This window comes from Mchenga conophoros, linkage group LG18, assembly GCF_057382185.1.
Source record: "Mchenga conophoros isolate Kocher_MC1m ecotype Shallow Benthic linkage group LG18, M_conophoros_male_GT1.1, whole genome shotgun sequence".
Classification (NCBI taxonomy): domain Eukaryota; kingdom Metazoa; phylum Chordata; class Actinopteri; order Cichliformes; family Cichlidae; genus Mchenga; species Mchenga conophoros.
The window spans coordinates 505,395-737,378 of record NC_140543.1 but is presented as its reverse complement, the minus strand read 5'-3'; the positions used below and the strand labels follow the sequence as shown (position 1 = coordinate 737,378).

At 47.6% G+C, this 231,984-nt stretch overlaps 20 protein-coding genes, 1 long non-coding RNA gene and 1 pseudogene across 52 annotated transcripts in view; 13 read left to right on the top strand and 9 right to left on the bottom strand.

The window, feature by feature from the left end:
- Positions 1-4,261: 4,261 nt before the first annotated feature.
- LOC146552769 (dynein beta chain, ciliary-like) lies at positions 4,262-7,399 on the top strand (annotated as a pseudogene).
- Positions 7,400-9,948: 2,549 nt separating this feature from the next.
- On the bottom strand, positions 9,949-12,533 carry tmub1 (transmembrane and ubiquitin-like domain containing 1). 3 transcript variants are annotated; one of them, XM_085254401.1, is made up of 3 exons: positions 12,343-12,455; positions 10,995-11,481; positions 9,949-10,880 (listed from the first exon to the last, which is right to left on the bottom strand). In XM_085254401.1, the coding sequence occupies exons 2-3, from the start codon at positions 11,450-11,452 to the stop codon at positions 10,529-10,531; spliced, it is 810 nt and encodes a 269-aa protein (XP_085110527.1). In that variant the 5' UTR covers positions 11,453-11,481; positions 12,343-12,455; the 3' UTR covers positions 9,949-10,528. The 3 variants fall into 3 exon arrangements, with proteins under 3 accessions (XP_085110527.1, XP_085110528.1, XP_085110525.1); XM_085254402.1 differs by lacking the exon at positions 12,343-12,455 and adding an exon at positions 12,172-12,312; XM_085254399.1 differs by having other exon boundaries at positions 9,950-10,880; positions 12,391-12,533.
- Positions 12,534-16,023: 3,490 nt separating this feature from the next.
- Positions 16,024-28,856, top strand: ubtfl (upstream binding transcription factor, like). Of its 2 annotated transcripts, none has more exons than XM_085254214.1 (20): positions 16,024-16,136; positions 19,162-19,256; positions 19,599-19,774; positions 19,870-19,953; positions 20,030-20,185; positions 20,274-20,338; positions 20,418-20,538; positions 21,614-21,724; positions 21,923-22,050; positions 24,250-24,391; positions 24,459-24,500; positions 24,873-24,986; positions 25,122-25,286; positions 25,363-25,473; positions 27,294-27,373; positions 27,477-27,666; positions 27,767-27,814; positions 27,880-28,017; positions 28,109-28,210; positions 28,429-28,856. In XM_085254214.1, the coding sequence occupies exons 1-20, from the start codon at positions 16,039-16,041 to the stop codon at positions 28,501-28,503; spliced, it is 2,241 nt and encodes a 746-aa protein (XP_085110340.1). In that variant the 5' UTR covers positions 16,024-16,038; the 3' UTR covers positions 28,504-28,856. The 2 variants fall into 2 exon arrangements, with proteins under 2 accessions (XP_085110340.1, XP_085110339.1); XM_085254213.1 differs by lacking the exon at positions 16,024-16,136 and adding an exon at positions 16,742-17,289.
- A 67-nt stretch (positions 28,857-28,923) lies between these two features.
- Positions 28,924-37,542, bottom strand: fastk (Fas-activated serine/threonine kinase). Of its 3 annotated transcripts, none has more exons than XM_085254182.1 (11): positions 37,264-37,542; positions 35,017-35,818; positions 34,630-34,936; positions 34,338-34,525; positions 34,071-34,219; positions 33,779-33,995; positions 32,837-32,996; positions 32,561-32,652; positions 31,390-32,077; positions 31,199-31,313; positions 28,924-29,605 (listed from the first exon to the last, which is right to left on the bottom strand). In XM_085254182.1, the coding sequence occupies exons 2-11, from the start codon at positions 35,774-35,776 to the stop codon at positions 29,519-29,521; spliced, it is 2,763 nt and encodes a 920-aa protein (XP_085110308.1). In that variant the 5' UTR covers positions 35,777-35,818; positions 37,264-37,542; the 3' UTR covers positions 28,924-29,518. The 3 variants fall into 3 exon arrangements, with proteins under 3 accessions (XP_085110308.1, XP_085110307.1, XP_085110309.1); XM_085254181.1 differs by having other exon boundaries at positions 37,376-37,541; XM_085254183.1 differs by having other exon boundaries at positions 37,176-37,280.
- Positions 37,543-38,324: 782 nt separating this feature from the next.
- Positions 38,325-46,619, top strand: afg3l2 (AFG3-like AAA ATPase 2). 2 transcript variants are annotated; one of them, XM_085254196.1, is made up of 17 exons: positions 38,325-38,535; positions 39,655-39,751; positions 39,944-40,012; positions 41,797-41,930; positions 42,006-42,158; positions 42,479-42,553; positions 42,636-42,757; positions 42,831-43,104; positions 43,242-43,379; positions 43,497-43,650; positions 43,721-43,828; positions 43,915-44,040; positions 44,127-44,237; positions 44,316-44,431; positions 44,527-44,727; positions 45,719-45,913; positions 46,059-46,619. In XM_085254196.1, the coding sequence occupies exons 1-17, from the start codon at positions 38,452-38,454 to the stop codon at positions 46,299-46,301; spliced, it is 2,400 nt and encodes a 799-aa protein (XP_085110322.1). In that variant the 5' UTR covers positions 38,325-38,451; the 3' UTR covers positions 46,302-46,619. The 2 variants fall into 2 exon arrangements, with proteins under 2 accessions (XP_085110322.1, XP_085110320.1); XM_085254194.1 differs by having other exon boundaries at positions 42,633-42,757.
- Positions 46,620-49,807: 3,188 nt separating this feature from the next.
- puf60a (poly-U binding splicing factor a) lies at positions 49,808-55,718 on the top strand. 2 transcript variants are annotated; one of them, XM_085254277.1, is made up of 11 exons: positions 49,808-49,970; positions 51,032-51,127; positions 51,206-51,292; positions 52,198-52,248; positions 52,333-52,494; positions 52,579-52,671; positions 52,751-52,964; positions 53,304-53,494; positions 53,681-53,795; positions 53,983-54,221; positions 54,298-55,718. In XM_085254277.1, the coding sequence occupies exons 1-11, from the start codon at positions 49,950-49,952 to the stop codon at positions 54,595-54,597; spliced, it is 1,569 nt and encodes a 522-aa protein (XP_085110403.1). In that variant the 5' UTR covers positions 49,808-49,949; the 3' UTR covers positions 54,598-55,718. The 2 variants fall into 2 exon arrangements, with proteins under 2 accessions (XP_085110403.1, XP_085110404.1); XM_085254278.1 differs by lacking the exon at positions 49,808-49,970 and adding an exon at positions 50,006-50,561.
- A 12-nt stretch (positions 55,719-55,730) lies between these two features.
- klhl18 (kelch-like family member 18) lies at positions 55,731-78,883 on the top strand. 5 transcript variants are annotated; one of them, XM_085254238.1, is made up of 12 exons: positions 55,731-55,866; positions 55,960-56,207; positions 57,682-57,865; positions 58,929-59,059; positions 71,848-71,988; positions 72,074-72,272; positions 72,755-72,915; positions 73,002-73,138; positions 73,208-73,430; positions 76,781-76,885; positions 77,236-77,347; positions 77,447-78,883. In XM_085254238.1, the coding sequence occupies exons 2-12, from the start codon at positions 56,089-56,091 to the stop codon at positions 77,831-77,833; spliced, it is 1,899 nt and encodes a 632-aa protein (XP_085110364.1). In that variant the 5' UTR covers positions 55,731-55,866; positions 55,960-56,088; the 3' UTR covers positions 77,834-78,883. The 5 variants fall into 5 exon arrangements, with proteins under 5 accessions (XP_085110364.1, XP_085110361.1, XP_085110360.1 ...); XM_085254235.1 differs by lacking the exon at positions 57,682-57,865; XM_085254234.1 differs by lacking the exons at positions 55,960-56,207; positions 57,682-57,865 and having other exon boundaries at positions 55,738-55,866.
- Positions 78,884-79,460: 577 nt separating this feature from the next.
- bfsp2 (beaded filament structural protein 2, phakinin) lies at positions 79,461-84,184 on the bottom strand. Its single transcript, XM_085254312.1, has 7 exons — positions 83,618-84,184; positions 83,089-83,171; positions 82,556-82,712; positions 81,048-81,209; positions 80,838-80,966; positions 80,512-80,744; positions 79,461-79,764 (listed from the first exon to the last, which is right to left on the bottom strand). Exons 1-7 carry the CDS (start codon positions 84,059-84,061, stop codon positions 79,674-79,676), a joined length of 1,299 nt encoding a protein of 432 aa, XP_085110438.1. The 5' UTR covers positions 84,062-84,184; the 3' UTR covers positions 79,461-79,673.
- A 3,305-nt stretch (positions 84,185-87,489) lies between these two features.
- Positions 87,490-90,981, bottom strand: ccr9a (chemokine (C-C motif) receptor 9a). 2 transcript variants are annotated; one of them, XM_085254345.1, is made up of 4 exons: positions 90,727-90,981; positions 90,484-90,537; positions 89,249-89,314; positions 87,490-89,149 (listed from the first exon to the last, which is right to left on the bottom strand). In XM_085254345.1, the coding sequence occupies exons 3-4, from the start codon at positions 89,312-89,314 to the stop codon at positions 88,052-88,054; spliced, it is 1,164 nt and encodes a 387-aa protein (XP_085110471.1). In that variant the 5' UTR covers positions 90,484-90,537; positions 90,727-90,981; the 3' UTR covers positions 87,490-88,051. The 2 variants fall into 2 exon arrangements, with proteins under 2 accessions (XP_085110471.1, XP_085110470.1); XM_085254344.1 differs by having other exon boundaries at positions 90,484-90,981.
- Positions 90,982-91,718: 737 nt separating this feature from the next.
- On the top strand, positions 91,719-98,978 carry LOC146552760 (uncharacterized). Of its 9 annotated transcripts, none has more exons than XM_085254268.1 (8): positions 91,719-91,921; positions 93,983-94,423; positions 94,638-95,175; positions 95,245-95,305; positions 96,199-96,342; positions 96,416-96,552; positions 97,620-97,743; positions 98,016-98,978. In XM_085254268.1, exons 2-8 carry the CDS (start codon positions 94,031-94,033, stop codon positions 98,191-98,193), a joined length of 1,575 nt encoding a protein of 524 aa, XP_085110394.1. In that variant the 5' UTR covers positions 91,719-91,921; positions 93,983-94,030; the 3' UTR covers positions 98,194-98,978. The 9 variants fall into 9 exon arrangements, with proteins under 9 accessions (XP_085110394.1, XP_085110395.1, XP_085110393.1 ...); XM_085254269.1 differs by having other exon boundaries at positions 91,784-91,921; positions 93,980-94,423; XM_085254267.1 differs by lacking the exon at positions 91,719-91,921 and adding an exon at positions 92,709-93,579 and having other exon boundaries at positions 93,980-94,423.
- Positions 98,979-101,750: 2,772 nt separating this feature from the next.
- On the top strand, positions 101,751-104,863 carry opn4.1 (opsin 4.1). Its single transcript, XM_085254299.1, has one exon. The coding sequence runs from the start codon at positions 101,860-101,862 to the stop codon at positions 103,261-103,263; it is 1,404 nt and encodes a 467-aa protein (XP_085110425.1). The 5' UTR covers positions 101,751-101,859; the 3' UTR covers positions 103,264-104,863.
- Positions 104,864-105,329: 466 nt separating this feature from the next.
- On the top strand, positions 105,330-112,416 carry LOC146552758 (protein disulfide-isomerase tmx3a-like). The gene is made up of 16 exons (XM_085254320.1): positions 105,330-105,451; positions 105,966-106,014; positions 106,100-106,142; positions 106,882-107,005; positions 107,108-107,153; positions 107,361-107,441; positions 107,540-107,639; positions 107,729-107,806; positions 109,352-109,418; positions 110,670-110,768; positions 111,012-111,069; positions 111,436-111,489; positions 111,593-111,649; positions 111,722-111,851; positions 111,927-111,995; positions 112,068-112,416. The coding sequence occupies exons 1-16, from the start codon at positions 105,418-105,420 to the stop codon at positions 112,245-112,247; spliced, it is 1,269 nt and encodes a 422-aa protein (XP_085110446.1). The 5' UTR covers positions 105,330-105,417; the 3' UTR covers positions 112,248-112,416.
- A 1,817-nt stretch (positions 112,417-114,233) lies between these two features.
- On the top strand, positions 114,234-115,332 carry LOC146552757 (uncharacterized). Its single transcript, XR_014889484.1, has 2 exons — positions 114,234-114,568; positions 114,654-115,332. It is a non-coding gene; the product is annotated as an uncharacterized LOC146552757 (long non-coding RNA).
- Positions 115,333-120,030: 4,698 nt separating this feature from the next.
- cdyl (chromodomain protein, Y-like) lies at positions 120,031-129,017 on the top strand. Of its 2 annotated transcripts, none has more exons than XM_085254227.1 (7): positions 120,031-120,252; positions 120,629-121,340; positions 121,665-121,918; positions 121,990-122,162; positions 126,813-127,023; positions 127,107-127,250; positions 127,672-129,017. In XM_085254227.1, the coding sequence occupies exons 1-7, from the start codon at positions 120,229-120,231 to the stop codon at positions 127,828-127,830; spliced, it is 1,677 nt and encodes a 558-aa protein (XP_085110353.1). In that variant the 5' UTR covers positions 120,031-120,228; the 3' UTR covers positions 127,831-129,017. The 2 variants fall into 2 exon arrangements, with proteins under 2 accessions (XP_085110353.1, XP_085110354.1); XM_085254228.1 differs by lacking the exon at positions 120,031-120,252 and adding an exon at positions 120,286-120,501.
- A 3,721-nt stretch (positions 129,018-132,738) lies between these two features.
- rpp40 (ribonuclease P/MRP 40 subunit) lies at positions 132,739-141,420 on the bottom strand. The gene is made up of 8 exons (XM_085254368.1): positions 141,271-141,420; positions 137,891-138,035; positions 137,449-137,517; positions 135,180-135,275; positions 133,640-133,762; positions 133,398-133,563; positions 133,182-133,316; positions 132,739-133,104 (listed from the first exon to the last, which is right to left on the bottom strand). The coding sequence occupies exons 1-8, from the start codon at positions 141,388-141,390 to the stop codon at positions 132,906-132,908; spliced, it is 1,053 nt and encodes a 350-aa protein (XP_085110494.1). The 5' UTR covers positions 141,391-141,420; the 3' UTR covers positions 132,739-132,905.
- A 12,936-nt stretch (positions 141,421-154,356) lies between these two features.
- On the top strand, positions 154,357-169,847 carry riok1 (RIO kinase 1 (yeast)). Its single transcript, XM_085254249.1, has 17 exons — positions 154,357-154,579; positions 155,157-155,322; positions 162,921-163,026; positions 163,364-163,433; positions 163,518-163,560; positions 163,731-163,823; positions 163,900-164,012; positions 165,705-165,785; positions 165,995-166,081; positions 167,295-167,432; positions 167,505-167,608; positions 167,707-167,813; positions 167,902-167,967; positions 168,045-168,161; positions 168,239-168,292; positions 168,482-168,592; positions 169,601-169,847. The coding sequence occupies exons 1-17, from the start codon at positions 154,527-154,529 to the stop codon at positions 169,709-169,711; spliced, it is 1,620 nt and encodes a 539-aa protein (XP_085110375.1). The 5' UTR covers positions 154,357-154,526; the 3' UTR covers positions 169,712-169,847.
- Positions 169,848-183,288: 13,441 nt separating this feature from the next.
- On the top strand, positions 183,289-185,869 carry LOC146552753 (inositol monophosphatase 1-like). Of its 2 annotated transcripts, none has more exons than XM_085254389.1 (9): positions 183,289-183,296; positions 183,417-183,513; positions 183,801-183,934; positions 184,141-184,245; positions 184,475-184,520; positions 184,591-184,699; positions 184,781-184,889; positions 185,392-185,543; positions 185,620-185,869. In XM_085254389.1, exons 2-9 carry the CDS (start codon positions 183,454-183,456, stop codon positions 185,766-185,768), a joined length of 864 nt encoding a protein of 287 aa, XP_085110515.1. In that variant the 5' UTR covers positions 183,289-183,296; positions 183,417-183,453; the 3' UTR covers positions 185,769-185,869. The 2 variants fall into 2 exon arrangements, with proteins under 2 accessions (XP_085110515.1, XP_085110516.1); XM_085254390.1 differs by having other exon boundaries at positions 183,290-183,326.
- A 6,751-nt stretch (positions 185,870-192,620) lies between these two features.
- LOC146552752 (inositol monophosphatase 1-like) lies at positions 192,621-199,320 on the top strand. Of its 4 annotated transcripts, none has more exons than XM_085254392.1 (9): positions 192,621-192,727; positions 194,498-194,577; positions 195,012-195,145; positions 195,358-195,462; positions 196,948-196,993; positions 198,517-198,625; positions 198,721-198,829; positions 198,900-199,051; positions 199,121-199,320. In XM_085254392.1, exons 2-9 carry the CDS (start codon positions 194,515-194,517, stop codon positions 199,249-199,251), a joined length of 849 nt encoding a protein of 282 aa, XP_085110518.1. In that variant the 5' UTR covers positions 192,621-192,727; positions 194,498-194,514; the 3' UTR covers positions 199,252-199,320. The 4 variants fall into 4 exon arrangements, with proteins under 4 accessions (XP_085110518.1, XP_085110519.1, XP_085110520.1 ...); XM_085254393.1 differs by lacking the exon at positions 192,621-192,727 and adding an exon at positions 192,808-192,940; XM_085254394.1 differs by lacking the exon at positions 192,621-192,727 and adding an exon at positions 193,710-193,748.
- A 434-nt stretch (positions 199,321-199,754) lies between these two features.
- On the bottom strand, positions 199,755-208,645 carry LOC146552751 (E3 ubiquitin-protein ligase RNF31). Of its 3 annotated transcripts, none has more exons than XM_085254197.1 (17): positions 208,469-208,645; positions 207,776-207,866; positions 206,544-206,609; positions 206,289-206,455; positions 205,974-206,098; positions 205,679-205,896; positions 205,205-205,602; positions 204,941-205,123; positions 204,773-204,871; positions 203,686-203,775; positions 203,505-203,607; positions 201,301-201,419; positions 200,856-200,969; positions 200,708-200,774; positions 200,543-200,636; positions 200,297-200,465; positions 199,755-200,197 (listed from the first exon to the last, which is right to left on the bottom strand). In XM_085254197.1, the coding sequence occupies exons 1-17, from the start codon at positions 208,511-208,513 to the stop codon at positions 200,036-200,038; spliced, it is 2,310 nt and encodes a 769-aa protein (XP_085110323.1). In that variant the 5' UTR covers positions 208,514-208,645; the 3' UTR covers positions 199,755-200,035. The 3 variants fall into 3 exon arrangements, with proteins under 3 accessions (XP_085110323.1, XP_085110325.1, XP_085110324.1); XM_085254199.1 differs by having other exon boundaries at positions 199,755-200,164; XM_085254198.1 differs by having other exon boundaries at positions 205,205-205,596.
- A 62-nt stretch (positions 208,646-208,707) lies between these two features.
- lg18h7orf25 (linkage group 18 C7orf25 homolog) lies at positions 208,708-213,006 on the bottom strand. The gene is made up of 2 exons (XM_085254321.1): positions 212,774-213,006; positions 208,708-210,227 (listed from the first exon to the last, which is right to left on the bottom strand). Exon 2 carries the CDS (start codon positions 210,199-210,201, stop codon positions 208,942-208,944), a length of 1,260 nt encoding a protein of 419 aa, XP_085110447.1. The 5' UTR covers positions 210,202-210,227; positions 212,774-213,006; the 3' UTR covers positions 208,708-208,941.
- Positions 213,007-213,525: 519 nt separating this feature from the next.
- Positions 213,526-220,278, bottom strand: dnajc1 (DnaJ (Hsp40) homolog, subfamily C, member 1). Of its 2 annotated transcripts, none has more exons than XM_085254247.1 (12): positions 220,003-220,278; positions 219,091-219,192; positions 218,948-218,994; positions 218,703-218,868; positions 218,505-218,602; positions 218,334-218,427; positions 216,558-216,639; positions 216,297-216,463; positions 216,072-216,191; positions 215,617-215,665; positions 214,947-215,314; positions 213,526-214,101 (listed from the first exon to the last, which is right to left on the bottom strand). In XM_085254247.1, exons 1-12 carry the CDS (start codon positions 220,261-220,263, stop codon positions 214,033-214,035), a joined length of 1,623 nt encoding a protein of 540 aa, XP_085110373.1. In that variant the 5' UTR covers positions 220,264-220,278; the 3' UTR covers positions 213,526-214,032. The 2 variants fall into 2 exon arrangements, with proteins under 2 accessions (XP_085110373.1, XP_085110374.1); XM_085254248.1 differs by having other exon boundaries at positions 218,532-218,602.
- Positions 220,279-225,793: 5,515 nt separating this feature from the next.
- The window catches only part of LOC146552748 (cadherin-7-like), an 11,988-nt gene continuing 5,797 nt past the window's right edge, over positions 225,794-231,984 (bottom strand). For 2 of the 4 annotated variants that reach the window (XM_085254184.1, XM_085254185.1), the window contains exons 6-11: positions 231,186-231,373; positions 229,314-229,567; positions 228,909-229,236; positions 228,524-228,641; positions 227,575-227,829; positions 225,794-226,555 (exon numbers count right to left, since the gene is read on the bottom strand). In XM_085254184.1, coding sequence (XP_085110310.1) covers positions 226,083-226,555; positions 227,575-227,829; positions 228,524-228,641; positions 228,909-229,236; positions 229,314-229,567; positions 231,186-231,373 — 1,616 coding nt within the window. In that variant the 3' untranslated portion in view covers positions 225,794-226,082. The remainder of the gene's footprint in view (positions 226,556-227,574; positions 227,830-228,523; positions 228,642-228,908; positions 229,237-229,313; positions 229,568-231,185; positions 231,374-231,984) is intronic. The other 2 variants (XM_085254187.1, XM_085254188.1) reach the window with 2 other exon arrangements.

The window sequence follows — 231,984 nt, the reverse complement described above, 5'->3', positions numbered from 1 at the left end:
CAGTGTTTATATGGCGTGCACACATATTAACGAAGTCTACACCGCCACGTCCTTAAAATGCAGGGAGACGAAGGACGCGTTTGAGGGCCGCATTTCGAGCTTTGAATTGGGACAGCCTTCGTCGCGTCGCTGTGACGTAATCGGCCTTAAAATGCGGCCTTTAAGGCTGCAGACCCTGAATCGGGACACAGCCTCTGTTAGCAGCATAAACTCAGCCACTTACAACATTTCCAAACACCTTCCCACCATCCCAGCACCCACCGTGGGGAAAACACTGCATCAACTCCACCAACCTCACTGACAAGATCCAGATGAAACCATAGCGCTCTCTGATGTGGTCTCTCTCTTATAATAATAACAATTCAGATAAGAGGTAAACCAGGCGAGTGCTGTGACATTGATGCCAATAGATGCTGCTGCAAGGTCAAGGATGAGCATGGAGATGAGTCCAGAGTCAGCTGCAAGCAGAAGATCATTGGGGACTTTTACCTGAGCTGTTCCTGTGAGAAGAACGGGAGCCAGAGTGAAACTGTTCGTTAGTTATTTCCAGTGAGGTGTCCATGAACCTGTGCAGCCACCATCTTTTAAAGAATTTTGGCCATGAAGGCAGATTTGAAACTGGCCTGAAATGATTTAGATTGGAGGGTCTGAACCATTCTTTACCTGTACGGGAGTTATTGTTGAGTTTTAAGAGAAGATGGAACAGAACCAGAGATAAGAGACGAGTGTCCGATGTTAGCGATCAGCTCGCGTGATTAGGTAGAGGATCAACAGGGGGTCCACGACTCTCTTGGGGACCCTCCCACAGGGTTAAATCTGGGACTCTCTACCAGTCGCTCTTAGAACTGAAGAAGTTTCTCGGATGAAACGTCTTTAAGAAACTTAAAGAAGTCCAGACGCTTTTCTTTCTGAGCTCCTTAGACTACGACTAACATTCTTCTGTCGTTAAAATCCACAAAGACGCCGTCCACATCCACAAGACAACAGCGTGGACACTTTCCCCAAACTGAATGTCCACAGAAGCACGAGCGGCTCCACAGCAAGGCCTCATTAACCCTTCTCAGGTGAGACAGCATGGGCCACTGGTCGATCCAGCATGGAGGTCTGCTTACTGTCGCCTTCACCCAGAATGTACGATCAAAAGTTTAAGACCACCAAAAATCATATTTTGCATGTTTGGATCTTAACGAAGTTCCAAGTCGAGCTTCAACCTGCAACAAGAAGAAATGGGAGTGAGACAAAACACCTTTGAACCTTGTTTTTGGAACCTCGCAAAGATCCAACCATGCAAATATGGTTTTTGGTGATTTTTCAGGTGGTCGTGAACTTCTGATGGGGACTGTATTTGCAGACCCTTTGCAGTCTGTCCCAAGTCTGAATGAGCAAACATGCAGCCTGCTGTTGAAAGGGACTGTGCCGTGGGTACTGGCACGTCTCACCTGGACTCTCAGTGTCTCTGGTCCATGCAGCAAGCATCGCAGCACCACTGTTTCCTCCACCTCAGTCATTTTATCAGATGAGCTGCAGCAAAGACTGATTATTGAAGCTTGAGTTCGCACACCAAAGAACAGACTGGACAGAGATGCAGGAGCTCATGTTGCAACCTGTTTTTGCTCTTTCACCTCAGTATTTTTAATTTCTCCCTCACAATTGAAATCACACATTTACACCAGTGCTGACGGAGCCCTACCGCACACCGCGGAGGTGGAGCACACTGGGTCCACCAAAATAAAGCTGCACCTCCAGGTGTAGGTGCTCTCTCTCCCTCTCTGCAGGGCTGACTGGAGGACAAGAGACGGTTGCCATGGTGAAGTGGGAAGAGTGGTCTTCATATGGCCACAGGGGGCGGAGATGAGCCGAGACCCAGTTTGACCCAGTTAACCAATCACATTAAGATTGCTTACAGCCTGGGGGTGGCGCTCTTCGTCCCTGCTGAGCTGAGGAACAGACACTCCAACCTTTAACAGCTTAATAGGTTTAACAGAAGATCGTGTCTTCTCTCATGAAAGAACCAACAAACTGGTGCCGACAAAGACCATCGACTGGATAAAGAGAACCAAGGCGGCCCAAATGGAAAGGCAGGAACCATTTGGTGTTGTTAACGCTTCAGTTTGGTTAAAAATCCCGTCACGAGCGACCGATCGGCGGCTGTCAGAGAATTGTTAACAGTCGGAGTAATTAAAAAAGGAAATAGTTGTTTTGTGACGTCACCTTTGTGTTGGTGTGAAAGTCCAATCGAGGAATTGATTTTCCCATTCAGACAGACTGGGATTACCCACAATGCACCTCTGTGATATTCTGCATATTCATAGTTGAGCTGTTGGTATATATTCGCACTGTGTGGCTGTTATTGCTGCCGTGGAGCGACGGCGAGCACACAGGGCTGTAAATGTGACTTCTGTTTGAACACATTCGGCTCGTCGCACTTCAGTGAACTACCGCCAGCTCGTGGTAGGCCTGAGCTAAAGGACGATCTGGCTCCATCCGGTGGAAGAAAGTGATACTGCACCCCGGGAGACGCAGGTACTCATAATAGATAACAGAAGGAATAAATAAAAAACAAGAATATAATTTGGGTATAGGATAAAAAAAGAACATCAATTAATTGATTAACATAAAGACTGAAGTAATAATAAAGTATAAACAAAGTATTGATCCGCTCTCGCCCAGCAGGCTTCAAGCTCGTGTCCTCTACCAGAGGCCTGGGAGCCTGAGGGTCCTGCAGTATCTCAGCTGTTCCTAGGACTGCGCTCTTCTGGACAGAGATCTCCGATGTTGTTCCTGCGATCTGCTGGAGCCACTCACCTGGCTCAGGAGTCACCACACTGGGACCATTGCTACCTTCACCCTCCAGCTCTTCTCTGAGCACTTGGTTCTTCTGCAGCTTCTCATATTCCTTCTTCCTGATGTTGGTATCACTACAGCCGTCTTCCTCTGCTTCTCCACCACCACTACGTCCGGCTGGTTAGCCATCACCAGCTTGTCTGTCTGTATCTGGAAGTCCCACAGGATCTTAGCTAACTACCACCCGGGGGGCGTCTCCATCCCTGCACCTGTGGATCTTGAGCTCAGAGCTGCCATGATTACTGCCTCTGTCAGTGTTTCTCTTAAACAGCTCAGCTGTCTGATGGAGGTGCATGCTGTTACTGAAACAGTGAAGCCCTCTGTTTGTCACAGATCAAATTTCAATCAGATTATAATGCATTACCTTTACTGTTGTGATTTGGTAACATGACTGTTTATGTGCCGGAGGGTGGACAGCCTCACGCCAGCTCATTAGCGGCCGTGTCATTCAGCGTTCATGAACCACTTGCTTTTGAAAATGCGTGAAAATATGAAATGTGTAAGTCTGATAAAAATCTTTTTAAGCTCCGATGTTTCTGAAAAATGATGTCAAATGTTTTTTCATGATGTTGAAAGGCTGGAGTGGTATGTTAACGAGGTCATATTTTCCCTCGTGGTATTTGGTATTTATTTATTTATTGTCATTGTCAAGAACAATGAAATTGCGTTTGGGGCTTCCATACAACCCAAAAAAAAGAAGAAAATAATAAATACCCCTTAAAACCCAAGTGTACATATTTAACCCAGTGTGACTCCAATGCAATAAGACAATCCTTAGCAATAATGTTCGTAGAAATTCAGACAAAGACCTGAGAAACATGACAAAATACAACAATGCAACCCATTCAATATTATTGTACTGTGAGATATGATATCAGATATGATAGTTATCTATTTAAGAAAGAGGGGGGGGGGCAGGAGGGGGAAAGAGAATAAAGATATGATGCACCAATGCAGACCAGTTCATTGCCATTAAGAAGTTGGATATGGTTATTGGATGTTCTTCCTGGCTGATTTGATTGGTAATCGTTCATGTTTGTTTACTCAGACACATGGGATCAAACTCTGTTAATGAATTTATGCTTTACGATGTATGGAGCGGTCCTTGGTGGCAGAACTTCCACCACCACCATCATCATCATCACCCGGTTGCAAAACAGACAGACGCACACATGGAGGTCAAAGTAGACGGGCAGCTGGAGCCAATCAGGAGCTTCACGCTCATCAGCATCAGCCTGGACCTCGACACAGGTGACGGCCCGACAGCGATGTGTGACCAGTAAAATGGTAAATGGCCTGTATTTGTATAGCGCTTTACTTACTTTACAGTACTAGTCACACACAGGTGTGTGTGTGTGTGTGTGTGTGTGTGTGTGTGTGTGTGTGTGCACAGACGAACCTCTGCTGACAGGAAGTCATGGCTGCTATCAGGAAGCTGTCAGACTATAATCTCCATGACTGTGACAGCACGGTGGTGGAGTGGGCGGAGCTAGTGTCTGGATTCCTGCATCAGGATTGGTCTCTTTGGAAGCACCAACTATGGAACCTTCACGTCATCCAGCAGCAGCCCTGAAAAATGGCCACCATCTTGGATTTTCATGTGGCTAATCAGACAAAAGTAAAGCTTGTCAAAGGTTCACGCCGCTGCTCGTGTCACGTGTCGCACGATTCTGTTTGACGCGATCTCCTCCAAGATCGCGCTGTGCGAGTGCGCCCCCTATTGGTCATGTCCCAGACCTCCTCACATCAGCTCTGGTCGTTGGGTCCAGCACAGAGAAGGTCGTGGCACTGACATCCGCCTACAACAAACAGCCAATGAGATGAGTCCAAAACCTGCAAGTCATAATGTTAGCGCTGCCGTAATCACCTGAACTCATCATCACACCTGCTCATACCAATGCCCTGTGTCCTTCAAAGCAGTGCATGCTGGGATGCAGAGAGACATTGAGACTAAACACTTGTGACATGTGACATCACTTCCTGCTGATTAATGCCTGCCCTTTCTAACAGGAAGTGTTCTGCTCCAGTCTGCAGCTGTACGTGCTGAATGAGACAGTCCTGGGCGTGGTCAGAGGCAGGAAGTGGACCGATGTGGTTCAGGAGGCTTACCAGGACTTCCTGGGTCACATGACGCACCTGTCCAACCTCAGGTGCAACCCCACCGACCCCGAGGACCACCTGGGTTCGGCCTGCTATTGTGAGGTGCTTCCTGCATCGCTGTGACTCCTCCCCTTCAGAGCTTTCAGCTCCACCTGGATCAGTTCCAGCTGCAGGTGTCTGACCTGGACTGGTGGCTGGTGTCTGTGCTTAGCCAGGCCCCGGAGGACTGCGGGGAGCCGCTGTCCGCGGTAAAGGACTGCTCCAGTCTGATCCAGTTCAGTCCAGTCTGATCTGGTTCAGTCAAGGTCAAGGTCAAGGTCAGATTTATTTATATAGCACATTTCCAACAGCCGATGCTGCACAAAGTGCTTAACAATAACAATAAAATTAAAAACTACAGTGTAATACAATAATAACAATAAAATAGAAGAATTGAAACAATACTAACTAATTCAGATAAATCCAAAATGCTTGGGTCATAATGTGTTAAAAGCCAGAGCGTAAAAGTGTGTCTTTAGTAAAGATTTAAATTGCTCAAGAGTTTGAGCAGATCTAATATTAAAGGGGAGACTATTCCAAAGTCTGGGACCTGCCACAGAGAAGGATCTATCACCACGAGATTTGAGGTTAGTCCGTGGAATGGACAACAATAGTTGGTCAGATGATGCTGACTGCTGGTGACCTTTGGATGAACTCTGCATTTGTCCTGGCCGCTGGACTCGGCAGGTAACAGCTGTGTCCTGTTCAGGTGTGCTGACTCAGGAGAGTCCCGGCTGGTCCAGCAGAGGTCTGAGGAGCTCATGGACCTTCTGTAGGACTTCAGAGACACCGTGAGGTCAGAGTGGAGCTGTGAGCTGGATTCAGGTGCCAAATTCATCCTCGCTGAGCTCGAGCTCGGCTGCAGCCTCAAGGTGAGTCAGACACAGAGCACGCACACCTGTCTGCTGGCCTCTGACTGGCTGGTACTGAAGCTGGGGTCTGAGGTCAGGTGTACCGGGGGGACCTCTCACCTCACCTGTGTGTACATGTGCAGGCGGTGCTGAGGTAACTGAGATAAAAGAGCAGAGACAGACATGAAGCTCCGCCCGCTCAACTCACAGAGCTCCAAAGCTCTGAAGCTGCAGGTGTAGGGGGGAAGTTCAAGTGACATGTGACTTGGTCCAATTTCAGGTGGTGCTTGGCATTCTGCAGGCGGAGCTTCCTCTGATCCAGGACCAGCTGAACCGCCTGAACCCGACCCTGTCAGAGCTGGAGAGGAACACCTGGAGCATCACAGGTGACATATATCACATGATATCATAGGCACAAAAACATGGTGGAGCGGGTCCATTATTACACCTGTGTGTGTGTCCAGGTGTGCAGCTGCAGGTAGAGCTGGTGTTGGACCTCCACTCTAGTGTGATGGAGGCCAGAGACAACATGGAAGCCATCGCACACCTCACACAGGTAAGCTTCAACCCTCAGCCTAGACTCTGCCATCATTTCACCTGTACTCAGGTGTGTGTCTTTACAGGGGTGGGCGGAGCTTCACTTGCTGTAGCGCTCACGTGACTCACTGTTGGAGGGCAGAGCTTCAAAGGAGACCTGCAGACGCATCGAAGAGGAGGGACAAGAGCTGCTCAGGTTAACTCAGGTAACACAGCACCTGTAGGAGGTGCTTTAGGTCCAGCTTCTGAAGCACCTTTGTTACCTGTCCCCAGGTGAACAGGAGTCTGTACAGAGCAGACCAAGTGCTTGGACTATGTCAACGGCTGCGTGCAGGACGGGCTGTTCCAGCTGCTGCACTGAGCGCTGCGCTTCCTGTCTGACGGCACAAACCCACAGGTAGACTCACCTGGTGGCACTGGGGCTACATTGTTTGAAGTCAGTCTGCAGCTACAGGAAACAGGAAGTGTATTTGAAGGGTCAGGGGGCGGCGGCCTGTCACACCTCATGAGCACCATCATCAGCGATGTTTACGTCGCAGCAAGTCTGCCGCTCAGGATATCTGTGAGTTGCAATGGCAACTACCAGGTGACCTGATATCGCTCTTGCATGCACACCTGTTCTCTCACTCATCTCTCCCTTTCTGTCCGGCTCACCCGTACGTGCCTCTGCAGGTGTCTCTGCGGCAAAATCCAGAGTGTGTCTCTGTGCTGGAACAGGAGTTGATCGTGTGACACAGGTGAAAGAAGAGGCGGAGCTTCTGAGGGTGGGGCTCAACACATATTCTCAGCTATGGTGGAGCGACAGAAGGTTGGTGTTTCAGGAGTTCCTTACATACGGCTGACAGCTGTGACTCCGCCCACCCTGAAGGACTTCCAGAGAGAGGCAAAGGCTCACCTGTCCAGACCTGTTCATTGGCCAGCTGTACAGCCGTGCGTGTCTGTTTCAGGTCGAGGCACTGGACAGACTCAGCATACAGGTGAGTCACCTGGAGACTCTCTGCTGTCCTTCATCCGCTCACAGGAAGTGAACCCGATTCATTATGAAGCGCCACGTCACACTCGGCGTCCAGTGATGTCACTGACAAACACCTGTGGCAGGTGTGACTGAAGCAGAACACGCCCACTAACAGACTAGTCGGCCTGTCAAACCTTTCAAAGTAAAAGCCTGGTCTGTGTGTTTGGTGGCAGTCTGCAGCAGGCAGCTGAGCGAAGGTTCCTTGTCTTCCTCGCCCCTCCCCCACACAGAGACCGTCCTGCTACAGCCCAACATCTGGCTGCACAGCTGGAGGTGAGCTTGTTTGTATCCATCACGTAAACAATCTACAGAAAGTCATTCAGGAAAAGAAGAAAGAGCCTCCATCAGCTCGTATTGATCGGGTGACATCACTGTTATTGATATCTGATTAGTTATCCTGTAAACTGTAGAGGTCATGTGATCAGCTGTATCCATGGCGTGTTTGTGTGTTTCAGTGTTGATGCCCACACTTGGCCTTCCAGAACTCCACCTGCAGACCTCCTGCCTGCTTACCTGTGCAGGTGTTTGATGTCAAAATATCAAACAAATGATCAAAATAAAAGCCCCGTGTGTGCGGGTCGGTGACGAAGGTAAATGTTGAAGCTCGGGCTGAACAGGCGCTGGTCAGGTACGATCTCACCTGTGTGTGCAGTGCACAGGTGAGCGAGCGCAAGCATAGATTTGAACTCTGACCTCTGAAGCTGTGGCACCAGTGTCGGGGTCACAGCCGCAGCTGTTTCACAGATAGGAGAGTGTGATAAGGAGAAAGTTCAGGCCACTGAATAACTCGTTTGGACCAGAGTACCAGGATCATCATCTTTGATGTTTATTTTTGAGGTCCCGTTCAGGCTGTGGACGTCTGTGGCTTTCAAACCTCCATCTTTACCATCTTTGATCAAGCAGCCGTTTTTCATGCAATGAGGCTGAAGCGTTTGTCTGGAATGGCAGCATGTCAGGAAGATACATCTGGATAAACTTTCCATATTTGTTGGATAAATTCTGCCCACCATGGATCGATCTCTTTGAAGCCATGAGTTCAGTTTGTTCTCCACGTCAACGACTGATTTTGTTTTTGGTCCTTTGTGAGATTCCCAAATATCTCATTTTGGAGTTAACAGGAATGTTACAAACATCTGTTTCTGCTGCATCAGGTACAGCAAGGACTTCACATTCTCTAACGTTTAATGTTAAACCAGATGATATAATAGTAATGTTAATAGTACTAATGACAATAGTAGTAGTGCAGATGCCTGAGACAGCAATTTTTCAATAGTTAGTGGATCTTGGAGTTTATCTTTTAAAAATATTGCTGTGTCATCCGTTGACTTATCATAATATCTGTGGCTAAAACATTAAATGTTTTTATGTCATTGAACTTTTGAAGATGAATCGCCAACATCTTGGTGACCAATATGAATCCATATGGAGAGATTCCAACATTAGCTTTAAAGCTAGGGTTGGTACCATCGGGTACAACGACACAACTGCTAATAATGTGGTACAAACACAAATCACGTTTCTGAATTTAACTCCAAAAGTGTTCAAGGACTTTATCAAGGCTGAGTCGAAGGCTTTGTAACAATCCATCGTCTTTATCAGCTTCCTGTATCCAGCACTGCTCTGTCACTGTGAACCGATCCTCCTGTGAAGAGACCTGACTGCGTTTCTGAAACGAGACATGACAGAGCTATCTAAAGACGAGCAGTGAAGACATTCGGAGTTTCTTAGTCTCCTCGTTGGGCTTTGGAATTGAGGCGATAAGTCCGGGTCTCATTGTGGGCAGCAGCGTGGAAGTCTGAAACATTCTTACCGATACTCGATGTAAAAGGCCGTCGATGTGTTCCCAGAAACGTTTGTAGAAATCTCCTGTGAGGCCGTCCAGCCTGGGCTCTGTTAGAAGGACGTCCAATCGCTGCATCAGCTTCTGTGGTGGTTATTTGATCTTCACACGTGTCTCTGAAGTCTACTGTAGGAACACGAAGGAATCAGTCGAGAATCTCGAGCTGCGCAGGTGGCGTTGCTACACCACCAACCATCAGCTGTTTGAACCTGTGCACAGGACCACATTGTTCTCCTCCTCTTAACTCCAGACCCGAGATCTGTAACTCATCTAGTTTCATACTGTCTGTCATTGTGAGTGGGCTCGGGTTTATTACAACAATCGTTTATATTTTAGAAACGTGCGTCTTCACGTCTGTTATTTCTTCACTTACTGATCTCTGATTGAAGTTTTTGACAGTAAATTCAAACTGGAGCTGAATTTCTAATATTTGCTTGTAGGTTTGATAATGACCTGATAACCTGATGGTCAGTCTTCCTGCTCCTAACTTTGGGCCACACTGTGCACCTCTCCGTCTTCTTCGACATGTTGTATTTGAGGAGTTCGTGCCGCTGATGTGACGTCGGCGACTTTGACAGTTTTGAGGTTTCGCCGTCGTCTCCTCGTGACTTTGGTTCAAGTCGTCAGGATCTGGATTTACAGAGCCGTGACCTGTGAACATGTCAAAGCAGCAGCTCCGACCAATCACATTATAGAAAAGGTCTGAGGTCGTCACATGACTTCTTTCATTCTGAGCATTTTGTATCCAACTTTATTTTGTAACATTACACACTTCCTGCTACACAGAGGGTCAAAGGTCAAACATAAGAGCCCATATAATAATCTTCACCCTGGAAATGGACTCCATTATCAGCTGATCCTGGATGGTTAGAGACTGCTTAGCAACCACCTGTCGCTAAGGAAAAATCTGTATTCCCCAACGCTGACCGCCCAGCCAATCAGGTGATGCCAACCAGCCATGTGACTGCAGCAGCTCCACCCTCAGAATCACCTGTATAGGTGTGACACACACACTCAGACACCACGGGATAAATTAAAGGTTTAATAGATTTTCTCCAAAAGCTGAAACTTTCTCTCACACACACACACACACACACACACACACACACACACACACACACACACACACACACACACACAGGTGTGTCTGTGCCTCCCACAGAAATCAAAGAGGCACGCTGATGATGAAGATAAACGTGTGATCTAATGATAAGAGTCTCTGTCCTCACGACGTCTCCATGGCAACAGAAACAAACACTAACTGCAGGTAGCGTCTCATACCCCCCGCCGGCCCATGGGAGGCTAGCGACGGTAGACGCCAAAGGCCACCAGGCTGAGGAGGATGGTGACCCCGACCAGCGAGGCGGTGGCGGGGGCGGTGAAGAACTGGCGGTACTGGATCTGACAGTACCACAGCACGGACAGCATGAGCACGAGCAGTGGGACCATCAGGCTGCCCACGTTCAGCGCCACGCGCACCTGGTCTCCCGCCCGCTGGCCCCCCGCCGCCCCCCGCGCCGCGTGCTGCGAGATGTGGCAATGCAGCACGCAGTTATGAGCGAGGTTCAGCGAGGCGAGTGTCTGCGCGTCGTCTTGCAGCAGCTGGCCCTGATAGATGAGACGCACCTGATGCTCCTGCCCCGCAAAGTAGGTCCTGCAGGGTCAGAGGTCAGAGGTCAGCAAACGAGTCCAAAAGCACAGCCAGGAGGAGGAGCTTCAGGTTTACCGAAACTCCTCTACTATGCAGTATTACATGCAGTACTCGTACCTCTTGATGTACCCGACGGTGTCCTGCGGTTGGACCTGCGCCATCCTCTCCGTGTCGTTGAGGAACTTGAGTCTGACCACCATATTCCGCTGAGACGCTGCGCCCTCCCCGTCTCCTCCTCTGCGCCTCACCCCGTCCCCTCCCACCTGTCCATCCTCTAGTGTGGGGGGAGCCTCTGTCAGGAAGCTGTCGTTCACAGAGGAGGAAGGTGAGGACGAGGACATGGAGAACGTGGAGGTTGAGGATGGTGGGTAGGGGGATGAGGAGGCGGCGGTGGATGAAAAGGGCGTGTCCTGCTGGGCTTGCCCAGGCCTCTGTAAAGGGGAGGAGCCTGTGAACAGGTGTTCAGGGGGCTCGGATGTGCGGGTGGAGATCCAGGCGAGCAGCAGCACCGTTAGCAGCAGCAGAGCGGCGAACAGCAGCGTCACCTCATCACCGACACCTTCGATCAGCGCCATCGCCGCCAAGGTCAGCACAGCTCACACACCTGTAGGGAGAGGGCGGAGCTTAGCTTCAGGTATATACACACACTTCTTGTTTACCTGAGAACCCCTCACTTATCCTTTCACTCCAGCATGACTGAAGCTTTTTAAGAACTAGGGAAAGAAAGAAAAAAAAACCTTTAGGGGCAGGTGTCCCACAGCTCCAATGTCACACGACAGTATCGCAGTACTGTGTGGTGATACATACAATACTGTGAGAGTACTACGAGCAGGTGAGCTCCTCTCTCAGGTCGACAGAGTTACTTCCTAACTCAAAGCGAGCTGACGGCTCAGACACACGAGCGAAACCAACGTCTGAACATCTGCAGGACATCTGCAGGACACCTGCAGCTGATCACCTGTAACGTGATAAAATCCCAGCAAACGTCAAAGTTCCGCCTCTACATTACACCTGCGCCCAGTTTAGTCCAATCAGAGCAAGCATCCTGTCCCCCCACTACACATACCACAGGGTGACCTCTGGGACTTTATCTTGGGGAAACACACTCAGAGGAAAAGCTCCCCTGACGGTTCGCACGTCACTTCCTGCATGGCTGTCCAACCAGTGGAATGAAAAGCCATTACACAACGCTAACTTCCGGTTTCCTGTGTGCCGTCAGCAGGTATCGATCCATGATTGATCCGGTTGTTAATCAAGTGTATTTTTGACGCTCTCTGCTCAGGTATTTGCTCACCTATCTCCGCGGCCTTGTTACGGCACCAGTTGTTGGTTGCGTTTCACCGGAAGATCCGGGCATTTGAGCCACCCGGGCGCACCTGAATCAGCTCCGCTAAAGTCCGAGCTAACAGCTAACCGCTACGCTAAGATACGCGCTAACAACTCGCGCTCCCAGGGAGCCACTGACCCATAGTCTGAGTCTCCGCAGAGACGCGAGGAGTCGACGGTCACTCACGTTCAGTCCAGGAGCTTCATGTCCTCCCCGTTAGCCTGCAGGCTAACAGCCGCATCACTTCCTGCTGCCGCTTCTTCTTCTACTGCTGTGCTCCGCGGCGGACCCAGCGGATCCTTCTTCTTCTTTATATTGTTTATTGGCAGTTGGCAAATAGCAAAATGGTACATTACCGCCACCAACTGGTGTGGAGTGTGAACTGAATGTCAAAAATGAATCAAATCCTCCCAGACAAACGAGTCTGCCTTAAAAAACAAAATATGACCTGATAACTTCGCCAGTTCTTATATCAACCAAGTCCAGTTTCAATTTCATCTCACCGAGCATATTTCTGACAATGCACTAAAACATGTTCTATTGTTTCTTCTTCTCTGGTGCAGTCACGCTCCCCTGTGCAGTGTTTTCTCATTAAAAACAATGTGCTGTTCAAACCAGCATGCCCAAATCTAAGTCAGGATATAACCGTCTCCTCTCTCCTGTTTTCCTTTGGTTTTGTAAAACCATCACCCTCCAGTGGAGGCTGCGCATGCATATTTCTGTTGGTCGCGATTATCCTTATGACGTAACCAGAAGAAAGATAAGATAAGAGATAAGAGATAAGATAGAACTTTATTAATCCCTCGGGTGGGTTCCTCTGGGAAATTCGACTTCCAAAAAGCACAGCAACGACCGAAGTTACAGTTACAGAATTGTTATATATATATATATATATATATATATATATACACACACACACACACACACACACACACACACACACACACACACACACATATATAAATACAGAGACAAATATAAATAAAATATACAAAGGGGATAAATAGAATAAATAGGAATAAAAAATAAAAATACAAGTGAATTGCACATTTCAAGTATTGAGTCTATTGCACTGTTGACTTTTAACAAAGGTATTGTACAGTGAGGTGAAGAGGCACTACAGCTTAGTTGTTCCCCTCCTTTGTCCTCCTGTTTCCCCTCCCTCTCCCCTCCAGAGAGGAGTTAAACAGTTTGATGGCGTGTGGGACAAAGGAGTTTTTAAGTCTGTTAGTTCTTGTCTTTGGGAGAAGCAACCTGTCACTGAACAGACTCTTCTGATTGTTTATGGCCGTGTGCAGAGGATGCCCAGCATTGTTCATAATGTCCATCAGTTTCTTTAATGTCCTTTTCTCTGCCACTGTCACCAGAGTGTCCAGCTTCATGCCGACCACAGAGCTAGCCCTCCTGATCAGTTTCTCCAGCCTGGATGAGTCCCTCTTTGCTGTGCTGCTCCCCCAGCACACCACAGCATAGAAAAGTACTCCAGCAACCACCGACTGGTAAAACATCCTCAGGAGCTTCCTGCAGATGTTAAAAGACCTCAGCCTCCTGAGGAAGTACAGTCGGCTTTGGGCTTTTTTATACAGGTGCTCTGTGTTGCATGACCAGTCCAGTTTATTGTCCACCCACAGCCCGAGGTACTTGTACTTGTTGACCACCTCCACCTCCTCCCCCTCTATCTGAACCGGCAGTGGACCTTCTCTGGACCTCCCGAAGTCCACAACCAGTTCCTTAGTCTTTGAGGTGTTGAGTTGCAGGTGGTTTGTGTGACTCCATGCGACAAAGTTCCTCACCAGACTTCTGTACTCCTCTTCCTGATCATCCCAGATACACCCCATGATGGCCGTGTCATCTGCAAACTTCTGAATGTGGCATAATTCAGAGTTGTAGCAGAAGTCAGAGGTGTACAGGGTGAAGAGAAGAGGGGACAGCACAGTTCCCTGTGGTGCTCCTGTGCTGCTGACCACTGTGTCAGACGTGATGTCCTTCAGCCTGACGTACTGTGGTCTGTCGGTGAGGTAGTCGGAGATCCAAGCCACCAGGCAGGGGTCCACCTCCATCCTGTTCAGTTTTTCCTGAAGCATACAGGGCCGGATGGTATTAAAGGCACTGGAAAAGTCAAGAAACAGGATCCTGACCGTGCCTTTTCCCCCATCCAGGTGTGAGTGGGCTCTGTGCAGGAGGTACAGGATGGCATCCTCCACTCCGACACCCACCTTGTATGCAAACTGTAGTGGGTCCTGGGCATGTTGTACCTGTGGTCGGAGGAGGTTGAGGAAGAGCCGCTCTAGAGTCTTCATAAGATGTGACGTCAGTGCCACCGGTCGGAAGTCATTCAGCTCATTGGGCCGGTTCTTTTTAGGGACCGGGACGATGCAGGATGTCTTCCATAGGGCGGGCACTCTCCCCAGTCGCAGACTGAGGTTGAAGACTCGTTGTAGCGGCTCCCCAAGTTCAGCAGCACACGCCTTTAGCATCCTAGGACACACCTTGTCTGGGCCTGCTGCCTTTCTGGGGCGAAGCTTCCTCAGTTGCCTCCTGACCTGATCCACTGTGACACTGGGAGATGTTTGGGAGGAGGGGAGGGGGGGAGATGTCTTGCTGCTGAGAGAGGGATTGGAGGAGGGGGGTGTCATGGTGTCAGGAAGGGGGGGAAGCGAGGGAGGCAGGAGAGTGGGGAGAGGACTCTGTAGTGAAGGTGAGGGTGAGGGTGGGGGGGTTGTGGGCTGGTCAAACCTGTTGAAGAAGTTGTTGAGTTCGTTTGCCTTCTCCACAGTCCCCCCCACTGTGCTTTTCTTGGTGTTGTGGCCTGTGATGGTTTTCACACCATTCCAGACCTCCCTCATATTGTTCCTCTCCAACTTCTGCTCCACCTTCCTCCTGTAGGTGTCCTTTGCTTCCCTCAGGCAGCATTTCACCTCCCGCTGTGCTGCTTTCATCTCCTCCTTCACTTTGCTCCTGAAAGCCTTCTTCTTCATGTTGAGGACAGCTTTGACTTCCTGTGTTACCCACGGTTTGTTATTAGGATAACACCGTACCGTCTTAGCAGGGGCGACTGTGTCCACACAAAAGTTGAGGTAGTCTGTAAGACAGTGTGTCGCCCCCTCTATGTCCTCACCATGTGGGCTCAGGAGCACATCCCAGTCTGTGGTGTCATAGCAGTCTCTCAGAGCATCCTCCTTTTCTGGGGTCCATCTCCGGATGGAGCGCGTTGTGACAGGCTGCCTTTGGACGAGGGGTGTGTATTGTGGAGACGAGGGGTGTGTATTGTGGAAAGAAACAAGCAGTGTAACAGTTTCAAACGGTACAGAACAAAAAGCAAAGAAGAAGAAACAAGTTCGAGATCAGATCCGAATAAAGTTTTTAATAAATGAAACAAAACAAAAAGTGACCAAAATAAGCTTCCGAACGACAGCTGACACACAGGAAGTCTGACTGGTGCTCAACTGAGCTCGCAGCCAGATTATCCAATCAGCATCACCTGCGTGACGCTGCTGTGTGACAGGCTCAGGTACTAAGAAGGAACCCTGACCATGACCTGCTGCCACATTTCAAAATAAGAGCATGATGCTGTTGGTGATTAAGCTTTAGGAGTGCCTGTGTGTCTGTGTGAGAGAGAAGACAAGCTGATTTAACAGCAAGAGGTTCACTTCACCCACAGAAACATGTTCAAACACACTAAATACAAACATATATTAAGATGCATGAATACAATACACTAATTTTATTTACAGTCACTTTATTAGGTGCATCTGTTCAACTCAGATATCTCACCAGCCAATCACAGGGTAGCAGGATTATGAAGGGTGATGAAGAGGAGCCGCTGAGGTTCAAATGAAGCATCAGAATGATGATTTAGGAGACCGGTGTTTCCGGGCCCCAGGGAGCAGACGAAGCAGCTGTGAGGAGGAGGTGTACCTAATAAAGTGGCTGTGAGTGTAAATTCTGCACAAAGTCCTGTGAAATATGTGAGTTTCAACTTTGTGGGTCCGCTCAATCAACCAGTTGATCGGTCAGTGAGCCGATCGATCAGTCTGCAGTGTTTCCTCTTGAGGATGTTGAGGCTCTGACAGCTGCAGACACCTGATCAGCTGATTGGTGGCTCATCCTGGGGTGTCCACGTGCACAGCCTGACCCTTCAAAGTTAGAGAGGCTGCTGCACGCGCTGTTAGTCAGGATGACGTCATTACCCCAACACTGTCGCTTTAACGTGCTGAACATCCGGGCCAGCAGTGGCGCTCAGGGGCCACTGGCTGTGTTTGTGAGGGCTCCACAGTCCACCAGAACCCGGACCCCAGCTCAGACCTCTGAGAGTCCCACAGGTGAGGCCCAGTGCACCTGTCCTCACCTCAGGTGGCAGGGTCCTCCGAGTTTACTCCAGAATTAAAGTCACAAGAACTCAAAATAAAGGCTGTTTTTATTCTAAATAAAAAAAAGTTTATTAGGACAAACAGCAGAACCACCTCACCCCACCTGCGGCAGGTGCGGATTCAGATGATGACGTCACTGATCACGGGGACTCGGCTGCTCTTAGCGGGCTCCTCTGCCGCCTCTCAACCCGCGATCAGCACCGCGCCGGGCTGTGGAGGGAGCCCCGAGCTGCTGGCAGCACCGACGGTTTCCTCTCGGAGCATCCGCTGTGCTCCGCGGGCCCCCGGCCGCATCTCTGCCGGGGCCAGCCGGCGGTCCCCGGGCCTCCCACCGGTTCAGCATCTGGACCCGGAGAGGGTGGCGGAGAGGGCTCGGACCACGCAGTCGCAGTTGGGTTTGAGTGAAAACGGCGTAAATGTAAAATAGCGTCCGTTAAAGAGTGCGTGTGCTGCGGCTCCGCGGGGCTGGCTGCCGCTGTGGCCGCTGTCTCTGGTTTCATCCTCCGCCTTTGTCCTCATGTTTTCCCCCGGAGTTCCTCCCCCTGCGGCGCTGGGCGGAGTTTCATACCGGACTAGACGCTCCTTTTGTCGGATTCGTTTCGACCTGACTCCCCGGGGTTTACGGCTGAAAAAAACACACTTCCACGGTTCCGAAAGCAGCCGAACCGGCACGGTGCCGTGCAGAATCACCCCGGCTTTCTGTCCGAACCAGCAGGTAAGCGCCAGGTTCCGATTTTAAACGCATTTCTGGGTTTTTCTGCTCGCTCGTCCCCGAGTCGCCACAACATTCATGGCGGCTTTGCAGCGGAGGCTTGTGGGGCAGCTGCAGCCCGTCCCGCCCGCACAAAGCTCCGGTTCTGCGGGTAAAGGGTTCGGCGGTTCGGGGGTTCTGGTGCTCCTGCACCGCGGGTAGACTCGAGCTCGACCTTTTTACGTGTCATCATTTTGTCGGATTAAAGCCGTTAAACGCTCCACGTGTGCCGTCCGGAGACTTTAGCTCGGGTCTTTTATCCGGTTTCATCCGGTTTGTTCCGGTTTGGTCTCCGCGTCGCTCAGACAGGTTTCACCGGGAAACCTTCGCGCTCGGTTCGGCGGTTCGTGGCAGCGGAAGCTACGTGCTGACTCCTGCCGGAGGATGGACGCCATTACCGGGCAGCTAGACGCTGGCGGTCCGGAGAGCTTACCGGGCCGAGCCTAGCTCCCCGGCCGTCCGGACCCAGAACCCGGGGACCGTCTGCAGAATGGCACCGGTGTGTGTGAGAGATCAGCTCCTGTCTGAGAATCGATCATCAGCAATGTCACCAAACACACACTGTTTCCGGTTACCTCTGTGGTTACACTGGTGTGGTGATGTTACGTGAGTTTAATGCTCAGCCAGGTGAGGACAGTTGAGGTGCACGTCAGTCTGAGGTCATTCAAACGATGCCTGTGGTGCACACAGGTGGGCACCCTCACAGTGAAGCTGCTGCAGGTGAAACATTCTGATTGGCTATTCTGTGCCCTGTAGCTGGTGCTGTGACTGTGAGTGGGTGTGCACTCCGATCACACCTGTGCAGGCAGCTGCAGACCCCTCAGTCATCATTTTTTGTCCAGTGGCGAAGGATCAGAATCCGCCATGGCGCCACAGATGTGTGAACTCCGAAGAGCAGCTGCATCTTTGGAAGAATCAGACTACAGGTGATGGTGCCCAGGTGTGGGGGCGTGGCTTCATACACAGACCTTAAAGTGTGCATTGACGTTTTTATCACTCAGGGTGGCGCTCTGGAGCCTTTCTGCATGCCACACCTGGAGGACTCTTAAACACAGTGTCCTCACTGCGTGTGCAGAATCTCGTTTCTGGGCACGCTCAGATTGATTTCTGTAAATGAAAAGAAGCCTTCAGGAAGTTCGCATACTGTTGGGCCGCCATGGTGTGAGCTGCAAGCTGATTGGGCAGTGAGAAGATGAAGGTGTGAAAGTGTGGTGGCGGCCAGCTGTCATCCTCTATAAATACACCTGGTACATTCTATACAGTAACAGGTGATGTCACTGACCTTCAACGTGTTAGCCTACAGCGGGGCAGCAGGGATCAGGTGACGTGTCAGGTGATCAGGCGACATATTCTGCTCAGTGACTCACGCTCCACTTACTTCTAGCCGTGTCACAGGCGAGTGACTCCCCCCCCAAAAGCCCGCCTCCTCTGAGCTACAGAGAGCCAAACGTGTGAAAACGCTGCGCAGGTCAGCAGGGGGCGCCGTAAAAACACGGTCACATTAAATCCAGCCCCCTTTGCTCCTGCAGCCTTTCTCACCTGACACTGATTTAAAACACCCGCATTGGTCCTTTAGTGATTTAGGATTTAGGACAGGGCGTCCTCTGTCACGGCGCCCGTTTCAGACGACGCCTCTTGCAGTCGGGCTGGTTTCGCTCGGCTAAAGGATGAGCTCGAGAGCGTCCCCTGTGGAGCCAGAACAGGGCATTGGATCAGGTGTTGTTGGCCTCGGCGCTGCCCCACACCGGCAGAAACAGGAAGTACACAAGCTGAGCCGTACTGATGGTCACGTGAGCACTTCCTGCCGCAGTAAACCTGTTTGATTTTGTGTTTCAGAGGGAGGGGCGGAGCCTCCTCCGTCGGTCACTGCAGGATGAACGGCAGCAGCAGCGTCTCCACGGCTCAGAGCGCCAGGGTCAAGACTGAACCAGGTAAGCCGACCTGCTGTTAGCGCTGTCAGGTGTTCAGGTACTCGCCTGTCAGTTCATGTAGGCCCGCGGGAACTCTGCTAAAGCAGCGTCCACACAGGAAGTTGATGACACTTGGAATGAGCGTGTAAGTGCTTCCAGTGAGCGTTCAGATGTGACGGGGGGCAGACTGTCGGTTTGCCTGAAGCTGCGTGTTTGCAGCGTTACACCCGTGTGCACCTTCGTCCTCACAGACGACCATTGTGGCGATTTTTGTGAAAACGTACGAACGTGTTTTTCTGTGACGTTCGGCCGTGGGGCACGCGCCCTCGCCGGCCCTGCCCTGACCGCTGTCTCCCTGCTCAGATGACTGGAGTAAGGAGGACTGTCTGACTCTGCTGGAGAGGATTCGCACCGTGTTGCCTGACGGAGACGCCATGAAGTACAAAACCACCGAGTCGCACTTTGATTGGGAGAAAGTTTGTTTTGGCGGCTTCACCGGCGAGATGTGTCGCCAGAAGTGGCAGAAAGTCTCGTCTGAGGTACGCTGGCCAAAGACCACGCCTCTGAGCCATCGCTGTGTTGATTTAAAGCTTTTCGGTTTTGACGGTTCAACTGACCTGAGTCTGTGTTTCAGGTCAGGAAGTACCGAACAATGACGGAGCTCATCGTGGACGCCATCGAGTTCGTGAAGAACCCGTATAAAGGCAAGAAACTGAAGGTGAGGCCTTCTGGAGCCAGAACCTGCTGGGACATGTGCTGGTTCACCTGTGACCTTTGACCTCTCTCGTGTGCAGACTCACCCAGATTTCCCAAAGAAGCCTCTGACGCCATACTTTCGCTTCTTTATGGAGAAACGAGCCAAATACGCCAAAATCCATCCAGAGATGAGCAACCTGGACCTCACCAAGATCCTGTCCAAGAAGTACAAGGAGCTGCCCGACAAGAAGAAGGTGCGCTCAGCAGCACAACCCGAGGTCGCAGTTGTGTCCGTGTTCGAGTCCCGAAAAACCAAACACATGTTTGTTTGTCCTTCCGCAGCAAAAGTACATCACAGAGTTCCAGCGTGAGAAAGAAGACTTCGAGAAGAACATGGCTCGATTCAAGTGAGTTCTACTTCCTGTTACATGTAGCGGTGTTGGTCACGGTGTTGGCGCACACATGGCTAATGTCAGCTGATCGCAGGGAGGAGCACCCCGAGCTGATCGAGGAGAGGAAGAAGTCGGACCTGCCGGAGAAACCCAAAACCCCCCAACAGCTGTGGTACAACCACGAGAAGAAGACCTACATGAAGCTGCACCCTGAGGTACGCGCTCAGCACACACATGCATGTCTTTGTGCCGCCGGTGCAGCCGCAGCAGCTCTGCACCGGTCCAATCGGAGGGCTCGACCGCTCCGCGCAAACCACCGCGCAGCAGGTAAAACAAGCAAACGTGTTCCTAAAGGAGATGTCGTTGGGCCGTATGTGAAACAGACCAAACGCACAGACTTTTAGATGGGCGGAGCGACAGAATTGTGCACGCGTTATGTTTGGAGGGAATATTCGACCTCCTTTAGTTCCAGTGTGAATATAGACACTGTTTGATCATCCTTGGGTCGAGTGTGCAAAGATAAACACCGAGTGGACAAAGCAGCCACTGAGACCAGCGTGGCCGTTTGAAATCACATGTTAGTCTTTTCTGAGCTCGGAGCAAACGAGTCGCCGCCGTTCAAACGGCGCTATGATTGTTTGCGTTGACTGCTTCTCTTAGCTTCACAGACCAGTGCACATAAACACATCGCTGTTGTAAAAACAACCGGTGAAAGGCTCCGCCCATCGGCGATGGTCGATATAGTCAACCTTAGGTAACACGTCCAACCCGCACGTCCATGAATGAAGTTTTGTGTGATGATGAGAAAAGGGCACATGAAGCCAGGCAGGTGCAGAGACGTGCGGCGTCCTGCCGCTCCGCGCGCATCGGCTGGTTCGGTCCCAACAGGAAGGTGAGTCATCACCATGGAAACGTCTCATGACGGCTGAAACCATCACGTGCTCCTCTCAAGGGTTCAGACAGACGAGTTCTCCGAGAGTCTTCTAGAGGTGGCCCAGCCAATCAGCTGAGCCGAATCCACCTGAAACTATGGAAAGAAGAAAAGGTCAGAGTTCATAGACGGGCCAGAATCACGCCTGCCGTGTAGGCAGCTCCTTTGTCCCCGCAGGAGGCGTCCTGCTCGTGATCATACAAAACTTCATTTCGGCTCCTCGGTGCTCTGATTTCACGTGTTGTCATGGCGTCTGCGGAGAGTTTCACGGCGGTAGCTCGTAGACCTGCTGCCGGTTCGAGGCCCGGAGCGTTGTCAGGACCCGTCTCTGCATCCTCACGACTGTGTTTCTGTTTCAGGTGAGTCAAAAGGAGCTGAAGGATGCTCTGAGGAGACAGTGGTCCCAGCTGTCCGACAAGAGGAGACTGAAGTGGATCAGCAAGGCGCTGGAGCTCCAAAAAGATTACGAGGTACCAGAGAGACGGGAAGCAGGCGCTTCGGCCTCAGCGTTTCACCTGAACCATCATCACGACACGAGTCCTGGAAGCGAGCCGACACCAGCTCCGGTGTTTGTAACAGCTTCTGGGACGTGTGGGCGATGTGATGATGATCTGGGCTGAAACCGAAAGTCTCACCGCCGGGTCTCACGACTGCACTTCCTGTTTTAGGACAGCATGAGGGTGTACCTGGAAGCTCATCCAGACGTGAACTCGGACGATCACGTGCGCTCCGTCCTCACCAAAGCCGAGAGACAGCTGAAAGACAAGTTCGACGGGCGGCCGACCAAACCTCCCCCGTGAGTCTGCGCTGACATGTTCACGCTAACCCTGCCGCAGCTACGGCCGAGAGGTCGCGTCCCTCAGAAGTTCACATGTCCAACTTTCTCATTTTTAAAGCTTTGACAAAAGACGACATTTATTATTTTATTCAGATGATTCAGGCTGAGATCAAAGGTTTCATTACTGTAAGATAAGATAAGACTTTATTGATCCCACGACGGGGAAATTTTTGCGTCACCTCAGCTCAGGTACAGATACATGAAGGAAATACAACAATACAAATAAGTACAATCAATGAAAAAAGTAAGATAATACACTACATACAATGGTAGCACACACAGTATGTGATTATGGATATAGTTGGAAATATGGAAGACATAAACTATATAGATTGACATAACTATTGTACCACTACTATTCCTGTTTATAGACATGTACACACACACACATACATACATATATACCTGCACATGTCCGTACACATGGAGGGTCCATTATGCATGAAGTGGTGACCGTGGATGTTCAGTGTCCAGTGACTCATGACATCGTGATTGAGGAGTTATAGAGTCTAACTGCTGTTGGGATGAATGATCTGTGAAAGCGCTCCTTCCTGCAGCTTCCTGTGTTTCAGTCTCTGACTAAAGGAGCTGCTCAGCCCACTCACAGACTCATGCAGTGGGTGATGTGGGTTGTTCATGATGGATGTCAGCTTTACTAACGTCCTCCCCTCACCAACCACCTCCACAGACTCCAGGGGGCATCCCAGCACGGAGCCAGACCTCCGCACCAGTTTGTCAATCCTGCTCCTGTCCCTGTCCGTGCATCCACTCCCCCAGCAGGCCACTGCATAGAAAAGGGCAGATGCTACCACAGTGTCATAGAATGTCCTTAACAGAGTCCTGCAGACTCCGAAGGACCTCGGTCTCCTCAGCAGGTGGAGTCGACTCTGGCCCTTCTTATACAGGACGTCTGTATTTGTAGTCCAGTCCAGTTTCTTGTTGAGGTGAACACCCAGGTACTTATAAGAGTCCACTATCTCAATGTCTTTCCCTCGGATGTTCACCGGTGTTGTAGGGGGGGACTTCCTCCTGAAGTCTATGATCATCTCCTTTGTCTTGCCGGCGTTGATTTGGAGTACGTTGGTCTCACACCAGCCAACAGAGTCACTGATGACCCGCCTGTATTCCTGATCATTCCCGTCTGATATGCATCCAATGATGGCTGTATCATCTGAGAACTTCTGTAGATGGCAATCGTCCGAAGTCTGAAATGTGAAGGCTGAACAGGAAAGGTGAACCGTGCCCCGTGGCGCCCCCGTGATTACCGCCTCGGACACACAGTCATGGAGCCTCACATACTGTGGTCTGTTGGTAAGGTAGTCGATGGTCCATGCAGGCAGCTGTTTGCCTACTCCGGCTCCCTCCAGCTTCCCTCTCAGTAGTAGAAGAAGAAAGCTCCTGTTTGCCGTTACAGTGAACAGCTGCAGCAAAGGAAGAGCGTTTGTTTGAATAAGTGAAATGTTCATCACAGCGTCCTCACAGGTGCGTCCTGTCCTCTCTCTTCTCTGATTGGTTCAGCTGTTATCTAGTCACAGTGCGCATCAGTCTCAGCTCACTTTCTGTGGCTCGCATCAAAAGCTGTGTAAACGCTACATGTTGGTCAGAGTGACGCCTTCTGTGTCTTATTATCTCACTCAGCACAATTTACAGTATAACCGATAAACCGGTTTTAGAAGTCAGGAGGTCAGGTGACATCAGGTAACGTCACCTGACCTCCTGACGGCAGAGCGTGAGTGTAACATGATGTCGGCCCGCTGCAGCTGTAACAGCTGCACCTCTGGAAGGATTTCCACAGGTTTAGGAGTGTTTGTGGGAATTTGTGACCGTTCTTCCAGAAGAGCATCGTGAGGTCAGATGTCCTGTGCTGGAGGTCAGGACTCCGTGCATGAAACATAAAAGTGTGTCCGTGTGCTGAAGCGTGAACAATTCCTTTGACTGGACCTAAGGGGTGGAGCCTGACTCCGTCATCCTGGCAACCACCAATCCCAGACTCGCTGTACTGCGTGTTGTACCTGTGTTTCGCAGTAACGGGTACTCGCTGTACTGCGTGTTGTACCTGTGTTTCGCAGTAACGGGTACTCGCTGTACTGCGTGTTGTACCTGTGTTTCGCAGTAATGGGTACTCGCTGTACTGCGTGTTGTACCTGTGTTTCGCAGTAATGGGTACTCGCTGTACTGCGCTGAGCTGATGGTGAACATGAAGGACGTGCCGAGCACGGAGCGCATGGTGCTGTGCAGCAAACAGTGGAAGATGATGACGCAGAAGGAGAAGGACATGTTCCAGAAACGCTGCGAGCAGGTGAGCGACGGCACCGCTCTGACCTCCGACCTCTGACCGCTCTCTAACCTCAACTTTGTCTCCACAGAAAAAGAAGCAGTATGACATCGACCTGCAGCGCTTCCTGGAGGTAAGACCTCAGAGCGCCTTGAAGAGCGAGAGGAAACGCCCACAGACAGGACAGCGATGGGCGGGGCTATATTTACACTTTCACCTTCATGGTTGGAATTAACGGGATGGGGCGGGGTCTAACTGTGACAGTGCAGGCTGATTGGCTAACTAGCTAGCTTTTAAAACTACTTGTTTCATACAACAGATGGTCCTCAATTCAATTCACTTTTATTTATACAGCAGTCGCCTCGAGGCGCTTTAATTTGTACAGTAGATCGTACAATAATAAGGCACGTTGTGATTGGCTGTCATGTTTGATCCTGTCCACTGAGGCTCCAGAGCTGCTGCTTAAACTACAGGAAACAGGAAGTAACCTCTGCTTCTTTCTCAGAGTCTTCCAGAGGAGGAACGTGACAGAGTCATGACTGAGGAGAAAATGGGTGGGGCCAAATTGGGTGCAGGCGTGGCCTCAAGCCCCCACAGAGCCAAGTCTCCATCAGTCAAGGTGCGCCTGGCTCTTCTTTTACTGCCTGTTTATTGGGCGCTCAGTCTGAACGGTGATGTAACCAACCTGCCGAGCCGGCGCCATCTGCAACATCACCAGAAACTGTCTGAACACATTTTTGTGTTCTTTAAATAGGAGCGGTGTCGGGAGGCGGAGTCTGAGCCGTGGGTCCCTGCTGGACCGCCAAAAGAAAGACGGGACGGGAAAAAGACGGCAGCAGCAAAGCTTCCAGAGACACCAAAGACGGCGGCGGAGATGTGGCAGCATAGCGTGATTGGCGACTACCTGGCTAAATACAGAGTAAGGAGCGCGTGCAGTAAATGGCAGGTAAAAACTCTCCGTACCGTCACTGAGTGTCATGTGACACAACCCACAGAGTGACCGCAGGAAGGCCCAGGCAGCGATGGACATGGCGTGGAACTCGATGGAGAAGAAGGAGAAGATTCTGTGGATCAAGAAGGCGGCAGAAGACCAGAAACGTTACGAGGTTCGGCGCTGATATCCGCCGCCAAACGGGAAGTTTTTTCTCCCCCTTTCTTTAGAGGAAAATGTATCCGAAGAAGAAACAAAGTAACGCACTGCTAACGTACTGCGTTAGAGAGGGGGCCATTTTGGGTGGGAGCGCGGGGGGTTCATGCTACTTTAGCTGTTAGCTCACGGTGTCTTCAATTCAATTCAGTTTTATTTATACAGCACCAAATGACAACAACAGTCTCCTCAGGGCGCTTCGGATTGGGTTGGCCCTACAATCAAAACCCAACAATCAGATGTTTGGTGTAATTACCGTGGGTTCCTCGCCACGGTAATTACACCCTCCTCCTCTCGTTGCCACTGGGACTACTGTTCCTCCTCCTGTACCTTCTAGCTCCCTGTCACTGGTTTCCAGTTGCAGTCAGTGCAGCTGCTAGCATGTCAACAACAGCTGCTTTTACATTCACATGACTCCTGTTTGGTTATGGCTCCACCCTCTTTGCTCCCCTAGTTAGTGCCCTTCTTTGTGTCTAGCTCCTCCCCCTGCTGTGTTTTGTTGTACTGACTAGAGATGGCACGATACCACTTTTTTATGTCCGATACCGATATACTTAAATTTGGATATCGGCCGATACCGATATGAATCCGATATAGTGTTTTTTAATATCTTGCTGCATTTTGTATGAGTTCATACTCAAGTTAAAAACAAACAAACTAAACAACACTGAAGCTATTCTGTTACACTTGTATGCAAAAAATGCACTGCAGCCAAAACATTTCATAGTTCAGCAAAACTGATCAATCTAATAAACTTAAACCTGCAGCATCCTCCCTACTCTGGTGTTTTAAAGAGTAAGCAACTGCAGCAACAGTGCAAACTCCCAGAAAAAAATAAATAAAAAAAGGGAACCCCCACCCCACCCTCCACCTCATGATGCTTAATCGACGTAATCAACTTTAATTTGATGCAGTGTGAAAAAAAAATGCACAGAATTAAATTATTTTTCAAGAGTAATTAAATAGATTCAACATCTTTCTTCTACAGGGTTAGGGTTACAGCTGCAGACTGCACAGATGGAAAAAGTACTATAGCTTACTAGGGTATATTAGACTTAACAGTTACTATATACAGTAATGGACTTCTATACATTTTACTTCAGATTAAAACTTTGGTTGTAAGATTTGGATAATTATTTATTAAAAGCTCGACATTTTAAATGAGAATAAGAAAGAAAAGTATGTCTTTGTGCCCCCTTTTCCCTGTTCATGCCCTATCGGCCCCCCTGGCTAAACTTTGCTAGATCCGCCCCTGCACAGTTACGTCAGCTGTAGAAAAAGATCCTGGTGTAGAAAGTAATAATAAATAAATTCTAACAACAGCTGATCAAGCTTAAACGTGCTGCTGTTGCTCAGCCGCTGGTTTCCTCTTTCTGGCTCAAAGTGGGCCAAAAACAAACAAGAGGCAGTCGCTCCATATATCGGCTGTTAAACGTAACGCTGGAATGCTTTACAAACATTCAGAGATGAACTTACACACTTGCTTTACTTCTCTCTGGGATCACTTCCTCAGAGATGAAATGCTGGTTTGGTAGCGAGGCTACAAATACACACAGCCGCTCTATCATGTGATGCACACTGCTCTGACGTGCTACAGTTATGAGCCGAGTTACTCCGTGTCGCAAGTTTTGTGAGGTGCTTTTGTGATATTTAATGGGTCGATTACATTTTTTATTTCTCTCCGATATCCGATCCAGTAATTTACGTCAGTATCTAACCGATACCGATACGTAATATCGGATCGGTCCATCTCTAGTACTGACTGTGGGTGTCCTGCAGAGGGAGCTGTTGGAGATGAGGACTCCAGCGGGGGGTCAGCGGAAGCCCAAGTTTGACGGCGAGCCGAAGAAGCCTCCAGTGTGAGTCTGTGCCCCCGATTCAAAAACCTTTATTGAAACATTGGCGGTCAGCCGCGTTGTCACGGTCACCTCGCTCTGTTTCACTGCTGTCTCTGTCCAATAGGAGCGGCTACCAGATGTTCTCCCAGGAGCTGCTGACCAATGGCGAGCTGAACCACTTCAGCCTGAAGGAGCGGATGGTGGAGATCGGGAAACGCTGGCAGAAGCTGAGCCAGAGCCAGAAGGACAAGTACAAGAAGCTGGTAGAGGAGCAGCAGGTGGAGTACAAGGCAGAGCTGGAGGCCTGGGTCAAGGTGAGGCACGATGACTCCGCCTCCGCTGACAAATGAATGAAATATTAGTAAAAGGTTTGTCGACCCCTGCTGGTCGTTAACATGCCGTTTCCCTTCTCAGTCTCTGTCTCCTCAGGACCGCGCCGTCTACAAGGAGATCTCGTCTTCGGTGAGTCTCTCACGCCGCCTCACCTGTCCGTGCGTTACAGCGCTAACCTTTGTTTGTTTGTTTAGAAACGTCGCAGCACCGCCAAAGTTCGCAGCAGCCCCGCAGCTAAAGTCCGCGTGACTGCGAAGGGGAAGGCGGGAAGCTCAAGAGCTGCGACACCCGGAGTGGCGGTGAGCAAGAGGGCGATGGCGTACCGAGCCAAGGTAACGACAGCTACTTAGTCAGAAAGGCTGGGGGCCGGGCTAAATTTCATGTGCCGTTTGTGGTGGTGAACAGGGTCTGTCCATATCCCAGCAGGACATGTCTGACTCGGATGAGGAAGAGGAGAAGAGCGAGTCATCGGACTCTGACGAAGACGACGAGACGTCAGGAAGCACAGACAGCGATGACGATGAGGTCAGTCACGTGTTCATGGAGACACGAGTGAAAGCTGACTGACCACGGTGTTCATCACCAGTCCAGCAGAGACAATATCCTGTTTTATTTGAAAGTACATTTTTATATAAATATTGATAAATGACCTTGTGGGCGGGGCCCTTTTCATCCATCCGTCCCTTCATGTGTTGCAGGATATAGAACTTCCTGTTTTGTGACCACTTCCTGTTCTTTCTCAGAACGACGATGAGGAAGACGAGGACGATGAAGACCAGAGCTCCTCTGAGGAATCCAGTGACTCCGACACAGACTAGATCCACCCTTTCCTCCTCATTGGAGAGGACAGGCTGTGCAGGCCACACCTCCTCACAGACCAATCATCCTGGCAGACCAATGAGAGGATGTTATGCGGCACCGGCCCCTCCCGCCTTCCTCTGAAGAGGGCGGAGCCTTTTGTTACTCGTGTTTGTTTTTTATCGAGTGTGTGTTGGTTTTTAGCAGATGGGCGGAGCAAAGCTCAGGTGGGCTCTCAAGTGTCCTTTTCACAAAATGGTGAAGGCAGGGCAGGGGGCGGGGTTTGTACAGTTTGGCAGGTGGGGGCGCAATGAGCAGCAGTTCAGGGTTCAGCCGCCCACCTCAAATTATTAATAAATGCACTTTTTTCTCATCTCTGGTGTCGTTTTGTTATGTGACCACATGATGACCTTTGACCCCGTCAGTCAGTGAGGACACAGTTTGCGTTCATCTCAGCTTTAATAGATTTATAGAATATAAACAAACATCTGTCAATCACCTCACACACAAATAAATAATCTGACCTTTGACCCAAACACTAAGCACTGTCCTTCAGACCTTTGGCACACTACAGTTCCCATCATCCCCTGCTCTGTGACCCCCACCCCCCACTTATAAAACAGTCCCACACATGCATCACTGTTGCCATAGTTGCCACACCTTATAAAAGGGACTGCCCTCCCCATCCAGGAAAAAAAACGAGTGAGATCATCCGCAGGGCGACCAATGAGGTCTCAGAACAACAGTCCCATTGTCCTCAGTGCTGATAGTCACATGATCACAGATGCCCCCCCAGGTGAGACGCGCCTGTGTTAGAGACTGCCCAGAAAACAGCAGCATCCTGTCAGCTGATCAATAATCGATCTGATGGTGTTTGTATTGATTAACTGATCTGTTTATTGATAAGGAATCAGTTCTTAAACGCTATGAAAAATGAACAGTTTGGTTGGAACTCCTTCTTGTGCAGCTCCAACGGGACGTCACCAGGTAACCATGACCTCTGACATCAGACAGGACGCACGCTCTGTCAGGACGTCATAGCGTGACGTCCAGCAGCTTCTTGTGCAGGTACTGCTTCACCTCCTCGATGCCATTCAGCTTCTCCAGCTCGTGGTACGGCAGCTGAAGAGACAGGAAACAGCACGTCACATGACCGTGATGGGAGGAGCTTACGGAACAAGCATTAAACCCTATCACATTTACAAAAACAGACGTTTTATCTCAGGAAACCAGAAGTTTAAACCAACCAATCACAGCAGCTCAAACTATCTGGCCTGATGTTATTTGGCGGCAGTGGGCAGGGCCAAATGAAGTTTCTGAAGTTTAATGGCGTTAGCCAGCTAGATGAGCCCGCTTTGACTGAGGGATTGATGGCGTCCAAACGGTCAGCTGGTCTGTCTCTTTGGACACGAGTGAGCCGTGAGGTTTGCGTGGTTACTGAAGCTGGACCAGCTGCTACGTGCTGGTTAGCTGCAGAGCTATAGGTAACGCCCCCATCTAAACAAAACGACGACACAAAGGCCGAGCTGCAGCTTTATTTACATAAAGTCGTTCACAATGAATCCTTCAGTCATTTTTGTTTTAAACAGCTGTTTGTAACGTTTGTCACCGCGCTGCTTCACTCGTCTGCAGCACGTCTTCAAACGAGCAACAAGTTAAACAAACGTGAATTTGAAATCCAGAAACTTGTGAACAGAGATGGAAAATATATCATTTAGTTTAATACTGTTCAGTCTTATTGGCTGCGGCGGGGTGTGGTCAGCGGCGCGGCTGAGGCGGACACACCTGAGCAGCATCCCCACTCACGCTTCGCCGGCTTAAAACAGAATAAACTGGGTCCTGTGGTTGATGTGTTTAGGCTGTAGCTGAAACGCTGCAGCCGCGCGCAAATCGACAGCTGCAATAAAGAAGCGTACTGAAGACGTGGCAGGTCTGTCGTGCGTCGTTCACAGTGGTGCCCAAACGCACGACTGGGGCACAACAGACCCGCCCACATGTTTTCTTCTTTATTGCAGCAGTTGACTCACGCGGTTGTTTCAGTGTGAGCAGGTTCTTTATCAGGACTTTGGTTCGGGGAAGCCATGGGGGACTGTCATCAGGTAAAGTGGACAGAATCACAGCACACCGTGATACTGTGTGTGGTGACGTATCCACACTGAGTCACGGGCAAATGCAAACAGCCTGATGGCAGGCAGCCGCTCTGTGCACAGTCTCAGAGACTTATCGAACGTTTGCAGATCATTTCTGATTATAAACCATTGCAGCGCAAACTTGTCCGCGTTATTTCCCACAGAGCAGGAAGCCAACTAAAACAAGACACAGCTTCATTAGTCCCACACGTGAGAAACCTTTTGGTCAAGAGCAGCAAAAACTGGACTCCATATAATCAGACCCACGGCAGACCGATATCCGACTGACAGGCTAATCTCAGACAGACTGACAGCAGACCGGCGGCGGGCTTCAGTGACGGCGTTGGTATGTTTGATCGATCATTCTGGAGCCAAACACTGCTGTGACAGAACTTCGTGTGTCCGGATAAAACAGGCACTGATACTTCAGCTCTGATCTCCTTCAGTCAGCAGTTGAAAGGTGCTAAATGTGGCTAATCAACAGTCAGTGGACAATAGCATTAACGTCGTCAGGTGTTGGAGCCTATATCTTTTCTCTCTGTAATTGTTTCTTTAACATCACTGCTTGATGGCAAAACCGACTCACCTGCAGGATGACATATCCCAGCAACCTCAGGTGGCGGTCTCTCATGGCACGGGAGCCCACCAGGACCTCAGAGTTGTGGCAGTAGTGCCACTTATCATTGACGGACATGATGACCCTGCAGAGAGCACAGCAGGGTGGCGTTAGTGGCGGCAGGCGCTACTAATTCTGCACAGGCTCGGAGTTTGACTTACCTCCGGATCTGCCTCTGGTCTGCGGGGAGGCCGTCGGGGTCTGGCTGCTCAGGGGGGTGGAGCGGCGGTGGCGACAGGGGCGGTCTGTCAGCCCCCTCGGCGTACGTCACTCCTTTGTAGAATCCCCCAAGCTCGTGGTCCGGCCTCGGGGCTCCCGTGCCACCCTCGTCTTCCAGGATCTTCCCAATGGAAAACTGGAACAGAGAGTCCGGGGCACTGGCCCCCGCGGGCGGCTGGGTGGTGGGCGGAGCCAGGCCGTCCGAGGGCGGGCTGCTGAGGGTGGAGCTATCCTGACTCTCCAGCGAGTGCTCTTTGGCCAGGCTTGAGTAGTACTCCCCCGCCGGGACGTAGTACGGCCCGTAGTTCACCGTGCTGCCATTGGTCCCCGCCTGTGGGTGGCCCGGGTGGGGCGCGGTGCCCGGCGTGCCGCGGATGTGATGGGGCAGGAAGGCCCGCGGCTCCATTGCCCCGACCATCCCCTCACCAACCTGACACGAGTGCTCGGCGCCCTCCTCCATCGCCACGAACGGAGAGAACTTCTGGAAGTCAGAGGTAACTGCGGCAACCGCTGCATCAGCAGGCTTAGACGCCACAACAACACAGGACGGAGGAACGACAGTCAGAGAGAGGCCGGCTCCAGTGCGGATGGGAAGAACCCGCCCGGAAGTGTCCATCCACAACAGGAAGTCTGGAGAGAAGAGTAATCACATTACAGGTAGCAACACAACAGTAACATGCAGGGGCAGCTGACGGCTCCGCCCCTCTGTGACCCAGCTCCTAACACACACACACACACGCGTTTGACCTTTGAACTACGTACGCATGTGAAGGCTGCTTGTCCAAAATGTAACTTTCTGTTTAAGCAACAGGAAGTAGACCACAGCTGAAGGTCAGCGGCGTCTAATGAAACATTTTAACTTTTGCCAACAGCATCAGAAATACGGGAGGAGCATCTCAGTTACTTTGAAAGGAAGTAGCTCTGTAATTGGCTGATCAAGCAGAACACATGTGGGTGGAGCATGAGTGAAGCCAGGCCGAACCAAACCAACCAGCCAAACACTGCACGATGATCGCCATGTTTTTCAGCTGAGCCAGCCCCCCCCCATATGTTTTAAAATCGTTGGAGCTCCAAATATCCAGGTGAGAGGTTGTGTGCGCAGGTGTGTCCCACCTGTGTAGTATCCCGGGGGGAGGACCTCATCCTGTTTGTAGTTATGTTCTCCAACCAGCTGCCGCAGAGCCTCAGCCACCAGACCTTTATAACTGACAGAGAACAGACCAATCAGAGCTCAGCTGCTGTCTGGTATTCTGGTCGCTTTGGTGTTGAGCACACCTGTCGGTGCTTTCTAATCCTGATGAGTTTGAGCTGAACTGACCTCGGCCTGGTGAGGTGGACGCTAACAGACTCTGTTTACACCAACCAAGAGGGTCAGTGTGCAGGTGTTACCTGTACTTGCGGTTGACCTCGTCAGCCGTGAGGGCGTGGTCAAACATCAGAACCTTGTGTGCGTCCTGCAGTCGCGGCCCTGTGTAGTCGCGGTACTCCAGCTCGACAGCGGCGTCCAACAGAGACAAGTATCGCCTGACGATGAGAGCATAGGGGCTGTCTGCGGGGAAAGCAGCACACTGGTCACACTGGCTAACCTGGTACTGGTAATCAGTCAATGGCTAGAACAGGATCAATATTATGAGTCGCAAACCAGTCACAGTGGACGGTGTAACCAGTCGATAGGGAATCGACCAGTAGTCCAGGTCCTTGGACTCATTAGTCCTCCTGCCTATTGGTTCTTGCACTCTCACTACAATCAGCTGATTTTAGATAGATATAATTTTTTATTTCGAACATGCAAATATAATTGAAATAACAACAGAAAAAACAAAACTTAAAAATCATCAAGTTTTCATGTATACAGCATGCTAACGCTAAGCTAGTCGGACAGCATGCTAACGCTAAGCTAGTCGGACAGCATGCTAACTCAGAGTGACGTTAAAGCTGAGTGTATGCAGACTCCATCCCAGCAGCCAGAGCCTGAACTTCAGCAGTCAGGCTGCAGCCTTTACCTGTTCATGTTTCTACAGTAGAATCACCATGACAACCGTTTTAAAGCCTCTTTTTGTGCGGGTGTCCTCAGCAGGATAGAGTTTGTGTTGTTTGTGTAGCCTCAGGTTTACGTTGTTAAATAAGGATGATGATGGTGTGTTTCAGATCATTTTACAGAGAAACATCAAAGTAACGTAACGAGTAGGATAACGAACGCCGTTATCCTGGAACTAACTAAGTAACATGCTGCATTACTTTTAGGAAAAGTGTTATCTGAGTAATAACTTTTTAAATATTCCCATCCCGACCGGTCAGTTGGAAAGTTGGGTTCATGTTGGCCGTACTCACTGGTGACGTTGCTGATAAAGGCGGAGGAGAAGACCCGGTGGAGGACCAGGCCGGGGAAATGTCCGAGCTGGAACAGAGACATGAGGATGTTGACCGTGGCGAGCGGCGAGCTGAGCGCCTTCAGCTCCACCACCTCTTCCAGCCGGGAGAAGAACTGCTGCTCATTGGAAGGACGGTAGCTCATCCGGCTGAACGGGAACACGAGCTTCTGGATCACCTGAGGACACACACAAACACACCTGCAGTCCTGTGCGCCGCTCTCAAGGTCACGTGACCACCAGACCGGCCTCACCTTACTGTCCAGATATTCCGCCTTCTTCACCAGAAATTCGGCGATGGTGTCGAGCAGGCGGGTTTCTCTCAGCCGATGGCGGGCGATGTATTTGGCGATCAGCGCCATCGTGTAGGGCGTGATGCTGTCCACCTTCTTTGGTAACTCCTCTGTTGGAGAGAAACATGTTACTAGTTAAGGTGAGTCAGCAGAGGCGGAGTCACCTGAACAGCTGAGACAGCAATGGCCACGTGTTCGATGGCGAGGGATGAGGGTGAAGCGACCCACCTGCCAGGCTGCTGATGAACCTCTCCTGTCTGTTCTGGTAGAACAGGTGAGAGCTGAAGATCAGCTCCAGACTCTTGTTACTCGCCTCACGGGCGCACGCTGCCAGCATCTCGTCCAGCAGCGCCATCTCCTGGTCTCGAACGCCGCTCACACTCGCCAGCGTGTGTTTGACCAGACGCAGGATCTTCCTGAGGACAGACGCACACGTGCAGTTAACCGCTGCCACGGCGCCAACATCGCAAACCTCAGCACGGGTACCAGAAACAACAACCCAGGTAACGCGCGTTCTCACCTGTTGGCGACCAGCTGTTCAGGGTTAGGCGTGCCGTTGTTAGCGCCGGCGGCTTCCTGCGGTTGCATTGACCGCCATTTGAGCCTGTAGTAGGAGAGCAGCAGGAAGAGCGTCTGCGGGTGGCGCTCTCGCTCCAGGTTTTTCTCTAGGCCGGCCAGGCAGGCCTCCGTGAGCGGGTGCTGGCTGCCCGGGTGGAGCTTCATGCTGGAGCTGAACACCATCGACACGTCCTTCTGGTTGAACTGGTTCAGCCGGGCCTGAGACTCCACCTCCAGAACCTGCACCACCTCAGAGTCGCTGGGCAGACCTGTGAGGGGTCAGATAAAGGTGAGTGGCGTCGCTGCGGGTGATAGCGGGCGTGTGTCTGAGCGTCACGCAGCGACTCACCGAGCGCGGCGACGGCGTACAAGCAGTTCACGATGCTGAAGTTGTCGAACTTGGCGCAGTCGCTGACGATGGCGTTGCAGAGCGTCCGGAAGTCCTGATGCTCCAGGATCTGTCGGGCATCGCCCTCCACTCCGGAGGCCTCGCTGTCGGTCTCACTGCTGCTGGCGCGGACGGGGGGCGTGGCCTGCAGCAGCTGTCCGATCTTCTGCAGGGCGACGGGGTAGTGGTTGTGGGAGATCTTGGCGGGGTTCTGGGTGACCCAGCGCAGCACCTCGTCGGGCCGCCGTGAGCGCTCGATCAGCCGCTTCATGGTGAAGAACGTGTCGTAGCTCATCTTCTCGTGGATGAAGTTCCACGTCTTCTTCTTGCTATTGGCAGCGCCTCCTGCGGGCCCGCCACCCCCGTATGCGTGGAAGGCGCCGTGGTGCTGGAAATGGGGGGGCAGCGGGGGTGCAGCCAGGTGATGGGGCTGCGGGTGGTAGTGGAATTGTGCTCCTCGGTGGGCGTCGGGGCGACCCTGGTACAATGGGAAGGCAGGGGGAGGTGGGGCTGCATGGGGGTGAGGCACCTCGAGCACAGATAGTCCTGGCCTCCGCCCCTGTTTTACCCCGCCCCCTCCACCACCCCCTCCTCCTCCCCCCGCAGTGCCATACAGGCGGGCGGCATACATGGCGACAGACTGAGCAGCAGGGCGGGGGAGGCAGGGAGGGAGGTGGCGAGCTCGGCTCAGGAGGCGCCACCCAGTGGACAAACGCAGCATAGTCCAACAGCCAGACCGCCTGCAGACATCGGCGCAGCGCACCTGCAGAGACACACAGGTACAAATAAGCAGCAGGTCGCGCCTGATGGGCGGAGCAAATTCTGACAGATCCTAAAAATGCACATTCTGTCCTAACAAGGCCCCTCCCCGCATCAGGCAGGTCCAACCCTAAAGTTGCATCATAGGTGAAGCTGCATGAACAAAGAGAGTCTCTTCCTGTCTGACAACTGCTCTATGCCCCGCCCCACTGCACCATGTATACCCCTAATCCTGGTTACATCAACATCTGACAAGCACATCTCATCAGATGCGAGAAGCAGGATTTCAGGCTGAGCAAAGCGAGGCATTCACTGCCTGCCTGCAGAGAGTTCTGCAGTCAGATGGGGGCAGTGTTCGAAGTCTCAGCTACAGCCGCTCTGCTCATGCTGTTGTTAGTCCGTGAGTTCTAACACCCAAAGAGCTGAAGTGAACCCGAGTGTTAAAAACAATAACTTTTATTTTTGATCTCCCGCTCCACGCCATCGTTCCCTGCTCTCTTCCAGCTCACTTGTCATCCGAACGTTCAGCAGTCGTACATGCTATCCATTTCCAGCGTGTTAAAGCCAATAAACCACCCAGCTCTTGTCAGGAGACCCAGGGTTACCGGTGTGTGTGTGAGCATGACGGGGCACACCTGTCACGTGTGTGTGAACGTGCACAAACCGCCGGTTTGAAACCACATTTGGCGTCTTTCAGATCTAAGCTGAGGAAATGGTGAGCTTGTAGCTGCTGACTGTCACCACCAGGTGGCATCTTTTCACTCCCTCTCTCTCTCACACACACAGGACCACACAACCATTTAGTATATTGTGTATTTGTTGGCATGCAGACCTGATGTGAAAATCGTGTTACTGTCCTACAGTAACACTCACCTGTCCAGGTAACGTCTGAGTGAACACGCTAACTGATTACCACTAGGTGCTCTCATCACACCCACACCTGCAGAACAAACACCAAAAATGAACTGAGCATGAGAGACCCTGAACCTGCCCAGCAGGGGCACCTAGTGAACCCTCCCCCGATCACCTGACAGTCAATGAGCTGCTCGCAGACCACGCCCCCTAGCTGTCCTCCTGTCACCTGAAGTCAGGCCCACTTGCTAACATTAGCATTTAACATCCAGCATTGTCCTTTAACCCCAAATCTGCTAAAGTGCCCGTGGGGTCACAACAACGTCACTCGCTACGTCATAAAAATATGATGTCATGCTTTAAATAGCCTTCAGGGATGGAAAGTAGGCTCCTCGGGCTGTGCGCCAGCAGGCTGCCGGACAGCTGGCAAAGCTAGCCGGCTGACCCCGCTGAAAGCCGGAGCTAGCGGCGGATAGCATCAGTTCATCAAACCTGCAGCTGCTGCTTACCAATCCGGGGAGAGCAGGCTAGGTATAAACTAAGTTAAGCTAAGCTAAGCTACTGTGGCTTCCGTCTGCAGGGCTGTTAGCATGCTACCTTCTACTAGCCGCTGTTAGCCCGCCGGGAAGCGGGGGACTCGCCGGGTTGTACGCAGGTCACGGCGCGCGCTCCCCAACCGATGAGCGCGTGACAGAGCGGGAGAGTTTACCTCATGGCTCAGAAAGGCCGCAGCTACGCTCCTTAAGGTCCTGAGGCCACAGAGAGTGCGGGATCAGCGGGGAGACAGTCCGCGGTCAGCCGCTCCGATCCTCCTCACAGACGGGGACGCCATCCTGCTCTACCCGGCATGCACCTGGAGGAGAGGCCGACAGCGCCCCCAGGCGGCTGTAGCCGGGAGCGGCTCTGTGTGATTTTATTGTTTTTAAATATATTCATGTTGTAACCGCATCAGCTGAAGACGTTTATTGCATGTTAATAATCTATTTCTGTAGGGCGTAGTCCGTGTGCCCAGTAATAAGCGACCTTTAAAAGTGATCCCCCTTGTGTAGCCGGATCACTTAGAGGTCAGAGGTCAGCGCTCCTGCCTGGATTCATGTGTTTGAGTTTCAGTTCGGTGTCTTTTGATCTGCAGCCCTGAGCAGAGATGTGAGCATGAAGGGAGCAGCAGTTTATGATTAATGTTCAGTCACACTGGAAAGCTTGAAATAAAAGAGTTTCTGATTAGGAATCTGACACTAACTCATCAGCATGTTTAACAGGGTTTGACTCGTGTGTGAGTGTCTGGGTGTGTTCAGAATCAGAATACTTATTGATCCCTAGGGGAAATTATTTTTCGTTACAATGCTCCATTATAAACAAACATTAACAGAGACAGACAATACACTAACTACGAATAGCACAATATATAAAGGCATATATATATATACATAAAAGTTACGTATTAATAAATAGCTGAAAAAAAATGTTGTGTTACAGTTTGTTTAACTGGGAGCTGTTTCATGATCTTTTTGTTTGTTTTTAAGCCATAAAAATTTGCGCACGGAAAAATGCAGAAAATATTGAACCCTGCATAGTTGTTGTGGAGATCCTTCTCTATGCTTCTTCTAAAAGGTTGTTTGCGGCTCCTTAGCGGCCGCAGGGGGCGCCAGAGGGCGGAGTCAGCAACAAGGTAGTAGACGAAGAAGAGCTGCAGGTAAACATGTCGGCGCGTTGCTGTCACGGAGCAACTGGGGTGAACTTGAAACGCGTTTAGCTCGGCTCGCATCAGCGTGAGAGAGCCGGAGGATGGCTCACCGCTACCTGCGGCTGTCGGCGGGCTGCCGCGGCCTTTTCCGCCTGCTGCCGCCCTCCGGAGCTCCGGCCAGGCTGGTAGGTGCACGACGGGGCTAACATGCTAAGAGGCTAATCCCGCAGTCCGGAGCCCAGAGCCAGCGGGAGGCCGAACTCTGGGCTGAGGCTGCGCGAAGGCCGCGGGACCCGCAGGGGCAGCTGGCTGCAAGCTTACCATAAACAAACAGGAAGTGCACTGATACCAGCTACAGACAGGTGTACAATGTACACCTGCGTTAAAGTGGCGGTTCACTTCTTATCTCTTCATCTCCATGGTAACTGATGCTGGAGAAGTTAGAGGATATGACATCAGTAACCCCTGACCAATGGGGAATAGTCCTGGATCCCTCGGATCTTTGTAAGCGGACAGTAGTCGAGGCAGAACACCTGCACAGGTACAACCGCCTGAGACATAGACTGAGAAAACGCCTACGGCAACTCAGACTCACACAACTAACCAATCAGGTGACTGTGTGAATATTCGCATAACAATGTAAGCGGTGACTACGAACACTCTGAGCTGAGGAGTATCAGCTGCCTCCAAAGAGCTTTGGGCTCCATCACAGTCACCATGGTTACTACACCTGTAGTGTCTCAGGAGACCTGATTATGATGGCGTTCATTAGGTGTTGGCTTTAACTTCCTGTGTTGTGTACAGGCAGCCAATGGAGCTGCTTGGCATTCCGATTCGTCGCTACAGAAGCTGCTGTTTATGGAGTCATACCTGGGAACAGCAGCCTGAAGCAGGATGAGTGTTTTTGATGTGTTTCAAAGTAATGTTCTCTGAACAGTCATTAAAATCAGCTGACAGGAAGTCTTCTCTTCCTCCATGCAAAGCTCTGCGTAGTCAAAGATGCTGCTCGCTGTGAGGTCATCACTCAGCAAAGAAGCAGCGGGAAATGTTTGTCAGGTTAGCCAACAGAATGTATTAACATCCTGGAGTCCACCAAAGAAACAAAGGTGAACTCAGGTGTGTCAGTTTGAGGCTGTTTTACCTGAAACTGGTGAAACGTGACGCAGGTTAGACCGCCACGCCGCCACATACAGAAGAGAAGGGGTTGCAAACTTCCTGTTAAACTTCAGGCAGACTGATCGAACCATGATGTCAGCGCCTTCAGCACTATGTACTCTGATCTGCTGACCTGTCTGTTCACTCAGGTAACATCTTCAACCACAGCACAGGTGCAGAGTGGGCGGAGCCTGTTGAGTGACCTGCTGGGAGCCTACAGGAGGCTGAGCTCTAAACCTCCAAAAGGTACCGGCTAATCAAATTTAGACCCGCCCTCGTGTGGCCTTCCTGTTCTACGGGGGTGTTGTGATCACTGAGCTGTTTCTATAGCGCCCCCTGCTGAGTTTAATAGGAAGTGGAATGGCTCTGGTAGATCAGCTGTGATGCCCTCATCTGTGTGTGATGTCACTTCCTGTACAATCTGCTTTCTTTCTTCAGGTTTCGAGAAATATTTTCCAGACAGTCAGAAAACGCAGAAACACTCCGAAGCTGAAGCTGCAGCCAAAGGTAGAAACCTGAAATCTACTGACCTTTAATGCTCTCTACTGACCTCTACTGCTCTCTACTGACCTCTGACCTCTACTGCTCTCTACTGACCTCTGACCTCTACTGCTCTCTACTGACCTCTACTGCTCTCTACTGCTCTTTACTGACCTCTACTGCTCTCTACTGACCTCTGCTCTCTACTGAAATCTACTGACCTCTACTGCTCTCTACTGACCTCTGACCTCTACTGCTCTCTACTGACCTCTGACCTCTACTGCTCTCTACTGACCTCTACTGCTCTCTACTGCTCTTTACTGACCTCTACTGCTCTCTGCTCTCTACTGACCTCTGCTCTCTACTGACCCCTGACCTCTACTGAAATCTACTGACCTCTACTGCTCTCTACTGACCTCTGCTCTCTACTGACCCCTGACCTCTACTGAAATCTACTGACCTCTACTGCTCTCTACTGACCTCTGACCTCTACTGAAATCTACTGACCTCTACTGCTCTCTACTGACCTCTCCTGCTCGCTACTGACCTCTCCTGCTCTACTGACCTCTACTGCTCTTTACCTGACCTCTCCTGCTCTTTACTGACCCCTGACCTCTACTGAAATCTACTGACCTCTACTGCTCTCTACTGCTCTTTACTGACCTCTACTGCTCTCTACTGCTCTTTACTGACCTCTACTGCTCTCTACTGACCTCTACTGCTCTCTACTGACCCCTGACCTCTACTGAAATCTACTGACCTCTACGGCTCTCTACTGACCTCTGACCTCTACTGCTCTCTACTGCTCTCTACTGACCTCTACTGCTCTCTACTGACCTCTACTGCTCTTTACTGACCTCTCCTGCTCTTTACTGACCTCTGCTGCTCTCTACTGACCCCTGACCTCTACTGAAATCTACTGACCTCTCCTGCTCTCTACTGACCTCTACTGCTCTTTACCTGACCTCTCCTGCTCTTTACTGACCCCTGACCTCTACTGAAATCTACTGACCTCTACTGCTCTCTACTGCTCTTTACTGACCTCTACTGCTCTCTACTGCTCTCTACTGACCTCTACTGCTCTCTACTGACCCCTGACCTCTACTGAAATCTACTGACCTCTACGGCTCTCTACTGACCTCTGACCTCTACTGCTCTCTACTGCTCTCTACTGACCTCTACTGCTCTCTACTGACCTCTACTGCTCTTTACTGACCTCTCCTGCTCTTTACTGACCTCTGCTGCTCTCTACTGACCCCTGACCTCTACTGAAATCTACTGACCTCTACTGCTCTCTACTGACCTCTCCTGCTCTCTACTGACCTCTGCTGCTCTCTACTGACCCCTGACCTCTACTGAAATCTACTGACCTCTACTGCTCTCTACTGACCTCTGACCTCTACTGCTCTCTACTGACCTCTACTGCTCTCTACTGACCTCTGACCTCTACTGCTCTCTACTGACCTCTCCTGCTCTTTACTGACCTCTACTGAAATCTACTGACCTCTCCTGCTCTCTGCTGCTCTTTACTGACCTCTCCTGCTCTTTACTGACCTCTCCTGCTCTTTACTGACCTCTACTGAAATCTACTGACCTCTACTGCTCTCTGCTGACCTCGACTGACCTCTACTGCCCTTTACTGTAACCCTAACTATATGCTTTAGCAAAAAGGAAAGTTTGAATCTTAAAAGTAGAGATGGTGTCTGCCTGCTGAATGTCTCTCTGTTCTTGTTCACCCGACGCTCCGTCAGGTGGATGTTTTGATGTTTGTTGCTGTTTGAGTCCCAGATTTTTATTTTTATTTTTCTCAGAATCCAAACCCGCTAACTCACAGAGAGCATCGGGGAGGTCAACGGGAGGAGGGGGGGGAGCAGGTGGCAGCAGCGGCGGGGGAAAGCGAGGAGGTCGTAAGGATGAGTCACACTGGTACAGCCGTCTGCAGAAGGTCATTCTCTCCTCCTGTCACCTCTTACCTGTCCAGGTGTAAGTGAGCTCTGGTCTCAGCTGTTGTCTGTTTCAGGGGGAGGTGCCCTGGGACGATAGGGAATTCCGGATGTACTTCCTGAGCGGGGTGGCGTTCTGGACCACCGTCACTTACTACTTCTTCCTGAGGGACGGAGGACGCGAGGTCACCTGGAAAGACTTTGTCAACAACTACCTGTCCAAAGGCGTGGTGAGGACGGCCGCTGGGCCTCTTAGTTCACGATGATGTCGTCAGACGCTCTGAAAGTAAAGTGGTCGTGTCTCTGCGGCAGGTGAAATGCAGCCATTTTTTGAATAGTTGCACGTTCCCATGGAGTAATGGGGCAGGAACACCAGGGGGCGCTGGTGTGACTGTCCCGTAACTCCACTTCCTGAATGAACTCTGTCACGCAGACATGAAAAACCAATCAGGTCAAAGCTGGTTACAGTGGTTCCTCAAACCAAGTTTAAAACGTTTGGACCTGATGATGTACAAACAGGAAGCTGACCGCTGCTGTGCATCTTCGGCAGGTGGATCGGTTGGAGGTGGTGAACAAGCGCTACGTGAAGGTGGTTTTCTCTGCGGGGAAGACGCCGGCGGACGGGGTGAGTGTGTTTCTGTCTGCAGAGCAGCGTTCTAGGCGCCGCGCTCGGTTCTGAGCGGGTTCTCGTGTGTGTCTCGCAGCAGTACGTCTGGTTCAACATCGGCAGCGTGGACACGTTTGAGAGGAACCTGGAGACGGCGCAGTACGAGCTCGGCATCGAGGGCGAGAACAGGCTGCCCGTGGTCTACTCCACCGAGAGCGACGGGTACGAGCACGACCTCCGGCCTCAGCTCCACCTCAGGCCTACACCTCTAACCACGCCTGTCTCCCTCTTCCAGCACGTTCCTACTGAGCATGCTCCCCACCGTGCTCATCATTGGCTTCCTACTCTTCATGCTGCGGCGAGGACCGGCAGGGGCGGGACGTCCTGGCCGGGGGATGGGCGGGCTGTTCAGCGTCAGCGAGACAACGGCGAAGATTCTGAAAGACGAAATCGACGTGAAGTTCAAAGACGTGGCGGGCTGCGAGGAGGCCAAGCTGGAGATCATGGAGTTCGTGAACTTCCTGAAGAACCCCAAACAGTACCAGGACCTCGGCGCCAAGATCCCCAAGGTGAGAGTCGAAGGGGGCGGGGTTATGACACAGGTCAGATGGTCAGTGCCACCATTCAGCCAAAGATAAAACTGTGAGGTGTGGGCGGGGCCTGTAGGGTCACCACTGATGGCGTTTATGTTGATGTCTGTGAGCAGGGCGCCATCTTGACCGGTCCTCCTGGCACTGGAAAAACGCTTCTCGCCAAAGCAACGGCGGGCGAGGCAAACGTGCCCTTCATCACCGTCAACGGCTCCGAGTTCCTGGAGATGTTTGTGGGCGTCGGCCCCGCCAGGGTGAGTGTGTTTTACTAACTGTGGTTACCTCACTTCCTGTTTGCCAACGTGTTCAAAATCACGTGGCTCTGTTGGGGGAGGAGTCTGGCATTGGAGCTGATGTCATTTCCTTCCCAGGTGAGAGATCTCTTCGTCATGGCGAGGAAGAACGCCCCCTGCATCCTCTTCATTGACGAGATCGACGCTGTGGGGCGCAAAAGGGGGCGGGGCAACTTTGGCGGTCAGAGTGAGCAGGAGAACACGCTGAACCAGCTGCTGGTAGAGATGGACGGTGGGTGGAGCTAAACTCAGCTTTGTAATGATGAAGACATGGCGATAGCTCACTGCTTTCTGCGCCGCAGGCTTCAACACCGCCACCAACGTGGTCGTCCTGGCGGGAACCAACAGACCCGACATCCTGGACCCGGCGCTGATGAGACCCGGCCGCTTCGACAGGCAGATCTACATCGGTGAGTCAGAGCGCCAGGCGAGCCGTGTACATCTTCCATATGAGCTCGTGTGAGGTCACAGTCAGGTGATATCCTTCTCCTCTAAGGCCCTCCTGACATCAAAGGTCGGGCGTCCATCTTTAAAGTCCACCTGCGGCCTCTGAAGCTCGAGCCTGACATGGACAAAGACTCTCTGGCCAGGAAGATGGCCGCCCTCACACCTGGATTTTCAGGTAAGCGCTGCTGAATGTCGTTTCAGACTTTGTGCACCTGCTTGGTCCAAGACACACCTTTGTCCTCCCCGCTCTCCTCCAATCAGGTGCCGACATCGCCAACGTTTGTAACGAGGCGGCTCTGATTGCCGCTCGCCACCTTTCAGACGCTATCAGCCAGAAGCACTTCGAGCAGGCCATCGAGAGGGTCATCGGAGGTGAGTGTGAGAGTTCGAATGTTGGAGCGTGGCGTTGGCTGCAGGGTGATTTCATACAGCGTCTCTTCCCGTCTGAAGGCCTGGAGAAAAAGACTCAGGTCCTGCAGCCCGAGGAGAAGAAGACGGTGGCGTATCATGAGGCCGGGCACGCCGTAGCCGGATGGTTCCTGGAGCATGCCGATCCGCTGCTGAAGGTGACTCGATCGCCGCGGTGCTGTAGCTGCACAATTGAGTGAAATTTGAATGGGGGCTGGTGCAGACTCATCAGTTTGTGTTGTGACCTGCACAGGTGTCCATCATCCCCAGAGGGAAGGGTCTGGGCTACGCGCAGTACCTGCCCAAAGAGCAGTACCTGTACACGAAGGAGCAGCTGCTGGACCGCATGTGCATGACTCTGGGGGGCCGAGTCTCGGAGGAGATCTTCTTCGGCCGGATCACCACGGGCGCTCAGGACGACCTGCGAAAGGTGACGCAAAGCGCCTACGCCCAGGTGAGCCGTCAATACGGGTGTTTTCTCTTTGCACACCGCCGACGCCATCATCGGAGTGATTAGTACCGTTCTTCTTCATCAGCTGTTTATTTTGAGGGGCTTCTCTGTTTGGGGCTTTCATGTTAAAAGCACAGCAGCAGAGAGCTCTGATCCACGGCAGCTCTGATCCACGGCGCCTCCAGAAGTCTTAAAGCTCTGTGTAGTTTGGGCCGAGTGCATGAATCAGAATGAGCCTCTCAGGTTTAACTTTAGAAACACCTGAGAAAGAGTCGCCAGCATTTGGATCCACAGTTTAGCCGTAAGCCAGAGTCTTGAAGCTCAATCATCTGGATGTTTCATCATCATCAGGTGACTCCGTCAGTCTCAGCTGAATGCAGGTTTCAACCTTATAAACAGGACATCTGCACAACGCCTGACTGCAGCACCACTGATGGAACAATGGGCATTTACATGACGTGTGAGGGGGCCTAACCTGTCACCATGCTACAATGCTGTGATTGCAGCCATTCCCCGGCTCTCTGTGGACGCCACTCATGGACATTGATCAGTGGCTGTTGATGAGTGGTCGTGACAGTTTGCATATTAATGATCATAAACTGACCTGACAGCCCATTGGTCGTCAGGTGTCGGTCTTTGTGCAGATGTCCAATAAGACTGCAACCTGCAGTCAGCTGAGACTGAAGGAGTCACCCGATGAAGACGATACCTTCAAATGAACAGAATCAACCTATTTCCAGAAGCTTAACAGCCTCAGGCTGTGTGAGGCAGGTGTGATACCTGAGAGGTGTTGCAGGTGTTAGCCTTCACTGTAAGTCTCAGGATGACGTTCGAACGAGAACCTTTAAAGCCGAGTTCGGGGGGAGACGTGAACCTCGAAGCTTTGGCTCTTTGATGAGCTCCAGTCGTGTTTTTGTTAGTGCAGGTTTTGGAAATGAAGTTGTTCCTGTGGGGGTTCTGCTCGGTCTGACCTCCTCCTTGTGTTCTCCTGCAGATCGTTCAGTTTGGGATGAACCCGAAGGTGGGCCAGGTGTCCTTCGACCTGCCGCGCCAGGGCGAGATGGTTCTGGAGAAGCCGTACAGCGAGGCCACGGCCCGCCTCATCGATACCGAGGTCAGAACCCTGATCAGCGAAGCGTACCAGAGAACACAGCAACTCCTCAACGACAAGAAGGCCGAGGTGGAGAAGGTAGGCTCAGCTGTGTTCTACGTGCCTCAGAAAGCCACTGAGTCACGAGGCTCTGGGCGGTTCTGGTTCAGTTCTGCGGAGCAGGGTCCTGCGTGCTTCTGCCCGTGATCATTCTGTGCTCACCTGTCCTCTGTGGCGTTGGCAGGTGGCGCAGCGGCTACTGGAGAAGGAGGTTCTGGATAAGAACGACATGGTGGAGCTGCTCGGCAAACGGCCCTTCGCTGAGAAGTCGACTTATGAGGAGTTCGTGGAAGGAACCGGCGGCGAGGACGAAGACACGACGCTGCCCGAGGGTCTGAAGGACTGGAACCAGGAGAGGAGGCCGGAGCGGGAGGAGACCCCGGACGAGCAGGTGGCCCGGCAGATCTCCGGAGGAATGCCCTTCTAGAAGTTCCTCCGGGTTCTGTCCTCCTGCCGGAGAGCCTTCTGAGGCCTCCTGATGAACTTCAGCAGGGCCAGGGTGGAACCTGAAGACCTAAAGAACGTTTCCTGTGTAGAACATCGCGTATTTATTGATCCGAGACTATCGACGGCGTTCTGCTCCATCCATGAAATCACTCATCATCACCATGGTAACGTGCTGCTGGAGGCTGCTCAGAGATGAGATATTGATTAGTTGTTGCTAGCATGCTGTTTCATAATGGAATAAATGTGTAAATGTGTTTGACATGTTTAAATAAAGTCAGAGAAACTGATCGATCACCAATCACCGCTCCGTGTGATCAATAACACACACACTTCCTGTAAACACACACAGAGGAGGTAAACGAGACTGAACTGTGTGTGCACAGAGGAACCAGGTGAGGATGGGAGCAGTGTTCTCCCCCTGGTGGGACGTGCTGTAAGAATATGAGAGTACAGTCTTCATGTAGGCCTGGCTGGTAATCTGGTGGATTATGCAGCGCGATGTCTGGAAGCAGTGCTGCTGCGCACCGTTTCACTAACTGAGAGGAGGGTCCAAGCCCCTCTAAACGCGAGGCTTGGTATGTCCTGGACCTGAGAGCAACGCTACACACTTCAGGCTCAAAGTTACTCGCCGAGTGGAAAAGAGCCTTCATGGTCAAACGGCGAGTTGGTGATGCTGAGTATGAGGTGGTGCGGACAGGACGTCTTTAACAAAGTAACAATGTGATCAAAGCTTTGATGGTAGAGCTAAATGTTTCCAAAGAAACGTGACATTTAAAGGATGGCTGGTTTGTACGAAGCAGAGCGCATCCTGCCTTTTTATTACACAGTGTGTCCAACTTCTGTTTAGCAGTACTGGTTTTATTTAGCATAGCCCTATCCTTGTGCCCGAGGGTTTTTGGCTCAGACTCCAGTGTGGTGATATTTTCATTGCCTGTCTTCTTCTTAAAGGAAGCAAAGGAACTGATCCTCCCTCTCAAATACGCTTTCATAGCCAATGTAGTGTCCTCTCAACCTCTTGTCTCCTTAAAAATTAGATGTCATCCCTGATCATTTTAGTAATAACAGTAAGGACACATTCAAACGCCACCTACCACTTTTGAGAAATCCTGGTCTCAGTCTAGTATTTGGTTGAAGTCTGCGCCTACTATTGTTTGTGCACCGTGCGATTCCAAAAGAAGCTGTGATAAATGATGAAAAGCGTAGGCGTGTCTGAATTGGGAGCATAAATATTACATAAAATTACTGGTGTATCTAATAATTGTCCACGTACTAGTTTATATCTACCCTCCTTATCTACTTTTGCCTCAGTGAAGTTAAGACAAAGTTTTATGACTCAGAACCGACAGCCCTGCACTTTTGCCCGTTCCAGGGTTAGGGTGATGTTAAAACGGTCTTTTTCTTAATTACATTATTCAGTCCATTAACATTCCAGCTGGCTATTTTTAGATCCATCTATCCATGTGGCAATGTGGGAATTACACTTAGTGCACCAACTCACATGTACAAACCTTTGAGAGAGTGGTGTAGAGATAAACAAACCTACACAATCCTGTTGGACTTCTTTATGTGGAGAATTTAAATGGAGCCAAATTCATGGAGGGAAATTCTGCTTAAGCAACAAAGTTAGTGGAGCTTCATTTAAAGTACTTCATCATACGGACACTGGAGAGGTTTAAGCTTGAGAACTATTCTTGTTGTTTGTGTCACTTCCACACTGAAGCTGTTTGTCACCTGTTGTATCCATGTGTATAAATGCCAGACTCTTTCAGAATGATGTTTATTATTACAGACAGACCAATAAACCAAAAACTCGAACTTAAAGTCTGTTTTGAAGGGAAAGATTTAATTCACTACCTACTTCCTCCGACCTCTGCTGCTCTTGGGGAAAATTCCTATTCATACAAAATGATGGACAGACTGCAAAGCCTATATTAAACACTTCTGCAACAAACACAGTGCCACAGTTAAAGACCTTGAAAACACAAAGGAAATTAAAATACATTACATTTTGGACTTCTAATATTTTAATTTTATTATTTTTATTGTTGTGTTCTTGTATTCCGCCATCATCATCACCCGTCATCCATCTCTGGCACTCTTCTGTAGTTAGATGTTGGTCTTTCAGCTCCCTAAATTACACTTTCAAAATAAATTGGATTAAAAAACATCTCAAAAACCCAAACTCCATCTGGAACTTAATTTCTCATCCTATCTTTTCACATTTGGGTAGCTTGGACTTTATTCTTCTCTGTAACTACAATATTCAGAAAATCCCAATGAAACTCTCAAACGTTCATCAACAAGCTCTTTTGGCATAGTCCTTAATCTATAAACACAACTTTTCTCCACAAAGGTTTTATATTTGGAACAACTAACACTCTTTACAAGTCGCTGTTCTTTGAAAACTGGTTTAATAATGGTATTCTTCTGCTAAGTCAACTATTCAATAACGCAGGCTTATTATACAATTACTCAGAGTTCCTATCCGGATATAACATCCCAGTATCCCCAAGGGAGTTTTGTATTGGTTTTGATGCCATACCGTCTGCTCTGTCCATGTTGTTTAGAAATACCACTGCCTCCCCACTCCTGTTCTTGTCCCGCTCTGTCCTGAGAGACTCCTTTAGGTCAGATTTGTTTCTCCTCTTGTAAAGGTGTGAATGCCAAGATTAGGTCTCTTTTTCAAGAGCCACTTGTCTCTATTCCTCCTTCCATTTCTTTCTGGTCTAATTTTGTCAAGGACATTGACTGGGAAAAAAAGTTTGGTGTTTGCCACAAAAACTCCTCCTTACTAACAAAGGGAAGGAAATTTTATTTAAGCTAATTCATAGATTTTACCCTGTTAAATGCTTCCTTCAAAATATAAGAGGGATATAGATACTCTTTGCTCCTTCTGTAAGATCGCCCCAGAGACCTGCTCACATCTACTCTGGTCTCGTACCTCTACGCAGATTTTGTGGAAAGATATTGCTGTTTTCATCTCTAAGAACATCTTATCAAATTTTGTGCTTTTTTACCAAAATGTGTTATTTGGTTACACTGACTTTAGCAGGAAAGACTCGAATGCTTTTTACCTTATTAATCTGATTTTAATCCTCGCCAAATGCCATATCCATAAATGTAAGTTTTCAAGCAAGGAACCTCACTTTCTCACTTTTAGGAAAGAAATTGAACTCTATGTGAATACAATTTGCTCCTCTCACAACAAAAAAAAGCTTTAAAAACTGTAAATGTTTGTACTATATTTAATGTCCTTGTTTAATTATTCAGTGTCACTGTATCTCTCGCTTTTTTCCTTTTCTTTTTTTCTTTAATTTATTTTTTATTTCCTTTTCTTCTCTCTCCTTTTAATGTTGATATGTATCTTAGTTGTTTAATTTGACACGCCGTTCCATTGTAATATAATTTTGTCTCCTCCATAAAGTTCTGAGAAAAAACTGGTCCTGCTTCCGGCTTCAGCTCCTGAAGTTGTCGTTTGTTCAAACACTCTTCTGTCAGAGGAAGTGACGTCAGCCGGAGCCGCGGTGCGGACTGCGGGGACTCCGAGCGCAGAACCATCCGAACCGAAGCGAGCGGAGAGCGGGGAGAGCAGCGCGGGAGCGGCGGAGCGCAGCGCGGGAGCAGCTGTATGGCGGCGGCCGTTTCTGCGGTACGATCCGAAATGTGCCTGGATGGAAACACGAAGCTAAGCTAATGCTAACAGCAGGGACCCTCGGCGCGTGCTCCGTAACACAATCGGTTCGACACCACAGACTGACCGGAACCGACCGCAGAGGTCGATTAATCGATCAGCCGCTGATCGGTTCTCTGTGATCAACGGTGTGCGCGCGGCTCAGCTAGGCTAACTGTTAGCACGGAAGTTCTGGACGGTTCTGCTAGCTGCTGATGCTAAGCTAACAACCTAGGAGGGTTAAAGTGCCAACTTACCGTCCACGGTGGTAGTTTCGCTCACCTGTACTGAGAAGGTGGTTCACTTCTCACCTGAGTGTATCACTGTGGGAACTGATCATCACCTGTACGCAGGTGAAGTTCCACATTAGAAATGAACACATGAAGATACAGGTGTGTTATTCTAAAGATGCTGATGATCCTGGAGTAGCAGACCTGTTCGTACCTGCTCACCTGAGATCAGGTGAACTGAGTGTCCTAAAAAAATCAAAACCACAAACGAGGAAAATGCGGCACACGAACCAACACCGCGGTCCCCGAATTTGACAGAACGCCACAGACCGAGCAGCAGGTACACCGTTGCCTCGACGACCTCCTCCTCTGTTTCCACTGCTACTGTTTGATGTACACTACGCTGATCCAGGTCACCTGTTACAGCACTCTGAATAGAACATGATCATCAGTCAATCAGGTTGCTGGTGTGGTTGGAGCTGAGTGTGAGTCTCTGTGGCTGTTCAGCCTGACCTCACCTGCGCAGGTGAAGGTCTCACCTGTGTGGCTGCACTCGTACCGATGATGATAAAGTTTGTGTTCAGCATGAAGGAAACAATAAAAACCCACGCAGAAGAAGAGTCGTTAAGTGGAGGTTTGTTTAGCTCTGTGAGTGGAGGCGGGGCATCAGCTGTGTCTGAGGTGATGTCACAGACTGATGGGTATGGGTGAAGTTTAGGATGGGTGCAGCCTCTGACAGCGTGAAGAGAACAGCTGTGATTGATCGTCTGTGCGATTGATCGCTAATCAGTCAGTATTGATCTCTGACAGGGAGGGCCGGCTCTCATCATGGAGAATGGACAGAGCACCACCACCAAGCTGGGGCTGCCACCGCTCACCCCCAACCAGGCGGAGGCGCTGCAGAAGGTCTATAAACACACACACACACACACACACACACGTGCTGTTGTGACTGGCGAGCTGTGATTGGCTGTTTGTGTGCAGGCGAAGAAGTACGCAATGGAGCAGAGCATCAAGAGCGTCCTCGTCAAGCAGACTCTGGCTCAGCAGCAGCAGATCACCAACCTGCAGGTATCCTCACAAGTGTGCTCAGGGGGCGGGGCGTCAGAGGGAACAGCATAGGTAACAGCAGTCACACGGTGGGAGTCAGACCCGCTCACCCAGGTGAGCTGAAGCATTAATCGGGCAGCCACTGAGGAGAGTCTGATATTGATTATTAGTTTTGGATTCACCACATCATGGAGCCGTCATGGTGTCAGAAAATATTTTATTGATACAAAACTTTCACAGAAAGGCAAAAAAAGACTCACAAAGATCAAACACACGCGAGGAACGTGATGCAAATGAAACCTTGATTTAAACTTTATTTAACCTCCTGAGACCTGAACTCTTCCACGGCAGCATTTTTAATTTCTCTTTGATATTCGGGCTGATTGGGGCCCAAATTACCAGATTTTTTTTTTTAACCTTATTTTGGTTTTTAAGAAAAATCAGAGCCACATATGAGGATCTTCATTTAAAATGTCGATAGAACAGTAGCAGCATAACGTCCTCGTAGGTGGAAATCAGGCCCATGTAGAGCAAAGTTGAGTATTTTGGTCTAAATAACCCAAAATGTGACGTCACATGTGGACGCAGGTCCGAGGAGGTTAAACGTGTAATCTGACAGTTGTGTTGCACTGAGTCAGCAAACACGCGCTTTCTCTCCATTGGTTTCACGCGTCGCTCAAACGTCACGTCATCTGTGACGTTTAAGTCAGCGCGACAAGTCTGGTGACGTGGTTACAGAACGATGGGCTGCTGCGATGGGTCAAAACTGAGCCCCGCCCACGGCCGCCCCCGGTTCTCACCTCCCTTGGCCTCACCGCTCTGACGAACACTTCTGCTGACTCGTGTTTTTCATCTGCAGTGGGTGCAGACTTGGCTCCGCCCCTGTGCTTCGTCACACTGAACCTTTTCTCTCATGTGTGTCTCAGATGGCGTCTCTGACGATGGGTTTGGGCGACGCTCTGTCTCCTCTGCAATCGGTGAGTAACAGCGTGCAGCGCCTCCTTGCTGAGCGGCGAGCTGCTGGCTGATTCTTCTTCTCTGCTTTCTGTGTGTCTGTTCAGGTGGCGGCTCAGCGGCAGAGAGCGCTCGCCATCATGTGTCGCGTGTACGTTGGATCCATTTACTACGAACTCGGAGAGGACACCATCAGGCAGGCCTTCGCCCCCTTTGGACCAATCAAAAGCATCGACATGTCCTGGGACTCTGTGACCATGAAGCACAAGGTCACACATACACACACACTCATATAAAACACACACACCACACTCTGAGGTGGGCGGGTCTAACCGTTGCCATGGCACCTGCAGGGCTTCGCCTTCGTGGAATACGAGATGCCTGAAGCAGCGCAGCTTGCACTGGAGCAGATGAACTCAGTTGTCCTCGGAGGACGGAACATCAAGGTGAGTCCAGCTGATGATGAAGCCCCGCCTCCTCTGACTCTGAGCCGGGTTTTGAGTTTCCCTTCTCGCTGTCTCGCAGGTCGGGAGGCCCAGCAACATCGGCCAGGCTCAGCCAATCATCGACCAGCTGGCGGAGGAAGCGCGTGCCTTCAACAGGATCTACGTGGCGTCAGTGCACCCCGACCTCTCCGACGATGACATCAAGAGTGTGTTCGAGGCCTTTGGAAAGATCAAGTCGTGCATGCTGGCCCGCGAGCCGACCACGGGCCGGCACAAAGGCTACGGCTTCATCGGTGAGCGGCCGATCGGCTCCGCCGCGGCGTGAAAGCTTTAACAGGGAAGACGCAGAGGGGTGTGGACCCTCTCAGGTGCACCCAGGGTCAGTGACCCACCCCCTTGCGGTTCTCATGTTTGGATTCACCAATCTGTTTCCATAGCAACTCAGCCTGACGGGTCGACTTCATTTTAAGGGTTTGTTAGGCTCAGTTAGCCCTGTCAGCTGACGGGGAGCCCAGGTGTGACACCTGAACACCTGGGCTCCCTGTCAGCTGACAGACAGCTCTGTTCAGGGTGGGGCTCTGTGTGATGTAGGCGGGACTTCTGACGGCGGTCTGCTCATTTCCTGCGTGCAGAGTATGAGAAGGCTCAGTCGGCCCAGGACGCCGTCGCCTCCATGAACCTGTTCGACCTGGGTGGTCAGTACCTGCGCGTGGGCAAAGCCGTGACGCCACCCATGCCCCTTCTCACACCAACAACGTCTGGTGGACTGCCCACTGCCGCCGCCATGGCTGCTGCCGTCGCCACCGCAAAGATCACAGCTCAGGTAACTCAGGGAGCTCCGCCCCCCCAGAGACAAGGCACAGGAACATGCTCTAAGAAGTGTAGTAGATGCAGTGCGGTAGTTTTTCTGCCTGTATGTGCACAGAAGCAGTGGTATGTAGTGTTTCCTGTAGTACAGGATTGTAGTGTTTGAGACAGCTGTACTGATTATGTTCTGTGGTGCGTTCAGGAGGCGGTGGGAGCATCGGTGCTCGGAGCGCTGGCCGGACCGGCGCTCCTGTCCCAGCAGCTCGGAGGCCTCCCTCAGGCTGTCATGGCCCACCAGGCTCCAGGTGTCATCACAGGTAGGAACACCTGAGCCCTGTCAACACACACACACAGGCTCCACCCACATGACATCACATCTTGAGTTTGGGGCAGTCTTCTCCGCCCACACGTCTCACCTCTCTTTATTTTGAAGCCAGGCTCATCCAAAGATGCTAACCAATAAAAGGTGCTCCAACAGGTAACACTTCCTGCTTCCTGTTTCAGGTGTGACCCCAGTGAGACCTGGTGTGCCTCAGGTGGGCTTGGTGAACCCTGTGCTGGCCACGCCCCCAACACAGACGGTTTCCTTTGGTGCTGATCCAAAGAAGAAGGAGGAGGAGGAGCGTCAGCAGGAGGTGCAGCAGGACGGCGCCATGGAGCCGCTGAGCGACCAGGAGCACATGAGCATCAGCGGCAGCAGCGCCCGACACATGGTGATGAGGAAGCTGCTGCGCAAGCAGGAGGTACGCTTCAGTCCCGCCCACCCCTAATGGCGAATCGTTGGTTCTAGTGGTCGTGACCTGTCGTATCTCCTTTCAGTCCACCGTCATGGTTTTGAGGAACATGGTCGGGCCCGATGACATCGACGACGACCTGGAGGGCGAGGTCACCGAGGAGTGCGGGAAGTTCGGCCAGGTGAAGCGAGTCATTATCTATCAGGAGCGTCAGGGAGAGGAGGACGACGCCGAAGTCATCGTCAAGATCTTTGTGGAGTTCTCAGAAGCTGCCGAGATGAACAGAGCCATCCAGGCGCTGAACCACCGCTGGTTCGGCGGCAGGAAGGTGGTCGCTGAGGTTTACGACCAGGAACGCTTCGACAACGGGGACCTGTCGGCGTAGAGCACGCTCGTCGGGGAGCGTAGCATAGCGGGCTCTTTCTAACTTGTCTGTTTTTCATCGGTGTTTGTCTCCAGGGAAACGTCCCCGCGTCCTCTGCTCCAGTGTTTCTGTGCAGGGTCAAAGGACGAAGCAGCTGCTTCTCATGTTTCAGCTGCTCGCCGCCTCGCCGTTTCTTACAGCCACTGCTTTCCTAACACGATGTCCTTCGTTTCCATGGTAACAGAAACGGGACACAGAGGGCGTCAGTTAAAAATGTACCATGAGCTCCGTGCTAACGTTAAGAGCTCAACTGATTTACATGGTCTGATATCAGTTTGTCAGCAGTTTCATTGAGTGATGTCACGCTCGACTCCACCCACTGTAGATGGTGCCAGTGGAGCCGCCCTGCTGGACAAACTGTGTATTGACGAGTTTCATTTACTGAATTTTTTTTTTAAAAACGGATTTTGGATTGGCGCGATTAGAAACGTTGTCGATCGCGTTCTACTAACTGCCACGCCCCTTCTCCTTAGAACACTGGGCAGGGCCGCGGCACCGACACCCTGAGAGTGAGGCGTAAAGATTTGGTTTGAAACACACAAAAACAATCACCAGCAGGAAGGAAAAACTGGACCTGACGTCCAGGAACCAGGACCCACAGATCAGTAAGTTGAACAGTAACTTCCTGTCTGGGTTCTGACCCAGTTACACGGCCGCGGTGCCTTCAGGGACCTTCTGTACAATGGTGAGCCGGCCGGAGCTGAAACATGAAGCAACTGTGGACCAGATGTGACGTCACCTGTGTTCTTCCAGATGTTCAGCCTTTTGTTCACAGCCTCACAAGAGAAACACCTGGAGTCTAACAAACTGACTAAACCTGAACGCACCACAGCATCATCCACTCTCAGGCCGTCTCCCGCTTGTCCCGAGGAGTCACATGATCCCAGTCTCTGAGCAACTTTGAGCCTCAGAGGCGGTGCTGCGTTCAGGTGCTCTTCGGGGTTTGAAGGTCAAACACCGAAACTTGTGAATAAAACTCTTTTTTTTTTTTTTTCTGCTGTTTTGTTTGTGTGAAGCTGCTCTCTGATTGGTCGGCAGTTGAGTGCAAAAATCTGTTTGATAATAAAAGATAATAGAAAGCAGACGAGGTGTTTGAGTACAGGAAGTAATCAGCTGTCTGCTGAACATTCAGGAAAGACCTGAGCTCACCTTCATCACTCTGGAGGAAGAAGCATGGGCACGGACAAAGCCTGCATTCTGTCTGAAGGCCACCAGGGGGCAGTAGCTTTGGTAAGGCAGCTTTCTGACCTTTGACCTGTGTAAAAACATCCTGCTGAGGTTGTGGGCTCAGTTTTACGTAACACTGGCTGTATCCCAATTCAGGGTCTGCAGCCTTAAAGGCCGCATTTTAAGGCCGATTACGTCACAGCGACGCGACGAAGGCTGTCCCAATTCAAAGGCTGCTCGAAATGCAGCCCTGAAGTGCGTCCTTCATTTCCCTGAATTTTAAGGATGTGGCGGTGTAGACTTCGTGGCCCAACATATCCCAGAATGCATAGCGCGGCGGTGGGTGTGGATAATTTTGCCGAAAAAAAACGGCGGATGAGGGGCGGCCGAAAAGTAAACTTTAAGTAAGTACTGAATATTATGTCACTTATTTATGTGCAAATGTTTAATAACGAAGAACATTAAAACATTACTGTTGGCCACATGTCGACAAAGTTATGTGACATTAGTGACGTTTGTACTAACTTGGTTTTAAAGCCTTTACTTTAAAATATACGCCGTTCAATAGCTGAGCTTAATCTTACAGAGAATGATCAAAGCTTATGTAGAAACAAACAAATGAACAAAAGATTTTCTCCTTCATTTCTGTCAAACACAGCTGTATGACACGTTTCCAGCTGTTAGTATCATGGTTGCTAGGCAACCTGGGCAGCGCAACGGAGGCTAGACCGTCCCATCTCACAAGCCTTGCAGTTCCGGCCTTGGCGGTCTTTAAGTACGCGGCCCTTGAGGATCGTTGAGGCTGCGTACTTTAAGGCTGCAGACCCTGAATTGGGACACAGCCTGTATTTCAAAGTGGTGAAGCTGCATACTCATTGGGTAATGGCCAGGAACCCACTCACTCCAAACCCTCGACAGGTGGCAGTCACAGGGCGTTAGCCAGTGAGCATGTGGGTTCACAATCAGGCCCGCCCCTCCTCGCCACCTTCAAGTTTTTTCAGCCAAATTGGCGACCTTGGAAGCACCCATAATCGGGTGACATCACTGAGGCCAGACTGTATAAAAGACTGTAACATTACCTGCTGCCATGTTTGTTTCCTGTGGTGACCATATTTGGAGGACTGGGTGGAGTTGTCAGCCAGTTGTCTGCTAGCTAGCTTAGCATACACATACACCTTATCAGTAACATCCAATCAGAATCCTTAGATGGTCACAGCAGCAATCTTATTGGTCAGATAATCTCATTAAACACAGTTCAGAGGTCTAGCTCAGAGTTTCCAGTTAGCTGAGGTGAAGTCTAGCAGACACGTAGCAGCTATAGTGAGTTTTGTCACCATCCACCTGTCAGGCCATGCACCTATCAATGCAAAGAGGTGAGTTAAAAATGTGTCCTCCCTTCTGCTGAATCCAGTCATTGTGCAGTTGTTATGAAGGGGAAATTATCTACAAAGGCCAAAACATTTGAATTTTAACACAGGAGTCTATGAGGACTGACTCAGTGCTCCCTCTGCTGAATGCTGGAGGAACTGCAGGCTCAAGATCGGTTTGTTAGTTTACTCTCTGATGTGTTCAGGCTGTTTATCTCTCAGCCAATCAGCTTTCACTAAATAATTACGATGTTGTGCTCCCATTCACAGCTGCATGTCACCAATCATAAAGTCATTCATGACATCATCTCTGATGTCACTGTAGTCACGTGAGCTGAGCTGATGCTCCTCAGGGCCAACACCTGATACATTCATTAAATCCTGACAAAAACAAACATTAAGGCCAAATAAATGAGTAATCACTCATCAATAACCACAAATGAAAGGCTTTAGAAGCTTTTATTTTGAAGTCTCATCTCAGCGGAAGTGATCCCTCTTATTGTGAAAGCAGCTTTGACGCTGGGTACGGCGGCTCGCAGGGTCCAGTCCGCGCGCTCCCGCTGACGATGGGCGACGTCCTGTGCGAAGAGCTCGAGGATTTGGTCCACTTCTCAGTGCACGACCTGCCGGCACGAGGTTATGTCGTCATGGAGGAGATCCGACGTCAGGGGAAACTCTGTGACGTCACGCTCAAGGTGAGCGAGGCGGCGTGCGAGGCTGACATTAGCCTCCAAGCTAACAGAGTGAGCTAAGGCATGCTAACAAGCTAACGCGGATTATCAGATAGTGACGTCATGGGCTGAGCTATGAACTGCCTGGGAGCCCCAGGGGCAAGGCGGCGAAGCGGCTTCCGGTCAGAGCGGTCAGTTCTTAACACCAGGGCTGGAGGTCAGGTGTGTAATCCACCTGGAGGAAGGTAGAAGTTGTGTGACGTACGCAGTTGAGCTCAGGCAGCACAGAAGGGGCGGAGCCTTTTAGCAGCGTTGTGGCGTAAGCAGGTGAGCAGATACGTGATTTCTCTTTGTTCCAAACATGTCCGCCAGGTGAGGGAGGGGCGGGACCTTAACCCTAACCCCTACAGCAGGAAGAAGCTCTCAGTGGCTCCACCCCTCCCCATCAGGGCCTGGTTCTATGGTAGCAGGTAATGGAGCGGGGTGCTCATTGTCAGCATCACATGATCCAGGTGTGCTTCTGAGGTGTTCAGGTGCAACCGAGAAACGTTTTCACCTGCGCTGCGTCCTGTGCCTGCAGCTCAGCATTGATCCTCTTAACGGCTCAGTAGGCAAGGTGCTGAGTCTCCCAGGACAAATGGTGTCCTGCAAGTAAAGCAGCACGTTCTCACCTGTCCACTCTCAGGTGACCTGCAGAAGTTTAAAAGGAAGTCAGACTGATTCAATGATGCAGGCAGACTTGGCTGGTTGGATGAAGGAATCTGATTGGCTGCGCGTTACGCTGAAGCTAGTGGAAACATCATCGATGGCGTCAGCTGACAGAGTTATGCTGAACCCTGAAATCTACTTCCTGTTGAAACGCGTGTGTTTCAGAGGGTGAAGGAACGCAATCACCTTGTTGTTTTACCTGATAAGTGGGGGGTGGGGCTTGCTGTGAAGCCAAAGTCTTATTGGCTGACTAGCGAGGAGTGGTTCTGTGAGTGTTTAAGGGCACATCCCTCAGATGTAGCTGTTTTCAGTTTTCTATTATCGTCATAGCGACAGGTGAGTAACAGGTGAGTGTGTTAATCAGTGTGTCTGTCCTCAGGTCGGGGATCACAAGTTCAGCGCTCACCGGATCGTGTTGGCGGCCTCCATCCCGTACTTCCACGCCATGTTCACCAACGACATGGTGGAGTGTAAACAGGATGAGATCCTGATGCAGGGCATGGACCCCAGGTACGCTCACACCTGTACAGATGTCTGAGAGCAGAATTATAACTGTCAGACTGTAACTCAGTTTAAGAATATAATCCACCCACTGTTATCATCTTCAGTGCCCTGTACCAACACAGAGCAGCTACCTGAACGCTGCTCCAACAGAGGTCGATCATCTTGTTAATAATTTCACCTCCTCACTACGTACAACTCTGGATACTGTAGCTCCTGTGAAAACTAAGGCCTCTAATCAGAAGTACCTGACTCCGTGGTAGGGCTGGGCCATATCATACCGTTCACAGTAACACCGGTGTAATGTTGGGCAACGATAGGAAAATGAAACATGGCGATAGAATATGGGTAAAACGCGCATGCGCAGTGCCTTTGTTTTCATACGCACATGGAGGTGACGCAGAACGAGAAGAGCGAAAGCCGATCGTTGAATGAAACGATGAACCAGAACTGGTTTGTAAGGATGCTGCAGCTTCACTGGTGTGGAACTGGTTTGGCTTTCGTCCGTCAGATACACAACAAAGCACTATTTTTGGTAGCGCATGCTAGCGGGCCGCCGTTATTACCGTGTTGTTTGGAAAATACGGGGCACTTAAAATCAATCCTTTGATTTTTCTGAAAGTCGACAGAGCCCCTTATAATCCCGTGTGCCTTATGTATGAACTCTGGTTGTGTTTACTGACCTCGAAACGATTTTATGTGCATGGCGCTAAAAAAACCGGCAGATTTTTCAGTACGACTTTGCTAAGCTACGAAGCCGCACCGCTTGATGGATTGTTGGAGCATTACGGCTATCGTAGGCGGAGCCTCGCGGAGTGATACGTACTGTGCTTCAACATAATGTTACCGTGCTGTGTGTGTTTAACCTCTTTTTAAGTTTTGTGGATATTATACATGGTTATGCTGAGGATGTGTCGGCCAGTTTCCACTGGAAATGCCTTTTGGTTAAACTGTCAGCGAGGAGTTTGCACTGTTACATTTTATATAACTTTAATGCAGATAAAACAGCTGCTTGTTGAAGTGAAAATACATTGATGGGTTTTTGCACTAATAAAGTTGTGGAGTTGTAAAGCATTTTGTCTCGTGTCAATTATATCGTTATCACAAATTTTCAAATGTATATCGTGATAAATATTTTTGGTCATGTCGCCCTGCTCTACTCCGTGGTATAATTCTCAAACACGTAGAGGGGTGGGCGGTATAAATGGTATACGGTGGAAACGATATAAATTTGGCCAATGGTAGAGATTTTTACTATACCGCACTACCATGATAGCGCATGCTGATGGTGTCATCGAGCTGCGCCTGTTTTGGTCGAAAGCATTGCAGCGACTGCAAACAACATCATCTGTAAATTATGCCTGGCAACAGTAATGGCAAAGAGACGAAGCACTTTTGGAATATGGGGAAAGCCAAAAACTGCGCTTCCTCCACTTCCCTACCATTGATTCATTAATGCTGAATTCCCTAACAACTGCTTTATTCCCATGCAGCAGTATATGAATGACTAACCTCGTATTGTGGATGGATTATCTCAGTTGTTCTCCTGGCTGAAGTTTGGTCCGTTTACAGCATCCTGCTATGCGACTGCATTTGTCTCTAACCATCGGGAACCCTCACGTTAACTTTTATCGAGTAGAAAAAAGTTAGCGTTCATCCTCCAGCTTCACTGTTTATATTATGCTAACATAGCTGTGTCGCTAGCGATCACGTAGCACATCATTATATACCAGCTAGTCCAACTTCAGTAACCCTACAAACGTCACTGCTGTTTAGCTTTCTGTCTTCATTTATGTTGGAAGTGATAGCAGAGCTGTACGTTTGAATACTTCAGAAATCTCTCAGTCAGAACATGCTATATTAAATCAAATCACTTTTATTGTCACATCACATGTGCAGGTACATTGGTACAGCACATGTGAGTGAAATTCTTGTGTGCTTCACAAGCAGCAGAGTTGTGCAAAATAATAACGTAAACAAGCAAAATACAAGAATGGCTACATCTGAAACTAATAAATATATGTACAATATATAATAGTGTATGCATTTCTGGATGTGTATACTAAATATTTTTCTACATGTGTGTGTGTGTGTGTGTGTGTACACATATTTTACAAATTAAATAGAGTAAACAATGAATAGAATATATAAAATAAAATATACAGAGTTGAGACATGTGCAAAACAGTGGCGTTACTGTACAGTATGGAGTGCATAATGTTGAAGTTCCAGTAGTGAAGCTGAGGTGTCTATGACGTGTTCAGCAGTCTGATGGCCTGATGGAAGAAGCTGTCTCTCAGTCTGCTGGTACGGGACCGGATGCTGCAGAACCTCCTTCCTGATGGAAGCAGTCTGAACAGTTTATGGCTGGGGTGACTGGAGTCCTTGATGATCCTCCCCGCTTTCCTCAGGCAGCGCTTCCTGTAGATGTCTTGGAGGGAGGGAAGCTCACCTCCAATTATCCGTTCAGAGCACCGCACTACTCGCTGGAGAGCTTTGCAGTTGTAGGCGGTGCTGTTGCCATACCAGGTGGTGATGCATCCAGTGAGGATGCTCTCAATGGCACAGTGATAGAAGGTCCTGAGGATGCGGGGGCTCATGCCGAATCTTTTCAGTCTCCTGAGAAAGAAGAGGCGCTGCTGCGCCTTCTTCACTGTTTTGTTTGTTTGTGGTCTGCGGTGTGCTGGTTTTCCCTCTAAAGTCTGTGATCGTGTTTAGTCCCTGCCACATACTCCGAGGGTTGTCAAACTGTTGCTCCACCCTGTCCCTGTACTCACGTTTGGCTGCTTTGATCGTCTTCCGGAGTTGGTAATGTGCGTGTTTGTAGTCCGATGTGTTCGCGGAGGCAAAGGCGGTGCTCCGTGCCACGCGAACATCTCCGTTAATCCAGGGTTTTTGATTTGGGAAGGATTTAACTGTTCTGGATGGGACGACATCTTCCACGCATTTCCTGATAAATCCGCAGACTGAGTCTGTATACTCATCAATGTCCCTAGCAGCCACGTAACCAGTGCCCATCAGCATTTTAAATGAGCTGATTCAGTGTGCCGAACACCAAGCCAAACAGGAAGTCATCTGCTTCAAAGTAAAGGTTCATCCTAACATTCACGCTGGTCACATCATCGATCTACCCGCTGAGGGACGGCTCGAGCTGAACATTGATCATCCTTCACATCAATCACATCTTAAGTGTGATTTCATAGCAGAATGAACACCGTCACTCTCCGTCAATGGTTTAATTGGAATGTTTCCGGGGGGTTTTCTTCTCCCCCGCCCCCCCTCTTTTTTATGCTGCTCACCATTGTCCTTGGTTTCTTTCTTTTTATTTTCTTTCACTACTTCGATCACCTGCTTCCAGACTCATCCACAAACAACATCCTTTATTTCGACACATACGCACAGCACGATCATGCATAGTCATGCGCTCAACAGCAGCACATTTGCATCAGTCAGACAGCGCACACAGTCGTTTAGGATACACACACTTAAGCCAAGCGTACTCATATTAGTAAATATGCATACACATAGTCAAACTCAGGGAGCATCTCGCCACACATTTTTTCTCTCTCTCCTTCTCTTTATTTACGAATAAGTGACGTATTCTCTCCACCTGTCTAAGCAACGCACACAGCATACATCCCTAGTTATACACAGTCATCTATGGGGGCACTGAGGTTTGTTACATGGAATATAAACGGAGCTGGCTCCAGAGAAAAGAGGTTAAAAATATTTAACCAACTCAAAAAACTACAGGCAGATGTTGTCCTTTTACAAGAGACCCACAGACCTCTTAGAGGTTCGAATGAACTTAAAACACCTCAGTTTCCTAATGTGTTCTCAGCTTGTTATAATTCTAGACAAAGGGGAGTAGCAATTTTAATACATAAAAATATTAATTTCACAGTACTCGATACAGTTATAGATCCAGAGGGCAGATTCTTAATCATTAAACTATCTATACGTGATAAAAAGCTATGTATTGCAAGTGTATATGGTCCAAATGTTGATGATCCCTCATTCTTTCACGGTTTTTTCAGTGCACTCTCTGAACACTTAGATGGCACACTTGTTCTTGGAGGCGACCTCAACCTTGGACTAAATGAAGACATGGATAGGCTCAATACAGCGGGAACTCAGCGTAATTGGCAGTCCACAAATATAATCAAACAGTATATGAGCGACTTTGGTCTTTGCGATGCATGGCGCTCCCTTCACCCCACCAGTAAGGAATATACTTTTTTCTCACATGTCCATCACTCCTACTCTCGTCTGGATTATTTTTTGGTCAGCAGCTCACTGCTGAACGACATTTCAGACACTGAGATTCACCCTATAGCTGTCAGCGATCATGGTCCTGTATCTTTAACACTAATGCACAAGAATAATACTACACCAAGAAAAAACTGGAGATTTAATATATCACTACTTAAAGATGAAGACTTTATTAAATATTTTAAAAAAGAGTGGACTTCATATTTGGACTATAATGACACTCCCGAAACATCAGCTTCTGTTCTATGGGAAGCAGGGAAAGCTGTGATGAGAGGTAAAATAATTTCTTTCTCATCACACAAAAAGAAAGAAGAAAACAAAAATATTCAGGAATTAGAAAAAAACATCAAATCACTAGAAGAAGCCTACGCGTCCCACCAAGATCAGGAAACATTGAACAAAATACGCAAAACAAAACTAGATTTAAATGAGATAATTGATAAAAAAATAAAAAATAAAAATTCTTTGTACAAAGACTACACTTACAAAATAATGAACATGGTAATAAATCCAGTCAATTTCTAGCAAACCAGCTAAAAATAAATAAAGAAAAAAACAACTATATGTGCTGTTCAAGATTCATCTGGGAACACAGTATACAGGGAGTGCAGAATTATTAGGCAAGTTGTATTTCTGAGGAATAATTTTATTATTGAACAACAACCATGTTCTCAATGAACCCAAAAAACTCATTAATATCAAAGCTGAATGTTTTTGGAAGTAGTTCTTAGTTTGTTTTTAGTTTTAGCTATTTTAGGGGGATATCTGTGTGCGCAGGTGACTATTACTGTGCATAATTATTAGGCAACTTAACAAAAAACAAATATATACCCATTTCAATTATTTATTTTTACCAGTGACACCAATATAACATCTCCACATTCACAAATATACATTTCTGACATTCAAAAACAAAACAAAAACAAATCAGCGACCAATATAGCCACCTTTCTTTGCAAGGACACTCAAAAGCCTGCCATCCATGGATTCTGTCAGAGTTTTGATCTGTTCACCATCAACATTGCGTGCAGCAGCAACCACAGCCTCCCAGACACTGTTCAGAGAGGTGTACTGTTTTCCCTCCTTGTAAATCTCACATTTGATGATGGACCACAGGTTCTCAATGGGGTTCAGATCAGGTGAACAAGGAGGCCATGTCATTAGTTTTTCTTCTTTTATACCCTTTCTTGCAGCCACGCTGTGGAGTACTTGGACGCGTGTGATGGAGCATTGTCCTGCATGAAAATCATGTTTTTCTTGAAGGATGCAGACTTCTTCCTGTACCACTGCTTGAAGAAGGTGTCTTCCAGAAACTGGCAGTAGGACTGGGAGTTGAGCTTGACTCCATCCTCAACCCGAAAAGGCCCCACAAGCTCATCTTTGATGATACCAGCCCAAACCAGTACTCCACCTCCACCTTGCTGGCGTCTGAGTGGGACTGGAGCTCTCTGCCCTTTACCAATCCAGCCACGGGCCCATCCATCTGGCCCATCAAGACTCACTCTCATTTCATCAGTCCATAAAACCTTAGAAAAACCAGTCTTGAGATATTTCTTGGCCCAGTCTTGACGTTTCAGCTTGTGTGTCTTGTTCAGTGGTGGTCGTCTTTCAGCCTTTCTTACCTTGGCCATGTCTCTGAGTATTGCACACCTTGTGCTTTTGGGCACTCCAGTGATGTTGCAGCTCTGAAATATGGCCAAACTGGTGGCAAGTGGCATCTTGGCAGCTGCACGCTTGACTTTTCTCAGGTCATGGGCAGTTATTTTGCGCCTTGGTTTTTCCACACACTTCTTGCGACCCTGTTGACTATTTTGAATGAAACGCTTGATTGGTCGATGATCACGCTTCAGAAGCTTTGCAATTTTGAGACTGCTGCATCCCTCTGCAAGATATCTCACTATTTTTGACTTTTCTGAGCCTGTCAAGTCCTTCTTTTGACCCATTTTGCCAAAGGAAAGGACGTTGCCTAATAATTATGCACACCTGATATAGGGTGTTGATGTCATTAGACCACACCCCTTCTCATTACAGAGATGCACATCACCTAATATGCTTAATTGGTAGTAGGCTTTCGAGCCTATACAGCTTGGAGTAAGACAACATGCATGAAGAGGATGATGTGGATTTAGCTGACAGGTCAGGCTAGGTAGCGAGAGGAGTGACCCAGGCTCCCTGAGCAGCGATGGACTTATCTTTTATTATATGTATTTTTGGTAGTGCTGTCCTCCTTCCCCCTGTTTGCAGATATGAGTGTGTGTGTGTGTGTATGGATGCAGGTGTGTCTGCGAATACTTGTTTACAGGCGCCTTCAAATATTAGGTTTCTCTCCTCCAAGTCTCTGTTAGTACATGACTGAATAATTGATCAACAAATTGATTTACTCTGCCTTACAGAAACCTGGTTGCAGCAGGATGATTATGTTAGTTTAAATGAATCAACACCCCCGAGTCATTCTAACTACCAGAAACCTCGAAGCACAGGCCGAGGGGGAGGTGTGGCAGAAATTTTTCACACCAGCCTATTAATTAATGAAAGACCAAGACAGACTTTTAATTCATTTGAAAGCCTGATGCTTAGCCTCGTCCACCCCAGCTGTGAAACTCAGAAACCAGTCTTACTTGTTATCATCTATCGTCCACCTGGGCCTTACACAGAGTTTCTGTCTGATTTCTCAGACTTTATATCTAATTTAGTTCTGAGCTCAGATAAAATAATTATTGTGGGTGATTTTAACATCCATGTAGATGCTAAAAATGACAGCCTCAACATGGCATTTAATCTGTTATTAGACTCAATTGGCTTCTCTCAAAATGTAAAAGAACCCACCCACCACTTTAATCACACTCTAGATCTTGTTTTAACATATGGCATAGAAACTGAACATTTAACAGTGTTTCTTGAAAACCCTCTCCTGTCTGATCATTTCCTGATAACATTTACATTTACAATAATTGATTACACAGCGGTGGAGAGTAGACTTTATCACAGTAGATGTCTTTCTGAAAGCGCTGTAACTAAGTTTAAGAATATAATCCACCCACTGTTATCATCTCCAATGCCCTGTACCAACACAGAGCAGAGCAGCTATCTGAACACTACTCTAACAGAGGTCGATCATCTTGGTAATAATTTCACCTCCTCACTACGTACGACTCTGGATACTGTAGCTCCTGTGAAAACTAAGGTCTCTAGTCAGAAGTACCTGACTCTGTGGTATAATTCTCAAACACGTACCCTAAAGCAGATGACTCGTAAGCTGGAGAGGAAATGGCGTGTCACAAATTTAGAGGATCATCATTTAGCCTGGAGAAATAGTTTGCTGCTTTATAAGAAAGCCCTCCACAAAGCCAGAACATCTTACTATTCATCACTGATTGAAGAAAATAAGAACAACCCCAGGTTTCTCTTCAGCTCTGTAGCCAGGCTGACAAACAGTCAGAGCTCTGTTGAGCCAACCATCCCTTTAACGTTAACTAGTAATGACTTCATGAACTTCTTCACTAGGGATGGGTATTGATAAGATTTTAACGATTCGATTCCTTATCGATTCTCTTATCGATTCTTTTTTTTTTTTAAAAAGGAGAACACTAAAGCCGATTAGCTTAGAACTTTGTTTTATATCTTCTCTTTGAACAAGATAGAAATGTAGGAGTAACATGGCCTTACAAACCCAGCAGTGAGATCTTAAGAGATCCACAGCCTACGGCTCTTCAATGGGGTGTCACAGGGTCCCCAGGAAAAACATTGTAAATGTAAAATAATAAAATAAATATTCTTCTGTAGCAATAACAAAGTATAACATAAATTATTCTGTAGCAATTACACAAGAATATCCAGTAATGTCCCTGCCTACAATTAAACACATTCACTTACCAAAGTGAAATCGGGGGCATCTGCTGTGGCAAACGGGTGCAAGCCTTTGACCACAAACTGAGTCACTGCTCGGTGACGTTCGTCTATCCTGCCTGAAAGGAGACGCTACCGGCAGACTGCAGCGAGAACTGCCAGCATCTGAGCCAGACTCTGTCTCTCTCATCATGGTCACTAAATGCACAGTAATGGCAGGTTTTGTAATAAGGTAAATCGCGCTAACATAATATGCAATGCTAATTGATTAGTTACCTGCAGTATTAACGGGAGAGGACGTGGAAACGCTACCGCTGCTGCTGGGTTGAGCTTCGCTAGTCCGGAGCGGATCAAAAACACGACATTCGTTGAAAGCAATCGCGTGTTTTTTGAGCAAATGCTTTTGCATATTCGTAGTGTTTCCTCCCTTTGATGAAATCTCTACTTTGCAAGTATTGCACGTTGCCCTGTTGTCATCCTTTCTCATAAAGTGTAACCAAACTTTTGAGCGTTTGTGCCGCTCAGGCGCCGTGTTTCCTACTGGGTAAAAGACGCTACTCAACGTGATGACGTCATTCGGGGCGACTGGAATCGATAAGGGAATCGTTTTTAAAAGTGGCAAACGATTCCAAGGAATTGAAACAGTGGGAACCGGTTCTCAACAAGAACCGGTTTTCGATACCCATCCCTATTCTTCACAAATAACATTTTTATCATTAGAGAAAAAATTACCAGTAATCATCCCACAGATGTAATATTATCTACAGCTACTCTTAGTACCATTGATGTTAAGTTAGACTCTTTTTCTCTAATTGATCTTTCTGAGTTAACTTCAATAATTACTTCCTCCAAGCCATCAACGTGTCTTTTAGACCCCATTCCTACAAAACTGCTCAAAGAAGTCCTGCCATTAATTAATGCTTCAATCTTAAATATGATCAACCTATCTCTAATGATCGGCTATGTACCACAGGCCTTCAAGCTGGCTGTAGTTAAACCTTTACTCAAAAAGCATCTCTAGACCCAGCAGTCTTAGCTAATTATAGGCCAATCTCCAACCTTCCTTTCATATCAAACATCCTTGAAAGAGTAGTTGTCAAACAGCTAACAGATCATCTGCAGAGGTTTATTTGAAGAGTTTCATTCAGGTTTCAGAGCTCATCACAGCACAGAAACAGCTTTAGTGAAGGTTACAAATGATCTTCTTATGGCCTCTGACAGTGGACTCATCTCTGTGCTTGTCCTGCTAGACCTCAGTGCAGCGTTCGATACTGTCGACCATAATATCCTGTTAGAGCGATTAGAACATGCTGTAAATGGTAAATGGTAAATGGCCTGTATTTATATAGCGCTTTACTAGTCCCTAAGGACCCCAAAGCGCTTTACATATCCAGTCATCCACCCATTCACACACACATTCACACACTGGTGATGGCAGCTACATTGCAGCCACAGCCACCCTGGGGCGCACTGACAGAGGCGAGGCTGCCGGACACTGGCGCCACCGGGCCCTCTGACCACCACCAGTAGGTATTACAGGTACTGCACTGCAGTGGTTTGTATCATATCTATCTAATAGACTCCAGTTTGTGCATGTAAATGGAGAGTCCTCTTCACACACTGAGGTTAATTATGGAGTTCCACAGGGTTCAGTGCTAGGACCAATTCTGTTTACATTATACATGCTTCCCTTAGGCAGCATCATTAGAAGACATCCAGGGCTCTAGACTAACTTTTTGTCAGGGTTGCACTGGTGCACCCAAATTTTTCACCCAAATCGATGAACACCGCAGTTTTGCACTTTTAAAAAAAAATTGCTGTCCATACAGACAATATTGATTTGTAAATGATTAACTAACAATCTTGTGCTTATGCTTAAAGTGCGTTGGCACTCCTTGATAATATTGTAGACAATGTTAAACGTAATCATCACCTCGGCTCCTCTGACGACCTGTTTGCTGGGCCGTGGGCAGAGAGGACACTTGTTTTCTGGACACACTGCTGCTTTTTCAGCATTCAGAGATTGATGGCTCCGTGTCAGAGCTGGCTATGAATTTCAGACGGATCAGGCTTTCATGAAAAAGTTACCAGTTGTTCTTTTCATCTTTTCTCATTACTCACAGCTACATCCACTTCTGTCGGGCCTAGGCTGCCCTGGGCATCATCACTGATTCCTATAATCCATTCGATTTGATTCAATTTAGCCTCAGACAAATATTATCATTCTGATCATTTATCAGTTATATCCATGTATACAAACAAAGCTGTGAGACTTCATCAGAGGTGTGAGCATCACAGCTTTGTGTCAGAGTAACTGAGGATAAAACATGAAGCAGATGTTCCTGGCCTGGCTTTTTATAGCAGATGACCTTAAAATCTTCTGCAGCAGAACAAAAACTGAAGAAAACCATGAATCACCATGTGAACATGAACTGGTGCTGCTGAAGGGAAGCAAAGTTACAGAGGTTTGATCACAGACACAGCTCAGAGATTGTAATTTGGGATTTAAAAATGTTACATTTCTTCGTTATTAAACAGCAGAAACGAGACTTTCTTGTTGGAACGCAGTTAAATTAAAAAACAAACAGTTTATTTATGCAGTTTAAAAAAACGGTTGACTTTAAAAACGTCTTTTTTAAGAGTGATCTGGTCAAGAGGACGACAGAAACTGCAACAAATGCAACAATAGTTCTGTAAAAATCTTTCAAGTGGACAAAAGGGACCCAGTTGACTATAATGTAATTACAAGAACACCGTTATAAAGATACTTGAGAAGCAGGTAATTTTAAAATTTTATATATAACCCCTGTGTGATACCTGCTCACCGAAGTCTATTTAGCAACATACATGGAGATGTTACACATAAAAAACACACGGAAACACTGGAAATCGGTTTTTGGCACAACGCCAGCTCTCATTTACAAGCTGTTTGCTTGAAATAGTTTTGTGAGCTCTGACTTCAGATTCTGGTGTTTAAATACGAAATTCGATTCAGGATTTAATGAATCGATATCGCTTCATTCAAGCTACTCACCTCTTTCAATCCGCCTGCACTTTCAAACATACACACGAAGGACTACAGGTCTGGACCACAGTCAATCAAAGAGGTCCCGCCCCGTAATGTGTGTCTGTTGTTGACCACACGGTGACTTTTAGAGTTGCAGAGACTTTTTTGTACTGAACGGCATTTTTTTAGTCGCACCATTGAGAAATTAAGTTGCACTCTGGAGCCCTGACAGAGCATACATTTACACTGCTATGCAGATGACACCCAGCTCTATCTGTCCATGAAGCCAGATAACACACACCAATGAGTTAAACTGCAGGAATGTCTTAAAGACATAAAGACCTGGATGGCCGCTAACTTTCTGCTTCTTAATTCAGATCAAACTGAGGTTATTGTACTCGGCCCTGAAAGTCTTAGAAATATGGTATCTAACCAGATTCTTACTCTGGATGGCATTACCTTGGCCTCCAGTAACGCTGTGAGGAACCTTGGAGTCATTTTTGACCAGGACATGTCCTTCAACGCACATATTAAACAAATATGTAAGACTGCGTTCTTCCATTTGTGCAACATCTCTAAAGTTAGAAATATCCTGTCTCAGAGTGACGCTGAAAAACTAGTTCATGCATTTATTACTTCCAGGCTGGACGACTGTAATTCATTATTATCAGGAAGTCCTAAAAACTCCCTGAAAAGCCTTCAGCTGATCCAAAATGCTGCAGCAAGAGTCCTGACAGGGACTAGAAAGAGAGAGCAGATTTCTCCTGTTTTGGCTTCCTGTTAAATCCAGAATTCAAAATCCTGCTCCTCACATACAAGGTCTCAAATAATCAGGCCCCATCTTAGCTTAATGACCTTGTAGTACCATATCACCCTATTAGAGCACTTCGCTCTCGCTCTGCAGGCCTACTTGTTGTTCCTGGAGTATTTAAAAGTAGAATGGGAGGCAGAGCCTTCAGTTTTCAGGCCCCTCTTCTGTGGAACCAGCTTCCAGTTTGGATTCAGGAGACAGACACTATCTCTACTTTCAAGATTAGGCTTCAAACTTTCCTTTTTGCTAAAGCATATAGTTAGGGCTGGACCAGGTGACCCTGAATCCTCCCTTAGTTATGCTGCAATAGACGTAGGCTGCCGGGGATTCCCATGATGCATTGAGTTTTTCCTTTCCAGTCACCTTTCTCACTCACTATGTATTAACAGACCTCTCTGCATTGAATCATATCTGTTATTAACCTCTGTCTCTCTTCCACAGCATGTCTTTATCCTGTCTTCCTTCTCTCACCCCAACCTGTCACAGCAGATGGCCCCGCCCCTCCCTGAGCCTGGTTCCTGCCTGCTCACTGGGGGTCATGTGATTGTTGGGTTTTTATCTGTATGTGTTATTGTAGGGTCGACCTTACAATATAAAGCGCCTTGAGGCGACTGCATAAATAAAAACAGAACATGAAGCACAGGCGTCACACACTGATCTGAGGTCAGTGTGTGACGCAGGCTCAACGCTGTGCTGCGTGTTTTTTCCGCTGAGCTGATGTAACGTACGTTTGTTCTGTCAGCGTCTCAGGATGGCGGTCCGTCGTGTTCGCTGCATTCCTGCAATATTTTAATTGATTTAACAAAATGTCAGTAACTGTGTGACCATAGTAACTATAGTAACCACTGTGGGTGTGTTGCAGCGCTCTGGAGGCTCTGATAAACTTCGCGTACAGCGGGCATGTCGCCATCGACCAGCAGAACGTGCAGTCTCTCCTGATTGGCTCGAGCTTCCTGCAGCTTCAGAATGTCAAAGACGCCTGCTGCTCTTTCCTGCAGGAGAGGTCAGTCCCACCCTGCTGCACACGCTCAGATCGCACGCTCCCTAGAGCTTACGTTTAGGCGAGCTAATGGCATGTTTGCTTGCAGGTTACACCCGAAGAACTGCCTCGGCGTGCGTCAGTTCGCCGAGACAATGATGTGCACGACGCTGTACGACTCGGCGAACAGCTTCCTGCACCAGCACTTTGTGGAGGTGTCACTGTCCGAGGAGTTCCTGGGCCTCAGGACGGAGGAGTTGCTGGAGCTCGTCGGCTGCGACGAACTCAACGTGAAGGCCGAAGAGCAGGTGAGTCGCCTCACCTGAGGGCGGTGGCGTGAAGCATCAGAGAACAGCTGTGACTTCATCATAGTCACTCACACAAGGTCACAGCACAGCTGTGCAGGTAGAGCACATCGGGGGAGACGGTGACCTTTGACCCAAGTGACAGGAAGAGAGCTGTCAGGAGAGAGGAAACCAAATTAAAGAACAGAAACCAAAAATAAAAGCAGGCTGCTAAGCCCCGCCCTCGCAGAGTGAAACTGTAGGGGCGAGCAGGTGATTGGGTCACACCTGTCAGGTGTCCTTCGTAAAGGTAAACCTCAGCCATGTTTCAGCAACTCGAGTGTGATGGACTCGACCGAGCCGTTGGCGAGCTTTAGCGGCTTACCTGTCACAGGTGTGCCACATACCAAGGCTCACCTCTTGAGTCACGGCGTGAAAAATGAGCTCTTGTATTAAACACGTTGTCTTCATGCTCCCACTGTGCTCCTCGTGTGGTACCTGTGCAGGTGTTTGAGGCGGTGCTGGCGTGGGTCCATCACGACCAGGACCGCAGGGAGACGCTGCTGCCCGAGCTGCTGTCAAAGGTGCGACTTCCTCTGTGTCGACCCGAGTTCCTGTCGGACCGCGTCCAGCAGGATGAGCTCATACGCTGCTGCCACAAGTGCAGGTGAGATGCAGCGAGGCCTCGGCTTCACATCTTACCTGTGTGATCGTTTCTGGGCGGGGTTAATGTCCAGCTGTATTTCTTGTCAGGGATTTAGTGGATGAAGCCAAGGATTTCCACCTGATGCCGGAGCGCCGCCCTCACCTGCCCACCTTTAAAACCAGGCAGAGGTGCTGCACGTCCATCACAGGGCTCATCTATGCGGTGGGAGGCCTCAACAGCTCAGGTACGCCGCTCACCTGAGGCAGCGTGTCTGCATGCTCCGTGCAGCTGACAGACTCTTCTTCTCCCGCAGGCGACTCCTTAAATGTCGTCGAGGTGTTCGATCCAATTGGAAACTTCTGGGAGCGCTGCCAGCCAATGAGGACAGCTCGCAGCAGGGTGGGTGTGGCCGTTGTTAATGGGCTGCTGTATGCCATTGGGGGATACGACGGCCAATCGCGGCTCAGCACGGTGGAAGTTTACAACCCCGAGACAGACAACTGGACGCGCGTGTCGAGCATGAACAGCCAGCGCAGGTTAGTACACTGATCGACTCGCTGATCAATACACTGATCGATACGCTGATCGACTCGCTGATCGATACGCTGATCGACTCGCTGATCAATACACTGATCGACACGCTGATCGACTCGCTGATCGATACACTGATCGACACGCTGATCGACACGCTGATCGACTCGCTGATCGATACACTGATCGACACGCTGATCGACACGCTGATCGACTCGCTGATCAATACGCTGATCGACTCGCTGATCGATACACTGATCGATACGCTGATCGACTCGCTGATCAATACGCTGATCGACTCGCTGATCGATACACTGATCGACACGCTGATCGACTCGCTGATCGATACACTGATCGACTCGCTGATCGACAGGCTGATCGATACACTGATCGATACGCTGATCGACACGCTGATCGATACGCTGATCAACAGACTGATCGACACGCTGATCGACTCGCTGATCGACACGCTGATCGACACGCTGATCAACACGCTGATCGACAGACTGATCGATACGCTGATCGACAGACTGATCGATACGCTGATCGACAGACTGATCGACACGCTGATCGACTCGCTGATCGACTCGCTGATCGATACACTGATCGACACGCTGATCGACAGGCTGATCGATACGCTGATCGACAGACTGATCGATACGCTGATCGACAGACTGATCGACACGCTGATCGACACGCTGATCGACTCGCTGATCGATACGCTGATCGACACGCTGATCGACAGGCTGATCGACTCGCTGATCGACTCGCTGATCGACTCGCTGATCGACAGACTGATCGACTCGCTGATCGACACGCTGATCGACAGACTGATCGACAGGCTGATCGACAGACTGATCGACTCGCTGATCGACAGACTGATCGACTCGCTGATCGACTCGCTGATCGACAGACTGATCGATACGCTGATCGACAGACTGATCGACACGCTGATCGACACGCTGATCGACAGACTGATCGATACGCTGATCGACACGCTGATCGACTCGCTGATCGATACACTGATCGACACGCTGATCGACAGGCTGATCGACTCGCTGATCGACTCGCTGATCGACTCGCTGATCGACAGACTGATCGACTCGCTGATCGACACGCTGATCGACAGACTGATCGACAGGCTGATCGACAGACTGATCGACTCGCTGATCGACAGACTGATCGACTCGCTGATCGACTCGCTGATCGACAGGCTGATCGACTCGCTGATCGACGCGCTGATCGACTCGCTGATCGACTCGCTGATCGACTGGATGATCGACAGGCTGATCGACTCGCTGATCGACTCGCTGATCGACACGCTGATCGACACGCTGATCGATACGCTGCTCGACAGACTGATCGACAGGCTGATCGACAGGCTGATCGACTCGCTGATCGACAGGCTGATCGACTCGCTGATCGACTCGCTGATCGACAGGCTGATCGACACGCTGATCGACTCGCTGATCGACAGGCTGATCGACACGCTGATCGATACGCTGCTCGACAGACTGATCGACAGGCTGATCGACAGGCTGATCGACTCGCTGATCGACAGGCTGATCGACTCGCTAATCGACACGCTGATCGACACGCTGATCGACACGCTGATCGATACGCTGCTCGACAGACTGATCGACAGGCTGATCGACAGACTGATCGACACGCTGATCGACTCGCTGATCGACTCGCTGATCGACAGACTGATCGACTCGCTGATCGACGCGCTGATTGACGCGCTGATTGACGCGCTGATTGACGCGCTGATTGACGCGCTGATTGACGCGCTGATTGATGCGCTGATTGACGCGCTGATTGACGCGCTGATCGACGCGCTGATTGATGCGCTGATTGACGCGCTGATTGACGCGCTGATTGACGCGCTGATCGACAGACTGATCGACAGACTGATCGACGCGCTGATCGACGCGCTGATTGATGCGCTGATTGACACGCTGATAGACAGACTGATCGACGCGCTGATCGACTCGCTGATTGATGCGCTGATCGACTCGCTGTTCGACAGACTGATCGACGCGCTGATCGACAGACTGATCGACGCGCTGATCGACAGACTGATCGACTCGCTGATCGACTCGCTGTTCGACAGACTGATCGACGCGCTGATCGACAGACTGATCGACTCGCTGATCGACAGACTGATCGACAGACTGATCGACTCGCTGATCGACTCGCTGATCGACAGACTGATCGACTCGCTGATCGACGCGCTGATTGATGCGCTGATTGACGCGCTGATTGACGCGCTGATCGACGCGCTGATTGATGCGCTGATTGACGCGCTGATAGACAGACTGATCGACTCGCTGATCGACTCGCTGATCGACAGACTGATCGACTCGCTGATCGACTCGCTGATCGACAGACTGATCGACTCGCTGATCGACGCGCTGATTGATGCGCTGATTGACGCGCTGATTGACGCGCTGATCGACGCGCTGATTGATGCGCTGATCGACTCGCTGATCGACAGACTGATCGACTCGCTGATCGACGCGCTGATTGATGCGCTGATCGACGCGCTGATTGACGCGCTGATCGACGCGCTGATTGATGCGCTGATCGACGCGCTGATCGACTCGCTGATTGATGCGCTGATCGACTCGCTGTTCGACAGACTGATCGACGCGCTGATCGACAGACTGATCGACTCGCTGATCGACAGACTGATCGACAGGCTGATCGACAGACTGATCGACTCGCTGATTGACGCGCTGATCGACAGACTGATCGACACGCTGATCGACACGCTGATAGACAGACTGATCGACAGACTGATCGACGCGCTGATCGACTCGCTGATCGACAGGCTGATCGACAGACTGATCGACACTGTTGAGTCTGCGCTTACTAAGGCTATTTTAGAAACTTATTCTCGTGAAGGACGAAGACCAGACAGAACATCTTCGGTCTTTTACTCGCTAGCTTGGTCAGAAGCAGCTGTTGGAGCTCAACGCTCCTCACCTGCCTCCAACCAGCTCCTTCAAAGAGCAGCTTCCTCGTAGCCTTTTATTCCCATGACAGTTACAGTTTACACAACACAAGCACCTCCCCTCGTAAACCCCCCTATGGTGTGTGTGTGTGATCTGCTCGCCAAAAGGATCATAAAAGCAGGAAGCTTACAACACGATGGCGTGGGCCTAATCAAACCCCCCCCAGCACAGAGTGGCTGGAGACGTGCTCAGAGACAAAGGAGTGTCTTTGATCCGGCTGCTTGAACTAAGACTTTACGATTTTAAGTAACACAATGACAACATGTAGCAGTTTGACTCCAACAGACACTGTGATCAATAAACCCCGCTGATGTAACGAGCTGTGTTGTCATCCTCAGCGCCATGGGAACGGTTGTGATTGATGGGCGGATCTTTGTGTGCGGCGGCTACGATGGAAAGTCGTCTCTGAACTCGGTGGAGTGCTACTCCCCGGAAGCAGACAGGTGAGGAGTCGTTCCACCTTAAATCCTTCGATTCTGTGTAACCCGAGCATTACGGCTAACAGCGCCGCGTGATCAGCGAGGGCTGTGTGGGTCATGTGACCCGCTGCTTCCTCAGTAGGAGTGGGTTTAAAAGTAATTCCACACAAAGACGTAAACACAGAGCGTGGATCGTTCACAGATTCTGCAGGTTTCCTCACGCTGAGCTAAACTGACTGAACCAGCAGCCAAAGAAGATCCAAAGTACGCTTCAAAGAAGAAAGCCGTCCTGGCTCACCTTGAGCATGCTCAGATCTCAGCTCAGGTCGGCGTCCTCGTTAACATGGCGGTGCTTATGTTACCGTTCTCTCCAGGTGGACTGTGGTGACAGAGATGAGTGCGAGCCGCAGCGCCGCGGGCGTGACGGTTTTTGATGGCCGGATCGTTGTCTCGGGCGGCCATGACGGTCTGCAGATCTTCAACACAGTGAGTTTTAGGGTGGAGCCTAAAACTGAGGGGTGGAAACGTTACCCGTAGTTTTACACAATTTATCTGTTTATCTCTGTTTTTGCTCCGCCCCTGCAGGTGGAGTACTACAACCACCACACTAACCGCTGGCACCCGGCGGCACCAATGCTGAATAAGCGATGCCGTCATGGGGCGGCGGCGCTCGGCAGCCACATGTACGTGGCGGGGGGGTATGATGGCTCAGGCTTCCTGAGCGGCGCCGAGGTGTTCAGCTCAGCATCTGGACAGTGGAGCCTCCTGGTGGCCATGAACACGCGGCGCAGCAGGGTGTCCCTGGTGTCCACGTCGGGGCGTCTGTACGCCGTAGGCGGGTACGACGGACAATCCAATCTCAGCTCCGTGGAGATGTACAACCCCGACACGAACCGCTGGTCCTTCATGGCACCCATGGTGTGCCACGAGGGGGGTGTAGGCGTGGGCTGCATCCCCTTGCAGCCCGCCTAAACCACCTATCACAGCCCGAGGACTCGTGATTTACTGACGGCGGCAGGCGGGAGCACACCCCGCGGCGGCGTCCCTGCAGCTTTATCGGTACGATGGCTGTGCTCAGGCTTGCAAAATGACGCCGCACCTGCGGAATCATGGGAAAAACTGTAGAGCTAGCAGCAGAGGCTAGCTGCTAACATTATTCTGTTAGCGTGTGTGGAACGATTGATTACTGATTATTGATTACTGATTTCTTACTGGATGGACACAAGCAACTGGAAGTGACTTCCTCCCAAACAAACCAAGCTGCTGATTCGGACAGGAAGTCCTTCCTTAACGGTTTCTCGAACTGTCATCGATCAGCTGTAATTGATGGGAGCGATCAATACAAAACGCCAGCAACACAGGAACCCCGCCCTCTGCAGGCTGCACAGGAAGCTCGTTTGAGGAACGTGTTGCGCCCCCAGAGATATTAATAAACTCATTCTCACGTGACAAAACATGGTTCTCCAGCTTTCCACAGGAAGTGATGTTATGTAGCGTGCAGTCTTTAACGTTGCTTTCGCTGCGATGCACAGGCGGGCTGCAGATACCTGCTGCTGCTCGGCTGATGCATCCGAAACGCTCGTCAAAGGGTCACCCATACTGCAGTAACCAATGAGGGTCCGTGTGGTGGTTGCGCCGCCCCTCCAGGGCGATTGGCTGGATGGGGTGCGGCATCATTTGCGCCAGCCGTGGTGGACACGCCCCCTTACTTATTGACATCTGCATTTGCGTCAGCGGATAAGCGATGGAGCACGCTCAGTAGACAGATGTATGTTGAACAGCTGGAGGCGGAGTTTAGCGCACTCTGGGGGCATCGCACTCTGATTGGTCGCAGCCTGCAGAGAGCGGTCCAGTCGATCGTGTCATTGATCTCCGTGCTTAGAATCCGTCAGTCACTGTTTACTTCCTGCTGATCTCTGATTGGACGCTCAGCCTCATCATCAGTGGGTTTTATTTGTATTGATTAACTTATGATTGATTTGTTTTGTTGTGGATCAATAAAGAGAAGTTTGGTTAATAAAGTTTATTTCTGTCTCTTTGTTTCTGACAATAATCCGTTATTGATTATGACATCTAAGCAAAAAATTAGCACAACTTTGTGTTTTTGGGCATGTTTGCTTTTGGACAGGAAGGGGCGGAGACCAGGAAATGACTCGGACCTGTTGCCCTCTCAGTGACCTGTGGCGACGCCATTGTCAGAACGCGTTGCGTTTTAAATAGTTTATTATTTTCTCTTTGAATCAGTTATTGATCCTCAACGAAGGTTTATTCTCAGGCGGGGGATGGGCGGAGTCATGTCCTCGCTATCAGGAACCTTCTACAGAAACTTTGTTTCCTCTCTGTTCTTACCGGGGGATTTGGCGAGGCCGTCAGCCATCACTGCACCCCTGTGAGGCACCACCCTCACACAAAATGACAAGCACCACCAGGACGAGCTGAGATGTGCTCACTCCTGCGCAAAGTTGGTGTTGATGCTTCGGAGCTGTGAGCGCCGGCTGGAGGGCGGGAGCTCTGCATATAGTCAAGGGCGTTCTGTGACACGCTGACGTCATTCTCACACCTTTATTTGAGTTTGAAAGAAACAAGGAGCTCCTGAATGCACCGTCACATTCACTTTTATTAACACAGAGCAACACGAGTCTCAGGTCCAGTCGGGCTCAGGCGGGTCCTCAGGTGTTCTCGGCAGGTTCACCTGAAGACCGTTACAACACGTCACATCCACACCGAGCAGCTGAAACGCACACTGCACTTCCAGCATCCTCCACACCTGCACAGGTAGACCGGGTCAGCCTGCTCAGGCTTTCCTCTGGGGTCACTGTGCTGCAGGTCCTGGAGATCCTGGAGGGTTGCTCCTGGAGTCTGGAGCAGCAGCTCCCTCGGGCTCTGAGTGGAGATCTGAACACCTGGACAGGTAAGTGTTTGTGTTAGTTTTACCCAGAATCTCCTTTAACAGTCAGACTGAGTCTAATTCATATTTCGTGTTGCTCGCAGTGCCGACATCCTTCATCAGCTGATTCTGGAAACGTCTACATCAGTCCCAAAGTGCGGCCCCACCCCCTGCAGGTGGGCTGAAGTAATAACAGAAATTCCTGTGAGAATTTATGAACACTGACACAAATATATAAATGTGTGTTTTCTACAAACTGTAGCAGGAGGCTGTTATGCTGTGACATTACTGTGACATCATTGCTGTGACCTCTGACCTCTGCTCTGTGTTGAGGTATGAACCCTGATTTTAATCAAATTTAAGGGAAATCCATCACGCGCTCCCGTGAATGCTTGGTCACATGACCGAGTGTACGAGGCACTCTGTGACCTTTAGAGTAAGTCCCCCCCCCCGCACACACAAACGCATGCATGCAGACACGTGCACATGCGCACACCTCTTATACACACACACATAAAAACATCTTCGTATCTAAGAATGCTCCATGCTTTTTATTTGTTTTTGTTTCTAATGTCTCTGTAAAGCACTTTGAATCACTTTGTTGTTGAATTGTGCTATACAAATAAATTTGCCATGCCTAAGAAGACAAAAAGATGTGACTGCTGAGAGGATTCTGATGGGATGTTACTGATTAGCAGGTGTGTGCGCTGACTAATGACCAGGCTTGCTCTGGTAACGTCTGTGTTCTGTGTCGACGACTCACAGCGTCTCGAAGCGGTTCTCCTCGCCGTCCAGGATGCCGTGGTACAAGTCGATCTCCTGCTCTAGCCGTTGCTTGTTGCTCAGCAACGTGTCGTAGTCGCGACGCTGCTGTTCGATTTCACTGCGTATGTCGGCTAGCTCCGCCTCCAGCTTGGCCACCACCGAGCCGAGATTCTGGAGCTCCATGTCGTGCCAGTGACGGGCGTCGCTCAGCGAGTTCTCCAGACCGCGTTTCTGCAGAGAGTGTATTTAACCAGTTAGTGGGAACTCGATCAGGTTATTGATCGCTTATTGATCTGTGCAGATCTTGCTTGCCATGTGGCTCACCAGGGCTCTGATAGACTCGGTCTCCGCCTGCAGACTCTGGATCTTACAGCCGGTGTCACTGCACTCAGCCTTCAGCGCCTCCACCTGTTCCTCCTCTGGACTCAGCTTGCTGCTCACGCACTGTGCCTCCTGCAGGACACACACCGCCACAGGTCAGACACGCCCACACACACACACCTTGGCACACCTGTGCAGGTGAGAGGACCTTACTTTACAGTCCAGGTAGGTGTCAGTCTCAGCCCTGCTCTTCTCCATCACTTTCTCCCAGTGGCTCCTGATATAGGCCAAGATCTGGTCCAGACTGGTTTCTATGGGCGCGTCGGGCTCGTCCACATCACGTCCCGCCATCTGACTGTACAGGATCCGCACATCCTGCTCAGAGAAGAAGTGGTCAGCTCACATGACCTTAGCCAGCTAAAGGAAGATCACACCTGCCACACGTGCTCTGAGTCTACTCTGACTCTACTGTGTCTCCGCTGTCACTCTTCTGGCTCTACTCTGACTCTACTGTGTCTCCGCTGTCACTCTTCTGGCTCTACTCTGACTCTACTGTGTCTCCGCTGTCACTCTTCTGGCTCTACTCTGACTCTACTGTGTCTCCGCTGTCACTCTTCTGACTCTACTGTGTCTCCGCTGTCACTCTTCTGGCTCTACTCTGACTCTACTGTGTCTCCGCTGTCACTCTTCTGACTCTACTGTGTCTCCGCTGTCACTCTTCTGGCTTTACTCTGACTCTACTGTGTCTCCGCTGTCACTCTTCTGACTCTACTCTGACTCTACTGTGTCTCCGCTGTCACTCTTCTGGCTTTATTCTGACTCTACTGTGTCTCCGCTGTCACTCTTCTGACTTTACTCTGACTCTACTGTGTGTCTGCTGTCAGTCTTCTGATTCTACTCTCACTCTACTGTGTCTCCGCTGTCACTCTTCTGACTACTTTGTCTCCGCTGTCACACTTCTGACTCTAATGTGTGGCTGCTGTCACTCTTCTGACTCTACTCTCACTCTACTGTGTCTCCGCTGTCACTCTTCTGACTCTACTGTGTCTCCGCTGTCACACTTCTGGCTTTACTCTGACTCTACTGTGTCTCCGCTGTCACTCTTCTGACTTTACTCTGACTCTACTGTGTCTCCGCTGTCACTCTTCTGACTCTACTGTGTCTCCGCTGTCACACTTCTGGCTTTACTCTGACTCTACTGTGTCTCCGCTGTCACTCTTCTGACTCTACTCTGACTCTACTGTGTCTCCGCTGTCACACTTCTGACTCTAATGTGTGGCTGCTGTCACTCTTCTGACTCTACTCTCACTCTACTGTGTCTCCGCTGTCACACTTCTGACTCTAATGTGTGGCTGCTGTCACTCTTCTGACTCTACTCTCACTCTACTGTGTCTCCGCTGTCACAGTTCTGACTCTACTGTGTGGCTGCTGTCACTCTTCTGACTCTACTCTCACTCTACTGTGTCTCCGCTGTCACAGTTCTGACTCTACTGTGTGGCTGCTGTCACTCTTCTGACTCTACTCTCACTCTACTGTGTCTCCGCTGTCACAGTTCTGACTCTAGCTCTACTGTGTGGCTGCTGTCACTCTTCTTATTCTACTTTTTTTTATTTAAAAAAGCTTAAATTCTAAGATTTAGTTTTTCAGCCTTTCTCTAAATGGTGGCATCATCTGCTGCCGCAGCTTAAATTGGGAGATTTTTGAACAGAGTTTGGTGGGACCTGCTCATGGTTGTGCTCCAGACTGCGTAGCTCCGCCCTCATGTTCTCCATCTGCTCCTCAAGCTCCGCCTTCGTCAGGTTCGCCTCATCAATCACTTTGTACAGCGAGCTAATCTCCTCCTCCACTGCCCGACGGAACGGTTGCTCGTTCTCGAACCTGCAGGGGGAGCCACAGTCACTATGCCTGCAGCTGATGGTCCTGGTTCCTGAGCAGAACTAGGACCACCAGCCGCAGGACAACATGGAGGAGAGACTCACAGGGCAGGAGGCTGGTTATTGATCACCAGATGCTCCATGTTGGGGTTGTTTTTTAGATAAAGTCTATGATCAGTGCTTAAAAATAATGAATAATGTGGTTGATGATTGTGTCTGCTGTACCCTCCAGCAGCCACACAAGGGCACCATGTGATCACCTGAGACCAAAAGAAACCATCACTTCACATTCACGCTGCTGTTTACTGACAGAAGGTCTGTCACTGATCACTGCCACATTTCAGCTCACTGCTGATCACAGTGTGAGTTTGACCTCTGACCTGTCCTTGAAATCCTCAGCGTTGGCCTGCACGTTCTCTGTCTGCAGCATCAGCCGGGCGTTGTCCAGGATGGCTTCACTGACCTGCACAGAGTGTGGGAAAACAGAGCTGAGAGTGGCTGCAGCCAGCGGGGGGCATCGTTATCTCCACGCGTTACCTTTAGTGTAACGCCCCCGCAGCCTAACCTGATCTCAGGTGATCCAATAAAAACAGCAGCAAGACTCAAACACCGAATACTTAGTTTCTGTTCTCACACCTCAGAACATGTTTATCTGTGGAGGAATCAGCTGACGTAACATGGCTGCTCGTGCACGGCTGCTCGTGCACACTTTTTAGGTTCACTTTTTTGCCTCAGGTGACTTTTGTATTTTAGGATTTTTTAGGCGAGGCACGTGGACCGTACGCGTCACTGTCACCACGATCTAAGAAAGGAGAGGCCTGAGTTGACCTTTGACCTCAGAGAGCAGCATGCCGATAGGATGAAGGATGGTGTGGAGATGGAGCCAGGTGTTTAGACCCTCCCCCTCACCTGTCTGTAAACCTCCTCCCACTCCCTCCTGAGGGGTCCCCAAGCTCCGGCGCTCGAGGCCTTGCGGTCCAGGCAGAGGCGGATCTGCTCCTCCAGCTGTTGGTTCAGCTGTTCCAGCGCTCTCACTTTGTCGCGGTATTCCATCAAACAGCTGTTCAGTCCCGCTGCCGCCGCACCGCTCCCCGCTGCTCGCTCGCTGCCTCGGGGCAGCACTGGTGTTGTGCTGCTCCTCATCCCCTGCAGGAACACGCTGCTGATGCCCAGAGCTCGCCGTGACACCCGCGTCCCCAGGCCAGAGGGGACACTCGCTGGTGGGGTGGAGCCTACAAAGACGCCGCGAGGGGCAGAGGTGCCTGCCGAGCCCATTCTCCCGCAGGAGGCAGAGGGTGGACGCTCGGCGGCCGTCTGTCCGAGGAAGGATGAGCGGCGTCGGGGCAGAGGCATGACGATCAGCACCTGCCAGTGTCAAACCGCTCAGACCCGCTCGCTACCGGGATTTATGCGAGGATGGCTGCTCTGGAAACATGGCTGCTTTTGTTCAGCCAGCGTTTGTGTTTGGAGCTTTTGTTGAAACAAAGAGTCTGAAAGAGCTGAGGCAGCAGAGCGAGCACGCGGGGGGGGGGCAGGAAGGGTCCTGAAGCCTGTCTGGGTCACATGACACACACACACACACACACACACACACACACACACACACACACACACACACACACACACACACACACACTGTTTATAAACAGAGAGCAGATGAGGGTTAGATCATCACTGCTGTTTCAGATCAATAAAGAATATCTGCTGTTAAACAGGTAAAGAACTCTTTAAATAAAGTTTAGTAGAAACAGCTGCGATGAATAAACTTCCTGTTTTGATAAACAGACTCGTTCTTCATGTTTCCTGGGAAAACCCTCAAAACATGACACACGAGCACAAAAATGAAGGCAACGCCATTATTCATGAAGGTAATAAAGTTTAATCTACATGTTTAAATAAAGTTTCAGCAGCATGGTTTCTTGTTTGAAGCCAGATGTTGTCGTGGTGTCGTTGGGTTCCTAAAGCTCCAGGGGTTTTAGTGGGCGGAGCTCGGGCTGAACTGAGGCAGACGCATTCAGGTCTGAAAGGCAGCGGCTGCTCCTGAACCTGCAGGTGTGCTTCAGCATTAAGGCCTTCACAGGTGTTCCAGTTACACCTGCATGCGTGCTAATCCCCACGCCCCCCACACTGCTCCTGATTGGTCAAACTGCAGCTTCCTCCCAGCCTCATTCCACCGTAAGCTCAGAGAAGGTGGAGGAGTTCATGCAGTGGTTCGGCCTCTCTGCTGTGCTCCTGTAGAGGACGCAGTCACTGCTTCTTCGTCGCTGTTTTGCCCTCACAGTCTCTCACAGAGACCTGAACCCTTCGCATCGTCTCGCTAGCTGGCAGATGTTGGCCCAGCCGTTTTTAGCTTCGTGTAATCTTTGAGTGTTTGTCGCCGGGCCGTTACCATGGCAGCAAACACAGAGCTGTTTGTCTGCGTGGAAACACCTGGGCCGTCTGTTCAGGTTTTGTCAGATTGTTTGTGCTGAATCTCAGCAGGAAGTGCTTTGCGGTTGGCAGGAAGTGGTGAATGCCAACGCAGCAGTTGAAAGTTTCCCAGCTGCTAAAAGATGCGTTGGACTTCTGAGGGTAAAAGCCCGTCTCATCCACCCTGTAAAGCAGACCCAGTCATCACTTTCAGCTTCCAAACACCTTTAATCTGAACTCTGGTTTCTGGTGTCCAGATTCCAACCATGAATCCCTTTAGAAACCTGCTGCAGCGCCGTCCTCCAAACCTTTCAAGACAAATGTCTGCTCCCATCCTTTAGATCCACCTCGGACAGAAAGCTGCGTTTGTGGATCACGGTGTCGTACCTGGGAATATCACCTGAAGCTGGAGGAACACGTGTTTGCAGTGTGAGTGAAGATTCAGCTGCTCTGGATAGATTTGAGGAAGCTTTTGGAGATCAAACTCAGCCTCGACCTCCTAACTGTGCTTGACTTATTACGACAGCAGGGAGCTGCAGGAACACCTGCAATGGTCAGGTGGGACACGCCTTAAACCACAGTAAGTCATCATCAATCAGAGATCCAGTTCATAGGATAGTAGTTTCCAGCGTCGGACTCTTTCTGGTCCAGGTTCTGAGCACGCTCAGATCTGCATCTATAAACAACGTCAAAGATAAAAAGTCGGCGGTGGCGCCACTGAGCCAAGCACAGCAGAGCGTCGTCAGTCGTTAAAGGAAGCACCGCATGTAAGTGACGCTCGGGTGAACTGGTCCTCTCAGCTGTTTACAGCACCTGGCCGCTCAGAGCTCAGGTAACTGTGCCCCTCATGGCCCAGAGGTCATGTTTGCATGACCCAGATGTCACAAAGCACCTGACTCCTGGCCCACGTGAGGCACAGCTGCGACCGCAAGACGTCAGGCACACCCAACTGTGGCCCAGAGCTGCAGATGTGGGCCACATGTTGGCCAGATGTTCAGCAGGGGCAGTGCAGATTTATGTGCTCTGTGGTCACAGTGAGAACACACACACACTGACTGTGTTAGCGTGCACGTGTTGCGTGAGTGGGCAACGTGACTAATGAGTGATAAGAGGCGGCAGTTTCTTGGTTCAAAGCCCTCTGACCAGTGTGATGGGCGGGGCTTAGCACTTCCTCTGTGAGGGCGGCTGGCTGTTTTCTTCTGGGATCAACACCTCAGCTCGCAGCAGGATCCTGGAACAGGCCTGACCTTTGCGTTTGAGCACTGTGGCGTGCCAGTCAGCGAGCTTTTCTGGTTTTCACTTCTCTGTCTGTCACATTTTGTTTTTGTCCCAGTGACCCATGAGAATATGACACCACACAGACCTGAGGTCAGCTTCCTTTTTCTCAGCCTCCCATCACTGAGCCTCAGAGAGGATGTGATGTAATGATTTTGAGGTTAGAGAAAGAGACATGTCGCAATCCCCGCTGTAAAAACAAGAGTAAAATAAGACGATGGCGTCTCACAGATGTCTCGTCTGTTCTCTCAGACTCATTCATCTGCAGAGCCCTGAAACAGAATTGGTCCTAGCACTGAACCCTGTGGAACTCCATAATTAACCTCAGTGGGTGAAGAGGACTCTCCATTTACATGAACAAACTGGAGTCTATTAGATAGATATGATACAAACCACTGCAGCGCAGTACCTGTAATACCTACAGCATGTTCTAATCGCTCTAATAGGATATTATGGTCGACAGTATCGAACGCTGCACTGAGGTCTAGCAGGACAAGCACAGAGATGAGTCCACTGTCAGAGGCCATAAGAAGATCATTTGTAACCTTCACTAAAGCTGTTTCTGTGCTGTGATGAGCTCTGAAACCTGACTGAAACTCTTCAAATAAACCTCTGCAGATGATCTGTTAGCTGTTTGACAACTACTCTTTCAAGGATGTTTGATATGAAGGAAGGTTGGAGATTGGCCTATAATTAGCTAAGACTGCTGGGTCTAGAGATACTTTTTGAGTAAAGGTTTAACTACAGCCAGCTTGAAGGCCTGTGGTACATAGCTGATTATTAGAGATAGGTTGATCATATTTAAGATTGAAGCATTAATTAATGGCAGGACTTCTTTGAGCAGTTTTGTAGGAATGGGGTCTAAAAGACAGGTTGATGGTTTGGAGGAAGTAATTATTGAAGTTAACTCAGAAAGATCAACTGGAGGAAAAGAGTCTAAATGAATATCAATGGTACTAAGAGTAGCTGTGTGTGTTGTACTTGTTCACTGCTGTGTGTGCAGTGAAGCTGCTGAGGTGTGTTTGCAGAACAAAGATCATAAACAGGATGAGAGAAGGAAGGATGTGAAGAAAAGAGTGCGACAGCGTTTCATCAACTTCCCCGTTTTTCTCTCACACTTTATTTTCATAACTCAGAAAACCAAAACATTTACATTGGTGTGACGCACACACACTCACACAAACACACAAACACACAAACAGGGTTATATACAGCATTAGTCACATTTCAGCTTTGGCTCAGTTTCTGTTCAAACGCAGCGAGGAGACCGGTCCCGTCTCTGATACAGCAGCTAAAACGTCACATTTAAAAACAGCTTCATGTTTACTGTACAAGCAAGCCCTGAAAAGTCCTGGAAACACCTGGAAAAGTCCTGGCTCAGAAAATGATGTGGAGGTTTTACATTCTCATTACAAAGGTTTCTTTTTGTTTTCCCCAAAACTGTAAAAGCTGTAACCAGCAGGCGCGCCCAGCCTCCACCTGTCCTGTGCTCTGAGGTGAAGGTGTTCTCAGGTGAGCGGGCTATGACTGTCTGTGGGTGGATGTTAGGGTGAAGCAGCACATGTGTTGAATCAAAGCTTCTTAAAAACTCTTCCTGCGATCGAGGCGTCTGCTGTACAGCTGCCCTGGCACAAACAGGAAGTTACGCGGTGACGGTTTCTACAGCGACAGCGCCTGCGAGGTTTCGCTGTCAGACATCACCGAGGCTCGGGTGGAGCTCAGCGGGCTCCTGCTGGACTTGGTGGACAGCTGAATCTTGGTGACGGGTGGCACGCAGCGGCAGCAGCGCAGCAGGTGCACCACGTCACGGCGGAACCGTGAGCCCACGAAGACGTAGAGGAAGGGGTTGAGGCAGGCGTGCATGTAGGCCAGACTCTTCAGCACCTGCCCCGCCTTATCAAAGGCCTTCAGGTGATCGCAGTTCGTGATGGTGATGTTGGAGGCCTGCACCGCCTCCATCACCAGCACGCTGTTGTAAGGCAGCTGCGACACAACGAACGCCACCACCACCGCCAGGATGACACGCATGGCCTTGTGCTTCTGGAAGCCCTGGGTCTTGAGCAGCGTGGCGACGATGACGCTGTAACAGAAGGCCATGACGATGAAGGGCAGGCAGAAGCCCATGCTCACCTGCAGGGACAGTACCAGGATCTTGGTGTTGTTCCCCAGGTGGGTCGGGAACACCATACGGCAGTACTCCTGCGTCCTCCCTTCCACCTTTGCGGGGGCAGCAAATACCAGCTCGGGCGTGGCAAGGAGCAGTGCAAGCAGCCACACCCCCGCGCACACCAAACGGCTGCAGCGCAGGCGCTCCACCTGCGAGTTGTGCGCCTTTGTGGTCTGCACGATGGCAATGTAACGGTCCACGCTAATGCAGGTAAGCAGCAACATGCTGCTAAACAGGTTCACCTTGTAGAGGGCGGAGTTTATTTTGCAGAGGGAGGTGCCGAAGATCCAGCTGTGCGACGCCTCGGCCGCCCACAGCGGCAGCGTGACCAGGAACAGCAGGTCGGCCACGGCCAGGTTCAGCAGGTACACGTCGGTCATCGTCTTCAGCCGGCGCCGGAAGTTCAGGTAGATCCACACCACGGCCAGGTTCCCGGCTCCGCCCACCAGGGCGATCATCCAGAAGAGCGGTGGCTCATAGTGACTCCTGAACACCCGCACCGACTCCCGGTCGCACAGCAAGTCGTCTCCGTAGTCCCCTGAGTAGTCATAGTTGTCAGAGGTGGCCGAGGGATTGAAAGCAGACGGCTCCTGATGGACAGAGACAGCACACCTGAGCACACCTGAGCACACCTGAGCACTCTGCTGATACATACTTGGATAAATCAATAAATAATCAGGGTTCGTTACCTCTGTGATCATTGTTGTGATGATGTCATCCATGGAGGTCACATTCATGGTGAAAAGGTCATCCATCTACAAACACAGGTGTTCGGGTTAGAAAAGGTGCAGCGAGTTTCACACAAACAAAACCTCCAAAAAGAGGAAACAAAATAAAAGAACAAGCTAAAGCCGCCTGGCGCCGCTCCTCCTACGCTCGCTGGTCACATGCTTTTTGTAGTTTGTGACGTTGTTGCTGTTGACTCATGTCTGTGTTGCTTCACTTTCTGCACGTTGTTTTTAGTCAGTGTAGGACAAAGGACATATTTTTACTCTCTTTGAAGTACTTTTACTCTGTTACTCTGTTACAAACTGTATTGTACTTTTAAATAGTACTACTGAGCCCTGATCCTACACATTAAAAGTACCCCCGTACAATAGCTTTACCAAAATAAAAGCCTTGGGGTGAATATAAGTGCTGTGAAACGTGTAACCGTCAAACTCACAGACATTAAAGAACTCGTTTCTTTAAATGAAGCTGAGGATTAAAGCGGATCACGTGCTCAAACACTGAAAACTCGACTGTTTGAATGTTTCAGGCATAAAAATGAGTCCTCGGTTTGACCACTTTAAAGTTTAAGCTCTTCGTCTCACATAGGTCTGCACACAGAGTACCTAACTTTGAGTGTTTGGGTCATTTAAGACTGTGGTATTAATAATTTTACTGATCCCAGAGTACTTTAAATTCTCCAGACGTGTCTGTGAGTCACAAATATCCTGGTCCTCCTAGGACCTGCGTCCACATATGTGGACGTCACATTTTGGGTTATTTAGACCAAAATACTAAATTTTGCTCTACAGGAGCCTGATATCCACTTACAGGACATTATGCTGCTACTGTTCTATTGAAATGTAAAATGAAAGTCCTCATATGTGGATCTCATTTTTCCCAGAAACACAAATCTGGTAATTCTGTGTTTTACATTCATCGGGTCCCAAAATAGCAAAGAGAAATTAAAAGTGCTGCAGTACAAGCAGTTATTTATCGTCGTGTGCCTGTTAGAACCACTAAAACCAGAAACATCATCTGAAATCTCAGAGTCTGTGGTGAGGCGATCTGAGATCTGCTCACAACTAGACTATTATGGGATGGTTAATGATGAAGTGAAAAACATCTTTACACTGCGCTCGGAAATCAAAGTCTGCAGCTCGCCGCTTTCCCCATGAAACAAAGACCAGACACAGACAGACAGGCGTGGACTCACCGTCAGGCGTCTCGTCGTCTCTGGTGTGTCTCGCTGTTTGGCGCTTTTTGCACTCTAAGTCCGTTAGACCACAAAAGTGACGTATGAAAGCAGAAGTTACATCAGCTGTCTAAGAGGAGTGGCTACGATTTCATAACGAGTAGACAGTGAGCACGAACGCATCAACATCCCTGAATGTTAGACCCCCAGAATCCAATGATCCTGAATCCGAACCCTTGAGAATAACAACAAATATTTACTTACAGCTGGTTAGAGTTGTACAAACTCTGCTATTGGCTGATATTTCCATGTATCACAGCAACATGTAAGGAGATGACTTCTGCACAGCACTGTGGTACAAAGGAGGCCTTTTGTAGGTGCTGAGCTGTTTTGAGGAGAGTTTAAAGGAAAATGAAAAGAGAAGCTCGGACACCACAAAGAGGAAGTCGGGGAAAATCAGCTGGCTGAACCCGGGAGCTCCTAAGAACTGAAAACAGAAGCAGCGTCACACACCGGGACTCGCCCGGGCTCACATGGTGAAGCCTGAGAGGTTACCCAGAATGCAGTTGGTGACATTTCCTCAGGTTTCTGCTGCTCTGTGTCACAGACACGAAGCTGCTGCAGGTTATACTCACAGATCCGCCTGGGTGTGAAACTGATCTGGGTGCAGTTTGACTTGTACAACTTTCTACCTGAGCAATCAAAGACGACATTCACAGGTGGCCGCATGGCTGAAAGCGGCCGGCCTGGGTTTGAATCCAACCCGCGGCCCTTTGCCGCATCTCGTCCCTCTGCTTTCCTGTCACTCTTCACTGTAGCCTTCAAAATAAAGCCGCCCAAACAAATATTTAAAAACAACAAAGTCACAAAGCTAAAGCTAAACACACTGAAGAAATGATGACATTCGGCCCTGGTCTGTGCACCTGGAGGGGGGCACACTTCTTCCCAGAATGAGTGTAAGTGTTGGGGGGGGGGGGGGGGGTCAGATTTGTTGGGCTTTGTATGAATCATCCTGCCACGCTGAACCAAAACTACACACATTTAAATCGTTTCCTGTTTCAAACATCACTCTCACTGCCTGCCGACCACTGTATCCATGACAACAAACATTCCCTAATATCAGAGACAACCCACGACTGTCTCGCTCTGACCTCAACGCCCCCCTCCCCCCCTCGCTCCGGGCCGACACGGTGCCTCACGTCTGCAGTGAGAAGTGTTGTACCAGCTGGAGTGGTAGTAGTACTGAGGTATCTGTGGTCACACACACTGAACATGTTGTTCTTCTCTGCTTATCTCTACTTCCTGTTTAAGGTGACAAACACAGACTGGCAGCAGTTTCCGTGACTTGTGAGCACATTACCTTAAAGGGCTCCTGCACACCTTCAGCCTGTGAAAGCACAAAACCGGGACACAGTTCACGTCATGTCACCTGTGCACAACACGTGCTTCATACTGACAGGTAACAACCCCCAGTACAGAGAGATGACCCCAACATCCACACCACCCCCTCCGCAATCAGTGAGGCGGAAGAACTCCCTCTAAAACAGAACCAGGATTAGGGAGGGACTGAGCCTGATTCACTGGGAATCACCGGCAGCCTACGTCTATTGCAGCATAACTAAGGGAGGATTCAGGGTCACCTGGTCCAGCCCTAACTATATGCTTTAGCAAAAAGGAAAGTTTGAAGCCTAATCTTGAAAGTAGAGATAGTGTCTGTCTCCTGAATCCAAACTGGAAGCTGGTTCCACAGAAGAGGGGCCTGAAAACTGAAGGCTCTGCCTCCCATTCTACTTTTAAATACTCTAGGAACAACAAGTAGGCCTGCAGAGCGAGAGCGAAGTGCTCTAATAGGGTGATATGGTACTACAAGGTCATTAAGATAAGATGGGGCCTGATTATTTAAGAGCTTGTATGTGAGGAGCAGGATTTTGAATTCTGGATTTAACAGGAAGCCAAAACAGGAGAAATCTGCTCTCTCTTTCTAGTCCCTGTCAGGACTCTTGCTGCAGCATTTTGGATCAGCTGAAGGCTTTTCAGTGAGTTTTTTGGACATCCTGATAATAATGAATTACAGTCGTCCAGCCTGGAAGTAATAAATGCATGAACTAGTTTTTCAGCGTCACTCTGAGACAGGATATTTCTAACTTTAGAGATGTTGCACAAATGGAAGAACGCAGTCTTACATATTTGTTTAATATGTGCATTGAAGGACATGTCCTGGTCCAAAATGACTCCAAGGTTCCTCACAGCGTTACTGGAGGCCAAGGTAATGCCATCCAGAGTAAGAATCTGCTTAGATACCATATTTCTAAGACTTTCAGGGCCGAGTACAATAACCTCAGTTTGATCTGAATTAAGAAGCAGAAAGTTAGCGGCCATCCAGGTCTTTATGTCTTTAAGACATTCCTGCAGTTTATGGATAAACCTTCTTGATTATGTAACAGAGAGAAGCGCTCTGAGGACCACCAACGTGGGCAAACACGTGTGTATGTGTCTGTGAGTGTGCGGTCACAGCTTGTCATGCAACACTGCACAGTGTGAACTTGCTGTCACGCTATGCGGCTGATTCCTGTTTCACTGACGTCTGTCAAACACTTCCTGTTAGACAGGAAAAAACAGCCAGGTCACGTGACCTGATTTTCTCCTCATTTCTCTTCTGCTGTTAACGCATATGGTTACCATAGAGACATGTGACCCCCCCAGCATCATCTGACATAAAAACAAATAAATGTTATAAAGATAAGATAAGATAAGATAACCTTTATTAGTCCCACACGTGGGAAATTTGTTTTGTCACAGCAGGAGTGGACAGTGCAAAAGTTACGCTGGACTTAAAAGCCAGATTTAAACTAAAACAAACAAAACTTTTGGAGCTTTTATTGTGAAAGAGTGAACTGAAGTTAATCTCATGTAATCTGATAATCTGAACAGTGTGACGTCCGACAGATTTTGTGTAATCCTGAAAACAGGGAGCCGGTGTGGTTCGTGCTCTCGCCTGAGCTCTGTGCTGTCGGTTTTAAAGCCTCCTCTGGGGGCAGCAGAGCGGCCGGCGGGCTCCGAGGAGCCGAATAAGCCGTAGAAGAAGAAATAGGAGCGGATGTAAACAAAGAGGAGCAGGTGAGTTTTAGTGAGACGCTCCGCAGTCTCACCTGGGAGCTCATTTATTGATCTATTAGTGACGTATCGATTCGTTCCTGCTCTGAAACACCGTTAGCCTGCTAGCCTTCTCCGCGTCTTTGCATTTCCCGCGCGAGCCTAGCTAAAGCGGACGGCGAACGCGCTGCCCTAGATCAGCCAATCATTCCGCTTAACGTACGTTTCGTCATCAAGCAGAGGGGTTGGTACTCTAAGTACTCAGAGTAGTCAGAGTACTGGGACTGTGGAATAAAGTAGCATAACGAAGACTGCTGCTGATATCTGGACGGATGTTCGGTTCTGCTGCGCTCTGATTGGTCAGTGTTTGAATTCAGGCGGTTTTTTTTTTAGATAAATCCTATTTACACTGACTGTGTCCCAGCAGGGCCAAAGGACGGACCTCACACCGTGATGTCATGGTGATGTCATAGCGATGTCGTGGGTGAAGCAGCGGTACCGTGACATCAGCCCTGTGACCCTGCAGTTGGGGGGCGGAGCTGTGAGCTCCAGCCTGTACTGTGCTGAGGTGGAGGGCGTGGGGGCGGGGCTAGTGGAGTCCTTCCTGGTGGAGCTTTATCGCTGTAAGCTCTGTCAGTTCACCTGTGGCATCAAAGCCTCCATTAACAGCCACCTGCTGCTCACGCACCGCCCCAACGCCTATCTGGACGGGGCAGAGGCGGGGCTCCAGCAGGGAGCGTCACCCTATCAGCTAAAGGAGAGTGACGAAGATGAGGACTTCCTGCTCTACAACATGCTGGACAACCTGAGCCCGGCTACCTGTGACATCAGCAGTGAGGGCGGGCTGCAGGTGGCCCACACCTGTGAGGTGATAACCTCACACACACACAGAGAACAGAATGATTTTGAGCTTTTATTTTAAAAGGTGAAACAATATGAAGTTCATAGTCAGACAGTTATTTATGATTTAGCTTTTCAAATTAAGTTGAAATGTATTTATTTTTTGATTTATTTATCTTATTTTATTTTGAAGGTGTCCTTACACCTGGTAGCCACACCTTAATCTTGTGGTTTGTATGCAGGTCACCACACTCTTTGAGGAAGAGGAGCAGGAGGAGGACTCCTCCATCTTCACTCTGAAGGGGAGCACTTTATCCTCTCTGGCCGACACCCCCGCCTCCCAGGAGGAGTTGGCGCAGTCCGCCCACCTGATGACCCTTGGGCTGTGTCGGATCTCTGCAGTCAGAGCTCCTCCTCTTCCTTCTTCCTCACCGTCCACACAGCTCACGCAACCACATGACAGCAGTGCCAACAACAAAGCGAAGGCTCCGCCCCCCAGCCTGCTGTGTCTGCTCTGCCCATTAAAACTGCCGTCGCGGCGGCTGCTTGATATCCATGTCAGGTCACACCGTGCCAGCGGCGGTTTCGGCTGCGTGCGCTGCAACTGGATGGCCGACAGTTGGGAGGAGGTGGAGCATCACTGGAGGAGCCGCTGTAGCCAGAGGAGGAAAAGGAGGAGGGAGCGGGAAGAGAAGAAGAAGAAAACCGCGGTGGCGGTCTGTCACAGGAAGTTCGAAAACAGCACGCTGAGAAGCGCTCCTGAAAAACCATGGAAACACAGTGAGTGCCCAGCTCTGTACCATCGATCAGTAATCAATAAGAACACTAACACTGATCAGTTTTCTGCAGATGGATGGAGGAGCCAGCTGATTGGACGTGCAAAGCGTAAGGAGGCGGAGCTTCTTGACAGGTAATAATAACAATAGTAATAATAATAATAATAATAATACATTTTATTTAAAAGGGACACTGTACAGCAAATAAAAGAGGCATAAAACCAGGAAATAAACGTGATAATAAAAGAAAGTTTAAGAGCATGGAGAGGTTCTCTACAGTAGGCTGTCTTGAACAGGTGGGTTTAGAAGGTGGACTTTAAAAAAGGGGAATGAGGTGATGTTTCTGAGGTCGGGGGGGGATTCCAAAGTGGAGGGGCAGAGCGACTAAAAGTCCCCCATAGAAACAAGACGAGAGGAAGGAACAGGAAGAGGAGGATCTGAGGCACCAGGATGGGATGGAGATCTGTACCGAACCAGAGAGGTATGGTGGGTGGAGAGAATGAATTGCCTTAAATGTACAGAGGAGTATTTTAAAATTAATGCGAAGTTTAACCGCCGGCCAGTGAAGCTGCTTCAGAATAGTGGTGAGTCCTAGTAATAATGCGGGCAGCAGCGTTCTGGACACGCTGAAGCTTGTTGATGGATTTTTGTGTAAGAGCGAGTTACAGTAGTCGATCCGACAGGTAACTGTGGACGAGGGTAGCAGGCGCATGTGGAGTGAAGAAGGGGCGGAGTTGGAAATATGCTGAGCGAGTGAGAGTTAAAGGATAGTGCACTGTCAAGAATGACAGCCAAACTTTTCACAGAGGGAGAGGTAGAAACTGATGAGTTCTTGATAGTAACAGAAAAACAGTTAGCTCTGGATAGCCATCATCTGGAGCCGACCGGGAGAAGCTCCGAGTTGTTGCTGTTGACTTTAAGAAAGTGGGAGGAAAACCATGAACTAAGAGAATCTGAAATGATTAAAAACCAGTTTGAATGTCTGTCAGCCAATCGGAACACAGCCTGTGTGCGTGTTTGTTTTCAGGCAGGCCAGCAGAGCTCGGGCCGCATCACGGCCGGTCACCATGGAGACCACGAGGAAAACCACAAGGAGGACGAACGGAGACGGCGAGCAGCTGACAGCAGAGAGCGGGAAGCAGACGGGCTTCAGCTGCTCGCTGTGCCACAGGTAACCACGTTACCCATAATCCCTCACTGCACAGAGTCACGTGACCTGGTGATGTCATGGCATTTCTTCTCAGCAGGAAGTTCTCCTCTAAACTGACTCTGAGGCGTCACCTGGGCGTTCATGGGGGAGAGAAACCGTTCACCTGTCCTCACTGCTCCTACAGCAGCCGGCTGAAGGCCTCACTGCTGCAACACCTGAGGACTCACACAGGTAACACACACAGCTGAGGACTCACACGGGTAACACACACACACACACACACACCTGAAGACTCACACGGGTAACACACACACACACCTGAAGACTCACACAGGTAACACACACAGCTGAGGACTCACACGGGTAACACACACACACACCTGAAGACTCACACAGGTAACACACACAGCTGAGGACTCACACGGGTAACACACACACACACACACACACCTGAAGACTCACATGGGTAACACACACACACACACACACACACACACACACACACCTGAGGACTCACACGGGTAACACACACACACACACACACACCTGAGGACTCACACGGGTAACACACACACACACACCTGAGGACTCACACGGGTAACACACACACACACCTGAGGACTCACACAGGTAACACACACACACACACACACACACACCTGAGGACTCACACGGGTAACACACACACACACACCTGAGGACTCACACAGGTAACACACACACACACACCTGAGGACTCACACGGGTAACACACACACACACACACCTGAGGACTCACACGGGTAACACACACACACACACACCTGAGGACTCACACGGGTAACACACACACACACACACACCTGAGGACTCACACGGGTAACACACACACACACACCTGAGGACTCACACAGGTAACACACACACACACACCTGAGGACTCACACGGGTAACACACACACACACACCTGAGGACTCACACAGGTAACACACACACACACACACACACACCTGAGGACTCACACGGGTAACACACACACACACACCTGAGGACTCACACAGGTAACACACACACACACACACACCTGAGGACTCACACGGGTAACACACACACACACACCTGAGGACTCACACGGGTAACACACACACACACACCTGAGGACTCACACAGGTAACACACACACACACACCTGAGGACTCACACGGGTAACACACACACACACACACACACTAGCACTCACACAGGTAACACACAGAAAGCTGAGAGCCCTTGTCATGTGACTGTCAGGTGACGTTGTGCGTCCCGTGTGTGATCTCAGGTGAGAAGCCGTACAGGTGTGCAGAGTGTCCGTATGCGTCCATCGATCGCAGCTCTCTGCTCCGACACTACAGGACTCACAGCCAGGAGAAACCGTACAGGTGTCAGCACTGTGACTACAGCAGGTAACACACCTGACACGCACCTGACACACACCTGGTGCACACCTGTGCTCCCACAAACTGCTGCTCGAGTATTTCGAATAATAGAAAATTAAATTGAATGTGACTCATAAATCGAAGGGTTTATCTGTGTTTTCACGGATGTTGTTTGCAGTTTGGAAACCAATGAGCAGTTCGTCCTGAAACACCTGTGTCAGGATTCATTATTGATCAGTATTGATGTGTGATCTGATTAATCTGTGGAAAAACTGATAGATTACTAAAGCAATCGGTAGCCCTGTTTTTGTTTTTCTCAACAGCATCCAGAAGAAGAGTTTGGATCTCCATGCTCGCCGCCATCACACTGGTGAGGCGTTCCCATGTCAACAGTGCGACTACTCGAGCCCGGACCGCCAGCTGCTGCTGAGACATGTCCGCAGACACCACGCCCCCTCCCAGCAAGCTGCGTTCTGAACATGCGCTGGTGTGACGGGGCTCGGCACAAAGTTTTATTTGTGGACTTTTTTAATGAAAATAAAAGCTTAGAAAAAATAGTTTCTGTTCTTATTTATTCACTCTCAGACCTTTACTTTGAAAATATGAAGGCCTTAAACACTTTTTAACTTTGAAAAGGCCTCAATGAGCACATAAGGCTGTGACAGTCAGCTGATTATTAATCAGTGAATACTAGAATACTATTTTCATTGGAAATAACTGACCAACGTGAGTGAAGCAGCTGATGTCTCACCTGCTGCTCACCTGGACTCAGTGCTCAAAATTAGCCAGAACTGAACAGGTTCTGATTAATCAGGAACCAAAAACGTAACTCTGAGCACACGTCAGGGGGACGGACAACGAGCATCAGACTTTGTGCTTCAGTAATGTGTGCAATAAAACATGTTTTAGCAAAATCTTTTTTCAAATACAATTTAAAAACAGATTCCACTCCTCATCTGCATTTCCTGTTAGCTCACACATTAGCTTTGTTTCAAGTTTCACTTCCAGCAGCGAAATTCTGCAGGTCAAAACTGCACATAAGATAAACGAAATCAATTCAATTCAGTTTTATTTATACAGCACCAAATCACAACAACAGTCGCCTCAAGGCGCTTTATATCGTAAGGTAGACCCTACAATAATACATAGAGAGAAAAACCTAACAATCATATCACCCCCATGAGCACTATGAGCAACAGTGGGAAGGAAAAACTCCCTTTTAACAGGAAGAAACCTCCAGCAGAACCAGGCTCAGGGAGGGGCGGGGCCATCTGCTGTGATTGGTTGGGGAGGGGGAAGGAAGACAGAGATTGAATAAAGAAAATATATTTTTATTAAAAAAGTAGAGTAAATAAATACAGATTACTGAAAATGCTGTGTGGCAGAGGTAATGGTATATACATGTACAGTAACTGTAAATGAACAGTCCCATATTTCAGCAGCTTGTAGCTAACTCTCGGATTAGCTAACACATATAGCATTTCTGTGAGTCTTCTGGTCCTTAAAAAAACTGCGAAGTATCCAGGTGGTCAGATGTAAGGGGCTCTGTGATTGGTTACAGAGAATTTGCACTGTCGCTTTTTTTCACCCGGGTTATATTTATTTATTCATTTATTTATTTTGTCAGGAAAAAAGAGAAGCTTTCTAAACATCCGGCTTTAAGTCTACATTTTAGAGACATAAATGAGGAGCTTTTCGCAAATGTGTTTCTATCTATGGTGTCTTCTTGTTTTTCATTCAAACTGTTTCACTGACTTCTCTTATTAAAAAATGTTTTTAAAAAAATTTGTAATCATTTTTTTTTATTTTTTTTGTATTATTTTTGGTCCCACGGTAATAGATGTTCCAGCCATGTATTCCAGCCTTAAACCTAACCTTATCCATAACCCTAACCAGCAGTTAAATGGCGTAAAATAATGTTTTCCAAAGCGATTTTAGGATAATGAACGAACATGTGTAGATTGAGTCCAGAGGGTTCTCATGTGTTCTCCTTTTTCCGATGTTGTCATTTAGGAACGTGTTGGGTAACTGAGAGCGTAAAATGTTGACGATTTGTCACCGAGTGTAAAATATTACGCTTAGGGAGTGAGAACGTGTTGGGTTTCTCAAATCTAAGGGGCGCCAACCAAAATTCCTCTTTAAGAAAGAAATGTTTAATAATCACATTCTGTTTCATAAGAACTGTGCTGCCTCGGCCAAATCTAAATACTATTGTGGTTTATTCTATTCTCGTGCATGTAACCCAAAGTTCCTTTGTTTAACAATATTCCTGCATCTCCACACTCTTTTCCTTCTCTAACCTAACCCTCTCTTGTATCCTTTGCAGCTCTGTATCCACCTGCAGCTTGAGATCTGTAGTCTTTGTTTACCATTTACTAATGTTCACGTTTCACTCTCCCCTCAGTATCAGATGTATCAGTAATGATTCAAGAGTCTAAATCATCTCCCCAGGGACCCTCTTCCCACTGTCCTAGTCTAAGCTTTTCTTGGTGGTGGACTTCCAGAGACGCAGACCCACCACACTGACACCGGTGAACATCCAGGGAGTGGACATTGAGATAGTGGACTCCTATAGGTACCTGGGTGTTCACCTGAATAATAAACTGGACTGGAGCCACAACACTGATGCTCTTTACAGGAAGGGTCAGAGCAGACTCTACCTGCTGAGGCGGCTGAGGTCATTTGGAGTCCAGGGAGCGCTTTTAAAGACCTTCTATGACAGTTTATCAGCAGCTGAGAGGAAGAGGCTGGATAAACTCATCAGGAAGGCCAGCTCTGTTCTGGGATGCACCCTGGACCCAGTGCGGGTGGTGGGAGACAGAAGGACTCTGGCCAAAATAACATCTCTGATGGACAGAGTCTCCCAGACCATGCATGTAGATGTTGCTGCAGAGCTGCTTCAGTGACAGACTGCTGCATCCTCGATGCATGAAGGAGCGTTTCCGCTTGTGTGAAATTAAAGGATTTTTCTATTCTTACCTCACTGGTCCCTCTTATTACCACCATTATTGACTCTTTTCTCGGTACTGGGACTGCTCCTCCATTATTGAAAGTTCACTTCCTGTGTCTGCCGGTTTTCCTCAGATGACACTCAGCTGTATATTTCCTCCAAACCCAGTTTCAGCCTTCCACCCATCCCCCTCTGTGACTGCCTCATGGAGGTTAAATCATGGCTCTCCTCCTATTTTCTCAAACTCTGTAGTAATAAAACTAAAGTTTGTCAGCACAGCTTCCACTCTAACCATATCCCACAGGTTTTCCATTGATAGTGGCAGCTCCTCCAACCTGCCCTCTCCTCAGGTGTCGTTCCACTTTCTGCTTCAGAATAATGCTGTCATACGTATCCCTAACCTGGGCAATCCCTGCTTGTGTGAGTCACTCCACGTTGCCGTTCCCTCTCATTCTCGTGGGTCTTCATCTGCCGTTCACCCGATTGTTCCCTCTGCCCGTCTCACCACTATGGGGAAGAGTCCCATCTGTTTAAACTGGCTCACCCTCTCTGACATTGACTCCAGTATTGTTGTCCAATGCTGGTTTTTACTACTTGTCTTTTATGCTTGGTATGGTTGGGTTTAGTAGGGCGCCAACAAATAAAATGTATTGAGATACTGAGATTATGACGTCTCGCTGTGACACTGCACAGATCTCTCCTCTTCATGGTTGTGTCTTTGAGCCATTTCAGTGGAAGAACAAACTGACCTCTGAGCTCTGAACGCTGAAAAACAAAACCATCCGTTTTCCCCTCTGTCCTTGACTAATGGCATGACTTAATGATTTGGCTCATTTCTAGGACTTGGACAGGAAACACTGTGACCTATAAACGAACATCTGACTGTGTTTTCACTAAAAGCTCATTAACCTCAGAAACGGCCCACATTAACCTGCAGCAATCAGGTCATATCTGATCCAGATGTTTACTTCTTCTCCGAGTGCAGAGAGTTAATGGATCGGTCAACTCGATAATGCGCCGCCATCCATCGATCAGGCCAACATAAAGAGCCGCAGCCTGACCGAGCCGGCACGCAGAGCCAACTAAGAGAGCTCGAGCCCACATCCAACCGATCCGGTTAGCGTTCAGCATCATCCGACGGAAATCCTGTTAACGCCACACGGACGTCCTGCCGGCATCCGGCTGCCATCGCAATGAGTCACATCCATTCGAGCAGGAAGTCAGCTCTGTGCCCTCTGGGTGGAAACTGCACTGAGCACCATCACCAGGTTAGGATGTCTAAACTGCTCCACCTGCCTGACCACGCCCCTACACAGAGTGCTCACGCCCAGTCTCACCTGTTTCCTACCGTGGATGTCCCGGACCACGCCCACTACATCATTGGCTCAGTCATCCTGTTGGTAGGGGTAACAGGCATGCTGGGAAACGCTCTGGTCATCTACGTGTTCTGTCGCAGTCGGACGCTGAGGTCGCCCAGCAACCTGCTAGTGGTTAACTTGGCGGCCGCCGACTTCCTGATGTCCTTGACACAGTCTCCAGTCTTCTTTGTGGCCAGCCTGCATCGCCGCTGGGTGTTTGGGGAGCTGGCCTGCGAGCTGTACGCCTTCTGCGGTGCTCTCTTTGGCATCACCTCCATGATAACGCTGACGGCAATTGCGGTGGACCGTTGCCTGGCTATCACGCGTCCTCTGGCGATGCTGGGTGGGGTGAGTCATCAGAGAGTGTTGGTGGTGGTGGCAGTTGTGTGGCTGTACTCTCTGGGCTGGAGTCTGCCGCCGTTCTTCGGGTGGAGCGCCTACGTCCCTGAAGGCCTACAGACATCCTGCAGCTGGGACTACATGAGCTTTACAGCTGCTGTACGCACTTACACCCTCCTGCTGTTCTCCTTCGTCTTCTTCATCCCGCTCGCTGTCATTGCTGCGTGCTACTTTGCCATTTTCCGGGCAGTGCAGCAGGCGGGGCGGGAAATAGAGCAGCTGAACTGTGGCGAGGTCAACAAGGCATATGAGCGTCTGCGCAGCGAGTGGCGAATGGCTAAGGTGGCTCTGGGAGTAATCCTGCTCTTCATCGTTTCCTGGTCGCCATACTCTGTGGTTGCTCTCACCGCCACCGCTGGCTACGCACACCTGCTGACTCCATACATGAACTCGGTGCCAGCTGTCATCGCCAAGGCCTCTGCCATCCACAACCCCATTATCTATGCCATCACACACCCAAAGTACCGCGCTGCCATTGGTCACTATGTCCCTTTTCTTCGCAGCGTGCTACGGCTGCAGGAGAAGGACCTGCGCTCCTCTTTCAGCTCAAGCGCCACTTCGTCTCGCTGTACCACTTTTACCAGCTCGCCAAAAGGTCGACTTAATGCCGGCGTCAGGACCAATGGCCACCAGGCTCAGAACCGCCTATCCTCAGTGTCTGACAGCAAGTCGTGCTGGATGGAGAGCGATGCTGACGGCTCGAGCAGAAGATCAGAGAGGCAGGCGTTCTCAGAGGTCACCGCTAACCCCTTGGACTCCGTCACACCGAGGCAGCACGTGGGCCACACCGACGCCAGTTCATGTGACGGTGCCGTGCTCGAGGCCAAACTTCCTCTGTGATGCTGCTCTCGTGGTTCTGCTCTTACTGGTCAAAGGTTTTGATCAGATGGAGAGACGAAATGAGATCAGGGAGTGATGCAGGCCTTTGATGGTGATGACATCACTGTGTTACTCACGGTTACGCAGCTGATTGGAAACTTGAGCTTCATGTGAATATTGATTGATTTTCCTGTGATCGATTCGTTTTTCTGATTAATTTGTCAGTAAAGTTCAGTTCAAGCTAAATTTCTTCAGGTTTTTTTTTTTACCACAGAAACATGATGATGTGTGAGGCGTGATTGAAATTTGAAATCTGCAGCAGTGTTTGAGCATCAACATCTCCAAAACTTCTAAAGATCAAACCCTGAAATGTTAAAAAAGCCGGATTGTTGTTTTTTACCTTCAAATGAACCAGGATGTGTAATGCTCCAAATTATATGCAAAAATAAAAAATGAAAGCCGCCCTGTAAAGTCTCATTATTAAGCACACACTGGTAAAGAATCAACTAGTGACAATTTGTGGATGCTATATAAATTAATTTCACAGTTCTGTAAAGCATGTAGAAACTCTTTAACATGGGACATTAAGAACATGCACCACTGGGTGCGATCTTTCGTAAACATAAAGTTTCATTTCATCTATATGCTGATGATTGCCAGCTTTATTTTCCTTTCAGTCGTTCTGATAGCTCCCAAATTAGACTCCTGCTTGATTGCCTTAGTGATGTTAAGTCATGGATGGCTCAAAGCTTTTTAAATTTTAATGAACGTAAAACGGAAGCAATTCTGTTCGGCCCGAATCGTTCCTCTGATATCCCTGATGTTGACCTTGCTGCTCTGACCCCTCACCTGAAGAGCTCGATTACCAATCTTGGGTTAAAAATCGACTCTGCACTTACTCTTGATGGCCACGTGAATGCGGTGGTGAAATCATCATTCTATCATCTCAGGCGTCTGTCGAAGGTTAAACCTTTTCTTTCAAGGCGTGACTTGGAGACTGGTATCCACGCTTTTATAACCTCACGCTTGGATTATTGCAACTCCCTTTTAATAGGGGTTGGACTGGGCACTCTGACACGCCTGCAACTAGTCCAGAATGCTGCGGCACGGTTTTTATCTGGTAGAAGGACATTTGAGCACATTACTCTGGTTCTGGCCTCCCTGCACTGGCTTCCAATTGAATTTAGGATTCATTTTAAAGTTCTTTTATTGGTTTTTAAATCTTTAAATGGTCTGGCACCTGCGTATCTGTCTGATTTGCTGAAGCCCTATGTCCCCACTCGTTCGCTCCGGTCAGCTGAGCAGCTGTTGCTCTCAGTCCCCAAATCAGAGTTGAAACTGAGAGGAGACCGAGCGTTCTCTATCATGGGTCCTGAGCTAATCTTCCTCTTCACATTAGGCGATCGACATCAGTGATGGTGTTTAAATCCAGATTGAAAACGCATTTTTATTCACTGGCTTTTGATTCAGTGGTTGACTGACTTGTATTTTATTGTTTTCACTATGTTTATTATTTTATTGTATTTATTATTCTTATGGTATCTATTATGTTTCTGTTGTTCAGCACTTTGGTCGGCCTTGTGTATTTTTAAAGTGCTATATAAATAAACGATGATGGTGATGATGTTATTTTCATTTGACGTTCATGCTGCACCACAAAAACAAAAATATCAGCAGATGGTTGCATTCAAATCACTGTAGTCCAATCATCTTCTTGCCCACCTTCTTTGAGCCAATTAGCCTCCACTCTGTGTGGTTTAAATCTGTGTGACTGTCATTAGTGCAGCCCACCTGCTCCCCACCTCACAGACGCCTCAGAGCTCTGTTTGAGCCTAGATCGATCTATCTATCTATCTCTAGATAGATAGATAGATCAGAGCAGAAAACATTAAACCGCTTGTCCATTTTCTCCTCCTTTCTTCTTCATCACTTCCTTTTCTCCAAATCTCTTTCCTCTTCTGTCCTTCTTTCCTGTCTCCCTCTGGTGCAGTGGTGCCCCCTGCTGGTCTCCCCTGGCCTCCTGCAGCTTTAATGTCAGCTGTGCATTTGTTGTTGATGTGAAGCAGCTGTGAATAAAGTTTGAGTGGATTGAATGCAGCCTGCTAATCTGTAAGATTAGCAGTGTGTTCTGTGTTAGCAGATTAGTTCTGTGCTGTTAATCCAGTTTCAGCCATTATGGCGGACAGGAGGACCACAGTCCTGCTCTCAGGTACGTCCAAACTTTCTTCCTCTTTATCGTAGCTTCAGAGTGTGAGGAAAGGGCAGCTCGAGACTCGAGAACCTACAGATGGATTACAGTCAGATTACTGAGCTGTTAATCTGAAAACAGTCTGAATCTGTTTCTGGTTTCAGCTGAAATCAATTCAATTTTATTGATCTATATAGCTCCAAATCATAACAGCAGTCGCCTCAAGGTGCTTTATATTGTAAGGTAGACCCTACAATAACACATACAGTCCATTTTTAAGAATCAGCTTCCCCCTGAGCCGGCCCCAAATCATCTGATCACAGATTGATGTTTGTGAGATTAAACTTTAATCTGAAAGTTTTAATTGGAGGTATTGATACTCCACGTCTGATGGAGTCATGTGACTCAATGTATCAGGTGAACGAAGGCCTGAAGTATCAGAGCATGATCAGTGGGATCGGGGTCAAATGGCCTGGAGACTAAGTTAATGGACCTTTGTTTGTGTGTGTGTGTGTGTGTGTGTGTGTGTGGTCAGTGCTGCTGTTTGCGTCTGCGGCGGCGTTCGTGGAGGAGCTCGATGATTCGTGAGTTCAAACTGAATGTTGAATTTAACTGACTTTAGGTTGATGATCAGTAATCACTAATCAGGCTGATTGATCGTCTTTTCAGCTTCATGGAGACAAAAGGAGACGATGAAATCTGGCTCATCAAGGTACAGATGAGTTTACTCTGTGTAATGTGTGTACTTATTTTTATTTGTACTTATTAATAATAATACTAAACACTACGTGTCTGCAGCAGCAACACAGAATGCAGCAGCGTTAAAACACAACCGAACAAGAAGAACCAAGAACACGAAAAGCACTGCATGGTCTCGGCGGGGTGGGGGGTGATCAATGATCACTGATTAAGAGGTTGTACAGATTGGTAATTGTTTGCCCAGGGTAAAAAAAAAAATGATTAGGATCAAGAACAAAGACTTAATCCAAGTTCAGTTCAAAGACAGTAGAAATCTGAGGCCACCTGAGCATACCTGCAGATTAAGTAACTGAGGGGAAACAGATGCAAGCTGAACAAGTCTGAGGATGGAGCCGAGCGGTACTCCACGTGATAAAGAACACGTCCGCACTGACTCTGTTTGATAAAAGCACAAAAAACACAGGTGACGTTCCACCTGCATCACAGTCGGGTCCAATCAGAGCAGAGCGATTACCTGATCCTACAGTCGGGTCCAATCAGAGCAGAGCGATTACCTGATCCTACAGTCGGGTCCAATCAGAGCAGAGCGATTTTGCTTTGAAAGCAGAGAGAAATCTGATATTGGACGTTAGTAACATCCTCTGAGACTGTATTGCGGTTCATTTCAGAGTACTTGTCATGCAATTGTGTATCTTCTGAGTACTTCTTGAGTGTTTCTGAGTGTCGTCTGCCCCTGTCGTGTCTCGCTGCAGTTTTACACCCCCTGGTGTACGTTCTGTAAACAACTGGATCCGGTTTGGCATCAGATTGGATCAGAATATAGGAGTCTCGGCTCTCCGGTCCACGTCGGCAAATCAGATGCAACTGCCAACACCGGTCAGTCACTGTAAAAATTAAAGCACTGATTTACCAGCAAATTGTTGTCTGTGACTGTCAAAATAAAAGCCCAGAGGTCAGATGTGTTCTCTCTGTCTGAAGGTTTGGCCAAAGAGTTTCGCGTCAGAACGTATCCAGCCATCCTTATGTAAGTCCTCACTGTGACGTCACACACACATCAGATCCACTGACTGAAACCGCAGCTCCAAACACCACAAGGTGTTTCATTTTACACCATCAGATGCACCTCAGTCAGGTGGTATAACAGGCAGAGATACACCATGGTCAGGTGTGACAGGTGTGACAGTGATGCAGGCATGCTGCAGATCTTTAACCAGCTGTTTCCTGTTTCCAGGTTAAAGAAGAATATAAAATATAATTATTCAGGCGTGAGAACCAAAGATGGAATAATGGACTTTGCTAATCGGATTGCTGGGTGAGTTTAGACAGCCGACACAAAATAAGGGAAAATGATGTTTAACATGACGGTGATGTCACAATGATATCACATTGGGAATCTGTCTTATTGCTCAGGCCGCTGGTTCGATCACTTAGTAGTGTGCAGCTCTTCCAGCACGCCATGAGCCGCCATGATGTCATGTTTGTTTATGTAGGAGCCACGTCACCGCTAAAGGTACACACACACACACACACACACACACACACACACACACACACACACACACACACACACACACACAACTGACCTGTGGTGTGTTTCAGGGAAACTACACGTCAGTCGCTGAGCAGCTGATTGTCCACACTTACTTCTTCTCAACCAGCAGAGACGTCCTACCGAAGGTCAGAAAACTCTTTCGTCTGTTGGTCAAACGTGTCCATCACCTGATCGAGCTGACCTTATCCACATGCTGAGACAAAACTTTTTAAAACACTTTAAAAATCCCCCCTATGTCCACAAGGTTTCAAAATGTGGTGGACATCCAGCAGCAGGTGTAATATTTTCCTGGAACGTCAGTGTGTTCCTTTAAAAAGACACGTTTATACTCATCATTCCCACCCTGGAGGAACATGTCTGCGTCCAAGTCCGTAGATAATCTGAGTCCGTAGATAATCTGTGTCCGTAGATAATCTGCGTCTGTAGATAATACGGAGCCCCGCAAGGGACATGGGAGAAAAAAAAATTACAATGAACTTTTGCGAGAGCTCTCAAAACTAACTCTAATAATCTGAGTCCGTAGATAATCTGTGTCCGTAGATAATCTGTGTCCGTAGATAATCTGTGTCTGTAGATAATCTGTAGATAATCTGTGTCTGTAGATTATCTGTAGATAATCTGCATCTGTAGATAATCTGTGTCCGTAGATAATCTGTGTCCGTAGATAATCTGTGTCCGTAGATAATCTGTGTCCGTAGATAATCTGTGTCTGTAGATAATACGGAGCCCCGCAAGGGACATGGGAGAAAAAAAAATTACAATGAACTTTTGCGAGAGCTCTCAAAACTAACTCTAATAATCTGAGTCCGTAGATAATCTGTGTCCGTAGATAATCTGTGTCCGTAGATAATCTGTGTCTGTAGATAATCTGTAGATAATCTGTGTCTGTAGATTATCTGTAGATAATCTGCATCTGTAGATAATCTGTGTCCGTAGATAATACGGAGCCCCGCAAGGGACATGGGAGAAAAAAAAATTACAATGAACTTTTGCGAGAGCTCTCAAAACTAACTCTAATAATCTGTGTCCGTAGATAATCTGTAGATAATCTGTGTCTGTAGATAATCCGTAGATAATCTGTGTCTGTAGATAATCTGTGTCTGTAGATAATACGGAGCCCCGCAAGGGACATGGGAGAAAAAAAAATTACAATGAACTTTTGCGAGAGCTCTCAAAACTAACTCTAATAATCTGTGTCCGTAGATAATCTGTGTCCGTAGATAATCTGTGTCCGTAGATAATCTGCGTCTGTAGATAATCTGTAGATAATCTGCGTCTGTAGATAATCTGCGTCTGTAGATAATCTGCGTCCGAGTCTGTAGATAATCTGTAGATAATCTGCGTCTGTAGATAATCTGCGTCTGTAGATAATCTGTGTCTGTAGATAATCTGTGTCTGTAGATAATCTGCGTCCGAGTCTGTAGATAATCTGTAGATAATCTGTGTCCGTAGATAATCTGTGTCCGTAGATAACCTGTGTCCGTAGATAATCTGTGTCTGTAGATAATCTGTAGATAATCTGCGTCTGTAGATAATCTGTAGATAATCTGCGTCTGTAGATAATCTGTGTCCGTAGATAATCTGTGTCCGTAGATAATCTGTGTCTGTAGATAATCTGTGTCTGTAGATAATCTGCGTCCGAGTCTGTAGATAATCTGTCTTTATTTCAGGCGGTGTCTCTGTCCACTCTGCCTGCTGTGGTGGTATTTAAAGATGGGACTTACTTCACCTACAGCGGTGAGTTAATTTTGATGAACGGGCCAACAGAACTCTTTCTCGTGGAATATTAAATAACAGCAAAAAAGCTACAGCTCTGCACAAATGTCTTCAGCCACCAAAACTTGTTTTTACAAAAAAAATTGAAAATCGTGTTGTACAGCTACAACACAGTAACTTCACACAATAAAGTCAAAGGAGCTTGCAAAGAAAAGCGTCTGGACTTCTTTAAGTTGCTTGAAGACGTTTCACCTCTCATCCGAGAATTTTCTTCAGTTCTAAGGTCAAATGGTGGAGAGTCCCAGATTTAAACCCAGTGGGAGTTTCCCCCCAAAGAGGGACAAAAGGACCCCCTGATGATCCTCTACCTGATCACATGAGCCGGGGTGTGGGTCACAATCAGCCAGGGTGAGAGGTGAAACGTCTTCAAGCAACTCAAAGAAGTCCAGACGCTTTTCTTTCCAAGCTCCTTAGACTACGATGACCTGGATGACTGAGAACCTTCACAGACATACTTCACACATTAAAACATACATGGTCCTGCACACACTTTAGCTCTGAACTGTAAATATTAACTATAAAAACAATGCAATTTTAAAATGAAGACAGCAAAGGGAAACAAGAATTGTTTAGTCAGTCCTGCCTGCTGAGTTCTGGACCAGATAGATAAAATAACACCAATATTTAATATTGTTGATGAGGGAACCGATATAACCTCCTCAGAGAAGCTATCAGGACCACAAACAAGAAGCTCAGTTTACCAGGACTGAGAACGAAGAAGTCTGAAGATCCATTAAAGTGTTCACTCAGGTTTAACAGAAATACAGCTGAGCATCACCAGCGTAGCAGAGCTGTGTCAGTGCTGAATCTCACTGTGCACCCAGCTGAAGGACACTGACTGATAGTAGGGAGAATCTGTAAGAGGAGTAATGTCAGCAGGAAGAAGTGCAGGTGTGTGACAATGAGATCCATCATGGAAGTCAGGTTAAACTAGGCTAAAAGGATCCAGGCTTGAACTTTGAACTGATCACAGTCATTGGAAGTTGTGGCAGTAAAAGCAGACTGAGGAATCCTTTGAAATAAGATGTCTCACATCTTGTGTGGTTGATGTGGTTAGTAACTCCGTCATGTGCACATGGAGCTTTGTGGTTTGTATCTGCTGTCAGCTCTTCTGAGAAAACGCTTCTGTTACAAATCAGACTGACATGGGGAATTCATGCATTTGCTGTGTGCATTTCACCTGACTTAAACAAGCTGCTTACTGTCTTTCAGAGGAACGTGACGGGGACCTGAAGTTGTGGATTAACAGAGAACGATTCCCAAACTTCTCCCAGATCGACAGCTACACTCTGTATGCCATGGGAGAGACAGGTACCACAGAACACCTGAGTGCACTGTGATGTCATCAGGTACCTTCAGCCAAAGCACTGAGCAACTTTGACTTTGGAAACAGACCCATCTGTTCATGGAGTTTCCTGTCAGGGAGACGTTCACCTGAACAATAATGAAACTGGAAGCAGGCGGGTCTGTTTGGGACAAAGCACTGAAATGCCTGGATTTCACTCACTGGTTGCTGATTGGCTCAGGTGCAGTGACTCCGCCTCTGTCCTGCAGGTAAGCTGGTGCTGTTGGCGTTGGTGGAGGAGAAGCACCTGTGTGAAGAAAGTCTCAGGTAACCCCATCTGCTCTCTCTCTGTTCCCTCTGTGCAATATTCTGGTGGTTGTGCAGTTACTGTCCCATCCTTAGTGACCATAGCCCCTCCACCCTTATTTATTTATGATTTTATATTATTGTCCTTGTACACACCCCCTCAATGTTTCTGTAACTCATATACCATGAATATAGTGTACTTATATTACTTATATTGTTTTTTTCCTTTGTATGTTGTTTTCTTTACTTTTGCATCTTTGTGGTCTTGCATTCGAATTGTGCTGTGCAAGCAACTGCACAATGATAATAAAAAGTATCTAAGTACTCATCTTCAGGGTAAAATTTACCTGCAACTGTGCTCTGAAGCACTTCCTGTCACCTGTTCAGGTATAAGAGTCTGTTGGAAAGTGTGGCTGCAGAGCACAGAGAGATCTACAGCAGGTCAGACTTTTATTCTGAAAAGTACAGGAAACAGGGCGCGAACTCCGATCTCATTCCCTCTCTACCTTTCTCCGCCCACTCTTGTCTGACCCCGCCCCTTCAGGGAGATGTACTTCGGCTTCATGGCCGGCTCTGATTACATCAGCGGCCTGGTGATGGGGTGAGTTTTCACCTCTGACATCAGCTTCACTCCTCTGATTGGACGCCTCTGACTTGTCATTGTTTTCAACAGTGAGATCATTGTGCCCACATTCATCGTGGTGAATCTGTCCAATGATGGCTACTTCCTGCCCCCTGGCACTGTGCAAACGGAGCAGAACCTGCTGGACTTCCTGGACGGCGTGCTGAACGGCAGCATGCAGGTGAGTCAGGTGAGGCTCACCTCCAGACAGGAAGCAGCTGCTGGATTCTGAACATCTGTCTGCTCTTTGCCTTAGGGTCACGGAGGAAACGGCGCCCTTCAACGAGTCCGACGCCTCGTTTATGATACCAGAGTCACGCTGGCAGTAAGTCACATCATCATCATCATCATCCTGCTTCCTGTTTAATCAGTCTGACTGTATGTTTCTCGTACACAGCCCGTCTTCAGCCACGCGCCGCTGCTCGGCTGCTTTCTGGTCGCCTTTCCACTTACCATCGGCGCCTGCTTCTGCTACCTGTGCTTTAAGGCCCGCCCCACTGTGGTCGATGAAGATGGCACGCCACTGTTAGCGCCTCCACTGGGAGGCCACAAAAAAAGCAAGAAGAAGTCAGACTGATGGCAAGGACTACCGAGAGGACCTGAGACCAATCCAGAATCACGGCCTAGCCGAGGACGTTTTCCTCTGATCTGTGACAACTCGGCCTGAATCCCACAGTCATCGATGGAAAAAGTTCTGTTAGAACAGCTGCAATAAAACAAAAGCAAAGAAAATGTGTTCTATGAAAGTTTGTTTCATTCAGAGTGCAAACACAAACCAGCCTGTGTCCCGCTACAACACAGGTACGCACAGGAAGTACTCGGTGTTACAGGTTGGCGGTAAGATGGTGGGCACGTGTGTGTTTGTCGCCTCACCTTTACTCGCCCCGAATGTTGTTTTCTTTTGTTGAACGCATCCCCAGAACCAGAAGTCTGACATGCCGACCGAGAAAAGAAGACAAACCTGGTATAGCCTCTTCCACATGTGAACACGACTACACGGAGGTTGCAGGCAGCAGTAGCATCCAGTCCACAGCTCCTGCCTTGAAGCTTAAGAGCCATGACAAAGATCCGACTCTGCTCTTGTTGAGGCTATACAAAAGTTAACTACTAAGGTAGACCGTTTTGATGAACAGCTGAGAGGAACTCAGTTATCGCTAAGCTTTTTGAAATGAATGCTGCCGCAAAAGTAAAATTCAAGCACAGGAGAAAGAAGTATCCGGACTTATCAAGTAAAATGATTTGATGCTGAGGTCGGTTTTATCAGACTGCAGAACTCGAGAACACCAAACTGAGGTTTGTAGCATAAACCTATTCGCTGGAATGTTCAAGACTATTCAACTACACAGCAAAAAGCATTGAACACCGAGCAGGCGAAGTTTCGAGTTTCTCGTGCACGGGAGAGAACCGGACAAACGCCGTTCCTTCGCTTGACCCCAGTCGCTCTCGTCCGCTCCCTCGTAACACTGCTCTTTATTGAGGTCACATGAATATGCATAGGTTCATTAACATATGACGTCTACACACACACAAAGAGTACCGTGTGTGTGTGTGTGTGTGTGTGTGTGTGTGTGGTCAGAGTGTGACCCCATAAAGACTTCCCTAAACCTGCTGCTCATCTAAACAAAGGCACTTAGACTTAAACAGATATACGTGTGTTTGCTATACCATATATCAGAAGAGAAGATACGACCTTGCTCATGATCCAGAGGGGTGCGTGATCTATGCCAGAACACTCTGGAGAGGAGTGAACGCACCCCCCTCTTCATGCTACACAGTTGTTACAGACCTCCTAGGATGAGACAAACAATTATATACTTCTAAGCATATACAAATATATATTTCTAGGCATAAATGACAATCCAGCAATACAAATCTGACACAAACATTTCACTCTTCTGATCAGCCAAACGCTTCTCTACAGATAACTGCATGATGTTAAAGTTATTCCATGTCACTACGCTTCCTGTAAACTGTAATAACTTGTGTTTATTTAGCTTCATATCTAAGACAGAGACAGACTCCACCCTGGGCTGGGAAACCTTGAGCTCAGGGCCCTGTTTCAGGAAGCCGGTTTAGTGCAAACTCTGAGTAAGTATACCCTGAGTTAACGAAAACTCTGGGTTTTCGGTTTCACAAAGCGAGTTCAGCTGCAGCCTGAGTGAGTTACTATGACGACACACTCCGTGAAGCTAACCTGCCCCCTAGCAGGTTTACTACAACTAACCCTGACTGTCTCCGCCCCTTTGTCGGAAACCTGACAGTAGGAAGTGTCGGACATGGCGTGCCACTTCCTTGAAGAGCCAGTAGATCGTGAAGCCCAAATTCTCCGCAGAGCTCTCCGCCGGGAGAGAGTGATCAGAGCGCGTTTGGACATTTTATCATTTCCTGATGATTTTCTGTGCGAACGTTACCGTTTCTCAGCACAATCTATAAGTTATTTGAATAACATCCTCAGGCCATATATTACGCATGTGACACATCGTGGACATCCTCTCAGTTCTGTGCATATTATTTGTATTGCACTTCGGTTTTTTGCAAACAGGAGCTTTCTGTATAATATTGGTGACGCTGAGCACGTTTCCAAGGCTACCGTCTGTCGGGCAGTCAGGAATGTTACAGTTGCACTGAAACGTCTCCTGTACTCGTTTGTGGTGTTCCCCGGTCATAGACCCACAAGATTTATCAAAGAGGGATGCCACAAAATTGCAGGTATCAGGATGAACAAAACTTAATTTATGATGTGGTGATACTTGAACTACTACTTAAATTTTACATTTATTTTCAGGGTTCCCAGGCGTGATTGGCTGTATAGATGGCACTCACATTCCAATCATTGCTCCTTCAGTAAATGAAGGAGACTATGTGAACAGGAAATCCTTCCACAGCATTAATGTGCAGGTACATAGTTCCCTGTAGCATTTCAAACTAACAAATTATTTCATTATAGTAATGGATGCTAATTTGTGTTCTCTGCACTGTGAAGATCATATGTGATGCTGCCAACATTATCACAAATGTGGAAGCCAAGTGGCCAGGCTCTGTCCATGACTCACAAATATTCCGTGAATGTACACTGAGCACAAAATTTGGACATGGTGAGTTGAGAATACTGTAAAATATATAAAGACCAATTGCTTCAGGGACATTTGAACTGAAGTGTATCCTTCTGTCTTAGGAGAGTTCACTGGCTACTTGCTTGGTGATAGGGGGTATCCATGTTTACCCTATTTGCTTACCCCTTACCCTGACCCTGAACCGGGCCCACAGCAGCGATATAATCTGGCTAATTGCAGGACAAGAGCCAGAATTGAAATGACTATCGGAATGCTTAAGGCCCGGTTCCAGTGCCTGCAAAGACTCAGGGTCACCCCAGAAAGGGCATGTGACATTATTGTGGCATGTGTGATTCTTCACAACATTGCCACAATTAGAGGAGAACACTGTCCTTCTGAACCAAACATCAGCAGTGATCCAAACCATGAACATCCTGACCCTCCCACGGACATACAAGATGGAAGAGCAGTCAGAGACACCATATGTCACAATCATTTCTTTTGACCCATCACCTCAACATGTTGAAAGAAGAATAAACAGATTTTTTGTTCAACTGGCTTTATTGGTCACCTGTATTTCCTGTACACAAAGTATTAAAAGATGTAAACCTCATAAAGTGTCTCTGTTGCTTCCTCCTCTGTAACAGCTGTCAATGTTTCTTCATTATTTTCCTGTAGTAAAGAAATAGACAACATTGCTGTTCTACTGTAAACTCATATAATCTGTGGAGTATTACTCACAACTGCATGTTGGTCTGGCTCAACAGGAGGCTGCACCAGATGCAGTACACCACCACCATCAACTGATAGAATATGAGGTTTATACAGGTCACTTATAACTTACAAGGGACCAAATGGCAATTAACAAACATACCAATCACCTTACACTTCATTGTCATTATGCTCTCAAAGACAACCAAGACTGAGGGAAGGCAAAATCAGTAGGAAAATAACTTCACTACAAAATAATCCATTATGGTGAAGACTTTATCAAATGAATGAGCAGCACTGCAAAGGTGACTGTGGAGAAAGGATGTATGCACATCATGTATTATTTTGAATTTACCCCCTATGTAGGCACTTGTGTCTTGCGGGGTTATTGACTCAGAGGATGTCCCCGCAGAGATGCCTTCGGCCACAGGGCGCCCACTGTTTTGGCTGAGGGCCAACTGCTCAGCCTCTGTGAGTGGTGGTGGTGGAGGACCCCCACCTGTTTTTCGGGCCTCCGCTTTTTTTCTGTTGGCTATAACGGGCCACATTTGAGCATACAGAGTAAGCAAATATGTACTTGTAATGTGCTCAGATAATTTCAATAAGTGCTTACAGAAAGGAAATTAATGTAGCCTCTAACTGCAATTGATTTACATGGGACAAACAGACCAAGCACTATGGCTCATAATACAATTACACCTTACCTGTTTGGACTATATTTTTATATTTCATTTTTACTTGCTGCCAGGCACGTTTGGGGCCTGTTGGGTTGCACCTGCGCTCACATCACATCACAAAATAAAATGTATAAAATAACAAATAAAATAACATATGATAAAATAACGTGTTATATGGGTGGAAATCCCTAGATCAATGTTTAAATTAACACTCACGCATTGACTCTGTCGGCTATGTTTTGCCATGCATGCTCCCTTTCTTTGTGGCTGTGTTACTTTTTTCCGCGGAATTTGCATGTTATCGGCATATGCTGCCATCAGAATTTCGGCCTCAAGCGCTGTGAAATACATTGACCGCGCCTTCTTTCCCTCCGTCTCCATGGTGACTCGCTTAATCTGTGCTCCACTAATCAGGGCTTTATGTATCCTCGTGCGCGCGCTTAACTTGGGGTTAAAGCAACTCCGCGTTGACTGAACTAATTGTTATCAGCCTTTCTGAAACCGAATATTCCGAGTTGGACAGTTCGGGGTTACTCAACCGTGAGTGTCGTTTTTCACTCTGAGTTTTCCAAACCGGCTTCCTGAAACAGGGCCCAGGTGTTAGATCCTCGGTGCTGCAGGTAAAAACATGAAGGAAACATGAGGCTGCCATGTTATATCAGGACGCCCCCTGTATGCAGAGGTGGGTAGTAACGAGTTACATTTACTTGAGTAAGTTTTTGAAAAAAATGTACTTTTAAAGTACCTTTTTTGCACGATACTTTTTACTTTTACTTGAGTACATTTATGAAGAAGAAACGGTACTTTTACTCTGCTACATTTGCAAAATTCAACTCGTTACTTTTTAAAAAAAATAATTAGTTTAACACATGCGGCCAGTGACGTTTCTGGTAACTTTTTTACCAATCAGATGTGGCCATGCAGTCACATGACCAGTTTGAAACTGTGGCGGGCAGAGCGGCCCGAGCGTTTCAACGTAGCGGACACTAGTGATGGGATTTCCGGCTCTTTTTAGAGAACCGGCTCTTCAGGTTGTTTTGTTGCTTTAATTAATTAATTAATTATCAGCAACAATATAAAATTATGCACAAAAGGAATTAGTAATGTAAAAAAACATGGTTTTCTTTATGTATGTTTATATATAAATATTTATGGGGGCCCCTACAGACGAAGCACGTACAAACTCCAAAACACATTTCTAGTGTTAACTTCCAAAACAGAGCTACTAGATCACTCAAATTACACAATCGAATTCATATGTCTATTGTTTTTGTATTAATACACAAACACTTATTTATTTATATATATATATATATATATATATATATATATATATATATATATATATATATATATATATATATTTCATATTCAAATAATTAAAAACAAAACTTCATTTACCTGTTACTACCACACACCCAATCCGATTGCTGGTACTTCCTGGCTTGCCTCTAGGTAACAAAAGCTCAACACGGCCCCTGGCATCCTGGAGCACTTCCGTTGCGTTTTAGTTTGTATGTGCTTTGTCTCTAGGGGCCACTGTAAATATACTTTTATTTATTCACTCCACATAAAATACACATAAAAAGAATGTAGCCTCGTGGGCAGTGTAGTCCAGCTGTAAGTAAGCTGTTAAGACTCGACTGTACACTGTGTTCGTGTTTCCTCTGAAACAATAAGTTCCGTTGCAGCAGCCTTTCATCACCTCTCTCTGTCTCTCGCTAGCAAAGTGACCCAGACAACAAAGTAAAGCTAGTGTTTGGCTACGAGCCCGACACGAACCCGACGTATCAGCCAGAGGTCCCTTTACTACGGTTCGGCGCCGCGGACCTGATTTATATACGCGCGGAATAGTTTTCTATACGAGATCGCTGCAAAAAGTGCAGCTTTACCTAATGTCCACATACTGTTACTCATTTATATTAAGATTTAAACATCTAGTTGGTGTTGGTATGGAGAGTAACCTTCAGTAATAGTAATAAATCACACAGCAATAGTTCATTCATGTAGTTGTAAAAAGCTTGATAATATATGAAGTAATCCAAAGTATTCAAAATAGTTACTCTCATTGAGTAACGTAACAGAATACGTTACAAAATACATTTTGGTTCAAGGTTCAAGGTTCTTTATTTGTCACATGCATAGTTATACAAGTATAACACACAGTGAAATGTAGCCTGACACGCTCCTTGACATGTGCAAAAAAATTGGGGGGGGTGTAGAGGAAAAACATCTATATATATATATATATATATATATACACATATAGTATATACACTGGGTGAATGTGCAGTAGTAGCAGCAAGCAGGTGAATTCTGTACATTAATATGAATAGACATCTGACTATTTTACAGGATAGACAATATAAACATATTTAAAATTAAAGGAATTGAAATGTACATTGTGCCTTGGTTTAGTGTCTGGAAGAGTCCTGTCTCAGTCAATTATAGATGATGTGAGAGGGCGGGTGTGTGTGTGTTTAGGGCCCGGATGGCTTGGGGATAGAAGCTCCTCTTGAGTCTCTCTGTCCTTGCCCGGAAGATGCGGAACCTTCTACCAGATTGCAGAAGTTGGAACAGTTTGTTGCCAGGATGGGACGGGTCCTTCAGTATCTGCTCTAGTCCGGCATCTCCTGGTGTAGGTGTCCTGAAGCGGGGGGAGAGCAATCCTGCAGCAGCGTTCTGCTGTACGGATCACTCTCTGGAGAGCTTTTTGGTCCTTCACACAGCTGTTCCCAAACCACGATGTCATGTTCTGTGTGAGGATGCTCTCCACAGCGCCTGTATAGAAAATCCTGAGGATCTTTGGAGAGACCCTGAACTTCCTCAGTTGTCGTAGGTGATACAGGCGCTGCCTAGCCTTTTTGGTCTGGACCTGAATGTGGGCAGCCCATGTCAGGTCTGAGGAGATGTGGACACCAAGATACTTGAAGGACTGCACCCTCTCCACTGGAGTTCCATTGATGATGATGGGCTTGTAGTCTCTGTGCTGACCCCTTCTGAAGTCCACCACCAGCTCCTTGGTCTTGCCGACGTTCAGCTGGAGGTGGTTGTCCTGGCACCACGATGCCAGATTCTTCACTTCATCCATGTAGGCCGCCTCATCGTTGTTGGAGATGGCACCCAACACCACTGTGTCGTCAGCAAACTTCACAATGGTGTTGGAGCCGTGGGTGGCCACACAGTCTGAAGTGTAGAGGGAGTAGAGCAGCGGTGCATGTAATCTGTAGTGGAATACATTTTTAAAGTAACCTTCCCAACACTGGACATTACTAACGATCACTGATCATACAAGCACACTTTGATCAGTTCGTATAGATCATAATGTTGCGCTCATACAGCGTTCTGTGTTCTTCATGTGACGCTCAGGGTTCAGCTGTGAGTTTCACTGCTGCTGATAAAAGCTGTAAATAAATATATATACAGGTTCTGAATGAAAACAAAAAACACTTAGAATGGACATTTACATGATCTGCTCTGCTTTGGCTACTGCGATTATGTTTTCATGAATGGTCGGATGGACAACGAATTATGGGACGCCATTTTCTCCTCCCTTTTCATAAAGATGGTCCAGTGTCTCCTCTGCTAAAGGAGGTCATAAAGGAAGCATTGAAGCTTCTTCCCCTAGTGTATGGACAACTGAAAACAGCTCTGACTATGGCTGCAAAACTAAGGAAAACTGACCTTTGGAATCCCAGAGTGGAAAAAAAAACGTGAAACACACACAGGAAGTACCAAATACTGCACTTCCTCTAGGGTCAGCAGAGGCCCCAGCTGGTTAAATTTTATAGCAGAAATAAACATGTTTCCATTTTTAATTATTTAAATTAGAAACAAATAAAAAGAAAATTACACATCAGTGCATAAAACTGCAATACGTCACTTCCTGTCGTGGTGGGGCTTTTATTTTGAAGGTCATGGTCAGAGTCAGAGCGGAAGCTTGTGAGACGCCACCGTGCTAACAGCTAACACCGGGGTATAGTTACCTGAGCCAACAGGAGCACACACACCTGCAGCTCCGCGCGGATCGACACTCACACATACACACACACCGTCCCTCATGTTGCTGCGCCCCTGAAGTAGCTTCTTGAAGCTGCCCGTGCACGCGGACATCTCCATGGCGACCGAGGAGCTCTACGAGGTAATGTGAGCTAATGCTAACATGCTAAGCGGCGGAGTTTATGAAGTTAGGAAAGTCGAACAAATTAGGCAGTTATCGACTGATCGAGTCCGAGGCAGACGGTTGGAGAGAAGTCCAGAGAAAAACTACAGCTAGTCGCTAGAGGGGCCGCACGTGAGCACAGTTAGCGCAATGGTAGCTGTCTGTTAGCCTTCCGGTCTCTCCCTGTAACTGTCCTCGCGAGCCTGCTGGGAGCTCACACTTGAAGTGGTCCGTGCCCTCCGGCGGAGGAAGTTTTGATCTGATTAGTGAACAATACCTGTAATACGTCACAATGTGACGTCACCAAAGTAGTGGCGTGATGCTTATTGTGGGCTCCGCCCTCTGTGTCCTCCAGGTGGAGCGGATTGTGGACCGGCGCAGGAACAGGAAAGGTCGGGTCGAGTACCTGGTCAGGTGGCGAGGGTACGGCGCTGAGGGCGACACCTGGGAGCCCGAGAGTCACCTGTCCACGTGCATGGCGTATGTCCACCAGTTCAACCGCCAGCACGCCGAGCGCCACAGAGACGGCGCCTTGCTGCGCTCCACACGCAGCACGCCTAACCTTCACTGGGGCCCCGTCCACAAAGCGCCCTGCAAGCCACATGCCTCTCGCGGCGACGTCGATGCGGACATCCGAAGCGGTTCGGGCGACCGTAACCAGGCGAGATCTACTCCGAGCCCAACTCAGTTGCTCCCTGCCAACCCGCCCCGCCCCCTACAGCAGCCGCTGCCGGCTGACAGCTTTGGGCTGATGTCGGCGTCTCCGGCCGGCCCCGCCCGCCGTAGCGTGGACTTGTCAAAAACAGGCATCAAGATCCTGGTCCCAAAGAGCCCAATGAATGGCCGCCCAGACGCCGAGGAGTCGCCCAGCGAGGCGGCACACAGCCTGGAGGCAGGCGAGGCTCAGCTGGTCCCACCAGAGGTCGCTCTGCTGGAGAAACCGCCGTCAGGGATCCAGCTGGGGCCTGGAGAGGAGCGAGCGCGCATGGGGACCCGACCCCGCAGTCAGAACCCACCGCCTCGAGCCCCCATCACGCCAGCTGCCATGCGCTCGCTCAGTGGCAGAGGTGAGTCCCGCCCAGGGGGGGGGGAAGCATGCTACCGATCAATCAGCCATTACCAAATGGTGTAATCAGTCAGCCGGACCACCAGATCGATCCTTAGACTGATTGATCGGTTACGAGGCGGCGTCACGCTCAGGTGAGAGCAGCTGTGTTTCTAACAGCCAGTAGGAGAGCTCCTTACAGCCTCAGCCTGATAGTGATATATGAGAACCATATTCATTTTACAGTAAACTCCGCCTCCTTCCTGGTGATTGGTCGTTGTCCCATGACCTGCTGTTTTGTCTGTGGACAGGAAGTGGGCGTTCTGATGTTCTGCATTCTCTCTAGGAAATTCGCCACTGATTGAGGGCGTCGCCGTTGGTGGGATGTCGGGTCTGCAGAGTGCTGTTGCCGGGGCGACCACGGTGACAGGGAAGCGGCGCCTGGAGGAGCGCTCAGCGTTCGATAAACGGCTTCGCTTCAGCGTGCGTCAGACGGAGAGTGCGTACCGTTACCGTGACATCGTGGTGAAGAAACAAGATGGCTTCACCCACATCTTGCTGTCCACCAAAAGCTCTGACAACAACACGCTCAACCCGGAGGTGAGGCCCCGCCCCTGCGGTCAGACTGCCCCCACATGCCCAGAAATTCACCTCTGTCTCGTCCCTGTCAGGTGATGAAGGAGATCCAGAGCGCCATGGCAACAGCGGCGTCGGACGACAGTAAGCTGGTGCTGCTCGGCGCCGTTGGCAGCGTTTTTTGCTGCGGACTGGACTTCCTGTACTTCATCAGACGCCTGACGGACGACAGGAAGAAGGAGAGCATCAAAATGGCTGAAACCATCAGGTAACACGCGGCAACGCTGAGCGGCGTCTAAGGCTGCAGCCGTTATACAGTAACGCCAACGTTTGCTTCGTTTAAACTCTGTAGCGCTCTGTCGTCGGCATGGAAACGTGGCCAAAACCAGACCTGCAGTAGAAACGTATCTGCGAGCAGCTTGAGGGTAAAAGCTATGACATCATTCAGTGGGCTGAATGATGTCATAGCTCGCGCCCGTGTTGTTGTCCAGTCCTCCTGGTTATATCGATTACAGAGCCGAGTGTTTGTGTGCGAGGCAGAAATGATCCGTCTGCAGGTTTCCTCTGACAACAGCCTCGTGTGTAAATACAGATGTTTTTACAGAAACGCAGTAGGCTGCCTTCCTTCATGGTCTCACGTAAAGCTGCAGCTCTTTAGGCCTTAACTGTGGCCCCACCCTCCTCTTCCCTCAGCCTGCCGGATATATTTGGACAACACTCTGTCCCAGTCATGGGTAGGGATGGGTACCGGTATCCGGTGCCATGATGGCACTGGTTCTGACATAAATGGTAGTGACCAGACCGAAAAGCAGCGCACATTTCGGTGCTTTATTTTCCTGAGATGTGACACACACACACACGTTTCCGAGGATAGTAGGCGGGGCCAGGTACGTACGTTCTTTTATGCAGAGCTACAGATAAAAAGGCCCAAGGCGAAGCGGTCAAAAGTCTGGTTGTACTTCACAGCAAAAGATGCAAACTCAGCAGCAACAAGTGCTTTAAGCTGATACTGTGATACTGTCAAAGGAGGTAACACCTCGAATCTGATGAAACACCTGGCGACGTATAGCGTTTTGTTAAAAGCCGAGAAATGCGCCGTATTTGATAGCTTGCTGCGAGACCTCGCACCGAGTGCATCAACTGCGGGTGTGGTGCCTGTTATCAGACCCGGAGTTAGCAACATCCCCCACAAACCCGAAGAGGAGAGTCCTGGCCCCTAGCCCTGCCAGTGTAGCAGAAATGATGAGGATGATGATGCAGCAGCAGCCGTTCTTCTCTGCGTGAGTAGCTTAATGTTGCACGTGTGTAATTTACGTTGAGTAGGCTAACCACGTTATTACATTAATGCATGTAAGGTGAACTAGCAAACACCATCATAGCTACATGTGGCTGTCTTCTTGTTTGATGGCAGATACTCCCTTCACCCTGGCCAAAAAGGCTAAAATGACCAAAGAAAAAGTGGGAAACAGTTAAACATGAGAGGTTTTTGGACAAAGTTTGTTTTTTCCATTGTTTAAGCACTGCTTCCAGCCAAGAGTGATACCATATATGCCCCATAGCTGCAGAAAAGGCTAATATTGTTATCTTTTTACAAAAAAACAGCTGAACATGAGAGGTTTTTGGACAAAGTTTGTGTTCTCCATTCTTTAAGCACCGGTTCGAGCACCGGCACCGTTTCAAAAGTACCGGTTTGGCACCGGTATCAGATAAAACCTAAACGATACCCATCCCTAGTCGTGGGATTGTTTCCCACTCACTCCTGCCGCCGGGTTTGGAATAAATATAATAACTTGGGTGGTAGATTCATTCTGATGGATTGTTTGTGTGTTACTGTATCCTCTGTACTGGTGAATAATGGCACTCGAATAGTTCTGTAACTATTTCATCTTCTCTCCTGGTGTAATCGAGTACCTGTCTTATATTCATTTTGTAATTGACCAGAATAGCCAAACGCCTGCATCAGTACAGGCACTGAGTTAGCTGGTAGTCCCAAATAAATCAGAATGCCATCAGTATAGCAGGCTAATCAGTATTCCCCTGAATATTAATACTTTGTCTTAAATGTTGGGCCAATGGTTTGACTGAGAGCCTCCTTTATAACCGCTTTGCTTCACAAAAAATCGATTTTTCAGTATTTCCTGTTATTCAGGTTTTTTTTTTTAAAACTAATATCCTCGACTGTTGTTTTCATTTTATGTTTTTTTCTCCAATTGTTTGCAAACTAGGAGCTGGTTTCACAGAAGAGGGGCCTGTAAACTGAAGGCTCTGCCTCAGACTTGTAAATACTTAGATTTATATCTTCTAAAGCAGGGGTGGGGAACTCCAGGCCTCGAGGGCCGCTGTGCTGCACATTTAGATCTCACCCTGGGCCAACTCACCTGAACCACACGATGAGTTCGTTACCAGGCCTCTGGACAACTTTAGGACATGCTGAGGAGGTCATTTAAATCAGCTGTGTTGGATCAAGGACTAAAACCTGCAGGACACCGGCCCTCAGTTCAATTCAACTTTATTTACACAGCACCAAATCACAACAACAGTCGCCTCAAGGTGCTTTATATTGTAAGGCAGACCCTACAATAATACATAACCCTCGAGGAGTTGGACGCCTGTAATCCATCCATCGATGTTTGCTTAATTGAAGGATTGTTATAACTCTGTTATAACAGGATGAAGATGCGTTTGTCATGTTCCCTGTAGTTGAGCTGCTTTTCTTTCCTCATTTTACTTCATCGGGTTTGACAGACCATTAACATTAAAAGGAAGGACTGGTATCGTGCCAGTAGTAGACCCAGTATACACATGTAAACATTACAGCTGTATAAAACATGAACTCTTTAAATGATCAAGAAAAAGACATGTGCTGACCTCCAGCTGTGGGGCCTTCAGGGGCTCTCTCACCCTCCAATAGGAAGGGCCCTCTAATGGCGTCCAGCCAGTGGCCATTGTTCTAGCAGTGTTGGTGCTCAACTCTGTTTTACTGCCTTACTGCTCGGTCAGCTGCTAAACTCTGTTTGTGTCCAGCCGACATTCCTGCTGTTAGCGTTTAAAACTCAGGCTTTCCCCGAAAGGCTTGTTTTTCTGTCTGTGCGCCCTGGCAACCGCCGGCTACGCTCCAATCAAGTCTCCGAGCGTTTGAGCGTCGCTGGTTGAGTCATGGAGCACCATTCCCTCAAACCTCACCAAAACCTCATCTTTGCAAGCAGGGTTTGAAATCCTCTCTTTCCGCCCTGCCTTTGCTCCAACATGTTCCCTTTGTCGCGTTGAAACCTCGGGTGCATAATCACGTGCAGGTGTTTCAAGCCCACGTTCCTGCCAGGCTGCCGTGGTCGTGGCGATGGGCTCTTCCCACCTGTAGCTCAGTTGAGTCCAGCTCCAGTCTTTGTGGTAGTAAGCGATCCACTGACTCCAGCGTCGACGGAGGTTCCTCCTCTCGTCCTTCTTTAACCACAGCAAGCCTCTGCCTCGGGCTGTGCCACATGACCACAGTCTTCTGACATAAGACATCCCGATAACCATCTCTGTCCCTAAATGTGCTTTTCCTGTGAACCCCGGGTAGCTCGACATGTGCGGTGTTTCCAGCTGGGTGTCGAGTGTTCTGACTGCGTGAAACGATACATTTTTGAGTCTTTATTCCACGGCGTGCTGCGGGGAGGAGCCCGCTCTGACGTTTGAGTCTGAGGTTTACTTGGAGCGCCTGACGGCTCGTTTTTGCTTCTCGTCCGTAAACTCTGCATCCTCCTGAGAAGAGCTTTGTGGTGTTTGAGTCTGAGGTGGGCACCGGCTTGTGCCATAATGTGCATAGTCCAATTTTCTGGTCCGTGTCAGGCGTTTCATAACCAAACGGTTTCCCTGCTGCAGAGGCGGCCCCCCGTTTAGGACTGAGGTCCTGGGTTTGTGTGGACTGGTCCTTCTGTTTGGAGCTGCCTGGTTCTGCCTCGTCTTCCCTGGTCATGCTGGATTCTCAGCTCCCATGAAAACATTTCGCTGTAAACGGTAGATTTTATGACACCATGAAACAAACGGTAGTGTATAATATGACAGACGTTTTCATTCGGTCATGTGGCACCGCCCTATTTCTCCACGCTTGTCGTTATCCTCTGCGGCCGAGATCTGGTCTCGTAGCTCGTGTTTTATATACAGGTGCTGGTCATTAGAATATCATCAAAAAGTTGATTTATTTCACCAATTCCATCCAAATTTTCATTTATAGCACGTTAAAAACAATACATGGCTGACAAAGCGCTGAACAACAGAAATATGGAAGGTACGATAAGAATAATAAACACGACAAATACCAATAATAATAACAAGCTGGGCTCTCGTCACACCTGCGCGGCGCCACAGACTGATCGAGCCACGCCGCGTTGCTGCGTCATTCAGGCAAAAGGAGCCCAGCTATGTATCGAGAGCTGCTCATGCTCAGACTGTTCAGTTGGCCACGATTCCTGAAAACACTTTGTTTGTATTGGTCTTCAGTAATATTCACGATAAGATGCTGAATCTGGGGTTTTCATTGGCTGAGAGAAGGAAACACCTGAAATATGTCAGTCTGTGTGGACTGGACGTAAACATCTTTCACTTTTTCAATGGAGTTGGTGAAATCAACTTTTTGATGATATTCTAATGTTATGACCAGCACCTGTATTTCCTGCTGCTCGTTCCTCTTGAAGCCCTTTTACCTGGAACGCCGGGGATGCGCTCTGCTGTGCCGCCATCCCACGGCAGTGCTGACGTCAGCTGTTAACAGTAATTAACATCTACACTGTCAGAGCAAAGAGAGTCATTGATAAACTGGAACCTTTTATTGTGAAAAGCCCATGTTTTTGTGCTTGTTTGTTCTGATTCCTCGATGGAATAATCGCTGCATCGGTGAGCTGGGCGCTTTGACCTCTGACCCTTGTGCCCTCTTTCTCAGGACCTTCATCAACACCTTCATCCAGTTCAGGAAACCCATCGTGGCGGCAGTGAACGGGCCGGCCGTTGGCCTCGGCGCCGCCATTCTGCCACTGTGTGATGTGGTGTGGGCCAATGAGAAGGCGTGGTTCCAAACACCGTACACAGCGTACGGCCAGACGCCCGACGCCTGCTCCTCCTTCTCCTTCCCTCGCATCATGGGGCTCGCTGCGGTCAGTCAGCTGCTTCCTGCACTGTTAAATGTCCTGCATGGTTTGCCTCGCAACTCCTCCTCACTTCCTGTGCTGTGTTTCAGGCAAACGAGCTGCTGCTCAGCGGTAGGAAGCTGACAGCTCAGGAGGCGTGTCTTAAAGGGCTGGTATCTCAGGTGCTGTGGCCGGGGACCTTCACACAGGAAGTGATGCTGCGGATTAAAGAGCTGGTCGCCGTTGACTCACTGGTCAGTTCCTATCTCTCTTTCTCACACACACACACATACACACACGTTTCCAAGGTTACTGTATTGATTCCTGATCAGATCTGGTCCTGATTATTTAAAGCCTCCAAACAGGTTATGTGGTGGGGCTAAGGTCAAAGGTCAGCACTGAAGCGTCTGCGGTGAAATGTCACAGTGATGCGTTTCACCCCGACGTCAGACGCTGACCCTCATCAGGTGGCCTAAAACTCAAGGTGGGCGGGGTCAGCCGTGGGCTTTTTAAAAAGGGGGCCAGGCTGGTGTGGTGGTGCACACCCACCCACAGGTGCTGTCCTCTGTGACTGATGTCACCTACACTCAGATCACAGATCAGTACACAAACTCATTGATCTACTTGCTCCAGTCACAGACTCTGTCCTTCGTGGTGTCACTTCCTGTCCTGCAGGTCCTGCGGGAGTCCAAGGCCCTAATGAGGAACACGAGTCGCAGTGCTCTGGAGCAAGCTAACGAGCGCGAGTGTGAAGCCCTGAAGAGGGTCTGGGGCTCCTCACAGGGAACTGACGCCATCTTGCAGTACCTGCAGAGGAGGACCGAGCTCTGCTAGGACCACAACTGGAACTGTGACCAGGACTTGGAGCGCTGACTGAAGCGTGGCGGATTCTGCGAAAGACGCCAACATGTCCGACTGAGGACGGTGCCTCCTCTGCTCTCTGTAAACTAGCCGCAGAAGGTTAGCTGGCTTGGATCCAACTCCGCTGACGGTCATCCTGTCATGGATCTCTATGCTCCTCCCACTGTACTGCGTGTTAAATGCTCTGTTTACCTCCTGTTTCTAAGCTCCGCCTCCTCATGACATCATGCCATCGGACTGGACAGAAAGATAATAAACATGGCAATCAGACTGTGAGGGCTATAGTTTGTGCATAATTACCCCCAACTTACCCCCGTGCCAGCTGTCAGCTCATGACGAAGGATTGGTTTTGTTTATTATGGTGCTAACCGATGTTAGCAGGCACTAAAAGAAGGTAAAGGTTGCAAATGGAAGCTAACAGGAGCACATGGACGCTAAAAAGTCCTAACAGGAGCTAACGTAGTCTAATAAAAGCTAATAGATGCTAACAGAAGCTAGCAGCATCTACAGAGCATGATAATGATCAGACATAGTTTATTTTCCAGTTAGCAGGAATCTGGCAAGGACAAAGTGATGCTTGTATTTGGCCTCAGTTGGCTCCTTGTGGAAGCCAGCCTGTGACGGGTGGGGTTACCCAGTGATGGGGAGAGCACGGAGACAAACTGGGCGTTTTAGGAAATTTTAAACGTTTCAGTTCAAACTTAAATTTAGCCTGACAGACCAAACTGAGGGCTCTCCACCCGCAGAAGCCTTACTGTCTTCCTCAGGGCTCAGCTTGGCTTACAGGTTCGCTGCTTCTAGCCTGTATGCTAATTAAAGCTAAGCTAACAGATTTCCTGCGGCCAGCTTTCATGCTAAGCTAAGCTAGGCTAACAGACTGATGGGACCTATATGTGGGACTGTCTCCTTACCTGAGGTTGTGTTTACCTGGGGTCATGCGGGGTCAGGGTTAACCCTAAATAAAGTGTTTCTGTCCCTGACTTTGACCCTGGGGTCAAGATGTTGTGTTGCAGCGCGCTCTTCTAGACTGTTTAGCCTGCAGGGGGCGCATACAGGTGCTACAGCGATGAATTGTGGGTAAATGGTGACCTCTGGCCGGTGGGCTGACTGTCTCAGGGTCTCCGTGTTTCTTTGCCAGAATAAACTCAGAATGTGTCACATGACGCTGTCTGGCTCTGTTTGTTACCTGAAATCAGCACAGACTGTAAACAGAGAGGGCCATGACCCTCAGCAGGGGTGCCTCTTCCATGAGAAAAGGACTTTTGACCTCAGTCAACTCACGGTGTGGTCCAAAAAGTCCATCCTTTTTTCTGTACTTATGGCATGTCTGAGCCTCCTTTCCTTGATCTAGGCAAAAATATCATTGAGGTCAAGGAAAGAAGGCTAGGAGAGTTGATAAGGAGTTAGGAAAGGATTGCTAAGAATCTGAACAACCTCCCAGCGTGGTGTTGGTCTGTTTCCTGAAGGCGCTTTAAAGAGGGCAGCCTCTGAGGAATACCAGTTACAAACAGCGTTAACGGTAAAAAGCTCAGAGACTTTCAGGAGAATAGTTATGTCACATTGTGTTTGTTCATAAACCTGCTGCTAATCAAACTGAGGCAGACTGACTGTGTCATTTAAAGGCTGCATGAGAATCCTCTGCAGGATGAACAGGTGAGTTTGCTGCACTGTGATGGGTTTACACACACACTCTTTGGCATCGAGCTAACACTACAGAAGAGGAGCAACGCTGTCAGCTCATTTCTATTAGCTGACACTTATCAGCTCAACAAACATGCAGTTTGTCTCACAGTGTGTTGCAGCTAAAGGTCCAGCTGCTGTATTTGACAGGGAGAGAAAAGACAAAGCTACGTTCACTCAGAGGTGGAGACAGATTAGAAGGACAGGAGAGGAAGAAGGACGCTCATTTAAAGCTCACATGGAAGTCCTCGTGGTTTTAAATCTGTCACATTGGCTGTATCCCAATTCAGGGTCTGCAGCCTTAACAGTCCACAAGGGCCGCGTACTCAAAGACCGCTAAGGCCGGAAGTGCGAGGCTTGTGAAATGGGATGGTCTAGCCTCCGTCGCTGCCCAGGTTGCCTAGCAACCATGATACTAACAGCTGGAAACGTTTCATACAGCTGTGTTTAACAGAAATGAAGGAGAACATCTTTTGTTCATTTGTTTGGGCCAGGAGTACCAAAAACAATTAAATAGCCCATTAAATAATTAAATGTTTAAGTAATGAATTAAAAAGGAAAGAAATAATGTAATATTTTAAATGAAATGAATGGGCATTTAATTCATAATATATGTATTTAATGAAATATTTAATTTATTTTGGCACTCCTGGTCCTCCATACTGACGAAGCGATTCATTGACCACCAAATGTATACCGTCTGGGAAGAAGACAAAGAGTGTGCTATCAGTGTGGAGGATGGAAATCAGCCAGGACAACTACAACTTAGGCAACACAATATACATGATATACATATATGTACACACGGTTCAGGGGAGGCTGACACACCTGAGCTCTGTCACCTGGTCATGGCTCCCTGATAAAAGCTGTGCTAGGACCTGAGCTAGCCGGTGTGTGTGCTACAAGCAGTGAAACAGTGCAAATAAAAACACGTGCGACTGCAAACACTGTTGGTGTCGCTCCATCAGCTCCAACATGTATCAAGCACAGAATAAACAGACTGAAGTTTGTATTCCATCTGTCATCATTGTGTTAATGTAGCACAGGGTTCAGCTAGCTGCACAGAAACCTCCAAAGAACTACTTTGTTACTCTGAGTACATTTCAGAGCCAGTACTTTTATACTTTTGAGTAAAGAAGTTGAATCTGTACTTTTATTGGAGTAATTTTTAACAGCAGTATTTGTACTTCTACTAAAGTACACAATGTCTGTACTTTTACCAGCTCTGCATGGCTAATTACTAAAGATCAGCTGCCTGAAGGATGAACGAGACGTAGGACGTGCGATTCGTAGGACTGGGGTCTGAAAGGATCAAAGCTCCTTCAGGTACTGTCTGAATATCAGGCACACAGCAGGATGGAGACTCACTGGCATCGCAGTCGACACTGCGCCGGTGTCATGGTACTTGGGTGATACTTGGGTTGCTGCCTTCTTATATATGTTCCCTGCTTGTAATGAAACATGCTGGTCGGTATTCTCTTCGTCTGCATGGTTACTTGTTGCTTTCTGTTCCATTTGCCTGAACTGAACTTGGTAAAAGAGCTTTTGTCCATTTAGCACCCTCGGCCTGGAACAAACTGCAGAAGGAAAATGACTGAATTCATTTCATTAAGTGATTTTAAATCTAAACTACGAATCCTTGAGGCCAAGTCCATAACATGCAACTGTTTCAATTAGATTGATTGTCATTTTAACTGACTTTTTATTTTATTTGAATTTTATTTTTATTTTATTTGTATTCTTTCACTTATTGTTGCATGTGTGTTGTTGCTGCCTGTGTTTGAGTAATTTCTGTAACTGTGAGACAGCTGCTGCCTATCTTGGCCAGGTCTCCCTTGAAAAAGAGGTTTTTAATCTCAATGGGATCTTCCTGGTTAAATAAAGGTTAATAAATAAATAAATAAATAATGGTCTGCGGTGGGTGGCTGGAATTTCCATAAGGCTCCTGAACTGACCTGGGATCCGCCCCTGGGCAGGGCCAACTCCAGCTCCTGCACACCTGGGGCCTATTGCAGGCAATCAAGCCAGAGGGATTTAAACCACACGTTGATGTTCATTCACTGCCAGTTCGTCATCAACACATGTTGGTAACAGGCCTTATACTTCAAGTTCTTGCTGTGATCTATCTTGTTAACACGACTCTCTTGTGCTGCAGTTGCTGTATTCATCTTGGCTCACGCTCCACCTCCGGACTCAGGATACCAAGCAATCATTCTGAAAATCTCTGTGCCTCACCTGCCTGCCCTCACACTCCATCTGAAGCCCCGGATCTCAGGCCAGCCTTTCCACGCCACTCAGCCTCCCCTGGATTCTCATCACCCCCCTCTCAACACTCCATGTCCCCTACTGCAAGTGAGAATTGCTACTCTTACAACTGGCCACTTCAGAGCTGCCTCCACCACCTCCCTAACTCCTCTATCTTCTCTCTTCAGTGTGACTGTTCCCTGCTCAGCTCCACTCCGCATCTCAGGCCTCATTCCCTCGCCCTAGCCACGTTCCCCAGGCCATGCCTCGTCAAACTCCACGTCTTATTGTTTTTTTTGTCTTTGCTACGTTTTCTTTTTTGCACTTAAACCTAATAAATTGTTACATCATCTGCTGTCTCTGCTCTGGGTTTCTGCACCTGAGTCCTGTTCAGTACAGGCCACTCGGCCCCGTGTAACGAGGTGTAACGGCCGGTGTAACGAGGGTCGCATTTAAGAGTTTGATGATCACGTGACTTTGTTTTCTGCCATGAGCAGAATGGAGGAACGACGCTGCTCGTGAGCACAGGCGGTGCTTCCGCCCAAGTTTGGCTGATTGCTTCTTTTGACCTGAATACATCCTCATGTTCTGATTCTGCGTTAGTAGTTTTGTATTGTGACTGTTATTTGGAGCTCCTACTGTCCTCGCCATCTGTCTCCGTGTTCTGTTATCCTGTGTCCTCAGCCACGTCCCCGTTTTATTCTCAGTCTGTCTCGTATGTTTCACGTTCAGTTGCACTTTCCTCTCATTACTCTGAGGGTAAGCGGCGTTCCCAGCTGTTTCCCATTCTCTCGTCATCCTCTGCGAATATTGTCCGAGTCTCTCGCTGTTCCTTGCTACACAGCCGTTGTCATGGCGAACTTCTTTCTTACTTTTGTGGTGCATTGTTCAGTTGTGATGCGTTGTCAGCTACACAGGAAGTGGTCAATAACCTGTCGCCAAAGACTAATCAGAAACCCCCCAGACACAATGACATCAGACTGACTTTATTCAAGCACATTTTATCGACACGTTTCTCAGGGTCTCAGAGTGGGCGTGGCCTCAGCTCAGCTTATTTAATCAAAACGTTTCTACAACGAAACCAATCAGAGTAAATTCTGCCCGCGCACAGGTACGCAGGTGCGTCAGGGCGGGCAGACGTCATGTGCTCCCGTGGCGAGGTGGAGCTGGTAGGTGTGGTCGTGGAACATCATCAGCGTGTAGAAGTTCTCTCCGCCCCTCAGGAAGCCGTGCTCGTGGTTGCTCCAGGATACCGGACTGTCAGCAAACCCGCGAACCGTCATGGACACCCAGGACGCCAGCCGAGGCTGCTCCACGTAACGTCTGTGGGACAGGTGAGCACAGGTGAGTCAGAACAGTCTGACAGAGGGCAGAGGTCACAGAGTCTGACAGGTGATCACCTAAGCTCCTGCAGCAGACGGTGGATGTCGTGTGGCAGCAGCATCCCGCTCACGGACACGCTCAGAGCGTGGCGATGTATCGTGTTCGGTTCGGGACAGACAAACGACGACAGGAAGCTGCTGGACGAGTTCTCGCTGACACCACAGAAGAAGAACTGTCAACATTGAAAACGTGACACAGCAGCGATGATGTCATAGCCCATCAGGAGGTCTCACCAGCTGATGCCAGCGTCAACGGCTCCTAGCCACTCCAGGAAACTGTGAGGGTCACATGACCGGGGGGCGGGGCAGGAGAGGTCCGTCAAAACGCTGCAGTTGACCTCCGGTCTGTGCTGCGACCAATCACATCGAGACAGGAGGGGCTGAAGAGAGGCCCCGCCCCCTGAAGAACACAGAACTGTGAGCAGAGTATTGTGGGAAACACACGGCAGGCTAACCTTGGTGATGAGGTCACTCACCTGGATGATGTGATAACAGGAAGTCTGTCTGCAGCTGAAGGCGGGACTTAAGACCTGTGAGGAGCCTCAGGTAGCTCCGCCTACCAGGAGCCATGCTGCTGTCAGTTAGATCCACAGATACCACTGCAGCAGACAGAGTAATCAGATTACAGGTGAGCAGTAATGAAATTATATGCTAATCAATAATATGTAATAGGGCTGCTCAATTAATCGAATTTTAATCACGATTACGATCTGGGCTTTCAACGATCATTAAAAATGACGGAGCCGATTATTAGCCCCTCCCTCATTTATCCGCGACACCTTAAAGGCCGGTCCGTGAAAATATTGCCGGGCATAAACCGTCCGTGGCGCAAAAAAGGTTGGAGACCGCTGATTAAGAGGACCCGAGGGAAGCTCGGAAAGCTAAGCAGAAGTTATTTGGAAAAGAGAGGTAAAAAAAACTTCAGTGGTGTTGCACACTATGTTATATTATTTTTTAAAGTCATTGTTAACCCTTTAAAGCCGGTCAGAGCAGCACGCTCCGTGTTGTGTAACTATTTTTAAATCCCTGTAGAACTGGACCGTGTAAGCTAGCGCAATAATTTGTTTTGCATATGAAACCGGAGGAGTTGTACTTACATCTGATGCCATCAGCTTGTCCTCGGTCACGGTTTCCTTCCACATAAAGCTTTGCAAAAACTGCATAAAAAGCGCTTGCAGGAACAAAAACATAATATTCCAGAAACACGCTTTGCCGATCCAATCAGCTGTTCGTAACACTTCCCACAGTGAAACAGACGTCAGCGTGAACTATTGCATGTCCGCCATTTCCTGCTCGAAACCGGAAGTGACGTCATTTTCGCGGGAATGTAGTTTTTTTACTTGTAGGCCTTAAAAGCCTATACTGGTGTTTTTATAAGTCATGTTTGACTTTTCTGAATAGTTTCTGGGATGCTTAGAACTCGAATTGCACTGCTGGAAATATTTTATTTTGATGCACCTGCTGTTTTCTTTGCAAATTTGCATCATAGGATTGTTTTTTGTTTTTCCTGCAGTGTATAAAAATTAATGTATCTCCAAATAAAACTATGAAGACACTCAAAATAAATTTCCTGTTGTTGTAAACTATTTTTTGCAACTTTTTTGTATTTAAAGTTTTGAGGGATAAGCCTCTTAAATTTCTCCAAGTAGAAAAAAAACCAAAAACGATTTTCAATTTTTTTGTAGTTTATTGCACTTTTTTGCAATTAATGTAGTTACTATGGACTTAATGCATACATATTATTAAAATATGGGCTGTAACAGTTGTATAGCAAATTGAAATGCTCCCACCAATGGCACTACAACATGTAAAAATATAATATAAGCTCTGGCGGACTTGGTTCTATAGTAGGTCTTAAAGGGTTAAATAAATATCGTCAAATAATCGAGATCTCAATTTCAGTGAAAATAATCGTGATTATCATTTTTGCCATAATCGAGCAGCCCTAATATGTAATGTAATCCGATTACAATATCGTTTCAGAGTAATGAGACTACAAACGGGAAGAGGACAGACCGAATCTGGTGGCAGTTCTGTGCTTGAATCTGGACGGTTTCCCCTCGAAGCCCAAAATCTCAAACGAGTCTTTATCCAGAGAGAGGGTCAGGTGACCTGCAGACACACGGCATACTTTAAGCAGGAAACAGGAAGTGATGTCACATCCCTGCAGCAGACAGTTTTCTGTGTCAACTAAAACATGCTGAGCTGATTACCATCAGTCAGTAATTGGATTACCATTTACAGGTTACTGATCGAGTCACACCTGTCGCTCCCTTTAGACCGCCACACTGCGATTCTGTGGTCACGGTGTTCTGGTAATCCATCCTACCTGTTGTTTCTACGCAATGCTCAACACGAAATTCAGTGGCGAACCGTCCTACCTTTGTGAATACAAGCTACAAACATACTCTGATGGGTAAAATTATGTGCCAAACCGTCCTACCTTTGTGAATGTGATGTACAAGCATACTTTAACAGCTATAATTCAGTGGCGAACCATCTTACCTTTGTTAATAAGAGCTAGAAACATACTCTGACGGGTATAAATACGTGTAAAACCATGCTACCTTTATGAATGTGAGCTACAAGCATACTCTGATGGGCAAAGTTAAGTGGCAAACCGTCATACCTACTTACATTTGTGCTGGAATTACTGTGTGACAGCAGAAATGTGCATAAACTACTTACGGTAGGACGTTTTGCCAAAGTAGGACGTTTTGTCAGAACAACGGCTTTATGGCGGTACGCACTAACAGAACAATACAGCAACTTCCTTTAAAAGGCGGAGTCAGGCACCTGCCGAGGTCACAGGTTACAGAAAAAGCAACGTGTTGTCATTGAGTCGGAGGAAAGGCCAGATTAAAGATGGCGGCTCATTAAAATGTAATCCATTTTTGTTTTGCTCGCTGCCATGTTGTCATTGCATCACCGATTACATCACCAGGATGTTAGAGGACGGCGCCCTGGCTCTAAATCAGCAGTCACGCTAATTACTCAGGAAAATGGCAGCAGGTGACGGCGACAGGTGACCAATGACAGCTCTCGAGCCAGTGAGGAGGCGGAGTCAGAACACTCATATCTGGTCTTTGTCTGAAAATGACCAAAGACCAGGAGAACGACAGAACTTTGGAGAGCTGCAGTTCAATCGTCGGCTCACTGAGCGGCTCCTCCACAACAGGAGGGAGTACAGCAAACGGTGACGGCGGCTGAAGGTGGAGGTGCTGATGGATGCCTGGACTCCTGGTTGTGCTTCAGTAAGAAACTGTTTATGATGGAGTAACGTGTGTGAGAAAGCGTTAAACCATCGTACAGTGCTGGATGATTGGTGTGCTCGGCCCGCCTCGCAGCGTGCAGCTACGTCTCTGCTAACAGGGCGGTGTGGGAGGGCTTTATCACCCAACGAGGAACAAACCCATCAAAGACGGCGGCGCACTCCGCCTCTCCTGCACACCGCCCTCCACAAACCCGAACACGAACCGCACCACCTGCCAAGCGACCAATCTGCCGCCATCAGGGAAACCTGAAACCTGCATCAGTCAGCGGGCAGATGAGACTCCATCTTCATCTCACCAGCGAGATCTTTCACTGGCCAATCAGCACGCAGCATTCCTGTGAGCAGTTCTGTCACATATCATGGAGTCCAGAAGGTCAGAGGTTCTCGTCAAATCAGGATCAACTACAATCTCCTGCAGATCTCCGCGGCTGAGAGGAGGGGGGTCTTTCATCAAACATCTGTTCTTCTGAACCGTTACAGAGGTGGGCGGAGCAATCCTGTTTGGAAGTTCATCCTGCTCCCTGACGACTCTGCAGCTTTCTTCAGCAGCTTCTTGTAGTACAGCTGTTGTAACCGTAGCGATACGCACAGATCCAACAAGCCAATCAGTGATTTCAAATCTTTATGTTATGACATCACATGGCTGACAGACACCGTGTGATTTAAAAACGCCACAGCATCCCGCCTCCACGCTCGAAAACACTTTGTTCCAGCTCTGCTCAGGTTCTCCTCTGGATCTTCCTGTCGCCACAAAGATGTGAAAAACCTGCCGCTTCGGTCTGATGTCACTTCCTGTAACGCTCCGCCTTCGCAGACAGACATTTACGAATGTAAAGACGAAGTTTGTCGTTTTCCTGGAGGAACCATTTCTGCGACGCCTCTGAACGAGGAGCATGTGTCCGCGTGAGCGCGCCCACTGTCTCAGTTTACCGTTTCGCCCCGTGACGATGACGTTCACTGTTAATGGGAGTGTTGGAAATAAAGGTTGGTTTACAAAAAAAGAAACGTTACCGTTTGGCATCAGTGCGACGCAGGTATCTTCATCGATGCGAGTCCTGTAGGACAGACCGAACACGGCACCTGAAATACAGACAGTCACGCAGTGAGGGCGTGGACAGGTGAGGGCGTGGACAGGTGAGGGCGTGGACAGGTGAGGGCGTGGACAGGTGAGGGCGTGGACAGGTGAGGGCCTGTGTATGCGAGTCTGTTGCTATGGGTAGATATAAATTAGAGTTCAGAGCTGAAACTCAGAGACGGACGTCACAATAACTTGGTGACGATGACGTGATTCATATTTCTGCTCCTCTGGATTAACATGGAGCCTGTGCTCTTTATTCACCCGTTGCCATGGCAAAATTACAGAACTGACTCTGATCAGCTGTTTGGGAACCTTAGAGGCTTCTTTTCAAACTCTCTTCCTGGAATGGAGCTCAGGTGCGCACAGGTGTGTTACCGTGGTACACGGCCGTCTCCAGGAAGTGTCGGTCCAACAGCTCGTACACCGGCAGCTTCCTGATCAGGTAGAAGCTGCTGAAGTTGTTCAACACGGAGTCCAGGTGAGAGGGGGCGGAGCTACACTCAGGAAGCAGCACAGACACCTGCACAGTTGAAACAGCTGATGGTTAAAATCAAATATTTCAATTCATTCAGATTTTTTGTACTCAAAGCAGAAACGATGAGTGTAGCAGCGCAGTGTCAGGCACACACGGTTGGATTGAAACATGTTTCCTCACCTCACCCAGCCCTGACCTCAGGTGACCTCAGAGTCAGCCGGGTTTCTGTACTCTGAAGATGCTTCACTTACTGCTACCTGGGGTTTATCACCATTGTCAGGTTTATATTATTGGATTGTCAATTATGCTTAGAAATATCTAATCATACATGCTTAGTTTTATAATCAACGTCATGTTGGTAGAGGTTTGATCCTCAGGAGTCTGCAAAGACTTTGTGTGCGTGTTCTGGCATTCACACTCACATCCTGGGGTCATGGGAAGAGGTCGTATCTTCTCTCGTTGATATATGGTGTAGCAAACACATCTATGTCTGTTTTAGGCGAAGTGCCTTTTGTTTAGATGAACTGCTGGACTTCCAGACCAGCAGGTTTAGGGAAGTCGTTTATGGGGTCACACTCTGACACACACGCGCATACACAATCAATCAATCAATCAATCAATCAATCAATCAGTCTTTATTTATAAAGCACTTTTCATACAAAAAATGTAGCACAAAGTGCTTTACATAGTTAAAAGCAGCCCACCCCACCCTCCAACTCACTCCCCACACTCTCATTAACATAAATGATGTGAATACACACATACCACCCACACACACACACGCGCACACTTAAAGAGTAAAAATTGGGCTGGGCTCGCATGAGCCAAGTGAGGAAACACTATAACAGGGAGCCGTCTGCACCGGGAGCCGGTCACAGACCGCAGCCTCCAGGCTGGGCACACAGCAGGAGGGAGGCAAAGGAGCCCCCCAGCCAGGCTGAGAGGACCCCCAGAGACCCAGCAGCCAGTCGATCACAGCCCCGGTGCAGAGAGCGCCCTCTGAGGAAACACTGGAGATATGACACAATAGGATATATACAGGGTAAAATGATTAAATAAATAAGAACGGGATATAATATAAATATAAATATAAATAGAGTAAGAAGATTAAAAAATGAATAAGAATAAAATCAAGAAATATTAGGTAAAGTCTAAATTAATAATAGAATAACAGGATAGAATAAATAAGCATAAAAAATAAATAAACGCTAAGTAAAAGCTAAATTAAAAAGGTGGGTCTTGAGCCTGTTCTTAAAAACATGTACGTTCTCTGCGGCCCTGAGCTCCTCCGGCAGGCTGTTCCACAGACGAGGACCATACCACTGAAAAGCTGCCTCTCCGTGAGTATGTGTCCTGACTTTAGGGACAATTAAAAGGCCAGTACCAGAGGACCTCAGGGTCCGCGAGGGTTCGTATGGTACTCTTTGTGTTACGAGGTAGAGGACGAGAGCGACTGGGGTCAAGCGAAGCGTTTGTCGTGGTTCTCTCCCTCATGCATGAGTAACACGAAGAACTTTGCCTACTCGTGTCTTGCTTTGCTGTGTAGTAGGATTGTCTTGAACGTTCCTGCAAATAGGTTTATGCTACAAACCTATCAACCATGGTAAGTGATGCTGTACGCAGGGGTACTCCAGGAAGCAGGTTGGTTAATTGGTTTAGTTTGATTATTGTGACATCGACTCATTGAATCTGTTTTAAATGTATTTTGATTCTCAGCTTAAAGCTCACAAAACTACTTCAACACCAGCAAACAGCAGGTACACGCATTCCACACAAAGACGTAAACACAGAGCGTGGATCGTTCACAGATTCTGCAGGTTTCCTCACGCTGAGCTAAACTGACTGAACCAGCAGCCAAAGAAGATCCAAAGTACGCTTCAAACATCCTCATTCATCCCCTCGGACTTGGGCTCTGACTTCCTGCACAGCTCTCTCCCTCTCAGTGTGCTCACAGACCACCCGAGCTGCTCCCACAGGTGCTGGGTGGGGTTGAGGTCAGGACTGCAGATCCATAGTCTCCACTCAAAAATCAGTTTCTGTTTCAGAGCTCCTCACAGCACAGAAACAGCTTTAGTGACGGATACAAATCATTTGACCTTTCCCAGGACGTTTAAGCACCGTTTCAAAAGTACCGGTTTGGCACCGGTATCAGATAAAACCTAAAAGATACCATCCCTACTGCTGCTGCACCCACACACTGAGGCCTGCTACACACACACACACACACACACAGGACCACTCCACCCACACACTGAGGCCTGCCACACACACACACACACACACACTGAGCCCTGCTACACACACACACACACACACACACACACACACACACACACTGAGCCCTGCTACACACACACACACACACACACACACACACACACACACACACTGAGCCCTGCTATACACACACACACACACACACTGAGCCCTGCTACACACACACACACACACTGAGCCCTGCTACACACACACACACACACACACACACACACACACTGAGCCCTGCCCCCCACACACACACACACACACACACACACACACACACACACACACACTGAGCCCTGCCCCCCACACACACACACACACACACACACACACACACACACACACACACTGAGCCCTGCTACACACACACACACACACACACACACACACACACACACACACACACACACACACACTGAGCCCTGCTACACACACACACACACACACACACACACACACACACACACTGAGCCCTGCTACACACACACACACACACACACACACACACACACACACACTGAGCCCTGCTACACACACACACACACACACACACACACTGAGCCCTGCTACACACACACACACACTGAGCCCTGCTACACACACACACACACACACACACACTGAGCCCTGCTACACACACACACACACACTGAGCCCTGCTACACACACACACACACACACACACACACACACACACACACACACTGAGCCCTGCTACACACACACACACACTGAGCCCTGCTACACACACACACACACACTGAGCCCTGCTACACACACACACACACACACACACACACACACACACACACACACACACTGAGCCCTGCTACACACACACACACACACACACACACACACACACACACACACACACACACACACTGAGCCCTGCTCTACCCGTGACTGCTCTCCTTGCACTCCATCAAATGAACATGAAGCCGTCCGCGAGCCCACCGCTGTGAAGCTAACGGCTCGGAGGTGAAAGGTCAGAGGTGAATGGTGAGAGCGTCACCTGGTGGTTGAAGTGCAACTGCTGCACCTGCGCGCTGATCCGGTTCTTCGGGTCCAAGAAGCTGGAGCTCTCCGAGACCAACAGAGTCCGCGGAGTCCGGTCCAGCTCCGAGGACGTCATTTTCTTCGGCTGCGAGTTAACTGCACGTGTTTCCGGCCGCGGCTTTTCAGCTTAGAAGTTTCCGGTAGCGAACCGGAAATGTTCGTTGATTTTATTTTGGAGGATATTCCGGTGTTCAGACTTTTTTTTTTAATGAACTTTATTTATAAACAACAGTATAACATACAAGGCACCATTATTAATTCAAATATCCTCGGCTGAGCGCTACAACGAGAAAAGAAAACAATAAACACAAAGCCAAAAAGAGTTGACAAAAAACGAAAGAACAGTCACTGAAGGAAACCAAAGGCACAAATAATATGAACAAAAAAGGGCAATCATGATCATTAAATAGGGAGGCTTCTTTTGAACATGGATTAAACTTATTAAATAATACAACACGTTTATGAGCTTTCTTGTTATTCACAAGTTTCTCAGCCATCTGTTTATACATGGTTTAGCTTCAAAGTATCTGCATTTGTGAATAAATTTTTTCCCAGTAACAAAACCGTCCTAATCATCAAGTCAAAATCTGCATTCTCAGCAAGTATTCCAGATTTTATTACTGTCACCGTCAAATGTGGTAACTGAATTCTCCTGGACTGTAGCCAGCTCCACATGTCAGTCCAGAAGTGCACTGATTCACAGTAGAAAAACAAGTGATCCAGACTTTCAACATCATCTTCACAAAATGCGCAGGCGTTCACGTCTAAGTTAAATTTCCGTCTTAAGAATTCATTGGTTGGATAAACCTCATTAATGATTTTAAAGTGAATCTCTTTAACTTTAGGGGAAAGAGGAAGTGAGATATACTTTTTTCTTATCGCCTTAACCTCCATGGTCTCAAATTCTTTATGAATATAATTTCTTTTAACTGGATTAGGGCAAACTTCATTTATCAAAATATTCCTGATCACCTTGTTTGTAAACCTGCTGTCACCAAATTCAACTCCAGCTATGCAGAGCTGCCTCAGTCAAGGAGAAATTTTAGAGTGCACAATATCTTCTTTTATCTTTGATCTCAAAGGGACTGGGATGGCTTTCATCAGGGATTTATATCTCTTAGCAGTACATCTTACATCAAATTTGTCACAAAACGTCTCATGTTTTAATAAGACCCCATTCTCATCCATAAAATGAGCTACAGCCCAAATCCCTTTAGATCTTCATTCAAGGTTCAAGGTATAGTATATACATTGGGTGAATGTGCAGTAGTAGCAGCAAGCAGGTGAATTCTCTACATTAATAAGAATAGACATCTCACTATTTTACAGAATAGACATCCATGCATTCGCTTCCGCTTATCCTTTTCAGGGTCGCGGGGGGCGCTGGAGCCTATCCCAGCTGTCATAGGGCAAAAGGAGGGGTACACCCTGGACAGGTCGCCAGTCTGTCGCAGGGCCAACACACAGGGACAGACAACCATTCACACTCACATTCACACCTAGTGGCAATTTGGATTATCCAATTAACCTATCCCCACAAGCTGCATGTCTTTGGACGGTGGGAGGAAGCCGGAGTACCCGGAGAGAACCCACGCAAACACGGGGAGAACATGCAAACTCCACACAGAAAGATCCCGGCCTGATGGTGGAATTGAACTCAGGACCTTCTTGCTGTGCGGCAACAGTGCTAACCACCGTGCCACCGTGCACGGTGGCACAGAATAGACAATATAAACATATTTAAAATTAAAGGAATTCATCCACGTACACAGATTTCCTACACAAACGGATATACCTGTTGTTCCATATAGGGGTGTTGTGAGGAGTAAAGTTATGTTTATAGATTAATGTCCAGTCGAGAAGGACCTGCTGATGGAAAGCTGAGAGTTTAACAGGTAATGAACTGCAATCAAGGTCACAACGTAACAAAAAGTCTATTCCACCCATTTTGCCAAAAATCACACTGGGAATAATGTTCCAAAAGGAATTTTTGTTCCTAATGAAAGATCTTAACCATTTCAATTTTAGTACACCATTCATAACATCAAAGTCAATGGCATTAGCCCCACCCTCTTCATAATTCTTAATCATATCATTTTTCTTTATATAATGACATTTGTTCCTCCATATGAACCTAAAATTAAGATTATTTATAGATTGAATTAGTTTTGGAGATGTGGGCAGAGAAAAGGCTGGATAGATGAGTCTGGACAGACTGTCCATGTTGGTTAGCAAGATTCTCCCAAACAGACTTATGTCCCTCTGCAGCCACCTGTTTAAAATCGACTTACACTTTTCTGTATTGGCACAGATATTCTTATTTTCTGTTGATGTCTTATCCTTGCAAATTACAATGCCCAGATACTTCACCTCTTTTTTTATCTGTATATTATTTATTGCTTGCAGGGGACACTCATGCAGAGCTAGTATCTCACATTTATTAATATTCAGCTGTAGGCCAGAAGCTTTGGAGAAGTGGTTGATCGCCTGTAAGGCTGAAGGAATCTGGTCCTCATTTCTTAGAAACAGGGTGGTATCATCTGCCAGCTGACTGATTATTATCTGTTCACCCATCACAGTTAACCCCTCAATGTGACTGTTTTTAATCAAAATAGACAACAGCTCAGCAACCATGATGAACAGAAGTGGTGAGCTGCTACATCCCTGCCGTATCCCTCTATTAACCTCAAACCTTGAACATGTACCATGTTCTAGCAAAACAGAGCTGTTGATGTCATTATATAGCATCTCTATAACATTATAAATTCCTCTTCAAAACCAAAAGACTGCAGAGTTTTTAATATGAACGGATGTTCAACTGAGTCAAATGCTTTGTAAAAATCCAAGAACAGGATGTATCCTCTCTCTTGGATTAATTCACTGTACTCAAGGAGGTCCAAAACCAGCCTAATATTGTTATGAATTAGTCTTCCTTTCAAAAAACCTGATTGTGTTTCACTGATAATGTTTGAAATGCCTTTCTTTAGCCTCTCGGCTCCAGCTGCAGACAGGATCTTATAGTCAGTGTTTAGTACAGTGATGGGTCTTAAATTGTCTAAAATTCTTTTATCCTTGCCCGATTTAGGGATCAGGGTTATCAACCCTTGTTTCATGCTCGGCATCAGTTCTTTCTTCTCTATCGATTCCTTTAATGCATCAAACAATAAAGTTCTTAGGTCCTTCCAGAAGAAATGATAAGAATTAGTAGTGAGTCCATCTGTCCCTGGGGACTTGTTTAATGCCATTTTCATGACCACCAAATCCAGTTCCTCAATTTTAAGCTCTGAATCACACAGATCTTTGAAAGGCTTGTCAATACATGGGATGAGATCATGAATCTTATCAAAGAAACTATCAGAATCAGCTGCTGAATATTCTCAGGAGTACAATTTGGAATAAAAAGTGAAGACTTCCTTTTCAATCTCTCTGAAATCTTTACATTCAGTCCCATTTATCAACAAGCTTGAGATTAGATTTCTCTGCTGTCTACACTTTTCCAGCTTACTAAAATATGAAGAGTTCTTTTCACCTGCCTCAATCCACTTGGCTCTGATCTTATAAAGGCACCCTGGGCTTTCTCTAGGTAAGGCGATCGTGGCTCAAGAGTTGGGAGTTCGTCTTGTAATCGGAAGGCTGCCGGTTCGAGCCCTGGCTTGGACAGTCTCAGTCGTTGTGTCCTTGGGCAAGACACTTCACCCGTTGCCTACTGGTGGCGCCAGTGTCTGGCAGCCTCGCCTCTGTCAGTGCGCCCCAGGGTGGCTGTGGCTACAATGTAGCTGCCATCACCAGTGTGTGAATGTGTGTGTGGATGGGTGGATGACTGGATATGTGAAGCGCTTTGGGGTCCTTAGGGACTAGTAAAGCGCTATATAAATACAGGCCATTTACCATAAAGATCGTCCAATTTAGTTTGTAACTCCATCAATTTATTCTTCTCTTACATGTTTAGTTTTTCTTTACTACAGCACTGAGTTATTTCACGAAGTAAATTACTTTCATATTCCCGTTTTCCCTGTTCAGTTCTTTGCAGAATTTTATAGTGAATTCTCTGATTTTGAATTTAACAAATTCCCATTTCTGTATATTACCCACTACTGAGTCATCATTTTTTATATCTGTAATTGTATGTCTAATTTTATCACAATACTCGTCCTTATTTAAAAGGCTGGCATTAAATTTCCAATATCCCCTGCTACTACGTCTCATCCTTGTTGGTGCTTTGGAGATTTTAGATTGTGAAGTACACCTCAAAATTTAATCGCTCACTAACCAATAATCAATTCTTGACCTGCTTCCTCCATTAGGTTTAAACCATGAATAACTCTTAACTCCAGGATTCAAACTTCTCCAAATGTCTGTAAAATTATTATCACTAGAGACGTTCTCAATAATGTTATTCTGTTGCCTCCTTCCTAAGCGAGGAGGCCATCTGTCCATCCACTCATCTGGTGTCATGTTCCAGTCTCCTCCTACTAGGATGTAATCTGTGGGGTACATAACTTTAAACTCTGAAATAACTTCTGTTAGATTTTCCAATAGACTTTTATTTTGACCCTCGTTATTATGTCCATAAAGATTCATGACAATTAGAAATATACCTTTGCACTTCAAAACTACAGTCAACCAATGGCCCTCTCTATCAGCTTTGTAAGTTATGATCTCGCCTGGGAACTTATTAAAACAAATCGCCACACCTCCAGATCTGTGAGATCCACGACTGAAAACAATCTTTCTCCCCGCTGGCTGTTCTCACTATTCAATTCAATTTTCAATTCAATTTTATTTATACAGCGCCAAATCACAACAGCAGTGGCCTCAAGGATGACAAACCATCCTACTTTGGCAAAACGTCCTACCGTAAGTAGTTTATGCACATTTCTACTGTCACAGAGCAATTCCAGCACGAATTTAAGTAGGTATGATGGAGTGCCTCTCAACGTTACCCTTCAGAGTATGATTGTAGCCCATATTCATGAAGCCAGGATGGTTTGCCACTTCATTTTACCCGATAAAGTATGCTTGTAGGTAACATTCACAAAGGTAGCATGGTTTGGCACTTAATTTTACCCGTCAGAAAATTTTTCTAGCTGTTATTCACAAAGGTAGGATGGTTCGCCTCTCAATTTCGTGTTGTACGCATGCGCAGAAACAACGGGTAGGATGATTTGTCAGGTAGGATGGATTCCCAGAACACCACTTCCTCTGGAAAAACGGGACACATTACATCAGAAAAAGTGTATTGATGAATGACTATGAACACGGTGGTCTCAATGTTTTGGATTTTACTACTCTAAACAATACATTTAAGATTAATTGGGCGAAACATATCCCTAAAAATCAGGTCTCCATCTGGAATTGTATTCCTCACTACATTTTCTCTAAGTTTGGGGGTCTAAGTTTTGTCTTAGGTTGTGATTGTAATATAGATAAGCTTCCAGAAAACCGTCGATGTTTCACAAACAAGTTCTATTAGCTTGGTCCCTTATATATAAACACAACTTTACACCCCATACGTATTCAATTTGGAATAATAGGAACATAGTGTATAAAAATAAATCATTATTTTTTTCTAGGTGGGTTGAGAAACAGATTGTTTTAGTGAATCAGCTGTTTAATCCTAATGAGCAGCTTATGTCTTATTCAGAATTTTTAAACACCTATAAATTTCCAGCCACACCCAAAGAATATGCCATATTATTTGATGCAATACCTCCGCGTATTATAATGCTTTTTAAAGGTATTCAACCTTGCATATCATCTGTTTCTCTCCCCAACCCTTTGGATTCACACATAGGAAGAATCTGTCTAACAAACCACAGTAAAAGTAATAAGAATATTCGTGCTTTGTTCCAGACAGAATCTCTAACTATCCCACATGTGGTCTCTTACTGGGATTCCTTTGTCAGTGACATTAACTGGAAAAGAGTATGGACAATTCCTAACAAGTATCTGGTAACGAATAAAGTGAAGGAAGTCTCATTTAAAATATTGCATAAATGTTATCCTGCTAATCATTACATGACGAAGTTCAAAAGGGACATAAATGTGAGCTGTGGATTTTGTGGAAGCCATCCTGAGACTGTGCAGCACCTCTTCTGGATCTGTTCATACGCTGGAACATTTTGGAAAGACTTCAGTAGATTCATTGCTGGACATCTCTACAAAGACTTTACTGTGAAATGGGAAAATGTTGTATTTTGTTTCTTTCGAAGGCAAAAAAAAGAAGATGTTTACTTTATAATAAACTTTTTAGTTATCTTAGCTAAATTTTATTTTCACAAATGCAAATACAGTAACAAAAAACCTAATTTTAAACATTACTACAATGATGTTTTATGTTACATAAAATTGATTCGTGGATCACTTAACAAAAAGGCTGTGAAAACTATTACTGTTTGTAGTAATTACAAATTATTATTTTTTTATAATTCAAGTATTTATTAGATTTTGCATTTTATGACAGCAAATACAGAGATGCAACAACCAAAAGCAAGAAGCAAACAAACAAAAACAAACAAGATAAATAACTAAAATAAATAAATAAATTTAAAAAAAAAACACACAACGAAACAAAACAAAACAAGTGAGGTTTTAACATATGTTGTATTAAGCTCAAATGTCCAAGTCAGGTAGACATGTAGGTGCAAAAATTGTCCCACTGTTCCAGCGCAGCTTCCGTCACATGGTGTATTTTTCCCAGCATCTTTTCGCATGCAACATTCCCAATCATTCTGTCTTTCCACATTTTAAGCGTTGGAATATGAGAGTCCTTCCAGTGTTCCAAAATGACACGGGCACATGTTACCAATGCAGTACTTAACAGGGACGTGCAGGGGGGGGGGGCTAGAGGGCAGGGACGTGCAGAGGGGGGGGCTAGAGGGGCTTGAGCACCCGCCCCTTTCCTGATGGGTGCCCAAAGTGCCCTTTTGTTGAGGCAACTTTTAAATTTTTTTTATTTATTTATTTATTTTTTATGTGTGTGTGCGTGCGGAGTCCTGTCTGTGCCCCTCAACAATAATATTTAACTATTAATCACAGTTTTGCTAAATAAAAGGATCTGGCTTGCATCAGTCACATGATCACATTTAACCAATGATCGCCCTCGACGGCAGAACGCGCTGGTTACGAGCCGGGAACGAGCTCACAAAGAGCACGCGCATTTTTTGCGGTCCGGAGCTGTAGGAGAAACAAGTTAACTCAGAGACACAGACTGATGCGACACAACCAGTAAGTAGGTGTACAGCGTACACTGTAGTGTGTAGCACACAGGAGTATCAGCTTATTACGTACACGTTGGACTGACGAACTGAAACAAACGAGCGTGCTGTGTGTGCAACAGCGCGACAAACATTACCTGTCCTTTTATTAACTGCACAGGTAGTGCTGGTCACAGCTGCTGGCTACCTGTGTAAGGCTGTCATGGGTCTGTAGCTCTGTCACCGTTTTAGGGAACATATTTAGTTTTAAAGTATTTAGAAACATATTTAGTTTTAAAGTATTTAGAAACATGTTTAGTTTTAAAGTATTTAGAAACATGTTTAGTTTTAAAGTATTTAGAAACATGTTTAGTTTGAAAGTAAGTTTCTGGGCATTTCCTGCCTTTCTGGAGGGATTATATTTCACTGAAAAACGATCTAATATGCATGTCCACATAATTGTGCATTATTATAATTATAATATATTAAAAAACACACGCTGTATTTTAAAGAACATACATTAAGAAGCAGATTATATTAGATTTATATTTTAAATAAGACAAAAGTTGGATTTTACAGCAGTAAAATGATTGTATCTCTACAGTTTAAACATGTAATAAGCTTTGCCCTGCACAGAGTGGATAGTGAAACAAATGGAATCATCATAAATACATTATTTCATATTTATTACTTCCCCCTCCTCATTGCTTTATTATTGTAGCTCTAGTAATAAATAATAATGTAAGGATGCCCATAGTATATACAGTATTCTGAAGAAGGTCTAAAATGTCACTGTGTGTGCATGTGTGTGTTTTATGTATATGGATTATTTTAAATTATTACTCATGATATAACATTGTGCAGACATGGCTGGTAAGGACATGAGGAGGAAACAGTAGGAGCTGTGTGAGGCTACTAAAGGCAGTGCTATAACATTTTTCTGTCATCATTTTATTATAGATTAAGTGCAAGAGTTGTTAGGTGTGGATAATTAGATTATAGTTTATTGCAATAGCAAGTTGTGCCTTGTTCTCAGATAGACAGCAAGTGGAGAGTGATATATGAAATGATGGAAGGAAGAAGAGAAGCAAAGAGTGATTCACAGGCAGAGCCTAAATTATTTCTCACAGTTTTTTGTTGCCTTATGGTTCCAAGCGCTGTCACCAATCTTTGCATTTTGTTATTATCTCATGACACTTGTTTAATCAGCTACCATCTCTCCTGTGGACTTTTTAATGTCTACAGTCTCAGATCAACACAGCCCTGCCCTTCCCATATTAGATTCTTGATGAATGTGTGTTGTTGTTATTCAGCCTGGTTCAATGTGCCCCTTTTTAACTTTGAGCACCCGCCCCTTTAAACCTCTCTGCACGGCCCTGGTACTTAACACTCTAAACTGGTGTTTACTTAATTGCGGCACCTCTCCTTTGTCTCCTAGTAAACATAATTTAGGTGATCTGGGTAGGTTACAAAGTGTCCACCCCTGCAAATAATTCAGTACAGTGTTCCAAACTGGAAAAACCAGCGGGCATTCCCAGAGGGCATGTATCAGAGTACCTTTGGCTTTTTGGCATTTCCAACACAAGTCATCTCTACCAATCCCCATTCTATACAGCCTTGAAGGAGTATAATAGTATCTGTTAAGAATTTTGTATTGAATAAATTTTCCCCTGGCTTCCCTAATGTATAATCCATTGTTCGACAATATAGAATCCCATGTATCTTCATCCATTGTACGCCCTAGATCCCTTTCGCATACTTTTTTCAGGCTCTTATTTATATTGTTTTTAATCCATGGGCAAATATTATACCATTTCGCAGCTGTGCACAGAAATGGGGGTAGTAGCATGAAATTCTCTATCGAGTTACTTTCACATGTTATTGTAACTCCTCCTTTTAAACAGTTTCTTATTTGCAAATACTTCCAGAAATGACTGTTACCCTCTAAACAAAACTTTTTTTTAATATCCTCATACGACATGAAAACACCCCCTTCAAATAGGTCACTAACAGTTCTGATACCTCTTCTCACCATTGTGTCCAATAAACAGTCTGCTTACCAATTTTAATTTTAGGGTTATACCACAAGGAGGCATACTTCTGTACATATGGCACAAGTTTATATTTCTTATGCCCCTCCAACCACACCATTTTCGAAAATTTCAAAATAGGGTTTTGCGTCTGATTATTCACTTTTTGTGATAAAATATAAATTGGTGTGAATGGAGATGCAAGCTCTTGTTCTATTAAAATCCAGTCTATATTATTTTTCCCTGCCCAATGTTTGCCTAATCTAGCCATTTCAAAAGAGATACTATAATACTCTATATTGGGCAGGGCTAGTCCCCCTTCTTTCTTAGATTGGGACAGTCGATTTATGTTAATACGGGGTTTACCACCCTTCCAAAGAAAATCTTTTATCATATTATTGTAGCTTTGCAACATCCGTCGCGGGATACACATAGGCAGCATTCCTGTATAATAGTTGATGAGCGGTGCCACAACCATTTTAACTGTGTTCACTTTTCCCCACAATGTCAAATTTAGTTTACTCCATTTACCCAAGTTTTTATTGATCTTGTTTAATAATTTTCCCATACTGTTAGCCATAATATCCTCAATATTGGGGTCCAATTCAATTCCAAGATATTTCATTCCCTTGTCCACCCACTTAAAGTTAAAGCCCGATATTAAGTTATGACTGCAAGCCTGGGAAACTGGCATCGCCTCTGATTTATGCCAATTAATTTTGTACCCCGAAAACATTGAGTATGTATTAATCACCTCTAATAGTTTTGTGATAGAATTAGTTGGGTCTTGGTTTAATATCAGCACATCATCTGCATACAGGAATAATTTGTGTTCTCTGCCTCCCCCAAATACACCTTTAATCTCTGCATTTTCTCTGATTTGAATAGCTAATGGCTCTAAAAATATTATAAATAGCAATGGGCTTAAATTGCATCCTTGATGTGTTGATCTGGAAATACTAAAAAAAGGAGAAAGTACCCCATTTGTAAATACAGCTGCCTCTGGACCAGAATACATGGTTCTAATCCATCTGCAAAAATTGTCACCTATTCCAAACTTTTCCAGGGCTGTGAACAGAAAGTTCCACTCCACCCTATCAAAAGCTTTCTGTGCATCTAAAGATATAGCCAATACAGGATTTGTGTTATTTCTATTCAGCCACAGCAGGTGTAGTAATCTCCTCATATTATCAGAAGCAGATCTATTCTTGATAAACCCTACTTGATCTTGATGAATAATTTGTGGTATTACAACCTCCAACCTTGTTGCTAAAACTTTGGATAGAATTTTGCAATCCACATTGATTAAACTTATTGGTCTGTAATTACCTGGATCAGTTAAATCCTTGTCGCCTTTTGGAATTAGTGATATTACTGCCTGATTAAAACTTGCAGGGAGTCGTCCAAATTCAAAGGCTTCATGTAATACTTCAGTTAGAAAAGGACATAGCAAATCTATAAATTTATGGTAAAATTCTGCTGGGAATCCATCTATTCCTGGTGACTTCCCAGCTTTCATTGCACGGATAGCTTCTTTTACTTCTACCTCAGTTAGTGGAGTTTCCAATTTGTCCCTACCCTCTTGTGAGATTTTTGGTATTTTCATTTTATCAAAGTATGTACTCAGCAGATCCATACTTACTTTGTTATCGGACGTGTATAAATCTTGATAAAATATTTGAAAAATTGTGTTAATCTCTGAAGAAGATGTAACTAATTTATCATCCTTTTTAACTGCCGTAATAACATTCTGATTGTCCATTTGCTTAAGTTGTCTGGCTAATAGCCTGCCTGTCTTTTCACCATTCTCATAGAAATTAGTTTTAAGACGAAAGAGGGCATACTCTGCTTTTTTGTTATAAATTTTATGAAGATCATATTTAAGCTGGCAAATCTCTTTAAATTTATTATCATCAAATTTTCCTGCTAATTGTTTTTCCAATTTACTTATATTTTCCTCCAAAGTTTTTATCTTTTCCTTATCTTCTCTATTTTTCTTAGAACTATAGCCTATGCACTTTCCACGAATAAATGCCTTCAAAGCATCCCATACAATAGCCAGCCTGTCCGTAGATCCAACATTCACCTCTAAAAAATATCTTATATCCTCTTTTAGGGTTGATACAAATTTTTCGTCCTGCAATATGCTTGAGTTTAGTCTCCACCTACCCGTTCTGTTCTTTTCGACATTTAGATTTATGTGCAATTCTACTGGTGCGTGATCTGTTAAAGCAATCACACCAATGTCACAGTTTACTACTAAATTGACACATGATTTAGAAATCAAAAAATAATCTATTCGGGAATATGTCTTATGCGAATGAGAGTAAAAGGTGTATTCTCTTTCCATAGGGTGAACAAGCCTCCAAATATCTACCACACTGAGATCTTCTTTTAAAGCATCTATCGCTGTCCCAGTTCTAGTACTTGAAGTTGCATTAATGGCACTTCTATCAATATATTCATCCATCACATTATTAAAGTCTCCACCTAACAAGATCTGGCCCTTCATGTTCCCTAGCATCTTGTTAACCTCATCCATAAAATTAGGTTCATCCCTATTTGGGGCGTAAATATTGCACAGAACAACCTGAACTCCATTAATGAGAGCCTGCAGAGCCAACACTCGCCCGTCTTCATCCCGGCTTTCCTTCAATAATACAAAGTTTAGTCTTTTATTAATGAGTACCATGACACCACGACTCTTGCTTGATCTTGAGTTATGAAATACTTTCCCAACCCAATCCCTTTTTAATTTCAATGCTTCATTTTCATTCGCAAAATGCGTCTCCTGGATGTATGCAATATCAGCATTATGAGACTTGAGGTAGCTAAGCACTTTTTTTCTTTTGACTGGTGTGCCACAGCCATTTATATTCCATGACACAATATTAACGTCCACATTCCCCATGACTATGCCATGTTAAGGTATCTATAAGCCTTATATCTTCCAACCCATAACCATTTAACCTGTGCTGATAACCCTGCTTGAACCAGAACATAAGTTTAAACAAGAACAGTACCTCACCTATAGAATCTCTACCAAAAAAACAAAAAACAACGAACATAAAAAAAGAAATAGCGCCGTCCAAAAAAGGAACATGACAGCGCAAAAGCCCCGTGGGCAAAACTGTCTCTGGTCCGTGATGGTCCCGTGGACAGTGAACTGCTGTCCTCCTGCTGTCCCGTCGACACCCCAGGGAGCCCGCCCCCGTCTTATGAAATTATTAACGATGCGCTCCCATGCACGTAATTTAGCTTATTAACCCCTTACTCCACCACTTCCTGAAAGTTCTCACGCACGAATTTCTGGGGAGAAAAGCTTCCTCTGCGCCGCTCGCTCCGCGGTCATATCTTCATAAAATGACAAACGACAGTTCTCCCACAGTATTCCTTTCTTCTGTTTAGCGGTCATGATAACTTTTTGTCGTGCAGTGTAACGGAGAAATCTCACCAGCACGACTCGAGGTGACTGACCAGGTCCCAGGCGTGGTCTCGTACTTCTGTGGCATCTTTCCAGCTCATATTCCTCCCCTCGTAGACCTAGGCCATCCGCGAGTATCTTCATCACATAATCATTTATGCTGCCACCACTTTCCAGACCCTCTTCCAGACCGATAAGCCGAACATTCAGTAATTACAAATTATTGAATGTATGTAATTCTTTGTATTACACCCCCTGGCATATGTTAATTTTGTTCTGGTTGTATACATGTTCTGTATACTGTTTCTTAATAAAGTTTAATAATTGAAAAAAAAAAAAAAGGATTCCCAGAACACCTGTTGTTGGGTGAAAGCTAGATTACCGCGTGTGTGTGTTTGAGAGTGGGATCGGTAGATGTGATGTGACGTCATCCTCTGAGCCGCGCCGCTCTCCGTAGTCACGTGGTCGAACACGGAAGTGGCGTAAACACGAGGAGCGGCGCAGCACAGTCGGTCCAGAAGGTTCAGCGCTCACCTGTGCACGTGTAAGAGGCTTTGATGTCATGGCGGAGTCGGCGTGTGTACCTGGGCAGTTTGATGACGCGGAGGAGGACAGGTGAGTTCGTTTGTTTGTTTTGATAATGCGCTGTAAACAGTGAGGCTGTACCTGGCTAAATCACCATGGTAACGCGTCACCACTCCATAGCAGGATTCAGTCTTATCCAGGTAAGCTCAGGTGTAGCCTGGGTTTCAGCAGCTGATGCTCTGATGCTTTCATGTGTGAGCTTTTCTGTCGCGGTTACTGACGCACCTTACACACACACACACTCAGTGTAAGTCTCCATGGCCGTACTGTTGGTGTTTCAGTCCCATACAGAAACCAGCCTCTCACCATCAGGGCTTCTTGTTTCAGGCCAATATTTGCAGGTAAAATTCATTAATATTTACTACATAAATACAATCGACAGGCTTCAGGGCACAAGAACAGAACCACAACTTTAACCCACAGAGGAGCTCTGATAGCTTCACAGAGGGGACCAGTTCACAGCTCGGGCCTCTGCCTTCCTGACCATCGGGGCACCAGGGCTGCCTCCTCTTTCATCATTACATCTTGTTTGCTGTATGAGTAACTTTCGCAGAGATTTCAGCAGCTCTGACTGTGTTTTTGTTGTTTGTTTGTTTTTGTTCTGCAGTGTCAAATCAGTGGAGCTGACTCGCATCAGTGATGCACTGCCTTCATCAGAGCAGCAGGATTTCAGTGAGGAGGAGGAGGATGAGGATGATGATGAGGATGAGTGGGCCTGGAGCTCAGCAGCAGATCTGGCCAAAAGATATAACCAGGCAGCGGGTGGCTTTCAGGTAAGACAGGAAGTGAGTAGAGGTGGAAGAACCAACAGCCTTCCAGGTGTAAAAGGAGATCAGCTGATGATGTATGTGTTGAACGCCTGATTATGCAACAGAGGAGCTAACAGAGGAGCTAACACAGGAGCTAACAGGGACTAATAGAAGGACTAACAGAGGGGCTAACAGGGACTAACAAAGGAGCTAACACAGGAGCTAACAGAGGAGCTAACAGAGGAGCTAACAGGGACTAACAGAGGAGCTAACACAGGAGCTAACAGGGACTAATAGAAGGACTAACAGAGGGGCTAACAGGGACTAACAAAGGAGCTAACAGGGACTAATAGAAGTACTAACAGAGGGACTAACAGAGGAGCTAACAGGGACTAATAGAGTGGCTAACAGAGGGACTAACAGAGGAGCTAACAGGGACTAATAGAAGGACTAACAGAGGGACTAACAGAGGAGCTAACAGGGACTAATAGAGTGGCTAACAGAGGGACTAACAGAGGAGCTAACAGGGACTAATAGAAGGACTAACAGAGGGGCTAACAGAGGGACTAACAGAGGAGCTAACAGGGACTAACAAAGGAGCTAACAGGGACTAACAAAGGAGCTAACAGGGACTAATAGAAGGACTAACAGAGGGGCTAACAGAGGGACTAACAGAGGAGCTAACAGAAGGACTAACAGAGGAGCTAACAGGGACTAATAGAAGGACTAACAGAGGGGCTAACAGAGGGACTAACAGAGGAGCTAACAGAAGGACTAACAGAGTGGCTAACAGAGGGACTAACAGAGGAGCTAACAGAGGAGCTAACAGGGACTAACAGAGTGGCTAACAGAGGGACTAACAGAGGAGCTAACAGGGACTAATAGCAGGACTAACACAGGGGCTAACTGAGGAGCTAACTGAGGAGATGAGTAGTTCCTTGGAGGACTGTTTCTGTGCAAAGCTAACTGAACCTTGCGTTATATTAACATAATTATAAAATGATAGATAGATGGGAATACAAATATGTCTGTGAAGGTTCTCATGGGAATACAAACTTTAGTCTATCTTTGTTTATACAGCTTGAATCAGAATAAAAAGCATAGAAATAAAAACAAGTCTCTATTTCCTGTTGCCTACATTGTAGAGGGGGACTTTGTCTCCAAACAGGAATATGTGTACAGTCAGAGGTTAATGTGGATTCAGCAGGTGGAGGAACCTTTAAATCAGCTGTCATGTCTCAGTGTGGGGGAAAGACTGAAAGTCATTTCCACTGAGAGCTCCAGTAGTTTCTTAGTGTGCAGGCTGTGATCAGCTGACCTGCTGCTCTCTGTGGATGTACACACCTGGATTCATCCAGATTTGAGCAAATGTAAAATTCATATTGTTGAGTCGGGGTTCTTTCCATTTTAATTCATTACTTAAACATTTAATTATTTAATGGGCTATTTAATTATTTTTGGTACTCCTGGCCCTCCATACCTTGGTATAAGCTAACTGTGAGCATGAACCCACAGCCGCTGTGCAGCAGTCACACACTCTACTGTAAACCCATCAGTGCAGCGAACTCACCTGTTCATCCTGCAGAGGATTCTCATGCAGCCTTTAAATGACAGTCTGCCTCAGTTTGATTAGTAGCAGGTTTATGAACAAACACAATGTGACAGATTTAAAACCACGAGGACTTCCATGTGAGCTTTAAATGAGCGTCCTTCTTCCTCTCCTGTCCTTCTTTCTAATCTGTCTCCATCTCTGAGTGAAGTAGCTTTCTGTCTTTTCTCTCCCTGTCAAATACAGCAGCTGGACCTTTAGCTGCAACACACTGTGAGACAAACTGCATGTTTGTTGAGCTGATAAGTGTCAGCTAATAGAAATGAGCTGACAGCGTTGCTCCTCTTCTGTAGTGCTAGCTCGATGCCAAAGAGTGTGTGTGTGTGTGTGTGTGTGTGTGTGTGTGTGTGTGTGTGTGTGTGTGTGTGTGTGTGTGTGTGTGTGTGTGTGTGTGTGTGAAATCAAATCAAATCACTTTTATTGTCACATCACATGTGCAGGTACATTGGTACAGCACATGTGAGTGAAATTCTTGTGTGCGAGCTTCACAAGCAACAGAGTTGTGCAAAATACAATAATGTAAACAAGCAAAATACAAGAATGGCTACATCTGAAACTAATAAATATATGTACAATATATAATAGTATATGCATTTCTGGATGTGTATACTAAATATTTTTCTACGTGTGTGTGTGTGTGTGTGTGTGTGTACACATATTTTACAAATTAAATAGAGTAAACAATAAATAAAATATATAAAATAAAATATACAGAGTTGAATATGTGCAAAACAAGTGGCATTACTGTACAGTATGTAGTGCATAATGTTGAAGTTCCAGTAGTGAAGCTGAGGTGTCTATGACGTGTTCAGCAGTCTGATGGCCTGGTGGAAGAAGCTGTCTCTCAGTCTGCTGGTACGGGACCGGATGCTGCAGAACCTCCTTCCTGATGGAAGCAGTCTGAACAGTTTATGGCTGGGGTGACTGGAGTCCTTGATGATCCTCCCCGCTTTCCTCAGGCAGCGCTTCCTGTAGATGTCTTGGAGGGAGGGAAGCTCACCTCCAATTATCCGTTCAGAGCACCGCACTACTCGCTGGAGAGCTTTGCAGTTGTAGGCGGTGCTGTTGCCATACCAGGTGGTGATGCATCCAGTGAGGATGCTCTCAATGGCACAGTGATAGAAGGTCCTGAGGATGCGGGGGCTCATGCCGAATCTTTTCAGTCTCTTGAGAAAGAAGAGGCGCTGCTGCGCCTTCTTCACTGTTTTGTTTGTGTGTACTGACCACGTAAGATCCTCAGCCAGATGTACGCCAAGGAACCGGAAGCTGCTCACTCTCTCCACAGCAGCGCCGTTGATGGTGATGGGGGTGTGTACTTCTCTGCACCTCCGGAAGTCCACTATCAACTCCTTTGTCTTTGCGACGTTGAGGGTGAGATGGTTGTCTTGACACCAGTGGGTCAGGGCGCTGTCCTCCTCCCTGTAAGCCGTCTCATCACCGTTGGTGATAAGACCCACCACTGTAGTGTCGTCCGCAAACTTCACAATGATGTTGGAGCTGTTAGTGGCCGTGCAGTCGTAGGTGTAGAGTGAGTACAGGAGAGGGCTCAGTACACACCCCTGTGGAGCACCAGTGTTCATCTCCTCCACACATCACTCACTCACTTGGACACTAGAAGGGGGAATTATGTTAAAATGCTCTTCATAGACTACAGCTCTGCATTTAACACCATAATTCCCTCCACACTCACCACCAAGCTGGAGCATCTGGGACTCAGCTCATCTATGTGTCAGTGGATCTCCAACTTCCTAACTGGCAGACCACAGGCAGTAAGGATGGGCGGACATGTCTCAGCCTCCACCACTCTCAGCACTGGAGCCCCCCAGGGGTGTGTTCTGAGCCCCCTGCTGTACTCTTTGTACACATATGACTGTGTGGCCACTACCAGCTCCACCACCATCATCAAGTTTGCTGACGACACCGTCGTGGTGGGCCTGATCTCTGATAACAACGAGACGGCCTACCTGAAGGAGATTAGGAATCTGGAGAACTGGTGCCAGAGGAACAACCTCCTTCTAAACGTCAGTAAGACAAAGGAGCTGATAGTGGACTTCAGCACTAAGCAGGAGAGGAACTACCAGACCCCCGTCATCAACGAGTGCCCAGTGGAGAGAGTGGACAGCTTCAAATACCTCGGAGTTCACATCACGCAGGACCTGTCATGGTCCTGTCACATCAACACCGTGGTGAAAAAGGCCCGACAGCGTCTCTACCACCTCAGACGCTTGAGAGACTTCCAACTGCCCTCCAAGGTGCTCAGGAACTTTTACTCCTGCACCATAGAGAGCATCCTGACGGGAAACATCTTAACCTGGTTCGGGAACAGCACCATGCAGGACAGACGAGCTCTACAGAGGGTTGTGCGATCAGCTGAGCGCACCATCCGCTCCGAGCTCCCTGACCTGCACTCAATCTACAGCAGGCGGTGCTGGACCAAGGCCAGGAAGATGGTGAAGGACCTCAGCCATCCCAACAACAGACTGTTCTCTCTGTTGAGGTCAGGAAAGCGATTCCGCTCCCTGAAGACCAACACAGAGAGACTGAGGAGGAGCTTCTTCCCGCAGGCGATACGGTCTCTCAATCACACCACCACACAGTACTGACCCACACATATGGTTCTTACACACACACTGGACTTTCTGGACTTTGGTTTTGCACAACACTGGTCACTATATTCTTCATTTCCAGTTAATACTTGTACAGCTGCTGTTATTGTGTATATATTTATTTATATTTAGATTTCTTCATACATTCTTATATAGTTCTATATTGTGTATTTTGTATTTTGTTGTACAGTTATTTTATTTTCAACTTTAATTTATATATTTTATCTTATTCTTCCCAGTTAAATTTACCCTTCATTCTAATTTGTGTTGTACAGTTATTTCATTTTTAACCTTAATTTATATTCTATTCCTTCATAGTTAAATTTACCCTTTTTAATTTTTCATATTTATTTCCTATCTTATTCATAGCCTTTCCTTTTTTGTTCTCTTTAGGTCACGAGCAGTTGTCCAAGCATTTCACTACATATCGTACTGTGTATGACTGTGTACGTGACAAATAAAATTTGAATTTGAATTTGGGGGATGAGGTGATGCTGCCCAGTCTGACCACCTGGCGTCTGTCAGACAGGAAGCTAAGGATCCAGCTGCAGAGGGAGCTGCTCAGTCCTAGATCCTGCAGTTTCCTGTCCAGCTTCGAGGGAACGATGGTATTGAATGCTGAGCTGTAATCTACAAACAGCATCCTCACATACGTGTCTCTCTTCTCCAGGTGTGACAGGGCAGTGTGTAGTGTCAGGGCTATGGCATCATCAGTGGACCTGTTGTGGCGGTATGCAAACTGTAGAGGGTCCAGTGAGTCGGGTGGTGCAGAGCAGATGAAGTCCCTGACCAGCTTCTCGAAGCATTTGCTTACGATGGGGGTCAGGGCTACAGGTCGCCAGTCGTTCAATGAGGAGATGGTGGAGGATTTGGGTACAGGGACGATGGTGGCCATTTTGAAGCAGGCTGGGACTACAGACAGAGAGAGGGAAAGGTTGAAGATGTGCGTGAACACTCCAGCCAGCTGAGCCGCGCATGACTTGAGGACGCGGCCGGGAATCCCGTCCAGACCAGTAGCTTTGCGTGCGTTCACCTTCCTGAAGCACTTCCGCACATCCTCCTCAGACACAGTGTGCGCCCTGACGTCATCCACGGTGCGCACACTGTCCGGTCTCATGGTGTTCGCTGTGTCGAATCTAGCGTAGAATACGTTTAGATCCTCACACAGAGAGGCCGTGGTCTGCGGTGTGCTGGTTTTCCCTCTAAAGTCTGTGATCGTGTTTAGTCCCTGCCACATACTCCGAGGGTTGTCAAACTGTTGCTCCACCCTGTCCCTGTACTCACGTTTGGCTGCTTTGATCGTCTTCCGGAGTTGGTAATGTGCGTGTTTGTAGTCCGATGTGTTCACGGAGGCAAAGGCGGTGTTCCGTGCCGCGCGAACATCTCCGTTAATCCAGGGTTTTTGATTTGGGAAGGATTTGACTGTTCTGGATGGGACGACATCTTCCACGCATTTCCTGATAAATCCACAGACTGAGTCTGTGTATTCATCAATGTCCCTAGCAGCCACATGAAACATTTCCCAGTCCGCGTGATCAAAACAGTCCCGCAGCGCAGACTCCGATTGGACCGTCCAACAGTGCACCGCCCTCCGGGTTGGAGCTTCCTGTTTCAGCTTCTGCCTGTAGGTGGGCAGGAGCAGGATGGAGCGGTGATCTGATTGGCCGAATGGGGCGCGGGGGAGGGCTTTGTACGCATCCCGGAAAGAGGTGTAGCAGTGGTCGAGTAGCCGATCTCCACGAGTGTTAAAGTGGATGTGTTGATGGAGTTTGGGTGAGACTTTCTTCAGGTTTCCCTTATTAAAGTCTCCGGCTGTGATAAACGCTGCCTCTGGGTGTGCGGTTTCCTCGCTGCTGATCGCGCTGTACAGTTCCCTGAGTGCACGGTCAGTGTCGGCTTGTGGGGGAATGTAAACAGCCGTAATAATCACTGCTGTAAATTCCCTCGGTAGCCAGAATGGCCGGCACTTAATCATCAGGTACTCCAGGTCCGGTGAGCAGAAGGATTTGACCGGGTGCACGTTCGCATAATCACACCAGCTGTTGTTGATCATGAAACACACACCACCGCCTCTGCTTTTCCCAGTAAGATCCTGTGACCTGTCCGCGCGGTGCACAGAGAACCCCGGCAGTTGTATTGCGGAGTCCGGTACCTTGTCCGATAGCCAGGTTTCTGTGAGGCAGATCATGCAGCAGTCCCGCATCTCTCGCTGGAATGAGATCCGTGCCCGAAGCTCGCACAGCTTGTTCTCCAGAGACTGCACATTAGCCAGTAATAAACTGGGTAACGGTGGTCTGTAAGTGCGCCGTCTCAGTCGAACCAGAACGCCAGATCTTCTCCCTCTGCGTCGGCGTTTGCGGCCTCCAGGGCCAGAGAACAAAGGCGTCTCAGGTGAGATGAATGGGGGGTCTGCAAACGGAGCGTCCGTGTTGCAAAACTTGAACTCCGGAAAGTTATAAGAAAGACCGTCTTTTATGTCCAGTAAGGTTTGTCGGTCGTACACAAGGAGACAAGTGCTGCTCGTGAAAAAATAAAGGAAAAGTAAAATTAAACACAGAAGAAAGCCGTTGCTTGGGGGAGCTCGCGACGAGGCTGCCATACTCGGCGCCATCTTGTTCTTGTATCTCAAATTCAAATTTTTTTATTTGTCACGTACACAGTCATACACAGTACGATATGTAGTGAAATGCTTGGACAACTGCTCGTGACCTAAAGAAAACAAAAAAGGAAAAGGCTATGAATAAGAAAGGAAATAAATATGAAAAATTAAAAAGGGTAAATTTAACTAAGAAGGAATAAAATATAAATTAAGGTTAAAAATGAAATAACTGTACAACACAAATTAGAATGAAGGGTAAATTTAACTGGGAAGAATAAGATAAAATATATAAATTAAAGTTGAAAATAAAATAACTGTACAACAAAATACACAATATAAGATAAGATAAGATAAGATAAGATAAGATAGAACTTTATTAATCCCTCGGGTGGGTTCCTCTGGGAAATTCGATTTCCAAAAAAGCACAGCACCGACAGAAGTTACAGAGTTATACACACACACATATATATATAAATACAGAGACAATATAAATAAAATATACGAAGGGGATAAATAGAATAAATAGGAATAAAAATAAAAATAAAAATACAAGTGAAATATAGAACTATATAAGAATGTATGAAGAAATATAAATAAATATATACACAATAACAGCAGCGTGATTTAAGTAATGAAGTGAAACAATGTCCAGAAAGTCCAGTGTGTGTGTAAGAACCATATGTGTGGGTCAGGACTGTGTGGTGGTGTGATTGAGAGACCGTATCGCCTGCGGGAAGAAGCTCCTCCTCAGTCTCTCTCTGTGTGTGTGTGTGTGAGACGTTATAACCTGAGTTATTTTTGTGCACAGAGTCTCCGACTGCAGTCCAACAGACAGAATCCGTCCAATAAGAAGCTGCCGTCATCAACGCCATCTGACAAAGCTCTGAGGAAATATGAACACAAGATCAACCTGGGTAAGAAACACACACACAAAATGCAGATTTTGGTCCTCACAAAGATGGCTAGACAGGAACATACTCACACACAGCTTTTTAGTTTCGTGAAGCTCTTAAACGACATCGATGTGGCATTTCATCCGCCTTTCAGAGCGACCTGTCTGCTCACAGCTGATTGTCAGTATTGATTGTATTGATTGATCACCTGCACCCAACGGCCTGCTATAAGCCGCTGTGGAGGTCTGGAGCCAGTGAAGCATCATCGAGTCTGCGTCTCTGGTCCAACGTCGGTGTAGGCTTTGTAGTTATGATCAGGAATCGATTGAATCGACTGATCGTCTTTGTTTTCCGGCAGACAAACTGAACTACGCAGACTCAGTGATCAATAAAGTGACGACGATGCAGAAACAGAGAGAAGCCGACACGTGAGTGTGAGAGCAGCTGATGATGCTGCCATCAGCCGTGGTGTTCCTGCTGTGACTCACATCCTGATTGGCTTCTCTCCACAGGTACAGAGTGAGGGACAAATCAGATCGAGCCACAGTGGAACAGGTGAGTTCCTGTAGCGGCTCTGGCCTACAATCTAGAGCACCTCGAGGCGACTGTTGTTGTGATGCGATGCTACCACTTTTACTGAGTTCTTTAGGAAAGAAATGCCAGGAGGTGAAAGATAATCAATAAGGTGAAGATCAATAAGCAGCTGATGCTTTCTTCTTCTTCAGGTGTTAGACCCTCGAACTCGAATGATTCTCTTTAAGATGCTGAGTCGAGGAATTATCTCCGAGATCAACGGCTGCATCAGCACCGGGAAGGAGGTCAGACCATTCACTAATCGCTCGATCAATGCGCTGAACAGTTACACGTGCGCTGATCAATACTCGTCCCTCTCAGGCAAACGTTTATCACGCCAGCACAGCAGCCGGGGACAGCAGAGCCATCAAGATCTACAAGACGTCCATCCTGCTGTTCAAAGACCGCGATAAGTACGTCAGCGGGGAGTTCAGGTGAGTCCGGCACCACAGAAGAAGAGCGCTCAGGTACACCACGAGCACTTCCTGTTGCCTCCAGGTACAGCAGGAGACTCCTTCAGGAACAGTTTGTCCTGTTGGACAAACTGGCAGGTCCTGATGGAATACATGGAAAGGTTCTCAGAGCATGTGCTGACGAACTGACCGGAGTCTTCACTAAAATCTTCAACCTTTCCTTGTCATCAAACACCGTCCCGCCCTGCCTCAAAACCTCCACCATCATCCCCATCGCCAAGAAGACAGCTGTGGCCAGCCCAAATGACTACAGGCCTGTTGCACTTACGCCTGTAGTGATGAAGTGCTTTGAGAGACTGGTCTGTCAGCACATCAGGGCCGGTCTGCCTCCCACTCTGGACCCCCACCAATTTGCCTACAGGACAAATCGATCCACCGAGGACGCTATCACCATAGCACTCCACACTGCGCTGAGTCACCTGGAGCACCGAGGAAGCTATGTGAGAATGCTCTTTCTGGACTTCAGCTCAGCATTCAATCATATCATCCCGGAGATCCTGGTCCAGAAACTGTCTCACCTGGGACTCTCCACCCCATCTGCCTCTGGATCAAGGACTTCCTGACAAATAGACCACAGTCTGTCAGACTCGGCCCCCACCGGTCCAGCACCATCACACTCAGCACCGGGTCTCCACAAGGATGTGTTTTGAGTCCCCTCCTGTTTACGCTCTACACATCCGACTGCTCCCCTACCCATCTCTCAAACACCATCATAAAGTTCGCGGATGACACCACAGTGGTTGGACTCATCTCAAGGGGGGATGAGTCGGACTACAGAGATGAGGTCAACAGACTGACTGAGTGGTGTTCAGTTAACAACCTCCAACTGAACACCACGAAAACTAAAGAACTTATCTTGGACTTCAGGAAGGGCAGAGCAGACCCGGCCCCACTTTACATTCACGGGAGCTGTGTGGAGAGGGTACAGTCCATGAGGTTTCTGGGCGTGCAGATATCTGATGACCTCTCCTGGACTGCAAATACCACGGCGGTGGTAAAAAAGGCCCAGCAGCGTCTCCACTTTCTGAGAGTGCTCAGGAGGAACAACCTGGAGGAGAGGCTGCTGGTGACATTTTACAGAGCCACCATAGAGAGCATCCTAACGTACGGCATAACAACATGGTATGCAGGGTGCTCAGCTGCGGACAGGAAAGTACTGCAGAGGGTCATCAACACAGCCCAGAAGATCACTGGCTGCTCTCTGCCCAGCCTGGAGGTCACTGCAAACTCTCGGTACCTCAGCAGAGCTGGCAATATCATCAAGGACCACTCTCACCCCAGCAACCAACTGTTTGAACTATTACCGTCAGGCCGACGGTACAGGTCACATAAAACCAGGACAAACAGATTCAGGGATAGCTTCTTTCCCAGAGCTATCACCGTAGTAAATAAGCACAAAAACAAGTGAACCTGCTTAGCTATACCATACCATCACTGCCATTATATTATGCTGCTATTCTGTATATATCGTACTTACTATTGTTTGAGTACTTGCGATTGTTTTTTTGTACTTTTTATATTTTACATTTATATTTATTATTTATCTTGCACCAAGGGAGTGGCACTCCAATTTCGTTGTACTCTGTACAATGACAATAAAGGCTATTCTATTCTATTCTATTCTATTCTATTCTATTCTATTCTATTCTGCAGGTTCCGTCATGGGTACTGTAAAGGAAACCCCCGGAAGATGGTGAGAACATGGGCAGAGAAGGAGATGAGGAACCTCATCAGGTCAGAACCTTTGTAACCACACCCAGAACCAAACAGAACTGGTTCTGACTGGTAGAACCCAGTAAAGCCTGTGTCAAGCGTTAGAGATGCTCTTACTGATAACATGGACCCGCTCTGATTGCATAACCTGTTAAAAACATGGAACCTGTCCCGTTGTCAGAACTTGTTCGGATTGCTAGAACCCAGTAGAACTCGTGTGTGTGTTTCAGGCTGCAGACGGCGGGAATCCCGAGCCCAGAACCTCTCCTCCTCAGAAGCCACGTTCTGCTGATGGGGTTCATTGGAAAAGACAACGTGTAAGTATCGGTCCGATTAATAATCGATCACATCAGCAGAGTCTTACGCTGACTTTAAGGTGATTTTACAGGTTTTTTTGACACTTTTTATTTATTTAGGAACATTTTTATGCAACAAGATAAAATAGAAAAAGAAAAAACAGAAACAGTATGAGGTCATGGGAAGATAACATACGCCCGTACATACATCTGCACATCCACACATACATACGTCAGCAAGTCTGCATTACTAATTCTATGCATCAAAGGGCGCTGCCACAAGCTGTAAAGTCCAGCCATTTTCTCCACCGTCTCCTTCCCAAATCTCCCTGCAGTCGCAGAGTGAAAGTCATACATTCCATCAATTTGACGTCTTCCACTATAGAGGTAAAAAGTGTTACAGTGGGAGGATCTCTACAGAGCCAGCGTTTTGTTATGGCCTTCTTCGCAGAAGCCAAGAGAACTTTCAGAAGATAAACATCATCTGCAACTAAATCGTCTGTAAAATATCCCAGATACAATGAGGTAAATGTACGAGACACGTGGAATCCCAACACCTCTGTAATTATCTTTATAACTTCCGTCCAGAAGGGTCGTATGAGTGGGCAGGACCAGAATACATGACCGTAATCAGCCACGACTTCCCCACAACTCCTCCAGCAAAACGCAGGTGTAGCACTGAATTTAGACTTCTGTTTAGGCGTTATGAAATAGCGTATAATGTTCTTCCAGCAGAAGTCCCGCCACATGTTGGAGTTAGTCGTGGTAAACTGTGTCTCCCAGATCCGTGCCCACCCATCTTCTGTAATCACAATGTCCATTTCTTTTTCCCATTTCTGCTTTATGTAAATCGTTGAGTTCCCTTTGAGCTTAGTCAGACATTTGTACAATTTACTTATCAAGGCTCTGTTACTCCCAGAGTCATAAGCATCAATGAAAATATTAACAATCGAGAAGTCTCCACGGACACAGCTCTTCAGTCTTTTGCAAGTATCAAAAAAAGTCTTGTTTCTCGAGGTCGTAAGTCTTGCATAGGGTATCAAAAGCCATAATTTTAGATTCTACAATAACCAAACACCCAGCAGTGATTCCATGCCACACCCATGGTTCAAATCTACTATCGTGGGAAGCAGGTAAAAAATCAGGGTCATACGCTGGCCACCTCAGAAGTTTTATCTCTTCCTGGAGTTGTGTTCTCCTTTATTCATCGCTGTCTCTTTCATTCATGGGACAGTCCAGCCCCTCTGCTGAAGAACGCCTCACTTTCGGAGTCGAAGGCTCGGGAGCTCTACCTGCAGGTCATACAGAACATGAGGAAGATGTTTCAGGAGGCTCGACTCGTCCACGCCGACCTCAGCGAGTTCAACATGCTGTGAGTTGACTCTTTCAAAGTAAACTTCCTGTGGACCCTTCGGTGTGTTTGATGTATTTCGGCTGTCTGCAGGTATCACAACGGAGACGCTTACATCATTGATGTGTCGCAGTCGGTGGAGCACGATCATCCTCACGCCCTGGAGTTCCTGCGGAAGGACTGCAGCAACATCAATGGTGAGAGGGGTTCTTTCAGAATAACAGGTGAAAGTGAAGAGCAGGTTCTTCTGAAGATGTCGTGCTCTGGCCTCTGACTGCGCTGTCTTCTTTCCCAGAGTTCTTTGTGAAGCACGGCGTGGCTGTGATGACAGTCAGGGAGCTCTTTGACTTCATCACTGACCCGTCCATCACCAGCCAGAACATTGACCAGTACCTGGACAAGGTGCTAACAGCTGCACGGGTCATGTTTTTGCAAGAACGTGCAGAACTTGTTTGATTGACACTTATCGCACTTCTCTCTGATTGTTCAGGCGATGGTGATTGCAGCTGAGAGGACGTCGGAGGAGCGATCGAGTCAGGATGGTGTGGACGAGGAGGTGATGCCTCACAGCTGCTTACACTGATGAGTTTGCCCTTTCTGAGCCAGTCTCACTTCTGACCTCTGACCCCTCAGGTGTTTAAAAAGGCCTATATCCCCCGTACTCTGACTGAGGTGAGTCATTACGAGCGTGACGTCGACCTGGTGAGGACGCAGGAGGAAGAGTCGGCCATCAGTGGACAGAATGACAATGTAAGACCACGAACTCGATGATGCTGATGATGGTGATGATGATGCCGATGATGATGAAGGTATTTTGTGTCTCTCAGATCCTGTATCAGACGCTGACAGGGCTGAAGAAGGACCTCTCTGGAGTTCAGACGGTACGTCACACGTCAGGCGGCCCTTAGCGTAGCGTGGGCGTGGAGTATTTTAGGAGGAAGGTCTTGCTCTGTGGCCGCCATCTTAAAACCCCTCTAGGCAGTTAAACAGCTCCACAGCGAGGAGAGCTGATCAGATCCTGAAAGGGCCTCAACAGCTCAGGTGATCTCACCTGTCTGGTGTCTCCTCAGGTTCCCGCTCTCCTGGAGGACGACTGCTCCTCCTCACAGGAAGAGGAGGAAGAAGAGGAGGAAGAAGAGGAGGAGGAGCAGCAAAGTGAGGATGCTCAGATGGACAGAAAGGTGAAGCAGCAGCAGCGGTGTTCGGGGTTTATCTGTTTGTGCAGCTGGCTCTTCTGTTCGACAGAAGGAAGGTTAGAATTAGCTAAGACAGCTGGGGCGAGTGTTTCGCCGTCAGGTGCAGCTGACTGTGGGGTGTGTCGACACCCTGCTGGGTGGGCGGAGGTTTGCACACCCAAGATTGTGAAAGCGACAACTCGAGATTGAGACGATGTCCACCAAAAATGTCTAACGAGTTTGAAGTGACTGTGAATTCAAGGTCAGAGGCCAGTTTTCTGATGTCACCTGGGATTTTACAAACGATACCGGAGCTGAACGTACCAGCAGGCTAGGAGGGGTTGCTCCGCCCACTGCCAGCAAGGTTAAACTGCTGACAGCCTGAAGGTCTGCGGCGCCTCCGTTTGTCAGAGAGAGGCTGAGCGTGTTTACGGGTCCAGCACTGATCAATGGCAGATGATGATCAGTTTTTGCTTCAGGGCTTCGTTTGAACTCGTAGCGCTCTGTGATCGTCATGGAAACATGACTAAAAATAGACCTGCAGTAGAAGCGTGTCTATGAGTGGCGTGTGACAAGCCCACAAACACACTGATGACACGGCAGCAGCAGTGATGTCATCATTTAATGAGTCTGTCTACACACGGTGAAGAGCAAAGAGGCGGAGCTTAAATGGCACGTAAATACAATCAAAGGGTGTTTCTGAGAAGTGTGAGTCTTCTTCTCCTCTTCAGTGTTTGCCTCCTGCGTGTGGAGCAGCCAACGCTTTGTGGCACATGTACAAACACAAGGCCGATTACAGGCGTAGCTGGAGGAGTAAATAACAAACGCACATACAGAGCTACATACAGGAAGCAGCAGGAGCAGGTTACTGCTCAGAAAACGTGGTTCAAACCGTCTTTCTGAGCACTGGGAACTGTCATGTTATTAATAAGAAGATGGCTGCTGCAGCAGGTCAGAGGTCAAAGTGTTGTGCGCGTCGTTCCTGACGTCACGTCTCGCCATGTTTCCTTTCAGGAGAGGAAGAAGATGGTGAAGGAGGCTCAGCGAGAGAAACGTCGAACCAAAGTACCCAAGCACGTGAAGAAGAGGAAGGAGAAGGTGGCCAAGACGAAGAAGGGCAGATGATGAGTGCCTCCTGCCTCAACCTCCACCTAACAGCCAATCACCAGCGAGCAGAGCTGAGAGCCGCTGCAAGTGAACTTTATGAACAACAGAAACTTTATTTGTACAAATTAACAGAATAAAGATTTTTTTCCCATGATGGTGTTGTCTTTGCAAGAGTCATGTGACCAAACTGCTCTCTGATTATTCATTGGTTGAAGCCCCACCCCCTCGCTGGGTTTGGTCTATAAATAAAGTCCTCCCCACCCTCTTCCTCTGACTCCTCCCCTTCTGCATCGATTAGTCATAAGTGGTGAGAGCTGGATTTGCCATGGCGAAGGAAGATGAGTCATGTGCGGGAACAGTGTTGGGAAAACTTAAGCCGCTGTGAGATGAGCTGGATCAGCCTGAATCTGTGATCCGGATTCACCTTGGACCCGCCCCTCCGTCCAGGTGAACTCGGACCCGGTTTGTGGATCCAAGTTGACCTGCTGAGGCTGATTAAGGTGATACTCAGGTGCTTTAAAATGCAGTCTGACATCATTTGATGACTGGATCTCAGTCTGCCATCACATGTGAGCATGAAATGTAATCAGATTACAGTTGGGCTGTCTGCTTTTAAAGCGTAAACTATATTTATGCCAGCTGTAGCAGAGCCTGTGCTTTAAACTCAGTCATGTGACAGGGCTGTCAGTGTTTAGCCCCTCCCTTCAATGACGCCTCTTTACACCTGAAGGTAAAAAAAAACCTTTCAGATAGGACTCGGAGGTCCTACAGGAAGTCCTTCCTCCGGCTGTCATAAACACTACACTACCCATAATCCTCACACTCAGCTAATTCTCCCTAAACAGTCTGAATGGCCCAGAGGAAGCCCTCTATAATTCTGCTGCTATGGCACCAGCCATGAAGCGCAGACATGAAGAGAAATGCACTCTGGGAGTCGTAGGCTGAACCTCCAGAGTCTGTCTGCCCCCAAGCTTCTCACACACAGGCTGTATCCAGTGTTGGTCAAGTTACTTGAAAAAAGTAATCAGTAACTAATTACTGATTACTTCCCCCAAAAAGTAATCCCGTTACTTTACTGATTACTTATTTTCAAAAGTAATTAATTACTTAGTTACTTAGTTACTTTTTAAAAACACGATTTACAACCTGAATAGGTGATAAAGCGATAGATCTTTCAGCCCAATATTACTTTTTCTGCATAATCCATCATACAAAATGTAATCAAATGGAAAAGTCTCTTTTTTTTTAACTTGTTTTATTAGTTTTAATCTTTTAACTTTATGCATGAAGCAAAAATGTAATTATATGCAACATTCTCTGACTGGAAGAAATTAGTTTAACATTTAAACCTATTTTCTGCACATAATATAAAATATTTTTTGTGTTTACACTCAGTCTTTCAAATAGATGCAAGTAAAACACAGCAGAAAATAAATAAAGTCAAAGAATCAGCGGTCCTGTTGCTCTATTTTCACCTGTAAAGCGGGAGTGGTGTAGGCGGAGGTTTACCCTGGTGCAGGTGTGCCGCGGTCAGTGGAAGAATCCGTGAGTTTCTCTGTGAGTTTCCCATTACGTCGTAGCTACTCGGTGCTTGTTTGGAAGTTTAGGGGTTTTTTCGCTGCAAAAAGAAGTTTTCTTCCCACGCACAACGGACACTAATGTTTTTGTCACTTTTTATGGAATCAAACTCAAAGTAAGGTCAGTACTTCCAAGCTTTAAACGCTGCACGCTCATACTCTCTCCCACAATCGATATGTGATCCATTGTTGATCTGCACACAGCTGTTGTCACTAGCGGCGCACTCGCTTACGTCACTGTCATGAGACATTCTCGCAAAAAATCACAGTTTTAGTAACGCAGTAACACAGCGTTCCTACGGGAAAGTAACAGTAATCTAATTACCGTTTTTGCAAAAGTAATCCCTTACTTTACTCATTACTTGAAAAAAGTAATCAGATTACAATAACGCGTTACAAGTAACGCGTTACTGCCCATCTCTGGCTGTATCCCAATTCAGGGTCTGCAGCCTTAAAGTACGCAGCCTCAACGATCCTCAAGGGCCGCGTACTCAAAGACCGCCAAGGCCGGAAGTGCGAGGCTTGTGAAATGGGACGGTCTAGCCTCCGTTGCGCTGCCCAGGTTGCCTAGCAACCATGATACTAACAGCTGGAAACGTGTCATACAGCTGTGTTTGACAGAAATGAAGGAGAAAATCTTTTGTTCATTTGTTTGTTTCTACATGAGCTTTGATCATTCTCTGTAGGATTAAGCTCAGCTAATGAACGGCGTATATTTTAAAGTAAAGGCTTTAAAACCAAGTTAGTACAAACGTCACTAATGTCACATAACTTTGCCGACATGTGGCCAACAGCAATGTTTTAATGTTCTTCGTTATTAAACATTTGCACATAAATAAGTGACATAATATTCAGTACTTAGTTTACTAAGTTACTCTTCAGCCGATGTGCGCGCAAAGTTGATTGGGATATGCCAAACGGTTCTGCCTGCGGAAAAGGAAAAGTTTTCAGAGGTCTTAGACATCGCTCATCGAGTGGGGAAACCAAAACAAAATGACCCGAGACCCAGAGGGATCATCATCCGGTTCATCTCAAGGAGAATTCGTGATCCGGTGTGGAAAGCTGCCAAGAACAATACTTTCCTTCAAAATAATCATCTGCGGTTCACTGAAGACCTGATGAAAGAGGACAAAGAAAAAAGACTGAAGCTGTGGCCCATTATAAAGAAAGCACGTACATATATATATATATATAAAAAAAAACACCCAGCACGCCCCTGCGGGCGGTTTATCCTTCAAGCTCGGGTCCTCTACCAGAGGCCTGGGAGCTTGAGGGTCCTGCGCAGTATCTTAGCTGTTCCCAGGACTGCGCTCTTCTGGACAGAGATCTCCGATGTTGTTCCCGGGATCTGCTGGAGCCACTCGCCTAGCTTGGGAGTCACCGCACCTAGTGCTCCGATTACCACGGGGACCACCGTTACCTTCACCCTCCACATCCTCTCCAGCTCTTCTCTGAGCCCTTGGTATTTCTCCAGCTTCTCGTGTTCCTTCTTCCTGATATTGCTGTCATTCGGAACCGCTACATCGATCACTACGGCCGTCTTCTTCTGTTTGTCTACCACCACTATGTCCGGTTGGTTAGCCACCACCATTTTGTCCGTCTGTATCTGGAAGTCCCACATGATCTTAGCTCGGTCATTCTCCACCACCCTTGGGGGCATCTCCCATTTTGACCTCGGGACTTCCAGATTATACTTGGCACAGATGTTCCTGTACACTATGCCGGCCACTTGGTTATGGCGTTCCATGTATGCCCTGCCTGCTAGCATCTTGCACCCTGCTGTTATGTGCTGGATTGTCTCTGGGGCATCTTTACACAGCCTGCACCTGGGGTCTTGCCTGGTGTGATAGACCCCAGCCTCTATGGATCTTGTGCTCAGAGCTTGTTCTTGTGCTGCCATGATTAGTGCCTCTGTGCTGTCTTTCAGTCCAGCTTTGTCCACTGGTAAGATTTCTGGATATCAGCCACCTCCTCTATCTGCCGGAGGTATTCACTGAGCACTCGGTCAGTTGGGGCCATCTTCCCAATGTATTCTTGGATGTTCGTTGTCTCATCCTGGACTGTGGTGCTGACACTCACCAGTCCCCGGCCCCCTTCCTTGCGCTTAGCGTACAGCCTCAGGGTGCTGGACTTGGGGTGAAACCCTCCATGCATGGTAAGGAGCTTTCTTGTCTTTATGTCAGTGGCTTCTATCTCCTCCTTTGGCCAGCCTATTACCCCAGCAGGGTACCTGATCACGGGCAGGGCGTACGTGTTGATGGCCCGGATCTTGTTCTTACCATTCAGCTGACTCCTCAGGACTTGCCTGACCCTCTGCAGGTACTTGGTGGTTGCAGCTTTTCTAGCGGCCTCTTCATGGTTCCCATTTGCCTGCGGGATCCCCAGGTACTTGTAACTGTCCTCTATGTCTGCAATGTTGCCTTCTGGTAGTTCAATCCCCTCAGTTCTGACTACCTTCCCTCTCTTTGATACCATCCGACTACACTTCTCCAGTCCGAACGACATTCCAATGTCATGGCTGTATAGCCTGGTAGTGTGGATCAGTGAATCGATGTCTCGTTCACTCTTGGCATACAGCTTGATGTCATCCATGTACAGGAGGTGGCTGACAACTGCTCCGTTCCGTAGTCGGTATCCGTAGCCAGTCTTGTTAATGATCTCACTGAGGGGGTTCAGGCCTATGCAGAACAGCAGTGGGGACAGAGCATCTCCTTGGTAGATCCCGCACTTGATGGTGACTTGTGCTATGGGCTTGGAGTTGGCCTCTAGTGTTGTACGCCACATCCCCATTGAGTTCCTGATGAAGGCTCTTAGGGTCCCATTGATCTTGTACAATTCTAAGCATTCCAGTATCCAGCTGTGGGGCATTGAGTCATAGGCCTTCTTGTAATCAATCCAGGCAGTGCACAGGTTGGTCAGTCTGGTCTTGCAGTCTCGGCTGACTGTTCTGTCTACCAGTAGCTGGTGTTTTGCGCCTCTGGTATTCTTGCCAATCAGAATCAGAATCAGAATACTTTATTGATCCCTGGGGGAAATTATTTTTTGTTACAGTGCTCCATTTTAAACCAACATTAAGACAAGACAGACAATACGCTAACTAAGAATAGTACAATATATACATATATATACATACATACATACATAAGTCACTTATAAATAAATATTTGGAAAAGAAACATGTGTAGTTGTAGCAGCAAACAGTGTGTTAAGTGGATGCATTGTACAGGGAGATGGCCACAGGCAGGAATGATTTCCTGTGTCGTTCAGTGGTGCTTTTCGGTAATCTCAGTCTCTCACTGAACGAGCTCCTGTGACTGACCAGCATGTCATGGAGTGGGTGGGAGGTGTTATCCAACATTGTCTTTATCTTGGACAGCATCCGCCTCTCCGACACCACCTTGAGGGAGTCCAGCTCCATCCCCACAACATTGCTGGCCTTACGGATCAGTTTATTAAGTCTGTTGGCATCTGCGACCCTCAGCCTGCTCCCCCAGCATGCAACAGCATAGAGGATCGCACTGGCCACCACAGACTCATAGAAAATCCTCAGCATTTTCTGGCAGATGTTGAAGGACCTCAGTCGCCTCAAAAAATAGAGACGACTCTGGCCCTTCCTGTAAAGTGCTGTGGTGTTTTTAGCCCAGTCCAGTTTATTGTCAATGTGTACTCCAAGGTATTTATAGTCCTCCACAATGTCAATCCCTTTCTGTGTCCCGCTCATGTATTGACCCATGTGCCTGTTCATCTTAGCCGATATGATGCCTGACAGGAGCGTCCACGTGGTGCTGAGGCAGGTTATTGGTCGGTAGTTGGAGGGGACCGGTCCCTTCTTGGGGTCCTTGGGGATCAGGACCGTCCGACCTTCGGTTAGCCATTCCGGGTGTCTCTCGTTAACTAGCAGCTGGTTCATTTGTGCTGCCAGTAGGCGTGAACCATGTCGGGCCCTGGTGCTGTCCAACTCTTCATACTGGAGACCCTTTCTTGGATATCTGCCACTGTGATGGTTACTGGACCCTGTTCAGGGAGGTCGCTGTGGTCTGCCCTCAGATCCACTAGCCACTGAGCATTGCCGTTATGGGTTGCGTCCTTCTCCCATATGCTCTTCCAGTATTGCTCCGTCTCCAGCCTTGGTGGTGCTGTTCTCTTATTATTGTTCCCTTGCTACTGAGAGTACACCTTTGCTGGTTCTGTGGAGAACAGCTGGTTTATTCTCCTGCCTTCTATCTCTCTGGTGTACCTCCTCAAGCGGCTGGCCAAGGCTATGAGTCTTTGCTTGGCAGTTTCCAAGGCCTCAGGTATGGACAGCTTGCTGTATTTCTTATGCACCTTCTTTGTCGCACCTTTCTGCATCTCCGTTAGTTGGCTAACCTCCCTCCGTGCTACTTTGATCTTGCCCTCATATTCGTTGTGTACCCACTAGTGCTTTCAGGTTAATCTCGTTGAAATGACCTTAACGCCACAACACGGCAAATCTCCGTTAACGAGCTACCGCCGATCGCCCCGTGCATGGGGCTAGACGGCCAACACGTTAACGAGCTAACTGCGCTAACACACTAGTTCCCACCCATGTAATTGAGCATTGCATGGCACATCCAACATACTGTTTTACTTTAGTCCATGACTCGCTTACCTTCAGGGTCATACGTCACATGAAAACCAAAATAATTCCAAACGCCAGATCTGAATGAGGGTGGGGGAGGTCCATGTTGTAAGGAGAGCTTAACTTCTGTCTCGCTAGCTTGCCCTGCGCTCTTCCTTCTGACGATGCTGTCTGTGTTGAGCGCTCAGTGAATCTGCGTTCGACTACTCCGCCTAGGCTGCACTGTCGACCCTAGGCGGAGCAGTCGAACGCAGATTCACTGAGCGCTCAACACAGACAGCATCGTCAGAAGGAAAGTTGATAAAATAAATTACAAATTTTGTATTGTTCGATACATATGCGTACCGAACCGAAAGCACTGTATCGAACGGTTCAATATCGATACGAATATCGTTGCACCCCTAATATATATATATATATATATATATATATATATATATATATATATATATATACATATATATATATAAATTATATATTTATGTAATTATATAATAATATATTAAATATTAAATATATTAAATATTAAAGTCAGTCATATATACAGTGGGGCAAAAAAGTATTTAGTCAGCCACCGATTGTGCAAGTTCCCCCACCTAAAATGATGACAGAGGTCAGTAATTTGCACCAGAGGTACACTTCAACTGTGAGAGACAGAATGTGAAAAAAAAATCCATGAATCCACATGGTAGGATTTGTAAAGAATTTATTGGTAAATCAGGGTGGAAAATAAGTATTTGGTCAATAACAAAAATGCAACTCAATACTTTGTAACATAACCTTTGTCGGCAATAACAGAGGTCAAACGTTTACTATAGGTCTTTACCAGGTTTGCACACACAGTAGCTGGTATTTTGGCCCATTCCTCCATGCAGATCTTCTCGAGAGCAGTGATGTTTTGGGGCTGTCGCCGAGCAACACGGACTTTCAACTCCCGCCACAGATTTTCTATGGGGTTGAGGTCTGGAGACTGGCTAGGCCACTCCAGGACTTTCAAATGCTTCTTACGGAGCCACTCCTTTGTTGCCCGGGCGGTGTGTTTTGGATCATTGTCATGTTGGAAGACCCAGCCTCGTTTCATCTTCAAAGTTCTCACTGATGGAAGGAGGTTTTGGCTCAAAATCTCACGATACATGGCCCCATTCATTCTGTCCTTAACACGGATCAGTCGTCCTGTCCCCTTGGCAGAAAAACAGCCCCATAGCATGATGTTTCCACCCCCATGCTTCACAGTAGGTATGGTGTTCTTGGGATGCAACTCAGTATTCTTCTTCCTCCAAACACGACGAGTTGAGTTTATACCAAAAAGTTCTACTTTGGTTTCATCTGACCACATGACATTCTCCCAATCCTCTGCTGTATCATCCATGTGCTCTCTGGCAAACTTCAGACGGGCCTGGACATGCACTGGCTTCAGCAGCGGAACACGTCTGGCACTGCGGGATTTGATTCCCTGCCGTTGTAGTGTGTTACTGATGGTGACCTTTGTTACTTTGGTCCCAGCTCTCTGCAGGTCATTCACCAGGTCCCCCCGTGTGGTTCTGGGATCTTTGCTCACCGTTCTCATGATCATTTTGACCCCACGGGATGAGATCTTGCGTGGAGCCCCAGATCGAGGGAGATTATCAGTGGTCTTGTATGTCTTCCATTTTCTGATGATTGCTCCCACAGTTGATTTTTTCACACCAAGCTGCTTGCCTATTGTAGATTCACTCTTCCCAGTCTGGTGCAGGTCTACAATACTTTTCCTGGTGTCCTTCGAAAGCTCTTTGGTCTTGGCCATGGCGGAGTTTGGAGTCTGACTGTTTGAGGCTGTGGACAGGTGTCTTTTATACAGATGATGAGTTCAAACAGGTGCCATTCATACAGGTAACGAGTGGGGGACAGAAAAGCTTCTTACAGAAGACGTTACAGGTCTGTGAGAGCCAGAGATTTTCCTTGTTTGAGGTGACCAAATACTTATTTTCCACCCTGATTTACGAATAAATTCTTTACAAATCCTACCATGTGGATTCATGGATTTTTTTTTCACATTCTGTCTCTCACAGTTGAAGTGTACCTCTGGTGCAAATTACTGACCTCTGTCATCATTTTAAGTGGGGGAACTTGCACAATCGGTGGCTGACTAAATACTTTTTTGCCCCACTGTGTATATATATATATATATATATATATATATATATATATATATATATATATATATGTATATATATATATATCAAAGTCAAAAGTCAAAGTCAACTTTATTTGTCGATTCTGCCACATGTACAGGACATACAGAGAATAGAATTTGCGTTACTCTCAATCCCTAGATAAATAGCAAATGAACATTTAAATATATTTAAATATAAAAGTGATTAAAAATGCAAGTAAAATAATTAAAAAGTAAAAATTTAAATAAATACAATTTTACATATAACAAGAAAGCTATATAATATACAATATAATGGGTAAGTGACATTGAGTGTAAACCAGGCAGAGTAGTGCAAATAGGCAAATAGTGCAAATGGAGATTTAGTGATATACGGTAAGAGAAAGTGTAACAACAAAGTCTTATGAGATAATGGCAGTCCAATGCTCCACAAAGTGACTGGTAACTGGTGCAGGCCAGTGAGTGAGTCAGAGAGTGTGTGTGTGTGTGTGTGTGTGTGTGTGTGTGTGTGTGTGTGCGTGTGTGTGACAGAGTTCAGTGAGACCATGGAGGAGAGAGGGGAGAGGGGGCAGAATCGGGAGGGAGTTAAGCTTCCTGACAGCCTGATGGATGAAGCTGTCCTTCAGCCTGCTGGTCCTGGCCTGGAGACTCCGCAGTCTCCTCCCCGACGGCAGCAGCTTGAAGAAGCTTTGCATTGGGTGCGTGGGATCAGCCGCCATGCAAAGGGCTTTTTTAGTGAGACGGGTGCTGTAAATGTCCTGGAGGGAGGGGAGAGAGACACCAATGATCCTCTCTGCAGCTCTCACTATGCGTTGGAGGGTTCTATGACAGGACGCATTGCAGGCTCCAAACCACACAGTGATGCAGCTCGACAGGATGCTCTCGATGGTGCCTCTGTAGAAAGTGTACATGATGGGGGCTGGTGCTCCTGCTCTTCTTAGTTTGCGGAGAAAGAAGAGACGCTGCTGTGATTTCTTGGCCAGTGCTGTGGTGTTGTACGTCCAGGAGAGATCCTCTGTGATGTGCACACCCAAGAACTTGGTGCTGCTCACTCTCTCCACAGACGCTCCGTCAATGGTCAGAGGAGCATGTTGGGTGTGCATTCTCCTGGAGTCCACGACAATCTCCTTCGTCTTCTCCACATTCAGAGAGAGATTGTTGTCAGCACACCACGTGGCCAGGCGTCTCACCTCACTTCTGTAGTCGGTCTCATCCCTGTTGCTAATGAGACCCACCACCGTTGTGTCGTCCGCAAACTTGATGAAGAGGTTGGAGCTGTATGATGGAGTGCAGTCATGGGTCAGCAGAGTGAAGAGGAGGGGGCTCAGCACACATCCCTGCGGGGCCCCCGTGTTTAAAATGATGGTGCTGGATGTATTACTGCCGACCCGTACTGCTTGAGGTCTTCCGGTGAGGAAATCCAACAGCCAGTTGCACAGTGAGGTGTTGAGCCCCAGCTGGACCAGTTTTTGAATGAGCTGTTGGGGGATTATAGTGTTGAATGCTGAACTGAAGTCTATGAACAGCATTCGAACATATGAATCTTTTTTTTCCAGGTGTGTGAGTGCTGAGTGGAGTGCAGTGGAGATGGCATCATCGGTTGAGCGGTTGGGCCGATACGCAAACTGGAAGGGATCCAGGGAGGGGGGCAGGACAGTCTTGATGTGCTGCATGACTAGTCGTTCGAAGCACTTCATCAGGATGGGAGTAAGTGCAACAGGACGGTAGTCATTAAAGCAGGAGGGAGATGACTTTTTTGGAACCGGAATGATTGTGGTGGCTTTAAAACATGTGGGGACGACAGCCTGGATGAGTGATATGTTGAAGATGTCTGTGAAGACATCAGTGAGTTCCACTGCACAGTCTCTCAGTACACGACCAGGAATGTTGTCAGGACCCGGAGCTTTACGTGCATTGATCCTGCTGAGGGATCTCCTCACGCTGTCCGGGGACAGAGTCATCACCTGGTCACCAGGAGGGGGTGGGGTCTTCTGTGCAGTGGTGCTGTTTTGGACTTCAAAGCGAGCAAAGAAAGTGTTCAGCTCGTTCAGCAGGGGGATAGTGCTATCACAGGTCTGTGGTGGGGGCTTGTAATCTGTGATGGTCTGAATGCCCCGCCACAGGCTCCGTGAGTCTCTGCTGTCTTTGAAGTGATGAGATATTTTCCTGGAGTACTGTCTCTTAGCCTCTCTGATGCCACGGGAAAGGTTGGCCCTAGCTGTCCTCAGGCTCGCCTCGTCTCCATCTCTGAAGGCAACATTCCGAGCTTTCAGCAGCCTGTAGACCTCTCCTGTCATCCATGGTTTTTGATTGGCCCGGACAGTTATGGTTTTCGTGACTGTTACATCCTCAATACACTTGTTGATGTAGGCAGTAACAGTCTCTGCGTACTCCTGGAGGTCAGTGGTGTTGTTATAGGTGGCAGCCTGCTTAAACATGTTCCAGTCTGTAGTATTAAAGCAGTCCTGTAGAGCCTCTGAAGACCCCTCTGGCCACACTTGTATCCGCTTACGAACCGGTTTGGTGGTTTTAACGAGCGGTCTGTAAGCAGGCATTAGCATGACAGTGATGTGGTCTGAGGCGCCGAGGTGGGGGAGGGGAAAAGCTTTGTAAGCTCCTCTCTGGGTGGTGTAAACAAAGTCCAGTGTGTTATTTCCCCTTGTTGGAAAGTCTATGTGTTGTTGTATTTTTGGAAACACGCACTTTAAGTCTGCATGATTGAAATCCCCAGCCAGGATGAGAAAAGCATCAGGATGGGCTGTCTGCTGCTCACTGATGTGCTGGTACAGTTCATTCAGTGCCTCATTCCTGTTGTTGACATTGGAGGAGGGAGGGATGTACACAGCGCACAGGAGTATGGCTGTATATTCCCTCGGTAGATAGAATGGCCGGCACTTAATAACCATTAACTCCAGCACTGGTGAGCAGTGTTTGCAGACCGCAACAGCATCGCGACACCAGGCATCATTGATGTAAACACAAAGTCCTCCCCCGCGGGTCTTACCTCCCGCGACGATGACTCTGTCAGCACGGTAGCATGTTAGCTGGTCGAGCTGAATGGCGCGGTCCGGGACACTGTCGCTGAGCCATGTTTCCGTGAACACACAGCAGTCCTTTACATTCCTTTGAGATGAACGTAGCAGTCGGATGTCGTCCAGTTTATTTTCTAGCGAGCGTACGTTGGCCAGAACGATAGAGGGGATGGCGGGTTTGTGTGGGCTAGCCGCTAGCCTAGCTCGGATGCCACCGCGCTTACCCCTCTTCTGCTTCCTCTCACACCACTTGAGGCGCATCCATTGTGGGCGAAGTGCGGGAGTGGGGGTCGGTGATTGAGTAGGCCTTCGGAGCAGACCCAGATCTTTCAGCTTCTCGGTGTCCACAGAGTTTAACTTAAAAAGTTTGTTTCTGCTGATGTCGAGAAGAAGTGTTCGGGCATATCCTCGCTTGCACACAGATAGACGCGACAAAGACTTACAAAAACACTGCAACTTACAGGACGAAAAACACAAAAAAGTAGTTTGGGAGAGAGAGAAGCCGCTGCGTGTGCACGCGCCGCCATGTTGGATAAATTATATTATATATATATATATATATGTATATCCATCCATCCATTCGCTTCCGCTTATCCTTTTCAGGGTCGCGGGGGGCGCTGGAGCCTATCCCAGCTGTCATAGGGCGAGAGGCGGGGTACACCCTGGACAGGTCGCCAGTCTGTCGCAGGGCCAACACACAGGGACAGACAACCATTCGCTCTCACACCTAGTGACAATTTGGATTAATCAATTAACCTATCCCCACAAGCTGCATGTCTTTGGACGGTGGGAGGAAGCCGGAGTACCCGGAGAGAACCCACGCAAACACGGGGAGAACATGCAAACTCCACACAGAAAGACCCCGGCCTGATGGTGGAATTGAACTCAGGACCTTCTTGCTGTGCGGCAACAGTGCTAACCACCGTGCTGCCCGTTAAAGTCAGTCATTCATATATATATATATATATATATATATATATATATATATATATATATATATATATATATATATATATATATATATATATATATATATATTCATATTCAGAAATGTTTAACGAATGAGCTGTCACAACTTTCAAGTACAAAGTTGTTGTAGCACCCTCAAGGATTGACGTACACACGATGTAGTTATAAAACAGGGTTTATTCTGGTCTTGGCAACCTGTGAGAACTGCTCACGGACAAAACAATAAAACAAAAACATCACATCAAAATGCGCTCTTGTACGTAGTTCCAATCAATCAAAAATCCTTAATTACAGAAAATAAACATTTAAAATACACAAACCTCGTGAGCTGACATCCAGGAGGTACTAAATAGTCCTTTATGGCCTTATTGCCTTATCTTCCATCGTCTTTGTCAATTATTTCCACTCTTAAACGATATTTTCTCCATGTGTGGAGCTAACTGTGAGCTGCAGCATGCAGACACCATGTGCGCTAGCAAAAGAAAAGTGGCTGGGTGGAGACCCAAACAGCAAAGCTGTACCCTACACAGTTCACCACCAGAGGGCATAAAGGAACAAAATCCAGACATACAGCTTAACAAATATCAAATGCAACAAACATCAAATGCAAAAGACCGTTACAGTTGTTATGAAGTCTGTCACATTCCCCCCCTTTTTTCTTTTTTATCCTTTATTTATTTATCCTTCTTATTTCATTGTACTGTATATTGTTACTCTTATTTTCCTTGTATGTCTACTGTACAAACTGAACTGGAATGACTGACTGTTGGCTTTATAAGTTTAATAAAGTTTGGGGAAAAAAAAACCTCTGGCCGCTCCCTTCTGCCGTATTTTGCGGCAAAATTCTCTACACCCACCGCCGCGCTATGAATTGTGAGATATATGGGACCATGAAGCGTGCACCGGACCACGCTTGATATTTGGGGAAATCGACGGCGCATTTGGAGTATGCATTTGAAGTACACTTCGAATTGGAACAGCCGTCGTCGCGTGGCGGTGACGTAACCGCACTTAAAATGCGTACTTCCAGCGTGCAGACCCTGAATTGGGACACAGCCACAGTGTGCTGTACTCTGTTCCTGATGCTGATTCTGAGCACGCTCAGTGTTAGTGCATGAGGTTGATATGAAGGGGAGGAGCCTGGTGCTCCTAGCAGAGCTAGCATTGGTCAGCTGTACTGCAGGTGGTGGGAGGTGAGCTCTGATTGGCTGTTTGTAGCATAAAACAGGAAAAAGCTGAGGTGTTTGCAACAGTTTTCTTCTTCATGTCACAGGTGTGAACACTGCTCCTCCTCCTCCTCGCCGTGTGTTTCAGTCTCTTCTTTCTTTCATCTTTTGATTTGTTCTTTTCTCTCTGGTTTCATTGCTTTCTCTCCTTCTCTTTGTGTCCTCAGTGTTGCTCCTCCTCCTCGCCAACACCGCTCGCTCACAATGGCCGACTGGACCGACTGTCTGAATTTCGGCATCTCCATTGCCAAACAGGCCAGTAAGGTAAGTGACACAGCAGCCAATCACAACACAGCACTGAGGTCACAGGTCATGGTGTGGCGTTTTTAATTGTAACAGGTGCTTCTGGTGTGAATCCTGATTGGACGGCTGCTCAGTCAGCTACAGGTGATGATGACACTGCGGTTCAGCAAGCGGTCAGGTTTCCTAGGAACATTCAGGAATGTCACGGAGCAGAGTTTACACACACAGGCGCGCACACAGACACGTGCATGAACGGACACGCGCGCACACAAACGTTTGTGTGCCTTTACCTGCGTCTTTGCTACCAGGTGGTGCTGACAGCGTTCCAACAGGAGAAGGAAGTGAAGCTCAAAAGCTCTCCGGCTGACCTGGTGACAGAAACGGACCAACGAGTTGAGACGATCATCTTATCTGCCATCAGGAGCCAGTATCCTCAGCACAGGTTCTATTGAGTTCTACTGTCACACTGTCTTTATTTTGCTTCATTGTGTCACAGTCGACTAATGAATCCAGCATGAACTCTGGGGAGGGACCCGTTACACAAACTGGATTCAGATTGGACGCCCAGGTTGTAAACTGTTTTAAAGTCTGCCTAGTGACGGCGGGCAGGAAGTTAGCAGGTAGATGATATTACACCTGTGACCTCAGGTTCATCGGGGAGGAGTCTGTGGCTGCAGGTGAGCGTGTAGAGCTGACCGATCTCCCCACCTGGATCATTGACCCTATTGATGGGACCGTGAACTTTGTCCACAGGTGAGTGGCTCCGCCCACATTATGAACTCGCACACATACGGTGTCCCCAGTTTAAAACCCCACAAAGGTTTGAGAACCTGAAAACATGAAGTCTTAGGACCGTCGTTGCCCTCGGAGAACGCGAGGTAACAGAGGTTAGAGCAGTGCTTCCCAAGGCCCCCCTTTATTCTTACACCCCCCCCGCTTTGGGAAGCACTGCGCTGACAGATCCTTTGCTGTCTTTCATCAGGTTCCCGTTTGTTGCCATCTCCATCGCCTTCACTGTCAACAAGCAGGTAGGCTGAGCCATCGGTCTCCGGGGTCGGGGGTCAGAGTGGTCCGACTGACTCGTACTGCTGTTCTCAGACGGAGTTCGGGATCGTGTACAGCTGTGTTGATGACAAACTGTTCCACGCTCAAAGAGGAAGAGGGGCATTCCTGAACGGAGAGCCACTGCACGTCTCTGGACAGGAAGGTGACATCACACAGGACACCATGCTTGTGTGGCGTGCATTTAAGGTGGATCCGGCTTCACGCTGACCTTTGTCTCAATCAGATATCAGCCAGTGTGTGGTGGTGACAGAGATTGGGGCAGAGCGTGATGACCTTGCGTTGTCCACCGTGACATCCAACATCTTCAGACTGCTGAAGCTTCCTGTGCACGGGTAAGGCCCTGCCCCCGGGCCCCCCTGCCCCCCCTGGCCCTGCTTTTTGAGCATGCTCAGTGCACCTGCATTGACTCTGAGGTTTGAATCCTGATTTTCTTTCTTCTTAATTTCATTGGTGTGCTGTATAAATAAAGTTTGAATCAGCACACCAATGAAATTAAGAAGAAAGAAAATCAGGATTCAGAGCGCTTCATTGATCACTGATTGGATCCATCACAGAGCAGCTCGAAGTGCAGCAATAGCTGAGAGGTCAGAGGTCGGTCTCGGGGTTGGTGTGGTGTTCAGGTCCAACCGACCTTCCTGTGGGCTTCACACCCAAAGCTTTCTTAAAAGATGTGAAGGTCACATGACCTTTGCATGCTCTCTGACCTGTTGGCACACATGTACCGACCTACTTTCCTCTTTGAACGAGCCTGGAAGAGACCACAGCTCTTTCTGCATTTTGAACTTTTTTGTTTTTTCGCGTTTGTGTTGACGTGTTGTTGCTTGCGTGTTTCAGAGTGCGTGCACTGGGCACAGCAGCGGTTGACATGTGTCAGGTGGCGACAGGCGGTGCCGACGCCTACTATCACATCGGGATGCACTGCTGGGATATCGCTGCCTCCGCCATCATTGTCCGGGAAGCTGGAGGAGTTGTCAAAGATACAGATGGTCTGTATCTGCCGCATGATGTCGTGTCACCTTTTTTAGCTGCGAGGCGTCGTCTAATTGGTCCGTGTGTCCTCAGGCTCAGAGTTTGACATGATGTCCCGAAGAGTCATCGCCGCCAGTTCCGCCGCCGTAGCCAGTCGCATTGCTCAGGTGATCCGGCCGTTCCCCTGTAGCCGTGACGATGATGACCAACACAGGTGTGTGTGTGTGGGGCGACCGGTGTGACCAGACTGTAGGTCAGCTGACAGGAAGTGTGCTGCTGCAGACGATAACGTATTGAAAGCGATTAGTGACACTTCTGTGATCAATGAACCAATAAAAATCTGCGTGCAAACGTTCCTGTTCTTGATTGGTGAGCTTAAACCTTCTGAACACACGACTGATTTAGACTAAACAAGTGTGAGCTCTCAGATGACCGTGGTGATGTCAGACTTGCTCAGGCCGATCATCAGACGGAAGGCGGAGCTTAAGACGGAAGGCGAAAGCCGTTGTTAACAGGAAGTTTTTATTGAAAGTGTGTTTAGCAAACTGATATGCCAGTGCTGAAATCAGCACAATGAAATCTCCGTGGAAAGCACATCGCTGTGAGTTGCTGAGGGTAATTCTGCAGCGTCATGTCGGAACACCTCATCCACATCAGGCAACATCTTCCCTGGGAATGTGATCCAGCTGTTCACATCCTGTGTGCCACAGAAGCGTGAGGAGAACCCCGCTGTTATGCTGCAGCGTCTCCGCCTTCCCCTCGCCAGTTTAAAGCCTGCTTCATCTGTGACGGTGTATTCATGGGGCCTTTCCAGGTTTCTCTAAAACAGACGCGCAGTAGTTTCCTGTAGGTGACACAGAGACTTTACAGTAGAGGCACTCCAGATTTATGTACATTACAATAATGTTTACAGTTCAGTAAAAGCAGCAGAGGCTGCAGTAACAGGACAGACATGGATTACAATAGCTGACTAAATATCATCAGTGATGATTGTTCTTGGTCTTCTTCATTCCCCTCCTCTTCCTCCTGTGCCTCGCTGTCTGTCCACTGTAGATGCACCTGTGCGCTCTGAACTGGCTCTTATCCTGATCACCTGTTGCTGTGGGTAACAAACAAATACGCTTCATTCACTGTTTGTTTCACAGTTTAAGCAGGATGCCTATAATCACCTTCATCACCACCAGCATCATTGTTATCACCTCCACCAATCAGGCTTGAAAATGCTGAGCGATGCTAGGGAGTTAACCTTCTTGATACTGGTTCAGAGTCGGCCATTAAAGTGGCGAACCGTGTCTGACGTGGAGCGATACGGTCGAGGATGGAACCGGTCTCTCTTCCACAGCATGTCTTTATCCTGTCTTCCTTCTCTCACCCCAACCAATCACAGCAGATGGCCCCGCCCCTCCCTGAACCGGAGGTTTCGTCCTGTTTAAGGGAGTTTTTCCTTCCCACTGTCGCCAAAGTGCTTACTCACAGGGGGTGATATGATTGTTGGGTTTTTCTCTGTATGTATTATTCTAGGGTCTACCTTACAATATAAAGCACCTTGAGGTGACTGCTGTTGTGATTTGGCGCTGTGTAAATAAAACTGAATTAAATGGAAAATCCTGATTCACACAGATGTGTAGTTGTGAATGGGAGAAGGCGTTTCACAGCTCTCAGTGCCAGACATGGGTACTCCTTTGAGACAGGACTCCAGCCCAGGTCCAGTTTGCCCCACTGCAACTTTAGAGTGCTGTCGGTGGAAACTTCCCGAAGCTGGGATTCCAGATGTGAGGGCAAAGCAACATCATTTTCCGTGGTATTCACAGAAAATGGGTCCATAAATCCACACATGCCCTTCTCAGGGATCATCAAATGACTCTGTCAGTTGTGAAAGGTGCTGACAGGCTGAGTCACTGACCTTCACCTGAGGGGAGTTTTCTGAGGTGTGGGACAAAAGTGGAAAGATGTCCATCGTTTTCTCCTGGGCCCTCTTAGTCCACAAAGCAAGTTTCTCTCTTGAAGTGAGATGTTCAGCAGTGAGAAAACGTCACAGAGGTAGACAAGCTCAGCTGTGACCTTTGAGTTGGCATGATAATGTCTAAGAGGAGACTCCTTTCTTCTTTGTTTTCTTTTCTTTTCTCCGCGTGATAAGAGAAGACCTCGTTCCTCAGTTCAAACAAACACTTGAGGACCAGTCCTGTCCCATCTCACCTCACTGTGGTAGAGCAGCTGGACATGATCTGCTTCCATGTCCTCACAAAACATCTGGAGTTCACAGCATTGTTTTCAATGAAGTTGATTGTTTTCACTTCCATCATCTCGTGGAACTCTGGTCACATCGTTTCTAGCTTCTGGTGCACGATCAAGAATCAGCATAATGACGCCCTGACAGCTGCCAGTCATTGAAGCTGCAGCATCACTGCACACCAGTTCTGCCAGTCCAGGTCATTCTCAGTGAAACATCCTGAGTGTTGGTAGCTCTCCAAAACAGCCAGTCTTCATGCAAACTGCTGTCCCAGCAATAACGAACAGAAACCAGTGTCAGGTGGCAATGGTGACATCAGTGGACTCGCCTAGTTGCAAAGAGACAAATGGACTCTTTTTATTCTTCCCAGAAACCGATGCTGTATGTCTCAGGCCCTGTCTGTGATACGGCAGCTCAGTGTCGTTTGTCACTTTCATCTTCATCTTTTGTTTTAAGAACTTCTCCATATCTAACTGTAAATGGCAGACAGCGTCTTCTTCTGCTTGCTTATTGAGCTGATTAAACACCTCTCACCAAGCAGTGGGGAGCTGTATTGTAACTGAGATTTTCATGGGTGAGAGTAGTCCCCGGTGTCTTTGATTAGTAACTTATGATATCACGCGGTCCACAGGTGTAAAACTAAACTCACGGTGTGTCTGGCGGCCCATCCATGGTTAAGAATCACTGCCCTGCACCATTTACTGATCACAAAGTTATATCAATTAAAATAAACATATCCACCATCTCTGAACCTGCTACTAACTCTGGTTACTGGAAACCCAATAGCTCACTATTAAACAATAATCAGTTTCAGACAGAAATAAAAGACTTGATCTCCACGTTCTGGACAAAAGATACTGATTTTAGAAGGAACTGATAACTTTGTAAATTTGAAACATGGTTGTTAAAAAGTTCAAGGAAAGCCTAAGAGGCTAATATTGTAGCAAATATTTTCACTATTTCCAATAAAAGACCAGAAACTTTATTAGAGGAAGAAGAAATGGAATTGGCAAATCTTCAAGTTAAATTAGACGACCTGTCAGAAAGCGATGGGAGCTTTGAAGATGAATCTTCTCAAAAATAACAAATCACCAGGAACAGACGGTCTATCTGCAGTTTTATCAGGTTTTTGCTGCTGAGCTGGGCCCGCGTTGGGACTGCCCTCTCTCATTCGCAAACCCAATAAAGATCGTTTACTTCGAGATAATTGGCGCCTATTTGTCTGCTTAGTAATGATTACAAGACGTTTGCTCTAATTTTAGCAAAGAGGCTCAAAATGGTCCCGAGCTCCCTCATAGATGAACACAATCAGGTTTGTGGCTAACAGACATAACCAACAATATCAGATCAGTGCTGGACATTTTAGACTACTGTCAACTTTTTGATGACAATGGAGTCGTGTTATTTTAGGTTTTTGTGAAACACCAGTTCACAGTCCTGACATAAACTTGGCTTTGGAAGTGACTTCATCCGCAGAGAGACTACAGAAACGCTAACAGCTCAGTGACACTAGCTGGTGGAACCTGTCCTAGATCTGATCTGTCGACAGGCATCAGGCAAGGATGGCCTGTTTCTCCGTACCTCTTTTTACTAGTCGCCCAACTCTTAGCAGACCATATTAGATCCAGTAAAATTCAATGTATTTCTCTGCTGGACAGAAGTCTGATCATCACTCAGCTGGCTGGTGGTACTACCCTAACCCTTATTCTGAAGAACAAAAACCAAATGTTGCAGCTCTGGAGTCAGTGAAAGCGTTCTCTGGAGCTTCTGGCTTAGATCTGAATATTAACAAGTGTGAACAAAGTGCTGAAGTCTTTATTTTGGAAGGACATCTTACAGAAAACTACAGATCTACAAAAGAAGCCTGACACAGTAAATATAACTGACCTGATTATGGCCAAGTTTTATATACATAAGTGTACATTCAGAGGCACTAACCCTGCATTATGTTCTCTAAAGATGAATTCAAACAGCACATTCAGTGTGTTCAACCATCACAAAACCTGAAGGCAATTAAAGCTGTAGAAGCCTCTTTCTCTAGTCTGTTATCGCCCCCTAGTGCGAAACAACCCTGCTGTAAACTGCTCTTTGCATAGAATTATTTTATTTTACTTGTTTATGTTTGTCTTTTTTCCTCCACTACAACATTCATGAGTGTGACCACGAAGAGCGTTACTTTACATCATTCCCTTACCTTTATTTCTCATATCAGTGTCATATCATCTTTAATGTCACCTGCCTGGAGCTGGACTCTCTCAGGGTGGTGTTGGAGAGGTGGATGCTGTCCAAGATAAAGGTGATGCTGGCGAATACCTCCCACACACTCCATGACATGCTGGTCAGCCACAGGAGCACGCTCACTGAGATACCCATAATGCACCATGGAATGACACAGGAAGTCGTTCCTGCCCATGGCCATCTCCCTGTGCAACTCCTCCATCTAACACACTGTGAACACTGCAATAGTTACAGCCTTTTCCACACGCTCTTTTCTATTTTACTGTAATATTCCTGTCAGTGTTCTTGATGCTTATTTATAATCACCTCTGTCAATCCTTGATGTACTGAGCCTTCTCCTGTACTCACTCTCACCTACGACTGCACGGCCACTAACAGCTCCAACATCATTGTGAAGTTTGCGGACGACACTACAGTGGTGGGTCTTATCACCAACGGTGATGAGACGGCTTACAGGGAGGAGGTCAGCGCCCTGACCCACTGGTGTCAAGACAACCATCTCATCCTCAACGTCGCAAAGACAAAGGAGTTGATAGTGGACTTCCGGAGGTGCAGAGAAGTACACACCCCCATCACCATCAACGGTGCTGCTGTGGAGAGAGTGAGCAGCTTCCGCTTCCTTGGTGTACATCTGGCTGAGGATCTTACGTGGTCAGTACACACAAACAAAACAGTGAAGAAGGCGCAGCAGCGCCTCTTCTTTCTCAGGAGACTGAAAAGATTCGGCATGAGCCCCCGCATCCTCAGGACCTTCTATCACTGTGCCATTGAGAGCATCCTCACTGGATGCATCACCACCTGGTATGGCAACAGCACCGCCTACAACTGCAAAGCTCTCCAGCGAGTAGTGCGGTGCTCTGAACGGATAATTGGAGGTGAGCTTCCCTCCCTCCAAGACATCTACAGGAAGCGGTGCCTGAGGAAAGCGGGGAGGATCATCAAGGACTCCAGTCACCCCAGCCATAAACTGTTCAGACTGCTTCCATCAGGAAGGAGGTTCTGCAGCATCCGGTCCCGTACCAGCAGACTGAGAGACAGCTTCTTCCATCAGGCCATCAGACTGCTGAACACGTCATAGACACCTCAGCTTCACTACTGGAACTTCAACATTATGCACTCCATACTGTACAGTAACGCCACTGTTTTGCACATGTCTCACTCTGTATATTTTATTTTATATATTTTATTTATTGTTTACTCTATTTAATTTGTAAAATATGTGTACACACACACACACACACACACACATTTAATATTAACATTTAGTAATGCATACACTCTTATATTGTACATATATTTATTAGTTTCAGATGTAGCCATTCTTACATTTGCTTGTTCTTACGTTATTGTATTTTGCACACCTCTGTTGCTTGTGAAGCTCGCACACAAGAATTTCACTTGCATGTACTGTACCAATGTACCTGCACATGTGATGTGACAATAAAAGTGATTTGATTTGTTATTTATTATTGAGTGATTTGTATATATTGTGCTTTTTCTTAAATCTGTAACATATTGTATTGTTAAATAGTCTGTTTCTGTTACTGTACTGGAGCAACTGTAAACCACATCGTTTCCTGAGGGATTAACAAAGTATGCTGATTGTGATTCTAACATTGCTTATCTGGATATGTACAAGATCTTTGATCTGTAATGTTCTGTGTTTGAAATAAAGTACGGAGCTACGGCTGTGCAGGTACCGTAAAAGTACCAGGTACTATGACCTAATGCAAAACCCTGAAAACCGTGCCACGCCAGTAGGTAGTAGTAGGCTTTAGTGGTGTATTTGTGTGGATGCCTCAAAGGCACACTGTTGAGTTCCTGTTTCTCTTTATTCTTTATCCTTTATTATTCTAGTTGCTCCGTTTCTTTGCCGCTTAACTACTCCCTCAGTTTTCAGTCGATTTTCACCATTCAAACTTTAAACTGTTCTGCTATTTCTGCTTTCCACTGCTATATCTTTTGGTGATGATAACTTTTATACTTTTTGAGATATTCAGCTTTTTATGCCATTTTTTGGCCCATTTTGCTGACAGGTACCACATTATCAGTGTGATCACTAGTTTTGCTGCTGAGTTGTGTTTTAGCTCAGTGAGATGAGCAGCCGTTCTCAGAGTAGGAGGCGCGGGTTCGAATCCCGCTTATGGCAACATTTTCTTCAGTTAACACTTCAACTGTTTAAACTTTTCCACACAAATTTCAGCTTTTTCACCTCTTTTCAGCACAATTTTCAGGTTCCTTATCTCTTTGTTGCTGAACATTCAGCATTTTCACCTCTTTTCTGCGCATTTAGCTTCTTCTGCACAGTGCACGTTTTTTTCCTCTCATCATATCTTTGTTTGGGACCAGAACTGGTTTGGCGCAGTGGGATGCGCAGCTGCTGTGAGATCTGGTGGGAAGGGTTCGAGCACTACATGGGACAGATGCTGGACATCTCCCCTGCTTGCATGTAATCTGCTTTCTTGACAGTCTTCAGTGTAGTCTTTCAAATAAAGCAGAGTTCAGCTTCTACACCTGTTTTCAACAGATAGCTGTCCTGCTGTTTTCAGATTCCACTACACGGCGTTCACTGCATTTTCGCAGGAAATGCAACCTTTTCTAGTGTTGTTGTTGTGACAGTCAATGTCCAGTAGGAGGCGGCAGCGCTCAGTCGTAGAACGTAGAAGAAGAAACCCGAAAGTGGAGCTGCTAACCCGTTACGGATTACCTTCAGACCGACCTCGAGAGCCTCAGGTGCGTTTTCAGGGTTCGCGCTGTTCCTCTTTACTTGTTTTCGAAACGTCTCGTTGATCCGCCGCCTTACTTCCGGTTTTGGAATTTGTGGCGGGAATCAGCGGCGTAGTACTTCCGTTCAGAAATCAGCTGATTTCATACGGCGCGGCAGTGCCGGTGGGCACGCGCACGGAAAGGTGTCGGCGCGCTTGACACTTCGTCACGTGCCACCAGGTAACGCTCATTGATAATCAGTATATACTCGGTTAGTGACCGTAAACTCGATGAGAGGACGCGCTGAGACAGCCACTTAGCGGTCACCTGTGGCCAATTCAGGACCCGCTGTGATAGGTCAGGATTGGTGTTACTGGATTATCGATCCATCACCTCCCAGATTGATGTTATTGATTACTGATGTGGTTCTTATGATGAGGACTCTGGGCATTCCTGGTGCATTCCAGAAGTCCCTCATGTCTCCTATTCCTGACGCTCTTCCTTGACCTCGATGAAAACGTCACTGAGGTCAAAGGTGAGAAGGAGAACTGCTGAGGACTCAGGAAAAGGGAAGAGGCGTGCACTTAGAACCGGAACAACCTTACACTTTTTTTTTAAACTTTATTTAACAAACAATGAGTATACAACATACGAACAGATGAAGTATACAAAACAACAGAACATGAACACACAAAGCCAGGGGTAAAGAAAAAGGTAACAATTATAAGAATACACGCAAAAATTCACAAACATATATGGTTTTGAGCCTTTTTGTTGGTGGAGTCTGATATTGATTGTATGTACATTTCCACATCCTTAAGTTAATGACAGAAATATGGTGTTTTATTAGTAAACTTACATTTATGGATAAAAAATTTAGCTAAAAGTATTAACAAATTTATCAGGAAAAAACATTTATCATACTTCTTGGGGAACTTAAAGAAACATGAACAACCTTACACTGGTGTCTCTTTAACAGGAAGTCTGGCGTGTTGAAACTACAATGTGCAGAAGACGAACTACAAAAGGCTGGTCTAGCTTCACCACAGTGTGTGTTCTTGTTTTATGGAGGTCATAGAAACGATAACAGTCTGTAAAGCATATCTTTCTGGTGTTTTAAAGGAGGAGGAACATTTTCTGCAATACTGCTAAAATGATGATATTACTAAAACTTGTGTCCCAAAACTCTTCATCAGTGTCACGCTGAGCGTTCAGAGGCGAGCCCACTTATTGGTCCTCAGTAACTGTTTCCATGAAACAGCAGAAATGAAGTGAACTCAGCTTCTGTTTCTCAGCGGTGCATGTAATCTGTAGTGGAATACATTTTTAAAGTAACCTTCCCAACACTGGACATTACTAACGATCACTGATCATACAAGCACACTTTGATCAGTTCGTATAGATCATAATGTTGCGCTCATACAGCGTTCTGTGTTCTTCATGTGACGCTCAGGGTTCAGCTGTGAGTTTCACTGCTGCTGATTAAAGCTATAAATAAATATATATACAGGTTCTGAATGAAAACAAAAAACACTTAGAATGGACATGATCTGCTCCGCTTTGGCTACTGCGATTATGTTTTCATGAATGGTCGGATGGATAACGAATTATGGGACGCCATTTTCTCCTCCCTTTTCATAAAGACGGTCCAGTGTCTCTGCTAAAGGAGGTCATAAAGGAAGCATTGAAGCTGCTTCCCCTAGTGTATGGACAACTGAAGCGTATGTCAGTGAGGAACCTTCCTGATCAAAGTGGAATATTGGAACACACCTCACGCAGTCTTTCCTCTTTCCACAGGAAGTTCCTCCTCCAACATGGCTGACCCCTGGCAGAACGCCATGGACCACGCTGTCGCCGTGGCACGAAAAGCTGGAGAGGTCAGTCGTCATCTTCCTTTTTCTTTCCCACCTGAGACTCACCTGTCAGGGCCTACAGGTGATTTCATTATGAAACAGAGGAGTCTCAGGAAGTTCATTCTTTTCACCTGAACGTCACTCGCCCATGTGACCTTCAGGGTCAGCTGACGACTGCTTGACAGTGAGCCGCACGGCCGTCACGACTGCAGAATCCGCTTCCTGCCATTTCTTCACTTACTGAGCACGCTCCAAAACAGAGGGGGTGGAGTCACTTTCTTCTTCTCTGAAACGTTCTGAGCGCAAAGAGGAAACAAAGGCTTTTATCTTGAAATCTCAGGTTAACCCCAGATGACAGACTTAGTAACTGAAACTATTGGCTGATCAGCTTCTGATTGATAAGCTATCAGTGCATTGATCAGGAGTAAATATTGATCAGTTATTGGTGCCTTGATCAGGTGGTGTGTGACGCTCTGCGTGGTGACAGGGCAGTGATGACGAAGAGTTCGGTGGTGGATTTAGTGACGCAGACCGACCAGAAGGTGGAGCAGCTCATCATCCAGTCAGTGAAGGAAAAGTTCCCCACCCACAGGTATGAAGCTCCACCCCCTCTGTGCATGTCCAGTCGGATTATTGATCATCAGTTTACAAAGATAAGCGTTATGATCAGATCCAGATGTTCAGGGATCCAGCTGTGTGCTGCTGAGGAGTAGCAGAGATGACCTGCTGGAACATCTCTGGCTGCCGTCTCGTGGCTCTTCCTCGTTCAGCGTGTAACGGCTTCACCTGTTCTGTGCGATTCAGGTTCATAGGGGAGGAGTCAGTGGCTGCAGGTGAGCCCTGCGTCCTCTCTGACTCGCCCACCTGGATCATCGACCCCATCGATGGCACGACCAACTTCGTTCACGCGTGAGTTTGCACTCTCTGACATCATCATTGCAGCTTCTTTGTTTCCTGTGGGCGCTCAGAGATAGTGCTGGGCCATACTGTTCACGGTAGCACCGGTGTAATGTCGGGCAACGATAGGAAAATGAAAGATGGCGATAGAATATGGGTAAAACGCGCATGCGCAGTGCCTTTGTTTTCATACGCACATGCCGGTGTCGTGCCAAACTCGGTATCCCCGACAGAATTTGTTTCCCCTGCGTCGGGAGCACACGCTGGACTGTCCAAATCACGGACAAACAGTATCCCACATTGTTGATTTTGTTGATACTCCTGACATTTTTGAGATCTTAGCTCTTTATACAACGAAGTTATAGTGGGACACAAATAATATCAGGCTGATCCTGCCACAATTTGTTCCCCCTGTGTAACTCACGGACAAACAGTCTCCCACATTGCTGATTTTTAGTTCACAAACACTTCTTATTATGACGCATTACTCCTGAAACTTTGGAGGATTTATCTCTTTATATAGTGAAGTTACAGGAGAATAAAAATAGTTATCAGCCAAAATGTTAATGGTTTATTAAAATAATCCCATCTGATACTCCGTGAGCAATAAATATATCATTTTCTGTTGTAACCCTCAAACTGAATGGTAATGTAACGATGCTAATTTTTCACAAAATGAAAACATCAGTACTTCCTGCTCCCAGCACAGGGGAAACAAATTCTGTCGGGGATACCTACTTTGGCACAACAACGGCTATCGTAGGCGGAGCCTCGCGGAGTGATACGTGCTGTGCTTCAGCATAATGTTACCGTGTTGTGTGTGTATAACCTCTTTTTAAGTGTTGTGGATGTTATACATGGTTATGCTGAGGATGTGTCGGCCAGTTTCCACTGGAAATGCTTTTTGGTTAAACTGTCAGCGAGGAGTTTGCACTGTTACATTTTATATAACTTTAATGCAGATAAAACAGCTGCTTGTTGAAGTGAAAATACACTGATGGGTTTTTGCACTAATAAAGTTGTGGAGTTGTAAAGCATTTTGTCTCGTGTCAATTATATCGTTATCACAAATTTTCAAATGTATATGGTGATAAATATTTTTGGCCATATCGCCCTGCTCTACTCAGAGAGTGAGGCGGGGTCTACGGCTCTTCTGATCGATTACCTCCAGATCTGAGGTTTATTTGGTCCAACTGACTCAGAGGGAATCGATCAGAGAGTCACTGAGAGATCGATGAAGGATGATCAATGTTCAGCTCGAGCCGTCCCTCAGCGGGTAGATCGATGATGTGATCATCATGAACGTTAGGATGAACCTTTACTTTGAAGCAGATGACTTCCTGTTTGGCTTGGTGTTCGGCACACTGAATCAGCTCATTTAAAACGCTGATGGGCACTGGTTACCGTGGTGACCTAACAGGTAAACAGACCTGCTCTGCAGGAACACGTATGACGGTGCCAACACGTTAACTTCCTGTGTCTGTTTCTCCTTCACAGGTTTCCTTTTGTTGCCATTTCCATCGGATTCGCCATCAACAAACAGGTCTGAGTCCACATCAGCACCATCCTCCTGACCTTTGACATCAGCAGCGACATCACAGGGCTGCAGCCCTGACTTTAGTAGTCGATTAATCAGATAAGAAATCCTTCTGTCTTATTAATGAGCAGCAATAAATACTGAAAAGTGAAAACGGGGCCGCTAACCCCACGCAGATTTTTCTATGCGTTTGCACCTTTCGTCCACACGTAAACGGCGTTTTCGGTCACTGAAAACGGAGATTTTTAAAAACTCAGATTTTGCGTTTACATGTGGACGAGGAACACGGAGAAAACGCAGCGTCAAAGGTGTGCGCCTCGTTTGACATCACACTGTGCGCCATGTTTTTGTGAAATGAATTTCTACAATGGCAGACTTGGACAAAATACTGTTAATTTTACTCTCTGCAGAGTTTACATGCTTACAAACAGTTACTGTCCCTCCACACATAGGACTCAGTTCTGCTTCTATGCCCCGACTTTGTTTACTCTTTCCCACCCAGGCTTCTGATTGGTCAACATTCCTACACGGTTAGGAATATATCGCCAACTGCTGCTTTGGCATGTTCCTAGCTGCGTTTTCCTTCATTTTTGCGTCTGTGGAAGGGATTTAAAAAAAGAAAAGAAAACAGAAAATCTCCGTTTTCAAAAATCCCCGTGTACGTGCAGACGTAGCCTCAGGTGAGCCTCGGTTACTTGAGCCCGGGTCTCATCCCTCTGGTGGAAACTTTTCAGAGTGGCGCCATTTCTGGTTTTATCTTTCTTCAGTTGAGCTTCGCCCTGGCTCACAGGCGCAGCATCACCACTGTCTGCTTCACCTGGGAGTGTTTCCTTAGGTGGAGAGGTGGCGTGGCTGTTCCCACACACGCGTTAGCAAGCGATGGTGCTCCACCTGCTGCAGCATATAAAATGACCAAAAGAGTAAACGCGGCACCTCACCTGCTCCTGACTAGGTGAGGTGCTCAGCATCTGTTACCATGGCGATTTGGCAGCTAAAAAGAGAAAATCAGAATCAGCATACTTTATTAATCCCTCAGGTAATGTGGGTTACAGCTGCTCCAGTACAGAAACTGCTACAGATTTAAGAAATAGCCCTAATATATAGAAATCCCTCAATAATAAATATCAAGGATTAACAGCAACATCAGAGTAGAAAGAGCGTGTGCAAAAGGCTGTAACTACTGCAGTGTTTACAGTGTGTTAGATGGAGTTGTACAGGCAGATGAGTGTGGTGCATTATGGGTAATCTCAGCTTCTCACTGAGCGTGCTCCTGTAGGTAGCACGTCATTGAGTGGGTGGGAGGTATTATCCATCATTGTCTTTGCCTCTCTGACACCACCCTAACGAGTCCAGCTCCATCCCCACAACATTACTGGCCTTGCGATCAGTTTACTGAGCCTGCTGGCAAAACGTCAGCGCTCTCTAAACACTAACAGGTAGCTTCAGGTGTTCAAGCCACCTGAGGATGAGCATGAACGACCTCACCTGTTGACCTCACAGCGGCCTCTACTCTTCTTCCCCTCCCTCAGGTGGAGTTTGGCGTTGTCTTCAGCTGTGTGGAGGACAAGATGTTCACGGCGAGGCGGGGAAAGGGAGCATTCTGTAACGGCGAGCCGCTGCAGGTGTCCCGGCAGGAAGGTCAGCGCTCAGCGAATCGATAACCAATAAATCAGTGACATCACTTATGCGGGCGGTCGATCACCTGTTTGTTTATCTGTGTGTGATGTCATCAGCCGTGGAACAGGCGATGGTGGCCACGGAGTTTGGATCGGACAGAGACGCCGACGTTGTTGATAAAATCTTCCAAAGCCTCCGAAACATCCTCTGCCTCCCTGTTCACGGGTAAGGCTGCCGCCACGTTGACATCACTGCACGCTTGTTTTCCCATAGCTGACGTGTCCATCCGTCTCAGGGTGCGCGGGGCGGGTTCCGCCGCCATCAACATGTGTCTGGTGGCGTCGGGCTGTGTGGAGGCGTACTACGAGATCGGGATCCACGTTTGGGACGTGGCTGCCGCGTCGTTGATCGTGTCCGAGGCTGGCGGCGTGCTGATGGACGTCGATGGTAAGCTAACCCATCAACAGCACATTTCCCTGCTCAGGTGTTTCCAGCTAACGGTGTCTCCGTGTTCAGGTGGCGACGTGGACCTGATGTCCAGGAGGATCATCGCCGCTAACAGCAAAACAATCACAGAGCGACTCGTCAAAGCGATCGTCCCCTTCAGTCTGCCCAGAGACGACGCCACACCACCGAAGAAGAGCTAAACACACACTGACAGGTGTGAGGAGCACACCTTCCTGTTTGGAAAGTTTAAATAAAAGTTTTCTATGAAAGCACCCGCGTGTTTGTGTGACTGACGGCAGGTCACCATTGTTAAGGTTCAAAATACTGGGGATGGAGACAAGAGAAAAAACCACAATAACAACACTGGTCCGGCCGGGTTGAGTCAAACGATGATTTTAATGAACACACGCGGGAGATGGACACTGTATGCAGACAGCCTCAGATCTCAAAATGGTGGAGCATTAATCAAACTCTTATAGCCTCTGGTGCCCCCACCTTATCATAAAAGCCTAAACATTCACATGCTTTTCTCTCACACGGCGCCTAAGCTACGACCTTGGCTCCCCGTTTATCTGCTCCTGCTGAGATGGGGCAGAAAACTCCAGTATATTCTGTTCTCTATAAAAATGTTCAAACAATTTTTTTTTTTTTTTTTAATGTTAAAACTCAACTTCCCATGGAAACGGAAGACAGGACGCCGAGGTGTGTTAGGACAGCTTTTATTCATTAAACTTGGTTAAACAGGTAAAGTGCAGCGAACAAAAACAGGATGCTCAAACTCCGCCTCCTGAAGTCTGCTCAAGACATGCTAACAGATGCTAAAACTGGCAGCTTCCATCGTTAGCTTGTTAGCTGAACTCTGATTGGCTGCTCATATTTGGTCCCTAATTAGTATATTTGTGCTGAGCCAATCAAAACACAGGGCCGCCCTGTCATAGCAACTGATGGGTGTAGTGGGAGGTCATACTTTAGGAGTGGGTGGAGTCAATCGCTTAGCAGCACATGAGGGGGCGGGGCTCCAGCAGGCACGGTGACGGGCAGAGGACAGAGGTTGTTAATGCGTTTAACCGGAGAGCAGCGCTGTTTCCTGAGAGGAGTGCAATTGGTCAGCGTCTGCAGAGAGACAGAATTCTGCACTGTGATTGGCTGAAAAGAAACATGGTTGAAACAGCGCATCAGACTTTCAAAATAAATCTCAGACGTCATTGTTGATGACGAACAACACCATCTGGTGATGTCACTGACCATGCGGAGGCGATGAGTGTAGAGTGGCTCTGGCTCCTCGGGTTTTCTGGTCGGAACGGTAACATGCCAACGCTGAAGCTCCGCCTTTATTTCTGCCAGACTGAAGAGGACCGCTGGGTCAGCATGGTAACGGTTAATCAGCTCCACCAAACGCTCCTTATAGTGTGACCTGTCAGGAGAAAGGGGCGGAGCCTCTAAGACCACGCACATCTGGCAGAACATCTTTACTGGGAGCTGTGGTCTTACTGGCAGTATCCTCGGTGTTCAGGTAACGCAGGTCGACCACAGGGCTCCTCCCTCTGGCTGCCATCGTCTCTCAGCTCCAGCACTGGACAGGATGCTGGAACGGGAACACACCTGTCAGTGACTCTAGGACAAAGGAGATGCCAGGTAGACAGGTAGAGGTCTCACCTGGCAGAGCGGTGTCAGGTGAGCTGACCTTGGGCGGTTCCAACCAGGAGGGAGACACTCTGTAATGCTGAGACAGGAGACAGCACACCTGTAAAGTACTGATCACAGAACAGCTGGGAACACCTCAGGTTGATCTGCTGGCTCTCACCTGCAGCAGCAGGTGGAGGCGGGTCAGGCTCCAGTCCCTCAGGTAGTACAGGCAGTCTCTGGGGTGGTGAGCATGAAGACCTTTGCTCGTACAGTCTGCAGAGAAGCCACAGGCCTGCAGAGGTTAAACAACACAGGTGTCAAGTCTCTAACACACCTGTCTCGTGCACCTGGCCACTTCGGTGCTGGAAGCCGAACCATTTTCTTGTTAACTTCAAAAACATTAAAGAACTCAAATTATCAGCACGATGAATAATCAGAGCAGGTGCCTTTACTCATAATCAGACCGTTTATAAGGTGAGAGGCTGTGATTGGCTCGTTTGATAACGATGTAAATATGAAACCGAGGAACAACTTTCAGTCGTCTAACACTCGTTACCCACAATCCATCTCTCTCTGACCAAACACCTGGAGCTCCACTTACACACAGCACAGCTGGAACTCACCGAGCCCAGAACGAAGCGCTGACTGCAGCCGCCGCAGAACTGATGACCGCACTGACTGCAGGTAAAGTGGAGACACCCCCCTTTGGACAGGCTGAAGACCAGCTGGCAGTTTGGACACTCTGAGGACACAGAGGGAAACGTTAGACCAGGACGGACCAGGCTGAGCCTTAGTGCGACTAAACCTCATTCGTCCAGGTGGGGAAATCGCTGGTTTGAGCGAGGAGTCGAGTGAAAAGACGTAAGGCCATCTCAGAGTTGAGGAGGGGGCCACCATCCTACCTACAATGCTGTGAATGCAGCCAACTCTCGTTGAATGGGACTCTTTGATCAGTGGGCGTGGCAATCTGCATATTACTAATGATCATAAACTGACCTCACAGCCCACTGGTCATTCAGTGGGCTGGTTTCAGCCATTATGTAAATATAATATATTTAATATAAGTCTGAAGTCTACACTTCAGACTGTGTGGCCACCCATGGCTCCAACACCATTGTGAAGTTTGCTGACGACACAGTGGTGTTGGGTGCCATCTCCAACAACGATGAGGCGGCCTACATGGATGAAGTGAAGAATCTGGCATCGTGGTGCCAGGACAACCACCTCCAGCTGAACGTCGGCAAGACCAAGGAGCTGGTGGTGGACTTTAGAAGGGGTCAGCACAGAGACTACAAGCCCATCATCATCAATGGAGCTCCAGTGGAGAGGGTGCAGTCCTTCAAGTATCTTGGTGTCCACATCTCCTCAGACCTGACATGGGCTGCCCACATTCAGGTCCAGACCAAAAAGGCTAGGCAGCGCCTGTATCACCTACGACAACTGAGGAAGTTCAGGGTCTCTCCAAAGATCCTCAGGATTTTCTATACAGGCGCTGTGGAGAGCATCCTCACACAGAACATGACATCGTGGTTTGGGAACAGCTGTGTGAAGGACTAAAAAGCTCTCCAGAGAGTGATCCGTACAGCAGAACGCTGCTGCAGGATTGCTCTCCCCCCGCTTCAGGACACCTACACCAGGAGATGCCGGACTAGAGCAGCGCAGATACTGAAGGACCCGTCCCATCCTGGCAACAAACTGTTCCAACTTCTGCAATCTGGTAGAAGGTTCCGCATCTTCCGGGCAAGGACAGAGAGACTCAAGAGGAGCTTCTATCCCCAAGCCATCCGTGCCCTAAACACACACACCCGCCCTCTCACATCATCTATAATTGACTGAGTCAGGACTCTTCCAGACACTAAACCAAGGCACAATGTACATTTCAATTCCTTTAATTTTAAATATGTTTATATTGTCTATCCTGTAAAATAGTCAGATGTCTATTCATATTAATGTACAGAATTCACCTGCTTGCTGCTACTACTGCACATTCACCCAATGTGTGTGTGTGTGTGTGTGTATGTGTATATATATATATATATATATATATATATATATATAATGTTCTTCCTCTACACCCCCCCCCAATTTTTGCACATGTCGAGGAGCGTGTCAGGCTACATTTCACTGTGTTATACTTGTATAACTATGCATGTGACAAATAAAGAACCTTGAACCTTGAAACCTGCAGTCAGCTGACACTGAAGAAGTCACCTGATGGTGGAAACGTCCAGAAGGACACAATCAACATTTGGACAGTTTGTAAACGGATGTTCTTATACTTCATTCACACAAGCACTTTTTCTGAGCTGTTAGCATTAGCGTCTAACATGCATCACATTCACTCTCCGATGGATGCGTCGCAGAGCAACATGGTGTCCAAGGATATTTGGCATGCAGACTACGGGAAAGCCAGGAATCAAACCACCACCATTCAGTCAGTGGATGACCTGCTCTACCGCCTGAGCAGCCACCATGTCCTCTGTTCGTGGATGCTAAACGTTAATGGAACAGCTGGAGACCAGGACAGACCAGGTCCCGGCATGTCAGCTCAGAGCCCCCAGGCATTGCTTTCTGGGTTTTTTGGCGAGAACACCCACGCCGATCGTTGACTGGACCGGGTCAAGTCCTCTGAGCGTCACGCTTTCGGTGATTGAAGGCCTCGTGTGTTAGTTTGTAAACAGCAAGAGTAAAAAAGCCTTCAGTCACATGCTGACTGCTTCCACTTCTACCTGCTTGCTTATAACCACCTGAGTGATGGGGTGAAACATTAGGTTCAGGTCCTGCAGGAGGCCCTCAGAGTCTCCTGGACCTGGTTCTGGGTTCGTACCGATGCTGCTGTACAGCTGGGAGGTGCTGTGAGGGTCTGGCTGGTTCTGCTGCTGCCACACTTGGAACTGCTCACAGGACAGACCCTGATGCTCGGGGGACCACTGCAGAACACAGGGACTGTGGTCAGGACCCGATCTGAGGCTGGTTCACCTGTGTGTGTGCGTGAGAGAGTGTCTTACAGGTGATCTGCACTGAGAACAGGTGCTCTTCTTACAGCTTGGACAGTCCATCCTGAGGCGCTGGGCCTCGTGCAGCATCCCGAATGAACACTGAAACACCAAACAACAGTCGTCTCAACAAGGTTTATTCTGTAAGGTCAACGGCCCACAGTAATACAAAGAAACCCAACGAACAAGCACTCAGCGACAGCGGGAAGGCAAAACTCCCTTATAACAGGAAGAAACCTCCGGCAGAGCTCAGGGGTTTGGTTGGGGGTCGGGGGAGGAAGAGCCAGAGATGAATAATCACTAATGATTAAATACAGAAGGGTGTATAAACACATGTGAGTGAAGAAGAAACACCCAGGGTTGGATCAGGTGACCCTGAAGCCTCCCTTATTTATGCTGCTATAGGTCTAGGCTGCTGGGGGTTTCCCATGATGCACTGGGTGTATGCTTTAGCAAAAAGGAAAGTTTGAAGCCTAATCTTGAAAGTAGAGATAGTGTCTGTCTCCTGAATCCAAACTGGAAGCTGGTTCCACAGAAGAGGGGCCTGAAAACTGAAGGCTCTGCCTCCCATTCTACTTTAAATACTCTAGGAACAACAAGTAGGCCTGTCGAGTCGTTTGGTACTGGGCCGCGAAAGTTGAGGCTCAGGTGTGAAATGTATAGTTTTCAGGGTTTTTATCGGTTTTCAGCGTTATTTTGTTATCGTTTTGATCGTTAACTCAGTTTTCCTGGGTCTTTTCACGTGTGTTATGAATAAATCTTCTTTTTTTCGGTACCGGTACTGGTTTTATTTTGTAGTATTTATCCGCGACACCTTAAAGGCCGGTCCGTGAAAATATTGTCGGGCATAAACCGGTCCGTGGCACAAAAAAGGTTGGAGACCGCTGCTCTAATGGTTAAGATTTTATTTGTCATGAAGTCATGGCTCAGGACAGGCTCTGACAGCCACGCTGCAGAGACAAAAAGTATCCCACAGCGGGTCTGAGGACCGAACGTCACGCAGCAGATGATCACAGTTTGTATCGATACTAGCAGCGGTATTCATTTCTTGCTTCTGTGAGCTTCTGGACTGCGAGGCTCAGATCGTTCGGGTTCTTACGTGAGCACACCAGCAGAAGTTGGGCATCTCCTGCAGAGCTCGGTCTCTGAGTTTCCTCTGGAACAGCTCGTGGACGTCGGCAGGCAGAAAGTGGCGGATCTACACCGACAAACAGACACGTGTCAGAACTGGTCATCGCCACGTAAACTAGGCCGGAACGCACCTCACCTGTGTATCCAGCAGGTTGAAGTAGTCCATGGACTCTTCCAGCCCGCCCTGACCTCTGACCTCCGGTCGGCCACACTGAGGGCAGACCAGCTGATCGACATTGCGCTCCTTAATGGCCGTTGTGAAGAACATCTTGAAGCACGTCTGACACAGGAAGCAGGAACAGTGCGTCATTGTGATGATCTGCGGGGAAACACAGAGAGAGAAGAAGAACATCAGCCGGCTGCGCGCGCTCTGATTGGCCGGTTCAAACCTGTGGCTCACCTTGCTGAAAGACACCTGCTCTTGACAGATGGGGCAGCTGTGGCTCAGGAACCTGAGAGCTGATGCGAAGTCTCTGTTGATCTGGACCGCCTCCAAGACATCGGCCAGACTGAAGCTCCGCCCCTCCATCGCCATCAGAGACAGAAAAACCGCCGCCTGGTCCGGAGGGAGCCGCGCCGCCATCCGGGACACAGACTGGAGAAGCTGCCGAGACGCCAGAGTCTGGCTCACCTGGTCCGCTTGTAACTGAGATCTCTGAGGACGCTGTAGCTCGGGTGCTGCGGCGGATGGCCGTCTCGTAACTGGACGGCGTCGCTCTGCTTCTGATTGGACAGATCGTGCAGACGAGTCTCCATCTAGCCTCAGCTCACCCATCATCCTGCTGAGGGGTTCTGTACCTGCGGGAACCAGAACCAGGTGGGTTCAACTTTTCTCACGTTCACCTGGAGCTTGTTCGTGTTTTCTGAGACTCACCTGAGGAGGAGTTTAGGAAGGGGTTGGTGTGGCGGTTGGAGGTGAGAGGCAGAGCACTGAAGTCAATCCCCAGCAGTTCATCGGTGTATGACCTCGCTGCCCTCACCTCCCCACTCTGCTCACGCTGGCTGGAGTGGGCGGGACTTTGGAAGGTGACTTCAGAAAGTTGGCGACGCTGCGGGGAGGAGGAGGTGCAGATGTGCAGGGGACTTTGGAGGCTGCAGAAGGAGAAACCACTCTCGTCAGTCCATCTACGTAACCGAAACACTGACTGAACACACAGTGAGGAACTGACCTGTCAGCTGACACCTGTTCACCTGCAGGGGGCGGAGTTTGCACAGGGCACCTGCTATAAAGGGGGGTATCCTTCTGGAAGGCCCGCCTCATCTCTGACACGAGTAGTGACAGGTTGGACACGCCCTAGCAATAAGTGGCATAAACATAATGTTTAGAGTGTGTTTTAGCTCCACCTTCTGCCTGTGTGGAGGCTCCACCTTCTTAAACATGTGTTTTCAGGTATATTTTCACTAATAGTTAGTTTTCTGTTGGGTCAGACCTGTCCACTGAGCCAGCTGACTCAGCCCCACTGAGCATGCTCAGTACATCTTACCTCAGCCCAGTTTGTGAGCGCGTCCAGCCTGATGTTCCCGGCAGCGTCCACGCACGGACAGGTCGGGTTTATCACCATGGAGACCGATGGGCAAACATAACAGCGAGGCCTCGATGATGGGTGCGTCTCGTGGAGCCAGATGCATACTGGGATATTATACTCACTTCCTGTATAAAAACCAAAGCGCCAGCTTGACCTTCATGATGTCACTACAAACAGTAAACAGACAACATGGCTGACAGCTCGGAGGCTCACCTTCGTACTGAACAGGAAGTGTCCCGGCGAGAAACAACAACTTCTTCTTTTGTTTATTTGGGAAACCTGAAACACAAACTCTTATTCTGAAACAGGAAATCGCCCTGATTTACCAAGCCAAGTCTCAATATGCGTACTTGTGCGTACTCGTGATACGTCATCAGTCGGAGACCAAGTACTGTTCCTATTTAAAGTACGCATCAAGCCGAGAACGCGAAAAAGTCCCGGATGTGTTCTCGCTCCGCCCGTTTTATCGAGCGTGCATCGGTGGTGACTTGTGTGGACTTGGTACAGTTAAATATCCCAGAATGCATTTCGTCCAAAACTGAAACGCGGCAATGGCGGACGAGCGCGGCTAAAAACTTTTAAATATTCCTCTTTCTGGGTCACAAAATAAACTTTTAAGTTATTTTCAGGCGAGAATGTAGCTGTGTAAGCTTCAAATATCTGCTCGGTTTATCACGATATCATATTTCCGAATGTGCGACGTTTCGGAGACGTCTGTGACCCGCCAGCTCCATAGCAGACAGCGAGGTCGAGGATCACTAGAGCCGGCGAGAACAGCGGACTCCCGGCACATCGTTCCCCCCCCCCGTGGTCTTTCACTACTCAGGTTAAACATGATATACAAGTCTCTCAGGTAACTTCAAAATGTCAATTTTTTGGTTTATTTCAGTGTTTTATTTGCTCCTGTGTTTTGGCTGAGATATGTTTCAATTCAGGAGGAAAGTTTTTCACCAGCATGTTAATATGTGGAGATTCTGAAGGCTGTTTCAAAATGATCAGATTATAATTTAAATATTTGTTCAGTTCTCTTCCAAACCCCAGCAGCTGTCTGTAATGTTTGAGTGTCCACTAAAATAAAAGTGTTCTAACAGCTCACCTGCTTTTTATTAAGGCATGCATGTACACTGATTTTATTAATAGAGATTTCGCTACTCAGGTTAAACACGATCTATAAGATACTTGGATCACTTCTAAATACTAATGTTCGGTTTATTTCAGTGTTTTATTTGTTCCTGAATAAATCAGTTTGGCTGTGATTGAAGTTAAGCTTCATAACATATTAATCACAGTTAAATTAAGAGGCTCCAGACCTGTGATATCATCAAGTACGCTGGCGTTCCAATTGTACAAATCGCGAGAGAACGCGATCACGGACTCGTGCGCTTCAGAGTTGAGAAAGGGCCTGACAAAATAAAACAACAGGAAGTCATTTCTGAGGTACTCACAGTAAAAATCAACGTAGAGACGAAGATCAGGGAACAGAGACTGAACCGAGTGAAGGTCACACAGGGTCTCACCTGGATGCAGGTACCCACACTGAGGAAGACAGTGAGGAAGAGGAGGATTAAACCACAGTGATAAGGATGCATTAGCCAGGGTGAGGAAGAAACATTAGCTAGAGTAAGGAAGAGAAGGAAAGATGAGCCAGAGTGAGGAAGAGGAGGAAGAGACAACAGCCAGAGTGAGGAAGAGACAACAGCCAGAGTGAGGAAGAGGAGGAAGAGACAACAGCCAGAGTGAGGAAGAGGAGGAAGAGACAACAGCCAGAGTGAGGAAGAGGAGGAAGAGACAACAGCCAGAGTGAGGAAGAGACAACAGCCAGAGTGAGGAAGAGACAACAGCCAGAGTGAGGAAGAGACAACAGCCAGAGTGAGGAAGAAACATTAGCCAGAGTGAGGAAGAAACATTAGCCAGAGTGAGGAAGAGGAGGAAGGATAAGCCAGAGTGAGGAAGAGGAGGAAGGATAAGCCAGAGTGAGGAAGAAACATTAGCCAGAGTGAGGAAGAGGAGGAGCTTGCTTTTAGCATGTAGCTGCCGAGCTAACCCCAGTTGACCGGCTAGCAGCAGCAGAAAGTTGTTATCAGACTTATAAAGTTTGATTTTGAAGCTCAGGGGCAGCTTCACGGTCTCGTTCTCACCTCCGTCAGAGTGCGGAGCTCCGCCTCCCGCTCGACCTGCGGCATCTCCCCCACAAATGCCTCTCAGAAGCGGGGAAGAGCTTGAACATCCAGCCGCTCCCACAGTCACATGCTAACAAGCTAACTGACCCGACTGGAAAAACAGACGCGCCCTCTTCCGCCCACAGAGTTTCAGAGTAAAGGCATAGCCTCGCAGCTGGAGGGTTACTTTATTTAAAAAGGCTCGTGGTTTCAGTGAATTGATCAGTACATATACTTTATTGAGCAGATACATATACAGGAAGTTTAGGCAGCACGTGACCACACAAAGACTCAAACTAAAGTTTTCCATTTTTCTCTCCTTTCTTTGAACTAAACCTTTTTTCTCCACAATGTAAACTTTAATTTAAACCCAAGCTTTATTGACACTGATGTCTGATCAGCCTGATTGATTGAAACCGTCTGCCGCAGATGAGTCAACTGTGGGCGTGGCCTCAGACGGGTGTGGCCCTCCACTCTTTGCCCTCGGTCAGCGCTCTTGGCTGGTGGATGAACACGCTGTACCGGACGCCCTGATTGGCTGCCGCCCGCACAAAGCGGCTGTTTGCTGTCATGGTAACGGCCCTCAGCCAGTCTCCGGTGCCAAAGATCATGAGTGAACGGCGGTTGATCTTGGCACTGGGCGTGAGGTGCAGAGTGCGCTCCGACGGCTGGTCATCCACCACGTGGAGACGGGCCAGCAGCTTCTGAGCGCGCTCCTTCTCACCAGGCCCGCCAAGCGTGTTCAGAATGACCTGGAAGTCGTGGACGGCGGCACGGCAGGCAAACAATTCCTTGCCCTCCATAAAAGCGTCGAGCTGCGGAAGCACCTGCTGGCGGCATTCCTGGGCGGCTTGCTCTGTCAGCACATGCTCCCTGAAAGCGAAGTGGCACCGGCCGTGGCTGAGCGATGACACGTACGTGATGAGTGTCGTGATGTCCAGATTCACCCGCCGGCACTCTTCCACATGCACTTGTGCTGGGAACGCCAGGCTGGCCACCACTGTGCCGCGGTCAACCCGCGTGAGCTCTGACGTGTCCTCCTCCTCCTCCTCGTCCACCTCACCATCCTTGTCTTCCTCAGCTTGTTCCTCCTCCTCCTCCTGGTGCTGCTCTTCCTCCTCCTCAGTTGCCACAGCATTCACAGCCACGATGTCACCGCGGACGGACACGCCCATGTCCCGCAGGTGGTCAGCCATGGGGCTGGAGACGCCGTTGTAGAAGGCGAAGATGACGTGCGGGTGGCAGTAGTGTACAGGCTGCTGGCGGCTTGCCTGCAGGAAGTCCTCGGCCTGCCGTATGATGCTCTTGTCGCCATACTGGCCCCGCCCCTGCCAGATGTTGTGAAGAGCCTCCGCCTTCCTGCCCACTGCCTTCACCCAAGTGTGTCCCCCGTTGGCGACCACATCAACCACCAGGGTGCGGCGGTGCCCGGCAGAGTCCTGGTAGGTGAAGACGTGCAGCAGCGCTGTGATGTCATCCAGACTCTGTGCAGAGTCCACGATGGCTGTCAGGTGGGTGAGGTTGGTGCTGTGCAGGTGAGACTCCTTCACGTGCACCTCTCCTGCCTCTACCCGCTGCAGGAAGCGCAGCTCGGCTCGCAGTTTCCCACACAGCTTCTGGTGACCCTCGACACCCAGACACAGCGTCTCCGCCCGCTGCAGCAGCTGCTGGGCAGAGCTAATCCTCTGTTGGAGCACAGCCTGCAGGGACATGGCATCTGCATCACACCTGAGGACACCTGAGGACAAAGAGCGTATCAGAGAGGTCACTTCCTGTTTGTAGCCAAGATAACGACTCCAAACGAATCATTCAAAGTGCATCTTCCCGATTCACCTGCACAGGTCAGGAAGATCACCTGCAGTGACAGGAAGTCAGGTAGCCAGTGACTAAACCCAGTCTAACCTGTTTTATGATGTCATCGTAAGTGTTTATTTCACTCTCTGTTTACACCCAAAACCTTTGTACGGCGCCCGTCTGACGAGACACCACCTGCTCCGCCTCGTTTCACCTAGCACCGATATCGCCATCCTTCTACGCTCACCGCCTGTCACGGTTGGGGACAGTGGGTTTAAAAGTCAAAATTTTTAGTTTGTTTTTGTGACATCGACTCATTGAATCTGTTTTAAATGTATTTTGATTCTCAGCTTAAAGCTCACAAAACTACTTCAACAACAGCAAACAGCAGGTACACGCATTCCACACAAAGACGTTCACAGACGGGCTGAAAGTCGACATCTGACAGATTCTGCAGGTTTCCTCACGCTGAGCTAAACTGACTGAACCAGCAGCCAAAGAAGATCCAAAGTACGCTTCAAACATCCTCATTCATCCCCTCGGAGTTTGGCTCTTACTTCCTGCACAGCTCTCTAGGGCTGTTCGATATAACGATATATATCGGATGATGATATAAAAACATCTCTCGTTTTACGCTATCGTTTGTTTCGTGGTGTCGCAAAATAAACTGTTTACAGTAATATTTTTTCATGGCTTTGATGTCACTGTAGAGGCTATATTAATTTCTTAAAGTTCTCTCTTTCTCTTATATATAACCACCCTACAGACAGACAAGCGCTTGTTTTTATGCGTTGTCGTTAGCAACAACAACGGTACAACCATCGCGTGTCCGCTTGTTTATTTTCCACATACACCTTTCACAATAAAGCTCAAGATCCTGTTGAGACTTTTCAAAATAAACTGAATCACGTGAAAGATGCAGAGTGTTTACGGATGAGAAGTAAAAAAGAGTCGCCAGGTGCTAAAAAAATAAACCTTAGACTCAAACGTTAGAGCAGGCTTTTCCCCGCAGCACGCCGTGTAATAAATACTCACAAAGAAAACGGCGGCTGTTACAACTTATGTCTAAAAATGTATCGTTTCATGCATCGGTTAAAACACTGGACTCTAGAAGCCCAGCTGGAAACACTTCACGCAAGTCGAGCTGCCCGAGATTCACAGAATATGTTACATTTTTGTGATTTATATCGTTATCGGACGACAGATGATTTATATCGGGATATGAGATTTTGGTCATATCGCACAGCCCTACAGCTCTCTCTCTCTCAGTGTGCTCACACACCAGTTTACCATCAAAGCTCTGCTATCATCATGAACCAGTCGCTGCTGTGTTCAGCGTGTCGGCCTCTGACTTCACAGCCCCATTTCTGCTCTACAGTACTGAACACACGTAAACCTCAATGACTGCTCAGCTGTGTCTGTAATCAAACCTCTGTAACTTTGCTTCCCTTCAGCAGCACCAGTTCATGTTCACATGGTGATTCATGGTTTTCTTCAGTTTTTGTTCTGCTGCAGAAGATTTTAAGGTCATCTGCTATAAAAAGCCAGGCCAGGAACATCTGCTTCATGTTTTATCCTCAGTTACTCTGACACAAAGCTGTGATGCTCACACCTCTGATGAAGTCTCACAGCTTTGTTTGTATACATGGATATAACTGATAAATGAATTATAATATTTCTGTCTGAGGCTAAATTGAATGAGGACCTTGTGAATCAGAACTGCAGATTGTAGAAACCAGCGATACGCAGACCTAGCTTTGGGGCACAGAGCTTGTACTGCTGCCATAATCCCAACTCTACCCTTTGAGTGGATTACACATGAAGTCTGATGACGTTGTCCTCTTATTCAAACACTACAATGAACGAAGCAGCTCTCCGACCACGTCACAATTGAGACACATCTGTCGACTTCAGCTAACCTGAACAAACATGAACCCTCTGCAGGGTCGCGCCTTCAGCATCACCCCATCAAAGGTCGGGCAGTTCTCCAAATTCTTCCTCACCTCGTGACTAACCCATCTATACTGTACTGTAAGCGTTACTCACAGAGCTCTTCCTAAAGGTCAGAGGTCAGGAAAGTTTGATGACGTCAGCTGTTGTACAGCTGCTGCATGCTGCTTACACAGGTGTTTATATCACACACGCTACTGATCCGGTCTATTCACTACTGATAATTGATCGCTGTCCCGTGACCTTTGACCTGGACCGTGCGGCTTGTTCTTCTTGAAGCTACCCACGTGATCTGAATGCAGGCGATATTTCTGAGGTGCTCTGATTGGACAGCTTTGGGTTTTCCTTTACTCGACCCTTAAAGCTGAAGTTTGTACAGGTATGAACTCACCTGTACAAACTCGCATACCTTTGAACGTTAGCTATGATGCTAACATGACGTCAGCCCGGTATTAAACGTTGATCTGTGACGTAATTCATTTAAATATATATATTTTTTAAAAAGTCCAGAAGCTAAAAGGAAACTTTGACGTTACTTACGGCAGCAGTGACGTGTGCGCGGCAGAAATGTGCTATCTGCGAGGCTAATGCTAACGCTAACTGACAGCAGTTTTTTCCTCTGCGGCTCTGCTCAGCTGGCAGGAAGAGCCCGGCCGCTTCCGGCAGGATTTTCAGAACAAAGGCGGAGTTCAAACCTTAAATAGAAAATAAGAGCTCGTAATAAGAGAGGCTTGCACAGACCAGGTTCCGGTCACTGCTGCTGTTATGGATGTGATCCCAGGTGATTACCGGTGCTAGCGCTTGATGCAGTGTTTTGATTTTGTTGCCACTCGTACCTACAATGCAATGCGCGAAAGTCACGTGGTCTGTCAATCTCTATAAACGCTGTACTTTCCACAGCGCTTCCTGCTGCTTCATTTCTTTGTCAGTTGGTTACCTGGTTACCATGGAAATATGCATCCATCCATTCTGATTCGCGGCTGAAGCCTATCCCAGCTGTCTTAGGTAGAAACACCCTGGTCAGGTGTTGCTAGCACAGAGAGGAAGACAAACATTCACACCTGTGGGCAGTTAGCCACTCAGACACGGGAACATGTTAACCACACACAGACAGACCGCGGCCTGACGGTGGAATTGAATAAGCATAACCTTATTGATCACTTCAGCATCTACAGGGCACTGATCTGTGAAAATGATCAATAAAATAATATTGTAATACAACATTATCAACTGAGTTTGATCAATATTTTAAAAACGTGTTAAAGAGCAGAACTCAAACTATTGACCACAGGTAAAGAGGAAAAGAAATCAGACGTTTATTTCATGAGCTGATCAGTGCCGATGACAATCAATCAATACGAAACAAGGTTTTATTGTAAATATTTCAGTCAAAGAAAAACAAATAGGCAGCTAATAAATACTGTTTATTGATGAGTAAACACGTGATTGGCTGAAGAGAGATTAAGGCACATCAGACTGTGAGGTCACTTCCTGTTTCACACACACACACACACACACACACACACACACACACACACAGCAGAGGGTGGGGCCCAAAAACAAAGGCGTGACCGGCTGATGATCACAAATCAGAATATCGATCAGTCGATTGATATCACACAGAATTTCTGATCAATGCTGTGAGCATGCTCAGTCTGGAAGAACGTCTAATCAATATTCTGATCAGTTATCTGTGTGTGTGTCGCCTCGTTGTCCAATCCTCTAAGTGCTGTGATTCTGTCCAATCAGGAGGCAGCGGAAGGTCACCTGACCAGAGGGGGTGGAGTCATAACCTTGCATCAGCTCTTGGCTTGTTTCCTCTTCTGAATGAGCTCAGCGAGGATCTTATACCGGATCATGCACTCCTCCTGTAATCGATACACACAATCCGTCAGTCACCATTGTCAAATTTTAGAAAAATACAAGTTTTTAAATTTTACTAATTTCAAATTATTTAAATCTGCCTGTCTAATATACAAAGTTATACATGGTCTGGTGCCTCCACCAATGAGTGATTTTATTAAACAAAAGTCTAGCAGTGTTGCCGGGTCTCGACTGACTCGAGCCACTGTTAGAGGTGATTGTGAAGTGACATTTAGACGGACCACCTTTTCACAGATGCTCTGTCATATCAGGGAGTGAGCTTCTGGAATAGTCTTCCACTGTCAGTGAGGGAAAGTACAAGTCTACCCATTTTTAAGAGTCACTTAAAAGGGCGGCTGAGGGACACAAACATGTAATCATGTTTAATAATCATGTTTTATATTGGACGGGAAAAAGAGTTAGTGTATTACAAAAAGGGAAACAACTGTTAGTGCAATGGGTGAACGCAATATCACGACGGTCAGGGCATGTGCAATACTGGGGTTTGTGCAATATAATTGATGTGTTTCCGTTATTGTTATCTGTCCTCTGTGTCCACTCTCCTTGTCATTGTTTGTTCTAGTATAATGTGATCACTGTTTTTGTCCTTGTCACATGACCTGTAAATAGTGTCTCTGTATGTTTTTACTAACTTGTGTTTAACACCAACCTGCCAGAGGGTCTGCAGATGGAAATTAGCCCAAGGCTATAATCTGGCATATTTACATTTGTTAAAATGTTCATTAATATGTATTGCCCCTCTTTCTAAAAAAAATAAATAAATAAAAAAAATAAAAGTTATTGATCGCCTCTCAATCGCTTGTCGAAAGTTCGCCCGCCCCCACCTCACCTTGCTCTTTCCCGGGACCACCTTGGCAATGCGGTCCCAGCGCTCGGGCGTCCCGCGAGGGAACTGCTGCAGAGCGAGTTCCAGCAGTTTCTGCTGGTTCTGAGTCCACACGGTGGGCTCCGCCTGAGGCTCCGCGTCCTCCTCGTCCACCGTCGCCGGGTCAAAATCTCTCTGCCGACGACCTCTGACCTTCACCCCCCCCCCATCCGAACACTTCCTGTTCCTCCTGCGAACCGTCGGTGCCTCCACCTCCTCCTCTTGTTCCTCCTCACAAGCCTCGCCCTCCCTCTGAGTCATCATGCTGTCGTCCACATTATGTGACTTCACAGGAAGAGGAGGCGCCTTTAGCTGCGACAGCTTTACCAGACCTGAAACACGAGAGAATCGGAGTACGACTGATGAAACCGGACAGAACCGACAGTAGAACCAAAGAATAGAACGTGACTGTCCTATAAGGAACTTGGACACATATGGAGACGACTGACATTATCACTGGTGTCAAAAATGTAACAACATATTTTTACAGCGTCTTATTTGGTCATCTACAAACTTTGTTCACGGTAATCAGTAATCAAAGCTACGCCACAGAAACACGACCTGGAAAGTTTATCGACGTTGAACTGCAGCGACATTTTTGTCCAGAAGGCAAGCTGGAGGTGGGCGGAGTTACCTGAGGTGTGGCTCACGCTGTCTTTCATCTGTTTGACTTTAGCCGTCACCTGTAGAAGAAACAGACTCTGTTACAGGAAGCAGAGAAGGTCCAGGAGAGTATGTCCCTGTTAAATGACGCCTCTCTGTATTTAATTATTAGTGATTATTCATCTCTGGCTCTCTTCCACAGCACGTCTTCCTCCCCCCGCCCCTCCCTGAGCCTGGTTCTGCTGGAGGTTTCTTCCTGTTAAAAGGGAGTTTTTCCTTCCCACTGTTGCTCATAGTGCTCATGGGGGTCATATGATTGCTGGGTGTTTCTCTGTATGTATTATTGTAGGGTCTACCTTACAATATAAAGCGCCTTGAGGTGACTGTTGTGATTTATGTGTAAATAAAACTGAATTGAACTGAACTGATTGGAGAAGATGATGACAGGACAGCCTTCACAGCAGAGTGAAGACCAAACACACTTACATCGCTGACAGATCGACCCAGCTCATGAACAATCTTCTCCCAGCGGCCCGGAGTTCCACCTGGGAATTTTACCATCAACCTGCTAAGGAGACTCAGCTCGTCTTCAGTCCAATCGGCAGCCTGAGGACAGACAAAGAGTGTTCACAGAGGCTGGATCGCGTTTAACAGAACCAGAACAGGTCCTCTTTAACACCTGATGTGAGCAATCAATACGCGATCAATAACCTTCTTCTTGGGGGCTCTGCGGTCCTGCAGCCAGTCGTCCATCTGCTCCTCGATGTCCTCGATAGATGTGGCCGGGTCATAGCTCTGGGTGTGGTTCTGGTTCTCTGCCGATGGCTCGTAAATGGGAAACTCCACCTTCGGCTTCTTTACCTTCGGCCGCTTCTCTCCTAGGAGGACGGGTCAGCGATTACTGATTGATTACTGATCACTCTGAAGGCAAACTGGCAGCTTGAAAACTGATTATTGATCAGCTGTTCTTACGTGGAGCCACTTCCTGCTCAGCTTCAGCCTCTCTCTGCTCCTGCTTCATCTGCTGATAGTCCTCATAGTACTGCTTCACCTCCTGCAACAGAGAGACTGGGTCAGAACCAGGAGCACCAGAGCCGGGACCAGAAGGGATTTCCACTGCTACGTCATCAGGCTGTGGGACAGGAAGCTTTCATATTTCCATGGATACAGCTCTATCTTGCAGCTGTCACCTTTTCCCGCTCTGTGCCAAAGATCGCCACATTAACCAGCTCAAAGCGTACCGGTACCGAGGGTGTGTTCCCGTTACATCGGTTGTAACAGGAGTTACAGGCTGTGTAAGTCCCGGCGTGTGTGGCATCCACAGGAACCTCTGAATCTCAGCTACAAGCTCGTATGAACTGTTTCTACGAACACCAAACAGCGAAAACAACAAACAGTTAACGGTCACATCATTTCATGAAATGTCCATAAACAAGCAGAACAGAGCCTCGATAGCACGAGCTACCCGAGCGAACAGTACATTTTCTGAAAGCAGAGATTTCACAAATTCCTAAACTGCGAGTTTCGTCACGCTCCAACGAAGATTTACCGAACCAGCCGCAGAAGCAGACCGCTCATGAAGTCAGACTTTTCCTGTTGCTTTCACAGAATAAACATCCAGCTTGTTTCCTTAATAACTCAATCTCCCACAATGCCTCAGAGCCGTTTCCTGTTAAAAAAAAATCCAGTTTTCTGCCCAGTTACAGACATTTGATTGGACGAGGATCTTAAATTTAGTAACACGTGTACTTTTCGTGTTGCAACTTCTGATTGATGGAACTGACGTAAACACGACAACGATACCGTGATTCTATTGGCTCAACGATTAAAAAGAGGTGTCAATCATGCAAACCGGCCAATAGAAGCCAGAGTTACAGCCGCTCAGACTTTAAATGGAAAAGGTGTACCTGAGAGTGGAGGCGACTCTTGACAAACACTCAAACCAAACATTTTTAGGTGTGTAAATAAACTTCCATCATTTCTGCTTTCATCTCTAAATGTAACTGACAGATGTGCCAAACGCTTGGTTATCATCAACAGTAATCTCTCACTGCTTCACAGCACAAATCTTTGCACAGATGATGAATATATTTCCTGTCGACTGAAGCATATTTTCAAAGAGGCTCTATGCAATAAAATGCAAAAATCAATGAGGCGACCTACTTTCCTGTGTCCCAGCCTCTTTGACACCGTAACATCTGCTGTGATATTTACAGCTTTGTAACTGCAGAGAAACACTCCACTGATTTCAGCAGGAAGCCCAGGAGGGCCCTCGGGGCTCAGCTGGTTCTGTGCTGACGGTCGTCATCTCTGACGGGGTTTCATCGACCAATCGTATCACTGGAAAATAGTGTCATCATTCCTGGAAGATCCCACTGTGGTTAGAGCATTAGGGTGTGAAGCATCTGACACGATCCTGCTACAGTTTAATTGTTCTGGTCCTAAAACACCGGCTGAGCTGGGGTCAGATCTGCTCTGAATCCAGAGCGTTAAACTTTAAAGAATCCCTCAGATCACAAATGTGACCCTGATCAGTGTGGGCACATCTCACAGCTGTGGATTCAAACAGGCCAAACTTTATTGTTATAGTGGAGCTTTTCCTTCCTCAGCGCTGCTCAGTCTGCAGTCGCTCTAATTACATCTAGCTTTGTGATTGGCCCAGACTGCTGCCATACCCGCGCCCCCTCACGTCCTGATAGGCAGAGGCCTTGTGGCTATGGCTTACTGAGGAGACCAGCCCACTCTTACCTGCACGGCCTGGGGGAGGTTCTTAATGGACAGGTAGATCCAGATGCTGAGCTTCAGAGGGAGGATGTCCTGCCAATGAGGTCGCTCCTGGTCTCTGAAACACACACACACACACACACACATCAGACACACACACAAAGGAACTCCACAGGTGATGATGTCACACCGTACCTGTCAGCCCGCTCCTGACTGACACACCTGAGCTCCTCTGCAGGTTTGGAGTTCAGCTTCTTCTTCTTCTCCTTCTTCTTCTTACTTAGCAGCTCATCCTGCAGACAGAAGACCGGCCCTCATTGGCTATTTCTATCTGCTCCTTTCGGATTGGCTGCAGCAGATATACCATGACCTCGCTCTGATTGGCCAACTCACCAGCTGTTTCTCCAGGTAGATGGACCAAATGACGGCGTAGTGCCCCACGGTGAGGATGACGAAAAGGAGGAAGCCCAGCTCGACGTTGCTCATCTTCCTCACCCGTCTGTAGTAAAACACCGGCTGCCTCCAATCAGGGAGCCCGTTCAGCAGGATGTCATCATACCTGAGGAGTCACACACCTGTCAGAACGCCAAGCTCTGATTGGCTCTCACTGACTGACGTAAACAGATGTAAACACTCACTTGCGGCGCCTCTCCTCATCCTTCAGGACTTCATAGATGGCCACCAGCTGCAAAGACACACACGCTAACAGTCATCAGGTCTCACGAGTGTCGTTTGTGCTGCTGTTGTGTTTAAGGTTGTTGTTGTTTGTCGTTGTTCCCACCTGTCTGAACTGTGTCTCTGCGTTTTCGTCCTTGTTCTTGTCGGGGTGCAGAATCAGGGACAGACGGCGGTACGCCTTCTTTATCTCTGCTCCCGACGCCTCCTGAAGAGAGACAGAGGTCAGAGGTCAGCGTTGGACACCTGAGACCAGGTGATGTTTGCTCTGACAGCAGTGAATGAAGGCCCGTGTGATGGTGTAGAACACGACGCTGATCTGCTGCTGAGTCTCTGTCACGGGGCTGAGGAAACACAGCGGCGGCACTCGGAGCCTGTGGCAGAGAGCCCGGGTTAACGGAGACGGCGGACAACCACCGTGGCCACAGACATCATCTCTGATGGCATTTGAGATAACTAAGAGAAAACCTGCACATGATGAACTTCCTGTGACTCGTCTTTATTTGAACATTTACTTTCTCGCAGCTGATTCCCACCAGGGTTCCTGTGATGTCACAGATGTTGAGCACCTGCATTAGAATCAGTCAAAGCTAGATAAAGGCACCTGCTGACCAATCAGAGAAGGCCTCTTCAGCCCGTTTATTAAAAGAAGAAGAAGAGTCATTGTGGGGTTTTTTTTCATCGCCCTTAAAAACACCAACTTCCTCTGAGCAGCTCAACGCCGCCTGATGTCAGAGTCCGCCGCCGTCTGCATCACAGAGCAACCTGCTGCTGTGCGAACTGCACATGCTCAGAAACACAGCATTACATTAATAAGCAACCAATAACGGACCAATAACAGCCTCCCCACCCACCTGGCTCCACCTGCTGCAGGTTCTATTGATCAGGTTAAAAAACACATGATCAGGTAACATCTGGTCTGATTATCGATCACCTTCTCTAACGGATCTATCAGCTGTGATCGTCGCAATAATCTTTCATTATGACAAGAGTTAACCAGACCCGGCTCGGCACGGACCTGCTCCACGTTCAGGAACTGGTAGAAGGTCTGCGGGATCTCCTCCACCAGGTCCAGCAGCTCCAGGTCCTCGTCCCATGCGCTAAGAGGGGGGACCGCGGAGACCAGCAGGGCCAAGCAGACCAGCAGGAGCCCCATCCCCGAGGACCCGCTCCTGGATCCGGCTACAGAGACCATAGAGACCCGGGCACCCGATCGCTTCGACAGCCACCTCACACGGTCCGGAACATCCGGCTCTTCTTCTTCGTCTGTGGCGTTCATGGCTGCGAGGAGCAGCGCCCCCGCGCGGGCCCGCTGCAGCTCCGCGCGCCTCTTCAATCACGTGATTATGCTCCGCCCCGTTGGAGTACTGACGTCATTTCGTTTTACCCTGTTGGAGCTTCCTCTTGTTAGCAGAGCTGCTCTGTGCAGCGTTATGGCATAATAATTTTAAGGGAGAATAAAAAGTCGACACACATATCTCATTCCTGACGGAGGACTCTACCACTACACCTCTCCAGTCCATTCACAGAGTCGTTGCATGGCAAGACATGGATAGGAAGTGGGCGGAGCCTTTTACCGTCATTTTATTACGACGCAAAGTACAAACACCTGTGGACACACAATCCAACACCCCCACTTGTACACAGGTTGGGGAAAAACAATCCTCCGGAAAAAACATCTTACATTCCAAACACAAATACAGAGAATTTTTCTAACTTAGACTTTGAAACTGGTTTCGTCATCCTATCTGCTACCATTGACTCAGTTGGACAGTAATCAATGAGCACTTTCCTTTCATGTACAGCTGACCTTATAAAATGATATTTCACATCAATGTGTTTACATCTTTGTCTGTTCACTGGATCTTTTGACAAAGCGATTGTTCCCTGATTGTCCTCCAATATCATAGGTATTTCATACTCAAACTCATCAAGATCTTGAATCAAATAAGTCAAATACATACATTCCTGAACTGTTGCTGCTAATGCCATGTATTCGGCTTCACAAGTTGATAGTGCTGTAGTTGTCTGCTTTTTGGTTTTCCATGATATCAAAGGACCATTTTCATTTAGGCTTACACAATAACCTGTCATACTGCATCTATCAGAAACATCGGATGCCCAATCTGCATCACTGTATGCTTGTAGACCTAGTTTTCCACTTGAACGTTTCCTAAAACACAGTTCTTTTCCTCGACTACCTTTTAGATACCTCAGAACATGTTTCACTGCTGTCCAATCATCAACAGTTGGCGCATTGAAATGTTGTGACAGTTTGCTGACAACATAGCTTAAATCAGGTCGCGTACAATAGCTCAGATAAATAAGACATCCTACCGCTTCACGATATCTCCTCACATCTGGTAATGTCTCGGATTTATCAGAATGAGTCCATTTCTGTTCACAGGGTGTTAACCTTGGCTTACAGTTTTGCATGTTAAATCTCTTTAAAATGTTCTCAATATATATTTTCTGTGACATTCTGACACATTCTTTTTCTTGAATAAAATCTATTCCTAGAAAATGGTTAAGTTTCCCCAGATCTTTCATTTGGAATTTAGAAGAGAGCATTTCTTTCACGCCTGAAAGCACATTTTCATTGTTAGCTGCAATGAGTAAATCATCCACCCACACTATGATGATTACTTTTTCACTTTCACTTTCTTTTGAATACACACAATGATCAGCAATATTTTGTCTAAATCCACAACTGCTTAAATAGTCATGTAAGGTTTGGTTCCAGTTACGACCCGATTGCTTCAGCCCATAAAGTGATTTCTTTAGTCTGTACACCAGTTTATTAGTCTCACTTGATTCTGTCTCAAAACCTTCTGGTTGTTGTATATATATTTCTTCATTTATTGGTGCGTGTAGATAGGCGGTTTTTACATCCATCTGGTGAACCAACATATCATCCTGAACCACTTTCTGCATCAAAACTCTCACACTCGATAAGTTAGCAGTCGGTGAAAAAGTCTCCTCATAATCAACTCCTTTTGTTTGACTAAAACCTTTAGCCACAAATCGAGCGTTATATCTGTCTGATCCGTCTGAGTTCTTTTTAACGGCATAAACCCATTTACCCCCCACTGCTTTCTTACCCTCTGGTAAAGTGGTTAAAGTAAATGTGTCATTCTCCTTAAGGGATTGGATTTCTTCATTCATCGCTTTTTCCCATTCTTTTGACTCACTTGACACAATAGCTTCGCTAAATGATGTGGGTATTTCACACAACAATCTGTAGCAATAATCAACACTGGTTTGCATCTGTTCATTTTCACACTCTTTCACATCCGTGATATAATCACTCAAATAATCAGGTCTCTTTCTGATTCTGGATGGATAACGTGTAGCTCCAGCATCTACTTTATCCTCAGTTTTAACCTCGGACTCAGTTTGACTGCTTTCACTACCATCTGGAATATCCTCATCCTTCGTCTGTTTGGGTTCACCATCTTTTCTGGATTCATAAACCTCATCTTCATACATCTGATCACTCTGTGTTTGTTGATCCATTGTCGCGGGATTTAGTATTTTTATCAATCTGTGCTTTTCAACTTTCCCAGTTTTTGGGAAATAGATCAAATATGCTGGACTATTTTTGTCATATCCCAAGAAAACACCTTTGTCGCATCTTGGATCCAGCTTTCCCCTATTTTGTTTATAAGCATAGCACAATGATCCGAATTTTTTCATTCTAGAAAGATCAGGTCTTTTTCCAGTTAACATCTTATACGCTGTCTGACCTGTGCGTTTGTTAAAACATCGGTTCCGAATCACTCCCGCGGTTTGTACTGCATATGGCCATAAAGACTTTGGCAATTCGCTCTCAACTAACATGCATCTCGCCATGTCAAAAAGTGTACGCCAGTTCCTCTCTGCTGTTCCGTTTTGATGAGGCGAATATGGCGCCGAAGTTTCCTGCCTAATGCCGTGTCTACTTAATAAATCTCTGAACTGTCTGCTTGTAAATTCAGTTCCATTATCAGAACGAATGCACTTGATTTTCCCATATGACGCCACCTCTGCAATAAATCTTTCAGTTGCTTGAGTTGTATCACTTTTGTGTTTCAGATTATATACAAATGTTGCACCTGAATAATCATCAACAAACGACAAAACATACTTAAACCCTTCTTTAGAGTTTGGCGTAATCGGACCAGCTAAATCCGTATGTACCAACTCTAATGCTGCCCTGGCCTTTTCATCTGGTTCTCGGTTCCTAGTTTGAGTAAACTTCCCTTGTATACAGGCTTCACATTGCATGTTTTTGTTGATTTTACCCTTAATTTCCATTCCATCAACGACATTTTGCAGATTTTGAACATCCTCATAATTACAGTGTCCTAGAATTTCATGCCACGTTTGCATATCAAAACATCCATTACATTTCTCTTCAAACTCTTGCACAGTGTTTATAAAGAACAGTCTCTCGTGTTCATATATAGGGAATTTTGTTCCATCAACATGTTTAAGAAAACTGTCCCCGTGTTTGAAAACCACAGTGGCTCCGTTACTAGTAGCTGCTTTTACTGACAAAATGTCCTGTGGAAACGATGGAATGTAGAGTGCTTGTTTCAATGTTACCTTGTGACTGCGTCCTTTACTGTCAATCATACTTATCTCAGCATCTCCTCGCCGCTTTGCAGCTCCTCTGCTCCGCCTTCCGTCAGCCAACTCTACACAATGAGCCTCGGGTCGAAATGTGTCATCAAAAGTCTTAAAACTCTCGATCTTCGTAAAGATATGTGACGTCGCTCCCGTATCCACCAGTAGCTGGTTATTCAGCATCTCTTGGCCGCCGTCCGGGACCCTCTGGGGTTCGGAGCCCGTCTTGAACGCGTAGTCCTTCTCCACAACCCCTCTCGCTTCATCCCGTCTTAGCTTCCTTCTACAGGTCGCATCTTTGTGTGTACTACTCCGGCAAAAACTGCACCATACTCTGGATCGGCACGTTCTTGCAGTGTGTCCCTTTAGTCCACATTTAAAACACACAATCTCATTATTCTTTGATCTTCGGTCATCTGCTCGCCATGAAGTAGAATCCTGGTCTAATTGCACTTTTGTCCTCATTACGTTGTCATCAGTTACAGCCGCACGCATTCTCTCGGTTTCTTCATAACTTCTGAGTTTTACTTTAAACTCTGAAAATGTGATTTTTGCTTCGCTCTGTGTAACGTGCACAATCAGGGGTTTAAACCTCTCTGGTAGACCTCTCATTATCATTGCGATCAGAAGTCCATCAGTTAATGACTCACCCGCATTTTTTAACGCTGTGATAATTGCTTCTGCTCGGATAATATAGTCCGTCACACTTTCATTCTTTTCATTTGTGAGAGAAGTAAGTTCGGTGTACAGACTTATGATCCTTGGCTTGCCCACTCCTGCATAATGACCTCTCAAAATTTTTAGGGCTTTCCGTCCGTCATCAACTGCATCTCTCATAACTAACGATAAACTTTTGTCATCCAGAAATTGTATCAACTCTGCATATGCTTCTGCATTTTTGTCATCATCTTCACCATCGGCTTCTTCATCACCCTCAGCCTTTAAGATGACATCTTTCAAACCTTGTAGTCTGAGATGACCAAGGAACTTCGTTTCCCATATCTCATATTTCCTTTCATCTCCATCAAACTGCAAACGGGAATATCGACTGCCCGACTCTGCCGTGCGTCTGCTCATGATGCACAAAAACGCTTACTCACTCAATCGTGCCAAACTTTTAACACCTGCCGGTAACTTGCGGTTTCAGGAAACGCTGCCCTTCCTTTGGCAGTTACAGGATCTCTTTACTGCTGCTCTGGGCCCATAACCTGTTAGCAGAGCTGCTCTGTGCAGCGTTATGGCATAATAATTTTAAGGGAGAATAAAAAGTCGACACACATATCTCATTCCTGACGGAGGACTCTACCACTACACTTCTCCAGTCCATTCACAGAGTCGTTGCATGGTAAGACATGGATAGGAAGTGGGCGGAGCCTTTTACCGTCATTTTATTACGACGCAAAGTACAAACACCTGTGGACACACAATCCAACACCTCTAAACCCATGAGAGCGATATAGAAACATTTAGCTTTACTCCGGTCTCGTGGAAACAAGTCGCTCGTTTCTGACGGCGTCTGATCAAAACGACTGACTGAGAGACTCGCTCATCTGAAGTTCTCAGACTTTCAGCACAGAAACAGAAATCTACAATTTGTTCCTCACAACAAGAAAACTTTGAAAACCATTCATATTTGTAATATTTTTAATGTCTTTATTTAATTATTTGGCGTCACTGTATCTCTCACTGTTTTTCCCCTTTAATCGGTATTTCTTCCTATGTGTTTAATTATACACACCCATCTTTGTCTGTATGATAATTTTACACTACAGTTGTATGATGCTGGTGGTCGTTAAAAGTTTCTGTTGAAATAAAGTTGGAGGTAAAAAAAAGATGCATTATATCTGTAATACTTGGTTTGTTCCAGCAGCGACTCACAGTCACTCATTTCAGTTTCAGTGGACAGCAAACACTCTTTCCATTTAACATACCAGATGTTTTTTGTATGGTGGAAAGCATCTCTGTGCCCCGCCCACTAAGCTTGTCACACGTGAGCACACGTGAAGAACCATCAGTGGTTCAGTCTGGACTCATCAGAATCTTAAAAAAAAATAAATCAAAGTGAGTCACAAACTAAAAACATTTTTGCTGAAAAGTTTTTCCTCCAAATTCAGAGTTGTGCATACGTCACAGGACGACGTCAGCATGGAGAGGCTGAGCGTTTGGGACGTGTTACAGCAGTAAAAACAGCAGCTGCAGTTTTCATAAATTCAGTTTTATTTCTGTTGTTACACATTCAGGCTTACAAAATAAAAGCAGCACAACTGGCAAGCTTTTATTGTGAAATAACAACAGCAGGAAATATTTCACAGTAACTACGTAAAGGTCCAGTCAGGCAGCTCAAGCTCGAGCTGGCTGGTTCCAGGTCCAGCTGCCGGTACTTCTACAGGTTCTGCTCTGGTTCAGGGTGCTCAGAGCTCCTGGTGTGAGGACTAATCCAGTTCATATGGGCTAAACAGACCACACACCTGTTGCCGCAAGGCGTGCACTCTATGAGGCACCACCTCCCTTGCGGTCTTTGTAGAGTTCTGCAAGCTTCCGAAACTTTGGCCCCCACTCACTCAGGAAGTGGTAGCTCTGCTCCGACTCCAGCGAGGTTAACGAGCTAAACGAGCTCAGCGACACAGCAGCTGACCCGCTGCCCTCCAAAGCGTACGTCTGCACAGAGTCAAAGGGTGGTGCCGTCATGTCCAGGTTGGCCTCCCGGAGCCGGTCCTCGATGAACTCCTGGAACAGTTGGTGTTTATCTTCCCTGGATGGCGGGGGCTCAGGGGCGGTGACATGGTAGCTCCGTTTGGTCTCGTTCAGGTGTCTCAGCGTGAACATGTCGAAGGCCTCGGTGTCCTCCTCGCCACCGCCCTCATCGTCATAACAAACAATATTCTCACGAACATCTCGCTCATCGTCAATAATCAGAGGCTCCTTCCTTCTGCGTCTGATGGCCCCTGTTACCATAGCGACACCTAAGGGCAGACGAAGGGGTGGAGTCATCTTAAAAAGTTTACAAGGCAGAGGTGATGGCGGCAAAGTCAAGTAATTTTAAATGAAGTTCTGCAGCACGACCCTGGATGTGGAAGTTTTCATCTTCCTGAAAGTGACATGGGTTCAGAATTCCACACACACAATATCAGAATCCTACTTTACTCCTTGTGTGATATTTGTTGTTGTTCTCTGCACTGGTAGAGTTGTTTGCTTCCCTGCTACAGACCAACGAACAGCTTCCAGCTATCTTCATAGATAATTGGCAAGCCTTCTGGAGGAAACCTGGTCTTGCATCCATCCCACTTTGGATGGAGCAGCTCTTATTTCTAGAAATATGGAAAAATTTATTAAACCCCCCAAAATATGACTATCCAGAGTTGGGACCAGGAAGCAGAGTTGCAGTCTTACACGCCTCTCTGCAGCTTCTCTCCTCCTGCTACCCCCCAAACCCATCTCCATAGAGACGAGCATTAAAAGGTCGTCTGTTGTAACCCTTTCTATGTCAGAAATTCTCCAAAGACCACTACAGGTTTTCTTATGCAGCGTCTGACTGGCAGCTGATTCGATCGTTTTCACAGACCCCACCAAACCCTGACAAGATGGTACAGGTGACGCTGAGAACAGCTGGTCGGGGTAATGTTCCTGGCAGACACGTGAAAGCTGAGCCCGTCAGTGTCCCAATGAAGTCATCATCATTTATAGAGCACTCCACAGCTGACACAAAATGCTCTACACTGGAACTAAATAATAAAAAACAAACATAAAATATACCCAATAAAATAAAAAACAGGAGAAAAACTAAAAGCTCGCTGCTTTCAGGTGACTTCAGATTTGGTTCTAGTTTCATCAGTTTGATGATCTACTCCAGCTTCAGCTAGTTTTTTTATTCTACCTCATGGACAGAGGTTCTGGATCAGCTCTAAGCCAACCAGGTTCTACTTCTTGTTTCTGACTTTACTGAGTTTAACTTGAAGAGGTGCGACGTTGTCTCAGGTCATACCCAGCAGTGTGAGGAGACCGGTGAGGAGGACAACAGCGGCGAGGCTGAGGCCTTCTGGCAGCAGCAGCGCTGACATCTCCTGGACGCAGCTGCGACGATTTCCATGAAGATCGCACTCGCAGACGCTGACGGTCAGCGTGTTGGTGCTGCTGAGAGGCGGAGTCCCGCAGTCTGAAATCACCACCGGCAGGAAGTAGAGCGGCCGCTCCCGCTGCAGGAACCCGGCCCGCCACGTCAGGACAGACGCCGTGTTGTCTGAGGACAGACAGACAGATCGACGTCATCACCAGCAGCTTTTAAGGTGGAACACAGAGTGCTATCTAAGGGGGTGCCATGCCAAGCAAAGAACTAAAACGTGTGGGAGGAGCTACAGCGAGAAGCTCATGGATGATTGGCAGCTGGAGATCCTGTGAAGGTTTTTGCTTTGTGGTAATGGGTTAGAAAGAGATGGCACCGCTCAGTGTGTTCGCTGAAACCACGAGGGACAAACACACAAAGACGAGACAACGTGGGACACCAACCGGGCGGTCCGCTGAACCGACAGGTCACACAACTCAAACGGGCCGTCCTCCACACAGTCCTCACTCACAAAGTGTCTCCAAAGGGAATATTACGGCTAACGGGCGGATCCTGTTTCAGTGCAGGTAGCCACCAGTGAACAACAAGGACAGGCGGTGCATGACGTCAGCTTGTTAACATAAAATTCACTGTTGCAGCACTAAAGTGATCCCCTTACACCCAGTTTAAGGGCCCTTATTTTCCTCATGAACCAATGAGTGACAGGTTCCAATGTGACTACCAGCCACAACATCACTGACACAGGAGGCGTTAAACCTTAAATTCAGGCTGGTCCATGTACACCACAGAGCTGCTCTGTTTCATTGAAGTTATCTTTGGTTTTAAGGTGGACTGCACAGTTCTGCTGTATACTGATTAAGGTGGACTGTACCGTTGTTGTCTCTCAGGACGAAGCTTTGGTTCCAGGCAGCCTTGGCAGCCAAAGAAAACAGGAAGTGATGTCCATTCTTGGCTTCATCCAAATCCACGGCGCTCAGCGTCACAATGATCTAAAGGTCAAAGGTCAAACAGAGGCAGAAAATCAGAAGCACATCCAGTCACCAACGCTCATGTGACCTGAGAAGGGACTTCTGGATCCATCTCAGTAACAGATTACAGAGATTTCACAGACGATGCTCATTAAATAACGGATATCAGTGACATCACAGCCACAGCAGCTGTATTTACCTGTCTGTCTACACACCTGCTCACTCGCCTTCTGCTCACTCGCTCACCTTTCTGTGAACACCTGTCTGTAAGCCACAAGTGAGCCTCACCTGTCCCGGCTGGGCGTCCTCACAGACGGATGTCTGGTACTCGACGGGAAAGCTCGGAGCGTTGTCATTGACGTCTGTCACAGAGACCAGAACCACGGCTTTGCCCACCTGAGAGTGATCCACTGAGACAGACACACCTGTCAGATACACCTGCTGCTCGCAGGAAGACAAACTGATGTCATGTGACTTACAGCTCTCTGTGGCGAGCACAGTGATGTTGTGCAGAGCGCTCAGCTCTCTGTCCAGACGTCTGCTCGTCCGGATCACGCCTGATTGTCTGTCAATGTCAAAGTAGTTCTCCACGTCCGACTTCCTGTCGATGGCGTACCTGCAGAGGAGCACAGGTGTTGTCTTTGCGTTTTGGTGGAAATGTGTTTGCAGTGATTTTACCGCCTCGCGTCTTACCTGATGGGACAATTTGAGGCGTCGGGGTCGTGAGCTGAAACCGATCCCACCTCAGTTCCCACCGGCGCTGCCTCTGAAACCGCCATCTGGCTGATGCGGGGGGAAAAACACGGAGGCTCGTTCACGTCCTCCACCTGCAGCCGGACTGTCGCCACGTCGCTGAACGGCCCAGCTGACAGAAAGCGGGTGTCCATGTAGCGATTGGATGCCTCGACGCGTAAAGCGTAGCTGGTCTTGGTCTCAAAGTCCAGAGTCTGAGGAGGAGGGAGGACATGACATCACAGGTGCCTCTGAGTGCAGGCTGTTCGCCCTGGAGATCCGAGTACTTCTGAATATTTAGCGTAACAAAAACGCCACGATGCATTAACTGTTTCTGAAGCGCTGTGGATGCTCCTACAAAGCTGAGCCGCCTGACAGCACACCAACAGATGTTTGAGCTGCACCTCATCAAGAGGGGCCTTCATGGGAATGGAGGCCAGAGCTATGACAGAGTCTGTGCACCACGGTCCAGCTTACAACATTAGAAACGTCACATTGGCAGCAAATAGGAAAAGAACTACAGCGTAATTATTAAGAGAGCTGCGAGTCAGACGAGAACACGGCTCTCCAACGTAATCAGAAGGTAAAAACCTCAGGAGCTTATTTCACCTACAAACTCAAATCAGTTATTTTCTGTATAAAGAAAACTGAAGCTACCAGGATGTTTCTGCCGTCTTACACATCCTGCTGGCGTTTTCTCTGCATCGCTAAAGAACAGAAATTATATCCTGCTGCATTTAGTGTTCATTAACATGAAATTTACCAGTAAGGGAAAGTGACTTTTAATCAAACTGCTGAATGTTTCAGTCACAGCACAGAAGCTGCTCTCATAAATGTGTTAAAAGATGGTCACCTGAAAACAGACCCCGTTACTGTTACACCTCAGTACAGGTGAGAACTCAGGTGTGCTTCTCAGACAGGTAGAAGGCAGGAATTAGCTCCATGCCTCATGGAGGCTCGAGGGTCAGTCCTCCAGTCCATTATGTCATGAATGCAGGGTGGGTTACACAGACGAGTTGGCTCTGTCACAAAAAGACCTTTTTGTGGACAGTTGGCACTTTAACAGAGACAAGCCTGAGATGTTTTATGTGTCCAGCAAGACTTGAGAGGCTTATTCGTGTGTACAGGGATGACGATGCTCTACTTACTGGCTTCCTCTAAGGCTGGAAAGACGGCTGCAGTTAGAAAACAGAGCACATCACTCCAACTCCCTGTCTTAGCTTCCAAGAAGTATTGCTAATGGTTTAAAAGTCGGAGGATGGCTCAGGCCCTGATGTATCTGACTTCATATCAGCAGGGCTTTCAGTTAGTGGTGCCCAGATCTGAAACTACACACGGGGAGATGATTTATCTGCTGCCCACCGCTGGAGCCAGCGACACATGGAGGTCAGACTGACCGAAGCTGGAAACCTATCTACTTTTGTTCTCCTTTGTAAGTCATGTTACTGGGTTGAATAAACTAGCGTGGCCATCAGTAAAACGTGGTCATGCGATTATGTGAAGGTGACACCCACATTTATTCTCATTGTGCTGGAACAGACACGACTGCTGACAGAAGAGAACAGAAAGGAAACCTTTATCTGAGCGATGAATCTAAAATCAGAACAATAAAAAAAATGTCATCTGCAAGAGACGCAGCGAGCTAAATTTAAACAGCTGTGAGCAGCTGCCGAGCAGCAGGGACGTCCTCTGGGACGCACACGAGGCCAGTGCTAACGCGATGATGCAACGATCACAGGGACGCGTCCCGAGAAGACTCGGAAGAGTTCACAGTGGACAGAAACATCAGAACCAAAAACTGGAGATTTCTGTGACCTACAAACAATCCAGAACCTTGATCAGGATGACCAGTCCTTCCTGTGTGTGGGGGTCTGTGAGCATCCTGAAGGTTCCCAGTCCATCCCCGTCCAGGATCCTGTAGTCCATCTCAGCGTTTGGACCCGCGTCCGCATCCAGAGCTTTGATCTTCGCGACCACCGCTGACACCAGTGTGGATTCTGGGACGCTGAACTGGTAACTCTCTGTGGGTCACAGAGGATGAAGCCTGAATGAGTGCCTGCAGCGCCCCCTTCAGTTCAATTCAATTCTTTATTGTCTCTGGGGAAATTAGTGCAACAGCAAGCGCAGTCACAGCGGGGTATGTGTTGTGAACAGGACCCAGAAGCAGGGAGAGGTCAGGTGAACAAAAAAACGAGCCTTTATTTGGCTGGTGGCAGGAGATAAACATGAAAACTATGAGAGACTATGGTGGGGATCACAGATGACCTGACAATGAAACACAGAAAACAGAGGACGTAAATACACAGGAGGTGATCAGGGGAAGTGGGGACACATGGGGAAACAGCTGACACAATGGCTGTATCCCAATTCAGGGTCTGCAGCCTCAACGATCCTCAAGGGCCGCGTACTCAAAGACCGCTAAGGCCGGAAGTGCGAGGCTTGTGAAGTGGGACGGTCTAGCCTCCGTTGCGCTGCCCAGGTTGCTTAGCAACCATGATACTAACAGCTGGAAACGTGTCATACAGCTGTGTTTGACAGAAATGAAGGAGAAAATCTTTTGTTCATTTGTTTGTTTCTACATGAGCTTTGATCATTCTCTGTGAGATGAAGCTCAGCTATTGAACGGCGTATA

Excerpts from the sequence above, each read along its gene's own strand:
- tmub1 (XM_085254399.1), bottom strand. The coding sequence starts at position 11,452 with ATGGCGCTGATCGAAGGTGTCGGTGATGAGGTGACGCTGCTGTTCGCC. Across the intron at positions 10,881-10,994 it reads ACCGTCGGGTACATCAAGAG|GACCTACTTTGCGGGGCAGG; the intron begins GTACGAGTACTG and ends CTGACCCTGCAG.
- ubtfl (XM_085254214.1), top strand. The coding sequence starts at position 16,039 with ATGAAGCATCAGAATGATGATTTAGGAGACCGGTGTTTCCGGGCCCCA. Across the intron at positions 16,137-19,161 it reads GTGTACCTAATAAAGTGGCT|AGGGAGGGGCGGAGCCTCCT; the intron begins GTGAGTGTAAAT and ends TTTGTGTTTCAG. Across the intron at positions 25,474-27,293 it reads AAGACCAGAAACGTTACGAG|AGGGAGCTGTTGGAGATGAG; the intron begins GTTCGGCGCTGA and ends GGTGTCCTGCAG.
- fastk (XM_085254182.1), bottom strand. The coding sequence starts at position 35,776 with ATGCTGCGTTTGTCCACTGGGTGGCGCCTCCTGAGCCGAGCTCGCCAC. Across the intron at positions 32,653-32,836 it reads GAGGTCAACCGCAAGTACAG|TTATAAAGGTCTGGTGGCTG; the intron begins GTAACACCTGCA and ends GTTCTCTGTCAG. Across the intron at positions 31,314-31,389 it reads GACCAGAGGCAGATCCGGAG|GGTCATCATGTCCGTCAATG; the intron begins GTAAGTCAAACT and ends TGCTCTCTGCAG.
- afg3l2 (XM_085254194.1), top strand. The coding sequence starts at position 38,452 with ATGGCTCACCGCTACCTGCGGCTGTCGGCGGGCTGCCGCGGCCTTTTC. Across the intron at positions 38,536-39,654 it reads CCGGAGCTCCGGCCAGGCTG|GTAACATCTTCAACCACAGC; the intron begins GTAGGTGCACGA and ends CTGTTCACTCAG. Across the intron at positions 44,041-44,126 it reads CCTCACACCTGGATTTTCAG|GTGCCGACATCGCCAACGTT; the intron begins GTAAGCGCTGCT and ends TCCTCCAATCAG.
- puf60a (XM_085254277.1), top strand. The coding sequence starts at position 49,950 with ATGGCGGCGGCCGTTTCTGCG. Across the intron at positions 51,293-52,197 it reads AGCAGATCACCAACCTGCAG|ATGGCGTCTCTGACGATGGG; the intron begins GTATCCTCACAA and ends TGTGTGTCTCAG. Across the intron at positions 53,495-53,680 it reads CCGCAAAGATCACAGCTCAG|GAGGCGGTGGGAGCATCGGT; the intron begins GTAACTCAGGGA and ends TGGTGCGTTCAG.
- klhl18 (XM_085254238.1), top strand. The coding sequence starts at position 56,089 with ATGTGGCGGTGTAGACTTCGTGGCCCAACATATCCCAGAATGCATAGC. Across the intron at positions 57,866-58,928 it reads TCTGTGACGTCACGCTCAAG|GTCGGGGATCACAAGTTCAG; the intron begins GTGAGCGAGGCG and ends GTCTGTCCTCAG. Across the intron at positions 73,431-76,780 it reads AGCATGAACAGCCAGCGCAG|CGCCATGGGAACGGTTGTGA; the intron begins GTTAGTACACTG and ends TGTCATCCTCAG.
- bfsp2 (XM_085254312.1), bottom strand. The coding sequence starts at position 84,061 with ATGCCTCTGCCCCGACGCCGCTCATCCTTCCTCGGACAGACGGCCGCC. Across the intron at positions 80,967-81,047 it reads ACACCTACCTGGACTGTAAA|GAGGCACAGTGCGTGAGCAG; the intron begins GTAAGGTCCTCT and ends TGTGTCCTGCAG. Across the intron at positions 80,745-80,837 it reads CCGAGTCTATCAGAGCCCTG|AAACGCGGTCTGGAGAACTC; the intron begins GTGAGCCACATG and ends CACTCTCTGCAG.
- ccr9a (XM_085254344.1), bottom strand. The coding sequence starts at position 89,314 with ATGGATGACCTTTTCACCATGAATGTGACCTCCATGGATGACATCATC. Across the intron at positions 89,150-89,248 it reads TCACAACAATGATCACAGAG|GAGCCGTCTGCTTTCAATCC; the intron begins GTAACGAACCCT and ends TCTGTCCATCAG.
- LOC146552760 (XM_085254268.1), top strand. The coding sequence starts at position 94,031 with ATGTCGTGGGTGAAGCAGCGGTACCGTGACATCAGCCCTGTGACCCTG. Across the intron at positions 95,176-95,244 it reads TGAAAAACCATGGAAACACA|ATGGATGGAGGAGCCAGCTG; the intron begins GTGAGTGCCCAG and ends AGTTTTCTGCAG. Across the intron at positions 96,343-96,415 it reads AGCTGCTCGCTGTGCCACAG|CAGGAAGTTCTCCTCTAAAC; the intron begins GTAACCACGTTA and ends ATTTCTTCTCAG.
- opn4.1 (XM_085254299.1), top strand. The coding sequence starts at position 101,860 with ATGAGTCACATCCATTCGAGCAGGAAGTCAGCTCTGTGCCCTCTGGGT.
- LOC146552758 (XM_085254320.1), top strand. The coding sequence starts at position 105,418 with ATGGCGGACAGGAGGACCACAGTCCTGCTCTCAG. Across the intron at positions 106,015-106,099 it reads GTGGAGGAGCTCGATGATTC|CTTCATGGAGACAAAAGGAG; the intron begins GTGAGTTCAAAC and ends TCGTCTTTTCAG. Across the intron at positions 111,852-111,926 it reads TGCTGAACGGCAGCATGCAG|GGTCACGGAGGAAACGGCGC; the intron begins GTGAGTCAGGTG and ends TCTTTGCCTTAG.
- cdyl (XM_085254227.1), top strand. The coding sequence starts at position 120,229 with ATGGCGACCGAGGAGCTCTACGAG. Across the intron at positions 121,341-121,664 it reads GCGCTCGCTCAGTGGCAGAG|GAAATTCGCCACTGATTGAG; the intron begins GTGAGTCCCGCC and ends CATTCTCTCTAG. Across the intron at positions 127,024-127,106 it reads GCATCATGGGGCTCGCTGCG|GCAAACGAGCTGCTGCTCAG; the intron begins GTCAGTCAGCTG and ends GCTGTGTTTCAG.
- rpp40 (XM_085254368.1), bottom strand. The coding sequence starts at position 141,390 with ATGACGTCCTCGGAGCTGGACCGGACTCCGCGGACTCTGTTGGTCTCG. Across the intron at positions 137,518-137,890 it reads GGAGACGGCCGTGTACCACG|GTGCCGTGTTCGGTCTGTCC; the intron begins GTAACACACCTG and ends TCTGTATTTCAG. Across the intron at positions 133,317-133,397 it reads GTTGACGCTGGCATCAGCTG|CGAGAACTCGTCCAGCAGCT; the intron begins GTGAGACCTCCT and ends CTGTGGTGTCAG.
- riok1 (XM_085254249.1), top strand. The coding sequence starts at position 154,527 with ATGGCGGAGTCGGCGTGTGTACCTGGGCAGTTTGATGACGCGGAGGAG. Across the intron at positions 166,082-167,294 it reads TTCATTGGAAAAGACAACGT|TCCAGCCCCTCTGCTGAAGA; the intron begins GTAAGTATCGGT and ends TTCATGGGACAG. Across the intron at positions 167,968-168,044 it reads AGGATGGTGTGGACGAGGAG|GTGTTTAAAAAGGCCTATAT; the intron begins GTGATGCCTCAC and ends CTGACCCCTCAG.
- LOC146552753 (XM_085254389.1), top strand. The coding sequence starts at position 183,454 with ATGGCCGACTGGACCGACTGTCTGAATTTCGGCATCTCCATTGCCAAA. Across the intron at positions 183,935-184,140 it reads AGCCAGTATCCTCAGCACAG|GTTCATCGGGGAGGAGTCTG; the intron begins GTTCTATTGAGT and ends CTGTGACCTCAG. Across the intron at positions 184,521-184,590 it reads CCTTCACTGTCAACAAGCAG|ACGGAGTTCGGGATCGTGTA; the intron begins GTAGGCTGAGCC and ends TGCTGTTCTCAG.
- LOC146552752 (XM_085254392.1), top strand. The coding sequence starts at position 194,515 with ATGGCTGACCCCTGGCAGAACGCCATGGACCACGCTGTCGCCGTGGCA. Across the intron at positions 195,146-195,357 it reads GAAAAGTTCCCCACCCACAG|GTTCATAGGGGAGGAGTCAG; the intron begins GTATGAAGCTCC and ends TGTGCGATTCAG. Across the intron at positions 198,626-198,720 it reads GCAGGTGTCCCGGCAGGAAG|CCGTGGAACAGGCGATGGTG; the intron begins GTCAGCGCTCAG and ends TGATGTCATCAG.
- LOC146552751 (XM_085254197.1), bottom strand. The coding sequence starts at position 208,513 with ATGCCGCAGGTCGAGCGGGAGGCGGAGCTCCGCACTCTGACGGAG. Across the intron at positions 206,456-206,543 it reads ACTTCCTGTTCAGTACGAAG|GAAGTGAGTATAATATCCCA; the intron begins GTGAGCCTCCGA and ends GTTTTTATACAG. Across the intron at positions 200,466-200,542 it reads GAACACCGAGGATACTGCCA|GTCACACTATAAGGAGCGTT; the intron begins GTAAGACCACAG and ends TTCTCCTGACAG.
- lg18h7orf25 (XM_085254321.1), bottom strand. The coding sequence starts at position 210,201 with ATGTCCCTGCAGGCTGTGCTCCAACAGAGGATTAGCTCTGCCCAGCAG.
- dnajc1 (XM_085254247.1), bottom strand. The coding sequence starts at position 220,263 with ATGAACGCCACAGACGAAGAAGAAGAGCCGGATGTTCCGGACCGTGTG. Across the intron at positions 218,869-218,947 it reads GATGAGGAGAGGCGCCGCAA|GTATGATGACATCCTGCTGA; the intron begins GTGAGTGTTTAC and ends GTGACTCCTCAG. Across the intron at positions 214,102-214,946 it reads TGGTCCCGGGAAAGAGCAAG|GAGGAGTGCATGATCCGGTA; the intron begins GTGAGGTGGGGG and ends TATCGATTACAG.